At 39.8% G+C, this 246,593-nt stretch overlaps 3 protein-coding genes across 4 annotated transcripts; all 3 read right to left on the minus strand.

Annotated features, from left to right (window-relative positions):
- Positions 1–8,414: 8,414 nt before the first annotated feature.
- On the minus strand, positions 8,415–37,441 carry dicer1 (dicer 1, ribonuclease type III). The gene is made up of 31 exons (XM_033987952.2): positions 37,289–37,441; positions 35,680–35,729; positions 35,295–35,404; positions 35,013–35,208; positions 34,010–34,172; positions 33,803–33,933; positions 33,016–33,150; positions 32,757–32,914; positions 32,145–32,313; positions 31,023–31,495; positions 30,002–30,134; positions 28,825–29,067; positions 27,583–27,737; positions 27,346–27,478; positions 27,197–27,272; positions 26,980–27,119; positions 25,965–26,144; positions 25,417–25,630; positions 24,562–24,715; positions 23,400–23,582; positions 23,211–23,316; positions 22,774–22,949; positions 22,003–22,636; positions 21,771–21,923; positions 20,593–20,741; positions 19,355–19,811; positions 18,361–18,625; positions 16,978–17,246; positions 14,717–14,879; positions 14,528–14,603; positions 8,415–13,357 (listed from the first exon to the last, which is right to left on the minus strand). Exons 4-31 carry the CDS (start codon positions 35,124–35,126, stop codon positions 13,192–13,194), a joined length of 5,568 nt encoding a protein of 1,855 aa, XP_033843843.1. The 5' UTR covers positions 35,127–35,208; positions 35,295–35,404; positions 35,680–35,729; positions 37,289–37,441; the 3' UTR covers positions 8,415–13,191.
- Positions 37,442–38,037: 596 nt separating this feature from the next.
- On the minus strand, positions 38,038–130,089 carry clmna (calmin a). The gene is made up of 13 exons (XM_033988424.2): positions 129,530–130,089; positions 66,658–66,719; positions 59,192–59,287; positions 59,002–59,085; positions 56,720–56,812; positions 54,744–54,937; positions 53,052–53,245; positions 51,756–51,838; positions 49,654–51,651; positions 45,446–45,591; positions 43,302–43,395; positions 43,157–43,212; positions 38,038–41,238 (listed from the first exon to the last, which is right to left on the minus strand). The coding sequence occupies exons 1-13, from the start codon at positions 129,612–129,614 to the stop codon at positions 41,115–41,117; spliced, it is 3,309 nt and encodes a 1,102-aa protein (XP_033844315.1). The 5' UTR covers positions 129,615–130,089; the 3' UTR covers positions 38,038–41,114.
- Positions 130,090–159,109: 29,020 nt separating this feature from the next.
- Positions 159,110–218,861, minus strand: syne3 (spectrin repeat containing, nuclear envelope family member 3). Of its 2 annotated transcripts, none has more exons than XM_055231346.1 (20): positions 218,791–218,861; positions 216,901–217,059; positions 213,832–214,004; positions 211,579–211,888; positions 207,209–207,364; positions 205,700–205,901; positions 202,751–202,896; positions 194,412–194,548; positions 192,970–193,138; positions 188,758–188,940; positions 183,689–183,832; positions 182,627–182,761; positions 180,519–180,680; positions 176,027–176,199; positions 172,424–173,135; positions 170,824–170,916; positions 169,489–169,641; positions 168,577–168,747; positions 167,065–167,100; positions 159,110–159,357 (listed from the first exon to the last, which is right to left on the minus strand). In XM_055231346.1, the coding sequence occupies exons 2-20, from the start codon at positions 217,042–217,044 to the stop codon at positions 159,175–159,177; spliced, it is 3,582 nt and encodes a 1,193-aa protein (XP_055087321.1). In that variant the 5' UTR covers positions 217,045–217,059; positions 218,791–218,861; the 3' UTR covers positions 159,110–159,174. The 2 variants fall into 2 exon arrangements, with proteins under 2 accessions (XP_055087321.1, XP_033844711.1); XM_033988820.2 differs by having other exon boundaries at positions 216,901–217,053; positions 218,791–218,860.
- Between the last annotated feature and the right edge of the window lie 27,732 nt (positions 218,862–246,593).

The raw sequence follows: 246,593 nt of genomic DNA on the forward strand, positions 1-246,593 counted from the left end.
GCATGATCTAGAGGCAGATTAGCTCGTTATGAGTCGATGTTGTTTGCATATTTATGAAACGAGACGAAGAGGATGTCGTTCAACTGGACCTGGAAGCTCTTCACGGGTAGATTAGGAGATAACTTTGTTCGAAGGAAAGTAAATCACAGGGTATGATTGTGTTACGTCAAGATAGTTCAAACATTTTAGACAATTGGTATAATGAAAACGGAACATTATGAAAATGGTGCAAACGGTAGCAAAAATGTTGTTTCCTCCGCAAAAATACACTGGAGTTGTGTTTTGTTTCATTTACACGTGTTTGAGTCACACTTTATTATTCATCTGTCACATCTCCAAAGCTCAAAATGCGACGTTCCACCTTGTGATGTCATCAAGTGGTAGTTTTTTCCAAGTGAACTCCTCCTTTTACCTTTAGTTCCAAAGCAGAAATGATCCAAATGATTCTATAAATGAAGGTGTGTGGAGTTTAAAAACACAGTGGAGCACTTCCTGTATCGCCACATGATGACATCACAAGGTGGAACAGAGTGTTTTCTGCTCGAGAGAAGCCTAAATCTGCAGGTTTGTGTGTTAAATGTGTGTGAATCAGAAAATGGTGTAATATGAGCTCGTTAATATCAACATAATCATAAAAAAAAGCTATAGAAGGGTCAAATGTTTTTTTTTTTTTTTTTTCTCCAGTGTTACTTCTTCGTCATGACTATCCACTTCTGGTTCTAGTTTTAGTATTGATAATATCTGGATATTTTTGTTTTGAAATAATGTGCACAGATCCATAATTGATGAAAAGTCACTGTTTATGTAAAGAACGAAAAGAAAAGAAAATGCACAGACTGTTGTTTTTCAGCAAAAACAATGAAATCTGGCCAAATTGTTGCACATAAAAATGTTCTGTTACACAAATTAAAATCCAAAATTGTTATAAAATCTTGCTTCCATGAAGAATTACAAGACGTAAACTGTTTAGTACACGACTTTTTGACCTCTAGATGAACCAAAACCAACAGAAACTGCAAACAAACTCAAACAATCCACTCTATTAACAACAAAATGTAAAGTTCTTTCAACAAATACAAACAGATAACATTCAAAATCAACGTTCTGTCGGTCAAACTCGTCGCGTGAATCCGTTTTAACTTTGAGATTTGAGCTTTAATGAAACTTCCGCTGCACCACACGCTTCACCCTCGACTTCACGCCGTTACAAATCCGTCCGAGCTCATTTCCTCGACTCGTTCTTGCATAAACGTCAATAGTGTCGTATTTTGATTTGCATAAAAAGCATCATCTCCTCACGTTTACGAGTTAAACCACAGCTTGTCAAATCCACATTTTAGATTTCCATTATCACATCCAGGCTGCAGCACAGAAACAAACAACTGTGACGTATCGCTACACAAAAGATCGTAATAAACAGTCATTTTATAACTACTTAAAATCACTGAAGCGAACCGTATCCTAAATAAAACAAACTGCTTTAAATAAATAGCACATTGTAAACAAGGGCAAGCAGAGAATAGAACAGCATAAACGACATTTGAGGAAAAACGAAAGGAAAAAATATCACGGGAGACTCAAGAATCAACGAGCGAAGGTCAAAACTTTAATCTGAGGTGAGAGAAACGTTATTTTATTCAAACTGATGAGTGACCAATGAGCTCGTTTTATTTATCATTTTACAAACCAAACTGGAGAAGAAAAAAAGCAGAATCTGATTGGACGATGAGGTTTGGTTCTAACTTGAAACACGACGGAGAGCGCGGGATAAACCGGTCATAACAGAGAAATATCACGATAAATGAAAATATCTAAACTACTTTATGCCACTGATGATTTAAATAATGTAAGATAATCCCAGTAAAGCATTTTTAAATACTGTCTGTTGCCGTTATCTTTTAATGAAACAAATAGTTGTCCCTCACTATGTCACAGTTACAGCCTTAAAACATTTATAAGTGTGAGTCTTATCTTATCACAACAAAAACACTCCAAATCGACACTTTCGTAAAGAAAAAGTACTCGTGACAAATACTGAGGCCCAAAATATATTGCTCCAGATTTTCACACAGGCCCAAGGAACGATAAGATGATACAGGGATTGTTACGACAGACCGAGGGGAAAAGAAACTAAACAAAAAAAAAAAACAGGACAGAACCAGCTAAAAACCTCCACAGTGCAACTGAAAATTATTTGAGATGTGATGGTACGTACCCACCGTAATGTGCCCTGGGTTTAGCTCTGGGTTAGTTCCAGTTTAGCCCTAGTTTAGCCCAAGTTTAGTCCAAGTTTAGCCCTCTTTTAGTACTAGTTTAGTCCAAATTTAGCCCAAGTTTAGCCCTAGTTTAACCCAAGTTCAGTCCTAGCTTAGTACAAGTTTAGCCCTAGATTAATCCAAGTTTGGCCCTATTTTAGCCCAAGTTTAGCCCAAGCTTAGCCCTAGTTTAGCTCAAATTTAGTCCAAGTTTAGCCCTAGTTTAGTTAAATCTTAGTCCAAGCTTAGTCCTAGTTTAGCTCTAATTTAGCCCTAGTTTAGTCCAAGTTTGGTCCAAGTTTAGCCCTAGTTTAGTCGCAATTTAGCCCTAGTTTAGTCCAAGCCTAGTCCAAGTTTAGCTCTAATTTAGTCCAAGTTTGGTCGAAGTTTAGCCCTAGTTTAGTCCAAGTTTAGCCCCAGTTTAGGCCTAGTTTAGCCCAAAGTTTAGTTCTAGTTTAGCCCAAGTTTGGCCCTCTTTTAGCCCAAGTTTAGCCCAAGCTTAGTCCTAATTTAGCTCTAATTTAGCCCTAGTTTAGTCCAAGCTTAGTCCAAGTTTAGCTCTAATTTAGTCCAAGTTTAGCCCTAGTTTAGTCCAAGTTTAGCTCTAATTTAGCCCTAGTTTAGTCCAAGCTTAGTCCAAGTTTAGCTCTAATTTAGTCCAAGTTTAGCCCTAGTTTAGTCCAAGTTTAGCTCTAATTTAGCCCTAGTTTAGTCCAAGTTTAGCCCCAGTTTAGGCCTAGTTTAGCCCCAGTTTAGGCCTAGTTTAGCCCGTCCTGTCGCCAAACGCGCTGCTCCAGAGGCTCCCATAGAAACACCTGGATGTGGTTATCCATGAGGAAGCCCAGACCATCAGTATTAGCATCTGTCAATGTCCATCACGGCTCCAAACACTAACCCAGATCTGGACACGGCGTATTTATTTAATATATGCATGAAAAACGATATTAACATGTCGTAATGGTACGCTGCAGTTTACGTATAGGGGGCACGGGGCTGCGGACGCTGAGTGATGCCTATTTTATCACTAGCTGGGGACACGGGCTCACACCGGTCGCACTAACACGGTCGGAGAGAAAGAAAAGCATATTTATCCGTGGGCGCTTTTGTTTTTACAGCGCAGAATAAATGGCTCAAATGACACAGCGCTGGCCTGCACATTATCAACACAGGCAATAAGTCACCATTACGGCTCATTCCCAAACGTAGACCCCCTCCTCCGCCTCGCACACCCCCGCCCCGCGACCTTCCACTGTGCATGACCCCACCAAGCACCAGATTATTTATACGCCGACTACAGCACAATACTTTCATTAAAACGCCATTTAAATCCGGTATATTTAAGACTCGGGGCAGGGCAGGAGGAGCAGACGAACCTTGACCAACAGCACGAGGGGTCAAGAGGTCAAAGGGCAATTTATCAAACGCTAGCTGGAAGAGTTATAGGTTTGGTTGAAGGTTCTTGACTGTATATATATAAATATAAACCTGCGAGCGGGCGCGGTCCAAATAGGAAGTGAGCGTGAGCTTTAGAGGCATGAATGTACTTTTTGATTATTAAAGAAAATTATGAAATAAATGTTTGCGTAATAAAAATATATAGATCTGTGTCCCAAACTGCAGGAAGAGTAACAGGAAATAATTTGAGCACATGTAAAATATATTTGTTAAAAATAAATATAAAAAATACATATAAAAATAAATAAATAATAAAATTAAAACAAAATAAATACATATTATAAAATTTTATAAAAATTAAAATAAACAAATATAATAAAAATAATCAGCTGTATAAATTAACAAAATGGGGGCTCGTCCAGGAAAAAAAGCACCTAGTTTACCTCCATATTTGTTAAGTCATTGTGAGGCACATTTGAATACTGAGCTGTAAAAAAAAGTTAATACTTAAATAAGTGAAGCCAAGTGAAAAAGATACTGCCAAAAAGCCTAAACGTGCTGTATTTAAATCAGATCTTTCCAGACTGTAAATAGGAGAGTTGAACCTCATTTAATCACAGAAAAAGTGTCTAAAATCTGACACAACAACAGTTTAAACTTAATTCTGCTCGTCTTAATTACATCAACTTATCGTTCTATAGAAACTGGAACAACACATTTTTTGGGCAGTATTTTTTATGTGTCTTTTCTTTGCACTAATGGGAATTTTTTGGCTAAATGAAAAGATTTAAGCTGTAAAATTTTGAATAAATCCCTTGTACGACTCATTATAGACACAACCTCAGAACTAAAGTGTTTCATTCTGCTGTGTGTGTTTAAGAATATTGTACATTTAAAATAGTTTGAGGATAATTCTACTTTGGGGTAATTTTGCGAGTGGCATAAATTTGTTTTATCATTTATCGTCCATATTTTCATCAAAATATCACAGTTACATGTTTTTATGACAGTTTTTTATAACCGTACACTTCTATTTTACCTTCTACAAACTCCATTCTGCTTCACATTTGTTTTGTGACGGGGCGCACGGCTGTAAGTCAAGACGTTCCTACAGTTATCGTTGAGTTTTAGACTTTCATAAACTGACCACACTTAACCACGAAGGGTAAAACTACGACCTCCAAATGTCAAAATATAAGACGTGTAAAAAAAAGTGACGTTTATGAAGCTAAACTCGACGAGCGCCCGTTACAAAACAACTCAAATCTGCAGCTTTAGGATCACAGATTAAAATTGACCAGTACCGAGATTAAGGCTAATATCATTAAGAAGTTGCCGATACGATATATTTTAACTCGATTTGATACGATTCAGTGAAAAATAAAGTCTTTCCGGACACTTAATGATCAACCCCATTTTCACAAAAAATAAACATTAATTTTAGGGTTTTTTTTTGCATTTATCTTCCATTTATTGCAGATGAATAAACATAAAGTGCATTTTGTTTTGTGGATTTTACCAACGATAAAAACACATCAGACTGTTCCATGTGTCAGTTTTATTCATCCACAGTTTATACGAGCTCCACATTTACATTTACACAGAGACATGTGCAGTTTAACGACTGAAGGAGCAAAACATATCGACTAAAACAACTGTGACACGAAAAGTCTGTGTTAAACCAAAGATAATATGAAATAAACCTGTTTAAATCAACAAAACGGTGAATCAAATGTCAAATATTCTGCTTAAACGAGTCTCTTTATACAAAAAAAATACTCTTAATATATTGATAGAGCATCCCACGATATCGATACTGTCTCATTAAATAAAAACAGTGGGTGACCGTTCATTTTCTGTGGCTGGTCCCAGACTTTGGATCTCTTTGCCCCTGGAGTTTGGCTCAGTCACTCCTTTGTCTGTTTAACGCTAAAGACTCATTTGTTCACATTCGCCTTCAAGTAATGACTGTTTTTATTGTTCGTTTTTACATTTTAATGCACTTGAAAAGCACTTTGGTTCAGTTTTTGCTGTTGTAAAGTGCTATACAAATGATTAAATAAAACGATACGATATATTGATATTTCTGCGCACTCCTAACCAAGATACTAACAATTTTACTGGTATTTTATTTATTTATACAAGGAAACCCAATAAGAGCTCTTACACACTTTCCATGGGTTCCCTTTTTAAGTTACAACATAAAAACAAAAAAACTAAACCACTAAATACACAACTCCTTATAAAAGATTAAAAACAGGGGCAGGTGTGAGTTTAAAAGTCCATTAAACGATTATAAAATAGTGATTGTGGCTCTAAAATGTCCAGTTTAGTTTGACCTTTAAACGTTTTCCATATTTAAACTCGATACCGATGTAAACAGGAATATAAAAGGTGCTATTAACGTCGTAATAATGGAACTGTGATCGGTAACGACGTGATTAATGTTCAAAACGTTCAGCTAAATCACATTATTTGATTATACTATTACTGCATTACCAACGTATTTTTACCTTCTGCAAAACCCATCGCCCCTGAATCAGCGAACGCCGCCTTAACTTTCACTAGATGACCATAAATTTGCGACTAAACGAGCAGTAAAAATCCAACGCTTAAGTCCTGCGGGTGAACCTGCTGTTTGCTCCCCGGGGCGCGTTAAAACTGCGTCGGGCTGCGTCCAGGAGGCACCTCGAGCTGAGCCAATATAGTGGGTGACGGTGACGAGGGCCAGAGCCGCGGCGACGGAGGAGATGAACCGATCGCTCTAACCCGGGCGAGAAGAGGGAAAGCAGAAGCGGTTTGTCAGGATCAGATGGATTTAGGCTGGAAATAGGGAATAGAATAAAAAGGTCTTATTGAGCAGAACTGCACTTTACAACGTGGCACGTACTTACAGACGAGCGGGACGACATCATAAACTTTTAACTCAATTTTGATATTAAGGAAAAGCCACAATACCAATTTGGATACCGCAATGATAATAAAAACTCTTTTGTACAATAGTGACACGACATTTTCAACCCAAATCAGTTTTTCCTTTAGTCTTTGTGGTTGTGTAGTAGTTCTGATAAACGTCAAGATCATTCTGAAACTGTTCAACAAAGAGTCAAATGTGTCCCTTTTTCCCCCAGTATCAATAAAAGTTTTATAATCAATTATCTGGCGACCACAGGCAGATCTCCACATGGACATTTTAACGCTGTGACACTGTTAATCGTATAAATGGGGCTTTGTTTGGACATGATCGCATCTAAAACAGGTTTCACTTTAAAAAAAAAAAAAAAAAAAAAAGATGGGAGAGAATAGAATAGAATTTCCTTGGTTCATTAAAAAAAACAAATATATTCATGCATTTTGTTTTAATTATTTTCTTTGCTTATTGAAACACCATGACATTTACAATTTATTATGAGTCACATATTAATATAATTTTTAAACACATTTTCTAGCCATAATGTCAACGTTTTTGTGGTTTATTCTTTAAAAACTTACCCAGTTTCCATGTTGTGTTTAGAGACGTCCGACTCCTGCGGGTTTGTAGGTTTGTCTGTCTGAACAAGGTAAAACTTATAACTTTAAAAAAAAAAAAAAAGGAAAAAAAAGCAATAATCATGCAGTGTCTTACATTGGAATATAGAGAAAAAATACCGTGTGTAGACCTTTTAAGAGTAAAATTAAATAACTCATTTTAGCTGTAACATAACACTGTATGTCGTGGTCCCACCGGAGGAGCTGGAGGAAGCGTCTCGGATGAGGGAAGTCCGTGCTTAGAGCTGCACCCGGATACACAGATAATGGATGGATAAGTTTATAATTATCAAATACACATTTCCCCTCTTGCTGTTAAAAATAGGACATATAAAATGGGTTAAATACAAGACAAAACATCTGTAAAATCATTAATATAAAACAGATGAATTACATTTAAAATCAGTCATTTGTAAAACTAAAAAGACGCACACAATTCTATTTAACTTTGAAAATAAATCACTCACCCAACTCATTTTCTCTCAGTTTATGGACAAGCCTCATGTGACGCTCAGAACCTCCAGATTCACTCGTTCGGTTTCTAATCGGACAATCGTCTTGAACCAAAACACCAAATTATATCATATTTTTGTAAGAATAAATCAGCGTTAACCTCCTGGGACCTGGCGTCTGCACATGAGGACGACGCATTTTGGGTTTTCTAGGCCACAAAACTTTCTTTTTTTTCTGTAGAAGGTCCTGGTGTCACATATGAGGACGTTAAACTGAAGAGTAAAACATTTTAAATTCAACAACAGTCAGATTTGTTCACATCAGACACATTGATCCAAGAGCCGCAATTATCATTTCTTGTTTTGTTTTAACTCAGGACAAATGTTACCGTTACCGTACTTAAGTTTTTGCAAATCTTTATTCAAATGTGACTTTCTTGCTCTATCAAAATCATTAAAAAGTCAAAAAAAACATCCTCATGTGTGACATTTCTCATATAATGTAAAAAGATGTATTTATTTTTACTGTTCAGGTCCAATCAGCCCAAATAACAAAGACAAATTAATAAAGCATGTCAGGTAAAAGCTCAGGTCTTAGATTAAAATCGTTATCAGTAAAAGTAATTTCTGCTTTGATTGTGTGATCTGCGCGTCAGGGGTTTTAAAAAAAAAAGTTATACCTTCAAATGTCAGTGTAATAAATAAATAATCCTTCAGTCATCAAGGTTTAATCCACAATAAAACAACTTTAACTTTGAAAATAAATCAGTCGTTCAACTCCACGTAATGACCATACCATTACTTTTATTGTAGATATATAGGGCTACAATTACAAAAGAAAAAAAGGGAAAAATAATAATAAAAGACAGGTATTTGTGATCCATAAGGTGCAGACCGCAAACCACTGCAGCTCGGTTACAGTATGAGTGAGGAGTCTTTTACATTGTCCCTTAAACATTTGCTGCAGATTACGATGGCCCATTTTCCCTCCGCTGACGATAGTTCATTTTGATCCATTCGTTTTGCTGGTGTTTTAGCTGCTCGGTGACTGAAAAACAACAAGCTCCGCCCACTCAGACACCGCTCTAAATCCATGCTGGCTTCACAACGTTTACTCACCCAGATGCCGTCAAACTCAGACTTAAATCATTCGTTATGTTTAACACTTTTAACTAGGAAAAATCCCCACTATTATTTGCTGTTACGACATTCAAACGCACAGGGAATAATAAAAAAAAGATGAAAATTTGGAAAGAATATAAAAAAAAACAGGGCAGTAACTATGATATTTGCAAGTTAAACAAAAACATTCAGGATTTTGCATGACAATCTTTCCAAAAAGACTGTCAGGAAGGGCATCTGACAAAAAAAAAAACAAGTCAAAGAGGTGAAATCCTGCCCTTCAAACGGAAGAGGTCTGGAGAAATATTATATAATTTTATAAAGCATCATTTTGGTGTTTTTTGCATTGAATCTGAACATGGCACCAACTAAAACACGACTTAAAGAGGCACTATGCAGCTTTTCAGGAGGATTTTCCCACCTGCTCGTCTCTACTTCAATGTTTTTCTTACTTAAAAATACCTTGAAAAACATGAATTCTTTCTTTGAACAAGCTCGCCCATCCACAGATCTAACACCATAACTGTGGAACACTCCGGGCAAAGCAAATCCGCATCGAAACAAGCGGAGAAAAGCTGCACGGTGCGAGTTTAAATGTGTATTTGCAGTAAAAATACACGGTGTAATGAGTACGTCCATGCAGCTTTAGCTTGAAATTCATTAAATCTGGTTGGAACAGCAGCTAATGGGGATTCTTCCTAAAGTTTTCAAACGGAGGACTGTGCAAAACGACAGGAACGTGCTCCACAGATGTAACGTTAACGTGTGTAAGGCATTTGCACGTCCCGTTTGCTTGCACAGCCCTTCTCTGTCCACGGAAAAACACATTTGTCTAATAATACCAGCGACCAATACTACAGACATAGGCATCTTAAAACTGTATTTACAAAACTCTTCCTCCGACGATCCTCTCCCTTTCACTCTTGACATGAGGTAACGTATGGCGCCCAAGTGCAATGCTCAATTGTGCTACATGTACAAATAAAAGAAAATGAAAATAAAATTGCCTGAAAGTAGTTAATTGTAATGACACTACTTTTCGCAAACGATTTTAAAAATATACAAGTTTGGGTACAGACGCCACATTAGGCTTACGTGTGTTTTTGTTATAATTAAAATCAGACACAAAATTATTATACGTGTGGCACTGTATGTGTAATTTCACATTCGTTAAACTCAGTAATCCCTCCCTCTACGTCCAAATCCAGATGCACTCGAAACGTTCACCGTTGTTTTGCGATGAGGGGGAAATTATATATCGTGGTGTCATCGTGTTTGTGGACAACAGGGGGCGACACCTAGCTTGAGAACTGTTGACAGACTGCACTTGTGGGCAGTGACGGGAGGGACTGAAGCTCTACGCTGGATTCACATTGTGTTTTTTTTTTCACATATATCGAATTCACAAGGGGGAAAAAGGTGCACCAGATGTACAGGTATGGCACGTGAAATTAAACAGAAGCTTTTGGCAAACAGCGGGAAACCAGGCTCAGCAAAGAGTGACGCACCACTATCTGACAATTTAATATTTCATTTAAGAGTTTACTTAAAAGTTCTGGTTTAAAAAAGTGAACTACAATCACAGCTGAATCTACTGTATGTATCAGAATGAGCTTAACCTGCAGATTAAACACACAGGTTTGTCTCTTTACACAGGCCTCACGTGACTCAGAACGTTCCAGATTCACTCACTGAGCTCAGAGGCTGCACTAGCACTGATTCAGGATTGTCTGCAGGAGCTTCAGATCAGAAAGTGTCATTTTTAGGCTTAAAACAACTGGATTTCAGCAATGAAACTGGAAACCCAAATAAGAGGCTCGTTCTGTTTGATGGGACGATCGTCTTGAACCAAAACATCATATATCATAAACAACTTGACTTTCTGAAAATATGTGCAATGTTTTCATAGTAAGAATAAATCTGCTTTAAAATAGTTTTCAGTAAAAGTCGATCCATGAATCAGGGCGCAGATAGGTCATGTTTTGAAATAAATAAAAGAAATTCTATACAGTTGTCCCTCGCTATATCGCGCTTCTTTTGTTTGTTTTTTGCTTGTTTGCGCTGTTTTGTGGATTTTTTAAGAGCAATTTTGCATGATTTTTTTACGTGCCGCGTCTCCTGTACAGTAGAGAATGATGCGTGAGTCGCTATTAATCAATTAAACAAGAGCGAAAAGTGAGAAAATGTTAATGCCTGTGTGAGAAAAGTGTATAAAGTGTATAAATAAATAAATGTAAAAAATAATGACGACTACTTAACGTAACCCCTGCGACAAACGAGGGACCAGTGTAGCTTCACATGTTTAGAAATTGAAATAAATTTTAGACAGTAATTCATAAACTGCACTAAAAATAACTTGCAAGAACGTCTCTTATTACAATTGATCGCTTATATTTTCAAATGACCTCAAACACACACGTCACATGAACACATTTGAAGCTAAAATGCCAATAACAAAAAGTGTCAGACGCATTTTAAAAGTCTAACAGTTCCACGTCTCCCGTCACAGTTAAACGTCGTAATAGTGCGTTATTAAACACTGAGCAGATAAACACGTGATCCTGTTACTCTCGTTCACTTTTGCTGAAGCCAGTTCCTCGCTGAAAAGGCACACCGTCGGAGTATTTAAAGTCGGTGACGCTACAGCCTAGAGTCCCCAGCCCTGCCACTGCCATCGAGTTTATAATAATAACACTCCGGTCACATGAGGTAGAGGCACCTTTGGGTTGGATTACTTGACCAGGCAGACACATTTTTATATTTTTCGTCAAGTTTTTTTTGAAATACAAAAAACTGTAGCTTAAAATTTCAGAGTGCAATCCGATTACCTATACAAGCATTCATTTGATCAAACTTTTTGCTCACCGTTAACAGGTTTGTTTGTTGTTTTTTTTCCTCGATTTATCCAAATGATATAAAAACAGGGTTACGTGCAGGGTAGACTCCTCCCAAAGTATAACCAACCTCAAGTATGGGAGGGATTAGGGGGAAGGGGAGACACGGACGCAGCGCTCCTTTGCAGCTTTGATGGCTGACAAACAGGACAACCAAAATAGATTCCAAAAAAAGTCAAAAGAGGTATTATAGTTACAGTGCAAAAAGGTTGAGAAATTCAAGCTTAATACAAAAAAAAAAACATAGCACCAAACAAAACAAAATATATAGATAGAAAATGCATGCAATTAACTGAGGTATTTTAGTGAAAAGGGCTTAACTGATGAGAAAAATAAGCAAAAAAAAGAAACAAAATTTGCATGACATAAAAAGGCCGGCGTCCCCGTGTTATCGAAGGATCGTACCGCCGCCTCGTAGAGCGTCACATACGGTAGCTTTGGTAAATGTGAGATGCAAAGTAACTAGTGCGATTGAAATGATTGGCGGCATCTGCAAAAAGTCCAATTGTGTAGAAAAAAGAAGTCTGCAGCATTTTTTTTTGTCGTTTTTTGTCTTTTTTTAAACGTGTCATGTCTTTCTATATATATCAAAACCGGAAAGACAAAAGCACAAAATCATAATATCGTCACCATTCGTTCTAGTATCAAAACACGAGAAACCAAAAATCACCAAGATAATGCCATAGAGATCTCGCTTTCTCACACACAGTCTAGATATATCCATAGATTTCAACATTTATAATTGAAGCCATCCAGTTGTCATGTGTTTTTTTTTACATTATAGCTACAAGAACATGCAAGTGCGCTTTAAAAACTAAATTACAGTAACTGGGAATGTTGAAAATTCCTATTCAGGATTATCATTCATAATTCTTTTTTTTAAATAGATTTATATACTTTGCTACGTATATGATTTTGGTGTCAGTGTGACCACGCAATTGTCAAAAAGAACATCCTAATATGGAATAAGTGCAAAATGATTTCAGGAAATCATTTCAAGAAGAGGAGGTGCCACTAGGGTTTGCGTTGCTCCAGTGGTATCTGTATGCCAGGTTCAAAACGGACTGGCACTAGTGCACAGGCTGAGGAGTTTAGCGTTTTTGTTTTTTTGTCTTTTTCACATTTTTTATGCTTTTTTTCCTACATATTTTGATTTACACTATTTGATTGAACTATTTACACTCTAATACTACACAAAAAGCAATAATAAGCCTCATCTCACGGACAAAACAATGCGGAATAGACATAGCGACCTGACCTTAAATTCATTTTTTTTTAAACACTTTGCTAACGTTAATAAAGCACTCACGTGATTAACGAAGAAAAGGAAAGTAAAAGATTGTGTCTGCGCAAATTAAAAACGTAAATAATCTGATGATAGTGATGAAATCTGCGTGAGAGCCGTCTCTGCGTTACCCCCGTCTCTTCTTCGGACTGGTTGCCTTGGTTGCGCCATCGAAAAGGCTAACAGGGCTAGCTAGCGTGGCGCCGTGTCAGGAAGCGCGCCGTTAGCTTAGGTGCTAATGCAGTGAGCTGTGGTGTAGCTCAGTTGTTTTGGACCTGAGGTTGATTGGCTTTGAGGCTGCGCAGGGCCCGTCGAGCCGCGGCCGACTTGGCGATGCGGTAGCTCCGCCCCACTCCCTTGAACTTGCCCTTCCCCACGACCTCCACCGTCACGCGCACTTTACCGTCGTAGGTCCTCTCTGCAGGGCTGTGGGAGCAGGACGAAAAAAATCAGAAAACAGCACATGCAACGATAAAGAACAGTCTGAATTTTAATCTGATCGACACAATTTCCCTCAACGTTTATGGACCAGATTTTATGGACTAGAAGTCGCACCAGAAAAAAAATGCAGAATAATGGAGGAAAAAAAATATATAAGTTGCATTTTGGGGGAAATTTTACAAAATCTGAGACCAAGAACAGACATTTTATCTTTAAAGTCAAGTTCTAATAATAATAATAAAATGTGGACCAACAGGCTGAATATCAGTACATCACGCTAACGTAACACATTTATATTTATTCAGCTCCATGAAGCACAGACAGAACTGAACACGTGTCTGGTTTGTTAACGTAAGATATTAACAGTTAATCAGATAAATAAAGAAGAAAAAACAACAAGTTTACTCTGGATCTCACTCCAAATCAATAAATCCACTGAATTCTTCATCCTCAGTGTCGATTCTGAACAACAGCAGCATTTTCTTTTAGGGGCATTTTTGTTCAGTGTTTCTCAGATGTTTTTTAAATCACCATAATGTTGATATTTTAAATGTTGAGTGGTTCAGGAGGAGTAGATACTGGTCCAAGTCTAGAGCCCCTCGCACGACTGTCACTGTGACAAGAACCAACATGTGACTTTATAGATTTGAATCATTTCACATAAAAGTCACATCTGAGTATAAGTCGCACCAACGACAAACTGAAAAAAGTGACACTTATCGTCCAGAAAATACAGTATATAAATTAAATAAAGCACTTATCCATCAGTTTTAACCTTCTTTTATGAGAAAATTTTTAAAAAGTAGTCAAGATTTAGTTTTATTTTTTGTTAGCCATTTTGTTCACATTTTTTCTTTCCATTCAGTTTTATTCGTTGCCAAAATACATGTCCATTTATTCATGATATAAATGTTTGTCATAGTTTTTGTCAATGTAATAATTTTACTGACATACTGTAAGCTTTAAATAAAATTTTTTAAAAATAATTATGCAGTTTTTTTAGTTTTTTATTAGCCCTAAAGAGTGATCTTAATCCAAAAAACAATTTGATCTTCGCAGGAGGTTAATGTAAAGATAACGGTGACATAATGGTAGGGTTTAATACTCAATAGTAGACAGTGTTTTCATAGTTTTGTTGGAAAATAAACTTGATACCTGAACTTGGCAGTTTCTGGCTCCATCTCGAGCAGCTCTCTCACGGGAGAGCGTGGCACATTGGCAGAGAATTTTTCTGTAAATTGACAAATGACAAAGTTGTGTATATTTTCCTCCCAAACCATTCTATCAAACATTTTAGCATGTTTTCACTCAGCGGCTGATTCAACTCATAACACTGTGTCTCACCTATAAGTGGCCTCATCATTGGATAATACACCTGCCACACCGTCTCCAGGGACATGCCGCTGTCCATGTAAACAGCTCCAGCCAGAGACTCAAAAATGTCCCCCATCGCTTTGGGCACCTCGATGTCCTCCTCCTTCTCCTCGTCCTCCTCGGAGCGCCGCAGCTGAAAACAAATACGTTGCATACTTGAAAACTTTTGGGATGAAGTCTGCTTTTTGTCGCCATCATTTTTTTCCCTTTGATAAACACATACGTTTTGTTTTTGATATGAGGTTAAGTTTATTCCACAGCACAGCGCCTTGTCAGAACTAGGACGATTAGCTGATTTGACATGTAGACGCTGTACATCTCCTTTTTACTCACACTTATCTCAATCTTTTCAGGCTGTGGCTCCTTTTGCGTGATTTAAAAATAAGTTTATGATATCTGACCTTTAAAAAACCCAAACAGACATTGTCAAAATTTTAAAATGGCATCTTGAAAATCATCTCGAGGTGCCGTAACACACATTTTTATGCTACAAATGTATTACCAATCGAATATTCCTTTACCATTATTTTAATCTACGGTGTGAACAGAAAAAGGCAAGCGCTTTAGCCAATTCTTTATGCCAGATGCCCTTCCTGTTGATACAGAAACACTATGATGAAAGCCAAGCGTGTGTACTGCAGCGTCTGGGTGTATGTTAATGCAGAGCTGTGTTTATCGCTCTGAGTAGGCCCTTATCACGAAGCGTATTTCCTCGTTTTTCTATGCTGCTCTATGGTCGTATACGCTCTGTCCTGAAGGCATAACAGTACTTCTCCAGAACTGAACGAGAGCTGAGCCAAGTTAGACATTTCCAGCCAAATTAAATCCAACTGGACTTTCTCTTCAGTCATGAAATCATGTGAATATGAACCAGATTCATAGAAGCTGACAGCGCCATTACACAGACAGGTCATTTTTGAATGTGGAATATCATTTAATGGCATAAAGAGCAAAGGTTAGGTTACTAGTTCCACCCTCATGGCTTTGTTGTTGAGGATTAATGCTTATTGTGGGACCATTTCACAAAATGCTACTTCAGCTTCAATGCAACTTGACAAAATTCAACCCACATTGATCAAAAACATGAACATTTTGCTAAAAGTGCAAATGTACACCCCCTGCTTCGGTTTCTGGCCGTTTACTTTTTAGTCTCAAATGTTTTAAATATGAGCATGGTCGTACAAAAGGCTCATCGGGACATTTATACACAGAAAAACAGTTAACGTCCCATAACAGTAATAACCTTGACAATCACAATGATGTAGTACAGTTAAAATGCAGTAACTACCACTGGATAAGTACAATTTTAAGATCCCACCGACAGTAAAACTACATGTTTTTAGATTCGTTTAGGTTTTTAAGGCACATCTGCCATGGAATAAAAGATGAGACAGGTGTGTTTAATGTCATACTGTGGAATATTTAAGGGAAAGCAATGACATTCAGTGCAAAAAATAAGTGGCAGACCCTCCAACAGAAGCTGTACCTGAATTTTACTGCTGTCTCTGAAAAACGTGCGGTGTATAAAAAATATATACATGATAAATAAAATAAAGCACTTATCCATCAGTTTTAACCTTATTTTATGAGAATGAAATATAAGATTTAGTAAGTTTTATTTTTTGTAAAGAATTTTGTTCACATTTTTTCTTTCCATTCAGTTTCATTCGTTGCCAAAATACATGTCCATTTATTCATGATCTTAGCGTTTGTCATAGTTTTTGTCAACGTAATAACTTTGCTGACACTGTAAGCTTTAAATTAAATAAAAAATAAATATGCCGTTTTCTTCAGTTTGCCCTCAGCCCTAAAGAGTGATCTTAATCCACATTTAACTGTAAAACTACATGTTTTTAGATTTATTTAGGTTGTTAAGGCGCATCTGCCAGGGAATAAAAGATGAGACAGGTGTTTTTAATGCCATAGTGTGCAACATTTTAGGCAAAGCGATGACATTGAGTGCAAAAAGTAAGTGGCAGACCCTCCAACAGAAGCCACACCTGAATTTTACCGTCTTGAAAATGGGAAAACCAGAGTTGGTCCATGTTAAATGATTTGCAGAGGTTATTTCTCACTTTCTGAACACATTCTAAGCTCCTTTTTCTTGTCTTTGTTTATGTTCATGAAATACTTAAGCCATTTTTAGTTTGCTTATAAAAAAAATAAGACATTAAAAATCCAGATTAATATGAAGGAAAATCTAATAATTCTACCTTTGCGGCTCATCTCACCTCAGAGTCCATCCCCTGCATCTCATTCTTCTCGAGCTGAAACTGCACAAAGTCATCGATGACGTGGAACAGTTCGGGGGAGATGGCCTTGAAGTACTTGTGGTAGTCGTACTTCACGGCCAGAGAGGCAAAGATGGTGTTGTTGACGAGCGCCGATCGCAGGTCTGTGAGCACGCCGGGCGAGTGCTGCCGCGGGTCTTCATAAAGGTGCTTAGTTATGAGGTAGTCTAGGATTGCATCGCCAAGGAACTCCAGCCGCTGGTAACAATCTGAAGAGCGAAGGTAAAACCGTAAGATCACTGGAATTAGGGCTCTCATGACACATTTCTACAGAGAAATATAACGATAAAAAGATCATGTTTAAACAACTAAACCACTGACGCAATAACAAATCAAGACAATCCCAGGAAACCATTTTGAAATCGAGAGCATCATTAAAATGTCAGAGCTGCAACAAATAAAAATGGACCAATAATTTTCCATAGAACTCTCAAATCTTATTGTGTTACAACTAAAATAATAAAAAAATCTCCCCATTATTGCAAAGAAAATTATATGAAATGACAAATTAAGCCAAAAAATACATTATTCCAGCTGTCATAAGTCAATATAGTGATTATCGTGACAGGCCTAATTGGTATTATTGTTTATATTCTGTGTATTTTTGCTATGGACCACAAGTCTGCAATAAAATATATCAATCTGACCATTGTGTAAACATGATAAGTGCCAGAAGTTGTATTTCAGTTGAATCAATTTAACTGCTGCTGTTTCAGATCGGATAAATTATGAGTTGGGTTAAAAAACAAACATTTAATAACCAGATTTTGAGATATGTTGCTTAGGTGAAGTGATAATGGACTTATAAATAAAAAAATAAAAAATAAAAAAAAATAAAAAACACATAAAAAATACACATAAAAAATAAAACGTAAAAAATAAATAAATAAAACATAATAAAATACAAATAAAATAAAAAATATAATAAAATAATAAAATATAATTAAAATTAAAAACATAACATAACTTGTGGGTGTGTTTTTTCTGTTTCTTTCTATGGAAGTCAGCAATCCCGCCCACATGAAACCCCACTTGGGAAAAGGAAATGGGAATTTACTTATGGAATGCATTTTTCCCACAGAATTTAAAATCGCAGAAGAGTCTAACAAGCTAATACATGACCCACGACCCCTCAACAGCAGTTTATCAATTATTATTAGTAATTTAACTGGAAATCCAGCTGTATTTGCACATTCTACTGCAATTATATAAACCCAGTGAATTCTGTACATCAGAATATGTGCTCCAAATGTTTAGATGAGTGGAAGCGTTGGACCCAGCTGTTTCTCTTTTAGCTTGTCCAAATATAACATGGATACTGGCCTGTGATGGTGTTGTAATGGTAGGAGGCGTGGGTGAAGGCCTGCAGAAGATAGGCCTTATTCTGAAACGTGTAGTTGATCTTCTTTTCAAAGTTCTCGAAGCCGGAGATGAGGTGGAGGAGCGTGCGTTGGGCGTGGGGGTGGTCCAGCATGCACCGGGGCGGGATCTTGAGCCAGCCGTAGCCCAGATCCAGAGCTGGGATCTGGGGGGAGGGGTGAACGGAGAGGGGGCGGTTCTCCAAGATGCTCCTCTCCAGTGGTAGCACCTGATGACAAGACAACAGTCAGAGCAGATGTAAAACCTGTTTCTGTTTAAGACGTTTCAGATTTGGACTCTGGTGGTGATTTCCAGTCTGGGGATAACTGTAACTTAAGCTGTTCTGGAAATATTATGCTCTTAACCCTTTGCCCCTGCTTCTGACAATTTCTCTTCACATTTATTCATTCATTTTTTAAATTGCAATAAACTTTGATATGTTAATGTTACACCAAAATCACACCGAACCAGCCCATTTTTCTAACTTATCACTTAACAATACTTACGTAAAATTTATTGTAGCCCAAATGTATTAAATTATAAACTTTGAGAAATATATTTTTTCTTTTTTTCCCCCCAATTTCCATTTTTCTTAAATTCAATACCAGTACATTTCCTGCATTTTAGTTGAACAAATAAATAGATTTCAGTGTGATGATAAATTAGTGTTGCCAAAGTATTTAGCAGTAATTATTTAAATAAATTAAAATAAAAAAATAAAAATGAGAACTACTCAAAATGGTGCCTATAAACAGGATTTATTTTATTTATATACTGTATTATTTATTTATATAATGTATTTCTATGCCATTTCACAGAGTTCTTTTATTATAAAATGAGTCTTTACGCTAAGATTCAGCTACAACGTGAAAGTAATTCTTCACTTAATGTCATATTAGTTCCACTTATCCCACTATATCCACTCACATCTCTGCTTATAGTTACAGAGTCATCTCACCTTGAGGCCCAGCGAGCACAGAAACATCTGCGCAGCTCGCTCTCCGCAGCTGGTCAGGTAGCACCCGAGCAACGCCTCCACACAGTCCGCTATGCTCTTATCCGCGATGCACTGCTCCGTGTGCAGGTCGTACGAGATGGACTGCTTCCCCAGCTCCGCTCCGCAGTTCTCCTCTGAAGGATTCCAAAAGCCCACCACGAAGTCGTCCTCCTCTCCCGCTTTACTGGGGTCCAGGTAGCACATGGCGTCCCAGGAGCTGTAGTCGAATTCCTCGGACGGGCCGCTGTGGGTCGGCTCAGGCTGGTAGTGCGCGGAGCTGTGGGGAGGGGGTTTCTTGGGGGTCTTCCACTCGTACGGGGAGTCGGGGCTGGGGCCTGGAGGCGGGGTGGGGGTGAAGTTGCTCAGGGAGATCTTTTTGCCAAAGGCGCCGGAGCCTAAAAGCATGTTGTCGATAAACCTGGTCAAAATAAAAAAGACAGAATATGACACTTTTATTTTGAGGTGCTGTTGATTTAACTTTTAACTTCAAATTAAATGTTCTATAATTTTATGCACAGACAGCGTGTTGTGTGTAGATGTGTGTATATTCTTTTCCGTGTCCTGTAAACTGTTTAGCGTCAACCTGCCGAGGGACTGAAGATGGAAATTTTCCACGTCGGCTATAATCTTTACATATTTTTAAAAGTTCATTAATATGTTCTGTCCCTTTACAAATAAATACAACAGGAAAAATAAAATAAGAAAAATGATTTAGATGAGAAAAGTATTTGAAAACACTAATCAATATTCAAGTGTATTTTTATAATTACAAAATTGTTAAACTGCTCAGTTCCTTTTAAGCTTGAACAAGAAAAGATAAAACTTAAAATATGAGAAAATGTCAGTGGGAGGTGAATTTATTTATTATTATTTGAGTTCTACATTCATTTTAATTTAAGATGTTTAAAAGTAGAAGTTACAATATTTAGCTTTAACAAATATTTGGACACAGAATTATATCACTGCACTCACCGTAAGACATTATATTTTTTTACATAATTTATTTTAATAAATTATAATAAAAGGGGTTGGTCAAATGAACTAGCATAAGGGAAACAAAAACATCAGACAATAATGTTCTAATCTGTGTGAGGGTTTTGTGGTCACAGGAAAATCACTTTGAATTAATTTGAAAATAACTTCTGCGCTAATGACAGAAATAAATTCCACATTTATATTCATATTGAAACGATTGAAACCTGATGTGCTCCTTGTAGTACTCGAGCTCGTCCTCCATGTTGACTTCGTCTTTTGGCTCGTCCTTCATCAGCAGCTCCTCCTCTTCTTCCTCCTCATCGTCGTCAGAGTCCATCCCGGGCTGACCGTTGGACAGGACCTCCTCTTTGGGCTGAGGAATGACCAAAACAAATAAATACCAGCATAAGGCTCGATAACAGAAATCCCTTATGAGTAATTTGGGTAAAAGTTCTGCGCAAAGAACCATAAGCATAATAATAATTTTCATTGCACTTAAGGTTTTTTCCATACTTATTTTTAATTAAAATTGTGTCATGCATTTTCTCATCCAATATAATTACTTCCATTTTATACTGTACCTAATTTTACAGTCTTAAAAAACTAGGAAAAAAAACAAAACGTGTTGATTTGTGGGTTTGCAGTTATTCCTCATGCACCTTATGGATTCTGAACAGCCAAATTATTCACTGTAATGAGTTTATAAGAGCTTTTCACAACTTTTAGAGAACAGAGTGGAGTTTTACCGCCACATTAACTATTCATAAAAAATAAAAACTTGATAATTACATGCAGAGAGTACACAGCAGACCTAAAGAGTTGCTTATACAATATATGAGTACTGGTAACCTCATACAGCCCTTTAAATATACACATTATCTACTATTTTTTTATTGCTCCTTGTTGTGTTTTTTTGTGTTTGTGGAGCTACTGCGTCCAAGTCCAGTTTCCCTCATGAATCACTAACGTTTGTCCGACTCTTAGCCAGTTTACCTTGAAAGAATTCCACACAATTGGTCGTAATATTAGCTGTCACTCTGTAGTCTTTCCACGAGACAAACAATCATTTTACAGTTGCAGCTCAAATGTCTAAAATCCCAGTAGCTTTTGCTCTCAGAAAGTAGCACAAAGACACTTACAATCTTTGTTTCCACAGCTTGATGTTATGATAAATGCGCCCTCTCCATTTGCCTATTCAGCTAATCATGTAATTGTCTTAAATATGTTTTTCTTGGGTTAAAGGCATATTATATCAATTTTGTGAAATAGAAACATTACATCCATTTTCCTTTCATTTACACCAGAGGAGTCTCGGATCCCTAATCAAAACAAAAGGCAGCTGCAGACGAAGTGACTGCCTGCCCTCTAGTGGTCACTTCAGAGTATGTCAGACTTTGCCCACCTCGTCTGAATTCAGTTTGTCGGTGCTGCTCTTGTCCTGGTTGACCACATATCCAGGGGGCAGCCAGTTCACAGGGGGGTCAAAGATGGACACCACCATCCGGCTGGGCAGGCCCTTCTTCTTCCCCAGGCGGTACAGGTTACAGTTGCTCACCTAAAATACACATTACAGACAACTCAAAGTTATATTAAAATGGCAAAGACTAAAATAGCCCACGGGGCTGTAGTCTGACCTTCTTGCTGCGCATGTAGCTGAGGCGCCCCTCGTGAGCGTCGGGGTAGGTGCAGAACAGGTACGTGGTGATGGCGTGCTTCAGAAAAGAGTCTCCGAGCATCTCCAGCCGCTCCAGGTTGAAGCCGTCGCTGGCGTTGGACAGGGTGAGGGCCTGCAGGATGAGCCCCGGGTTGGGCCCCAGGCTTTTGGGAGAGTCTCCTGCCGGAGCAGGACAAGGTGCTGTGGGTGCCCGGGGGCAGACTGAGGTAGCTTTATCTGGGAGATCTGAGGTCCTCCGGGTACAATCATCTTCAGGACAGGAGCGAGGAGCGGGCTGCACAGGAACTGAGGTAGTGACTTGTATTGATTCAGGGCTGGCCCGCTCAGCGGCGCTGGGCTGGGAGCATTGGCAATTGTCATATGGGTGAAGGTGCTCTTGTGGGTGGCCTTTGTCACACGGGGTGACTGTGGCAGTGCCGTTTGTTAGGTTCCTGGTGCAGGGTTCGTCAGGGTCAGAGTTCATCGGAGGGTCGGAGGTTTCAGTTACTTGGTGATTACAGTGACCGTCGTCCTCTCCCTCACACGACTCAGAACAGGAGATGTAAGTCTTACTGTCGATGGATCTTTTCCAGCCAAAGTCGAGGTTTGGATATCTGCCAGAGACACAGAGGGTTCAGAGTGTAAGAGTTCAGTTTATCCACAAGGAAGACAAAAAGGCCATTGGGTTAGACACACGTTATGTTTAGGATTAAATACAGTAGATGTTTGTGTAGTGGTTCCAGTTAAATACCTGAAGTCTGGGGGCAGAGTCTGGGAGCCCACCCCAGCTTCAGTGGCCGTCTGAGAGCGCAGCTCCTCTGCGATCAGGAGGCAGTGGAGGCGGTACAGGATACTGGGCAGACACACCGCCTTCCTCCACAGGGACGCGGGGATGGGGTGGATGGCACAGAGCTCCGGGACCAAAATCTACAAAAACAGTATTTTTAAGTGAGTGTTTCAGGGGGATCCACTACATTCTTGTCTCCATGGAGATGTTATTGCTTTTCCTGGAATGTTTCCCAGAATGTCATTAAACTTGTAATTGAATAAATGCATGACATGTATTATTACTGCTCAGTGCATGAATCCTAATCAATAATGTCTCACCATAACGAACTGGTGGCAAACCTCCCACTAAAAAAGTTCCATAGTGCAGCTTTAACTTAAAAAACTGCTGTTGTCTATTACCTGTTTGTTCTGCAGACTCTCCCATTTGGCCTTTCTCTTCTCTGCACTGCTCAGAGGCAGAGCTTTACCTTTTTGGTTCAGGTGTCGAGGGGTTAACAAGTTTAGTCTGCAGAAATACGACGACATCAATAACGGCACAAAAGCTGATATTTGGTCATAATCCATCAAATAAAGTGTTGACGTTCTGACCTGGAGGACGTGTGGTCGACGTCCAGCAGTGGTTGGTTGAGGTTGGATAGGTCCAGGTTGTACTTGGTTTTGTAGTACTCTGCAAACGTCTCATACTCGGGGGAGGGGAACTTACTGAGGGGCGTCAGGTCTGTGTACACATCAGCCACGTAGAAGCGGTGCGGCTGGTCGAAGTTACGATACCTGAAAGAAAAGGGAAGAGTTTCAACAGTCTAATACATATTCTCATATTAACATTAGTTTCCACCAACAGTATTCAGGTCATTGACAATCAAAAAAAATTAAAAATAAACACGAATAAAGCCACAATATGTTTTACTATATTAAACAAAAAATGGGAAGGGGAAGCAAATACGGTCTTGTCGAATAAAACCTGGTTGAAACACGGTGCTTTCCAGTCAAAGTTCTCCAGTTCAAATTCATGGAGATGTTTTGGCTGTTTGTGCCTCAGCAGATTCTTTATATTATTTATACTTTATCAAACCTGCACAAAGCTCACATCATTCGGCTCATCCTGTTGTGGTGTTCAGGGAGAAAAGCATTTTCATTCGTTTTGGGCATGTCCCATGATACAGAATTTTTGGAATAATCTTCGATCAGAGTTTACAATAAACTTTAATTTACAAGTGCCTTTAAATTATAGTTTGGACTTTTATATCCTGTGGACACGAGCCCTGAGATGAGACGTGTGTTTGGTATTTTGAGTTTAGCAGCAGTCAATCAGTTAAATTTTACAAGATATGGGAGAAATGGAAATTTTATATTCCGCTTAGACCAGAATACATCTAATCTGAGAACTATTAATTATGGTCGACTGTAACATACACCCACTGTTTGTTTACCGTTTGAATGTTGTTGCGTTTGTGTCTTTGTAAATTAAACTCTTGGGGGAAAAAAAAGCCCAAATATGTTTTCCAACTAAAGTCAACTAATAAATCAAGCCGTTTAGTTTACATCATGTTTTCCACAGTGAATGATTTCAATGTCTCTTACCACAATAATTTGATAGAGTGACCTGCATTTTTTCAGCTTGATGCATTTAAACATGGGAGTCTCTTTATCAGCCGATGATACAATTGTCTCTAATGCATTTTTCTTGTATAAAAAGGAATATTACAAACACTCCACAACAACATATTATAATTTTTTCCCAAAGCGTTACCTTGGAATGATGACGGCGTCCTGGTAGTCCTCCAGTTTGAAGGTGAAGGGGTTCTGCTTGGTGTACTGCGTGGTGGGAATGCCAGTACGCGCCTCAGACTTTTCTATGTCCTCCATGAACTTAAAGTCCATGTCCAGAGTATTGGACTCACCGACTAAAAGAAGCAATAAAAATAGATTTAAAAAGACTCAAACTGAACCACGTTAGGTTTTATGACCCGATAACCCTGAAACATCTTGAACATCTACCTCAGACCTACAAATTAAAAATAGTATTCGAAATAAACCCTAAAAATTTAAGTTTAGCAGTGAGACATTTCCATCAGTATTTTTTTTTATATTCCACTGATAGAAATACTACAAAATATACATTAATTTATCAGTGAAATATTACGTTTTTTTTTATATTTCACTGATAGAAATATGACAAAATATACATTTCTTAAGAAAAATTACAAAAATGGTTTATATTAGTGTTATATATTCAGTCACGTTAGATTTTATTGGGTCATAAAACACTGTCTAAAACACAAACAAATTCAAAATATTACAAATATGTCCAGTTGCTAAGCTTAAATTGTTAGGATTTATTTTGATATTTTTGAATAATAAAAAAATACAGACATTTTGTAAGAAAATGTGAAAAAAAATGTTTATATTTGAGAGTTTATATTCAGTTTAAATATTGGTATTAAAAGTCTGCAGTGCGAATAATCATGATTAATTATATTTCAGTGTGAATGATTTTTTTCATTTGACACCACTGGTTCAAATATAAGTACAAGTCCCACTAATGCACGTAAAGTACAAACTGAAAAGTGTAATAAGCGATCGTTGCAGCTGCTCATTCACTCACCGACATTCAGAGGTAGAACGCAGTAAGCGGAGTCGGCCAGGACAGGTTTGAACTCCAGAGCGGGTTTCTCCAGACGCAGGATGTGGGAGAAGATGTACTGATGGAGCCGCGTGATCAGGTCCAGCTGCCCCGGGGTCAGAGAGAAGCCGGACTTCTGCAGCTCGATGGAGATGGTCACCTCTCCAGAGCGAGTGTACACGGGGAAATGAGGGATCTACAGGACGATGGAGGAGGTTAGAATTTGAAACAGAGACGATACAAAACTGTACTGTACGAGTTTAAATATAAAAACACTATAATTTAAATCTGTTATAACAAAGTATTATTCCTGTACTGTAAAAAGTTAAGTTAGTTTGAGAAGGGAGATAAGGGAGCATTTTTATTAGGAAATACAATCCTATAAAGCAGCACTTTTGTGGGAAAGTTACTTATACAAATGAGGACACTACTGTTACTTTACACTGAAATGTGGATGATATTATATGCCCAGCTCTGTAGTAACGTCACACACAGAATAATACACTATGACTATCTGATGGCCATCTTACTCGAGGTATAGGTTTGGCGGTGAGGATCCCGAAGCATCTGGTGGTGTCCTCTGGGGGGTACAGTTTCCTCCTCCTGAAGTTCAACTCATCGGGTAAAGGCGTCGTGAGGACCATCCCGATCACATACAGGTAATAGGTCTGTCCTGGCATAGCATAACTGTCTCTCAAACACACTGGTATCTACAGGGAAAGGCAGAAAGTTACAGTGGCACATCCATCAGCACAAAGCAAAAAAAAGTCATTGGTCTAAGTAGTGTTTGACTTAAACGGAGGCAGTATCTGTGTAATCTATAACTCCATCCTCATTCCCAAAGCAAAGAAAAGAACAATAGAGCTAGCCAGGATGCTAATAGGTGTGAAATCACTCATTAATGGCCTGAATAACTTCGCTAAGTAGTATTCAGGCACAGTGCACACTTAGCTTAGCACAATAGTGCGCCAAGTCAACAAAGTGTAGAACAGGGGAGTCAAACTCAAAATCACAGAGGGCCAAAATTAAAAAGTCATGGGCCAAACTAAATATTTATTGAAAAATTTCAACAATATCTGCATGTTTTTCAGGAGGGGCGGCTTCAATTTGAGTGAGGCGACAGGTAGAAGTTAATGAGTGTCAACAGAAGTGGTGGGGGCCGGCTACGAATCCCAAATGTGTTGACATTTGCAAAGCATTCTGGGATTCGGAGTATTAGCAGTGCATGCACTACACTGGCACGGCAGCCGGCAGGACGGCTCTAACACACATTTGGTATGATCTCGCAGGCCAAATATATTTATATTGAGGGCCAAAATTGGCCCGCGGGCCTGAGTCTGACATATCTGCTGTAGACAGTAGAGGTTTCAGTTTCAGTGTAGTTCGCTCCTCCCTTGAGACAGATATAAGGCAGTGTCCAGCAGTAATCTGACCAGAACTGAAGGAGACTTGGACGAGCAGCCAAACGACTTGTCCAGTTGATAGATTTTATTCATCTTTTGCTACGTTTTATATGAAGTAGAACCAACAACATAAAAAACGTACGGCTTTAGGGTAACACTGCCTCCTCTTGGTGGAGCCGGGTCGTCCTGGGACACTGGTCTCCTCTTCGTCATGAAGGTCCAGCTCCTCTTCGTACTTCACCGTCTCTTTTCCGACAGGCATCAAGTGATCATCCAGCTCCCCTGAAGGAAGAAACATCTGTGTAAGGTCTTAACAATAATGCTATATGTGTCAATAAGGCATGAGATAAAATGTTTACCGATTTTATGAAGCTTCTCACAACACATCAGTGCAACAGCTTTCTCTGCCAGTCTGGCACAGTTCATCACTGGGCCCTGTAACCAAACACGATGTGATTATTAAACACAATGCACTTAAATTAAGACTATAATAACTGATAGATTTTACCTTCACTGGAGCTCGTAGAGGGGAGTTTATGGGTAAAAACAAAGTCGACTGGAAGCGTCCATCCTTTGTTTCTACAGTTTTACATTTGGGAGCCAGGTGTGTAAATGGGTCACTGGGCAGCCTCGCACAATATCTGAACAAAATGAAATATGTTAGAGAAAACTAAACTTATCAACTTCATTTTTCAGTTATTCATTCCTATATATATATATATGTTCCATTCTATTGTATTTGTACCTGTTGATGTGCCCGATGGCTGTGTTTATAGTGACTCTGGGCCCTCCGTCTTCAGTCCGCAGCACGTACGGAGGGAGGATGTTGTCATCGTCCAAAATCTGTTCCACTTCAAACTCTCCAACCTCCACTGACTTAGAGCATTTGTTTCTTAAGATCTGACAGAAAAAAGGGTAAAAAATGTAGTATGCCGTTAAATTATATGCACAACGAACCCTGTGCTGAGGAGTTTAAAAACAATGGCAGAAAAATAAATGTCCCTTTTATAACATTGACATCTATTATGCTCCGTGTTAACAACTGTATTTATGGACATTTTATACAGACTAAAGACTCTTTACAATTTAAAAATGTAATTACAAAGACGATTGATGAGATATATTAATAAGATTTGTACTCAGTAGTTATAAAAGTTTTTAATCACGTTGCATTTTTGTATTTCAGGCATCCTGTTGATTAAAGAGGCGTTCTTTTACATGAAGAAATGTCTCCTCCTCAAAAGAAGGCAGAGTGTGTGTCATGGTTCTACGGGGCTGTGTTAAAGATGTTGTGTATCGAACAAAGATGAGGGACATTACTGAACTAAAGCAAAAGATCACATAAGATTGTAACCGCTAAACCCTGAAAAACGTCACATTGCACTGTGACACAGACCTAAAAATAATCTTACAAGTTTTATTAAAAGGTACAATGTCTGTGTCAAACCTGTGTGAACTGCACCGTTTGACTCCCTGTTTCAGTTTGTGGCCCTCGGTGAAAAACGTTTGGACACCCCTGGCCCATATAGAGATGTATTAAATGAGGGCAAAACTTTGGAAACGACTGAGTCCAACAGAACAAGAACAAGTCTGATTAAGACGTCAGACCAACTGCCTTTGGAATACATTTTTTAAATTGTTAAAAATACTTAAATTTATCTGAGGCAATACTGGGAAACGTTAGCTTCTAAAATATAAGTTTGGCTTCTCCAATTCAGCTACAGCTTCAGATGTTTTCATGTCTCAGGACATGTTAGATAAAATATTAAAACTGGGTACCACCAAATTTGTGGTATAGTAGAGTAAATGAGGTAATAAACCGTAAAACCAATTCATGTTTTTTGGGAGATTTTTATTTTCCACTTAAAATGACCATATATTAAAATGCATGACCTCTTTTATGTGTGTGTGTGTGTGTGGGGTGTGTGTGTGTTGGGGTGTGTGGGGGTGTGTGTGTGTGTGAAAGCAACACTTAAAAACCATCTACCTTCTCTATGGCCTTGTACGTGGTGAGATCCTCCTCAAAAGCCTTGGTTCTCTCGCTGTCGGCCAACATGATGTAATTGGACACAGGGGCTCGGGCTCGTCCTTTGGACTGGACGTAGGACCTGTACTCCGTGGGCAGGTCGAACCGCACCACCAGGTTACACTTGGGGATGTCCACGCCCTCCTCCACTATGCTGGTGGCGATCAGTAAGTTTGTCTCATGAGCTCTGAACTTTCTGAGAACCTGCAGAAAGATTAAACATTTATGAAGAAATTATTGTGACATCTGCAGGTGGAAAATAGATTTTTATTTTTTTTTAATAAAACATCACTTTTACTATTAATTTAATCAAATAAATTCAATTAAAAATGGCTAAAAACAATGGATTGCCTTAAAAAATAAAGTAAATAAATAAAAATCATAAAACCACAGGTCATAAAGTGCATTTTTTCCAGACTGTAAGTTGCACTTTTTTTTTTTTCATAGTTTGGCCGGGGGAGCGACTTATATTTCACATATAAAATCGTGAGTATATGTTTTTTTTCTTCAATATTGTGCATTTTTTAGCTGGTGCGACTCTGGAAAATACGGTAATTCAACTTAAAATGATTGACAATATTCAATTAAAATACAAATACAAGGATCCACAAAGTATTATTGGACTATGACTATATACATCTATATATCAGATATTTTAACAAACATTCAAGCATTGTGAACTAAAATAGTTGCTATTGCTTCTCTAAGTTACACTTTAGTTGTGAAGAATGTTATGAGTGACCAGTGTTTCCCAAAAAAACAGGAGGAAAAAATTCTCCATCATTTAAAATAAACTGGACAATGTACTTAGACTTTGTTGCTCATTATATTATCATAAATAAAAATGATTACACAAAGATGACGGGTTAAATACAGGCAGGCAGTGACGTTTATACTCCACAGATTGAATGAGATGAAATAATTCAAATAAAAATGATTTGTGCCGTCACAGTTTTAACAAAATCTATGGGAAACACTGGAGCAGCCCTTTATACCAGAGACAAGTAAAAATACATTGATGAGTGTTGTTTTTTTGTGTTTTTTTATGTGTAGAGAGTGTGAGTATCTAGAAACGCATTATACAAATACAACTATTATATTATTAATTGCATTTAAGCAGTTCCCTCTTTATCTTTACCTCTTCTTGCTTCCTGAACTCCACCTCCATCTGTTTGTTGCGTGGCTGGTTCTTCCCGATGCTGTGTCCTGTGATGAAGTTGCTGCTGATGTAGGCGAGCTCTGGGTCCTGTTTCCCTGCCTCTTTGATGAGACTGAAAAGAAAACAAAACTGTTAGACATATTTTGGTTCATTTGTTAAATACTGGTTCAACATAAAAGCCCAAAGATGCATTTAATTTACAGGAAACCAACACTAACCACCTACTCCCGTCACAGTAACATACTCTGAAGCACAAAACTTTGCTAAAAAGATTTACTGAGCTACTTAATGTCACTGACACAATAATAATGCAAGATGACCCCAGTAAAACATTTTTAACACACTGGCATTAAGTGACATGAGCTGCGACAAATAAATGACAGAATGAACCAATAATTAGCCACAGAAGTTACTTTTTCCAACCGTCTACAGCTCAAATCTTACATTTCACCAAAAACACGCAAATTCTTCCCACTTTTACAAAAGAAATTGTACAAGCTGTGAATTTTGAGCCCCAAAATATATTGTTCCAGCTTTTATACACTGAACGATATGTCGATATGTTAAATAGTGACAGGAATATAACCACCTTCAAAAAACAAACACACAAACGCCAAGTCTCTGAGGGAGTCTTTAATTTGGTAAGGAACACATTATTGTCTCCATAAGCAAATATATCCTCTACATTTGACCCATCCTGCGGTGCGATGGGGGCAAAAGCAGTGGGCGACATCAGGGACACTTTTCCACAAATTTATACAAGAAATGTTTTGAGGTTTACGTCGGGGTTTTAAAGTACAGCATTTAAATATACAATGGTCATTTGCAAAGTCACAACTTCAGTAAACTAAATTTGTTATGGGGGTCACTGTTTTAAAAGCATTTGAAATTTTGATTCGTTGCAATAAACAATAAAAACTGTGCCGTTCTATAACAACAGTCCCAATTGTGCATTACATGAAACAAAGAGAAGAAATAAGGATAATAACAGAGTACTCACCGGTTCAGGACCACAGCTGTGTACCTCCTCTCCACAAAGATGATCCCACACAGGATGTTGGTGAACGGCGACGGGAAGTTCGCCTCCGGCCGCTCTTTGGCCTCCACCTCCTCATCCTCGTCTTCGTCCTCCGAGTCGCTCCAGGACACGTAATTATCCTGGTTACGATTATTGTACCACTCCACGCTCTCAAACTGCTGTCTCTCAAAGGGCTTGTACTCGTGCAGAATCTCCAGCAGCCTCAGTACTTTTGGTGTGACAAACTTCAGGTCCAACGAGGCCGGGGAGAAGTGTTCCTCACACAAAGCGTGGATTTTCCGGAGGATGGTGTCCGTGAAGAGGAGGAATTTTCTGGTGAGCTCCTCCTGTTCGTGTTTGATGTACTTTTGGAGTTCACGGACCATAATTCCAGCGGCTTTGTCTGCGCACCAGGGCCCCAGCACCTGCAGCACGGCCTGGCAGTCGCCCAACACCTGCAGAAACTTCAGTTAGTGCTGTGTTTGACTAAATTCACTTTTTAAGTCCAAGACCAAGCCAAAAAAGATGTTCTCTCAATAAAAAAAGATTGCAGCATGAAGCTAGAGCCAAATGCACATTGATTTTTGGGGCAATTCTCTGAGTTTGTATTTCAATCGATGGTGCAAGAGCCACGTCTTAGGTCCCATAATGGTTTTAATCAGTAATAGAGAAATGTGCTTGTTACTTCAGCTCTTAAAAGGAAAAAGGAACAGTGCAAAGCAAGAGGATATTACTTTTTACAATTTTGATAGTTGAGATTTTTCAAAATAGCTATAATACAGAGTGTGTAATCTCTCATCATCCAGGTAAGTTCTGTTCAAAAGAAAATTGGACAAATGTTTTTGGAGTGAATACATTTCGCCACTCGTTCAAGTTACAAATGCTCCTTATTATACTACAAGTGGTGCTAGAGCTAGTGTAGTGCTTTGGAATATTTCACAACAAGTTTTATCCATGAATTACCGAACGCTGAAAAATTATTGACAATTTAAACACAATATTATGTTTTTAATAGGGAAAAAGTACTCCATGAATACTGCAGCACAAGTTACGTCTGCGTTTTAAACTCAAAATAAATAGAAATAAAACCTAAACTGTTCCTGCCTGTTTAGAGATGAAGGTGGGGTCGCGGTCTTCTCTGGACACGGCGATGTTGCAGTCGTTGAGAAAATGCAGCGCTTCGTTGAGCTCCTTCTGCAGACGCGACGACAGGCCGCTCCTGTCCACGTACGGGCCGCAGTCCAGCACCACTTCTCTGGGCTGAGAGGCGTATCTGCAAACACATAGTGAGCACAGATTAATGTCACGATACGAACATTTTGACTCGACATGAGAACAAAGTGAAAGTCTAGATGAAAATTATGAAATCAAAATGAGAATAAAAACACAGAATAATAGTTTCTTAAATAGTATATGTTTGGAATCAATGCCTGCGCTGTACAAATAAACAACTTGCCATTTGAACAATTTGCACAAAGTAATTCCAAGTGTTTACAGAATAAGTTGACTATCTAGAATCAGAAAGTTTTATTGTCACTGTGCAAAAAATTCACAAACTAGAATCTTGGAGGTAACAAAGTAATGAATACTGGTAATAAAAGTTATGATAAAATAAAAATACAAGAAAAGGCCTGCATTCAAAACAAGTTAAATAAAATCAAATTAAACTAGTTGCATCTGGACTATACCAATAATCGTTAATTAAAAGTGCAGTACCGGTCCAAGACGACAAGGTCTGTGGCAGTTTCAGCGTTGCTTTTGAGGATTTGCTCCAAATTCTGTATTTTGTGTTCGAGCTCCAGCGGGTCGCACTTCCCGTTGAGAATCGAGGCTGTGAGACCCAGGACACGAGGGCTTCCACAGCCTTCAAAAAGCTTTAAAAAAAAAAAACCACACAGTTAAGTGATAGACCCTACAAAATCATAAAAGACTAAATAATAATGAATGAATAATGAAATACTAGATGCATCCTTACCTTCATCACCTCACAGTATGGGTGCTCTGTGACGGCCAGGTGGCAGTCATCAAATACGACCAAGTTGATTTTCGATAGCGGTAATATTTTGTTTTTTAGGATGTACAGGAATATGTGACATGTCATCACCAGCACCTGATAAAAACAACAAAAAACCCACAAAATATTAAAAATCAGATAAAAACTAAAGGAGCACTCTTAAAATGGAGTATTAAATTCACAATAAACCACTAAAAATGATATTGTGAGCAGTGTGTGTGAGTATAAACCCAGTATAAGTGACACAAGTGGAGGTTCGCTCAGCTGAGGGAGATACATCATTACAGGAGGGGGCGGGTAATATAGATTTAGCCACGCCTTCTCTACTCAAAAAAGTGAAATTTAAAGGGGAAGTCTACACTTTGAACCTGCTCCAGAGATTACAAACATTCAGCAAAATGAAACCCACGCTATTTCAGGTTCAGACAGGGCAGAAATCTCATAAAATGTCAAAGAGCAGGTAATATGAGGTATGTTTTGATATATTATATGAACAAATTAATAGTGTTCTGGCAATTTGCATCGGCATTTTCAGAAGATTAGAAAAGTGTATGGAAATCTGGATCATTTCTAGACATATTTGCAAACTCTCTGAATCCACGATACAAGTCCTGGTGGGAAATGTGAGGAAACTAACAAACAAAGCAGCTAATACGACTGAATACTGTAGAATTTTCCTAAACCCCGATCAATATCTTGTACAAAACACGTGTGGATCTGTCTCTGATGACGAGCCTGTAGAACTCGCCTGATTCTCTCTGATCTCCTGTCTCCATCGCTCATTGCTCCACTCTGAGGTCTGCTCCACGTCGATGTACTCTCCCACCTGGAGGTCAGAGTGCGTCCGGACCGCCGCTGCCTGGTGAATCACAGATGCGGCTGGAAATGACAGAAATGACAAACAGGAAATGATAACAAAATACTCAAATTGTGAAACTCTGTTCTGTTGCAATACCTGAGTTCACAAGAAAAACGGTCCTCTTTGCATTTTCATCATAGTGTCCACGGATTTGGTGGGAGAGCTCCTTTGTTAAAAGTACTGCAATAAACGTCTTCCCTGAGCCAGAATTCAAGCAGACGATAGTATTATGTTCAAGAGCTGCTTCAAGAAGTTCTACCTGGAAAAAACAAGACAACACATCATCAGTGCACAGTATAACCAGTTTTATTTGGACAATCTAGCTACATATTGGGCTTTTGACAATGTCGGGCTGTTAAAATCAAATATTCTGTTATCATTTTTACGTCATATACAACTATACATAAGAAAACGGGTCATATTTTTCTCAAGTGATAAAACATGGACGGCTTATTTACGCATTTAATTACATAAAAACTCCCTCTGTGCAAAAAAACAAACAAAAAAATCCCACTATATTTAAATCAGAATATTTAATCTTACAGTAAATCAATTCTGGGAAGTGACAATGAAAAAGTAACACATCAAATGACTAATTACGACATAAAACTTGATCTGTATTAGAATTTTACCATCTCATTACATGTTACATTTGATTTAATTTGTTTTTTTTTTGTAATTATTTATTTTCAGATAGTGGTTTATAGTTACAGGGTTCATTATTAGACCAAATACAGTACCGTAGTTAACCACTTTGTCTTTTTCCTTTTCTTTTTTTATAACAGAAGTTACACACAAAACAGAACTTTATACAAGGGAGAAAAAGGAACGAGTGAGCCAGTGCAGCCGAGCTAGACATGTAATAATAAATAAGAAAAGAGAATTAAGTACAGAAGCCAGAACGAAAAAAAGGGAACAGCTCATTTACAGCAAGATAAGTAAGATCTCCATTTGATTTAAGTTTTTTTTCCCCCCAAACTAAAGCCAACAGCAAAATGCAATACTCTTTTTTTACTATGGCAGTGTTAATTTTGTGGCCCGTTACTCCGACAATGACTGAAGTCTGACTTTGTGCCATCGCTTCCGTCATCGATCGTACCTGATATTTCCTTGGTGTGTAGATGTTATCGTGGATAGCCTCCTGCTGCCATGGCAACCCAAAGAACGGCCCCATGGGTGAGGAGGCGGGGGTGACCAGCTGTAGGCCTGCCATGATCAAACTCTGGAGGTGAGGTGCGGCTCCTCCAATCGGCCACTCTATCTCATTTCATCGTGCACCTCTTTGGAGAAGTTCACTGGTGTTGATTATAAAAACGGATTTATTAGGAAAAACTGACAACATGCGCGATATTTAACCTTTATTTTTATGACAAATACTTACAGAATATGACAGAGGCTTCCTGGGAGAGCAGAGAACGCAGAATCTGCACTCCATGATTAATGTCTCTTTACCAAAGTCTGACGCACAACGACATTTGACTGGGGTGAAACCTACGACAAAAAATAAAATGTAAGATCATAACAACCACATAATGCATCGGCCTCACAGACGCTCAAAGTCTCTTTACAATTTCATGCATTATTTATTCACTACACGCTCAATGTTTGTAAGATCATTCTCTGCATCTGCCCTAGAAAACACCACCAAACACCACTATGCAGTCACACACCACAGACAAAATGGGTGGAATGTCTTGCCCAAGGACACATCAACAGTTTACACAATAGTTTCTGTACTTATAAAAACAATTGTGTTATGTGCTCACCTCCGATAACAAATCATATGTGGTGCAAATAGTGAATGGCTTCAGCAGCTCTGCAAAAAAAAAAACAGAACAGAATTATGACTACACTTATATTGATTTTATTTTGTCCCGATACTAAATTTAAACGCCGCCTAATACTCTACTATTCTGAACATAAACCAAATGCTTATACAGACAGTGACAGAGAATGAGCTTTGGACCTTTTGATTAAGAAGATCTAAGCCAGTGTTTCTCAATCGGTGGTGCACAAATCACTGGGGACACACTCGCTCCTTCAGGTGGTACTTGGACTGTTCTTCAGTTTGTGCCTTTATCTAAATTCAAGTTCATTCTATCTACTTTTCTGTCCTCCTTTGTATTCCATCTCATTTAGAACTGCATTGGAAATGATGCAATCCTCTTTCAGACCCAGATTAGACTTGGAATAGTCCTGTTACAGACTTAATTTAGATGCGGTTGTACTTGGAAAGCTAAATCTTTTCTTTGGACAAACGCTTCAGACGATCATTTTGTCCCTGGCGCTTCACACCAGCTAGACAGAATATCTTGGTGTTTTATTGTTCTTTTTCTACATGGCGTGTTATCTGTTCATTTGTTTTTTTGTGGACTTTTATGTGAAGCACTTTGATCAGCTGAAGTTGTTTTAAATGTTCTATATAAATAAACTTGAACTGAACAGACGATTGGAAATGCCTGAGCCTCAATCTTGATTAAAACTGTATTCACTGCACAGCTCTAAACATAACTTGACATTTGAAAACGGCTCATTTGATCCAACATGGCCCCACCTGCATCCACCTGCGTGCCATTGACATTGTTGACACTGAGCTTGAGAAAGTAAATAACTGCTTTTGGGTCAATAAGTGCATTTCACCCAGACACAGCAGATGATAAGTTATCAGTTTGACCTCAGCACCAGCCTGAGCTGCATGGGAACAGTCCACAGCTCCTACAACTGCAGATTCAAGGGTGTGTGGCTGAAAGTACAGTACACTCTTACACCAGGCAGATGGGAATACAACGAATAAACACAAGAAATATAGCCAGGCATAGGACATAATCTAACTACTGCCACAGATCTGCAAAAATATGAGCTCCAGAATCCTTTGGCCTAAGAATAATGTGAGCAGAATGACAACATGCCAGTGGATAAACGTACATTTTGACATTGTTGGGATAAAATTGGCTATAAATAGACAAACACTGATGCAAACTGATCGAATTACAACCTTTTCCCCTCTGTAAGCAGCCCAGACGTGCACAGACCGTCCTGCAAATACCCAGACCTAGCATAAACAGCTAATGATACACCAAAATCAACTCTCCTTCATTAAGTTATCCAATTAAACCACACATCAAGGCTTAAATCGCGTGTTTTTTATCCAAATGGGGCTGTTTCTTACTTTATGATCGATGTATGGCACAAAAAACCGCGGTTTTAGTTGAAATTTCGGGCGCGTAATGGTTAGCCTCCATGCACCACCATGTCACTGAGCCAGCTAGCATCGGAGCTAACGGCAGCTAGCGTCTGAGCTAATAGCACGCTAGGCTACCACATGCTCAACAAATGACGAAAACTCAAACTATACACATCGAAACGCGGTGCTACCTTATGTTTGCTGTTGGTCTGATCTTCGTACGTGGAGGGGGGTGAATACATCGGTGGATTTCCTCGGTGCCATTCACTGAAGCCCGTGTTTGTCGCCGCTTTTCGGTGCGACCACTTCCTTCACCTGGGCCTCCGCTACGCAAAAACGTAACTACGTAAACTGCGTAACCCCGGCACGTTTTCATTGAAAGTAGCAGCGCACGTGTAAAATCATTTTCTTTGTGAATACCAAGTGTGAGAAACGTGCAGCGCTCATCTGTCACTGACCTCGTTGAATAACTAACCAACTATGTCGCGTTTTATACATTTATTGTACTGTAATTGCTTGGAAATCGCTCGATTTTTGATAGATTTTCAAATAATAGTGATCAGTTACAAAGTTCAACAGTCGGATTATTTAAATTTATGATATTTAAGGCTAGATTAAAATGAGACAAATGTTCATCTTTCTGAATAACAGCCTCAATTCATGTATTTATTCACTGACTGTAAAGTAAAGTTTGTCCACTACTCTAATTTAAGTGACACTTCCACAATGTGTCCACTAGATGGCGGCATTACAACACACACTTCATAGTTCTACTTTAATTAGACCCATAAACTGGTGCTTTATCAATATAACAACATTATTAGCATAAGTCATGTGTCAAGGTGTTAATTCTGAGTGTAATAAACGAAGTAAATATTTTATGGATTTTCCTAAAAGAGACTGCAATGGAAATATGTGACAAAAATGACACAAAACAACCCTATTCAATTAAGTCATTTATTGCACTTGACGGTGCTGTTAAACAATCAAAACATTTGCGATTTCAGATACAAAAAACAAAAAGAAAAAAACAATATATATATAGTTTTTCCTAGATCAGTCAGTCCTTGTCGTCTTCTATGGGGGAAATCCGTGGATGGGGTTTTTCAGTGGCCATAATAACTCCAAACACAATCACACATTTAAATATATCTTTGAAAATGCACTGAACTGCTCTCTATCCCCATTTGTTCCTATATAAAACAGTGAAGGCTAACTGTATACCCCTTTTTAATCCAGAATGACAACTGCCCCTTGTGTGCGCACGCAGCCAGTGTCCACAACAGAACAGCCTGGACAGTTTCTGCAGAGCCTTGTTGATTTCACACAGAATTACACTGTTAGCAGTTCATGTCATGGTTTGATTGAATTTAATTGGCTCTTTAGCACTACTTTGCATACGCAGGCACTGAAGTGGGACACAGCTCTAGCAGTTCTCACAAGGATTAAGGGACAAAAACTCATCCAGTGTTGGACATTTAAACTATGGCCACTGTTTTGGAGCGAACGGGAAAGAATGGATTCAGTGTTGTGGCTGGAGAAAGTCTGGATTATGAAGAGTAAACAAAGACCTAACGATGACCCCTGTTTGTGCTTATGGATGGGCATTGATTGCGAAACTGTGCAAACATTTGACGCAGGATTATAAGAAAAACTGTTGGCAAAACTGTAAAATGTACATCTGAAAGCAAAGAAAAGCGAAAATCTGGATTAAATTTCAGTTTTATGGGTCAAAATCTAACCTTTGAGACAGAGACGTCGTCATATCTTACAATATTTTCAATCTCCAGAAGTTTGTGTTTTGTCATTTTGATTTAATGTTTGATTTTAATAGTTTAATTTGTTAATAAGTCTGTTTTTTTTTGGCAATGCGTGCTGCAACGTCGCCCAAAATGCCACATGTTTATATAGTTTGCGTCACGTTTTCTCTCGTCAAAGTTGTCAAGTTACTGAAATAAAAATTTAGAAAAATGCAACGAAGAAATCTGCTATTTGTCGAGCTTCGTGGCGTCTAACGGTTTTGTAAAAATAATAAAAAACGGTTATAGCTTTTCTCAAACCTGCGTAAAACCTTTGCACTTTGTCGTCGTGTCCGTCAGTCCTAGTGTTTTTTTTTAAGACTTTGCCAAAAATAAAACATAGAAATATAATAACGCTGTAATGCATTCTCTTATTACAGGCAGGCGTGGAGCAAGCTTAAGCAACATTTTATAGATTTTTTTCATAAAACCTTTATACAAAAATCCATTCATATACCGTATCAGACAAAATATTACAAATAGACTTTAATATTTTACATAACGGAGAGTTGAACAGCATGTATTTCTATGTTAGTCGCGGCGAGTTCATTCTGCAGTTACAGCGCTTCCGTCTTTGGCAGTTTATTCACCGATACATTTTAAAAGTGCAATTTCTTAACCTTCATTTAAACAGATCTAAAGCAACATTCTCACAATTATATAACTCTAATAACTACTCGCATTTCCACCCGTAGCGCTTTGAAAATACAACATCTCTCTGGGTAAAATGGCTTGTCGAAAGAGGCAACGGTGCATTCATAATCCAGTTTACATCTATATCTACAAGTTAGTGCGGCCTGTACATCTGCGTTTTGTCGATTATTATAATATTTCATCAGCTTTTTACAGCAATAAAACACACGTCATGTATTATATCGATAAATAAGAGCGAAATCTGTGAAATGAAAACGAGGGACACTGCTCGGATTCATCTGTGGGTTAAGAGTGACGAGAAATAAGGACGGTCGCCATAGCAGCAGTGCGAAACAAGTCCTCAAAATGGCGTCTGTAACTGAATAATGTAATACGCACTGTCAAAGGTAAAGTATGTGATGCCCTAAAACTAATATTACAGTTAGAGGAATAAAAAACTGCGATTATACGTGTGTTAAAAATGTTTGAGTTTAGTCAGGAGAACAGTTTTAAGCCAGTGGACTTTTAAAAAATGCAAATATTAGCGTCCGGAATGGCATCTGAGTTAAAATAAGTCCTGAATCTTATGTGTTTACTGTGTCTGGAGATGGCGGACGAGTAAAACGAACCACTTTTACTCTACAATATCGAGTTACTACGACATACTACACACATTTATGCGTCGTTTTCTGAAATTACTGTGTGAAAATGGCAGAGTTTATTCTATTAACTGGCCTTTCTGATGTAAAATCTGCTCAAATTCAGAACAGGAATTAGAAAATGACTCAAATTTGATGAATTAACCCCTTGACGATGCGAGTTGCACAGTGTAGATTTGAATATTCCAGCAGTGACCCTCTTTATCACTTTATCAAATCGACCCGTTTAAGCCACAGTTTACGTTAAAATGAGCCAAATCTAAAACGCTGAAATATAAATGTTAAATAAAAACCTTCACTTGGTGCAGAGGAAGCGACGAGAGCGAGAGTCTGGCAGTTCGGCTGTGAGTAAAATGTAAAATGTGCTGCAGTAATGTCGTGTGTGCTGCAAAAAGAAACATCTACATGAGGTAAAATACTTCAACGAACAATATTCATCTGGATTTGTATCATTTTTGAAGAGTTTAGACTTTTTTTTTAAACAATTGGCAGCTAAATATGTCAATTACAGGATATTTTAATTAATTACAAATGACGTCAAATCAATTTACACTTTGATTTAGACACAACACGTGACATTTCTGCAGGATTATCTTTAAATTTGCCTTTTTAATTCAAAGCGAAACGATCTGCCGCGAAAAAAACACTGAGCTTTAGTTTTATTTCATGCTAAATCGTATTGAACGGTGGTGATAATTGTTTTCACGGTTCGCTCCGACGCTTGAATCGACAGAACTCGACGAGGAAACGCCGCACATTTAACGCTGATCCGTGTTTGTTTTATTTATGAAAGTGAAATCGGTCGTTCACGTCTCGTCTCTCCGGCTTTAACGAGGGTCCTGCATCTATTTCTGCTTTAAAAACTCAGAATCCGAGTAAATGAACCTCATGTAGACGTGTTTATTGCAGTTTTGGCGATGCGTTTCTTATTGTCTGACGTTGAAGAACAGACTGGGCACTGTTTTCAGGTCCAACTGCGGCAAAACCCAGAAGCAATAGAGCAGCAGCCACAGCAGCAGCAGCACGTACGGCTCCCAGCTGTCCCCGAGCCTGAAACACCAGGGGAAAGAGACATTTTTAGTGCAATTGTGCTTTTTTTTAGAGTCTGAACGTGCATCGTGTTCTGCGTCCTGATTGGCTAAGGGACCGTAGACAATTGTCCATCATTTCTCCTCTGCGCCGTGTCTGATTTACATAAACGTTGGATTGCAGTGTGACTCTGAAGTGCTGTAGGTTTGCGATTTGTTTTCTCCCCGACAAAACCCACAATGTCGATGAAACGTTTGTGACATTACAAAAGTGCATCTGCTGAAATAAAAGGGTTAATCGGTGTAAAAAAAACAAAAAAAAAACTGTTGCAGGGAGCGTTTCAAAATGAGCAGATTTTTAATTTGGGCAGAGAGTTAAATATTCATGATGTTTTATTTTGGGGAGACTTGTCCTAATTCACCAGAGCGTCTTGGCAACAGCTTTAGACTCTCAGTTACACCAAAGGACAGGAAAAGGGCGATAAGAAAGAAGAAATGAAGGAATGAATGAAGGATAAATACCAGTATAGACGCAGGTGTGAGGTAATGAGCTGGGACGATACCGGTTAACGTTTATATCACTTTATATCGACGTAGTAACAGATTAAAGGACGATCGATACTGCGTCGATACTGAGTGTTTACTGTAAACTCCTGCTGCAGAATTAAAGCTTCAGCAATAAAATAATAAGTTGTGTGATAATGTGTTCACTTTGTTTTAAGTGAAGTCTCCAAGTCGATGTGAAAAAGTGGCATCAAAACCCGAGTATTGACCTAATTCAGCCCCGCCCACTTTGGCCTCTAAACCAAACATGTCACACTCAGGCGCGCGGGCTAAATTTCGCCCTCGATATAATTATATTAGGCCCGTGAGATCATATCAAATATATAATAGAGCTGTCGGCCACATGCACCTCTAATACTACGAATCCCAGAATGCTTTGCAAATGTGTGGACTTGGGCCCTCGTCACTTCTGTTGATCATTAACATCTGCTCCCGTCGCTTCACATTTAATCCTCCTCTTCTGAAAAACATGCAGATGTTCTTCAAGTTTGTCAATAAATATTTAGTTTGGTCCACGACTTGGTCACAGTTTTTGATTCTGTCCCTGTGAGTTTGACGCCTCTGATCTAAACGCTACAAAACAAGCTTTCTTTCTTTCTTTTCTCTTTTTTTCTTTTTATTTCTTTTTATTTTTCTTTATTTATTTTTTCTTTCTTTCTTTTTGTTTTTCTTTCTTTTCATTTTTCTTTCTTTATTTTCATCTTTCTTTTTGTTCTTTTTTTCTTTTCGTTTTTCTTTTTCATTTTTCTTTTTCTTTTCATTTTCTCTTTCTTTTTTCTTTCTTACTGTTTTTTTCTTTTCATTTTTCTTTTTCCTTTCTTTTCGTTTTTCTTTCTTTTCGTTTTTCTTTTCATTTTCTTTCTTTGTTTTCTTTCTTATTGTTTCTTTCTTTTCATTTTTCTTTCTTTTTTCTTTCTTATCATTTTTCTTTCTTTTCATTTCTTTCTTTCTCTTTTTCTTTCTCTCTGTCTTTTCTTTCTGTTTTTCTTTCTCTCTGTCTTTTCTTTCTGTTTTTCTTTCTTCTTTTATTTCTCAGGGACCGTGTACAAATTCATCTCACAAAAGAAAAGACGACTTGCACCAGATTCATCTTCATCTTCTGCTTCGTCTTTTCTGGCTAAAACTGAATCTCGCTTTTTTTTCAGTGACGCATTTGGGAAAAATCTTCACATCAAAAATCTGACATAAAGTCGCGTCGATGTTTAAAATGTTCTGTGTGAATTTACTTTAAATATTATTATAAACAGTTAAAATACAGTTAGAACAGATTTAGTATCAAACACATGGAGCAGCTCAAGTGCGACAAAAAATCTAAACTGGTGGAATTAAAACGACAGAACGAACTGAAAACGGTGGAAAATAGAAAGAGCGTTTACCCATAATCGGAGACGTGGTCCTCGCTGGCGTCCGATGTCACGCTGCTCTGATTGTCCTGAGAAAAACAAAACAAACACGGCGAGTTTCAGCCACAATATTTACAGTGAATCGTTGAAAAAGACGGAACTGGAGCCTCAAACCGACCGCGTGCTGAGACGAGCGTGGGCCTTTTCTCTGCCGCAGAACTGGAGCGATCTGGTTTCCATCTGGACCCGAGCCGCCGCTATTAATGCAACTTCTAAAAGAGGAAAAAGATAAATAATTTAGGTGTAACTCGGATCAAGGGAAGTACAGGGGAGAGCGGGTTTACAGACTTTTACACAAACTCCTCATCAAAGTTCTCACGATCGGAACAAAACTGCACAGGAAAAATACAAATGGAGGTGAAATCTGCAGGAAATATCACGATAAATGATCTTTATGTAACGGAAAAGAGCTAATTTCACTGTAGATTTACTCTGTAGGTGAAGAGAAATGAAATTTACACCGGTCCCTGGTTTATCTCGGGAGTTATGTTTTAAAAAATAACTCGCAATAAGTGAAATCAGCTTTATTTTTTACAATTATTATATGTTTAAAGTGATCGTCAAAGAAGAGGGAAATAATCTACGAAGGTTTGAACTTTGAGAGAGTTTAAACGAGACAGAAATGTGAGAAAATGTTAACGCCTGTGTGAGAAAAGTGTATAAAGTGTGTGGTGAGGGGTTTGACAGACAAAAAAAGAGAGAATAACGGTACAAAATAAAGCTGACGACTTAAACGAGGAAAAACTGTAGTCAGATTCCTTTGTGTGGACTTTAAAACTGCACAGGAGACATTCAGACTTTTATCTATGATGTAACAAAACTGGAAAATTCAAAATCACATGTTTTTATGGAATTTCGAAAGAGTGGACTTACTTAACGTGTGTGAATAAAGGAAAATACAACTCCAGGGATGATTTTGATGAGGGAGCAGTGTTTTTTATGGTTAAAAGCTAAAAATAAAGGTACATTTTGCTTTAATTGTTTTATTTAATTTGCAAATCCAAACACATTTCAGAAAACTGTGTGTGTCTACAAATTTAGACCAGTATTTTTTATTCAAATGTGATATTTTGTATTGTCTTTAAGAAGAGAAATGTGAGAAAATGTTAACGCCTGTGTGAGAAAAGTGTATAAAGTGTGTGGTGAGGGGTTTTACAGACAAAAACAGAGAGAATAATGTAAAAAATAAAGATGATACTTTGTGTGTCAGTTTTAGGAGCATGATCCAGTGATAAACGAGGGGTCAGTGTAACACAAACACTATTTTGGATCTTTAAGTCGGACGATGTTTGTAAAAGTTCCCGGGGTTTTTAAACTTTCAAAATGTTCACACGTTTGAATAACTTTTGATTTTTTTGTCATTAACCTGCAGCTCTGTCTCCACTGTGTCATCTTTAAATATTTATCCATTTTATTTATTAATTTATTGCTTTATTATTATTAATTTTGGTGTGACTTCTTTCTGTCTAATTCCCCCCCGCGATAAACGAGGGGTCAGTTTATGTAAATAATAACCATCACTTTTAAAATACTGTCGGTGCAGAACAGGGGATTTTAAGTATCAGAAAATCCACTCCAAATCCATAATTATCTCTTTAGATCAGTTATGTAAGGTTAATTTGACTGAACGTAAACTTACAGGTGTTTTTCTCCTCGCAGTTTAAAGCTCGGCCTTTAGTTTTAGTTTAGAAATCCAAATAAAGTGACATTAATCACAGCGTCGCTCTGACTCCTCCCTCGTCTGATAAAACCTTTTTATAGAGAACCAGGCTGTTCATTTAAGGAGATCTTAAGTGTGTGTGAGCGCGAGGTCGGGGCAGCTCCCCGTGGGTACAGTCTGATTCTCACAGCACCAGCGAAGAGGAGGAGGAAGAGGAGGAAGAGGAGGAGGGAGAGCAGAGACTGGTTATATAAATGGAGAAAGTCAGACTCATTTTGGTCTTAAATGTTCGTATTAACCCTCTACATGATCCTGGGGTTAATAATATATATATATTTTTTGTTTATTTTATTTTTTATGTTGTTATTATTATCATCATCATCATCATCATCATCATCATCATCATCATCATCATCATCATTATTATTATTATTATTATTATTATTATTATTATTATTATTATTATTTATTTATTTATTTTGACGTTTTTTTTGTTATTTTGATTTTTTGTTATTTTCTCTTTTTTAGTTATTTTGAGTTTATTTTTTGCTATTTTGAGGGTTTTTTTTGTTTTTTTTGTTATTTTGAGTATAGCCCGGTACCTCGTGGGGTCTGTGGCGTCCTGGGCCGAAGCCGCCGCCGCCGCTCTCAGATCGATGACGTCTTCTTCATTAGACACAGGTTTAGCAGAGACGTCGCCAAACCAGTCCCGAAGGGCAAAGGTCGTGTCCGGAGCTCGGTCCTGGGTCTAAAAGAGGAAATAAAAAGGACGATGGCGTGAGCCGAGGTCACGGACAAGACTTAGAGATTGTTGTTTGTGATAATTAGAGACAGAGACACACAGAGCGACACCAGACCGAGCGCAATTAACACGTTCATTTAGAGATTTTTAACGATGAAATACACACTCCACCCCCTGACATGTTTGTGCTGCTTTTTTAAACAAGTTTGACCTCTGTAGGAATTTACGAAACAACATGGACTAAGGACGGGACGATATACGATAATATCCTTAATCGCCATAAAAAAGGTCCGCAATTAATCGTTCGTGGCATTTTTTTTAATAATCGTGATCATCGCACGTTTATACTCTTCTTAACGGCTCCAGACAGACTCATGTTTCAGTTTCAATACAGTGTTTAGATGTTAGTTCTGGTGTTTGTCCACAAGGGGGCGCTCTGTCGTAGCAGTGACACTTGTTTCTTCTGTGTCTGTGGCTCGTGGGCAGTGGATCCTGATCCCAGTGACTCCACACATTTATATCCTCCACTGAAGAAGGTGAAGTCTGATGTGTGGAATTATTATGGATTTGAAAAACAAGAGCAACAAGATGAGCCACCGATCTGCAGAGTCTGAAGGAGAAAAGATACGGCTCAGAGGGGAAACACGAGCGACAAACACGAGCGACGAACGCGAGCGACGAACGCGAGCGACGAACACGAGCGACGAACACGAGCGACGAACACGAGCGACGAACACGAGCGACGAACACGAGCGACGAACACGAGCGACAGACACGAGCGACAGACACGAGCGACAAACACGAGCGACAAACACGAGCGACAAACACGAGCGACAAACACGAACGACTTACACGGGCGACAAACACGAACGACTTACACCAGCAACAAACACGAGCGACAAACACGAACGACTTACACCAGCGACTCACACCAGCGACTCGCACGCACATTTATGACAGACACATCTACATCGTTTGACAAACTTGAGTCCTGGCGTCCACAGATGAGGACATTAAACTGCCTCGGTTTAATAATCATTGTGATAACATGATTAATTGCGATTATTTTGGTCACAATAATCATGAGTCTAAATTTTAATATCGTCCCATCCCAACATGGACCTATTTTATTTTCATTACGGTCTAATTTTGTAAGTATTTTTATTAACTTTAATGAGTGTCCAGTGTTTGGCTTCAGATGTTTTTACTAAACCTGGAATGTTCCCCTGCATGTTCGACCTGTCACGATAACACATTTTGAAGCACGATATATCGCTACAGAGAAGTATTATGATAAATGATAATATTGAAACTAGTCCCACTGACTTTTTTAAACAAACAGGATCATTAAAAGACCAGAGCTGCAACAAATAAACATCAAAATGAACCAATAATCCGCTTTATTCAACCCTCTATGGCTCAAATATTTACATTTTACAGCTAAAATAACAAAAATCTCCCCGTTTTTGCGAAGAAACTGTACACACGGTAAATCCTGAACCCCAAAATATATCGTTTCAGCTTTTATATGTTGAACGATAAGTCAAAATACACCATTAAACTTAACTCTATGGGTGATACCACGTCGCCAAATTACAGGTAAGATTAGATTTAAATTACAACTTTTAGCTGCTGTTCGTTCAGAAAAAAACAGTCCTAATGCCGTCGTCTTCTGTCTGATTTGATAGTCGCATAAAGAACAGAATTAGGGCCGGAAAACAAAGTCCAGGAGCGTTGAGTGACACCATTGTTCCTGTGAATATCTGCAGGTCTGAGCTGTGAATCTGTGAAATATGAAATGTCCGTCGCGTCTCTGGACATCGGCGCCACAGTCCGTCCTGCTGCGATATTCACACGGAGAGTTTGGATCTGCCACAAGACGAATAAGAACTGTCTGTACGAACCGCTGACTGAGATTACGGCGGATTACGCATTAGACAGGTTCATTTTCCAAGACGTAACGTGACATTTCTGGTCTTTTATTTTCTTTTTATATTTTCCAGATGTGGGAGCGAAGGAGTAACATCTGCGTCTAAACGTGCAGTGATTAACGGATAAAAGAAACACCGATTTGATAAAGGTTTAACAATTTAGTATCAATTAATCAAAGCACATAGACGGCTTCAACAGAGTGCCTTGAATGTTCCACAGTATGGCATTAAAAATATGCATCTTATATTTATTCAGTAACAGGTGTTTTCCGGACTATAAGTATCACTTTTTTCATAGTTTGTCCGACTTATATGTGAAATTATTCAAATATATAATTATCATCTTCCTCTGGAGTTGGTGGATTTGTTCAGACTCGACACCGAGGATGAAGAATTCAGTGGATTTATTGATTTGGAGTGAGATCCAGAGTAAAATTATAACTTATAACTTGCCTTTAAAGATAAAATGTCTGTTCTTGGTCACTACTTCCTGTTAGTGTCACTACTTCCTGTTAGCGTCACTACTTCCTGTTAGCGTTACTACTTCCTGTCCAATTTTATCTCTGTTTTAGCAGAATCTTGCAAAAATTAATAAATACTGTTAATAGATGCTGTTGTTCTCTATTTTATTCTTATTATTTAACTTGTCTTCAAAGATAAAATGTCTGCTCTTGGTCTCGGATTTTGTAAAATAAATTTCCCCAAAAATGTGACTTATATGTTTTTTTTTCTTCATTATGCCTTTTTTTTTTTTGGGCTGGTGCGACTTATACTCCAGAAAATACAGTCCATAGAGGGAAATTGTGTCGATCAGAAGTGACACCGAGGATGAAGAATTCAGTGGATTTATTGATTTGGAGTGAGATCCAGAGTAAACTTGTTGTTTTTTCTTCTTTATTTATCTGATTAACTGTTAATATCTTACGTTAACAAACCAGACACGTGTTCAGTTCTGTCTGTGCTTCATGGAGCTGAATAAATATAAATGTGTTACGTTAGCGTGATGTACTGATATTCAGCCTGTTGGTCCACATTTTATTATTATTATTACAACTTGACTTTAAAGATAAAATGTCTGTTCTTGGTCTCGGATTTTGGAAAATAAATTTCCCCAAAAATGTGACTTATATGTTTTTTATTCATTATTTTGCATTTTTTCGGTGCGACTTATACTCCAGAGCGACGTATAGTCTGTAAAATATGGTAAAAACATCTTGGACAGATACATTTAATGTCGTACTGTGGAACATTCCAGACATAGCAATAAGAAGGTAGAAATGTTTCATAGTGCAGCATTAAAGTATGTTCTGATAACTGTTCTCTATTTTATTATTATTATTAGAACTTGACTTTAAAGATAAAATGTCTGTTCTTGGTCTTGGATTTTGTAAAATAAATTTCCCCAAAATGTGACTTATACATGTTTTTTTCTTCATTATTTTGCATTTTTAGCTGGTGCGACTTATACTCCAGAGCGACGTATAGTCCAGAAAATACAGTATATCGACTTCACTATTCAACATTTTTGTGGGTCCATATTTATAACGGGTAAATCCTTTTCTTAGCACTAGTCAAGTCTCCTGTTCTCTTATCAGATTTGAGCTGTGGAGAGTTGAATAAATCACTTCTACGACTCATTTTAGACACAAACTCACTACAAAGTGTTTTATTCTGCTATTTATTTATTGACGCTCGTGTTTTTTCACTGTATTGCACATTTGGAATAGTTTTTTGAGGATAATTTCTACTTTAGGATCATTGTGTCAGTGGCAAAAATTAGTTTCAATGCAATTTTATCATTAAATGTTTAGATTTTCTTCAGCAAAATATTGAAAACGTGTTATCGTGACAGGTCTGTGTGCAGCTGACCTCCACGGAGACAGATAACGACGTAATGCCATTCACATCGTCACGGAAACACACGATAAGTTACACAAAGCACTTTTAAAACATGGCATTTATTCCTACTGATTCCACCTTTTAAACTGCGATTCTGCGATAATTAAAATGCTTTTTCTCTGACCTCTTCGTCGTTCGGCGTTGCGGTGCCATGTTCTATGTGCGTTTGTCCTCCATGTGTTTTTACGGCTCAAACAAACCGTGTGAGATTAATAAACTCGTCTGAATCTGAAATTACCTGTCTCACTCCGCTCTTCACCTCCTCTCCGCTCCAGTCTTCTTCAGGCCGGGTGAGCGTCGGCTCGTCTGATAGGTCCAGAGAGGCTGGAGCGGGCTGCAGGGGCGACACGCTCAGGACCGAAGGCCAGCTCTGGACGTCCTCCGCCGGTTCTACGTACGGCGGAACGTCTTTATCGGGATAGAACAAGTCCATAGGCTCCAGATCTACCAGCTCCTCTTTATAGTCTTTATATAAATGAGCTTCAGGTGCGTTGGCAGAGTCATTAGCTATCGGAACAGCATTGCCGTTGGACTTAACTGTATCCGTTGACGTTTCTTGTGTGTTGGGCGCTTCGGTTGCAGAAACAGTCGTGCAAAGTCCTTCTCGTTGATCGCTGAACATCACCTGTTCCGTCTCGTCTGACTCCAGCCCCGATTGTAAATTCGAACAAACCAAGTGATTTTTCAAAACATTTTGCGAAACTATTTCTTCTTGTACATCTTCAATAATTTCCACATATTCGTCCCCGTCTTTTGAGGCCTCAACAACCTCAAATTCCTCATCGAAATGTCCGTTTTTATAATCCGACGTCTCCTCTGAAGCGATCAAGTCGATATTCTCTGTGATGAAACAAGACGCAATCACGCCATCGTTTTCGTCTTCGACCTCTTTACTTTCTGAAACTTTTGCTTGACCGAACTCGTCGCTACCGTAATTTTCCTCCAAATCTGACCCTGACAAACACTGGTCATCGGGTTCACTTGAAATCGATATAAGTGGAATCGTCATGTCCGCAGCAGGTCGCGAATTTGGGGTAGATCCGTCGCCGGTGGTTGGTGCGTTATCACCTTCTTTGTGACGTTTTAAATCACTTTCCTCTTGTCCAAAATGATCTTTATTTCGTATTTCCGCACTTTCAACACTTGCGTCATCTCGCTTAACCGCTTCTCCACCCTCCAAATCTAACTTGGGGCTTTCTTTTTGGACTTTTTTTGAGTCGGTAATTTCATTTTCATTTGACTGGTTTCCATCAACATCAAAATCTGTTACTCTGACGTCCGTTTTATCTTGTTCTTTTGCACTTTCTTTAGCCTGTTCCTCTTTATCCGGATGTTTTGTTGAATCGGTAACTTCTTTTTTACTGTCAGGTACATTCGAATCCCTTGAATCCCCTGAACTTGACTTTTCAGCCTCTACGAAAACCCCAACATTTCCATCAATCTGAGCAACTTCTTCCTGACATCGCTGCTGTTCCGGTTCAACTTCCTGGTTCTCATTTCCCGTTTCTTTCCCTTCTTCTTTTCGCTTCACCTCTTCCTGCGCACTCTCCAGCGAACTCAACGAACAAATCCCCTCGTCGATGCACAATTCGGGCTGCTCTTCCGAAAGCCGATCTTCGCTGGGCGCCAATCCTTCATCGCTATTCGTGATCTCCACCGGCGTCGCGCGGTAAATATCCCACGTCGTTCCGCTGTCGTACAACGAACTGTCACTACGACTTTCGGAAAACTTCTCCGGCGTTACGTTATACTCGCTTTCCATCCAGGAGTCTGGCGAACTCACGGTGGAATCGCCTATCACCGATTCGGGCAGGGCGGAATCTGTTGGGGAATTGCTATCGCGTAGTTCGGAACACTGCAATTCCGAGTTGCTTAGTTCTTCAGTCGTGTCTTTTTGGGGTTCTTCCACGACGTCGCTCGAGTTGTCTTCGGTTTTGTCTTCAGTTTTGTCTTCGGTTTTGTCGTCAGTGCGCGAGGAGTCGGATAAGATTCCTTCGGTGGACCACGATCGCGTAGCAGTTTGTCGGAACGGCGGCGACACGATGCCCCTGTCTTCGGAAACAGACGATATCAGAATTTTAGGTGGAGGCGCGGCGCTGTCCCTTTGAAACATGTACGACCTTTCCCGTACTCTCCCTCCTCTGTGGCTGTTCCTGAAATGTTCCGCATCAGTTTCCCGGAAGTTCAGTCTTCCCATTGAGACGCTGCGCTCGATCACTTGGAGAGGCTCCTCGGGCTGGAACGAAAAAGAGAAAAATGCCGTTGAAAACACAAGTGCGTTTTAAAGTGAAGCCAGTAGGTGGATATGAGTCATGCGAGCGTTATTACTCCTCCTCCTACCTCCTCGATGCCGGGGAAGTGCTCCAGGAACTGAGACACGTACATGATAATGGACTGCTCGTCTGGTGCGTTCAAAGTCACATCTGTAAAAGACAAACACCCTTTTATTTAAGGTTTTAATAGTTTTAAATGGAGAATATTAAACAGGGAGTGAGGGGTGGTTCAAAATACAAAATAATCTTTTAAAGGATTGTAAAAAATGACAGTAAAAATACATTATTAATTAATTATATCTGGATGTTGCGTTGTTTCCTTTTATTATGGCGGTGTCCGAATTTAAAGGGCCCATATTAAACTGTTTAAAAGGCCGTTATTCCTCCATTTTCTGATCTGTTTTAATGTTTCTTCGTCACAAACAGACCTCAAATTTTGTGTTTTGTTTCATTCTCACACGTTTAACACAAAAACCCTGCAGATTTAGGCTGAGTTCTTCTCTCAAACTGAAAAAAAAACACTCTGTTCCACCTTGTGATGTCATCATGTGGTAAAACAGGAAGTGCTCCGCTATGTTTTTAAACTCCACCTTCATTTCTAGAATCATTCAGATCATTTCAGCGTCTGGAATTGCCGATTTATACTAAAACTAAAGGTAAAATGTAGCGTGAAAACTACCACTTGATGACATCACAAGGTGGAACGGAGCATTTTGAGAATCGTAGATTTAGACAGACTAATAATAAAGTGTTACTCAAACAACAAAACACAACTCCAGGTCTGTTTTTGATGAGGTAACAGCATCAGAACACGACTTAAAGCTACAGGAGTCCATTTTCTGTAATATCGGATCTTTAATACTGAAAAACATAAAGGTGGTTTACGTAACATTTATGATAAACCTGCTTGTTTCCATGGAGAATTTCTTAATTTACCTGGTGTGTGCCACAGTACGGTTTATCCATCACGCATGTATTCATTTATGGTATTTTTTAGCAATAAAAACGACACATTCTTACACAGATCTGACCTGTAACAGCAAAACAACAGCGTCTCCGTGGAAACAAGCAGGTGGCCGACGCAAATTTAACACAATGACAAACAATTCTGACTAAAAAAACGCACTGTGACGCCTCTTATTCTACTGCAAAGTGGAACCTGACGCTCAGAGACGTTCGTTTGTGTTTTTCCTCCGAGCAAAGAATATTTTAATCCCAGAAACTCAAACGATTACTCCAGAATCGCGCCTCATAAAATCCTAATTATTTCCGCAGGCGAAATCCAATCATGTTTATGCGGAAACGAGACGGCGTAAACCTCAAACCCGCTCAGACGATATCGATGTAGTCGCAGATATCGTACCCTCGGGCTCCAGGAGTCTCGGGATGCCCAGGCTGTAGTGCGCTATCCGGAAAGCGTCCTCGAGGTTCTCCCTGGGCGTCCGGAGCAGGGCCTTCCTCATGTCCACCAGGCTGGAGTCGATGGACTTAATCACAGCCAGGAACGCCAATCCGCTCGTCCAGCTCTTCCCAAAGTCTTGTACAGCCACTCCATACCTGAGATATACAGAAAAATATATGTTAGACGGACAGAAAGAAATATTTACGTGCAGTGTGTGGGGAAAAATGTTAGAAATTAATAGTAGTGTTGAAACAAGAATCAGAACTGAAAAAAAAAATCACATAAATAGAGTTAAAAACGGGATCTTTTGGAAAACTATACGTACGGAGTTTAAGTCGCACCGAAAAAATGCAGAATTATGAATAAAAAAACATATATAAGTCGCATTTTTGGGGAAATTTATTTTGCAAAATCCAAAACCAAGAACAGACATTTTATCTTTAAAGTCAAGTTGTAATAATAATAGTAATAATAATAAAATAGAGAACAGTTTTCAGAGCATAACTTTAATGCTGCACTATGAAATATTTCTACCTTCTTATTGCTATGTCTGGAATGTTCCACAGTACGACATTAAACGTATCTGTCCAGGATGTTTTTACCATATTTTCCGGACTATACGTCGCTCTGGAGTATAAGTCGCACCGAAAAAATGCAGAATAATGAATAAAAAACCATATATAAGTCGCATTTTTGGGGAAATTTATTTTACAAAATCCGAGACCAAGAACAGACATTTTATCTTTAAAGTCAAGTTATAATAATAATAATAAAATGTGGACCAACAGGCTGAATATCAGTACATCACGCTAACGTCACACATTTATATTTATTCAGCTCCATGAAGCACAGACAGAACTGAACACGTGTCTGGTTTGTTAACGTAAGATATTAACAGTTAATCAGATAAATAAAGAAGAAAAAACAACAAGTTTACTCTGGATCTCACTCCAAATCAATAAATCCACTGAATTCTTCATCCTCGGTGTCGATTCTGAACAAATCCACCAACTCCAGAGGAAGATGAAGCGTTCAGTGTTTGTCTTTGTCTTTTAAATGAGTGTAATGTTGATATTTTAAATGTTGAGTGGTTCAGGAGGAGTAGATACTGGTCCAAGTCTAGAGCCCCTCGCACGACTGTCACTGTGACAAGAACCAACATGTGACTTTATAGATTTGAATCATTTCACATAAAAGTCACATCTGAGGAGAAGTCGCACCAACAACAAACTGTGAACAAAGTGACACTTATCGTCCAGAAAACACAGTACTTCATGTGGTAAAATTAAAGAAACTACACTACTACTACTACTAATATCACATTGTTACAGCCTTTCCAACCACGCACTCATAATCATCACGTACATGGATTCGTACTGGATTAAACCTTAATTAAATCTCTAAAATGCTCCACATTCAGGCTTTATAACACTTTTTTTCCCTCCATTTTATAATCTGTTGACACGTAAAAAAAGGTGTAAATCTGCCGTCACAAAAGCTAAACATCTGCTCCCTGATCCTGTTATTACTAAACAGCTAAAGTCACCTCCAAATCCTAATCTTTCCCGTATCTCCGACTTGTTTAACGTCATAATTTGAGCGACTTTGGGTGCACGCCGCTCCGGTCGTTTAAGTATTCCGGTCCACACTCACTTGCGCGTTCGCCTCTGGACCCACTGCAGCAGTTTCTTGATGGCTCTGCTGTGCTCGCGCAGAGGGTTCGCGGGCGTCTGCCTCTCCTCGGACGGCGTGCTGGAGGACGTGTCCGAGTCCGAGCTGTTGGGAAGAGACGACAGACTGGAACACGACGGGAACTGGCTCCGGATGTTTCCAGTCAGCTCCTTAATCTGGGAAAAATCATTTGGTTACAGATGGTTAGCGCTGCACGGTTGAGTTTTTCTCGCGTACGTTTCTCTGCAGCCTAAATCTGACAGTGCACTTTATAATTTTGGCAGATGAAGCGTCCAGAACCGGCTCGTCTCGAAGGAAATGTTCCACAGTACGGCATTAAACTTAAATATGTTCACGGAGACAAGGACAGGCTGGTACTATGCCAAGTTACGGTTCAGATTTGTCAATAAAATCAATAAGAATGCACATTTTTTCAAGTTTAATACATGTTTTTTCAAGTTTAGTGCACATTTTTCAAGTTTAATGAACATTTTTCAAGTGTGTTGATGTCAGCAGCGTCTTGTACGGCGCTCTACGGCTTTGACCCGGCGCCGTGTCCGTTTGCTACTTTATTTTGGACACGGGAGGGGATTTGGGAATTTTAAACTAAATTAAAATGAACTTAAAATAAACTATTTAACTTTTCTTAACCCGTTTGACTCCTGTGTCTTCTTTAACACATGTTTGGTCCACCGGGTCATAACATCCACGGAATGGGATTAAAATTATATCTATTCGGACAAGCAGGTGACTAAATCAGGGCAAATTACAGGTCAGATCTGTGTCGTGGCTGCCCGTCTTAAAGTACGCGTGTGTTTCAGTGCATCGTTGACCAATAAAACACCTGTGATAGAGTTATTGCAAGATGAAAATAGAGGAAAAGCAATAATATCTCCGCGCAGGCATCAAAAATGTTAAATAAAACCTTTAAGATACATAGAAACTTTTTATATTTACTAATTATTTTTAATATTTGTGATTGAAGTGGTAGTTCAGATCATTTTCCGCTCAGTTGTGTTTGGATAAGTTTATTTCCAAATCTTCTCGTCTTTTCCAGGTTCAAAGTTACGATACAAATTCGTTTCGCACCTGTTTTAATCCGTGTAGAAGCAAAAAACACAAAAGCTGATGTGACAAACTCAATAGTCCAGAACTCGACAGCTCTGGGTCTAATTTCTGATGCAAAGTGAATCTATTCTATTATAAATGACTCTGCACACGACTTTGTTTCAAGCCGTGGACCAGACAAAGATTTACATCAATTATCCAATAAACTGAGGTGAAACGTACAGGCTCAGAACGAAGTACTGCAACTAATACTTCACCTCATCTGGCCTGAAAATACTGCAAATATGAAGTACAGTTGTCCCTCGCAAAGATGGGTCAGAAGAGGAGCAACGCCAGGACGAAGAGGAACAGTCAGAGGAAGAGGCGGGGTCAGAGGAAGAAGAGGCGGGGTCAGAGGAAGAAGAGGCGGGGTCAGAGGAAGAAGAGGAAGAGGCGGGGTCAGAGGAAGAAGAGGCGGGGTCAGAGAAGGAGAGGCGGGGTCAGAGGAAGAAGAGGCGGGGTCAGAGGAAGAAGAGGAAGAGGCGGGGTCAGAGGAAGAAGAGGAAGAGGCGGGGTCAGAGGAAGAAGAGGCGGGGTCGGTTTTTTATCTACGAAGGTTTGAACTTTGAGAGAGTTTAAACGAGAGAGAAATGTGAGAAAATGTTAACGCCTGTGTGAGAAAAGTGTATAAAGTGTGTGGTGAGGGGTTTTACAGACAAAAACAGAGAGAATAATGTAAAAAAATAAAGCTGATACTTTCAGACTTGATTAAAACTATTTCAGTTAAAAAATGAGTCAGTATTTGAGCAGTTTTGACTAGATTTAAGATAAGCAGTCTAACTTTACCGGCTCCTCGTGTGAGATTACAGGAGCCAAAGTCGGAGGAAAAGAGTTTGGAAAATGTGACGTACTTGGAAGAAGAGGATGATGTTCCAGATTAGGCCCAGGATGATGGACGAGTTTCCGTCGGCAACGTCGGCAGCGTCGATGCTCACCAGCTTTACCTGAACAAAAACACACATTTATGAAGCAAAACGCAGTGAATTAGAAAAAAAAAGGTCCTCATTTGATCTGTTTGGGTCGTTTTAGTCCAGGGCGAGTGGTATTTTAGTCTTGGTTAATGTGCGATGTTTTGATGAAGAAAATACTGAAAGTCATTTATGCAACTGACACAAAACCCTAAAGCAAAATTACCCCCAAAAACCTACTCTAAATGTACAATATTGTTAAAAAAAAAATGAGCTGCAGTAAATAAACAGCAGAATGAAACACTAAAGCACAATTTGTATCTGTAATGAGTCATGAAAGTGATTTATTCAAACTTTTACGGGTTAAATCTGATCATATTGACAAAAAATAAACAAAAATGTCCCAGTAGTGCAAAGAAAATGTTCACACGATAAATACAGACCATGAAAATGTTCTGCTCCAGCTTCTATATATTGAAAGATAAGTTGATATTTGATTATTGTGACAGTCCTGATGTAGTGTGATGTTAGAATAGCCCCTCTGTGGTGGTGCTGGTGGTGGTGCACATTTTTATAATCCTTTATCTTTAGGCTGATCTGGACAAGTCTCTAGGTACATTATTCTCACCTGCTGCTCTTTATAGATTGTCCCAGTGGTGGTGGTGTTGGTGTTGGTGGTGTTAGTGCTGGTGTTGGTGGTGCTGGTGTTAGTGCTGGTGTTGGTGGTGCTGGTGTTAGTGCTGGTGTTGGTGGGGCTGGTGATGGTGGTGTTGGTGCAGCTTTATGTAATGCCTTAACTTTAGGCTGATCTACAGAAAGTCTCTGGGTACAGCATTATTCTCACCTCCTGTTTTTTATTGATTGTCCCGGTGGTGTTGGTGCTGGTGGTGTTAGTGCTGGTGGTGGTGCACATTTAGCTAATGCTTTAGCTTGAGTCTGACGTACAGAAAAGTCTCTGGGCACATTATTCTCTGCTGCTCTTTATAGTTTGTCCCAGTGGCATTTCAAAAGGAAAAGGACAAATCTATTTTTACCAAAGACGACGACACGAAACAAACCCCCAAATACAACAAACTCACACTGAATACTCTGGAAATACTCGGGAAATACTCGGGAAATACTCTCTGGAAATACTCTCTGGAAATCCTCTGTGCGCTGTGACCTGCTCAGACTCATTACAGATTTCTCCCCTCGTCAAACATACGGTGTCACTTATGAAGAAAAATGGCGACTTGCTGATTGAAATATCAGTCCACACATGAAACAGACACAAAGAGACTCCGGGTTATTCTCAGAACATCTCAGTGTCACGCAGGTTAAACTGGACCCAAACACAACACAAACACCACCGCACTTCTTAGTCTTAGTGAATTCAGAAAGAGTCTACGTGTCGCTCTTGATGAAACAAATGAAATGAGCATCCAGCAAACGCTCAAAGGACAGAGGAGCACAGAGCGACTCCTGTGGAACCTGCTCAGAATCTCATAAGTGAGACTGTAATTAACGGCAGGTGCGGCTCATTAGCAAATTAACGGGAAAACAAGGAGGCGGCAAACGAAGAACCGGAACAGGCTGGAAACGGAGCTGGACTGAGGAAAAAAAACTCTTCTCTTCTTCAATTTCACCTTTAATTTTACCTCTACACATCCTATTTTACGTAACGACAGTAACGTATTTAAACAGCCCCACGCCTCTGCTCTGAGACGCCGTTTGAATTTACACGAATCATTATCGGTTGCGGAGTTACGGAAAAGGAAAAGTCCACAACCGCGAGTCTGACAGTGACGACATCCGACGCTATGAGGTTAAGTCGGGTTCAAAAATGCAACAGAAAAAGTGTCAAAAAGCAAAACTGCGACACTCGGATCATAAACGACAAATACGGCGTGAGATCGGTGGATGTTTTAGGCCTAAATGTGACCGAAAAACGCCCTTAAATCGACACATAATCGTTCTAAAGTCCCGTTAATGCACAAAACTCACGAGTAACTGAGTAGATTTGACTCGTGGAGGTTTATTATCGTCTGTTACCATGGTGATGATTATCTTTACGCTTTATTTATACCTCATTAACCATTGAACAAAAGCTTAAACAAAGAATTTAATTTATGTCCTAATGAAAGGCTGGGCTGGGATTTAATACGTTTCCTTCTTCCCGCTTCTTTTCGAGCTTAAATAAGACAAAATGTGTGAAATAAATAAATTACTCTTGTGTCTTTACTCACATTTCTCTCTTCCAGAAACGACAGGACCTTGGCGATGTTGTTGAGTCGGAAAATGCGATGGGAGGACTTTTTGAATCCGTGCAGCTGCGAGAGACAAATTTACAAGTGAATTTATGAGCTGTGGAGTCTTAGAAATGATGTTGCTAAAAATAATAAAATGTAAAAGTGGTAAAAATGGTAATAATGGTACCAGTTTGCAGCCTGACAGCTCCTCCAGCAGAGCCAGGAGGACATGTCCATCCTGAATGTCCCGGAACAGATCCTGGACTTCGATGGGAGGATTACACTGGACACAAGAAGAATCACAGACGTTTGAGGATTTACACACTTTATGCAGTTTATTTTACATATTGTTTTATTGTTATTAAGTTTATCCTCATCGTTCCATTGTTTGACGGCAGGTTTGTAGTGATATTATTTAAAAAAAAACATTCTTAAACAGTTTCATTGACACTGTACTGGTGTTAAAACTTGAAAAACTGAACTTTTTCATTTTAAACGCAGGTCCACATTTATTCCTCACTTTCTTTCTGCACTCTGATCCTCCTAATTATTCACCATGATGAGTTTAAAAGAGCTTTTCATAATTTCACAGACCAGAGCGGAGTTTTCCCGTCAATAACAACAACAACAACAGCAGCAGCATGCTAACACAGACTTCCTGATTAACAGACAATAAGAAGCTTTATAATTAGACAGTGAACTTATTTAAACCTCCAGAGCCGTTTATACAATAAATCTGCGCTGGGACCAGACACATTTTGCTCAAATACATGTAAAAAATCAAGTACATGGAGTTTAAGTTCACATTTGTCCTGTAGAGCAGTAATTCTAGTATTGAATATTTATACTAGTTTTATTATTGCTTAGTGCACTGCCCGGCCAAAAAATAAGTCTCCACGTGGATTTAACTCGGCAAACAGGTCGTCTCCTCCTGCAGTCGGTCCAGTCGAGGTTCAGCAGAATGAGGTTCAGCTGACACATGAATAAACTGAGTGAACAGGTTATTACAGCAGAGGAGTTTAGAGAATGAAGACGAGAATGACAGGATTCAGAGAGAGACAGAGAGAGAGAGAGAGAGAGAGAGAGAGAGAGACAGAGAGAGGGAGAGAGAGAGAGAGACAGAGAGAGAGGGAGGGACAGAGAGAGAGAGGGAGAGAGGGAGACAGAGAGAGGGGGAGAGAGAGAGAAAGAGAGAGGGAGAGAGAGACAGAGAGAGAGAGAGGGAGAGAGACAGAGAGAGACAGAGAGAGAGGGAGAGGGACAGAGAGAGGGAGAGAGACAGAGAGAGACAGAGGGAGAGACAGAGAGAGACAGAGAGAGAGGGAGAGACAGAGAGAGGGAGAGAGACAGAGAGAGGGAGAGAGACGGAGAGAGAGAGAGGGAGAGAGAGACAGAGAGAGAGGGAGAGGGACAGAGACAGACAGAGAGACAGAGAGAGACAGAGAGAGAGACAGAGAGAGAGGGAGAGAGACAGAGAGAGAGACAGAGAGAGAGGGAGAGACAGAGAGAGAGGGAGAAGAAGGGAGAGAAAGAGAGAGAAAGAGAAGCAGAGAGAGGGAAAGAGAGGGAGGGAGAGAAAGGTAGGGAGAGGGGAGAGAGAAAGAGAAGCAGAGAGAGAGACAGTGAGAGAGCGGGGGGAGGGAGAGAGAGAGAGAGCGAGAGAAACAGGCAGAGAGATGCACAGAGAGAGACACAGAGAGAAAGAGAGAGAAAGCAGAGAGAGGGGGAGAAACAGAGGCAGAGAGAGAGAGGAAGAGGGAGAGAGAGAGAAATAGAAGCAGAGAGGGAGAGAGAGAGAAAGAGAGAGAGAGGGAGAGACAGAGAGAGAGATGCACAGAAAGAGGGAGCGAGGCAGAGAGAAATAGAAGCAGAGAGAGAGAGACAGAGACGTCATTTTCACACATGTCCTCCACAGAGTCCAGACCTTGACCCCAGTGAGAATCTTTGTGCTGAAGCTTTGAGCAGCGTCAGACTCGACCATCATCAATGAAACAGGAGAAACATTAAAGCAACAACTGGATGGAAATAAATCTGTGACGTTGCAGAAGTGAAATCGGAACAACGACACAGAGAATGTGACGTGATCAAAGATAAAGAACAACCAAATATTAGAGCGTGGGACCTGTTTTTTTTTGGCGGGGCAGTGTGTATCTGGGTTTTTATTTTTGACAACCAAATACAAATCCATGCTGCACCAGTTGAACAGTTCAAAGTTCCTGTGGTGGAACATAAAGTAAAAGCTGTAAAATACTGCACTTAAGTAGGTATCTGTAGTTTACATAAGTACAATTTAAAGTGGATACTTTTTTAGTTTAACTTCAGTACATTTGAGAGCAGTACTCCACTGCATTTAGAGTTTAGTATTTTTTATTGCCTTAAACCTGCTGAAAAGGCTGAGGGTTTAGGTTTAACGTCTTTGTAGTTTTTAAAAATATACCACTAGAAAATCAAGTCCATTGTTTCTGTTGAATTCAACCCAAATCTGTCAAAATCACCACATTTGAAGTTTTTCGATCTGAAAATCTGCGTGAAACTTTTTTTTTACTCTTTAAGCACATTTTTAAATTTTAATACTTTTACTTTGATTTTTTCATGTGATTATTTAACTTTTACTTGAGTTTTTTTTGTTTTTTTTACACTGATATCTGTACTTTTACTAACAAAATCGAGTACTCCTCCCACCATGATTTAAATCCAATACTAGTGATACAGACTCATTGCATTTTACAGCCAAAGTTTTATGTTAAATACTGATCTGTTTTAATAAAATCATCTTAAATCAATAAATCATCGTGTTTTCCAACTCCTCGTTCACTCACACTGTGACTTTAAACACGCCTCACACTCCAGATTTGACCTTTATTATGAAACGAGCGTCTAACATAGATCTAAATTCATCCTGTGCAGACGTTTGTGCTGCGTCCGTCACTGAGGATCACATGACCTGTCAGGGCCTTGACCCTATGAGCCGCAGCCGGACTCTAATGACCCTGATGCTCCAGGAAACAGCCCCATTCATCATCTGCAGAGTTTGAGGAGCCACTGGCAGCTCATTTACATCAAATACAAAGAAAAAGAAGAGCTTAAGTCAGCGAGACGCACGAGTTATTCCACGATCAGGGACTTACCGAGGCCTGGTGTAGTTTCGCCGCAGACCTCCAGGTGTGTCACTGCTTTAGACGCTCAGGTTTGTAGAAAACTGTGTGTTCTGTTTGGTTTATAAATGGTTTAGTCCTGGTTTAGTCCTGGTTTAGTCCTGGTTTAGTCCTGCTTTAGTCCTAATTGGTTTAGATCTGATTTAGTGTTCCCGTCGTCCCTCATTTATCGCGGTTCTTTCACCAGAGGAAGCGTCTGTGCTTAAAAAAGTACTATATTTGTGTCTTGAAGCTAATGCTAAAGCTAACGGACATTTAAACGTATTAGTGATGTTAAAATCGCTCCACAATCGGAATGAGTTTGCACAGAAAAACAATGAGCTTTATGGAAATGCATCTAATGACCTAAAGTCCTTTTGTGTTCTACTTTAACATTTAGATTAGCGTAGCATTAGCATTAGCTTTGAGTTGCAAATACTTACTTTTATAAACACACACGTTTCCTCCGGTTAAGTGCTGAAGTCATCAGTAACTCACTGTCCACTGTCTGATAGTTAAATATTGATTTATTTTAGTAAGACTCAGCTAAATTTTCAGAGAATAAACGGAGCAGAAAGAACCGGAGCTTAGACTGTATTTATAAATGACACTAACACTGTTTGTATTAACCCGCTCTACGTGATCCTGGGTTTATTTTTTATGAGTTATTTTGAGTTTATTTTTTATGATTTAGGGTTTTTTGGGGGGGGGGGTTTGTTTGTTTATTTTATTTTTTTGTTTGTTTGTTTTTTTGAGTAATTTTGAGGGTTTTTATTTTATTTTATTTATTTATTTTTATTATTTTGAGGGTTTTTTTTGTTATTTTGATTTGTTTTAGTTTATTTTCTTTTTTTGTTTTTTTTGCGCTGTATTTTTTTGTTATTTTGAGTTAATTTTTTATTATTTAGGGTTTTTTTGTTTTTTGGGTTTTTTTTTAGTAATTTTTAGGGTTTTTATTTTATTTTATTTATTCATTTTTATTATTTTGAGTTTTTTTGTTAGTTTTATTATTTTTTTGTTTATTTTGTTTATTTTTTTGTTTTTTTGCGTTGTATTTTTTTGGTTATTTTGAGTTTTATTTCTGTTTTTTTAGTCTTAAATGTTCGTATTAACCCTCTACATGATCCTGGGGGTTTTATTTCACTATTGTGTCTGTAAATCAAGATATGAACATTAATAACAGACAAATCAGGTCCTTCTTTCCTCGAGGTCGCTCCTGTTAGCGTTAGCCACAGGTTTGATTGACAGCGTTGCTAAGCGGGAGGGGGCGTTACCTTCAACAGTCTCGCTCCTGATTGGCTCAAGTTATTCCAAATACAGAACTCGGCTCAAATTGGGCCCCTATAAGTGAGTTTGTGTTTAAATTGATGGATTGACAGACTTGATTTTGCTCAAATGCATGAGAAAAAGTTTGTATAGGATCTTTAACGTTGCATAAATTATAAAAAAAAGATCCATATACGCACAAAACATCGGCCTTTTCTAATAATCTAATCCCTAAATTAAGGAAACAGAAGAGGCTTTTCCAGAGATAATTTAAAACCATCTCAGTCTGTCAGATAAGAAAGGCGTAAATTTCCCAACACAACAAAACAAACAAAACAAACGTCTGATTGTCAATTATTGGGTCAGAGTTTTGAAATTGGGCCAAAATGTGAGAGTGAAGAGAAGACAAGCTGCTTTTGTGTGAAACTAAACAAAAGCCTTATCTCAATCCTGTCACCACGACGACACACGGCAAATAAACAAACATGATGTCACAGGTGAGAGAGAACCGGCTCAGGCACATCTGAATCAGAAAAAAAAAAAATAAATTAAATAAAACACATCTGAATCATTAAAAAAAAAAATTAAATAAAACACATCTGAGTCATAAAAAAATGAATTAATTAAATAAAACACATCTGAATCATAAAAAAATAAAAACAATAAATTAAATAAAACACATCTGAATCAGAAAAAAATAAAAAATAATTAAATAAAACACATCTGAATCATAAAAAATAAAAATAAATTAAATGAAACACATCTGAATCATAAAAAAATCAATTAAATAAAACACATCTGAGTCATAAAAAATAAAATAAATAAATAAATAAATAAAAATTAATTAAATAAAACACATCTGAGTCATAAAAACTAAAATAAATAAATAAATAAAAATGAATTAAATAAAACACATCCGAATCATAAAAAAACAAAAAAACAAAAAACACATCTGAATCAGAAAAAAAGGAAAAAAGAAATAAAGAAATACATTTAAAAAAGCTCATTTGAATTATAAAATAGAAAAGAAAAAGAAAACTAAAAACAAAAAACACATTGGATACAGATATCACACATATCAATCAATCTAGAATATTAAAAAGCGCCCGCACTTTTATCACTGGTTCATTGTTTAGATTTGAGAAACTGGTCTCGGATCAGCTCTGCCGATATTTTTCAGGCCGATACTGAACGCAGATTTAAATTATTTTCCCCAAATGATGTAATTTAAAAGTACAACACAGGCACATACACTTTTAAAAGAGCTGTGCAGACATGTTTTGCACTTATTTCTTTGCACTAAAGTGTTAAAATACAGATTTGTGTTTACTCTTCAGGCAAATATCAGCCCGATATATTGGCCAAACGATATATCGGTCCATCTCTAATATACACGAGTCCATTTTGTTCCATATTTACTGTTAAAGTGGGTCACTGTGTCTGAAAATACTTTGTTTAGTCAAAGTTAAGACCTGTGTTTCCTCCTTTAACCTGTTGAATTACAGATTATATTTAAACGTGTCGTCCTGTAGATGCAGTTTAATCCTGTAAATAAACTTGAATCTAAAGCAAAAGTAAAGCCACAGTGTCTCTGATTCATGACTTTTTCATTTTGCTGTTAAACTTTAATTAATTTTACATGAACTCGGAGATTTGGGCCAAAGATTTTTAATAATGACTCCATAAAAAATGACTGTAACAAAACAGCAGTGTTCAGCCTGTACGAGGAGGAGAGGAGGAGGAGGAGAACACCAGTGTTCAGCCTGTACGAGGAGGAGGAGGAGGAGAGGAGGAGGAGGAGGAGGAGGAGAACAGCAGTGTTCAGTCTGTACGAGGAGGAGAGGAGGAGGAGGAGAACACCAGTGTTCAGCCTGTACGAGGAGGAGGAGAGGAGGAGGAGAACAGCAGTGTTCAGCCTGTACGAGGAGGAGGAGAGGAGGAGGAGAGCAGCAGTGTTCAGTCTGTACGAGGAGGAGAAGGAGGAGAGGAGGAGGGGAGGAGGAGAGGAGAAGAACAGCAGTGTTCAGTCTGTACGAGGAGGAGGAGGAGGAGAGGAGGAGGAGAGGAGGAGGAGGAGAGGAGGAGGAGGAGGAGAACAGCAGTGTTCAGCCTGTACGAGGAGGAGAGGAGGAGGAGAGGAGGAGGAGAGGAGGAGGAGGGAAGGAGGGGAGGAGAGGAGGAGGATGACAGCAGTCTTCAGTCTGCACGAGGGACGGGAGAGAGTGGAGAAGAGAAGAAGAGGAGGAGAGGAGGAGGAGGGGTGTCCCGTGGGCACATGCAGCTCCTCGACTGTGGGACAGAGGGACATTTCTAACAGTTACACCTCCTCCAGTGTCTCCTCCTGTGTCTCCTCCTGTGTCTCCTCCTCTGTCTCCTCCTCTGTCTCCTCCAGCGTCTCCTCCAGCGTCTCCTCCAGCGTCTCCTCCTGTGTCTCCTCCTGTGTCTCCTCACATTAGCACTTTACATTCTCATCAAAATTTAATGCTGCTCAGAGCGAACGCACAAACCACATCTATTATTCACACTGCACTGCACAACACAACGCACAATATGAACATCACTTTACATTTATTTTTATGTAAATTTGTAAAACATATTGCAACCAGTGAGAAGTGGATTTAAATGAGTAAAAATTGCACAAAAAATAAATAAATAAAATAAATAATAATAATATTATTAATAATAATAATACAATTTTGAAAATTAAAAAAAAATGTATTCAAGTAATAACTCATGTGTTGTTCTTCCTGGTTCAGTCCCGGTTCAGTCCCGGTTCAGTCCCGGTTCAGTCCCGGTTCAGTCCTGGTTTAGTCCTGGTTTAGTCCTGGTTTAGTCCCAGTTCAGTCCTGGTTCAGTCCTGGTTTAGTCCTGGTTTAGTCCTGGTTCAGTCCCGGTTTAGTCCCGGTTCAGTCCCGGTTCAGTCCTGGTTTAGTCCCAGTTCAGTCTAGGTTTAGTCCTGGTTCAGTCCCGGTTCAGTCCTGGTTCAGTCTCAGTTTGTCCGTGCTGTTCCTCGTCCTCTCGCCGCACACATTCTGTTTTACAGTGCGGGGGGCGGAGCCTGTGTGTTTATGTGCGCACGTGCCTCTGCAGTACTCGGCACACATGAGCGACGCTGTGGCCGGTGTTCAGGCGGAGAGCGGAGGAGCGGTGCATGTTTGGGGTGGAGCAGCTATAAAAGGAACAGTGCGGTGCTTTTCAGATTGTAAATGAAGGTGGAGCGAGTCTGCGGCGAGAACGTGAGAATCTGACTCACCTTCTCCAGATGCAGGTTCATCCATCTGGTAAATGTCCTTTTCTGAACGCTTTCTCTCTCCACTGCAACACACAACACACAACACACAACACACAGGATCGTTAGACATTTAGAAAAATATAAACACCATTTACAATTTAAGGCACGTGTCAAACTCAAGGCCCGGGGGCGAAATACGGCCCGCCACGTCATTTTATGTGGCCCGTGAGAAGGTAAATTAAGGCTTGACTGTCATTTTAAAATAAGTCTATACTGATTTAATATTTGCATCGACAATAAACTAATGAGATTTTCCCAACAAGTGACACAGAAATATTTGCAAATAATCATCCCAAATTGTTCAGGAAGAGGAAAGTTTCTCCAGATAAACTCAAACAAGACTCAAGTCACAGAAACACAGAGAAAGTGTCAGCGTCACCTCCAGTGTCTCTAAAACCTTCAACTCAGGAGAGAAATCTAGAGGTAATAATGAACTTTAACAGACACATCAGATCAGTAACATCTGCAGCTTTTTACATCTAAAAACATGTGAAAAATCAAAGTTAAACTGTCAAACCCAGACTCAGACTTATCCTGCGTTTGTGTCCAGTAGATTAGACGAATTTAACGTCCTGATCACTGGACTCTCCAAACGAGCCACAGAACAGAACATCCAGAACATCCAGAACATCCAGAACATCCAGAACACTGCTGCTCGGGTCAGGACTAGAACCAGGAAGTACGAGCACATGTGTCTCCATGGACCAGCACCAAAGAACATCTCCCACATGAGCCACATGAACCAACTCACATGAGGAGGACTAAACCAAGACTAAACCAGGTCTAAACCAGGACTAAACCAGGACTAAACCAGGTCTAAACCAGGACTAAACCGGGACTAAACCGGGACTAAACCAGGACTAAACCGGGACTAAACCAGGACTAAACCAGGACTAAACCGGGACTAAACCAGGTCTAAATCAGGACTAAACCAGGACCTGTTCAGCTGCATACGACAGAAAGGGTTTTATTCTGCACTTTTCTGTTTTGATATTAATTTTATGATGATTATTTGTGATTATTTATGTTTTGATTTGTGTGATTTTGTGTCTTTCTTATTCTGTAAAACACTTTGAATTACTTTGTGTATGAATTCTGCTTTACAGATAAACTTGCCTTAATAACTGCACTCACATTTTAATAAAAACAGTGTTATTATGTCACCGATACCAACAACACCTCAGGTCACAGCTTCAGGGCCATCACATGACCTCACGTGTCATAAAACCAGACAAGTTACACAGACTCTAACAGCACATGCTTCATATAAACACGACGCCACAGAAGTTACACATTTACAACACGTTAAACCGCCTGAATGAGCCGCCGACCGCGTCCTTGCATTACGTAACCACGACGACCAAGCCACGACGACCAAGCCACGACCCCGAGTCCAAGTCGCCTCAATGTCAAAGCCGTAAAGACGACCACACGAAGTTTAATCAGACATAAACACGTCAGACGGTGATGACTGGAGGAGACACGGTTCAAGGAGTTTGTAGATTTCCTTTAATAACCACTAGGGGCAGTATAAGTCGTGCGTATTTTGGATGTGTTGATTTATACGCACCAGAAGAAACTCATCTCTGTTCACAGCTGTGCAGGTTTTGGCAAGAAAAAATACGCAAAAAGGACAAAGACGACAAAGACAATACTTAAGTTTGAAGCCGATGTGAAAGTATTTTTATTTATATTTTCCTACAACGATAATATAGACGTTTGTTATAAGTTAAAATATTAAAATTGAGGCGGGAGGGAGGTGTTCCGGTGGGAGGAGGACACAGGACACACTGGAGGGGCCGTGTCAAGAGCTGGGGGACGTGTCTGGGGTGAGGGAAGTCTAGGAGTCCCTGATTAAACTGGTGCCCCCTGCTGGCCCCGGATAAGAGGAAGAAAATGGATGGATGGAAAATATTAAATTTGAACACAAAGACGTACGATTTTCATTCAAAATCAAAAACAGTAAGCGACTGAGTGAGGTTTGACTCAACAGCCCGGCGGGTCGACCACGGCGGGGCGTCTGCTGAAATCGACGTCTGGCTCACGGGCCCCTCCCCCCAAATCTGCTCATGTGACGCCTCCTCACGTCACAATCCTCAGATGAACAGAAATCGATATTTTCAATCATCATTCATCGCCAGAGAGTGACCCCCAAGGACCAATAAATACACACACACACACACACCCCAACGCACACACACACATGCACACACACACAGACGCACACACATGCACACACACACAGACACACACACACACACACACACAGAAACACTTAACCTCAGGCCTGTAACGTGTCCAATAAAAAATAAAACGGACAAATGCCATTACCACAACTGCAGATTTAGCAGATTTTAGCAAAGACAGAGACTAAACCAGGACTAAACCAGGACTAAACCAGGACTAAACCAGGACTAAACCAGGACTAAACCAGGTCTAAACCAGGTCTAAACCAGGACTAAACCAGGTCTAAACCAGCTCTAAACCAGGACTAAACCAGGTCTAAACCAGGACTAAACCAGGACTAAACCAGGTCTAAACCAGGTTCTGCTTAGCTGCATGTGAATGAAATGGTTTTATTCTGCACTTTTCTGTTTTGATATTAACTTTACGATGATTATTTGTGATGGTTTATGTTTTGATTTGTGTGATTTTAATGTCTTTCTTATTCTGTAAAACACTTTGAATTACTTTGTGTAGATCTGTGTGTGCAGTTTATACGACACCTCAGGCTGATACTGGTACTGCAGGTAAAAATGTATTATTATTATTATTTTATTTACTGTATTTTCTGGACGATAAGTGTGACTTTGTTCATAGTTTGTCGGGGCGACTTATACTCAGGTGCGACTTACATGTGAAATTATTCAAATCTATACAAACTTTAGACTTGTACCAGCATCTACTCCTCCTGAACCACTGAACATTTAAAATATCAGCATTTCGTCCATTTTGACACTTTTTTCACGAGCGGAGTAAGACGTGTAAGAGGTGGGACGATGTCAAAGTTTAGTTTAACTTTTTGTGTAATTTTAACCATTGAGACAAAAACTAAAATTGAAAACAGCACACATTTGGGGTCAAAATTATAAAATAAAAAAATTTTAAAAAATGTATTTATTTATTTTTGCAGTTGTCGTGTGAAGTTTTGTCTGTGTGGGTTTATTTATTTTAGAATATATGATTTTAACACTAAAGAACAAACTGGATACTGAACTGCTCTCTTTAGGCAGTATTGTAATTTTCAACATAAAACAATAGTATTAGTTTAAAGTGATTGCGATTAACGATATTGTCATAATAATTATTAAACCAAGGCAGTATAATGTCCTCATATGTGGACACCAGGACCTTGTGGAGATCAAATCCAAACTAACACAAACTACATTCAATAGTTTATTTCTCACGGTGTGTTAAATAAGATGGAGATTTTAGGCTCAGGTTTGTCAAATGATGCAGATGTTTGTGTCATAAATGTTCGTGTTTGTCGCTCGTGTTTGTCCTCTGAGTCGTATCTTTTCTCCTTCAGACTCTGCAGATCGGTGGCTCATCTTGTTGCTCTTGTTTTTCAAATCCATAATAATTCCACACATCAGACTTCACCTTCTTCAGTGGAGGATATAAATGTGTGGAGTCACTGGGATCAGGATCCACTGCCCACGAGCCACAGACACAGAAGAAACAAGTGTCACTGCTACGACAGAGCGCCCCCTTGTGGACAAACACCAGAACTAACATCTAAACATTGCGTTGAAACTGAAACATGAGTCAGTCTGGAGCCTTTTTATCATGATTAACAATATTATCGTAAATCGTCCCATCGGACACGTTGCTGAACGAGTTATTTGGATTCACAGAGTCGACAGAGGCTCGTTTCAGTGGCACAGGCCCCTGTTCTGTCGGGAACAGTCTATGCAACGAGAGAAAGAGAGAGAATACCCCCAGTGGTTTGTTATTCAAGACATGTAGCTCTAGAGCTTTGTCAGAGCAGACACAGAACAGGAGGAGGAGGAGGAGGAGAAAGAGAGGGAGGAGGAGGAAGAAGAGGAGGAGGAAGGGGCAATGAGGAAACAAAAGAAAGATGACAAGCCTGGAGGGAGACGTGGGCACAAATCGCTGAAATAAAATATGAACACACGGAAAAGTTTTTAAAAATAGCGTCTGATAACAGAAGATGCCAGAGCAGAGGAAACGCTTCGACTCGGCTTCATTTTTCCTGAAAAATGTACGTTGTTTTGATTCGAAACAAACTGGAGAAGCATAAGATTATAAACACTACTATGACACAAGTAAAATGTGGCACCAGTAAGTTAGAATTTTAACATCCACCTGAAAACTGATGCAGGAAAAGTCTGATTAATCATGTTAGAGCTGAGTGTTGAACAGCATTTTGCAGTTATGTCCTTTTACAGAGTCTAGAGGACTGGGAGGGCATCTGTGGTACTGCACTGAACTGGTTCAAGTCCTATCTAGAAAACAGGGAGCACTTTGTTGAAATTGGAAAATGTGTCTCAGATAAAATGTCCCTGAGCTGTGGGGTGCCCCAGGGTTCAATCCTGGGACCACTGCGCCCTCTAAGCTGCGCACGTGCGCACTGGCGCACTGCTGACACGGTCTCCACGCACTGAAAATCTGAGCTACGCACAACAAAATCGAACCGGAGTTGAAAATAAAATAAACACACAACGATTCATTCTGCGCTATTTTTCAGTGTGAGTCAGTGAGTGTGACCGGGGACGAGCTGCTCCAGACAGTTATGTGATTCACAGACGGATCTGCGCAGTTTATCCACGTCATTGACAGACGTCCTCGTGTCCTTATGTCCTCATGTCCTTATGTCCTTATGTCCCACTCCCAGTGTTTCAGCTGATGTGGCCGATGTGGAGTCAAGACTCGTTAATGATTTAAGTGTTTAACCCCTTAACGCTCCGACGGCCCGCCCTCGGGCAAAGATCCGCGCGTAAAATTACGCACGCGTAATTGTGTAATTTTACGCACTGTTTTGCAAGTTTTGCGTTTTAAACATGATGAAACGGACAAAACAAAGGAAGTACGCGACCGAGGACACTGTGGATGTTTGTACAAGTTAAACTAGAGGCATCTGGACCTGGAGCGGTTCGTGGAACCGAGTGAAGATCTAATGATGGACTGAGGAGCAGAGGACCTGATGTGCTGATGGACTGGATGCTGTTCCTGATCGGTGAGTGTGGTTTATTCTGCTATTGACTTAATTGTGGGTCAAATGTGTATTATGTGTAATTATTAGCATTAGCTAATGCCAATCTGCGCCCGACCACCACCAATCATCACACACACCACTTTGGTGAAGTGTCTTGCCTAAGGACACAATGACAGAAGTTGGTCCGAGCAGGACTCGAGCTGCCAACCTCTAACCACTGAGTCACTGTCACAGAATGAGTCTCACTGTACAATCATGTACAGTGTGTTTTTAGTTTCCAGTGTGTGTTTGTTCACTGTTTGCAGTGTGTGGTTTGTAAATATATATTTATTTTGACCCATACAACTTGTTTTGAATATATTTTATATACAAATACACATTATATATTGTGTTTTGATATATAAATGTACAGTAATAGAGCAGCTGCAGACACAGATTCCTCTCAGTGTGTTTTGGTCATTGACTGTCACTAGTTTATTGTTGTAAAAATCAAATGATCGTGTCATAAACTGAGAAAGAGACTGGACTCTGTCCCAGACACAGTAGGACAAACTCACTCAGTCACAGCAAAAGCTTCACACAATGGATTATACTTATATATACTTATATACTTATACTTATACTCATAATACAAGTCAGAGCTTTATCATAAAAATGTTACGTGTGTTTTCAACATTGGAGTTTACAGTTGTCTTGGTTTGGTTGAAGTTCATGTTTTGCCATAGTTAAAATTAAATATTTATACTTCCAATAGCATTAACATACTACACAGGTCAGGATTTGTGTCATTTTCATTGTATAAGTGGCTAAAGCACTTAAGTAAAAGTCTTATAACAGAAATGTAAATGCGGTAATTTGATTTTGTTAATAAACCATTTAACTTTGATGGATGTGATGCAGCATGACCACAGTGCGCACGTCCGACGACCACAGTGCACACTGTTTGCTCAGACTCGTGAAAAATTAGAGGGAACATGTCCTGGGACCCCTGTGGTTCAGTCTCCACATGCTGCAGACTCAGACTTATCCTGCGTTTGTGTCCAGTAGATTAGACGACTGTAACGTCCTGATCACTGGACTCTCCAAACGAGCCACAGAACAGAACATCCAGAACATCCAGAACATCCAGAACATCCAGAACATCCAGAACATCCAGAACATCTAGAACACTGCTGCTCGGGTCAGGACTAGAACCAGGAAGTACTTCACACATGTGTCCTGTGCTGAAGATGTGACTCAGGCCTCGACTTTGACAGTGTTTAAATCCAGACTCTGTTCTGGTTCTGTTTCTCTGTTTTTCTGTTTCTCTGCTGTGACTGAAAGGTTTTTATTCTGCACTTTTCTCTTTTAATGTTAAATTCATGATGATTATTTGTGATTATTTATGTTTTGATTTGTGTGATTTTAATGTCTTTCTTATTCTATAAAGCACTTTGAATTACTTTGTGTATGAATTGTGCTGTACAAATAAACTTGCCTTAAAAGGTGCACTGTGTAACTTTTCTGAGGGTCTTTCACTTGTTAGATGTTATTATTTTGACTGGAATATTCCACAGTATGGCATAAAACTTATCTCCATAAAGACAAGCATGTGACACCAACAGGCCAGGTTACAGGACAGATCTGTGGAGAGGCAAGCCCGCTGTAAGAGTGCATGTTTTTAAGAAAACCTGGTTTCTTCCCCTGGACATGTCTCTGGCTCGTCAGAAATTTTGTTTAAAAAAATTGCCAAAAATTGTTTAAAAGTCTCGGTTTACTTAAAAGAAAATCATAACTAAACAAAACCAGCGCTGAAAGAGGAAAAGGTAAAAAGATTAAAAAGAAAAATAAAGAAGGAAGCAGCAGGAGCGAGCGAGGTTTGTGTCTGCACAGCTCTCATAGTTTAATGCCATACTGTGCAACAATCCAGGTGACGCAATAACATCTCCATGGAGACGAGCAAATACTGTAGCAGACCCTATTCTAGAAAGGTTTACATAAAAGATAAAGACGTCGTCCTAAACTCGCTTCTGTTACTTGAAACGACACTAAAACTATCGTCAAATTAAACAGAAAAACAGGAAAATGAGGAAAAATTATATTATTAAAAAAAACTGTTCCTTTGTGTGTGACATCGTCTGGAGCTGCAGAATTGTCGGTAAAATCTTGTTTTGTTCTGATTCTCAAACAACTTAGGATGTTTCACGTCGTCATGGCAACGCAACATAAAAAGATCCTCCCACAGCTCAGCGTAGAGACGACTTCTCTCCATCCAAAATGCAGTTTCACGGCTCCACTACATCAGAAAACGCTCGGCTCAGGGGGAATGTCCCGCAGTGTGAACACATAATTAACACATTCATCTGAGCAGCGACCGACACAAACCTCCACTCAGGCTCTGAAACCAAACGTACACTCTGCAGCGTCGGATAAACTGTGTCCCAACAGAGGACGTCCACACCCACAACAGTCTCACTTTACTTTGTATTTTAAACTCCGTCATTCTAAAGCCACAGCTGCCCTGGGACGTGACGACAGAAACATGACGTCTGTGTGAAGTGAGAGTGAAGCTTCTTTTCCAACGCAAAATAAAGAAAGAAAGAAAAACTCCTGAGATCAAACTCTTTCAAAATATGGCTCACAAAATGGTAGAGTTAAGTTGTCAGGAAATGCAGTAAATACTTACTTTGCTTGGAATGTTCCACAGTATGGCATTAAACTGACCAGTCTTCATGTAAATATGACAAACGGCATCAGGCCAAGTTTGTTTTGCCGTTCACCTCGTCAGACCTGAGCTCTTTTGTGGCTTTATTCATTTCTCTTTGTTATTTGGGCTGATTGGTCCTGATGAGTAAAAATAAGGAATTATCTTTTTACAATATGAGAAAAATTATGTCACATTTGAGGACAGTTGTTCTACATTTTAATTTAATTTTGATAGAACATTTGAATAATGATTTACAAAAACTTTTAAGAGCCTGAAACAGCAACATTTGTCCTGAGTTAAAACATTTGTGCCTCTTGGATCAGAGTCTCATGTAAAGATCTGCAGACAGGAGCAGAGACTTTAACAAAAAATAAAGAAATAAAACTATGAACATTCTAAACTCTTAAAAATATTCTAAATTAAACCTGTTTGCATTGTTGCTGTTCTGTTCACATATGTAGGATGTTAAACATTATAACTGTATAAATATAAGATATATTATTTTAAAGCCACACTATGGTACATTCAAGGCAAAGCACTTGACATGCTGCAGCTCTGGTCTGTCTCTGTTTCTCAGGTTAGATTTGAATTTTAGTTTTATTTTAACACAATCTGACCAGAAATAACCAAGTTGGTTCAAATCCTCTGACCTGCTGTAGTTGCAGCTCTTAAACACGTCTCTCCACACAAACTGCACTCAGGCTAACGAGCGTTAGCATTAGCCAACGGTTTGTGTTTGATTTTCAATAAAAAGGTGAGAGTGACTCACTGACAAACGGACTGATCACAGGCTCCGGAAAACGAGCTCTTTAAATCCAATTATCATTTTTCTTTCTTTTTTCTAAACACTTCTTTGCCTGTGTTTGCTAATGTGTGCTTTGTGTCACCATGGCAACGGCTGAACATTCTGCCATAGACACTCAGCATGCCGTGTGAAAAGCCCCTCAATGGAGACCAGCAGGAAGCAGACTCAAAAAGTTACACAGTGTCTTTAAATAACAAAAATGCACCAAAATCCCACCGGTGAAAACCTGAGGTAAACACTTTTGTGCGTCTCTTTTGTGCGTCTCTTTTGTGCGTCTCTTTACTCCATTGTCCATATTAGTCCAGAGCAGAAAAGAGAGAAAAGACCAAAGACTTTTCAGTTTTCAGTAACATTACGTCTTTTTTGTTCCCATAGTTGGTAAGTCAAACGCTTTGGCCCTCGGGGAGAGCAGCTTTGGGACTAAAATTAGACTTTGTTCTCTCATTCAAAAGGGAAGGTTTGACATTCCAGAGTTTTTAAGTCGTTCAGACTCAAAGTGCTGTAGTAAAACACATTCCAGCTACAGGAAAAAAGCACCAGGCAACGTCTCACTGATGTAGGTGCAGGTCAAATTTAAGGTCAGCAATAAATCTCCTGCATAATAATAAAGAAGAAGTTTTAAAAGTGCATGTTAATCACCGACACTGGAACATTTAATCCCAGATCACATGACGGGATAAGTCTAAGGACGAGCTGCACCAGAACTGACACTGAAACAGACTTTAGACTCTTTTACTTCACAAAACTGGAATTTACTTAAAGGAAAAGCAAAACTGGACACGTTGGAGACACAATCGCAAAGTAATGATCTGATAACAAACTTGAACACACACCTGCTCCTGTTTTTAATGTTTGTTTTAATGTTTTATATGGACTTTTGTTTAGTTAGTTTGTTTCTGTTTGTGTTGTATTTTAAACAGGGAGTCCATGAAAAAGAGCCCAAGTGCTCTCATTGGGTATAAATAAATAAATAAATAAAAATACTTAAATTAAATAAATAAATAAATAAATAAAAACAATTTAAAAAAATACAAAAAAAAATAAATAAAATAAAAAATTAATAAAATAAATTAAAATAAATAAATAAAATTAAATACGAAAACTGGGGAGGAAAATCAGATTAAAATAAATAAAATAAACTAAGACCTTCAGTTCATGTTTTAGCATAAAAATATGAAACTGATGATATAAACCCTGCCCACGCTTACGTCAAACTTATGGCGGAGTAGGCAGCACTGTCGCCTCACAGCAAGAAAGTTCTGGGTTCGAGTCCTGTGCCTTTCTGTTTGGCAGTTTGCATGTTCTCCCTGTGTCTCGTGGGTTTACTCCAGGCTCTACGTTTTTTCCCCCATCAACACAAAACACGCACAAAATTCTCCAGAGAAGGTCGACCTGACCACGACTCGCTCAAAGACGGCTCCTGACGGGTCAAACGCGACGACGACTTTAAAGACTCAGGAGCGACATAATTATCAGAAACTATGACTGACGTTTTTGTCGAGTTAAATTAAAAATGAACCTTTGCGAGTCTGTGAGGTCAGGCCAAAAACGTGAGGTCACTGTGGAAAAATAACACCTTTCCTGGACAAAACATCAGGACGTCTGGACACTGTGATCCAATCGTAATAAAGTACGTGGACAATGACACAGAGCAGAAACGCTGGACAAAACACCTGGAAACATGACCTCAACACTGACTTCACTCTCAGGACATAATGGAGTCTTTATAAACGTGGATTTTGTATCGATGCGAGTCTGACGTGCACTTTTTCTGATATTTCCACTGAGCTAATAACTCACAAAAAGGCCACTGTGGAAGTAAAACGGAGGGTAAAAGTGAAGTGAAACGACTCATTAGAAACACTGATTTGAGTTGGTTTAGATGTCCTACTGGTTTAGTTTAATTAAGATGTATTTTTGTTCGGAATTCAGCTTCTATCATCTCCAGAGGCAAGCACGAGCCACACCGGGTCAGATCTGCGGAGAGGTGGCGCCACTCACGTCAGTAATGCAACTTATTATATTATCGAAGTATTTTTCATCAATAAAAACACCTGTAAATGAAGTACTGCATTTTCCAGACGATACGTGTCACCTTTTTTATTATTTATTTTTTATTATTATTATTAAAACTTGCCTTTAAAGATAAAATGTCTGTTCTTGGGCTCGGATTTTGTAAAATAAATCTCCCCCATAATCTAATAGTAAGTATTTTATTCAGTCATTACATTCAAAATCAAACATTATTCAACTTGTATGAGGTTGTGCAGAACGTTTCTATCACGATCAAAAAGGTTTAAGCTGAAGTAAAATGTACTTATAAAACCTAACCCTGTTTAATAATAACAACGCACAAGAATTCAAAGAAAAGCAGCATCAGTTCTACAAGAAATGACTCAATATGTAACAAAAGAAAAACTACAAACCACGACAGTCACATGACTCCTGTGTCGTCTAATGTTCAAAAAGTCATGTTTTATACTGTACTTCTTTTTAAATACTTTTACTGTGTAGAAGCTTTTTAATTTATCATCCAGGTCGTTCCACACACTGACCCCTCGAACACAAAGATGTTTTTTACTGGTTCTAGTCTTACTTTTTTTGAATAAACCTGTTCGTCTGATGTTGACTCTCTGTCCAGTGTGACTTATATGTTTGTTTTTTTCTTCATTATTATTCTTTTTTTGCTGATTCGACTTATACTCCGGAAAATACATTCACTGCAACGTTATGGAACTCTCCTGGCAAAGCACGAACATCTCTATGGAGACGAGCAGGTGCATACAACCACCAGAAAAGTGACATGAAGCGTCTTTAAACTGAAAATGTCCCTAATATTCAGTATTCCGTGGTTATTTAGAGGCGCAGCTTTGTTTTCCAATAGTAATGGGCCAATTGAGTTTTGTATTCCTCATCCAGAGCCAGCCTCGTAAAACAAAATGGAGTATAAAGTACAACAATTGGCTGGGCATGTTTTTTCATTGTAAATAGTTAAAATAAGCCTTTTTAAATTGCTCTGAGCCGACGAAGCCAATTATCCCGGATCCACTTGAGTAATGGATATTCTCGTAACGCTTTGGGAGCGTGAGTTTGCAGCGCTGCTCCGTCACACTTTCATTTATCAAACTGTTCGTTTATGAAGCCGTCCTGACAGTAGGTGTTTTACAATCAGGTTCAGCTCGGGAGCCTGTCGCCGGGGGAAACGAGAGGAGAATGTGCCAAATGGTCTTTATAATTTTACTACGAAGAAACCTCTTGAATGAATTCTGCATCTGCAAAGCTGAATCTGAGCCAGATTAAAGCCCCGGACTCAGTTTTTTACACCAAATGTTCTTGTCCTAGTGCAGATATAAGGTCAGAACATGTCCACTGTGCGCTGTCTAATCAGGAAGTGAGTGTTAGCATGCTAGTTGTTGTTTCATGCGTGACAGAAAAACTCCGCTCTGGTCTCTGGGAGTTGTGAAAAGTGCTTTTAATGAGAAGGAACAACTTTGGAACGCTGCAAACTGTTTAAATTAGTTTGTTTTTCTTTTTTTTTTCAGTAAAAATCTGATCAAAACAAGGGGAAAAGTTTGTTGACAATAATAAAGATGAAGAGACAGACTTTAGCGCCTCAAAGTGCTGAGCTTGGCATAAAATACAAGTTGCTAAGCCATAAAGTTATTAGTTTTGGCTCGTCATTGATGATGGACACAAGGACAGATTTTCTCTTAGGGAAAAAGATAAAGAAGCATCAATAACCTGAAAGTTTAGATGGATTATTATAGTTTGATGTCAAGCACAGTGGATATTGCGACTAAAAGCGCTGGAATAACTCACGCTTTGGATAAATATCATCGATTATGCGAATGTCTGGAGCCCGTCACGTAAAAAACCCACAGTTTCTTTCTAACCTGCCTATTCCTTTTCAGACTTTGATTGGCTTTTGAGGAAGACAGAAAAAAAAAATGTCTGAAACAAATAAAGATGATGATGGTGATGGTGGTGATGATGAACCTGACCTTTTTTGGTTAGTTTGGACATTTCTTATTTCACGTAACGCGAAGGGAAACTGTTACGGACTTCTACAAACATGTCGGTGTTTTGACATTAAATGTAATCTTAAACTGCACAAAATACATCATAAATACTCATATTTTAAGGCCGTAGTTCTATCAAACGTGTCATAAATAAGGATGAGTAATGTCCTGGGTCCAGATGGGCTGTTGTTTTGGAGGTTACATGTTCAGAACTGCTCACTCATTCACTCGACCTGCACAGAGCAAGCAGAGAGACCGCAGATTGCCCTGGCGTTAGCACGGATCAGACTCTCTCTTTGCGGTTGATTGACAGGCAGCAGTACGAGTCGAGGGCTCGATTTCACACTGTCATAAAGGCTGATTAAATAAGTTCCTCGAGTTTAGTATTTGCCCATGAACCAAAATAATGTGTTTCAATTTCTGTTTCCACCAGTGTTTTTGCTGCCATTGTGTCCATATGCAAGACACTTAACGCACTTTGTTACCAGTGTTTGAGTATCCTATGTCCATGAGAGGCTGGCTATGTGTTAAGAGACACAAGTGTTCAACGATGGAAAACAAGAGCTAAACGTCCTGTCACTGGAGCAGCAGATGATCCATGACCAGGTCTCCAGCTTGGCCCGGTCAGGACTAGTGCTGTCGTGATAATAAAATGTTAAAATAGGGTTTTATACAAAGGAATAGACTCGAAACGCCACAGCAATTCTGAGAAAAACACAAATTTTCAATGTTAAATGGTAGAACTTTCTTTTATATTCCAATGTGTCCAGTAGGTTCATAATGGTCCTGGTTCAGTCCTGGTTTAGTCCTGGTTTAGTCCTGGTTTAGTCCTGGTTCAGTCCTGGTTCAGTCCCGGTTCAGTCCCGGTTCAGACCCGGTTTAGTCCCAGTTCAGTCCTGGTTCAGTCCCGGTTTAGTCCTGGTTTAGTCCATGTGTGTGTACTTATCATTATAAACAGACTGGGGAAAGGTTCATTTCTGTCCTGTAAAAATGATTTCTTAATATCGATACTCGCTGAAATGAGTATCTAGTTTTAGTATCGATATCTGATTTTCAATTCCCTCGTTAGGACGATCTTAGCTGGAAGATGTGACCTACTTGAGTAAAACATGAGCATTTCCTCATTCTAGGCTTTAAACTCTATGTTGTCACGTTACACAATCGAATCCAGCGTCATTACATCATGTTGTTTCCTCTTTATGCTCCGTCTGTGGAGTCATTTTAAACCCTCACACAAACACAAAACTATTGGTTCATTCATAATTTCTTCACAAATTACGGCATAAACTACAGGTGCATCCAGACTTTCCACATAACTCCACACCACAAACACTCAAACACATACTACGTTATATTTAATTAGACAAACAGAAGCTTAACTCTGAGTTTAAGCTGGATTTTTGTCAATCATTCACTGACTCGGAGCTGCCGGCGCGTCTGCAAACCGCTCATACTTTGGTTAGCTTCATTTGTTTACCATGCAAACACCGCAATCTGCACAGACGCAAAGTACAGCCCTTTTTAAATGATGTGTTTTTACTGCGGCGGTCGCTTCATGACATTTCTGTGCTGAGAGACGCCGAACTCAGAGTCCGCGCTGAAAGCAAATATAATTACGTGCTAATTAAGTCTCGTGGGACTGTAAAAAACACACCTCTCGTAAAGAAGATGAGTAATTCTTTGAGGGATCCTTGGCGACACTGGCTCTTTGTCTTATGAAGGCCCTTAAGTTAATTGCCTTGTCTTGGCTGGGCGCTGGATTAGAGCGGAGGAGACGGCGTAAATCCACCGCGGCGCTAATACCAAACAGATAACGCTTCTCAAATCTCGGTTATAGCCACAGACTGTGAAAAAGAAATGTCACCCACAGCGTTCAGCTCCAAATTAAGCTAATCGAGGCCAGAGCAGGTTTAGCGGCTAATCTGGAGCTAAGAATTCCAACCAAGAGTATCATAGCAACCAAAGAGCCAATCAGGAGCGAGGATGTTGAAGGTTAACGCCCCCTTCTCGTCTGCACCGCTGGTTTAAACAGGGAGCGGGCGCTTAGTAACGCTGTCAATCAAACCTGTTGTTAACGCTAGCGGGAGTGAGGAAAGGGAGAAAGGAAAAGAGGAAAAAAGAAGGAAGAAAGGAAAAGGAAAAAATAAATAAAAGAGAAGGGAGACTCAACCCTGAAACTGAGAGAGTTTAGTGATGAAGTTAGAACTGTTTTTTACATTCATTCGTTCATTTTACTGCTCAATAATTAAACATTAGCTCATTGTAAGGCCTCAGCCCCGCCCCCTCAACCTGCCCCGCCCCCTCAGCCCCGCCCCCTCAGCACCGCCCCGAGCTCTGATCATTGTTTTATTTGTTTCTTGTCCTTTGTTTTGTTCCAGGTTTATCATTTTCTTGTCTGTTTCTATCTCGTCAAGTCCTGTTATATTTTGTACTGTACTGTTGTTGTTGTTTTTTTCATAAATAAAATACTTTAAAAAAATAAAAATTAAAAAAGGCACCTGATTTGTCTGTTATTAATGTTCATATTCAGACTTACAGACACAATAGTGAAATAAAACCACCAGGAACAACACACGAACATGTTAAATAAATGAGTCTGACAGGTACAGACAGAGACACGGTTTTACAATAGAAAGTGAACTGGAGTCGTTGAAGCAGGAAGTGCGCCCATGATCACTTCCTGTTTGGAACACGTAGCTAGCAGGTTAGCTACATCCATTTACTTACACAGTCTATGCTTTTAGCCTTATCTTAAGTAAATCTGTCATGATAACAAACTTTGAAGTACGAAATATTACGGGAAAAAATATAGATGATAAACAGAATCAAAAGACTTTTATTGCCATTATCAGTGAACACAACTCAAACTAGGAACTTTCTTCAATGCAACATAAAACACTGAATAATAACAATATAAAAAAGCTGAAATACGGCTATTATAAATACAAATAAGGGCATACGTGAAGTTAAAAACAAAAAAATATGTAAAATAAAACTATAATACTGAAAACCTTCAAGAAGAATTATCCCCATAAATCTATTTTAAATGTACAATATGAAAACATGAACTGCAATAAATAAACATCAGAATGAAACTCTTCGTAGTAAAAGTTTGCGTCTGTACAGAGTTATTTATTCAACCGTCTGCAGCTCAAATCTTATCGTCCAACAGGATCAGAGGGAAATGTTCTCCACAAGATAAACACTGGCCCTTAAAATGATCGTTCCATCCGTCCTGCGCTGGACAGTGTGTTGATTCAGTAAATAAAGGCGTGACAGGTTTAATCTTTAATGTTTTAAAACTTCACGGAGCAAATTAATACATTTCCTAAAGGTGAATAAGATCTTTGTTGTTTTCTTAAAAGACGAGTCAAAATAAACCTCGATAACAAAATATTCTGTGTAATAAACGTAGAAATTGTCAAAGTTTAAACAGTTTAAGTCGAGCGTGAATTTCATGGTTTAGAAAATACTACATTAAAATTACTTCACAAAGTACAAGGAGTAAAGTACTGTACTAGTAGAATATTTAGGTATCTGTGCTTTACTTAAGTACATTTTACAGTGGATATTTTTACTTTTACTGCAGTACATTTGAGAGCAGTATCTGTACTTTCTACTCCACTACATTTCTGACCAGGACTGGAAAGTAAAAAGTACTTTTCATCTGATTTGAGGAGTTATTTTTTACCATATTCGTGGAAACCTGACTAAAAATTTCCGAGTTCAAGCTTCAACAAAAATAAATACGTAAAACTCAAAAGAAAAAATGATTTGTTTTACTGCGTTTGACCAAAATCTGTGTCATTTTTTTCAATATCACGACATTTACACTTGTGTGAAATACTTTTTACTCTTTAAGTTCATTTTTAAACAGGTACTTTAAAGCTTTTACAAGATTTATTCATGTGATACTTTTACTTTTGCAACTTTTTACCTCGATATCTGTACTTTTACTGCAACAAAAGTAGTAGAGTTGAGTACTTCATCCTCCACCGCTCGAGATAAAACGACCATCTCTGTCATATTTTAACAATTTAAAGTCAAATATTTCATCTTTCTCCAAATGTTGCCGATAAACAAGACGCTGAAACCCAAGAATAGTGGGGTTTTTTTTCCTTGGAAACTGAGATGCTTGTAAATAGGAGCCTCGCACACTTAAAAACTCACACCTCGTTTGAAGTATCGGGCCCAGGGCAGGTACACAAACACAGTACTGCCTTGGAAACCACTCCTCACAGAGTAAACAGAGCAGGAGCTGAGTGAGCGACGCCGCTGATAAAATACTCAGACAATGGACAGAAGCGAGATCGGATCAGGCTGAATTTCATACGGCTCAAACAAAAACCAAACTGAAAAAGCCAGGATGTGAAGTCAGACTCGAGAAGTAATGTGTTTTTGTGAAGTTCTAACTGTGTAACTGACTGTGGAGAAATGATTTGTAGTTAATATTTGTTCACATTAGAAACCAGGACCAACACGGTGATGTTTTTGTCACGTTTCTGGCAAAAAAACGACTGAAAAAAAGTGATTTAAAAGAAAGAAAATGGCCTCGGGGTCCCACTGGAGGAGCTGGAGGAAATGTCTGGGGGTGAGGGAAGTCTGGGACAACCACGACCCGGACGAAGAAAATGGAAGCGGAAGGAAATGGATGGATTATTCAAGGCTCCAGAGCAGATTATTAAACTGAAATGACCTTTACTCTGCTCAGTGTTGATGTAAAGTGACAAAACCAAAGTCGCACAAAGAAAAAAACGACCAGATACTTAAAAAAAACAAAAACGACGACTTAAGATCCTCGTCTGAGCTCGTCGGCAGAGCGACAGGACGGATGACCTCACGTGTGGTCAGCGCGGCTCGTCGTGTCGGTGTAATGATGTAATAATGACACGATGTTGACGCTCGTTCATCATTACGGGGCGTTAGCGTTTAGCACTTCACCGCCGCGAACGGACAGGACGACCCGGAGTGACACAAATGTGAGGGAATAGTGGTCACGGTAAAAATTAATGAGTGTAAAAGTCAGTTAGATGAAAAAAAATATGAATTAATGGATGAAAACTGGTCCAAAAATGTAAATGTTACGACTACTACTACTACTACTACTACTATTACTACGACTACTACTACTACTAGTACTACTACTATTACTACTACTAGAAGAAGAACAACAACAACGAGCATAAGAAGAACAAAAATAATAAGAACAACGATAATAAGAACAAGAGGAACAAGAAGAACAACAACAAAAAGAACAACAAGAACAAGAAAAAGAACAAGAAGAAAAAAAACAAGAAGAACAACAACAAGGAGAACAAAAAAACAACAAGGAGAACAATAACAACAACAAGGAGAACAACAAGGAGAACAAAAACAACAACAAGGAGAACAACAACAACAACAAGAAGTCGAAGAACAACATCAACAACAAGAACAACAAAAGCAACAAGAACAACAACAACCAGAATAATAACAAGAACAGCACTTTTCCAGACACGTTGCGTTATAATTCCGTACATTATTAATTGACTCAGTTGTGATAATCTTCTTATGTAGTCACAGCTGCCCCGGGGCAAACAGACAGAAGGGAGGCGGCTAATCTGCGACATCGGCTCCTACAGCCACAAACACAAACACACACCTGATTTATTTAAGAGGGTGAAGCCTCAGGACACTGTGGCTCCTGTTTGAGCTTCTGTTTGATTCTGTCTGACATAAAACACTTTTGTTTGACATATGACACTTTTGTCTGTTATTTAGGCCAAGTTACATAATCTGTGACACCTGCGGATTTATTTATTCTTTTACGTTTGGCGCATTTAAAATAATAAAGTGACTCAAACACACACGAAACGAGAAGAGAGTAAACGAGAAGAGAAAACAGCTAGGACATAAAAGTTAAAAGTTGATTTTACATATTTATTTACTTACTTTAATATCCAAACCATAACATTTCAGGGTTTATCTATTATTTTATCTCTATTTCAGTTTCAACAGTAAAAATATACAACAACTATTCAAATAAAAACAGTGGCCAAAACCCAGTGGAATAGAAATCATAAAAATTAATCTTCAGTTCAATATAAAAGTACATATAAAATCCAGTCAGTATTTTCCTTTTCGGGAGCTTCCTCTGCGTCCTGTGTAAACGTCATGGGTTTTACTTCAACTTTTCATATTTCTATAATGGTCCAATTAGTCACACAGATGAGTTTTCGCGCCGAGATGGAGGAATAGAAAGAGTTTGAATCACCTCCACACGACCAGCACCGAGAAACATACAGGACTCTGGAAATACTTCACTTTTCTGCTCGTTCTGTCACTGAACTACAGCTGCAAGATTAAAAACACAATTAGCAAATGACAAAGTCTGCAGTATTTGAAGTACTGTCACGATCCGCATTACGTGAATATCTAGCTTGTTCTTGCCTTTTGTATTTTGCTTTTTGTATCCTGCTCATTTGGATTTTTCATGCCGCCCTTCAGATCCTGTTCTCTGGACCGTCCTCGCTCCCTCGCTCCCGGCTCCGCCCCGACCCCGCCTCCCCGCCCTGGTACAGTCTCTCCTCGTCTTGTTCTCCGCACTCTACGCCTCGCACCCTGCTCCTCGTTCTAACTCTGGTCGCCCTGTCCCCTGTTCCCCTTTTACTGTACGTTAACTCACGACTTGTAAATAAATAAACACTATAAACTTTCCCCGAGTTTTGCATCTGTTTGTCCTATTTTCCCGCGTTACGACAAGAACCAGCATTTCCTCCACAAACAAAAAAACAATATTTGACCAGAAGTGACGAGCAGCGAAACGTCTTCACTCCTACAACTTTTTGTCCAGTTCACAGATTTGAAATGTTCTTTTTACTCTGGATCAGACCTGGAAGCCTGAAGGATTAGACGGACAACAAACTCTGTCTTATTCTGCATAAAAAATAAAATAAAATGCTGATAAAATGCTTTAGATCTGCACAAACATCATCTCTTTAGCTGAGCACATGTGTATCAGGTTCACCTAAAGAACACGGCACAAATCTGTTCTCATACAAGTTTGAAAACCGATTTACATTATTTTTTTGTAATTTTTATTAATGTGCATTGTCCCCTTTTTAAATAAATAAATAAATGGAGTCGGAAGAAGAAAACGTATCAAGTGCCACCTCTATGAGACGTACAGCCGACTGTGGCCCTGAGCTGCTCTCCCAACACTGTGAAATGTAACAAAGTAAAAGTAGTAAAGTACTGCACTTAAAATTTTTGATATCCGTCCTTTACTTTTCATTTTTCAGTGTATACTTTTACGTCACTACATTTGAGAGCAGTATCTGTACTTTCTACTTTTACTACGTTTTTGAATGGGACTAAAAAAAAGTATTTTTATTATAGTCTGAGATCTGCTGAAAAGGCTGAGGCTTTATTTTTACCAACTCTATAGTTTGTTTTTATTTGTATTTGAACATTTCCATCGTTTCTGTTGAACAAAACTCAACAAATTTACATCAAAATCACCACATTTGAAGATTTATTAGAAAATCTGAAAATCAGCAGGAAATACTGTTACTTTTTACTCTTTAAGTACATTTCCAAGCAGATACTGTAATACTTCATGTACATTTTTTTCATGTGATACTTTTACTTGAGGTTTTTTTTTTTTTTTGCTCCACTATCTGTACTTTTACTTAAGTAACAACATTAAGCACTTCACCTCTACTCACATGTGATTCTTGTTTGTCAGTTCAGATTTCAGGCCTTTTCTCATTTCTTCTCGTTGTGTTTAAATTGTGAACAAAAATCCTACTATTAAAACATAAATCCAAATTGCGACGCTTGTCAGAAAAAAAAAGCCTTTCCTCTATTTCCCAAATCGTTCAGCTGTGCCCTGAACCCTTCACGACGTTAACGTGAGCCGTGGCAGCAGCGCTCGAGGTTAAATTATGTAGAAAGCAGCTGTTTGATTGAAATATTAATGCGGACGCCATGACAGCGCCTCCCTGTGGACCACAAGGAAACATAACCGACAGTTACATAAGAGGCTCATGAGGGACAAACAACGTAGCGTAACTCTTGGGTTTGTACCATAGGACGTAGCTAACCTGCTAGCCGCCACGTCCCTCTCTCTACGTCACGTGTCAAACTCAAGGCCCGTGGGTCAAACGCGGACCACCACGTCATTTTATGTGGCCCGTGACAAAGGAAATTAAAAGGTATGACTGTGTTAAAATGTCAGTTTATCATTAGATACAGAGTTAAACAGCCATTTTTTCATCTCTGTGCAAATCCATGCGCAATATTTGAAACTTGAATAAGCGATAAACACAGAAACGGTTAATTAACAAGATATTTTTTAAAAAACAACCATTTTGCTGATGTGGCCCTTTGTGAAAATGAGTTTGACACCCCTGCTCTACGTCATCATTTTGGTTTTAAACGTTCATATTAACCCGCTCTACATGATCCTGCTGTTTTGCATTTTGCTTTCGTGTCGACGACAGACAAATCAGCTGCTTTATTTCCCCGAGGTCGTTCTGGCTACGTCAGGTTTGATTGCGCCTGTTCTCCGTCAAACCGGTTGCGCAGGAAGGAGCTTTACCTTCAACAGATTCGCTGCAGATTGGTTCTTTGGTTGCTGTGATACTCGTGGTCGGAACTGCACATATGGAGCTCCAAATTCGCCGCTATAACTGCTAGCAACGACGAGCTTCATTTGAACGCATCACACTCACTTAGTCCACTTCTTTTTACAGTCTATGGTTTGTAGAAATGACTGAAATATGAACTGCTTAACTATATAAACTACATATAACACACTAAAGAGAAAGTGAAGAGATCTGATCAGAAAATGTCACATATAAACTGATACAAAAACTAATATTGAAACTAAATATTCATTCAAAAAAGCATCAACATTGAAGAAAACATAAATAGGACAAAATTGGATAGTTTCATTTAATAGTCGTCTATCGCGGGGGTCACGTTCTAAAAATAATCTGTGGAGTATCAGGTTTATTTTTTACATTATTCTCTCTGTTTTTGTCTGTAAAACCCCTCACCACACACTTTATACACTTTTCTCACACAGGCGTTAACATTTTCTCACATTTCTCTCTCGTTTAAACTCTCTCAAAGTTCAAACCTTCGTAGGCGTCTTTGTCGGTGCAGAACGTTTCATCGACATTGTGGGTTTTGTCGGTGGAGAAAACAAATTGCAAACACACAGCACTTCAGAGTCACACTGAGATCCAACGTTTATGTAAATTTGTCTGAACACATTCTGTACTGGACAGGAGACACGGCACGGAGGAGACTGATGGACAATGGTCTACAGTCCAACAGCCAATCAGGACGCACGACACAATGGTCTACAGTCCAACAGCCAATCAGGACGCACGACACAATGGTCTACAGTCCAACAGCCAATCAGGACGCACGACACAATGGTCTACAGTCCCAAGATATAAAGGTGAAGAAAATATAGACAATAAACGATAATAAACAGAACTATCCCCCAAAAAGTACTTTAAAATTACAGTACAGTTAAACATGTGACATAAAGCAAACGCTGAGCAGTCGGTTTGTGTCCGTTATGAGTCACACAAGTTAATAATTCAATGTTCTGCAGCTCAGGTCTATGTAGTAATTATCGTGACGGGTCTAATTGGTGAGACTAATTTGTACAGCGCCAGAAATAAACAGATACGGTTCGTAGCAACACGGCAGTTTTTAAAGCTCATGTTGCGTCTTGTTTTGGCTCCTGTGACTCTCCGCACTGTAATCACGACATCACCGTTACAGCTCCGGACATGTTATTTTATCAAACGTTATTCTGCTGCTCGGGACAAGTGTTTACATCCTGGTTTATCTGTAGACTGTAATTTTATATGAAATCACTTCCTCAAATATTAACGATGTTTCACCAGTGCTGTTTTAAATGGAAACTCGTCACATTTTTATACAGCGCTTTTCCACCTTAAAGACTCAAAACGCACATGATCATAATCACATTTACGGTTTCAATACAGTGTTTAGATGTTAGTTCTGGTGTTTGTCCACAAGGGGGCGCTCTGTCGTAGCAGTGACACTTGTTTCTTCTGTGTCTGTGGCTCGTGGGCAGTGGATCCTGATCCCAGTGACTCCACACATTTATATCCTCCACTGAAGAAGGTGAAGTCTGATGTGTGGAATTATTATGGATTTGAAAAACAAGAGCAACAAGATGAGCCACCGATCTGCAGAGTCTGAAGGAGAAAAGATACGGCTCAGAGGGGAAACGCCAGCGACAAACATGAGCGACAAACACAAGCGACAAACACGAACGACAAACACGAGCGACTCACAGACGCACATTTACGACACAAACATCTGCATCGTTTGACAAACTTGAGCCAAAAATCTCCATCTTAAGAAACACACCATGAGAAATAAACTATTGAATGTAGTTTGTGTTTGGATTTGTGTGAATGTCGTCACGTGTTTGTATTGACTTTGCTATCGCTAGCTTAGCACGAGCTGAACAGCATTTTGCACAGTTTGCTGCAGCGGCTCATGGTTTTACAACAATCATGAATTAATCTGAATATATAACCTCCAAAGACCTGGTGTCCACAGATGAGGACATTAAACTGCCTCGGTTTAATAATTAGTGTGATATTATCGTTAATCGTGATTGTTTTGGTCATTTAATATCGTCCCATCTTTAGTCGAGAGCGGGATTCAAACTGTTAACCTTCGGATCAGTGGGCAAACACCAACTGTACTACTGTCGTTTTAAGATAAATTCATTGTGTTTGATGAATTATGTCACATTTCTGGTGGAGTTTTTGCCACTTGTCTCCATGGAGATCAACTGCTTTGCCTGGAATGTTCCACAGTACGACATTAAACTTATGTATTTAACAGAAAAGCCCTCACTTTCCAAACGCATTCCTAGCGACTTAATTATCCACTGCGTTGAGATTATAAGTGCGTTTGACAACTTTCAGAGGCAAGAGCGGAGCTTGGTCGTCACGGTAAAACTAACAACAACCAGCATGCTAATCGTACACTTCCTGATTCTCGGAGAGGAAAAAAAAACAAACAAACACGTGGACAGCACAAAGCCCCCACCCCACGCTTAGCAACGCTGTCAATCAAAACTGTTGCTAACACTAACGGGAGCGACTTTGAGGAAAGAAGGACCTGATTTGTCTGTTATTAATGTTCATATCTTGATTTACAGACACAATAGTGAAATAAAAACCCCAGGATCATGTAGAGGGTTAATACGAACATTTAAGACCAGAATGAGTCTGAAGCAGCAGAGACAGAGGGAGGAGACAGATTTTCAAAACTTAAAATAACAAAACAAACAAAAAAAAACACGAAATAGCTTAAAAAAAAAAAAAAAAAAAAAAAAAAGAACCAAAAACTCAAAATAACTAAAAAAATAAATAAATAAAACTTAAAATAACAAAAATAAATAAATGAACTCAAGATAACAAAAAAAAAACAACCCTCGTAATAATAATAATAAAAAAAAAAAAAAAAAAAACCACAAAATAACAAAAAAAAAAAAAATAGATAAACTCAAAATAATGGACCGGTTCTGACAGTTTTAGAACTTCTATGAGATAAAACATGTCTGATTTGTCTGTTATTAATGTTCATATTTTGATTTACAGACACAATAGTGAAATAAAAACCCCAGGATCATGTAGAGGGTTAATACGAACATTTAAGACCAAAATGACGAGTCTGCGAGGGGCGAGAGTTTGGAACTTCCTGTTTGGAGCGCGGCGGCTAGCAGGTTAGCTCTGTCCATTTATATAAACAGTCTATGGTTCTACTAAACTCACTTTATTCCATGAAAACTTGGTAAACCTCCTTTAAAACTGCCACAAGAACAACCAAGCGGCCTGACTATGACGACAAACCCAGTGGTGCAAACACGTTTAATCATCTCGTTCATCTGTTTGACAAGGGCCGGTCCCTGATGTCACGTCTAATTGCGGGAAGTGTAATGGCGTGTTATGTAAGCGGAGCACGGAAGAGCCTGAAAATACAAGTTTAACCGTGATAAATGGCACAGACGCAGGCGCCGGCTGCTGCTGCTCATCTGTAGACGATCCATCATTTACACAGACGACACATTTTTCATCTAGAGTTTTAGTTCAATAATTTGTGATTCCTTTTGAACAGGAATCCACCAAGTTTGACCGTGGTTATGTGAAGGTTTTGGTGCAAGTTAGCGATGATATTGAAACGAAAACATAAAGCAGAAATAAACCATATGTTGCTGAAGTAAACATGGATGAAGACTTAACAGTTTCTCCAGAGTTTACCTGCTCCTCAGCCTTCATCACTCCTCCCTGCGCCTCCTCTTCATCCAACCAGGGTCCAGTCTGCCCTATTTAAACCCCCATCACAGACGCACGGCCACTTCAGTTTGTTCCACCCACAAAGACTGTTTATATAAATGGATGTAGCTAACCTGCAAGCCATTAGAAAACTGTCCCCTCTCTCTGTCTCTGCTGTTTCAGACTCATTTTGGTCTTAAATGTTCATATTAACCCTCTACATGATCCTGGGGTTAATTTTTTTTATTGTTATTTTGAGGTTGTTTTGTTTTTGTTTTTTGTTTTTAGTTGTTATGTGTTTATTTTTTTTAGTTATTTTTTTTAGAGTAAATTTTTTGAGTTGTTTTGAGTTTTTGGGTGTCTTTTTTTTTGTTATTTTTTGTTATTTGAGTTTGTCTGTTTAAGTTATTTTGAGTTTATTTTTATTTTTATTTATTTATTTTAAACTGTGTCCTCTCTCTCTGTACCTGCTGCTTCAGACTCATTTTGGTCTTAAATGTTCGTATTAACCCTCTACATGATCCTGGGGTTCATTTTATTTTTTATTTTTATTTACTCATTTATTTATTTTTTTCTTAGTTTATTTTCTTTTTTTTGTTATGCCGTTCTGCTGTTCTTCTGTTCTCCCTCTGTTCAGTTTGCGTAGCTGGATTGTTATTTGTTCTTTTCATTTCAGTTCTGCTCTGTGTTTGAATAAATCTGTTTTCACTGGAGACCGACATGTTTAGTTTTTCTTTGTGTTACTTTTAGGTCGTTTATTACCTGCGTGACAACACTTTTCTTTCACGTCCATCTGACTCTTTCCAGGTTGAAACAGATGATAAACGACTGTCATTGTGTTATGTGTGTCAGATTTTTAATATTTTTGATGCTTTGTGATCATTACTAACCAGTACTGTTTATTTTATTTTAGTCTAATTTATTTTAGTTTTTATTTGAAAACACAACAAGCAGAGACATTAAGATAAAAAATAAAAAAAAGATTTTCTGCACCAGATTATAGACTCACTCTCATTTACTAGGCCACATTTTGAAGTTATACATTGCTGAAGCAAATATAGACAATAAACAATAAAACTGACACTAATTTATGCCACTAACACAACCCAAGAGCAGATTTAAACCACAAAAACTATTGTAAATCGACAATATTGTTCAAAAATCAATGAATAAACAGCAGAATAAAACACTTTAGTGATTAGTTTGAGTCTGTAATGAGTTATAAAAGTTATTTATTTCAACCTTTTACGGCATAAATCTCATCATATACTCAAAATATAACCAAAAACATCCAAAGAAAAAGTACACATAATAAAAACTGACACTTTAGCAGCTTTCATAAGTCGATATATTGATAAATAACTACTTTTTATGTTATTTTTATGTTATTTTGTCATTAAATAAAAACAAACTGAATGTCAATATTCATTTCTTAAACATAAACAATAGATACTTTTAATTAAACATCACATTTTACCACAAGAAAAGTCAAATTTCTTCCTCTAAAGTTTGATCCCTGCTCCACAATTTGTACAACTAAACATTTTTAGATCAAAACATAAGTCGCAGAAACTCACAGCTTTAATCGGCTTCAAAATTGTCCGGTTTTTCACTTTGTCTTAAAAACACGCCCCACACAAACAAACTACAAGGGCCTCTGAGGGTCAAAACTCAAACTGCATCACTTCATTAAACTGACGACTTTTTAATCAGTTTTCCAGGTTGATTGGACTCTCAAAATCCAGATTATCCAGGTTTTCCCCGCGGCCGACACAAAGCCCGCAGTGTTACATAAGCACATGCAGTTTAATATGTAATCGGTGTGTTTGTGCACGCAGAGGTCAGCGGCCGGAGTCGCTCTGACCCTGAGACCATCGACCACACACTGTCTCTCAGCGCTGACCCGGGTCAAATATCTGCCGTGTTTTATGAGGACGGATCATTCTCTGTAGAGCTTCAGGATAATAAAACTCAGAATTAACACCTCAACATCCACAAAAATCTGCTGGATCATCATCAGGGACCAACAACGTAACATGTTCGGGCGTTGGTTCCATTATAACAAGATCAGGTGGATCCGGATTGAGCCTTTAATTAGATTTAATAAGACTTTTTTATTTACTGTCTGATCTATAAACTTGGCTCAGTCTGTTTTTTTGTGGTTTTGGTCGTAGTTCTCAGTTGGCGTTTCTTGTTTTTCGCCAGATCCCGTTTCTTGAACCCACCTCCGCCTTTGACCCAGCTTCCTACGTCCGGTCCGAGCACCTCAGCCTCCGACCCAGCTCCTCCAACCAGCGTTTACATCCACTTTTTTGTAATAAACTCTGTTAAACCTTTTACTCCGAGTCTGTATCTTTGATCCTCCAGACGTTATGACAGTAGCAAAATATCAGACAGATCTAGTCATAATTTTAACGCACAATTATTGGCATAACATGCGTCAAATACATAGATACATATAAATGAACATTGCTAACCTGCTAGCCGCTACGTTCCAAACAGGAAGTGATCATGACACACTTCAAACTTCATCGACTCTGGCTCCAGTTCACTTTGCAATAAAAAACTGTCTCCTCTCTCTGTCTCTGCTGCTTCAGACTCATTTTGGTCTTAAATGTTCAGATTAACCCTCTACATGATCCTGGGGTTAATTTTTATGACTTATTTTGAGTTTTTTTTTTTTATTATTTAGGGTTTTTTTTGTTTGTTTTTTTGTTTTTGTTTTGTTTTGTTGAGTAATTTTGAGGGTTTTTATTTTATTTCATTTATTTATTTTTATTATTTTGAAGTTTTGGGGTTTTTTTTTGTTATTTTGATTTTTTTTTTTTTTATTTCATTTATTTTTTTGCGTCTGTTTTTGGTCTTAAATGTTCGTATTAACCCTCTATATGATCCTGGGGTTTTTATTTCACTATTGTGCCTGTAAATTAAGATATTAACATTAATAAGACGCCCTAAAGTCGCTCTGCAGTCCTGGAGTTGATGTTGTAAATGTGCAGAGAGAAAGAATCTTAGGCATTAGCCCGGTGAACAGATGGTTACAGGGACAGTGACAATTTAAAATGAAAGTCTGTTACTGCAGACTCTGCCTCACTCTGCTGCGATAAGGAAATAATACGACTTTGCCTTATTGGTTTCCATTAACACTGCTGCACTGAGCCACCGACTGCACGACAGCACGGCCACTTTAGGTGTGTCAGAGGTCAGAGGTCAGAGGTTAGGGGGTCACACAGTGGACAGGGAGGTGCAGGTGGATGTCACGTCTGTTAAACTCTACACAATTAAAATACTTCACCGGAGACATGTTTGTGTCTCAATGCTAACGCTAATGCTAGTTTTGAGGCATAATAAACATTAAAGCCGCAAGCGGCGATGATGGCCCTCGCCCCCCATGCGACCGCCCCCCCATGCAACCGCCCGGGGCTGGCCACTGCCCCCACGCACCATTTTCCCCACCCGGCCACCCCACGGTCGCAATCCGCCCCCCTTCACACAGTTTCTATATAAATATCTGTGACCAACACATTATAATGGAGGTCCACGGCGTTGAACCGGCAACCTCGTGCACAATACAGGTATGGTGTAATGGACTTTTTTGCCCCCTTTGAGGTTCACAATTATCTCCCCAAGTTTCATGCCAATCGGACAAAGTTGTGTTTTTTACCAGTACAGTAGGGGGCGCTATAGAGGTCACTGTCCATCTGCTCATTATGTTTCTCTATTCACAGTTTTATTCTGTATCAGTGATTAGAATTTGAGCTTTTTAGGCTGATCAATGTGTCTGTGAGAGGGAATAAATTATGCAGGAAAGCAGTCATATTTTGACAGTGTGCTGTGCATAAACCAGAAAGAATATCCCCAAAACGTGGTTGATTATTGACAATCGACATATGCACATACTGTATGTGGAGTTTGATGTAATTTGGATGAAAAACCTAGGAGTAGATATAATTCATAGACATGTAAGTCAAAGTGCCAAGTGCCAAGTGCCAATTTCTTTTCAATTCATTGCGCCCCTGGTGGCCAACCGTGGAAAATTACTCATGGCCATAATGTAATTTTTTGTTTCTTCTGATGCCACTGATTTATTCCCCGAATTTCGTAGGAATCCGATAATATCGGCGTTTCACCCCTATGATAGGGGGCGCTATAGTGTTCATTTTGATTACAATTAATAATCCATTTTATTAATACCCTCATATCACACGTGTGATGTGAATTTGAGCTGTGTAGACCAATGCATGTGCGTGTCAGACATTTTTAAATGATTTTTTTTGGAGTCTTTGCGCCCCTGGTGGCCAAGTGTGAAAAATGACCTATGCCCGTAATATTATTTTTTGGTCCACGTCATGCCCCCAATTTATTCCCCGAATTTCGTAGGAATCCGATAATGTTTGCGTTTCACCCCTATGGTAGGGGGCGCTATAGTGTTCATTTTGATTAAAATTAATATTGCATTCCACTCATGCCACAATCTCGCATATGTGATGTGAATGTGAGCTCTGTAGGGCAATGCCTGTGGTCGTGAGAGGACATCGAAAAAACAGGAAACGAAGGCATATTTCGGTGGCGGCGTACGGGCGAACCGTGTGGAATTTGGAGAAAACGTGGATAACTTTTGAAAACCCATGTGTGTGGATGTGGCATGTGAAATCTGAGCTCATTTGGACCAAAAACCTGAGACTAGTAGCGTTTTGAAAACACGCTGCGAATGAAGTGGTGAATTTTTTATCCAAAATGGCCGACTTCCTGTCTGTCATAGGGCAGTACTTCAATTCATTTTTATGCTTGTCCCCCCATTCTCTATCACTGTTCTGCTTTTTGTGTGTGTTTTCCAAAATAAACCAGGCTCCTCTCCCATAGGGGTGAATTTTTAGGTGGCGCCGTCGAGTCAGGGGGCATGGGACATTTTCCCGACACCAATTTTATGAAATTTTTCGCAGAGCCGGTCGATTCTATACCCCCATGTGAGACTTTTCGTGAATGTTCAGGGGGTGAAAAATGCGATTGTTTTGGCGGAAAAACGAAGAACAATGTTAATATGCAGTGTGGCCCTGAGCTGTGTGGCTCTGACTCTATATGAGAGGGGTCTGTGGCTTTGCACCGGCAACCACGTACATAATACAGGTATGGTGTAATGGACTTTTTTGACCCTTTTAATGTCCACAATTATCTCCCCAAGTTTCATGCCAATCGGACAAAGTTGTGTATTTTACCAATACTGTAGGGGGCGCTATAGTGTTCATTTAGATAACAATTAATAGTGCATTCTATTAATACCCTCACATCACACGTGTGATGTGAATTTTAGCTGTGTAGCCCAATGCATGTGCGTGTCAGAAATTTTTTTATGTTTTTTTTTAGTATTTGCGCCCCTGGTGGCCAACCGTGGAAAATGACTCATGGCCATAATGTAATTTTTTGTTTCTTCTGATGCCACTGATTTATTCCCCGAATTTCGTAGGAATCCGATAATATTGGCGTTTCACCCCTATGATAGGGGGCGCTATAGTGTTCATTTTTATTACAATTAATAATCCATTTTATTAATACCCTCACATCACACGTGTGATGTGAATTTGAGCTGTGTAGACCAATGCATGTGCGTGTCAGAAATTTTTTTATGTTTTTTTTTTTTAGTATTTGCGCCCCTGGTGGCCAACCGTGGAAAATTACTCATGGCCATAATGAAATTTTTTGTTTCTTCTGATGCCACTGATTTATTCCCCGAATTTCGTAGGAATCCGATAATATTGGCGTTTCACCCCTATGATAGGGGGCGCTATAGTGTTCATTTTTATTACAATTAATAATCCATTTTATTAATACCCTCATATCACACGTGTGATGTGAATTTGAGCTGTGTAGACCAATGCATGTGCGTGTCAGACATTTTTAAATTATTTTTTTTGGAGTCTTTGCACCCCTGGTGGCCAAGTGTGAAAAATGACCTAAGACCGTAATATTATTTTTTGGTCCACGTCATGCCCCCAATTTATTCCCCGAATTTCATAGGAATCCGATAATGTTTGCGTTTCACCCCTATGGTAGGGGGCGCTATAGTGTTCATTTTGATTTAAATTAATATTGCATTCCACTCATGCCCCTATCTCGCATATGTGATGTGAATGTGAGCTCTGTAGGGCAATGCCTGTGGTAGTGAGAGGACATCGAAAAAACAGGAAACGAAGACGTATTTCGGTGGTGGCGTACGGGCGAACCGTGTGGAGTTTGGAGAAAACGTGGATAAGTTATGAAAACCCATGTGTCTGGATGTGGCATGTGAAATCTGAGCTCATTTGGACCAAAAACCTGAGACTAGTAGGGTTTTGAAAATGCGCAGCGAAAAATTTGGCGAATTTTCGATTCAATATAGCCGACTTCCTGTCCGTCCTAGGGCTGCACTATGATTGGCTTTTTTGCTTGTCTCCAAGAGCTCTATCACTGGTGTGAATTTCGTCAAGCTAGGGCGAAAAATGCGTGTCGGCTCCCAATTCATTTTAAAATTTTGAATTTTGTAGGTGGCGCTGTCGAGCCAGTGTGTGTGGGTCATTTTCGTGATGCATATTTTCTTGAATTTTTTGCGAAGCCGGTCGATTTGATACCCCCATGTGCGACTTTTCGTTGACGTTCAGGGGGTGAAAATTGCGATCCCAGGGGGGGAAAAAAAATAATAATTAAAGCCGCAAGCGGCGATGATGGCCCTCGCCCCCCGCGCGACCGCCCCCCATGCGACCGCCCCCCCATGCGACCGCCCGGGGCCGGCCACTGCCCCCACACACCATTTTCCCCGCCCGGCCACCCCACGGCCGCAATCCACCCCCCTTCACACAGTTTCTATATAAATATGTGTGACCAACACATTACAATGGCTGTGCAAGGCATTGAACCGGCAACCGCGTACATAATACAGGTATGGTGTAATGGACTTTTTTGCCTCTTTTGAGGTCCACAATGATATCACCAACTTTCATGCCAATCGGACAAAGTTGAGTTTTTTACCTGTACAGTAGGGTGGTGCTATGGAGGTCACTGGCCACATGTTTATAATGGTTCTCTATTCACAGTTTTAATCCGCATCAGTGATTAGAATTTGAGCTTTTTAGTCTGATCCACGTGTCTGTGAGAGGGAATCAAATATGCAGGAAAGCAGTCATATTTTGACAGTGTGCTGTGCATAAACCAGAAAGAATATCCCCAAATCATGGATGATTATTGACAATAATCATGTGTACATGCTGTATGTGGAGTTTGAGGAAATTTGGATGAAAAACCTAGGACTAGACAGGTTTCATTTGCACTTAAGGAAAAGTCGTGTAGGAATTTAAATCCAATGACGAAGTCATATTTTGAGGTCATCCTACTCATGAACCATAAAGAATATCCCCAAAACTTGGATGATTATTGACAATCGACATATGTACATGCTGTATGTGGAGTTTGATGTAATTTGGATGAAAAACCTAGGAGTAGATATGATTCATAGACATGCAAGTCAAAGTGCCAAGTGCCAATTTCTTTTCAATTCATTGCGCCCCTGGTGGCCAACAGTGAAAAATAACCCATGGCCATAATGTAATTTTTTGTTTCTTCTGAGACCATGAATTGATTCCCCAAATTTCATAGGAATTGGATAATGTTGGCATTTCACCTCTATGGTAGGGGGCGCTATAGTGTTCATTTTGATTAAAATTATTATTGCATTCCATTCAAGGCCCAATCTCGCATATGTGATGTGAATGTGAGCTCTGTAGGGCAATGCCTGTGGTCGTGAGAGGACATCGAAAAAACAGGAAACGAAGGCATATTTCGGTGGCGGCGTACGGGCGAACCGTGTGGAATTCGGAGAAAACGTGGATAACTTCTGAAAACCCATGTGTCTGGATGTGGCATATGAAATCTGAGCTCATTTGGACTAAAAACCTGAGACTAGTAGCGTTTTGAAAACACGCTGCGAATGAAGCGGCGAATTTTTGATCCAAAATGGCCGATTTCCTGTTCGTCATAGAGCAGTGCTTCAATTCATTTTTATGCTAGTCTCATGGTGCTCTATCACTGTTGCAAATTTTGTGCATGTATTCCAAAATTAAACAGGCTCCTCTCCCATACGGGTGAAATTTTAGGTGGCGCCATCGAGTCAGGGGGCATGGGACATTTTGCCGATACCAATTTTATGAAATTTTTCGCCGAGCCGGTCGATTCTATACCCCCATGTGAGACTTTTCGTGACTGTTCAGGGGGTGAAAAATGCGATTGTTTTGGCGGAAAAATGAAGAACAATGTTAATATGCAGTGTGGTCCTGAGCTGTGTGGCCCTGACTCTATATGAGAGGGGTCTGTGGCTTTGCACCAGCAACCACGTACATAATACAGGTATGGTGTAATGGACTTTTTTGACCCTTTTAATGCCCCCAATTATCTCCCCAAGTTTCATGCCAATCGGACAAAGTTGTGTATTTTACCAATACTGTAGGGGGCGCTATAGTGTTCATTTACATAACAATTAATAGTGCATTCTATTAATACCCTCACATCACACGTGTGATGTGAATTTCAGCTGTGTAGACCAATGCATGTGCGTGTCAGAAATTTGTTTATGATTTTTTTTTTAGTATTTGCGCCCCTGGTGGCTAACCGTGGAAAATTACTCATAGCCATAATGTAATTTTTTGTTTCATCTGATGCCACCGATTTATTACCCGAATTTCGTAGGAATCCGATAATGTTGGAGTTTCACCCCTATGGTAGGGGGCGCTATAGTGTTCATTTTTATTACAATTAATAATCCATTTTATTAATACCCTCATATCACATGTGTGATGTGAATTTGAGCTGTGTAGACCAATGCATGTGCGTGTCAGACATTTTAAAATGTTTTTATTTGGAGTCTTTGCGCCCCTGGTGGCCAAGTGTGAAAAATGACCTATGTCCGTAATATTATTTTTTGGTCCACATCATGCCCCCAATTTATTCCCCGAATTTCGTAGGAATCCGATAATGTTTGCGTTTCACCCCTATGGTAGGGGGCGCTATAGTGTTCATTTTGATTAAAATTAATATTGCATTCCATTCATTCCCCAATCTCGCATATGTGATGTGAATGTGAGCTCTGTAGGGCAACGCCTGTGGTGGTGAGAGGACATCGAAAAAACAGGAAACAAAGGCGTATTTCGGTGGCGGTGTACGGGCGAACCGTGTGGAATTCGGAGAAAACGTGGATAACTTTTGAAAACCCATGTGTCTGGATGTGGCATGTGAAATCTGAGCCCATTTGGACCAAAAACCTGAGACTAGTAGGGTTTTGAAAATACACAACGAAAAATTTGGCGAATTTTCGATTCAATATAGCCCACTTCCTGTCCGTCCTAGGGCCGCACTATGATTGGCTTTTTTGCTTGTCTCCATGAGCTCTATCACTGGTGTGAATTTCTTCGAGCTAGGGCGAAAAATGCGTGTCGGCTCCCAATTCATTTTAAAATTTTGAATTTTCTAGGTGGCGCTGTCGAGCCAGTGTGTGTGGGTCATTTTCGTGATGCATATTTTCTTGAATTTTTTGCCAAGCCGGTCGATTTGATACCCCCATGTGAGACTTTTCGTTGACGTTCAGGGGGTGAAAATTGCGATCCCAGGGGGAGAAAAAAAATAATAATAATAATTAAAGCCGCAAGCGGCGATGATGGCCCTCGCCCCCCGCGCGACCGCCCCCCCATGCGACCGCCCGGGGCCGGCCACCGCCCCCACGCACCATTTTCCCCGCCTGGCCACCCCACGGCCGCAATCCGCCCCCCTTCACACAGTTTCTATATAAATATGTGTGACCCACACATTATAATGGAGGTCCACGGCGTTGAACCGGCAACCTCATGCACAATACAGGCATGGTGTAATGGACTTTTTTGCCTCTTTTGAGGTCCACAATGATCTCACCAACTTTCATGCCAATCGGACAAAGTTGAGTTTTTTACCTGTACAGTAGGGGGCGCTATGGAGGTCACTGGCCACATGTTTATAATGGTTCTCTATTCACAGTTTTAATCCGCATCAGTGATTAGAATTTGAGCTTTTTAGTCTGATCCATGTGTCTGTGAGAGGGAATCAAATATGCAAGAAAGCAGTCATATTTTGACAGTGTGCTGTGCATAAACCATAAAGAATATCCCCAAAATGTGGATGATTATTGACAATAATCATGTGTACATGCTGTATGTGGAGTTTGATGTAATTCGGATGAAAAACCTAGGAGTAGATATGATTCATAGACATGCAAGTCAAAGTGCCAAGTGCCAATTTCTTTTCAATTTATTGCGCCCCTGGTGGCCAACAGTGGAAAATAACCCATGGCCATAATGTAATTTTTTGTTTCTTCTGAGACCCTGAATTGATTCCAAGAATTTCAAAGGAATCCGATAATGTTGGCGATTCACCCCTATGGTAGGGGGCGCTATAGTGTTCATTTTGATTAAAACTAATATTGCATTCCACTCATGCCCCAATCTCGCATATGTGATGTGAATGTGAGCTCTGGAGGGCAATGCCTGTGGCCGTGAGAGGACATCGAAAAAACAGGAAACGAAGGCGTTTTTCGGTGGCGCCGTCCGGGCGAACCGTGTGGAAATTGGAGAAAATGTGGATAAGTTATGAAAACCCATGTGTCTGGATGTGGCATGTGAAATCTGAGCTCCTTTGGACCAAAAACCTGAGACTAGTAGCGTTTTGAAAACACGCTGCGAATGAAGTGGCGAATTTTCGATTCAATATAGCCGACTTCCTGTCCGTCCTAGGGCCGCACTATGATTGCGTGAAAATGCGTGTCGGCTCCCAATTCATTTTTAAATTTTGAATTTTCTAGGTGGCGCTGTCGAGCCGGTGTGCTTCGGACATTGTCGCAATGCCAATTTCATGAAATTTTTCGCCGAACCGGTCGATCCTATACCTATATGTGGGACTTTTCGTCGACGTTCAGGGGGTGAAAAATGCGATTGTTTTAGCTGAAAAACGAAGAACAATGTTAATATGCAGTGTGGGCCTGGGCTGTGTGGCCCTGACTCTATATGAGAGGGGTCTGTGGCTTTGTACCGGCAACCGTGTACATAATACAGGTATGATGTAATTGACTTTTTTGCCCCTTTTAATGCCCACAATTATCTCCCCAAGTTTCATGCCAATCGGACAAAGTTGTGTATTTTACCAATACTGTAGGGGGCGCTATAGTGTTCATTTACATAACAATTAATAGTGCATTCTATTAATACACTAATATCACATGTGTGATGAGAATTTCAGCTGTCTAGAACCATGTATGTGCGTGTAAGAAATTTTTTAATGGTTTTTTTTTAGTATTTGAGCCCCTGGTGGCCAACCGTGGAAAATGACTAATGGCCATAATGTAATTTTTTGTTTCTTGTGATGCCACTGATTTATTCCCCGAATTTCGTAAGAATCCGATAATGTTTCCCTTTCACCCCTATGGTAGGGGGCGCTATAGTGTTCATTTTGATTAAAATTAATATTGCATTCCATTCATGCCCCAATCTTGCATATGTGATGTGAATGTGAGCTCTGTAGGGCAATGCCTGTGGTCGTGAGAGGACATCGAAAAAACAGGAAACAAAGGCGTATTTCGGTGGCGGCGTACGGGCGAACCGTGTGGAATTTGGAGAAAACGTGGATAACTTTTGAAAACCCATGTGTCTGGATGGGGCATGTGAAATCTGAGCTCATTTGGACCAAAAACCTGAGACTAGTAGCGTTTTGAAAACACGCAACGATAAATTTGGCGAATGTTCGATGCAATATAGGCGACTTCCTGTCCGTCCTAGGGCCGCACTATGATTGGCTTTTTTGCTTGTCTCCATGAGCTCTATCACTGGTGTGAATTTCGTCAAGCTAGGGCGAAAAATGCGTGTCGGCTCCCAATTCATTTTAAAATTTTGAATTTTCTAGGTGGCGCTGTCGAGTCAGGGGGCATGGGACATTTTCCCGACACCAATTTTATGAAATTTTTCACCAAGCCGGTCGATTCTATACCCCCATGTGAGACTTTTCGTGAATGTTCAGGGGGTGAAAAAAGCGATTGTTTTGGCGGAAAAACGAAGAACAATGTTAATATGCAGTGTGGCCCTGAGCTGTGTGGCCCTGACTCTATATGAGAGGGGTCTGTGGCTTTGCACCGGCAACCACGTACATAATACAGGTATGGTGTAATTGACTTTTCTGACCCTTTTAATGCCCCCAATTATCTCCCCAAGTTTCATGCCAATCGGACAAAGTTGTGTATTTTACCAATACTGTAGGGGGCGCTATAGTGTTCATTTAGATAACAATTAATAGTGCATTCTATTAAAACCCTGATATCACACGTGTGATGTGAATTTGAGCTGTGTAGACCAATGCATGTGCGTGTCAGAAATTTTTTAATGATTTTTTTTTTTTGTATTTGCGCCCCTGGTGGCCAACCGTGGAAAATTACTCATAGCCATAATGTAATTTTTTGTGTCATCTGATGCCTCCGATTTATTACCCGAATTTCAAAGGAATCCGATAATGTTGGCTTTCACCCCTATGGTAGGGGGCGCTATAGTGTTCATTTTTATTACAATTAATAATCCATTTTATTAATACCCTCATATCACACGGGTGATGTGAATTTGAGCTGTGTAGACCAATGCATGTGCGTGTCAGACATTTTTAAATGATTTTATTTGGAGTCTTTGCGCCCCTGGTGGCCAAGTGTGAAAAATGGCCCATGCCCGTAATATTATTTTTTGGTCCACGTCATGCCCCCAATTTATTCCCCGAATTTCGTAGGAATCCGATAATGTTTGCGTTTCACCCCTATGGTAGGGGGCGCTATAGTGTTCATTTTGATTAAAATTATTATTGCATTCCATTCATTCCCCAATCTCGCATATGTGATGTGAATGTGAGCTCTGTAGGGCAATGCCTGTGGTCGTGAGAGGACATCGAAAAAACAGGAAACGAAGGCATATTTCGGTGGCGGCGTACGGGCGAACCGTGTGGAATTTGGAGAAAACGTGGATAACTTTTGAAAACCCATGTGTCTGGATGTGGCATGTGAAATCTGAGCTCATTTGGACCAAAAACCTGAGACTAGTAGCGTTTTGAAAATACACAACGAAAAATTTGGCGAATTTTCGATTCAATATAGCCGACTTCCTGTCCGTCCTAGGGCCGCACTATGATTGGCTTTTTTGCTTGTCTCCATGAGCTCTATCACTGGTGTGAATTTCGTCAAGCTAGGGTGAAAAATGCATGTCGGCTCCCAATTCATTTTAAAATTTAGAATTTTCTAGGTGGCGCTGTCGAGCCAGTGTGCGTGGGTCATTTTCGTGATGCATATTTTCTTGAATTTTTTGCGAAGCCGGTCGATTTGATACCCCCATGTGAGACTTTTCGTCGACGTTCAGGGGGTGAAAATTGCGATCCCAGGGGGAGAAAAAAAATAATAATAATAATAATTAAAACTGCAAGCAGTGATAAAGGCCCTCGCCACCCCTTGCGACCGCGGGGTACACGCCACCGCGGAGATCCTGCCTTTCGTTCCCGCTTACATCGCTCCTCCCCCCAAAATCAGCAACTGAGTAATACTACTCCATTCATTCCAATGAGAGCATTTATGACATTGTCACGACTGTACGGTTAGAAATAGAGGTATATCTTCTTTGGCTTTTTTGTTCAGTATGATGAGAGGAATATGTGTACCAAATTTCCATGGTCTATGACAAAGTAATAATTTTTCATCCCAGTTATCCAAAACCCATGTATTTCAATGAGAAATGTCAGACGTTGCCATGGCAACACCTTTGAAAATAGAGGTATCGTGTCACTGACTTTTTGGTTCAGTATAGGAATAGGGATGTTCATGCCAAATTTCAAATGTTTGTGACAAAGTAATGTTTTTACATGCCATTTAAAATTTTCAAGGGGGCGCTGTGGAGCAATGTAGTCTTTGATATGTGTAAATTGCATATGTATTCACTCAGATCAAGATTTTGAACAAAATGTATATTAATGCCGGGAAATAGGACACTGCATGTGTGAGTTATGCACACTTTAACACGTCAAAATATTGCTTTTTTCTTTGATTGGTGGCCACACCCACATTTTATGATGTAGAAAAATCCAGGACAGTTCCATATAATCCCACATGGGTCTAGTTCATTTTGACCAATTTGCAAGTTTCTTGAATAAAAATCCAAGGCGCAAAAAATCCAAATGTGAGAGGTAAAATTTTGGAAAAATGGGGTTCCGCCCACAATGGCAGACTTCCTGTAGGGTTTAGGGTGGGGTCATAATATAATTTTTTACTTGTCTTGAAATGTTCTATGTTTGTACCAAATTTCATTTGTCTACGATGAAAAAGGTCTCTCATTGCCATAATGTATTTCAAATTTTGAGGTGGCGCTATTGAGTCATTTTGATACGTTAATTTTTTTCCACATGAAAATACAACTTGTTATGCCAATCTTGAATTTTAGGCCATAGTTTGATGAGTGTAGAGCATCTATTTAGTCCACAACAAAGTCTAGTACTCTGAACCCCATTCATTTCAATGACACATTTATTATGTTACCACGGTGACATAGTTGCAGACAGAGGTATGTTGTCATTGGCTTTTTTGTTCAGTTTGCCAAGCCAAATGTCCATGCCAAATTTCAGATGTTTACGTCAAAGTAATTTTTTTGGTCCAATTCAAAAGTTCAAGGGGGCGCTGTGGAGCAGAAAAAAATCTGACATATGTAAATTGTATATCATTTTGTGTAGAGCAAGATTTTAAACAAAATGTATATTAATGCCGGGAAATAGGACACTGCATGTGTGAGTGATGCACATTTTAACACTTCAAATTATTGATTTTTTTTTTGCAGGCTGGCCACACCCACATTTTATGATGTAGAAAAATCAAAGACAGCTCCCTATAATCCCACATGGGTCTAGTTCATTTTGACCAATTTGCATGTTTCTTGAATGAAAATCCAAGGCGCAAAAAATCCAAATGTGAGAGGTAAAATTTTGAAAAAATGGGGTTCCGCCCACAATGGCCGACTTCCTGTAGGGTTTAGGGTGGGGTCATAATATAATTTTTTACTTGTCTTGACATGTTCTATGTTTGTACCAAATTTCATTTGTCTACGATGAAAAAGGTCTCTCATTGACGTAATGCATTTTGATTTTTGAGGTGGCGCTAATGAGTCATTTTGAAAGAATAATTTTTTTGAACATCAAAATAATAAATTTTTCACCAAACTTGAATTTTGGGTCCAATAAATTTGAGTTTTCGTTAACGTTCAGGGGGTCAAAAATGACTTCAAAGCGGTAAGTATAATAATAATAATAATAATAATAATAATTAAAACTGCAAGCAGTGATAAAGGCCCTCGCCATCCCTTGCGACCGCGGGGTACATGCCACAGTGAAGATCCTGCCTTTTGTTCCCGCTTACATCGCCCCTCCCCCCAAAATCAGCGACTAAGTAATACTACTCCATTCATTCCAATGAGAGCATTTATGATATTGTCACGCCCGCACGGTTGGAAATAGAGGTATGTCTTCATTGGCTTTTTTGTTCAGTATGATGAGCGGAATATGTGTACCAAATTTCAATGGTCTATGACAAAGTAATTATTTTTCATCCCAGTTAACCACAGCCGATGTATTTCAATGAGAAATGTCAGACGTTGCCATGGCAACACCTTTCAAAATAGAGGTATGGTGTTGTTGACTTTTTTGTTCAGTATAGGAATAGGGATGTTCATGCCAAATTTCAAATGTTTGTAACAAAGTATTTTTTTTTACATGCCATTTAAAATTTTCAAGGGGGCGCTGTGGAGCAATGTAATATTTGATATGTGTAAATTGCATATCTATTCACTCAGACCAAGATTTTGAACAAAATGTATATTAATGCCGGGAAATAGGATACTGCATCTGTGAGTTTTGCTCACTTTAACATGTCAAAATATTGCTTTTTTCTTTGATTGGTGGCCACACCCACATTTTATGATGTAGAAAAATCCAAGACAGTTCCCTATAATCCCACATGTGTCTAGTTCATTTTGACCAATTTGCAAGTTTCTTGAATGAAAATCCAAGGCGCACAAAATCCAAATGTGAGAGGTAACATTTTGGAAAAATGGGGTTCCGCCCACAATGGCCGACTTCCTGTAGGGTTTAGGGTGGGGTCATAATATAATTTTTTACTTGTCTTGGCATGTTCTATGGTTGTACCAAATTTAATTTGTCAACGATGAAAAAGGTCTCTCATTGCCGTAATGTATTTCAAATTTTGAGGTGGCGCAATGGAGTCATTTTGATACGTTAATTTTTTTCCACATGAAAATACAACTTGTTTTGCCAATCTTGAATTTTAGGCTATAGTTTGATGAGTGTAGAGCATCTATTTAGTCTACAACAAAGTCCAGTACTCTGAACCCCATTCATTTCAATGACACATTTATTATGTTACCACGGTAACATAGTTGCAAACAGAGGTATGTTCTCATTGTCTTTTTTGCTCAGTTTGCCAAGCCAAATGTCTGTGCCAAATTTCAAATGTTTATGTCAAAGTAATTTTTTTGGTCCAATTCAAAAGTTTAAGGGGGCGCTGTGGAGCAATACATTGTCTGACCTACGCAAATTGTATATGTATGTGTTCAGATCCACATTTAGAAAAAAATGTATATTAATGCCGGGAAATAGGACACTTCATGTGTGAGTTACGCGCAATTTAATAGTTCAAAATATTGCTTTTTTCTTTGCAGGCTGGCCACACCCGCATTTTATAACTTAAAAAAACTAGGAAGAGTAGTCTATAATCCCACATGGGTCTAGTTCATTTTGACCAATTTGCAAGTTTGTTGAATGAAAATCCAAGGCGCAAAAAATCCAAATGTGAGAGGTAAAATTTTGAAAAAATGAGGTTCCGCCCACAATGGCCGACTTCCTGTAGGGTTTAGGGTGGGGTCATAATATAATTTTTTACTTGGCTTGACATGTTCTATGTTTGTACCAAATTTCATTTGTCTACGATGAAAAAGGTCTCTCATTGCCGCAATGTATTTCAAATTTTGAGGTGGCGCTATTGAGTCATTTTGATACATTAATTTTTTTGAACATCAAAATAATTAATTTTTCACCAATCTTGAATTTTGGGTGCAATAAAATTGACTTTTCGTTAACGTTCAGGGGGTCAAAAATGACTTCAAAGCGGTAAGTATAATAATAATAATAATAATAATGGAAACGCATTTTCCACCCATTATTTTTCTCCTAAACCATAACAGCTACAGTCATGTGACTTTCTCACATTGTGCCCCATCACAAATAAGGCCCCTGTGATTTTTTTTCACACGTCCACATCAAAGCGTTTGTCTTCTACGAATTTTTGAAAATGAAATTTGAAGAGGGCGCTAGAGATCCATTTTGTGAGAGAGTGCCTTGATTTGCATATCATTGCGTTCAGCTCACAAATGTGCATAAACGCTGTATTAGCGTTTTCCCAACAAAAAATGTGTGAAAGAGAAATATTTTTTTGAAATATTCCAAAATTTGCGATTTTGTTGAAAATTCACCCTGACCACACCCAAAGTCAAAATCAAAATGTAATTGATAATCTTTAATCCCACATGGGTTTAGTGGGATTTGGCCAAATTCGAAGTGTTTGTGATTAAAACTGTGCGAGAAAATGTCCTGAATGCGAGGGTGTGCACTTTTGTCGTTCCCGGGTTTGATCCAATATGGCCGACGTCCTGTAAATTTTAGGGCGGGGCCATAATATAATTTTTGTCATGTCCCGACATGTTCTATTTTTTGATGTGAGTTTCGGATTTTTACGTTGACTTTTTTTCGAGTCGGGCTCCCATAGGCCCCATGAAAATCAAAGTTTGAGGTGGCGCTACCGAGTCGTCTTTCGTTATTTTTTCTCGGGGTCTTTTGTGACAATTAGAGCTCGTCGAGTTCTAATTTTTGACACCACTCACTGCCATGTCGGGGCGTGTTTACTACTTGATTTTTGCCATTTTCCACGCTCCGGACGCGGTTTTAATGAGTCCCTCGCCGGGACGGAGTCCCAGGCTCGGGCCTAATAATGGAAATTTTTTTTCCACCCATTATTTTTCTCCTAAACCATAACAGCTACAGTCATGTGACTTTCTCACATTATGCCCCATCACAAATAAGGCCCCTGTGATTTTTTTCACACGTCCACATCAAAGCGTTTGTCTTCTACGAATATTTGAAAATGAAATTTGAAGAGGGCGCTAGAGAGCCATTTTGTGAGAAAGTGCCTTGATTTGCATATCATTGCGTTCAGCTCACAAATGTGCATAAACGCTGTATTAGCGTTTTCCCAACAAAAAATGTGTGAAAGAGAAATATTTTTTTGAAATATTCCAAAAATTGAGATTTTGTTGAAAATTCACCCTGACCACACCCAAAGTCATAATCAAAATGTAACTGATAATCTTTAATCACACATGGGTTTAGTGGGATTTGACCAAATTTGAAGTGTGTGTGATGAAAACTGTGCGAGAAAATGTCCTGAATGCGAGGGTGTGCACTTTTGTCGTTCCCGGGTTTGATCCAATATGGCCGACGTCCTGTACATTTTAGGGCGGGGCCATAATATCATTTTTGTCATGTCCCGACATGTACTATTTTTTGATGTGAGTTTCGGATTTTTACGTCGACTTTTTTCCGAGTCGGGCTCCCATAGGCCCCATGAAAATCAAAGTTTGAGGTGGCGCTACCGAGTCGTCTTTCGTTATTTTTTCTCGGGGTCTTTTGTGACAATTAGAGCTCGTCGAGTTCTAATTTTTGACACCACTCACTGCCATGTCGGGGCGTGTTTACTACTTGATTTTTGCCATTTTCTGGGTTTCGGACGCGGTTTTAATGAGTCCCTCGCCGGGACGGAGTCCCAGGCTCGGGCCTAATAAGAAGAAGAAACCCAGGAAGAACAATGCCCCTCGCCATCACTTCGTGAGTGGCGAGGGCCAATAAGAAGAAGAAACCCAGGAAGAACAATGCCCCTCGCCAATAATAATAAGAAGAAGAAACCCAGGAAGAACAATGCCCCTCGCCATCACTTCGTGAGTGGCGAGGGCCAATTAAAACAACACCACAAACTGAAGTATTCTACATTTTAAAATTTTTATTAAAATACTACACAATTATTTTTATATTTTTATTTTAACAGATTGTTTATTTTAATTTTTCTGATTTTTTTTATTATTATTTTTTTAATCCATGACCGCATGACAGCACAGCCACTTAACACTGCAATACCCATAATGCAATGTGGCTATGAAAACAGTGACACTTACAGTCCGGAAAATAATCAAAATTGGTCCAAAAATATCAGTCATCTGTTGCTCTTTATTCTAAACAATCAGTTTTCGGCATCGGCCATGAAAAAAAAAACATCTCTTCTATGAAAACACATCAGTGATTTGAGGACGGGGAACTCGGTAATAAAATATGACAGAAGGATGTGTTTTCTAACCGTCCTGAGGCGCTCGGGTCGGTGTTCAGTATCAGTAACAATAACAGCGAAGGAGTTTCCCATGACACTTAATAACAGAGGAAATTGAAAGTTGCGCAGAAGCTGATACGTGAGGCGTGAAACAGAGAGTGGGTTTGGTTCTACAGGAGCGTGCACGAGAAAAGAGAACGGATACAAGGCGTACGCTGCAGGGCGACATGGGAAAACAAATAATGTGTTCTGTATGTTTATGAATTTAAGCAACGCAGGGGTTTAATCTGTGTCATTACGCAAAAAAAAGGAACATTTTCTTTCACCAAACCTCAATTCTGCTCCACACTATGAGATTTTACTGACAGGTGATTGGCTGTAGACCTGTAAAAACTGTAAAAACTGTAAAAACTGTAAAAATGCTGACAATTAAACGCGACTAAACCTTGACTCCATTAAAATTCTCTTAACAGCCCAAGCTCCAAGTGAACAAATATGAAAACTACTCTTTTTGTCACCCTAAGTACGCTCATCTCTGTATGTAACTCAAACAGGAATAATTATTTACCCAATTTAAAAAACAAAAAAAAACCTCTGCATACAACAACTAATACGTCTCAATGACCAAATGACCAATCAAATCTTTATATGTGACCCTTCAAAATTAAAATATACATGTACAGATTCAAACAAAGGCTCTGGGCGTTAATAAAAACATGTTAAAAATGTGTTTGTGGCTGAATGGGGCCAGTTAAAATGTCAAGAGATTCCAAAATTGATTTAATTCAAGCAGCAAATCAATAAATCAATAAATTGTTCAGGCCCTAATTGACACTTTGCGGCTGCGGTCATCACTCATCAACATTCCCTGGTCGTGTGACGCTAACCGGAGACACTGCTCTGTCTGAAGAGCTGTTAATAGCGCCCTCTACCTCTCTGTTAGAGTCACTACTTCCTGTCCAGTTTTATCTCCGTGAGGTTTTTGTAGAGTCACGATAAATTGAATAAATGTTTAAAGATCAGGCAGTGGACAGAGAGCTGCAGGTGGGTTAGGGGTCAGAGGTCAGAGGTCAGGGGTCAGACAGTCGGACAGGGGGCTGATGATGTTAAACATGACACAAATAAAATGAGAACTTCACCGGAGACACTTCTGCGTTTAGGAAGAGACATGTTTGTGTTTCAATGCTAACGCTAATGCTAATTTTGAGGCATAATAAACATTAAAAAACCCCACAAACTGAAGTATTTACATTTTTAAAAATTTTAATAAAATACTACACAATTCTTTTTATTTTTTTACTTTAACAGGTTGTTTATTTTATTTTTTCTGATTTTTTATTTGTTATTTTTTTTCCATGACTCACTGTATTTATTATGAGTCAAACATTTTAATAAAGTGCCCGTTCGCTCTGACGCACATCCTGCTTCAGCCACACTCACCGTTTTTGTTGAAAATCTAATCGTTTTCCGAAAATCTCATAACGTCTTTGACAGCGTTTGCTAATGTGTGCGCTGCGTCTCCATGGCAACTGCCGAACATTCCACCATAGAGACACATTTAGCTCACCCCCAGCCTGAAGTCACTGCAAAGAATTAACTGTTCCCTTAAAATTCATGATAAAAAAATAAAAAAAACCTTCAAAGGCTCAATAGAAATAACCCTCGTCTTGTCAGCGACTAAAATGACTGATTAATTCATGACTTGGAGCTCGTTCTGATAAAAGGAAACGTCTCTGCTCTCGACGGCGCTTTGTAAACCATTTTCTCTCCGTTTCGTTCTGATTCCTGACGGCGTCTCATAGCCTCAGTGGATTACATAACCAGATCAATAACATTTGTGCCTTTTCACCCAGGTGGTATAAACACGCCGCGCTCTCATGAATCCAGAGGAGCGAGCGCCGGTTCATATCCCGCCGTCGGACCCTCGGGACCGGCTTTGAACGGCTCCTGTGGATTTGGTGAAATGAACAAAAGGCTTTAGAGTCGCTCAGGATCCCACATTCCGGCACAAACAGAGGATTCTCCCGCTCCACGGAACTCCAGGGTCCGATAAAGAGGCAGACGAATAAAACTGACACGTAAAAACAGTCGAAACAGATTAGACACGAGGAAAAAAGTGGGTTTTTCATACAGAGGGATTTCCAGGTATAACGGTTCAGCGCGGGGTCACGACGGGGTCACGACGGGGTCACGACAGAAAATGTGAAACTCGATATAATTTTGAAGAAAATACAGACGATAAACGACAATATTCAAACTAATTTATGCCACTGACACAACTAAATTTTAATATCGTCTCATCCCTAAAATGCACTGAACTCGTCTCCATGGAGATGCTTTGCTGAGAATGTTCCACAGTATGACACATTGTTTTAAAGCAGGTGTGTATACAACAAAAATTTAGACTTGAAATGTTACTGTGAGTAAGCCTGTCCATAGATCTGACCTGTAACTTGGCCTGGATTTAGATAAAGCCAAACTGTGGGATGTTACAGGCAAAGCAATCTTGATTTACAAATAAATTATCAAAAAATCTAATATCGTACCATCCATCGTGCAGTGAAATAATTACATTTATCTCTGTCATTGTAGAATATGAATAATACTTTGAAAAGTTTTAAATCTTAATTACAAGTTTGAAGTTTCAGTCTTTATCTGAGCAGAAATGGAAGTGTTTTCTGCAAATGAGGCTATGACCATAAACTGGAAATATAAATACACATGCTAACCTGCTAGCCGCTACGTTCTAAACAGGAAGTGATCATGGACGCACTTCCTGCTCCAACGACTCTGGCTCCAATTCACTTTCTATTGATAATCTGTCTCCTCTCTCTGTCTCTGCTGCTTCAGACTCATTCTGGTCTTAAATGTTCGTATTAACCCTCTACATGATCCTGGGGTTTTTATTTCACTATTGTGTCTGTAAATCAAGATCTGAACATTAATAACAGACAAATCAGACTCTGAGAACATGACAGCGACACTTCGCTCTCGGGTGAATTAGGCTGAACTTTTAAGAAACTGATAACGACAAACATCAGGAAACTCCTCAGTTTAACGAGTCGACACAGATTTAAAACATTTAAAGACGACGAGAACAGTCTGTTCTTAAAGAGCCGTTTGGACGTCAAGGACGAAGCCACAGGTAAAAGGGACAGTGATTCTGTAGATGTGTGTTTTTCCTCCTCTCCTCCCTCCTCTCTCTTCTCTTCTCTTCTGTAGATGTGTATTTTTCCTCCTCTCCTCCCTCTCCTCCTCTCCTCTCCTCCTCTCTCTTCTCTTCTGTAGATGTGTCTTTTTCCTCCTCTCCTCTCTCTCCTCTCCTCTCTCTCCTCTCCCCCTCTCTCTTCTCTCCTCCTCTTCTGTAGGTGTGTGTTTTTCCTCCTCCCTCCTCTCCTCCCTCTTCTCTTCTGTAGGTGTGTGTTTTTCCTCCTCTCCTCTCCTCCTCTCTCTCCTCTCCTCCTCTCTCTCCTCTCCTCCTCTTCTGTAGATGTGTGTTTTTCCTCCTCTCCTCTCTCTCCTCTCCTCCTCTCCTTTCCTCCTCTTCTGTAGGTGTGTGTTTTTCCTCCTCCTCTCCTCCCTCCTCTCCTCTCCTCCTCCTCTTCTGTAGGTGTGTGTTTTTCCTCCTCCTCTCCTCCCTCCTCTCCTCTCCTCCTCCTCTTCTGTAGGTGTGTGTTTTTCCTCCTCCTCTCCTCCTCTCCTCTCTCTCCTCTCCTCCTCTTCTGTAGATGTGTGTTTTTCCTCCTCCTCTCCTCCTCTCCTCTCTCTCCTCTCCTCCTCTTCTGTAGATGTGTGTTTTTCCTCCTCCTCTCCTCCTCTCCTCTCTCTCCTCTCTCTCCTCTCCTCCTCTTCTGTAGGTGTGTGTTTTTCCTCCTCCTCTCCTCTCCTCTCCTCTCTCCTCTCCTCCTCTTCTGTAGGTGTGTGTTTTTCCTCCTCCTCTCCTCCCTCCTCTCTCTCCTCTCCTCCTCTTCTGTAGGTGTGTGTTTTTCCTCCTCCTCTCCTCTCCTCTCTCCTCTCCTCCTCTTCTGTAGGTGTGTGTTTTCCTGCTCATCGCTGCCCCCGGAGGGCGGGGTCAGTCTTAATAGCTTGTGCGTGGAGGGGGCGGGGCTTTAGCGTCACTGCAGGTTAACCCTTTCACTGCTAAATGAAAACACCTGGAGACAGATACATTTAAAGCCATAGTGTGGAGTATTTCAAGCAAAACCTCCACCAGAAAAGTTCCTCAGTGTACCTTTAACAGGTCTTACAGATGTATAGTATGTCGTGCATCATATGAGAGCAGCAAAAATCTATGTTTTTTTTAAAGTTCCTGTTTGTTCAACTTTCTGTTATTTGTGATATTTTGAGGATTTTTCATCATTCAAGAAACATCATCATTTTTAATCGTCTTTTCTTGGTTTTAAATTGTGAATCGCCATGGTAACAGTCCTAATTTTTCATCATTTCATCAAAGCGCTGTATAAAAATGCACCATTTATAGGTCACTGTTTCTATTTAACACAATAAACGCACTATGAGCTTTATTTTGTCTTTTAAATAACTTGTTGCATCGAGGTTTAACTGGACTAAACGTGAATGTTTCATTTTCTGCAGCTCCGTTCTAATAAAAAACAGATTTTCAGAGCAAAGCTGAGACAAAGGCAGAGCTAATCCAGGCTTACATCGCTCCACACAGGTTTATGTTTCAATGTGACATTTTAAACACAGCGCTGGTGTATTTTTAGGACAGGAAACGGCCTTTATAAACCCGTCTACAGGTTATAGAACATTTACAGTAATAAAGGAAAGGAAGTGAGGGTCAGAACTGAACCATGAAGTTATGTTTCTGCAGAAATCCACCCAAACAATACAGTGTGAACAGAACATTTAATCTGGACCAGGCGTCTGGAGAAATGTTCAAATCTGACAGTTTACACGAGATAAAAGTCAGGATGAAACCCCAGTCGACCTGAGTCACACCTTCTGGGAGAAAATATTTAAAACTATTTCTTTTATAAGTAAAAAGAATTAGCCGTAGCCTTCATTACGTCGCGAGCCAGACGCTGTTTACTGTTCAGCTGGAAGAAAACAGCGCTACCGTGTTTTTAGCGTTGGGTGGAAGACGCCATGTCCAATTTAAAACTTGAACACTGACGATATTCTGTGAATGGATCAATTCAAAACTAACAAAATCAGACCTGGCAGCAGCTTCTCCTTTATTTTAAATCCAAACTAAGCACAGCCCACTTATTTCACCGTCTAATTTTGCCTTATATTTCCCATTATTTATTTAATTAATTAATTTATTATATATTTTATATATTTATTATTACTGTTATTATTTTTTTTATTTAATTTGTATTTATTATTTTTATTTAATTTTTTTATTTTATTTTTAATTTATTATATTCTACTTATTTATGTAATTATGCAGCCAATATATTCAGTCTTTTCTATCTGATCTTATTTCACCTTCTAATTTTGTCTTAAATTTCCCATTATTTATTTATTTAATTAATTTATTATATATTTTTATGTATTTATTATTATTAAATTTTTTATGTGTTATTTTTATTTTATTTATTTTATTTTTTATTTATTTATTATATTCTACTCATTTATGTAATTATGCAACCAATATATTCAGTTTTTTGTACGTGACCTTGATATTGACGTATAATCTTTGGTTTTTCATCAAATCTGACTGTTAAGTCCAGTTCCAACCTAATTATTTATGCATATTTATGTATATTTGTATGTATATATCTTCCTCTTTTTTTTTCTCCATTTGAAAGTGCTGCTGTCCTGTTGTGTTTTTGTGTAATGTTTATATATGTTCAAAAGTCTTTAAAAAAATCAATAAAATGAACTGAATAATAAAAGAGGTGGAAAGATAAAAATCCACATGTGAATATGCAAGAATAAAGTATAAAGTATAAAGTATGTTACCTGAACGTGTAGGATTCATGAAATAGGCATAAAAAAACACACAATTTAAAACTATTTTATCCAGAATTGAGACTTATTTCAAACAGCTCGTCTGCCTCTGTCCTTATAAAACACCATCAGTATCATCTTGAGCTCCTGATTAAACATAAGACAATAATAAAACGTCGTCTCTGCCTCATCAACTTTATGCAACATGAGTCATTTTCCCTTTGGTCTCATTTAACAAACAGCAACCGCAAAGCCACCTGGGAAATCTGAGCATTTCCAGGAACACAGCCCCCGTTTCAGCGCCACCTCCGTCAGTCAAAGCAGGAGTCAAAGTGGATATTCAAATGGCGAACGTGGGCGTGCGGGCTCAAGATAGAGCCTCATACGACGACGACGACGAACACCTGCAGCCGAGGAGGAGGAGGCGAGGGAGCGGCGAGGAACAGGAGACAGAAAACAGACAGTTCAACGCAGACAGAGCCGAGCGCGTCTCAAATGAACCGCTCTGACCTGGACGAGCGCGGGTGGGCGATGTGCGGTCGGATTATTACTTTGCGGTGACGTTTGCGGAGGAAGTTCTACAGGTTTATCTGCAATTTAGCGTCGTCAGTGTTCAGCAAAAACATGACGACACACCGCACGCTTTAGAAAACACTGTCCAAACATGCTAAATGGGTTTAAAAGCACTAAACTGGAGAAACTAAACAGTAGAAAACAGAAGAAAAAGTACAAACACTGTCGAGAGAGCAGCTCAGGACCACAGTCTGCTGTTCAACTCCTTAAATCAAACAGATATAAGGCCGTGTCCAGCTTTAATCTGACCCGAACTGAAGAAAAAACGGCTTGGACGAGCAGACAAACTGATTTAATTTCGTGTTTTGCGGTGGGATTACACAGACAAATGGTTTAAACAACACATTTTTCAGAAGCCCGCGATCAAAACGAGCGCTCACGGTCCTGTTTAGCGGAGAGCTAGCTTTTGACGGTAATGTTATTTGAGAGCGACTTGTTTCACAGCACAAATCAGATCGTCTGTTGCAGTTCCGGCTAAGTCAGCGCTTTCTGGTCAGATTGTGCGAAAACAAACCTCAGATTAAAGTCTAATTTGAGTAACAGGGTGAGTAGCAGACAGAGCAGTGCCTTCGATTAGCATCACACCCCCGGGGAAAGTCAGCCGCACGACAGTTGCTTTAAAAATTCAAGTATATGTTATCTACAACACACTGCAAGTTCCTTTTCACGCACCAGCCTTTGACAGTTTGATTTATTTCATTTTATGACCGTGATTTAAATCTATTTACTGCTAAAAGTGCAGCTTGAGTGGACAGAAGAGCAGAGCCACAGCTACAAGGTTAAACGGAATAAAACCACAAGTGTAATTTCAATTATTCCAATTAGAAACGAGTAACTCTGAAACGACTGAAGCGTCCGTAAAGCCTCGTAATCTCCTGTCTCGGTGAAGTCTTGTTACGTACGAAACGCGCTAATCCGGGCGTTTAGAGCTCGGCAAACACGTCCTGAACTGTGCGTCACGGCTAAAAGAACGATCGATTATTTTCCCAAACGCTGGAAAATCAATGCATTCTTTTAGTGACCTTCTTTACCATTTAAATCCACTCAGGCCACATGTCCGTTTGTGCCGCGCGTCCGTCTGCACGCGCTCAGAAGGGGGAAATCCTACAGTTTTCCGGAAGTTGCCGTGGGCGCCACCGTCGTCGTTCGGGTTGGCGATCTTGACGGCTAAAGTTCTACAGGACTACAAATAGGACTGTCATGATAACACGTTTCAAAGTGCGATATAAAGCAGATATAACCACAAAAACTACTCTAAATTTACAATATAATTAAATAAAAACAAAAAAACAAGAGCTGCACAGGTTTTTGCAGTTCCACATTTTCTCTTTAACTGCTCTGGTCTCGATGCGTCATGTGACTGGAGCTGACGCTGTGGTGACGTCGCACTCGCTCAGTCCTCGTCTTTACGCGTCTCTGTTCTGCGTCTGTCAAACTCAGGCCCAGGGGTCAAATCTGGCCCGCGGTGTAGTTATATTTGGCCCATGAGTTCAGATTAAACGTGCATTAGAGCTGGTCCCCGGTGAACAGCGTGTGCACCACTGATACTACAGATCCCACAATGCTTTGGTTCTTGTTTTTGTTTTGTTTTTCCTTACACATAAATGCACAAATACACATTATCTATATGTGTAGATGCATGTACTCGTATGTATATGTGTGTATGTGTAAATATGTGTGTATTTTCTATGTGTATATGTTTTTTTTTCTCTTTTCTCTTTTGTTTCTATATCTGTATTATTATAATATATGTTTCTATTTATTTTTTATTGTGAAAAACATGAAAATAAACTGATACTACAAATCCCAGAATGCTTTGCTAGTGCGACTTATTAGCAACTGAGCTATTAGTCACCTCAGCCAAATTAATTACTACAGAGAGAAACATATTTTATTTATTTTAAAAAGAAACAAACACAACTGATGTGTCTTTTATTTCTAATTTAATTTCTCATGTTTGTAATATCAGGTTTGGGTTGTTCCAGATTTTGTGTTTAAATTTAAAGTTTGTTTCCGTCTGAAAAGGTTAAACGTCACACATCAGGTGCAGGGAATTTTTTAATTATTGAGTTTGTCCCGTGAATTTGTCTCAGTTTTTAATTTTGGCCCATTGTTAATGTGATTTTGACTCTGAAATTCTCTGGGACATTCACTCGTCTTTGGTCTGTGTTTGATCTAAATACAAAAACACCGGCAAAACAAACTCTATTATGGTTTGGTGACTGTTGGCGTCTTAAGGGGCGGGGCTTAAGTGCCATTTGGCTGCAGTAAATCGACTCTGCTTTACTCACATTCTGTTTTCTGTGCACTGCAGATCGTCTGGTGAACGTGTGAAACATGAGCCTCGTCATCACTTTTTCTGCTGGTTAAAACTAAACTCGAGCCCTGAGCAGAAAATGTGTTTTTATGTCGTCATGAAAAAGCAGAGTCTGATGCAGCTTTTGTGAGACGCTGATGTTTAAACTGTAACAGAGACGATTCTGTGTAACTCAGGACACCAGCATCATTGTGTTTTTGTACTAATCACAGACAAAATGTAGAATCTTCTTTTTACAATCACAGCAAATCAGGATCACGATCAAACGCTGTAAAAAAACGTGGAAAACTGCACTAAAAACATCAGCAAAACAGCAAAACCATGAAAGGTGAACCGCGATATATCGAGAGACGACCGTACCACAGGTTTATCGATTTTACAAGACTCAAAGTTCATCAGTTTCACAAACACAGGTCACAGGTCACAGGTCACAGGTCACAGGTCACAGGTCACAGGTGGCGTGAGGTTCACAGTCAGAATCCAGCAGCTCCGAGGGGCAGGGGGCGTGTCCTTTTAAGGAGCGGCGCCGCAGGTGGAAACTCAGGAGTGACCGGGCTCGTGTGGATCGACAGTCACGCCCTAACATGTCAGCCTCAGGGCAGCTGTGGCTATGGCCTTAATGATGTTCACAGAGGCAGTTTGTCGGGCAGTGGAGCAGAGGGCAGCGCTCACTGCTCCCTCTACAGGACAGTGATGGAACTGCACATGTTTATATAAAGAGACTGAGCCCAGAGCCACAGAGAAAAACACAAAACAGAAAACACATTTTATAAAGGAATAAAACTGAAGATGCGACAGGATTTGTGTAAAAACAAACCCAAACATAGGGATGGTTCATACTACTGTACTGCACAATTATACAAATAAATACAGAAATTACTACAAGGTATTCATGAATATACTGCACAAAAATGTAATATAAAAATGTTGCTGTTTATGTCATTAACTTGACGTCATCATTTAGAAATAGAGTTTTCAAAAGTATTAAAAATCAGACACTAAACTAGATCCTCATTTGAGCAGAAATCAATACTATCACGAAAATATCACATTCACAGAAATGAACCTTTACTGAATCAACAAGTATAAGACACAGAAACCAGGACTAAACCAGGACTGAACCAGGACTGAACCAGGACTAAAGCAGGACTGAACCAGGACTAAACCAGGACTAAAGCAGGACTAAACCAGGACTAAACCAGGACTAAACCAGGACTGAACCAGGACTAAAACAGGACTAAAGCAGGACTAAACCAGGACTAAACCAGGACTGAACCAGGACTAAAGCAGGACTGAACCAGGACTGAACCAGGACTAAAGCAGGACTGAACCAGGACTAAACCAGGACTAAAGCAGGACTAAACCAGGACTAAACCAGGACTAAACCAGGACTGAACCAGGACTAAAACAGGACTAAACCAGGACTAAACCAGGACTAAACCAGGACTAAACCAGGACTGAACCAGGACTAAACCAGGACTGAACCAGGACTAAACATGGACTGAACCAGGACTAAACATGGACTGAACCAGGGCTAAACCAGGACTAAACCAGGACTGAACCAGGACTAAACCAGGACTGAACCAGGACTAAACCAGGACTGAACCAGGACTGAACCAGGACTAAACCAGGACTGAACCAGGACTAAACCAGGACTAAACCAGGACTGAACCAGGGCTGAACCAGGACTAAACCAGGACTGAACCAGGACTAAACATGGACTGAACCAGGACTAAACCAGGGCTAAACCAGGACTAAAGCAGGACTAAAACTGGACTAAAACTGGACTAAACCAGGAATAAACCAGGACTAAACCAGGACTAAACCAGGACCTAACCAAGACTGAACCAGGACTAAAACTGGACTAAACCAGGACTAAACCAGGACTAAACCAGGACTAAACCAGGACTAAACCAGGACTAAACCAGGCCCATGGAGCACTATGAACCTACTGGACTAAACTATTTAATGTTGAAAATCACAGAATATTATCTAAATAAATAGTGTTTTTTTATCATCATCGTGGTATCGGAATTGGTATCAAGCACTGAATCTATTGCGTTTAACATTTTAACATTATGACACAACTTAAAGGTTTGAACGAGGAATCAGATCAAGCAAAGACGACGCATCACACAACATTCCATTGGCTTTTTTCACTGAGTTGGTTGAGGTCAGTTCGTTCGGTGCAGTGTTCAAAGACGATTTACAAAGATACAACAAAATAGATTTTCACTTGGCGTCATCACAGATAGTTATTTGTTTCCTGTGCAGTAATTTGCATAATGTATTTGGCACTGACCGTCCTGGCTCTGTATCTCAGTCCCAAACAATCCGTCCAGCTTTGAACGGGCATAAAAATCCTCACAATCTGCCATTTGATTAAAAAATAAAATGTTCTTATAAGTGTCTGTGAGGAGCCAAAGTACAAGTGGTTTGTCTTATAAGGATACGAGTAAATACGATTAAACTAAAACTAAACCTGGACAAGACCGAAACGAAGACTAAAACAGAACCGAACAAACAAATGAAGTCGACATCGAGAATAAATCTGGTGACGTTAACACAACCATCACTATAGTACAAGTTGTATTGTGTATTTCTGTCCCTGTGTCTCGGTGCTGTTTTTCCCCCTCAGTTCTGTGTCTGAGCCTGGAGCTGGGCGGAGACTCTGGCACCGCCCACTACACACCTGCAGCCAATCAGCAATCAGCTTCACCTGTGGAGCACAAAGCGACTGAGGATTCTACAAACTTCACCAGATCTACTTTTTGTGGTTATGGTCGTAGTACTCAGCTGGGTTTTCATGTTTTTTTGCCAGATCTACCCTGCACCTCCGCCTCCGAACCAGCTCTCCACAAGCGCTACGAACACCTCCACCTCTGACCCCGCGACCTACGACCTGCTCTGTCAACCAACTTTTACATTACCCTGTTTGTAATAAACTGTCAGACTTTTACCCCGACTATTTTCTGTATATTTTCTGTGTATTTTCTGTGTATTTTCTGTGTATTTTCTGTGTATTTTCTGTGTATTTTCTGTATATTTTCTGTACATTTTCTGTGTATTTTCTGTGTATTTTCTCTATATTTTCTGTGTATTTTCTGTGTATTTTCTGTACATTTTCTGTACATTTTCTGTACATTTTCTGTGTATTTTCTGTGTATTTTCTGTACATTTTCTGTGTATTTTCTGTGTATTTTCTGTGTATTTTCTGTGTATTTTCTGTATATTTTCTGTACATTTTCTGTGTATTTTCTGTGTATTTTCTGTGTATTTTCTCTATATTTTCTGTGTATTTTCTGTGTATTTTCTGTGTATTTTCTGTACATTTTCTGTACATTTTCTGTGTATTTTCTGTGTATTTTCTCTATATTTTCTGTGTATTTTCTGTGTATTTTCTGTGTATTTTCTGTACATTTTCTGTGTATTTTCTGTGTATTTTCTGATGTGTGGAGGTTGGACTGTGTCTGTCCTAAAAACTCAATAAAAATGTCTCAATATGAAACTTTTTACTACTACAACTACTACAACAGCTACTACAAGTGCAATTACTACAACTACAACAACAACAACAAATACAACTACTATAATTACTACTACTACTACTACTGCAGTTTGTGCTGCTGAAGCTGCTGTACTTTTCTCGTACTCGTTCCTTTCGCTCGTGTCTTTCGCTGACAGAGGCTATTTTCCTCTGGTCGTTTTCTGAACCGGTGACTGCGCCGTTATGATGCATTTTGCTCGTCTCGTTCCTCCACACGCAGCACAATCCCGTCGGACGCTGTGCCGGCGGCGTGCGGGGCGTGCGGGGCGGGCGATGCTGCGGCGGGCGCCTGCACACACTCTGTTATGTAACGCGCTCGTCCTGGTCGTTGTTTTAAAGCTGCGAAAGAGACGAGGAAAAGAACGAGGGATGACACGGAAAGACATGATTGAAACGAGGGATGAACTGAACGAGAGGCCCAAGGTGCAACGACCGAGCGACCCCACAACCCGGTCATTAGTGACAGAGAGAAAAGAGGACGGGGAGAAGAGATAATGAGGAAGAAAGGAGGGAAGAGAGAGAGGGAGGGAGGGAGGGAAAAGAGGACGGGGAGAAGAGATAATGAGGAAGAAAGGAGGGGAGAGAGAGGGAGGTGTTCAGGTCGGGACAAAGGGAGCTGTAGAATGGGGGCAGGAGTGAGAAAGGAAGGGAGAAAGGGGAAAAGAGAGAGGGATGGGAGGATATGGAAGTATGGAGAGAGAATGTGAGAGGGAAAAGAGAGGCCGGGGGAACGAGAGAAAGGGATAAAGGAGAAAAGATGAGAGAGAAAGGAGAGAGAGGGTTAAAAAGTGAGACAGAGACGAGGAGAAAGAAAGAGACGGGGTGTTAGTGGGTGAAAAAGGATGGAGAGAGAGAAAATCAGATGGGAGGAGAGAGGGAGAGAACGAAGGACAGATGGAGAGAGAAAAGGATAGAGAGATGCAGAGGCGGAGCGGTGCAGGTTTGTTGACAGTTTCACACGTGTTTGGCTCCGGGCGCAGGGTAATGAGGCGAAGGCAAGCTGAGCCTTTGAAAGAGACGGAGAGAAAGAGAAAGAGCGAGAGAACGACTTACGAACGACAGCAAAGACTCAGTGAAGCGCTAGAACTCGACTCAACGGCAACTGGTGCGAGTCGAGGAAGAAAAACAGACGTGTTCCTGCTCCAAACGGATAAAAGTCTCGTCTTTTCCGCTCTGGATAATCGAGAACGTCTAAGTTTGTGTTAAAATATTTTTGTGAAGAAATACACACAAAAAAGAAGCCAAAAACTGAAATACGCAGGTGAAGTGAACACATTTTAACATGAAAAATATGATGAAAAATGCTTCTTTTCTCCATTTTTGTCACATAAAAACAAACTGTCGCCTTTTAAATTAAATCTACTTCTACAAACAGTCAAATACATAAATCTCTTCACTCTTCACTCTTCCGTTTTCACCCCAGCTCCTTCAAACCGCCTCGTATTTGTCGACCCGTGCACTTCCTGGATACAGTTTCCACGGCGACGGTCGTTATGTAAACGTAACTCGACGCCGCACCGCTCGCTTCGCCGCGGTCCACTTTCACGACGCGGCGACGAGGGCGTTTTTAAACAATGTCCCTCTTAGAACGGTTTAATTAAACTGAAATAAAACACCCCGAACCGGCGAGTACACAACGGGAACGCAATACCAGAAGTACTTGAGAAGATGAAGTACGTTTTTACTGCGTGTCGTTACACTTTAGACTCTCTGCTGCCTGTGGAGAAATGTTACTCTAAATCTTCAGAATCTGGCGGCGGTAAACGGGAGACGTACAGCGGGTCAGAGCGGCGCCGGACAAAGTGACCGGTGTGTGATCAGCGGCGAGAGGAAACCCGGAGTTTAACGTGTTTAATGTGATTATTCAGAGCTCACTTTGCTTTTATTCTTATTACAATGTGAAACGTGAGCTTTTAATACGACGAAAGCTTTTAAAATAATGAAAAAATACCAGCGTCGTTATGAATATTATGTGTTTTAATGAGAAAAAGTCTCAAAATGTTTGTCTCACGGGGGTTATGTTCTAAAAAGCTTTATTTTTTACATTATTCTCTCTGTTTTTGTCTGTAAAACCCCTCACCACACACTTTATACACTTTTAAACACACTCTTCCTTCGTCTTCCTTCTTTTCTTTTTCTCTTTTACATTTTCTTTTTCTTTCATTTTCTTTACTTTTTCTTTATTTCTTTTCCCTCACCACACACTTTATACACTTTTCTCACACATTTTTCCCTCTTCTTCTGTTTCCTTCTTCCTTTTTCTTTCTTTCTCTCTTTTTCTTTCTTTCATTTTCTTTTTTTCCTTTTTCTCTTTCTTTCATTTTCTTTCTTTTTCTCTTTCTTTTTTTCCCTTTATTTCTTTTTCTTTCTTTTCCCTCACCACACACTTTATACACTTTTCTCACACATTTTTCCCTCTTCCTCCTTCTTTTTCCTTCTTCCTTTTTCTCTTTCATTTTCTTTTTCCTTTATTTTTTTTTCTTTATTTCTTTTTCTTTCCTTCCCCTCACCACACACTTTATACACTTTTCTCACACAGGCGTTAACATTTTCTCACATTTCTCTCTCGTTTAAACACAAAGTTCAAACCTTCGTAGGCGTCTTTGTCGGTGCAGAACGTTTCATCGACATTGTGGGTTTTGTCGGGGAGAAAACAAATTGCAAACGTACAGCACTTCAGAGTCACACTGAGATCCAACGTTTATGAAAGGTGAACCGAGATATTATAAGTTGAAACCCATGAATATGATAAATAAAATAGATGTAATGTTCTTCCACTGCTCAGATTAACGTTTTGGACCAACGGGAACTTTTTATGCAGAAAAGTTGCACATAAACTAGAGGTTCTCCAGTTTAACCTCTGGGGCCTGGAGTCTGCACAGGAGAACATCACATTTTGGGTTTTCTCGGCGACAATACGACGTTTTTTTCTGATCCTGGCGTCACATAAACTGAAGAGTAAAACATTATATTTAGATTCAACATGGACTTTGTTAAACGCACACGTCTGAACTTCAAATGAGACACAATTCTTCTTTCTCATTTTGTTTTTTACTTTTACAAATGTTAAATCTTAATAGTTTTTGTAAATCATTATTCAAACGTTCTACCAAAAGATTAAAACGTAAAACAAATGTCGTCATGCGTCACATTTTTCTCATAATAAAAGATCGTTCTTAGTTTTTACTCATCATCAGATATAAAAGAAACAAAAAACTAATGAATAAAGTCATGAAAGAGCTCGAGTCTGAGGAGGATAAACCGCCTGTTTTTGTGTCAATGAGCAAAAACCTCCACACTGTCTGCTCCATGTGTCAGGAAGGGCATCTGACATAAAAACCTGTCAAATCACCGCACAGCGACGGACGAGGTGTTTTTATTGTACAGGAGGAGATTTAAAACAGGATGTAAATCACTTTAAATTATTAGTGAAGAAGAAGAAGAAGAAGAGGAAGAAGGAGGAGAAGAAGAAGAAGAAGAAGAAGAGGAAGAACAAGAAGAAGAAGAAGCAGAAGGAGAAGAAGAAGAACAACAACAACAACAAGAAGCAGAAGAAGGAGAAGAAGAAGTAAAAGAAGAAGAAGCAGAAGGAGAAGAAGAAGTAAAAGAAGAAGAAGCAGAAGAAGAAACAAAAGAAGAAGCAGAAGGAGAAGAAGCAGAAGAACAAGAAGAAGCAGAAGAAGCAGAACAAGGAGAAGAAGAAGAAGGAGAAGCAGAAGAAGAAGAAGCAGAAGAACAAGCAGAAGAACAAGAAGAAGCAGAAGAACAAGAAGAAGAAGCAGAAGAACAAGAAGAAGAAGCAGAAGAACAAGAAGAAGCAGAAGAACAAGAAGAAGAAGCAGAAGAACAAGAAGAAGAAGAAGCAGAAGAATAAGGAGAAGCAGAAGAAGCTCGATAAACGTAAGTGTAATCAAACAGGTGTTAGTTTGTGTCGTTAGCGCCTCCTTCAGACAGATTTAAGAAAGTGTCCAACAGGAATCTGACCAGAACTGAAGACGAGCAGATAAAACTTTACGTCCTGTGATAGATTTTCATTTTTCTTTTCCTCCGGCTCAGACATGGACGACTCTGTGATGTTTTTAAACGATTCTGAAGCGTCTGAACGTCTAAACATTCTTCGGTTTGAGAGTAAAACGTGTTTGTCCGTCACATAACGCGTTTCTCGATGAGCGTCTCTGTGTTTGATGTGGCTCGGGTCTGAACACGGCGTTTCTTTCTCTTCGCCGCAGTCATTAAATCAATTCCTTCCACTTTTATGGGCCAATTGTTGTCGGCGTTTGCTGCGTTTTAGACCAACAGCAGAAGGATTTTCTCACACAGTTTAGCGACACGTTAAAATCCACGGGAAAAAAAAAAAGCCTTGATAAACTTGTAAACAAAGCGGCGATTTCATAACTTCTATTTCTGCTCCTCCGCTCGCTCCTACACGTGTGATGTAATCTGCTCGTTTCAAAAACAGCGTGGGACGTGACAACAGTTTTAGAGCCTGAACCTGTCGATACAAAGCGAGACGAGAAAATGTGAATGAAAAGAAGCTGCGAGAACAAATTAAAGCTCCATTGTGTAACTTTTCTTTGGGGCGTTCAGCTTTGGAGCCGCTGAGATGATGTTGTTGTTGTTGTTGTTGTTGTTGTCGTTTTACCTGGAATGTTCCACAGAGCAGCGTTAAATCGTGTCCTCTGGTGTTTTTTTATTGTGTAAGAAAAGTACACAGGGTCACCTCTCCACAGATCTCACCTGTAACTCGGCTCGAGGGAGTCTCCATGGAGATATAAGTTTAATGCCACACGGTGAAACATTCTGGGCAGAAGAAACAACAGCAGAAACAGTAGTTGTAGTACTAGTAGTAGCTGTGGTTGTAGCAGTAGGTGTTGCAGTTGTAGTAGTAGTAATTGTTGTAGTTGTAGTAATAGTTGCAGTTGTAGTAGTTGTTGTAATAATAGTAATAGTTGTAGTAATTGTTGTAGTAGTAGCAGTACTAGAAGTTGCAGTTGTAGTACTATTAGTAGTTGTACCTCCAGGCTACAAAATCTCCATGGAAACAAGACGGAGGCTGCTCCATAAAAGTTCCAATGTGCAACTTTAAACGGCCACAGAAAGTGAAAATAAACCTCTGGATGTTTAGATCTTTGGTCGTTCAGTCGTTCGTTTGTGGATTTGGACAAAGTGAAACTGACTCATTTTACACAGAATCAGAAAAAAGATTCAATTAAACCGACTGGAAATGAACGAAACCGGAACAAAAACCACAGAACGAGAGAAAGACTCAACACAGAAACGATCTGTGCAAAGAGAAAGTGAAGAAACGATAAATGAGTCAAGAAAAGAAGAACATCACAACACAAGAACAGAAGAAGAGAAGAAGAACAGAGGAACAGAAGAAGAGAAGAAGAACAGAGGAACAGAAGAAGAGAAGAAGAACAGAGGAACAGAAGAAGAGACAGACCAGAGCCTCGTGTCAAACTGTGATGTAAAATGTTTGTCTCTGTTGATGTTTCTCTGGATTTTTACAGCCTCTACGTCACATTTATATAAAAAACACAGATTTAAACAGTAAAATAAAATAAAATAAAAGCATCAGCTCAGTCTCAGTCACGTGACCTTTAGTTCAAACTCATCTGTAAAACTCTGAGTCTGTGTCTCACAAAAGGATCCACGCTGTAAAACTATCCCACAGCTCGTGTCTCCCGCGGCTGTTCTTCCCCCTCGCGCTTTGTCCCGTCCACACTGTCCCCATAAAGACACAGGACGGTCCCAGAGACAAAGAGACAAAGAGACACAGACAGAGAGACAGAGACACAGAGACAGAGACACAGATCCAACCTGAGACTCAGCAGCATCTTCAAACTTTAACTCTCCATTTTCAACTTAAACACGAGCCAAACCCAGACCCACGCACAGCCCCACGCGCGCTCTCCACGCTCCCACGCGCGCACAAACCGCACTAAACCCTCCGGACGGTGGCGCTCTTCTTACCTTGGAGGTTCTGCACGCGGATGTCACTGATTTGACCAATTAACTCCTCTCGTTCAAACCAGTCCTCCCACTCGTGTCCAGCCATCTGCAGCCGCGGGACCAGAGCGCGTGTCCCGGGAAAGAGCTCCTCCCCGCGGGGCGCAGGCGTCCGAGCTGCCGCCGGTGGTCCCGGAGGTGGAGGTCCCGGAGGTGGAGGTCCCGGAGGTGGAGGTCCCGGAGGTGGAGGTCCCGGAGGTGGAGGTCCCGGTGGTGGAGGTCCCGGAGGTGGAGGTCCCGGAGGTGGAGGTCCCGGTGGTGGAGGTCCCGGAGGTGGAGGTCCCGGAGGTGGAGGTCCCGGAGGTGGAGGTCCCGGAGGTGGAGGTCCCGGTGGTGTGTGGAGGTGGTGGAGGTCCTGGTGGTGCTGCTGTGGCTCGTGTGTCTCGTGTTATTGTCCACGCAGACGCACAGGGCCACGTCCGCGCGGCGCTAAAACTGAAGAAAAAGGCGCATTGTGCGTCGTCCCGCTGCGGGTTTGATCCCGACGAAACTGCGGAGAAAATGAGGAGCCGGAGATGAACGAGACGAGCTGTGAACGAGTCCTGCACCTGGTTGGTGTTTGAGGCGAGACTCCGCCCCCTGCGCGCGCTCTCTCTCACTCGAATCTCTCTCTCTCGCTCTCTCTCTCTCGCTCTCTCTCTCTCTCCTGTTTCTAGCCCGATGTCTCTCCCTCTCATTCTCTCTCTCTATCCCTCATTCTCCCTCTCTCTCTCCTCTGTTTCTCTCCTTCTTTCTCTCTCCCTCCCTGTCTCTCTCTTTCTCTCTCATGTTTCTCTCTGTCTCTCCTCCATTTCTATCCCCTTTTCTCTCTCTCCCGTTCTTTCTCTCTCCTCTGTTTCTATCGCTCTCTCTCTCATCTCTCTCTCTCCTTCTTTTTCTCTCTCTCTCCCTCTCTCTCTTTCTCTCTTCTCTGTTTCTATCCCTCTCTCATCTCTCTTTCTTTCTTTCTTTCTTTCTCTTTCTTTCACAGAATCTTTCTGTAAATCTTTAGAGCAGCAGAGTTTTACTCGTCTCTGAATCAAAGTGTTTTACATGAAGGACCCACTCCCCTGTCAAGTGTCTTGCCCAAGGACACAACAACAAGGATGTGACATTTCAGCCGATGACGCCCAAGAGCGGGATTTGAACCAGCAGCTCATAACCTGAGCTCACCCACTGTGTAATGTATAAAATGTGAAGTCTGCATCATAAACCTGTGAGTTTAACAGTTTAACTTTTATATAATATTTATTTGTGACATTTGGTTGTTTATTCGTCTTGTGGTGATTTGACACAAACATTTCCGCGTCTTCTTTTTTCTGTGAGACACAAACGTGAGACAAACTCAGGATCATTTAACGACAAAAGAGTCAAAAGAAGAAAAATCAAAGAGGAAAACTGAGAAAACTCAGAGGAAGAAGGAAACACGAGGCCCAAACGTGACACTCGACCCACGACACGGAGCTCGGGGCCATTACCCACAATCCCACAGGTGTTTTGAGCCTGACTCCTCCTCCTGGGTCAGTCTGGCACAGGCAGCAGCTGTGACTAATAATAATGACCTCACTGATAAACAGCACTAAAAACTGTCCAGGGGTCGTGACCTTTGACCCCTGAAGACTCATTTGGACCTGGTTTCCATGGGAAAAAAAACAAAACACTGTGAGCCACAAATACTTTTTGACGTCCAAAATGAAGATAACTCTGTTTTTATCTTTAGTTCTGCTCATGACGTCCATGAAGAGAATCGACTTATGAAATATTATTTATGTGAGCCACGAAAAATAAGAAAGTATTATTTTATTTTAATATTTCATGATCACAATAATCTTCCAATTTAGAACTACAAATAAAGAAATAAAATACACTTCAATTAAATATTATTACTCTTCTCCAAAGTCACGTGTGTTATTTTTATTAGTATATTATTTTAAGAAGTACAAACATTTTCAACTGTAAAACTCATCACTGTTCCACAAAATACTGTGGAACATTCCAGTCAAAAAGTTACACAGTGCAGCTTTAAGGCCCTAGTTTTCGATCACGATAAAAAACAGACGAGGATTAAACCAGAAATCGTACTTCAGGATACTATATTATACTTATATTCTACTTCAGGATACTATATTATACTTATATTATACTTCAGGATACTATATTATACTTATATTCTACTTCAGGATACTATATTATACTTATATTATACTTCAGGATACTATATTATACTTATATTATACTTCATGACTGCAGTAATAAGACAGACGCTCTGAAGTGTGGTGTCGCTCCATCTCCACAGATTACACTCGTTTATTATTGATCCACTGTTTCGTCAGGCGTCCCCTCCACAGCGGGGGCCATTTTGAAGACTTTTTACACCCAAAAGATGTAAGATTTAGCTCTAAATTATTAATTGTTATGGCAACTGTCCTAATTTATCATCATTCTGAAGCCTGAGGATGTCAAAGGTGAGCAGGTTTGAACTTTGAGAGAGTTTAAACGAGAGAGAAATGAGAAAGAGAAGTGTATAAAGTGTGTGGTGAGGGGTTTTACAGACAAAAACATAGAGAATTGTACAAAATAAAGATGAAATAAAATGTCCTGGAATAAATACTGACATGACTTTATCTCTTTAAAACGATGTAACTTTTTCTTTCCAAACATTTTTTTTGTTCAAATTATCGACTGATCCTTTCATTTTGACTGAGACCACGATGTTAAACAGGATTTAGACGCGGGTGCAGTGATGTGATTATCTGTTTCTTTTGGCTGAAACGTTTCTCTCCGACTCCGGTTCTTTCCGTTGAAACGTCTCCCGTCGGTTCCTCGTGTCAAACTCGTCTCGTCTTTCGTCTCAGCGTCGGTGCAGCTTTTGTGTCGGTTGGAAATTTCACTTTTTCACTGAAATGTTTTGACTCGCCTCTTGTGAAACTGACAGTAATGTGGAGCAAAGGATCATGGTCTATGTCAGGGGTGTCCAAACCAAGGCCCGGGGGCTAAATGCGGCCCTCGTTTTTGACCAGGAGTGCACTGACATTATAAAAAAAATCTCTTCCGCTCATTATACATTGTTGAACTTTGCTGATTTGAGACGATCCACCTCTGATGTTCATGTCGAGAGCAGGATCTGAACCACCGACCTTCAGATCAGAGACAAACGCTCTACCAACTGAGCCACTGATGAACGTGAGGTCAGCGTTAAAGCCTGGATCTATGTTTTTTTTAACACAATAATTACCGTACGAGGCTGGTTTGACTTTGAATTCAAATATTACGAGAGAAAGTGGAGGAAAAGGACGTAACGAGCCGCTGTTTCCTCTGACAGGGTTTTAATTAGTTTCTCTAACGCTGCACAAATTGAAAGAGCACATACGCTTTATTACTTTAAGTCATTCAAACGGCAATGGATATTTTAGTCCCACATAATTATATAGGAATAAAATATCAGATAAATCACAATTTAAAAAAGGACATTTGCAATTCTGCTTAAGATCTGACTCATTTAACCGGAAATAAAGACGAGAACTCACCAAGATGTAGTTGTTTTTTTATTGGTAATAATATAAAAACAAGTGCATCCTGAGTTTCTTTTCTACTGTATTTCCATTCTGTTCTGTTTCCAGGTGAACAATGTTTAATCTGCAATGAAATTTTCAAGAGAGTACCTCAGTATTTGCAAATATTTCCGTCTAAATGAAGTTTTCATCTCAAGAAAAAGGTCCAAACTTGGTTCTAGACGCGTCCTGTGTCTGAACCCGCACAGTTCAGCCCAAATCTGTGCATATGTGTCTATAAATACATCCAGATGAAGGAGGGAAAGAGGAAAAACAGAGAGAAAGAAGGAGAGAGTTTCTCAGAGGAGCACAGGCTATTTGTGCGCTGACCCACATTGTCTTATCGGCACAAGTAATGAGCCGCCAGTACTTTGACTAACTTTACTATGAAGTTGCAGTTTTACTTGCAACTTGATCACTCGCAGACTCGCTGGTGTAAGATTCTACTGAAGTCACAGCTGCCCCGGGACAAACTGGGAGAAACGAGGCTGTTGATTTGTGACATTGGTTCCGTCGACCTCCACCAACTCTCACACCGCGAATCTACAGCCTCACAAAGATCCACAGAGAAGAAGAAGTTCCTCTCAGACCCATCGTGTGCAGCACTGACTCCATCACAGACAATGAGGTCAAACGTCTGAAGACCGTCCTGGCTCCTCTGGTGGACGACACGGAGAACCACACGGAGAACCACACGGAGAACCACACGGAGAACCACACGGAGAACCACACGGAGAACCACACGGAGAACCACACGGAGAACACGGCAGAATTTCAGATGTGACTTCTCTTTTCACGTGTATTTCCACATCAGGAGCAGTGGAGGCAGCAAAGAGGAGGCAGAGAACTAAACTGTCACCTGACCAAATCTGCAAAAACGGCTGGAAATTTGTTTAAGTACCACATATTTCCAGTTCAGAGTAAACTTCTACAGACAATTCCTCTAGGTACTCCTCCCACAGATTGGTATCGATATGTGGACGACAACTGGACTAAAATCTAAATGCTGTGGATCCAAACATCAAGTTCACACGAGAAGAAGCCAAAGAACAAACTGTCCTTTTTAAATTGTGCGGTAACAACAGGAGAGGACCAAGAAGTTTACAGGAAAAACACACACACTGACCAATACCTGCTGCTCCAAAATGAAACTTCAGTAGATCTAAACGAGCTAAAAAAAATAGGATGACTGGGAATCTGAACCTAGAAGGAGAGGTGTAACTGTTCCTTACACAGCGGGGGTGTCTGAAAAAACGGGATTCTCAAACCTAAACTGGTTCAGCCAAAGGACAAAACCCTGAGACACAAACAAAGTGATGTGTCTACTCCGTTCAGTGAAGAGTGCAGTGAGAAACTGAACAGCCGCTCCATCACAGAATGAACCAACAGCGTCGAGAGAGCAGCTCAGGACACAGTCTGCTGTTCATCTCCATCTCAAAGACACTCACCACGAAAGAAGAAGAGAGTGAGGGTCAAATCTCAGAGAAAATAAATGGTTTGAGAGGAGAGTTTAAGAAGATATTTTTCTTAAGAAAGACAATCCTTCCTACAACTCTATCCTCAGACCCAAAACAAACAGGAACAAGGAGAACAATAGGTGGCCATTACAGGATGAATGGGGTCGTTAAAGCTGAAACTGGAGTAGTCAGCTCTTCAATTCAGACAGATATAAGGCAGTGTCCAGCAGAAATCTGACCAGAACTGAAGAAGAAGCGTCTTGTAGGAGTGAAGACGGGTTAGTGACAGATTTAGTTTTTAGTTTTAGAGAAGGAGGACATGCTGGAGACGCTCAACAAGATGAAGGACAAACTGGAGCGAGAGACAAACGAACTGAGACAAAACAAAACATCAAGTGGCCGAACTGCACTGCCAAATCACTCTCCTGTTTGTTTTCAACCTTCAAAAATGTCTTTCAAAATGAACTTCTACCTTTTAGGACATTTAACATTAAAGATAGTCCAGTTTCTTGCTTCAAAGTGTGAGCTCCAAAAGACCCGAGATGATCCCAGACAGCAGGAAATCACAGGAAATCTACACCCGATTCAAATTCAACTCAATGTCCAGCTTTGTACTAATGTTCTAATCATTTTCTTCACACTTCTCTGACACGATACTTAGTTTATAGACTTATCGTTCAATATGTGACACATGGAACAAGCATTTTTGTGGTCGGTATTAATCCTGGAGACTTTTTCTTTGCACTCGTAGGAAAAGTTTGGTTATTTTTCTGTACTTTGATAAGATTTGAGCTGTAGATGTTGACGTCTGTGTGTCCCTCAGTCGTCCAGGTCTGATCCAGAGCAAAAGACGGAGTTTAAATCTGTCAAATCGCTGTAGGAGTGAAGACGTTTGGCTGTTCGTCCGAGCCGTGGCTCGGACGAACAGCCAAACGTCTTCACTCCTACAACGATTTGTCCAGTTGACAGATTTAAAACTTCATCTTTTGCAAGAAATAACCACTCTCAATCATATTTAGCTTCCAAAATCAAACACAATCACGCATTTTCAAGCTGGTATAGCACATTACACATCATTTCTAATCCATTTCTCTGCTTATTTACTTCCAAATCCAGATTTACATCGGAAAAACTACTCAACAACTTCAGAAATGACTCGAATACAAAGCTCCTCTACGCTCAACAGTTGCAGATATTTTCCTCTCTTTCGTTTGCAGCAGGAAACAGAAACGGCCGAGGATCCCACACAGAGGCCGGCAGAGGCAGATGTTTCATAATCCACCTCCAAAAATGACTCACCGGGGCATCTGAGCTACTGAACTTACATCTTAATCCGTGTGCGCTAAAATCTCTAAAGTCGAGTCTATTTAAAAGCCACGTGCTGCGTCTCCTGCTGTAATCCAATCACTCTGAATAAACAGGAACAATGTAATGTAATAATTACCACCATAAACGATCGACCCACGCCATCGTTTATCCAATCAGACGTCTATAACCCAATGTTTCTCAAACTGTGGGTCTCGGGAAGGAAATGGTGCAAGATTTAAACAACGAGAGGTCAGTGGTTGCAGCATTAGCCTCCAAACAGGTCAGTAGTTAGATCCCCGTCCAGTCAAACCATGTACATGTTGTTATTATATCCTTGGATCATTTATCACTTTATGCTGGAAATGTGTCATTTAAAGTCTTATATTACACAAAATGGACTCTCGTGAGCTTTAATCTATGTTATAATAGTGTTAGTGCATCAAAAACAGACCTGGAGTTGTGTTTTGTTGTTTGAGTCACACTCCCCAAAGCTCAAAACGCTCTGTTCCACCTTGTGATGTCATCAAGTGGGAGTTTTCAAGTGAACAGCTCCTTTTACTTTCAGTTCCTTCCTTTTTCTGTCTGTGTTTGTCTTCGTCTGTTGTGTATTTTATCTGCATTGTGTCGTGAATAAAAGGTCAGGACACGGTGCTGTTTTAATCTGTGTGAAAAACCACGGCTCAACACGTAGAGCAGCTCTACATGGACAGAAGTCACATTAGCATCTCGAAGCTTCTGTCACCTCATGTGTCCAGTTCTGTGTAATAATCAAACAAAACTCATACAAAACTCACACAAAACTCATACAAAACTCACACAAAACTCATACAAAACTCATACAAAACTCTCTTTGGTTTTATTTTGGTCTTAAATGTTCATATTAACCCTCTATATGATCCTGGGGTTCATTTGTTTTTGTTATTTTTATTATATATTTATTTTTTGTTATTTTGAGGTTTGTTTGTTTTTTAGTTTATTTTCTTTATTCTTTTAATTATTTTGAGTTTTTTTGTTTGTTTTTTTTTAGTTTATTTTCTTTATTCTTTTAATTATTTTGAGGTTTTTTTGTTTTTGTTTAGCTTTTTTTTGTTATTTTTTTATTTTGAGTTTATTTATTTATTTTTATTTTTTTTAATAAACTGTGTCCTCTCTCTGTACCTGCTGCAGTCAGAATCGTCATTTTTGTCTTAAATGTTTGTATTAACCCTCCATATGATCCTGGGGTTAATTTGTTTTTGTTATTTTTATTATATATTTATTTTTTGTTATTTTGAGGGGTGTTTTTTTTTGTTTATTTTTTTTATTCTTTTAATTATTTTGAGGGGGTTTTTGGTTTAACTTTTGTTTTTAGTTATTTTTATTTTTTTTATTTTTTGGTTATTTTGAGTTTATTTTTATTTATTTATTTTTTTAATAAACTGTCCTCTCTCTGTCTCTGCTGCTTCAGTCTCATTTTGGTCTTAAATGTTCGTATTAACCCTCTACATGATCCTGGGGTTTTTATTTCACTTTTGTGTCTGTAAATTGAGATATGAACATTAATAACAGACAAATCAGACGCCTTCTTCGCTCCTGTTAGCGTTAGCAACAGGTTTGATTGACAGCGTTGCTAAGCTCCTGATTGGCTCGTTGGTTGCTATGATGCTCGTGGTCAGACGTCACACTCTCTTTGTCCACTTCTTGAAACAGACCATGGGTTAAACTTGATCATTTCTGTGGTAAAACATGAAACGTTTAATAAATTGTATAACGTGTCCTGTGTTTGTGCGTCTCCATAGTAACGTGTGTCATCGTGTCCTTGTTTATCTTTGGTTTATCCGGTGGGGCATCTGCTCTAATTGCACACGGGGAATGCCGGAATGCCCCAAATCCAGGCGTTTATTCGAGTCTCGCTGCAGGAGCCAAGAGGAAGCACAGCAGAGGGTTTGTTATTGGTTTAGTGACTGATTTAGCCTCATTCATTTGTCACGATTGAGCGGCGTCGCAAACACAGTCCTTGAGATTAAAAGGACGACGGCTGAAGGAGCGTTTGATAAGAGCAGACGAGCGCGATACGAGACTCAAGGAAACGGAAAGAATAAACACAGATCCCTGGATGTGAAAGAGTTTTGGTTTGTTTGAAAAAATGTGTCTTTTGATTTCCACAGTGGCCTTGACTGTCGTATCAAACCACAAAGAAACTACAAGTTTAGAGTTTAGATACATAAATAAGATAAAGATGCACTATGGAACTTTTCTAGTCACCTGTTTTTGCTTTGCCGGGAATTTTTCATAGTTTGGCTTCAATTAATTTATTCAATAACAGGAGTTTTTATCATAGACCAGGGTTAGGGTTTTCACTGAGGGCCACAGCAGCAAAACAGTCGCTCTCAAAGGGACAGATGTAAAATAAAATAAATGTAACTACTTTTTTAACTTGTTCATTAACTGTTTCTGTATTTATTTTTTTACTCAAGTTATAAATATTGCATGTGCATTTCCATAGATGTAAAAATATGGCTGTATAACTGCATATCTACTGATTTCCTTCATTTTAAGACAGTCATACCTTAAATTTATCTTGTTGTGGGCCACATAAAATGACTTGGGGGGCCACATTTGGCCCATGGGCCTCGACTTTGACACATGTGTTATAGACTACAATAAAAACATGTCTTAATGCAAAAGTAAATACATGAAACTTGAAAAACATGGATTCTTACCATAGACTGTAAATATAAATGCACATATCTAACCTGTTAGCCGCCGCGCTCCAAACAGGAAGTGATCATGTGTGCACTTCCTGCTCCATCAACTCTCGTCATTCTGGTCTTAAATGTTCGTATTAACCCTCTACATGATCCTGGGGTTTTTATTTCACTATTGTGTCTGTAAATCAAGATACAAACATTAATAACAGACAAATCAGACGCCTAAACCAGCCGTGCGCACAGGAATGAACGTTACCTTCAACATCCTCGCTCCTGATTGGCTCTTTTGTTGCTTTGACACTCGGTTGCTATGAAACTGCTCCAAATCAGCCGCTATAACCGCTCGAGCCTCGATGAGCTTCATTTAACTGGAGCTGAACGCTGTGGGTGATGTTGGAGTCCTTTAGTCCACTTTTATATTATACCGTCTGATTCTTACTGGGACCGGGGTCACCTCTCCCCAGATCTGACCTGTAACTCGCCTCCATGAAGTTAAAATCATTCAGAACATGAGGCGAGGCATTATAATCTCCATGGAGACGAGCAGGACACAGCAGGCCAACGTTATAAATGACCAGCCTGATGTATTTGGTGAGATTTCCAGAGACAAAACGTCGCTCGAGTCTTTTGTGTAAAAACGATTAAAAGTTCAGAAGTTCTTCACACTTCACCGAGCTCTGGACACACACACACACACACACACACGTGACGTCGTATCAGTGTCAGTTCAGATTATCAGGAACATTGTGTTGTGTTTGAGGACATTTGTGACAAGTCCAGATCCATTACAGGAAATCAGAGATAACAGTTTGTCCAATCACAGCCGCCTCCTCCAGCGCCGCCTGGTCCCTGTTATTTCTATCTCTCTGCTGCGTGGGCGAGAGCAGCGTGACTCATATACCAACGCTTTATTTTTTTATTTTTTTATTTTTCTGCAGCTATCAGTCATTTCTAAAGATGGAAGGATAAACTTTAAGTGCACATGACTTAGTTTGGACGAATCATTTCACCAAAACATTCATTTCTAACGTTTTCCTCGTCACAAACAGACCTGGAGTTGTGTTTTTTTTGTTTCATTTTCTCATGTTTAATACACAAACACACACTAATAATAAAATAAATAAAGAGTTAAACATGTGGGAATGAAACAAAACACAACTCCAGGTCTGTTTTTGAGGAGGAAACAGCTTTAGATCATGACTTAACGCTGCAAGAGTCACTTTTGCGTAATACAGGACCTTTAAGTGTTACCTAGCAACCACAACTCACTACTTCCTATATATTTGTACTTTTCATCACAGTTTTCATTGCACAAACAGTCACTTAACTGAAGTAAAAGTATGATAAATATAAATAAATAAATAAGTACTGTCTCATCAAACCAAGTCAGAATTATAAAAAACATAAAACTCCTTCCACATGAGAAGCAGGTCAGAGATGGAGCTGATGGAGCTGATGGAGCTGATGGAGCCGATGGAGCCGATGGAGCCGATGGGGCCGATGGAGCCGATGGAGCTGATGGAGCTGATGGAGCTGATGGGGCTGATGGGGCTGATGGAGCTGATGGTGATGGAGCTGATGGGGCTGATGGAGCCGATGGGGCTGATGGGGCTGATGGAGCTGATGGGGCTGATGGGGCTGATGGAGCTGATGGGGCTGATGGGGCTGATGGAGCTGATGGTGATGGAGCTGATGGGGCTGATGGAGCTGATGGAGCTGATGGAGCTGATGGAGCTGATGGGGCTGATGGGGCTGATGGAGCTGATGGGGCTGATGGGGCTGATGGAGCTGATGGGGCTGATGGGGCTGATGGGGCTGATGGAGCTGATGGAGCTGATGGAGCCCGTCCGTCTCTGAACGTCCCACTGGTTTTATCTAAATTTAACAGATCTGGGTCTGTGGATTTGGGCTAATGACTCAGTTTGTATCTCGTCCTTGAGACTCGTCCCTGGAGAGGACGAGGAGGACGAGGAGGACGAGCAGCGGCGCATTGACACGGTGAAGGTGTTAAATATGTGAAATATAAACGTAAATGTGGTCAGTTTGTTTTGGGTGTGAGGTCACAAACATGAGCTGGTTTAGTGGGACAGTGGGAGGAGCTTCTTTCTGTGGTAAATGCAGGTTCATGATACAAACTTTCTCTCTTCAATTTACTCATGTTGGTTTTATCACAGAAGAAATTTAAACATCTACATCCCCCAGAGCAGACCTGCTCCTCACAGGTCAGAGCGGCTCTGAGGGGGAGGGTGGTGCACCTGCTCCGCCTCCTCAGGGTCGGGCAACAACTGAGCAACAACTTCACTGATCCGAAGGTTGGAGGTTCAAATCCTGCTCTCGACATAAACATCATTGGTTGAGCATCAGATCCACTGATCCATAGGTTGGTGGTGCGATTCTGACTCACACAGATGAATGCTGTCGTTGTGTCCTTGGGCAAGACACTTAACCCACCTCGCCCTCAGTGTCTGCATACACTGGTGTATGAATGTGTGTGTGAATGTGTGTGTAAATGTGTGTGTGAATGTGTGTGTAAATGTGTGTGTGAATGTGTGTGTGAATGTGTGTGTAAATGTGTGTGTGAATGTGTGTGTGAATGTGTGTGTAAATGTGTGAGTGGTTCCTTGTTGTAAAGCGCTTTGAGTGACTTGAAGGTAGAAAAGCGCTATAGAAAAATGTGACCATTTATTATATACTACTACTACTACTACTACTACTACTACTACTACTACTACTACTACTACTACTACTACTACTACTACTACTACTACTACTACTACTACTACTACTACTACTACTACTACTACTACTACTACTACCAGTTCTACCAGTGGTGGAACGTACCAAAGTAAAAGTAGTAAAGTACTCAAGTAAAGTACAGATACCCAAAATTTTAAATTTTTTACTTGAGTACATTTGAGAGCAGTACCTGTACTTTCTACTCCACTACATTTAGAACTGGACTGAAAAGTAAAAGTATTTTTTATTATCGCCTGAGACCTGCTGAAAACTGAGTTTATTTTTAACACGATCAGAATTTGAGTAAAAAAAAAAAAAAAAACAAGATAGAAAATCATCACAACAAAATCCACCACAAATATTTATCAAAATCAGCACATTTGAACTTTATTATACTCCAAATCTGCACAAAATACTTCCACTTTTTACTCTTTAAGTACTTTTTCAAAGAGGTACTTTAATACTTTTATTTAAGTAGATTATTTCATGTGATACTTTTATTTTTACTTCAGTATTTTTTGCTTTTATTTAAGTAACAAAATTGAGTACTTCTTCCACCACTGACTACTACTACTGTGACGACTACTACTACTCCTACTAGTACTGCTCCTCCTCCTACTACTGCTCCTCCTCCTACTCCTACTAGTACTGCTCCTCCTCCTACTACTGCTCCTACTACTACTACTACTCCTACTAGTACTGCTCCTCCTACTACTACTCCTACTAGTACTGCTCCTCCTACTACTACTCCTACTAGTACTGCTCCTCCTACTACTACTACTCCTACTAGTACTGCTCCTCCTACTACTACTACTCCTACTAGTACTGCTCCTCCTCCTACTACTGCTCCTACTACTACTACTACTCCTACTAGTACTGCTCCTCCTACTACTACTACTCCTACTAGTACTGCTCCTCCTACTACTACTCCTACTAGTACTGCTCCTCCTACTACTACTCCTACTAGTACTGCTCCTCCTACTACTACTACTCCTACTAGTACTGCTCCTCCTACTACTACTCCTACTAGTACTGCTCCTCCTACTACTACTACTCCTACTAGTACTGCTCCTCCTACTACTACTCCTACTAGTACTGCTCCTCCTACTACTACTCCTACTAGTACTGCTCCTCCTACTACTACTACTCCTACTAGTACTGCTCCTACTACTACTACTCCTACTAGTACTGCTCCTCCTACTACTACTAATACCACACTACACTTTTCATAGTAAAAATACTATTTGACAGCAGTACTCCTCCTGCTGCAGAGCTCAGGCCACTGCTACAGAAAAGTGCGTGACTATTTCTAAAAACAAAACTAAATGCCAGTGGTCTCTGTGTTTTGTTGATTATTTAATCTTCAGAATCATCAGATCAGATTTTAAAAACTGATTCAATTTGAGTCGTGAACATTTCAAAGGCAAGTCGGCCATTTTTGTCCATCTGTCGTGTGATTGGACGGAAACACAAACTTCACACCAGCGTTTGTCCCCGAGCTCCACATGCGACACAGAGCCACACTAATGAGCCACACTAATGAGCCACAGTAATGAGCCACAGTAATGAGCCACAGTAATGAGCCACACTAATGAGCCACACTAATGAGCCACACTAATGAGCCACACTGATGTTTGAGCCGCTGTAAATGTAAACAGGGAGATGCAGTTTTGACCATGAACCATCAAACATCAGCTGCTTTTTGTTTTGTTTTGAAGCAAATAAAATATTATTACAAATGATGAAACATTTTGCACAGCCTTTTAACCAACAACATAATCAGAAAACAGGAAAAAACATCCAACTAATATCAATATGGTATTATACTTACAAAAATACACACTACAAAAGAGAAAATACCAACACAAGAGCAGCTCAGGGCCCCAGTCTGATGTTCATCTCCATCTCAAAATCACTCCTCGCTCCTTCACACTTTACTGCGTTTACTGCGTCTCACTGAGTCACTTTTGTCCCTGAGCTGCTCATGCGACGCAGACACTGACATTTCAGCCGGAAATGCACTTTTGACCATAAACTATCAAACATAAGTCGTCTGTTTCTTTTTTTTTTTTTTTAGTTATTATTGCAAGTGATGAAACATTTTGCACAGCCTTTTCTGTTTCATATATTTTTATTGAGGTGCAAACAAATATAGACAAACAAATGTATAAAATGTACACTCACCTTTTCATTTTTATATAAGCAAAAAACTACAACTTAAAAAAAAAAAGATAAATGAGTTAATAAACAAACATAAAGAGCAAAATCTGTTTTGGCTTTGGCTATAATCTGGTGTATTTACATTGAATCACATCTGTTCATCAATATGTAGTGTCCCAGTCAAATAAATAAAATAAATAAATAAATAATCAGACAATAAATAATAAAAAATGATTAATAATAATAATAATAATAATAATAATAATAATAATAATAATAATAATAATGGCTTAGACAGTTTCAAAAAAAGTCAATAAATGGTTGCCACTTTCTATAAAATTAGTTTACAATACACTTCTTGGAACATTTTGCATTGCCTTTTAATCAACTGGAAAAACATTAAAATTAATCAGTAAACAGGAAAAAAAAAAAGTGTAGTCTTTAAAATAAAAATGAATAAATAAATGTCACTGTGGACAGAGGATGATGTTTTTAGACGGTGCAGGATGTTGTTGCTCGAGCTCATCCTCTTCTGTTCAAGTTTGGTTCTTGTTCTAATGATGTAAAGTTTAAATCACATTGTCCACACTCTACACTGCCCCCTTCTGGACTCATTATAAAAAAGCCAGTCTCCAAAAGCTGCAGATGGATTATAATGACGCTTTACTGGTGGACACTTTGCTGCACTAAGAACTTTAATGCACAGTTTTATTTGCAGCGGAAAAAGTCAGAAAACGAAATAATAAAGTCACTCACAAATATAAGATTCAGTCCGAGACGCGAGACTCCGGCGCGATCGTCTTTTTACACTTAAATGTCACCGTTTGTATCGTCACCGTCCTCGTCTGTTTTAAAAATGGACCGTGAGTTTGGAATAAAGATGAACTGAAATGGAAAACTCTGGAGCGGGACCCCCACACCCCCCTGTCCATCGATGGGTCACGCTCTAAAAATAAACCACGTGCTCTTGTTTTTAGCCTCTACTTTTATTTCCGCCTCAGTATTTCTGTGTGACGGCGGCGATAAAACAGTTGGTGGATGTGATTATGCGTCCTGTGGTGAGACTTTGAAAGATCTTTGATAAAAATGTAGTTTAGCGCAGTCTTACCCAAACAGATTGATCGATTTATCCCGCGGCGTCATTTCGTCTCCCTGCGGTGTCTCCATTGAGCGTCTTTTGTCCCCCGTGAGTCCAGACCCCCGCGCAGACGGAGGAAGGACATGTCCACACTTCACTGCACAAAAACAACGCGAACTGTCCCATCAAAAAGCCCAATGTTTCAGAGGATCATTCATATTCATGTAATGTCCACACAGACGAGCAGCATTTGAATTTTTAATATCTCCACGAATGGATCGAGTCTCCTCCTATTGTCCTTTGCTCTAACCTCGTTTCACTGTCAAATCCTGTCCACAAATGCACCTCGTGTTTATAAAAGTCCACAGAGACGTGTGCAGGGCCTGGATCAACATGTTTTTTTAAAGTTTCGATCTTAAAACGTGTCATTAATGTGAGATATCCGGTTAAAACCACAGATAAACCATCACTATCTGTGCCACAAATGTCTCTCTCACAACACGACATGGAAACATTTGGTACTATTATTGCTACTACAACACCTACACACAGCGTGGTCAGAGCTTTTTTCAACAACGTCAAGCCATTTTTAAAACGCAATGATCTTGAGAAAACGATTCATGCTTTTATCAGCTCTAGAATAGATTATTTTAACTCACTTTACGTCGGTGTCTCTCAGTCGTCCCTGAGTCACCCCAGTCCTTTATTCACTCCATTGGCTTCCTGTTTCTTTTAGAGTTGATTTTAAAATTTTACTTTTTGTTTTTAAAGTTCTTAACAGCCTCGTCCCGCCCTGTCTGGCTGAACTGTTGGTCCGAAATCCAAACCGGGCCTTGAGGTCGTCTAATCAACTCCTTTTGGAAGTTCTGAAAACTAAATCCAAACACTGGGGTGATCTTCTCCGTGGCCCAAACTCTGGAACAAACGTCCTCCTGATGTGTCCAACCATCACTGACTTTGGTCTTTTTAAATCCAGCCTTAAAACATATTTATTCAGACTTTAACACTTAGTAATGACACATTATCATTATTTATAATTTGTTGTTTTAATGTATTTTATTCTTCTATTTTACTGTTTTAGTCTGATTTTAACTTGTTTTAATTTGATTTTACTGGAAAGTACTTTGGTCACCTTGAGTGTTGTAAAGTGCTCTATAAATACACGTTGATTGATTGAAGTACTACTACAACCACTGTGACTCGTACAACAACTGCAACTGATAAAAAAATGATAACTACAGCTATTGCTTCTACTACTACACAAAACTTCAGTCCAACTAATATCTATATGGTATTATACTTGCAAAAATACCAGAAGTACTGTACGTTTGTGTACTGTACGTGTGTGTACTGTACGTGTGTGTACTGTATGTTTGTGTACTGTATGTGTGTGTACTGTATGTTTGTGTACTGTATGTTTGTGTACTGTATGTTTGTGTACTGTACGTTTGTGTACTGTATGTGTGTGTACTGTACGTTTGTGTACTGTATGTGTGTGTACTGTATGTTTGTGTACTGTACGTTTGTGTACTGTATGTGTGTGTACTGTACGTTTGTGTACTGTATGTGTGTGTACTGTATGTTTGTGTACTGTATGTGTGTGTACTGTATGTTTGTGTACTGTATGTGTGTGTACTGTACGTTTGTGTACTGTATGTGTGTGTACTGTATGTTTGTGTACTGTATGTGTGTGTACTGTATGTTTGTGTACTGTATGTGTGTGTACTGTATGTTTGTGTACTGTATGTGTGTGTACTGTATGTGTGTGTACTGTATGTGTGTGTACTGTATGTGTGTGTACTGTATGTGTGTGTACTGTATGTTTGTGTACTGTATGTGTGTGTACTGTATGTTTGTGTACTGTATGTGTGTGTACTGTATGTGTGTGTACTGTATGTGTGTGTACTGTATGTTTGTGTACTGTATGTTTGTGTACTGTACGTTTGTGTACTGTACGTTTGTGTACTGTACGTGTGTGTACTGTACGTGTGTGTACTGTACGTGTGTGTACTGTACGTGTGTGTACTGTACGTGTGTGTACTGTACGTGTGTGTACTGTATGTTTGTGTACTGTACGTTTGTGTACTGTATGTGTGTGTACTGTATGTTTGTGTAATGGTGAAAGAAGCGATTCCAAAGCAGGCAGAGAGCTGAAAAAGTAGTGTATCTGATATCAGAGGAGAGCAGGTACAAACAGCAGTGTGTGAGTTACATCACAAAGGAGCCTCCAGTACTTATACCTCCAGAAAAGTACTATCAATTTACACATAAATGGATATACAGTTAGTTGTTTACACGAAGATAGAAGACGTCATTAAAAGACGTCTGTTCAACCTGAAGATGAAGAGCGGAGGCAGGTTCCAGTGTCGACGTCCTCAAATAAGTGTCACATTTTTACTGAGAAACAAGTTCAATGTTCAGGTTTAAGACGCAGTATTTAACACAAGGTTTAAGAGTAAAGTAATGAAACAAAAATACATGCTTTCATCCAGGTGTAAAAGACGTCCACACAGGAGAAACAAAAGAGCCACTACATAAAAGAATGTACCGACAAGAGCCGCTCGGGACCACAATCTGCTGTGCATCTCCATCTCAAAACTGCTGACCGCTCCTTTGAGAATATTAAGGCGCAGATTTTAGCCAAAGAAGATAAATGTCTTGGAGTTAAAGAGTCGATATTGTTGGGAAAAACAATCAATCTAACTAGAATGGAGGCGACATCATCCATCTCCAGTCTAGAAACAAGTCTAAACGAACAGGTGTGTCGTTAGCGCCTCCTTCTGACAGATATAAGGCAGTGTCCAGCAAGAATCTGACCAGGACTGAAGAAGCGGCTCGGACGAGGGGCTAAACGTCTTCATTTTAAAACTTCGTCCAGTGTCAGAATAGATTATTTTCTTTTACTCCCTGCAGCTGCTTCATAACTTTACTTTTTTGAACCAGGTAAATTTGGGTCATAGTTTTCTGGTAATAAGAATCTTACTTGGTTTTTATGTTTTTATTCTGCTCTCTTCTGTTTCAATGTTAATTTTATGATGATTATTTGTGATTATTTATGTGATTTTAATGTCTTTTTCTTTCTGTAAAACACTTTGAATGACTTTGTGTATGAACTTTCCTGTACAAATAAACTTCCCTTGTGTTTTTTTTTTAATACTGCATGAATATATTTAGATTGAAGTTTGTTTTTAATGATTCTTTAAAGCTTTACTTGACTCCACGCGGTGTCTCTATAAAGCGTCACATCCAGAACAGTCCATTGTCCACTGCGAGTTCAGTTCTGCTCCATTATGTCCATTATTGTCCTGTTTCTGTGTCTCTGTGGGATCGATGAGGCTGCACTCGTGTCCAGCCCAGACCCGATCAATAAAACCCCGTCGGATCAAAAGAGCCACGGCCGCTCCCAAAATCCCCCAAACCAAAACGTTATCCTGGAAATGACTCTGTCCCACGAGTGAAATCGCTGAGGCGGACACTTTTACAGCGACAGTGAGAATCGACCAGAGACTGTGGACTGAAAACGAGAGACGCTGAGCAGAACAAAGACGAGAGCGAAAAGTGTCAGGACGTGTCACAGTACGACAACTATTTCAAACTTTATGAAACAACAGCAAACGCAAACTTTATCAGGCCTGGACCTCGTGTCTTATGCTAAATTATATCTTGAAATCTACACTGGTCCCTCGTTTATCGCGGGGGTCACGTTCTAAAAATAACCCGCGAAGTATCAGCTTTATTTTTTACATTATTCTCTCTGTTTTTGTCTGTAAAACCCCTCACCACACACTTTATACACTTTTCTCACACAGGCGTTAACATTTTCCCACATTTCTCTCTCGTTTAAACTCTCTCAAAGTTCAAACCTTCGTAGATTTAAAAAAATAAGTACAGCACAGTATTTTTTTTGGGGAATTTTTGCAATTTTTGTATGGAATTTTGCATGTTTTTTTTTTAAGTGTCTGAGCATGCATTGTGTCGTGCGTCCTGATTGGCTGTTGGACTGTAGACCATTGTGTCGTGCGTCCTGATTGGCTGTTGGACTGTAGACCATTGTGTCGTGCGTCCTGATTGGCTGTTGGACTGTAGACCATTGTGTCGTGCGTCCTGATTGGCTGTTGGACTGTAGACCATTGTGTCGTGCGTCCTGATTGGCTGTTGGACTGTAGACCATTGTCCATCAGTCTCCTCCGTGCCGTGTCTCCTGTCCAGTACAGAATGTGTTCAGACAAATTTACATAAACGTTGGATCTCAGTGTGACTCTGAAGTGCTGTACGTTTGCAATTTGTTTTCTCCCCGACAAAACCCACAATGTCGATGAAACGTTCTGCACCGACAAAGACGCCGACGAAGGTTTGAACTTTGAGAGAGTTTAAACGAGAGAGAAATGTGAGAAAATGTTAACGCCTGTGTGAGAAAAGTGTATAAAGTGTGTGGTGAGGGGTTTTACAGACAAAAACAGAGAGAATAATGTAAAAAATAAAGCTGATACTTCATGGATTATTTTTAGAACGTGACCCCTGAGATAAACCAGGGACCACTGTACTGTAAATAAAAATAATCGCTTTTAGAAATACAGTCGGTGCAGAATGTTTCATCGACATTGTGGGTTTTGTCGAGGAGAAAACAAAGTGCAAACACACAGCACTTCAGAGTCACACTCCAAACTTAACATATTAACTTCAGTATTGTGTCATATTTTAAAAACGAGTCGTCTTACGCTCATTAAAAGTCAACATACGCTGATAGTTAAACATGCACTGTGTAACTTTTCTGGTAGTGAGGTGTTATTGACTTACCTGGAATGTTCCTCAGTGAAAAAAACTGCAAGAACTTGTGTTTTTATCACTCAAATCTTTAGGCCTTTTCCTCGAGAGCTGCACAGAGGAGATGTGTCGTGCAGCTCGACCGCGACATGAGCCTGTCCCTGAATCTCACAGGAAAAAAGGACAATACACGAACAAGTTTAAATGTTTTATTGATTAAAGTGGTTGTGTATCAGTTAATTGCGTTTAATTGAATTGTTTGGACGTTCTACTCACCCGTGTCGCTCGTGTCTCAGTTCGTAGACTAAGACCCGTGCCGTTTCACGCACCGACGAACGTGCCCTGTGTTTCCACGGAGACCGAAGTGTGCATCCGAGCGGACTTCACACACCGCTGTATCCCATCATGCACCGCGCGTCACAAGGTGTATTTTCTTAAAGTTATGTAATACTCGCTACAACTGAGAGTAAATCATCTATGACGTTATATTTGTCTGTTGATATTCAAAAGGGAAACATTAATTCCTCATTTCATTCAATCTAAACAGAAATAAACGGCTGAGATGATAATAAAGAATTAAAAATAAAACTGTAATTATTTCTCCATTTTACACTTTTAGGTCACGAGTCAACAGCCGTAGAGCTCATTAGTCAACACGGTTGCTAGGTGACGTAAAATTTAGGAAATTAAAATGTACCAGCTTTAGTGTCTGCTATAGAGGTCCACAAATATGGAATGAATTAAGCATTGACATTAAACAGTCTCCCTCATTACATATATTTAAAAGAAATCTGAAATGCAAACTACTGGGAAGCTATAGTGCCTGACTGAGTGCGGCTCAAGTTCTGCATTGGATCTTCTCTCTGCTCATAACGGGTGTGTGTATGTAAACGTATGTGGATATGTGTGTGTGTATTATACATATATTATACATATATTTATATATGTGTGCAGCTGCATGTATATATGTATGCTATGCATGTGTCATATATAGATATTATATGTTGTATAGGTCATATATAATGTATAGGTTGTGTTGGTGTGTGCTATATGTATGTATATGTATGTGTGTATATATGTGGATAGATATGTAGATATATGGATATATTGTGTATGTATGTGTGTATGTATGTATGTATATATATGTATATGTATATATATATATATATATATATATATTTATATTTATATATATTTATGTGTGTGTAGGGCAAAGTAAAGAAAAGGAATACTTGCCAAGCCATCATTGGGTGTTGCGCACAGGGTGATGGACCCCATTACATAAGCTTTACAGCTTCTTGGGGGTTCCATGTTTTTCACAGGGTCAATTGGGAATAGGTGAACGATAGACACTTCCATATGTAGCATATAAACGCAGAATTGTAGATAGTATGTTGCTACGTGTGTGTATGTGTGTATGTGCCTTACTAAACTTTGACCATTGTGAAAAATAAATTGAATTGAATTGAATTGAATTGAAAGTGCACAGACAGGGTTGATTGACGTCCGCTCCGGTTCAGGCCCGTCCCATTTCGGCAAAACACAGAGGAGTCCCCTTCAGCCGTGTCCCAATTCGCCAAAGTGCCCTTAAATGTGCCGTTCGAACAGCACATTTAAGGGCATTTTAGGTGTACCGGTGAAATGATTCCCCCTGGGAGCTGGAGGATCTGAGGAAGGTTCCGGGGCAGAGGAGAAGTGTCAGAATATTTGAGCTTGTTGTATCTTGTTTGTTTTTTCACAGTTAAAACAGATAAATTAATGTAGAGCTCGAGTTTTAACAACATATTTGACTGACTAAGATTTACACTGTTATTTTTTTTTTACTATTTTTTTTTATTTCCCTGTTTTTATAAATATTTTTAGTGTCTTAAAACAAAAGCACTTGTGTCTGCACTGGACAAACTGTCTCTGCTCCTCGTTTAAACCGCGATTACAAGATAAATCAGTCAACCGTCAAACTGCGGCGAGGACAAAATATCACCGGAGACGAGCGTTTGTTTGTTTAACCAGAAAAGTTACACAGTGCACCTTTAGAGACACTGTACCAAAACTGTCCCGTGTATTTGAGAAAACCGTGTCTTTCCCGTGCGCAGATATATTCTACAAACATCTAAACATGAAGCGTTTAATGTCCGATAATCAGGGAGTGTGTGTTAGCATGCTAGCTCTGAACGCAGAAGGTGAATGAGGAATAACTTTGGGCGACTGCAAAATATTAAAATTGAGCAGAACGTTAATAATCGAACTGACTCTTTGAACGTTTGTCCTTGAAATCCCCCGCACCGTCTCGTCTTTGGCTGCGTCTGTTTCTTTTAAAAGCTCAGAGTCATAATGTTTTACACGTGTTTCTATGAGTAGCTCCTATTTCCTCCTGTCAGACCAAGATGGAGTCTCCGATGTCATAATAAACTGTAATCAAATCAGCCGACGCTTCTCCCGCTCGTCCCTCTCAATAAGCTCTTTGTGTTTCCTCTTTGGGCCAAATATAAACGGGATGTTTCCTGTTTACATCATTAATTATTTACAATCAACCGCGATCAGACCAATAATCAGGATGTGATTTATCAGGAAGCTGTGGATTTGGAGGTCAAAGTTCATCAACGGGCTAACTCGATTTGGCTAAAGTTGTTGTTTTATGAAAATCAGCTGTTTCCAGTCCCATGTGGTCAGTGTTAGCACAACACGCTAGCCTCAAAGGTTTAGCTTCTGGGAGTTCAGTCTCACTCATGTTCTGTGGATGTGCACAAGTGTCGTTGATGGTGATTCAATATCGTTTTAGCTGTAAAATAAAAATGGTAACGTCTGTGTAATCACCACAGGCCTTTAGCAAAAGTCTGGGGCCTCGTCAGTGTCAGCGCAAATAAATCATAGTGAAATATATTTATTTTCTTAATCGTCTTATTCCAGAAGTTGCCGTGGGCGCTGCCATTCGCCGAGTCACACTTCGTCGGCTGCGTTTGAAGGACACGTACGACGTCACTGACGGCGCAACGAGGCCTGTCCTGATTCGTGCAAATGGTCGACAAATGTGCCCTGCGTTTCCACGGTGATCAAAGCATCCGAGCAGACTTTATGCGCTTCTATGTCCCATCATGCATCACCGTCACTTCTTCTACAGGAGAAACAAGGTACATTTTCTTAAAGTTGTGTAATGCGACCTACAACTGGGAAAAAAATCACCTTTAACGTTACATTTGTCTGTTGATATTCAAAGCCCGCCCCGTCATTTTATGTGGCCCGCAACAGTAAATTAAAAGGTTTGACTGTTTTAAAATGTCACTTTATCATTAGATCCACAATTAAACAGCCATTTTTTTCATGTCTATGCAAATCCATCTGCAATATTTGTAACTTAAATAAGTAATAAATATAGAAACAGTTAATTAAAAAGATAAAAACATAGTGACATTTATCTGACAGTTACATCTGGCCCTTTGAGAGCAGCCGTTTTGTTGATGTGGCCCTTCAGGAAAATGAGTTTGACTCCCCTGCCTCACTTCATTCAATCTAAACAGAAACAAACGGCTCCGACGACGACACCTCGACTCTTCTATGAAATAATAAAGAATTAAAAGTGAAATTGTAATTATTTCAGAGTCCATTTTAGACGTTTGGCTCATTCGTCCGCGGCCTGTGCAGTCTACACGGAGGAGCCAGGCCCTTCCATCGTTACATCGACGTGTGCAGCCGCTGAATTGAAACACGGCTCTTGTCTTTAGGGTTGTTTATTTTTCGTGGGGCTGTGGATGTCGACGTTTCTACAGGGACTGAGCCGATTTAAAGCCTCCAGAGAATCTGTGCAGAGTCGAGTTTGTCACATGAACACGGGACTTTTTACACAAATCAAGACGATAAGTGTCACTTTGTTCACAGTTTGTCGTTGGTGCGACTTATACTCAGATGTGACTTATATGTGAGATGATTCAAATATATAATGTCACATGTTGTTATTGTCACAGTGACGACCACACGAGGGCGCTCTAGACTTGTACCAGCATCTACTACGACAAAAGTGGGCGGGGCAGAATAAGAGTTTTCATTTGTTCAAACATGGTTGATTGTGATGAGGAGACAATATGATTGAGTTTATGAACCCAAACACTAAAACGATTGTGACGCTTACACTTTTTCCATTTTGTGGGAATCTGTGACACGTGGCCACAGCTGCCCTGGGGTGGACTGATGAAAGTAAGGCAGCCAATCTGTGCCGTCGGCCCCTGTAAACACCAGCAATCACACAACATGCTCATACTCGACGAGGCGGGCGACTCGTTTAAGGACACGACAACAGAACTTTGCCTGAGAGACGAGCTCAAACACTGAGCCTCTGTCGTCACAAACTCAACGCTGAGGTTTAATTCTCCTGTTTCTCGTCGAGCTACAATGAGTTTGTGACACTATAGTAAATAAATGTACATATTCTCCACCGATACTGTGATCAAACTGTATAAAACACATTACATAAGCGTCACCTCCGAGCCCTCGCCGTCTTCAGTCGAGCGATTTAATGATGTTGTGGTGTTTTCGCTCGGCGCTTTGGCAGACCGCGGGCTCCAGATTGCGGCACAGCTCGGCGGCCTGGCTGAGAGACGGAGGTGAGAGCTGCGTGGGTGAATCGTGTGGAGAAAAACACTACAGGGAAACGAAGGAGAGGGTCCAGTGCAAGAGGCGGAGGATATGACAGAGAGGAGAGAACGGCGTAGACGAGGAGGAGAAGAGCGCACGGACGGTTTCCTAAGAGACGGTTTGAGCAGAGAATCAAGTCGGACGCTTTGGGAATCGTATTTAATTTCACTTTGATGTAGCTGTCAGGGTTAAAATGTTGGGGCTGAACGAATTGAGGAAGAAAAAAAACAAAAAATTGGAGCCATTTGAATTGTTATTTTTGGTGCGATCGAGTTTAATCTTGCCATGGATTTCAGGATGATGAAAAAAATGTGTTTCCATAGCGATTATCAATTCACAACAATGTTTGAAATGGTCAAAAATGCAGAAAATGTCACTTTAAACAGGAAACTGAAAGCCCTGAAAACAATTACAGAATTTAAATGGTGATCTAATAAGATTAACTTAATGTATATATTTTTTTAACAGCACAAAGACGCCATCATTTCATAAACTCACGTCTGAAATGCCAGTTCCAGTTTGCCCTTTGTCAGTCGATCCAGTTTTTTCTCAAATGGTGCATTCACACTTGTCTTGGTTTGATCCTGGTTTAGTCCTGACATAATCTGGTCTCGTTTTAGTCCAGTTTTAGTCCTGGTTTAGTCCCGTTTTAGTCCCGTTTTAGTCCCGTTTTAGTCCCGTTATAGTCCCGTTATAGTCCCGTTATAGTCCCGTTATAGTCCCGTTTTAGTCCCGTTTTAGTCCCGTTTTAGTCCCGTTTTAGTCCCGTTTTAGTCCCGTTTTAGTCCCGTTTTAGTCCCGTTTTAGTCCAGTTTTAGTCCAGTTTTAGTCCAGTTTTAGTCCCGTTTTAGTCCCGTTTTAGTCCCGTTTTAGTCCCGTTTTAGTCCTGGTTTAGTTCTCTGCATTAGTGTAGACACAGCCTCGTAGTTCCTCGCTGGTTGTTTTATTAGTTTGTCAGAATGGTTTTGAAATATTTTACCTTACAGCTCAACAAATATTAATAAAACAGGTTGTGAAATACCAAATTCGCAAAGGAATCTTGATCATTTCACATCAAAAAACGGGCTTTGTTCGCTCGACTGTGAACTGGAGTCAGGAAAAGTCAACAGAACTCAAACACACACAGGTTTAAGTCTGAGTCTGTGGTTTGCGATTATGAAACGTGATTACACAGAATAATAAGAACAGGGACGTCCTCCAGCTCGGTCTGTCCTGTTTATACTCTGGTCTGGGTTGCCATGTTTGTTGTTTTGCAGCTTTTGTGCCGTGCAGGTGTCGGCTTGTGTTTCACGGCCTTTAGGAAACAAAACATAACATGAAGTTTAGTAATGTGGGCGTGTTCAGGGGAAAATGTGTGTGGAGAATGAGGTGAGCTGAGTTTTACCTGCAAAAGTGAGATCCAGAGTTTACGGCTTTATTTATCTGATTAACTGTTAATATCTTACGTTAACAAACCAGACACGTGTTCAGTTCTGTCTGTGCTGAGCTGAATAAATATAAATGTGTTACGTTAGCGTGATGTACTGATATTCAGCCTGTTGGTCCACATTTTATTATTATTATTAGAACTTGACTCCTGAGACCTGGTGTCCTCATCTGTGGACAACACATTTTGGGTTGTTTAGGCCACAGTGCAAATTTTTAGAAGAACATGTTCAACTTTGAATATTTGTAAAAGTTTAGAATATTTATTTATTGGTATTTTATTTATTTATTTTAATTATTTTTTATTTTAATATTTTTTTAAAATTTGTATTTGTTTTTATAATTTTTTATTTCATTTTTTGTTATATTTTAATTTATTTTTTATTTTATTTACTTATTTATTTTATTTTTTAGTATATTTTGTTTTTAGTATATTTTTTTTTACACACAATTGTTTCTCATTTTGTTTTTTACACAAAATGTCTGTGTTCAAGCACTTCACAGTTTTTGCAGATAAAGTCCTGCTCGGGTCTCAGGAGGTTAAAGAGAAAATGTCTGTTCTTCGTCTCGGATTTTGTAAAATAAATTTCCTCCAAAAATGCGACTTATATATGTTTTTTCTTCATTATTGTGCATTTTTTGTCTGGTGCGACTTTAACTCCAGAAAATACTGTAATAATCCTGCATTGAAACATAAATATTTTACTGGTTATTAATCATTAAATATCATTAAAGATGCACTGTGTAACATCACCTTCTCGTCTCCGTGGACAAGTTAATGCTTTAGAATATTCCACGCCAAATCTCTATATTTATTTATGTTCACACGCACTCACAAGTCAGATCTGTGGGTGAGGCTGCACGTTTTGAAGTTCTATCCGATGAATACACCTGCACTTAACATAAACGCTTAATGCCACACTGCGGAATATTACAGGCAAAGAAATAACTATAATAATTTCCGTGGAGACGAGCAGGAGGAAAGATATTCACCAAAAAAATGACATAATCCAGCTTTAAATTAATTAGACTGGGGAAAAAAAAACATAAACCAGTTTCCGCTTTTCAACATTTTGCAGATTTTCAAGAAAAACTCAGACGTTAAAACCTCGAGATCTTTTATTTCCATGACCAAAGATACAAAAGTGATCCAAGCGTTTATGTAATACAGAAAATAGCATCATTTACACACGATTCTTACAATATCGCTTGATTAATTCTATCGTTGCTGCTCCAAAACGACACACGGGGACGTTACATCTTTGCATAAACGTATCGGGCTGATTATCCGAGCCTTTCGTTGCATAATATGAGTTAGCGGAGCTCGTAGTTGCATAGGCGTTTAAAGGGACACATGCTAAAGGCGCAGAGGACACAGGAAGCAGCAGCGGCGTAAAAACAAGTTAAATATCCACAGTTTGGGGCAGAAGTGGTTCACAAAGCTACACATTTTACACAAATATAAAAGTATGGCACTGGATACACTGGATTAGATAAAGCTTTAAGGCGACACAGTAACCGCGTTATTATTATTATTATTATTATTCTTAAAGGTGCTACATGAGAAATATTTACAGACAGTTTAAACGTCTCAAACAGGATCTGACCAACCAGCGGTTAAAGGGACATTTATATTTAACCAGATTCAATACAGTTTTTATAAGGCATGATTTTACAGAACCGTGTTGCCTTTGTAAATAAACATTAAATATATTAAAAAAGCAAGATATCATAACAGTATTTTAGTTAAACTCATTGACTAAATATGTTTGTGTTTGATATAGTTTAGGATTATTGTAAATGAAGCAACTAGCAAATGAACGACAGAGAAAAGCATTTTTATCCAATCAGAGGGCGCGCTGGATGAGAACTGTGCGGAAACAACTATCCGTGACTAGGGATGGGACGATATACGTTAAGCGTCGGTCTGCAATTAATCGTCTGTGGCATTTTTTAATAATCGTGATCGTCGCATGTGTTTATAAATCACGTTTGCCTCATGTTTCAGTTTCATACAGTGTTTAGATGTTAGTTCTGGTGTTTGTCCACAAGGGGGCGCTCTGTCGTAGCAGTGACACTTGTTTCTGTGGCTCGTGGGCAGTGGATCCTGATCCCAGTGACTCCACACATTTATATCCTCCATATTCTGCCAAACGCTCCATTTAAATTCATGTGTTTTTGTGTCGTCTATGAACTTTTAACTTCCCTTAAACAAGTTCAAAACATTAAATTAGCTAAACAGTTGAAAATAAAGCTGCACCGTTTCAGTTAAACTCGATTTGGTCAGCGTTGCCACGGTAACGCGCCGCTAAAACTCGACGGCAGTGACTCAAACCGGCGGCAAAAAGGTAAATTAAAAAAGCGTGCGTCAGGGAGCGGAGGCGTTTAAGAGAAGAGAGAAACAGAGAAACAGAGAAACAGAGAAACAAACCCCGGAGCGGTGGATTTTAATGGGCCGTAAAAACGTGTCGTGTCCAGGGAGGTTTTCAGAGATTTAAATTTACGGTTCAAAGTTTTGGCGTCGGGGGAAGGAACTCGAGAGGAGCCAAGAAAACGCCACGGACGCACTCCATTGTACAGTAAAGAGTCAGAGCGACGTGAGAGGAGGAGTTTGGATCAAAGCAGCACGAGATTTGAGATTTAAAAGGTCCTAAATGACACAAAATGGACTCGTCTGAGCTTTAAGCCTCGTTATGACGATGTTTACGCCTCAAAAACACGTCAGTTCCACCTTGTGATGTCAAGAAGAGAAACTTTTCAGCAGATGTTTAACTTTACTTAAGTAGAAATAAACAAGAGAACACAACAAACAGCTCATAATCCACAGAAACAGGTGGATTTTCTGTTTTTTTTTAAGTGAAATTAAATGTTTATCGTGACATAAAACAGTTGATTCTAGTTCACGCGTGATTGTCCTAAACGTGGTAAATGTTTTTTTTGGTCGTGTTTGTTGTGCGACAGGTTAAATTAAAGGTGCAGAGACACAGACGCCTGACGGGAGCAAAAAGGATAAAAAACGAGGACAAATTATCACAAAAAAAATCGATAAACTCGTATCTGTGTGTGATGTTTCTGCTGCGTCTGGTCACGTTTCATTAGTTTGATTTGTAAAGTCACGATAAAACGAGACAATTTTCAGTTTTGGTTTGTCTGTGTGGATAAAATATGTAATTTACTATAAAAAGAACGATTAAGAAAGATAAATACACACTTTTTATTTATAATATTCAGGCTATTTTAAAAACTAAACTTGACTTTTCTAATGTGCGTTTTGACGTTAACTTTAGTCTTAGTTGGTGTAAAACATTGCACTTTATTTGGCTTGATATGAAAAAGTAAAAAAAAAAAAAGACATATTAAGGTTTTACATTAAAGATGCACTGCGGAACTTTTCTCAGGCTTGGTTACAGGTCAGATCTGTGGAGCGGTAACACCTCTCTGGTTTTAAAAGTTATTCTGAGCGATAAAAACAACTAAAATAAATGCTACATGAACACATTTATTAGCATTATTATATAACTTATCTCCATGGAACAGGACCCCACCAGAAAAGTTACGCAGTAGAACTTTAAATTAAACTTTTGTACATTCAATTCTTTAAACTTTGGAGCGTCGCTATTTGATATTTAAATGTTATAACAGTTTAATAACAAGATAGGACACAAATAAAGTAAAGAAACGTAAAAAACAGGATTAAAAACCAAACGTACGCTGTCAGAGGTGGGCGGAGCTCTCAGGTGGGCGGAGCTCTCAGGTGGGCGGAGCTCTCAGGTGGGCGGAGCTCTCAGGTGGGCGGAGCTCTCAGGTGGGCGGAGCTCTCAGGTGGGTGGAGCTCTCAGGTGGGCGGGGGTCCCTGGTAGCGCAGCATGATGTTGAAGGAGCGGGCGAAGTTGTTGGAGAGCGAGCAGGAGTTGGATTCTTCGGGGAGCGGCAGTAAAAAGGCGAGGAGGAGGAGCGCCAGGAGGAGGAGCCACAGAGGAAGAGCCAGACAGCAGACGCGATACAGCAGCCCCGCCTTCTGCAACACGCACAAAAAAAAAAAAAAAAAAAAAAGGACGTCATTACGAAGACACGGAAAGACTGATAATACTGCTGTTGTTTTGGAGATTTGCAAATGTGACGTGTAGAGGAATAAATAAATAAATAAATAAATAATGTAACTATGATCCATAAACTAAACAAACTATTTAAATATATATATCACACAAAACTGACTCCTGTAGCTTTAAGTCGTGTTCTAAAGCTGTTTTGTTTCATTCACATGTTTGAGTCACACTTTATTATTAGTCTGTTTCATCTAAAAACTCAAAATGCGACGTTCCACCTTGTGATGTCATCAAGTGGTAGTTTTCATGTTAACTCCTCCTTTTACCTTTAGTTCAGTCGAGATAAATGGCAACTCCAGGACTGAAATGATCCAATGATTCTATAAATGAAGGTGTGTGGAGTTTAAAAACACAGTGGAGCACTTCCTGTATCACCACATGATGACATCACAAGGTGGAACAGAGTGTTTTCAGTTTGAGAGAAGAACTCTTTGCTCTAGGGTTTAATTTTTTTTATATATTTTCTTGAACACAAGACAATTCACTTTAAAACAGTAGAGACACTTTCTGGATCATACCAAAAAGAGGAAGACACATCAAAAAATGGATAATATCAGTTGTTTTTTTTAGAGACTTGCACATTTTGAATATTGAGTTCCATCACCTATAATTAAAAAATGACCTGAAAAAGACAAAAACTTCTCGTGTAATCTCACAAAAAAGGGCATAAAGTGACATGTCCACAGGATTTTTACATTTTGTGTGACACTTGAACCTCACAATCAATATTTACTGCACATTATTGCACTTTTTTTTTAATATATAGTTGAAATATCGTCTGAATAACGAGATTATGCAATAAAGTTTCGTCAATATCACCACATCACAAAGTAAAACGACATAACACTGACCGTAGAAAGAAGATTTGAAAGATCTGAGCGATTTTCACATTATGTATTAAATTAGTTTTGTTTAAAGTTTTGTTGTGACGCTTCATTTTCCGTCTTTTACTGATCAGTTTCAGTCGGAGACATTAAATATTTACGTATCTCACTCCGTTTTTCGACCGTACGAGTCGAGTGTGAGTCGGTTTGGACGAGCCGATGTCGTTAATCCTAATTTAAAGTGAACGTCTCTAAAGCTCATTCCTCCCTGATCTGAGCCGCTCGGCCGAAAAACAAACACAAGACGGATGAGACTTGACTCTGGGCTCTTAATTAGTCCATTACCAATAAAACATTTGTTCTGCTTTGAAAACAGACGAGGACGTTTACTTTCCTCAACCAGAGCCGCTAATCCAGAAAAATAAGAATTACACTTTAAGTTGAGACTCAAGATGCAGATACAGGGATGTGAAAATGAATCACCTTTAAAATGGAAAATTAAATCATGAAATAACGATTCCTCTGTTGAAATAAAAGCACAGTATGTTCCACCGACTGTTTATATAAATGGAAATAGCTAAAGTTAATAAGTTAGCTAATCATTCTGGTCTTAAATGTTTGTATTAACCCTCTACATGATCCTGGGTTTAATTTTTATGACTTATTTTGAGTTTATTTTTTATTATTTAGTTTTGGGTTTTTTTTTGAGTAATTTTGAGGGTTTTTATTTTATTTTATTTATTTATTTTTATTATTTTGAGGTTTGGGTTGTTTTTTTGTTATTTTGATTTTTTTTGTTTATTTTGTTTATTTATTTTTTTTGTTTTTTGTGTTGTATTTTTTTGGTTATTTTGAGTTTTATTTCTATTTTTTGGTCTTAAATGTTCGTATTAACCCTCTACATGATCCTGGGGTTTTTATTTCACTATTGTGTCTGTAAATCAAGATATGAACATTAAAAACAGACAAATCAGGTCCTTCTTTCCCCGACGTCGCTCCTGTTAGCGTTAGCATTAGCGTTAGCAACAGGTTTGATTGACAGCGTTGCTAAGCTCTGATATTCAGTCATAATTTCTAAACAGCTCCATATTTGCCGCTGTAACGGCTCTGGCCACGTGGTTCCACTTCACTTAAGCCTCTGTTTGTTTTCATTTCTTTACGTTAACAAACATTCTATGGAGGTGAAGCTAACAGGACGCACTACTCTGTCTGAAGCGTGGTGTTTCCTATGACATAAACTCAAGTGATGTTAAAAAGTGTAAACAAACGGCACAGTCTTTAAAACGTGAGCTGATAAACTCAGTGAAACATTCATCTGGTCTCCTCTGTCTCTTTTTCTCACGTTCACTTCATTTTCACAAATTTGAGAAGCTCAATTAGTCAAACTCTGAGAGAAAATCTGGACAAGGAAATAAAAATATTAAAATATTAAAATATAAACACGATGTGAGAAAAACGCCCACACGACACGACAACACAACAGAATGTGAGATTTACAGAACAGAGAAGAGGAGAGAAGAGAGGAGGAGAGGAGAGAGAGAGGAGAGAGAAGGAGAGAAGAGGAGAAAGAGGAGAGAGAAGGAGGAGAGAGGAGAGGAGGAGAGAGAGCAGAGAGAAGGAGAGGAGAGAGAGGAGGAGAGAGAGAGAGGAGAGAGAAGAGGAGAGAAGAGAGGAGGAGAGAGGAGGAGAGAGAGGAGGAGAGAGAAGGAGAAAGAGGAGAGAGAAGGAGGAGAGAGGAGAGGAGGAGAGAGGAGGAGAGGAGAGAGAGGAGGAGAGAAGGAGAGAGAAGGAGAGGAGAGAGGAGGGGAGAGGAGGAGAGAGGAGGAGAGGAGGAGAGAGGAGAGAGGAGGAGAAAGAGGAGGAGAGAGGAGAGAGAGGAGGAGAGACGAGAGAGGAGGAGAGAGGAGGAGAGGAGAGGAGGAGAGGAGGAGAGGAGAGAGGAGAGGAGGAGAGGAGAGAGGAGAGGGGAGAGGAGGAGAAAGAGGAGAGAGAAGGAGGAGAGAGGAGAGGAGGAGAGAGAGCAGAGAGAAGGAGAGGAGAGAGAGGAGGAGAGAAGGAGAGAGAAGGAGAGGAGAGAGGAGGAGAGAGGAGGAGAGAGGAGGAGAGGAGGAGAGAGGAGAGAGGAGGAGAAAGAGGAGGAGAGAGGAGGAGAGACGAGAGAGGAGGAGAGAGGAGGAGAGGAGAGGAGGAGAGGAGGAGAGGAGAGAGGAGAGGAGGAGAGGAGAGAGGAGAGGAGAGAGGAGAGGGGAGAGGAGGAGAGAGGAGGAGAAAGAGGAGAGGAGAGGAGAGAGAAGGAGAGAGGAGGAGAGAGGAGAGGAAGAGAGAGAGAAGGAGAGAGGAGAGAGAAGGAGAGAGGAGGAGAGAGAGGAGGAGGAGAGAGGATAGGAGAGAGGAAGAGAGAGGAGGGGAGGGAGAGGAGAGAGTCCAGTTCTCTCCTCTTCACGTCTAAACGTCTGAATCATGTTTTCCTCCCACGTCCGTCGTTTGCGTCAGAGCCAAAATAAAATAAAATAAATGAATAATCAGGTTCAGGTCGGACGAGTTTGTTTGAAAAGAGCAGGAAAAGTTCAAGTAGAAATAATTGACTGTTTTTCACTTTTAAATGACAAAGAAAAACACAAATCCGTCGCCGTGGAGACGTTTAGTCCGACTTTAACCACAGTTTGATCAGATTTCACCAGGAGGACGACTCTTTATTTTGAAAAAGACGAGAAAAAAACAATCTGCCTCCTGAAGGAAAGATATTTGTATTTTTACTTTTATTTCCCAATTTATAGAAAACACAGACCGACGTATAATCCTCCTCAGACGTTAGATTTGACAAAAGATTAAACATTTTTTACACAAGATGTTACAGAAAAGTGTTTTTTTTAATGCAATTAATGGAATAAAAAAGTAAATTTAAACTTGTAAACGTTTAACAGACTCTGAAAAACTAATGATTCATTATATTTGTTTGAAGGAGCAGAAGGAGCAGGAGGAGCAGGAGGAGCAGGAGGAGCAGGAGGAGCAGAAGGAGCAAACACAAACACAGGACAGAGGCAGGTCTGTGTGAAACATGAGGACGACTGGACTCTGAGTGACCTGAGGTGAACGATCAACGAACCAGGAAGTGAAACTACGACACACGACCTTCTGTCCTCAGGTAAACACACACCTGAGACACACAAGAGACACACACCTCCACACACCTCCACACACCTCCACACACCTCCACACACCTCCACACACCTCCACACACCTCCACGACAAAAACCCACAATGTCGATGAAACGTTCTGCACCGACAAAGACGCCTACGAAGGTTTGAACTTTGAGAGAGTTTAAACGAGAGAGAAATGTGAGAAAATGTTAACGCCTGTGTGAGAAAAGTGTATAAAGTGTGTGGTGAGGGGTTTTACAGACAAAAACAGAGAGAATAATGTAAAAAATAAAGATGATACTTCACGGATTTCGGAAAATGGCATTAAAATACATTCTAAAGTGGATTTACATGTTGTTTTTCTGGTGTTACTTTGGTTCACTACATGTAAATATGAGAACATGTTGTATTTTTTGTGTCTAATCTTTGGCGGAAAAATCCTGTTGGGGTTGTGTGTTGTTTTGATCCCGCTTTTGTTTTTTAAAAAGTTGTTTACCTACAGTATTTAAGTGTAAATTAGAGCGAGGTCAGAGGATTTAATGTGTAATATGTAGATAATATATAGACAACTTTAAAATTCAAAATGACAAATATTTATATTAACTAATCACTGAGGCAAGGAGCAATAGATTTTTTTTTTTTTTTTTTTTTTTTTTTACTGGACTCTGAGTGACCTGAGGTGAATGATCAAAGAACCAGGAAGTGAAACTACGACACACGACCTTCTGTCCTCAGGTAAACACACAAGGAGATACTCTACTAGTACATTTATAAATGGCATTAAAATATCTTCTAAAGTAGATTTACACGTTGTTTTTCTGGTGTTACTTTGGTTCACAACATGTAAATACGAGAATATCTGGTATTTTTCAGTTTTTTTAGATTTAAATTAGAGCTCGGTGAAAAAATAATGTGGATAATGACACATTTAAAAGTCAAAATGCCAAATGTTTGTTTTAACTAATCAAAGAAGCGACGGGAAATAGAGTTTGACGTTATGTTTGTTCTGACCTAATGCAGAAAATAAAATAAAATAAAATAAAATATCAGCTACAGTTAAATGAAATGATTCACTTGAGAAATAAAATACACTTTGCCTTAAGATATGATTTAATATGAATAAATGTGACAATATAATACGACTAAAACAGTGTCTCAGTCAAAGAGTTAATGATTTAATGAAGGTTTAAACTGTCAGAAAAAAACGTTTTTTCTTGTATTTTCTCTGCATTTTGGACAGATCAGGGATTCAGCTCAGTCTTATTATTATAAAATGTATAACAGATGTGAAATTATATAAACTAGAGAATTATTCATAACTTATCACAGTGAAAACTATAACAGAAGTTTATAATGAAAGTGAAGCATAAATAAAGTCTGATCTTATTATGAAACATTTATAGTGACGACTGTTCTGTTTATTTATCTATTTTTGTTTATTTAAGTCAAGTTATTTATCATATTGTGCACTGTTTTGTACTTACTCGTGTGTGTGTGTGTGTGTGTGTGTGTGTGAGGATGTATAAATGTATAAAAATGTGTTAATTCTAATGTATTTGTGTGTAACAGTTGTGTTGTGTTCCTGTGCTCACCTGTAGGGGGCAGGAGGGATAGTGGGCGGGGTTTTGATATGTTAAAATGTACAAAAAATAATATTAATTCAAAAAGTAAAATAAAATACAACAAAAAAAGAAAAAAAACTCATCACTACTTCCTGTATTTTCGTACTTTTCTCATTTTTTCCCCCACAAACTGACACTTAACTGAAAAACTGTGATAAATATTGAGAACAGATACAGAAATAATCCGATAAAACACATAAACGTGGTTAAATGGAGTAAGTTTGTCAGTAAAGAGCAGAGTAAATCCACACGCCGCTCTCTGAAGATAAAGTGGGTAAATAGAGCAGGGCCACAGAGGCTGGACACGCTGAAAAGGAGGAATGTGTGGGCCAGTTTTGGTCGAGGGGGTGTGAGGGTCGAGAGGAGACGGGGAGGGGGCGCCATTCTCTGATCTGCCCCTCCTCCTCCTCCCCCGTCGCTCGAGTGAATGAGAGAGAGAGAGAGGAGGGGGGAGACGGGTTTCAGACGAGCAGAGCGGGAGGTCACAGAAAGTGTTAAAGCTCCTGTATCACACAAAATGGACTCGTGTGAGGTTTAAGTCGAGTTCTAACGCCGTTTCCTCCGTAAAAACAGACCTGGAGCTGTTTTGTTTCACTCACACGTGTTTTTACGCTCGGTCTACGTCTACAAACCTCAAAACGCTCTGCTCCACCTTTTAGTTTTCAGGTTAATGACTGAAATGATCCAAATGACTCTAGAAATGAAAATGTGTGGAGTTTAAAAACACAGTGGGGCACTTCCTGATGACATCACAAGGTGGAACAGTGTTTTTTTCAGTTTGAGAGAAGGTTTGTGTTAAACATGTGAAAATGAAACAAAAAACACAACTCCAGGTCTGTGTGTGACGAGGAAACAACATTAGAACAAAAGAGCAGCTTTAATGTGAAATAGACCAGTTTGGCCTGGTTTAGACCTGGTTTAGTCCTGGTTCAGTCCTGGTTTAGTCCTGGTTCAGTCCTGGTTCAGTCCCGGTTTAGTCCCGGTTTAGTCCTGGTTCAGTCCCGATTTAGTCCTGGTTTAGTCCCAGTTTAGACCCGGTTCAGTCCTGGTTTAGTCCTGGTTCAGTCTTGGTTCAGTCCCGATTCAGTCCCAGTTCAGTCCTGGTTTAGTCCTGGTTTAGTCTTGGTTCAGTCCTGGTTCAGTCCTGGTTTAGTCCTGGTTTAGTCCTAGTTCAGTCTTGGTTCAGTCCCGATTCAGTCCCAGTTCAGTCCTGGTTTAGTCCTAGTTCAGTCTTGGTTCAGTCCTGGTTCAGTCTTGGTTCAGTCCTAGTTTAGTCCTGGTTTAGTTCAGGTTCAGTCCTGGTTCAGTCCTGGTTCAGTCCTGGTTCAGTCCTGGTTTAGTCTTGGTTCAGTTCTTATTTAGTTCTTGTTTTGACGTGACATGAGCACAGATAATAAAGAATCACACTCCCATGATTCTGATTTACGTTTTATTAAAATAATGTTTGAATATTTTAGTTTTATTTTGGTCGTCAGGTGGAAATGTTGTTGTTTTATTTGGTTCATGTGGTTTATCAGCAGAAGTGCGGCGCGTCGGTTTAAGTAAAATAAAGTTAAGATAAAGTTATTTAGAGTGAATTAAAGCTCATTCTGCCTCCTACAGTCGGGTCAGACGGCGAGCTCGACGGTGGCGTTCGTGGCGTTGTTGGTGTTCGTGGCGTTGATGTTCGTGGCGTTCGTGGTGACCAAGTTTGCACAAATTACAATTAAAGATTTATCAGGTCATCAGTAAAAGAACGTTTTTATTCCCGCACGAGGAGGCGGCGTGATGAAGGAGCTTTAATGTAAAAATATGATGTATTAAGCTTTTATAGAATCAGTTTTTATTCAGTCCAATTTGATTTATTTTTACTTCTGTGGGTAGAAAAAAATCAGATCCTCTACTACGACTTTGCAGAAAAACCATTACCCTGACATGTGTAATTCAGTGTTAATGCTCAGATTTATAAGTCTCAATACGGGACATTTTGTCGTGTATAAATCCTGTTTCTCGGTGCAAACGTTTTTAAAAAAGCTGAGGTGGATTTACTGACCTTCTGAGGCTTGGACTGAGTCTGTGAGGTGAGATTCTGCAGAGACAAAATGTGAATGAGAAAAACTCTACAAAACACACGATAAATACACAACAGTTTAACAAAAACAAACACAAAACGTAAACAAGTCGAGCAGTAGAACATCATCCTGAGGCACAAGTTTGTCCTGGAGTATTACACTGCCCTCTACTGGTCACATTTCAACAGTGTCTTAATGAATAAAAGTGACCAGAGTTTGACAGATTAATGAGAATATCACTGTTGTTTTTTTTATTCCATGTTGTTTTTCTTTCTTTTTTTATTTATGAATTTTAGTGTTTAACAATGTTTAAGACTTAACACAAACATTTTTCTACTCTCAACAACCCTTCACATCATTTCCACCATAACACAGAGCACATAACACAAATGGAACAAAAGGGAGCGACCACCCAAAGTCAAATTAAAATGAACAACAATCTTCCATTTTGTCATATTCTTAAATAAAATTGGGCATTTCTAGATTTACATATTCCTCCATGTTGTTTTTCAAGTCAAATTGCAGAACTACTGGAAGAAAATTACAATTATTCAGCAAATAACTGAATAATTAAAATCACAATTATTAGAAACTATTATTTACCTTTAATTATTTATTATTTATTGTTCTGTGACTTATCTCTTTAAAGCCACTGTCATTAAAAACGCAAAATATTCCACTATAAATAAAAATGCCACTAACTGCACAGTCTATTTTGAAGTATGTAAAATAAATGTGATGTTATGAGTGTTTGATCTTTAAGTCAAACCGTTTTTATCTTATAAACTTTTTGAACAAGTCGTGCATGCTTTTATTTCTTCGCGCCTGGACGACTGCAATGCACTTTATTCTGGCATTTCGCAAAACTCGCTTTACCGACTGCAGTTAGTCCAAAACTCTGCTGCACGATTTTTAACAGAAACCAAAAAACACGATCATATCTCACCAATTCTTGCGTCTTTGCACTGGCTTCCTGTTAATTTTAGAGTTGATTTTAAGATTTTATTGTTTGTTTTTAAAGCTTTGAACGGTCTGGCCCCAGATTACATCTCAGACCTCATCAAAATGTACACCCCGGTGCGCTCTGAGGTCTGAGGGCCAGCTCCAGCTCGAGGTCCCTAAGACCAGACTTAAAACCAGAGGGGACAGGGCCTTTTCTGTGGTTGGACCTAAACTGTGGAACGCCCTGCCCCCCCACGTTCAAACAGCTCCACTGTAGAGAGTTTAAGTCTCGTCTTAAGACCCACTTTTATTCTCTGGCTTTTAACACCGCGTGAGTTGTGTGGTCCTCTGTGTTTTTTTATTTATTTTTATATGTTTTATTGATTTTATGTACAGTTAGTTATTAGTCAAATTAAATGAGCACCTATTTATTTTTGATTGTTGTTCCTTTTTATTTTATGTCACTTTGTCTCTGTGCAGCACTTTGGAAACAATTTGTTTATGAAATGTGCTTTATAAATAAAGTGGATTGGATTGAAGTTTCCACTCACTGCGTCTCCTGCTTTGGCTGATTGTGGATCCTTAAGTTTGGACTTGTACAGGATCCATCTGTAACGTAAATCCTCCATCTCTGCCAGCGTCTCCGGGTCGTCCTCATCCCCGAAAGAGACGCGCAGCTGCTGGAACAGGTCCTGACCGTAGGGAACGTTCTTTCTCAGGGTCTAAAGGGTTAAATATATCGACAGTTTAATAAATATAAATGAAATATGTTTTAGAAGAGTTTGGCTGTACGTACATTGTTCCGCCACAAGAGGGCAGTGTAACATTATGATTCGTTTTTAGTATCTGCTCATATTACCACTTAATTATTGGGTTTATATATTGCATAAGTTTGTTCTTTTGGCCTGAAATAGGAGCAAAACAAAAAAAGAATGTGATTGTGTCTTTGGAGCTTTAAAAAAAGACACAGAAGAATAAGGGACTTTTCACTCAACTCAATCTGATTCAACATTTGTGGATATTTTGTTAGAGAGAAGAAAGTGTGAGCTCATGAACAGCGTCAGAATTAACTTTATGATGATATTTTGTAAAAGGGACGATGCAAATTAACCTCAACTGCAAATGTGGTGAGATGATTGTAAATATGTGCCCTTAAAGAAGAAAAAAAACAACAAAACTATACATATTAAACACAAATCAACTGTTAGATGTGTTTTTGTTACTCAAACTGGTGATATACAGGCTGTTTATTGTGGTACGCAGTTTAATTTAGACACAAATCTTAATATTTTTGACCTTTGGGTTATTTGTTGTAGTCTATTCATTTTTGGTGACGTTTAGTTTTAGATTTGCCTGAAAAAGCAACATCGTCTCTTAACTTTCTACAATTAAAAACTGTCATTACAACAATTCCCAAGTCCCCAACAGGCCAAAAAAGCAGAAGGTAAAGAAAAAACCCTCACCTGGATCTTGGTCTGGGCGACTTTGAGCTCCTGAGCGCTCATTGGACCAGAATAAGATTTGAGAACCTCTGAGAAAACGGCGTTCTCTTTTTGAAGCCACTGTTCAAACTCGCTCCACCGGAGTCTGTGCCGCTCTCCCCCGCTGCTCCTCTCCTGAAAGAAAACCCACAGGACTCAGTGAAAGAAGACGATGCATCTACAGAGGTTATTTAAAAAAAATAAATAAATAAATACAAATTATAAATAAACAAACAAACTATTAAACTGCTGCACTAAAATGTCTGTCACTTCAAAGCTGGAGAAAACTAAGACATGAAATTTTTGTCAAACTTTTCAGAGAATAACTGAAACAAACTTTATTGTGGCATTTCGTGATATAAAACAATCCATAAAATGAGATATGATTCTTTTTCCATATCGTCCAGCTCTAGTGAACATACGTAGACAAATGAACAGTTTAATTTCACTTAGTTTCTCATGTTTTGTTTGTTTTTTCTCTTCCCTCCATCACAGTAAATCACTAACACGATTCTGGTGATTAATTTATCCCGAATGTGTTAAAACGTGTCTGTAAATGTCACGATTAAAGTCCAAGTACGGCACAAAAAATAGATGTAAACTTAAAAACAAAAGTGCAGATATATAATTTTAAAGTTTTATTTTCATTTATCTGTTGTTCAGCCATTTTTAAATAGTTGGATATGAGCGAAACACAAGATTTTCTCATTTTGTGATTTATCAGTTGATTAAAAATGTGTATAGTTTAAATAAAGATGACATTTTTTTTATACCTTTTGGGGAAATTGATGCATTTTACATATTTTCTGTTAGAAATTAAAAAACAATGTTATTAAAGTAATTTTTTGTTGTAAGTTGATCTATATTTCTCTCTTTTTTTTGTTTTGTTTTATTGTTAAGTAGCATTTAATAAAATATAAATAAATAAAATATAAAAATAAATATAATAAATTGTTCTATTATAGTTCCGATGGAGATACTATAGAGCAGTGCTTCTAAAATAATTGAAAAGTCCGGCTCTATAGAATCGTTTAGGTCAGTACAAACCACCACTTTAACGAGAATAAGAACTTTGGAGGAAAAAGTTCTTCTCCTTTGTGACATTTTTTTGCACTTTTCTCACTGAAAATGACACAGAAAAACTAATGAAGTGCAGCAGTTTCATCTCATTTTTCAGCAAGACCCAAAACAGGTTTATATTATTGTTTATTAGTTGCATAATCGCAATTTGTAGTTTTTTAGCAAAGGTCAGAATTATGCTGATGCACTGTGTGGGTTTTCATTAAAAAGTTGAACAAACAAAAGCAGATTTCTAACCTTTCCGTGGAGAGTTTCAGCGTCGTCCGTTTGTCGAATGTCTCTCGTCGTCACCTCAGCCGCTCCGTCCTGAGACGTCCGGTCAAATGAAGCCTGTGGACCAAGAAAACGCAAAGAATTAATATAAAAAACACACTTTATAACACTCTAAGGGTAAAAACGGCAGAGTCACGACAATATTATCGGCAGGTACAATTTCAGTTATGGTTTTCGATCGATTAAATGCCTCGTCTTGTCTCCGTGTTGTTTTTGTTTCTGTACTTTTTTTTTTTCAAACGAAGTGACGGGAAACAACAAACTAAATATCTGTGAAATCTCTCAGTCGTCCAGGCAAAAAAAAATAAAAAAATGGGACTACAGAGGTCTAGAACTGGACAATTGTGACAGAAAAGTTGTACAGTTGTCCTTTCGCGGTTTAGCAGATTTTTTTTGTGCAATTTTACATGCGCTTTTTTTTTTTTTTTACATCATATGAACGTGCATTGTGTCGTGCGTCCTGATTGGCTGTTGGACTGTAGACCATTGTGTCGTGCGTCCTGATTGGCTGTTGGACTGTAGACCATTGTGTCGTGCGTCCTGATTGGCTGTTGGACTGTAGACCATTGTGTCGTGCGTCCTGATTGGCTGTTGGACTGTAGACCATTGTGTCGTGCGTCCTGATTGGCTGTTGGACTGTAGACCATTGTGTCGTGCGTCCTGATTGGCTGTTGGACTGTAGACCATTGTCCATCAGTCTCCTCCGTGCCGTGTCTCCTGTCCAGTACAGAATGTGTTCAGACAAATTTACATAAACGTTGGATCTCAGTGTGACTCTGAAGTGCTGTACGTTTGCGATTTGTTTTCCCCCCGACAAAACCCACAATGTCGATGAAACGTTCTGCACCGACAAAGACGCCTACGAAGGTTTGAACTTTGAGAGAGTTTAAACGAGAGAGAAATGTGAGAAAATGTTAACGCCTGTGTGAGAAAAGTGTATAAAGTGTGTGGTGAGGGGTTTTACACACAAAAACAGAGAGAATAATGTAAAAAATAAAGCTGATACTTCACGGATTTCGCCTGTTGCGGGTTATTTTTAGAACGTGACCCCCGCGATAAACGAGGGACCAGTGTATTCTGATTATTACTAAAAAAACTACAACTTTCCGTCTCCTCTGATCACACCTGAACGACTGAGGGATTGTTCTCAAGACATATTTATGAAATCTGCTCAAACGTGCCCATTAAACGCACTGTATTTTCCAGAGTATAGGTCGCACCAGCTAAAAAAACGCAAAATAATGACGAAAAAAAGCAAATATTTCACGTATAAGTCGCATCTGAGGCCAAACTATTAAAAAAAGTGCGACTTATACTCCGGAAAATACAGTTGTTGTTGCGGTTTAAGTGTCAGACGAACAAAATAATTAGATATATTTCACTGTGGAGCAGGAAGAAAGAAAGAAGGAAGATGATTTTGTAATTAAAAACTTGTCAATGTTATTTGGAAAGGGACATTAATGACACCACTAAAGTCTCGTCAGGGAATTACTTCACTCCTGAGGTTGTTTACGACATCAAATTTGAAGGATATTGATTTGAAAGTTATGAAACGCATTTTTACCGAGGAGCGTTGAGACTCTGGTGTGACTGTGCTCTGTTTGAACTGGACAAAAGCTCCTCCTCCTCCTCCTCCTCCTGCTGCTCTTCCTCCTCCGTAGCTTGGCCTGTCCGCTGCCTCCACACTGCCCTCTCTGTACCTCTGCCCTCCCTCTTCCTCCTCCTCTTCTTCCTCCTCTCCTCTCATCACCGTCGTGGAATCTATCACCGCTGCTCCCACACTGTCCACCGATAACACCCCAACTCGATTTCTTCTTCTTCCTCCTCCCATTTTCAAATTATCAACCCCCGAGTCTCCGTCTACGATTACGTCCTCGGCGGAGCGTTGATCTTTCCTTTTGCGGAGGACCCACGCGGGGGAGTCCGTTTCATCGTCGCCCCAGGACGTCCCGCTGCCCGTCCTATCGCTATGTGAAAGTCCCCCACCCTTTTTGTTTTGGGAAGATGCGACAAAACGACCCCGAGGTTGCCCTTCCAGCCAGCCGCTTTGGTCGATAATATCGTCGTCTTCAAAGTCCGCCTCCAGACTCCCTTCTGGTCCGGAGAAAGACAGTTTTGGGAACACGTCGCCTGACCTTTTATCGTTTTGTGAGGCCGGGCTAGAGCTGCTCCCCGCCTTGATCTCGGCGTTGTCGCTAACGAAAACGCCCGTGGTGGAAGTGTCTTTTAGCTTCCAAGAGTCGGCGTCGGTTTGATCCATGGACATTTTGAGAAACCTGGAAAAGCACAGAAGAAAACGTGAAAAGACAATTAGACAATTAGTGATGGACATGTTTAGTTTAAATATTTGCTTTGGTGTTTGACGTTTTATTAACAAAATAAAGAAAAAATGATGTGCAGCGTGTTTCAGCGACATTTCTCTTAACACAGCACTGACAAAAAGAGACAAAAATGAAACAAAAATGATCAGATTCAGATTAAAGACGCACTACGCAACTTTTCAGGTTGAGATTCTGCTACGTCCCGTCTCCACAAAGTTAATTAGATTCTCTGTAATGTTCCACAGTCTGGAAACAGTCGATGACCCCAGGAAAAGTCACAGATCACATCTATGGAGCGTAGGGAAGTGCAGAAATATCCAAATATATATAAAAGAGAATATTTTTGTACATTTTACCAAATTATTCAGTCACAGCTCTACATTTGTGCGTCTCATTTAGAGGAAAAAGACTCGTTTAAGCAGAATATTTGACGTTTGATTCACTGTTTTGTTGATTTAAACAGGTTTATTTCATATTATCTTTGGTTTAACACAGACTTTTCGTGTCACAGTTGTTTTAGTCGATATGTTTTGCTCCTTCAGTCGTTAAACTGCACATGTCTCTGTGTAAATGTAAATGTGGAGCTCGTATAAACTGTGGATGAATAAAACTGACACATGGAACAGTCTGATGTGTTTTTATCGTTGGTGAAATCCACAAAACAAAATGCACTTTATGTTTATTCATCTGCAATAAATGGAAGATAAATGCCAAAAAAAAAGAATAAAATTAATGTTTATTTTGTGTGAAAATGGGGTTGATCATTAAGTGTCCGGAAAGACTTTATTTTTCTCTGAATCGTATCGAATCGAGTTAATATATATCGTATCGGCAACTTCTTAATGATCCCAGCCATAAAAAAGAGAGTATATGTTATTTAATTTAAACAAACACGTATAAATTAAAGTCATACTGTGCAGCATTATGGAGACAAACAAGTATCCAACTCCAGAAACACCAAAAAAGTCCCGCACTATCCCTTTAAACTAAGATATCATTAGTCGACATGCACTAAAAACACGTACACAAACAGATGAGCCAATGAGCCGTTTAGAATCAACTCAAAACAAGGAGCTCGTTCTGCTCCTGATAATCACTGATAATTGTTTTTATGATGTTTTTTATTGTGTTAAATTGTTGATTTGATTTCACCGTGTGCAGAGTTTATTTGTATAACTCACTGCGTAAACATTTGTATAAAGTGAAATGGATTGAATAAAAGAAATGGGAAATAACAAATAACTTTAAAATAATCCATGTAACTTTGGATTATGTTTAAAGTTACACAAGAATAAACTTTTACTACACATTTTGCTCCTTTACAAAGTGACAAATCCACTTTCTCCATCTTTTTCTCTGTAAATCTCATGTTTTAACGTTCGCAGACAGTTTTTTTGCCCTTCGTCGGCGCCGTCCCGCTTTTGAAACCGCCGTTTATTTATTATGTCTTAAGACGTCTCATTTATAGCTTTTGTTTCCATCCGCAGAAGCGCCGTTGTCATGGCGATTAAGCCATAAAAGCAAGAACCGAGACGAGGCATTTTGGTCACGCGGGCGCTTTGACGGGAGCAATTCCTCAGATCCAATCGAGACGCCGTCATATTTTAGCTTTAAAGATGAAGTTTCACCTTTCGGCAAAACGTTATAAACTCGTCCACAAACATAATGGGCTGTGTAACAGGCTCCACTATTCGGGAAAGACACAAGTAAAAACGGAGATTTTCTGACACAAACGTCGCCATTAGATTTGCAATTTATGTTTTAAAGTTCACATTTTAAACACGTCCAGAGGAATCGACAAAAAGACGCACTTAAACTGACAAACTGATACAAGAATCATATTGCAGGACACGTTTGTACAGATCTAAACTACAGGGTTTGTGTTTTTTATGCAGAATACGACAGAATATTGTGTTGTTTGTGGAGGAAATGATGGTCCTCTGTGTAAACGCTGTTTTTACCTGCACAGATTGTAGTTTCACTGAGGCCAAACCCAGAAAACTAAACCAGGACTACAGCAGGACGACATGAGTCTGTTTTTATTATTGTGTCTTGCATGCAAAAAAAAAAGCTGATCTCTTTAATGGTATTTTTTTAAAAACTATTTTAAAAAAATACCATTAAATACAACAAACTCATTCACCGCTTCTTCCAGATTCTTCCAGGAGAAATGAAGTCAACTTATAAATATTAGAATGAAACAACCATTTCATCTTGTTGTCGTCATTACACCAGAACATCCACATTTCATCAACTAAAGGATTTATAAACTGATAAGAAAATGGACAATACACCAAAAAATGAGCTTCACTTTCCACTTCTCCAGCTCACACAAACCACAGAGTCTTTCTTCTTCTTCAGGGGCTTCAGAAAACCTCAGATTCTGCGTCGAGAGGAAGGATCCCCATCGCAGCTGCGCCTCAACGATCTTTGATTCTGCTCCGACATAAAACTCAGTCTTTATCTTTTATTTAAATATCTGTTTGCAACTTGGGTTTAGCCACGATCCAATTCAGCCACTGCTCTTCAGAATTAGACAACAGTTTTGCTTTTATTGTATTATTTAAGAGGATTAAACCAGGTCTAATCAGACTAAAACGAGGCCAAACCAGGATCAAACCAAGTCCAGCCTGAGGAGTTAAAAAAAATAGTCCAACTTTCAAAATTCAATCATAAAAATGCATAGAGCTAAACTACAGAGTCAGCAGTTCTTATGCAGAATCAGACAGGAGATTGTGTTTTTTGTGGAGAAATTGTCACTAAATTCACAGTTTTGCTAATTGTGCCGCTTCAAATTTCGATTGCGTTTAATCTCGCTGCTCTAATCGTGTAAACGTGAGAGTTACCTGTCCAAACTGAGACTCATGTTGTACAGAGACGCCCAGGACGCTCTCAGTCTCTCCATGTCCCTCAGGATGTGGACCCTGCCGTCCTCCGAGGTCTTCTCCAACACCGAGTGACCTTTGACCTCTGTCCTCTGCAGCTGGAGCTCCTTCTCCGGAAACTCAGCCAGGACTTTCTGCAGAAAACGAGACAAATAACAGACTGAAAAAGAGCGGGATTCGCGTTTTATAATCTGTGGTTCTCATTTCAGAGCAGAGCGCGACGTTTCATAATGAGGGTTAATCATTCGCCGAGGGGTGAGCGATGACGACAATTAGTATCTCTAGTTTTTATTTATTTAATTTTAATTCCCCCTGACAATAATCGGAGCATGTTTGAGCAATCCATCTAAAAATGTGCTCAAAATAACCTGTAAATGTCAGATTCAAGTATCACACAACAGAGAATGGACAAAATAATTAAACTAAGTGCACAATTATAGTTTTATTCTTCTTATTTTTCTTTTTTTTTATACAAACTAAATACTTAATACTTACTTAAATAGACTAAATAACTAAATATGGTTCTTGATATTCTAATTTTCCACATCTACACATCTTTTTTTGATACACTGTCCATAATAGAAGCTGCATTTTCACATAAAATATAAAAATTCAGAGTGGGACTAAACCAGATCTAGACCAGGACTACACCAGGACTAAAGAGGATCAAACCAGGTCTAATCAGGCTAAACCGGGGCCAAACCAAGACTAAACCGAGTCCAGCCTGAGTATTTAAAAATGGTCCAATTTGCAGCAGTTTGCAAAAAGGTAATGATGATTAGAAATGATTAACACTTATTCAGTTCACTTAAACGTCTCCTCTCGAGACAAACGGCTTCAGTTTTACTCCTCAGAGCCGTTCACTGATAAACTCTGGAGTAAGTGTAAAAAGTGTGAGAAAATGTCTTACATCAGATCAGCTACGCAATAATGACACATGAACAGAGCAGTCGATGGGATGAGACGTCACATATGAACTCAAAGGAGAATAAAGAAAAAACAGATTCACACGACAGAAATGAACCTTTTCTGAATCTGTTTAGATCCTGAGCTGCATCAGAACAAGAGTAAGACACATGGACTAAACCGGGACTAAACCAGGACTAAACCAGGACTAAACCAGGACTAAACCAGGACTAAACCAGGACTAAACCGGGACTAAACCGGGACTAAACCAGGATTAAACCGGGACTAAACCGGGACTAAACCGGGACTAAACCGGGACTAAACCGGGACTAAACCGGGACTGAACCGGGACTAAACCGGGACTAAACCGGGACTAAACCGGGACTAAACCGGGACTAAACCGGGACTAAACCGGGACTAAACCGGGACTGAACCGGGACTAAACCGGAACTAAACCGGAACTAAACCGGGACTAAACCGGGACTGAACCGGGACTGAACCGGGACTAAACCGGGACTAAACCGGGACTAAACCGGGACTAAACCGGGACTAAACCGGGACTAAACCGGGACTGAACCGGGACTGAACCGGGACTGAACCGGGACTAAACCGGGACTGAACCGGGACTAAACCGGAACTAAACCGGAACTAAACCGGGACTAAACCGGGACGAAACCGGGACTAAACCAGGACTAAACCAGGACTAAACCAGGACTAAACCAGGGACTAAACCAGGGACTAAACCGGGACTAAACCGGGACTAAACCAGGACTAAACCGGAACTAAACCGGGACTAAACCGGGACTAAACCAGGACTAAACCAGGACTAAACCAGGACTAAACCAGGACTAAACCAAGACTAAACCAGGGACTAAACCGGGACTAAACCGGGACTAAACCGGGACTAAAGCGGGACTAAAGCGGGACTAAAGCGGGACTAAAGCAGGACTAAACCAGGACTAAACCAGGACTAAACAGGACCATGGACCACTATGAACCCACTGGACACTGTGGGATTACACAGATAAAAAAACACATAATAATATAATATTAAATAACGCAATGTAAATAATACAAAGTCCTACAATTTAATACTGAAAATTCTATCATCATCGTGGTGTTTCTGGATCATAACCGGGCGCTCATGAAAAAAACAATCTGCTACTCTCCCTGAATAAATAAAGATAATTGAAATAAAACCAGTATCGAGTCTATTCTTCGTCAGTATCGAAATCGCGTTTGAGATTTCCGTATCGTAAGAACACTGCTCCACGTTAATGATTATTACTTTCTTCCCCAAACAATACAAGTTTCTGAAAATGATAAAAAATACATCAATACATTTCCAGCCAAGATGAGGCTCAAACGCTCTGACCAGGGGTTCGTACAGCCGCCTCCTCTACAGAACACAAGCTCCAGTGCAGAGAAAAAAAATACTGGACTTGTTTTATCCTCCTTTCATCATTTCTTTTGGTGTAGGAGTCGGTCGTTCCCTCTGCGCCCGTTGCTTAATTTCGGGGAGCGCAGTGTGCTGACCGTGTTTCTCTGTGGGATAGGACTTCTCCCCTGAGCTGCTCGGCTGAACACTGTTTCCATCCATCAAGAACGCTCGGATCTGCGGTTTAGCGAGGCCTGGAGTGTGGGGGAATAAACAATACTGCTGCGACATGTGTAAGAACGTGATTTCTTAAGCTTATCAACATACAACGGAAATACACGTGTGTAATAAAAGTCCAAATACGGCACTTTTCAATAAGGAGAAGCTATAAAATGTGTTTCTAAATCAAATACTGGACCTAGAGTTAGAATCTGCAGAGCGGCCGAGGGGGATATGCCACAAATCAACCACCATTTTGATTTTTGATGACATTTTGTGTCTAGAGCACAAACTCAAGGCCCACGGGCTAAATGTGGCCCTTCACATCATTTAATGTGGCCCTCGACAGGGTAAATTAAAAGTCTGATCGTCTTGAAATGTCATTTTATCAGGAGACACGCAGTTAATCAACCATAATTTTTACACCTTTGCAAATGCATATGTAATATTTGTAACCTGAAGAAGTGATGAACACAGAAACAGTTAAATGGAACTACTTTTTAAAATTGTTAATTATTTTACATCTGGCCCTTTGCCGGCAGCCATTTTGCTGATGTGGCCCTCTGTGAAAATGTGTTTGACGCCCCTGGTCTAGAACATAAATGAGAAACACTTCAGTGCACTTCCTTTACAGTAACTCTGAAAACAATTGTGCTTCAAGTAAATTCAAACGGCATCTCAAAGCAGAGACACGGGGCTTTTTAAATATGTTACTGTCATTACGGTCATGTGCTTATGTCACCCTCGAAGACGACCAATCAGAGCGCAGGAGCCGTGGGGATTTGCCGTCAGTTATCTGATGCGTAGTTGTGTGAAAAAAGGTCAAAGTACAGGTTTATACTCCCTTTAACATGATTTTTATGGCTAAAAAAAGGATAAAATACTGGTCTAGAATGTGGTCAGTCCTTAAAGGGTTAATCCTCGTCCTGCAGCTGACACACCTTTATAGGCCCCACCCCCTGGACTCCCTCAGTGAACATCATGCCTCTGTGTCTCTGTGTAGTTTTTGTAGCTTTGTAAACTGAAACACTCCTCGTCCTTTGACTTAGAACTAAGACTGGTTGGTTTTTATAGCAAAAGACGAAGTTTAAATCTGTCACTGGACAAATCGTTGGCCGCTCGTCCAAGTCTCTTCTTCAGTTCTGGTCAGATTCCTGCTGGACACTTCCTTAGATCTGTCTGAAGGAGGCGCTAACGACACTGAAACTGTAAAGAGCTTTTATCTCCAGTTTTAACGACTCTATTCAACCTGTAATGCCCACTTACTGTTCTCTTTGTTTTCATGATATTGTAATTTATCACTACTTTTAGTCACACATTTAACTACTCTGTTTTAAGCTCAACATTTCTTTTAAATAAATTATAACTTCAGTTTTACCATTTTCCGTCTCTCTTGTAGCATAAAGACTCAAGCTGATCCTTGACCATCAGAAGTGACTAAATCTCAATCTAGATTCAAACTTTTTCATACGTGCAAGTTTCTGGTTATAGATAAACGATTAAAAAACAAAACCACTGATATCTGTGTTATTATACAGTATAAAAATAGTGTAAATGTATAATTATTATTGTTTGGTTTGTTTGTATAATTCCTCAGTCGTCCAGGTCTGATCCACGGTAAAAGCCAAAGTTAAATCTGTCAAATGGACAAAAAGTTGTAGGACTGAAGTGGTTTGTCTGCTCATCCAAGCCGCGGCTTGGATGAGCAGACAAACCACTTCAATCCTATAACTTTTTGTCCAGTTAAACTTCGTCTTTTACTATTATTTGGTTTATTAACATGTATATAACTTGGAACAGAACAGTGCATTGAATTTAACACTGCCTTTAAGCTGTGGACAGTGCATTTTCATTCACAGGTGGTAAACTACTGCGCTGCTGTCAACATCATGACAATAATATTACTCATATTTTGATCTCCTGCTCCCCTCTGTTCTCAAATAGTTTTACCTGCGCCTCCTGCTGGCGGCCCTCCACACTGCACTCTCCAGACGAGCTGTGAAACGACTCGAGCTTCTGCCTCATGATCATGATCCACTTCTCCAGGTTCAGTAAATCGTCATGAAAACTCTCGTGCTCCGAGATGTTCTCCTCGCTGTCGTGAACCTTCATCTACAAAAGAGAAGGTGAAAAAATAAATATACGATCATTACCTCTGTAAAATAAAACTCACGATACGACCATGGGATATTTACTACAGTTTGGTTCAGTACAAAGAGGACAGTACAATGTTTTAGGCAAAATAATTAATGAAGACATAAAATACAATACAATGCAACAAATTAAATAACATAACATTTAATTAAATTGAACTGAACTGAAATTAAATTTTTTTAAAAACTAATTAAAAATAACAAAAAATTGTATAAATAAAACAATATTAATACATTAATTAAATTAAAATGAAATGAAATAAAAAAATAAAAAAAATAAAATATGAAATGAAATAAAATTAATAAATAAAAAAAAAAAAAAAATGAAATGAAAATGAAATAAATAAAAATAAAATAGAATGAAATAAAAAATCCCCTGAAAATGCTAAACTACTTTGAAATGGGTTAACTTAATAATACAGTATTTTGAGAATAGAAAAATATTGGGCTATGAAATAAATCGATTAACCCTTTTTTATTTATACTAATCTAATCTATGAGTCCTATTTCTACAAAACTTTTACAACAATATCACAATAAAGATCATCATAAGTTTTGGATTCTGCTGGATTTAATCGCCCCTAAATCAAACACAGTAGTAAAAAGTGAATCATATCTATATGTCTAGAATCACTGTATTATTAACCTCCTTTAATCCCAGTAGAAAACATCCAAACATGTTTCGTTATAAAATCGCTTCATCAAACTTCCTGAAGACCTTTACAAAATTGCTTAGTACCTGGTGCCATTTGCTCAGCTGAGCCACTTTGCCTTTGAGTATTTCCCTCCATTTCAGCCCAGTATAAAACTCACTGAAATATCACATCCTCCATCACATCCTGCCAAAGTGACCTACAACGTACACTATTTCCAAGTAAAAACCTATTTCAGTGTGTTACCTTAAAGGTCCTGTGTGTTTGAGCAGAATCTGTTCAGTTCCAGCACAGACATATGTCACAAAAGCAGCACATGAGGTGAAATGAGTCCACTGTGTCCTGTGTCTGATTATACAGAGACTGTCAGAGGAGCAGGAAGTGCTCGCATGCTAGTTTTTATATTTACCGTCATGGCAAAACTTGTGAAAAGGGCTTGAAATCTCATTGTGGTGAGTGATTATGAAGCTCAGAATGTATAAAGTGAGTGAGGAAAACATTTAGACGACAAACGGTTTAAAATGAAACTGTTCAACTTTTTATGTTTTTAAGACTGTAAAAAAATCAGGTACTGCGTCTTTAAATGTTAGTGGACAATCAGTGGGACAGGTAAAGGGACAGTTAAAGGGACAGAGGGACAGTCTGAGGGTCAGAGGGACAGTTAGTGGGAGAGTCTGAGGGACAGTCAGTGGGACAGAGGGACAGTTAGTGGGACAGTCAGAGGGTCAGAGGGACGGACAGAGGGACAGATAGAAGGACTGTTAGAGGGACAGTTATAGGGACAGTTAGAGGGACAGTCTGAGGGACAGACAGAGGGACAGTCAGAGGGACAGACAGAGGGACAGACAGAGGGACAGTTAGAGGGACAGTCAGAGGGACAGTCAGTGGGACAGAGGGACAGTCAGTGGGACAGTCAGAGGGACAGTCAGAGGGACAGTCAGAGGGACAGTCAGAGGGACAGACAGAGGGACAGACAGAGGGACAGACAGAGGGACAGTTAGAGGGACAGTCAGTGGGACAGAGGGACAGTCAGTGGGACAGTCAGAGGGACAGTCAGTGGGACAGTCAGAGGGACAGTCAGTGGGACAGTTCGGCCCTTAAACGCCGCTGCTGTTGTGATTTTGTGCTTTACAAAAATAAACTTAACTTAATTTAAAAGTCTCACTGAATAAGACAAAGTGCCACATGTGCCGCGTCTTTCAAACACGTCGCGTCAAAGCAAAAATAATCCTCCTTCCACAAATCTCTTTACCTTGACGACGGCGTAGAGATTTTTCCACTCGCCGTAGAGTCGTTCAAACTGGGTCTTGTTGGAGGGACTGGAGGACACCAGCGTCTCCAAGGCGGCGATATGAGCCTCGCAATCTTCAAGGTCCTTCTGTATCACCTGTGAACAGCGAGGAAAAAAGGGAAAAGCGTGGAATATTTGAACAGAAACCCTTTAAAGATGCCCTGTGTAACATTTTGGTAGAGGGCACATCGCCGGAATTAAAAACCCATCGCTGTAAAGTCTGTGGAAAAGTAGGTCGCTTCTAAAAAGTGGAATATATCTCAAGGACAAACTGGAAACATTATTGATAAACATTTATAATCACACTGCTCCTGATTTTTATATTTTAAATGGAACCACGTCGTTTTTTGTTTGTTTTTAGTTTGTTTTTAGTTTGTTTTTTGTTTGTTTTGTGGTGTATTTTAACAGGACGCTCATGTAAAGGACAGTCTGCTCTCGTTTGGCTCTCCCTGTGCAAATAAAAGATAAATTAAATGAAAATCTGCTCGTCTCTATGGAGGGTTATTTATTATGGAGATTATTTAAATATAAAGTAAAGTCTGTCAGGTTTAACCAAGAATAATGTAATGCCAGAGTCGATGAAGTCGTAAGTGCGCCCACGATCACTTTCTATTAGGAACACCGCGGCTAGCAGGTTAGCTACTGTACGTCCATTTATATAAACAGACTGTGGCAGGCGTCTTCAACCTGTAGCTCGGGATCCACGGGATTTCTGAATTGTACTTGTATTTGATGACTGACCACTGTAAATATATCATTTTGAGCCCTGACTTTCTGCACTAATAAACAGAGAATGGTTTATGTTCTACAGGCGTCTAACTGTGTCCCATCTAAGACTTGCTGTGGCTCTTTTACACTGTCTGGCCAAAAAAAGGTCCCACACTCTAATATTTGGTTGTTCCTTTAGCTTTGATCACTTCGCACATTCGCTGCGGCGTTGTTTCAATTTCGCTTCTGCAACGTCACAAGATTTATTTCCATCCCGTGTTAATTTTCGCACGCTCTGGTTCTCATGTGACTCACTCTGAACTGGTCGGCCTGGCTCTTCTTGGCGAGGATGTCGGGCTGCAGACCGTCAGCGGCCGCCAGTCGGTCCCTGAGCCCCCCCAGTCTGACGCCGATCAGCTCATGGGCATCACCGAAGTCTTTGGTTCTGGAGATTAAACCCTGGGAAGAAACGGAATAAAACATGTGAAATGAGAACATGTGTCTGATGGAAGTATTATGAAAAAAAATGTACTTTTCAATCCTCGTTTTCATCTATTCGTGATGATTGATTAAACCAGTTTTCCTGATCTGATGTGTGGGACAAAGTTTATTATTTTACTCTGACAACACAACAAAAACTGCAAATTGACAGAAGTAATTTTGCCGACCTCAATGTTCATCCTACAGAACGTTTTTGACCCTAGAAACAGTATATTAAAAGTGCACTATGTCACTTTTCTGGTGGGGAAATCCTCAAACTTCTTGGAGATGTTGTTGCCTTAACTTGAATGTTCCACAATAAAGAATTAAACTCATCTGTCTTGCATTTATTTTATTACTTTTGCGTTTGTGGCTCAAAAAAATCCTTGAAAAAACCTGCGTTCCTTTTGTGAATGGGCTCTCCTCTCCGCAGAGCTGACCTGAAACACTTGTTTGTCTTCGTGGAAATGTTTCATGCCGCACTGTGAAACATCCCAAAACTATAACATCTCCATAGAAATAAGCAGGAGGCCAGTTCTCACCGTAAAAGTTACACAGTGCAGCTTTAAGTACCATTTTCAAATTACAGTCGTCTTTCGCTATATCGCGGTTCATCCTTCGTGGTCTCGCTGTTTCGCGGATTTTTCCAGTTCAATTCTACTCTCTTTTTTACAGCGTATGAACGTGCACTGTGCTCTGCGTCCCGACCGGCCAAGGCACTGCAGACCGCCGCAATCGATCTCCTCTGTGTCGCGTCTCAGCACAGAATGTTTAAGAGACAAGTTTAACTCATATATAATAATGCTGCACATTTACAGTGTTGATATTTTGTTCTAAATGCTGTTTTATGTTGATGTTAAAATATCTTAGAACTGTTATTATTTAAGTTTTATGTAAATATGTTACTGTCACTTTAAGAGCGACAGCACGGACGAGGAAAAGAGCACACGCCTGGGAAACGTGCTGAGGCGACGACAAAGACGGAGACAAATGTTTTTCTTACCGTAGTATTGTTTATTTTTGAGACTTGGTTTGATTATTTCTGTAAAAACGGATTTTGCAAAGCTGTGAATTAAAATTTTGTAACTGTCTTTTTACATCGGAGTCGAGTGGAAGTTATTTTCTCTTTAATAAAAATACACGAGAAACATGTGAGTCACTAATTAATCAATTAAACAAGAGAGAAATGTGAGAAAATGTTAACGCCTGTGTGAGAAAAGTGTATAAAGTGTGTGGTGAGGGGTTTACAGACAAAAACATAAAGAATAATTGTAAAAAATAAAGCTGATACTTGTGGGTTATTTTTGGAACGTAACCCTAAATTATAGCGTAAAACTTTTTATTGTGGAATGAAACAAAGATTGCACTAAACCAGGATTAGGATTAGGGACTGAAACCGGTTTAAACTGGAAAATAAACGACAAAATCTGACATAAAAAGAGACGAGTCAGGCCTTAAGCAGGGCACAATTAAATTAAAACTTGCATTGAAATTATATTGCATTAAAAAAAAGGCACATACTGCAAATTTTAACCAGATACAAGTGTAGTTTTCTTCACTTGATGTTCTTTTATTTAATCTCCAAGGTTTTTTACATTTGAAAAGACCTAATTATAACAATATCAGTGTTTTATTTCCCTCCAGTGGCTCTGACGAGGACACGAGGGGGGGCAGGGGGTATTTTTAGCTTCTATCCGCACTTGGCCTCAAAAATTGTCTGTCAGTCATTTACACTCTAAACTGCAGAAGCCTGACATTAAAGAGTATTTAAATCAGCCATTAGAAAGCCCTCTCACGGTCTGGTGACAGGTTCAACTCAGAGCAGCAGAAAAGAAGATGGTGAGACCCAGTGTTGCTAAAATGTGATTTTCTGTCGGTTTCCAGCAGGATTAACGGAGCTGTATTTGTGTCAAGGCAGCGATAAAAACAGACAGAATCAAAAGGAAACTGTTGCACGAGCTCCACAGCTGAATTTATTTGGGTTTTTTTTTGCAATTAATCGTTTTAATGGTTTGGTACATACAGCTAAAAGAAATTATTATTATTTTATGTTGTTATTTTTTGTTATTTTGTCCATAAACTCTGCTTTTGGCCTGATTTTTAAATGTACTGTTTGGACTATAAGTGTCACTTTTTTCATAGTTTGTCCGATGGTGCGACTTATATGTGAAATTATTCAAATATAAAGCTTCATCTTCCTCTGGAGTTGGTGGATTTGTTCAGAATCGACACCGAGGATGAAGAATTCAGTGGATTTATTGATTTGGAGTGAGATCCAGAGTAAACTTGTTGTTTTTTCTGCTTTATTTATCTGATTAACTGTTAATATCTTACGTTAACAAACCAGACACGTGTTCAGTTCTGTCTGTGCTTCATGGAGCTGAATAAATATAAATGTGTTACGTTAGCGTGATGTACTGATATTCAGCCTGTTGGTCCACATTTTATTATTATTATTAGAACTTGATTTAAAGATAAAATGTCTGTTCTTGGTCTTGGATTTTGTAAAATAAATTTCCCCAAAAATGCGACTTGTAGATGTTTTTCTCTTCATTATTCTGTATGTTTTGGCTGGTGCGACTTATACTCCAGAGCGACGTATACTCTGGAAAATACGGTATATTTGTCTAAAAAAAACCAAAAAACTTGAAAAACACACATTCTTATAGTGAGTGGGATTGCCTCTCCGAAGATCTGACCTGGACCTTTGCCTAGTGCTGTCAGCTGTCTCTTTTGTAATATGTAATGCTATATTATGGAACATTCCAGGCAACGCAATGACCAATCACCATGGAGACAAGAGTGTGGCAGATGCTCCAGTAGAAAAGCTACACAGTGCTTCTTTAAACGCTCAGAAGGACAACTCAAAAACTCACTGACGGGTAAAATGAATCAAGTTTTGGGTGTAGACAAAACTGCACGGACCTGGCCTTTTAAAAAGTATTCTGTGTAAAAGTAAAGTAATCTTGGAGGGAGAGACCCGACCAGCCACGAGGGAAATAAAGTCAATGATAAAACGATCAAAGCGACACATTTTTATGAGGATTTGGGACAACGGCTTCACTTAAACTCCCACACACACACGTCTCACTCCTCACACACTCACACGGCGCTTCTGTACGTCTCACCTGAGGACGTGGACAGTGTGAAGGACAAACAGCCGTCGTGGTTATTGTACATCAGTTTCAACATTTAACAGTTACTCTGGTTTTAGTGGATTCTCAAAAAGATCTGTTTTATGACTCCTGTGACTCTCAGCTACAAGATCATAAACATTTTGTGCACCGTATTTGTCATTGTAACGCAGAAAACTGTTTAATGTTTGAGTGATTATAGGTCGGGACGGGCGGCCGATCTCCGTGTACGAGCTCCGACGTGAATAAACACGAATCATTTTGTGTTTTCCCATAAACCGCTGTCTGCAGTTAATAACACAGTCTGTTTTAAGTCTCATAAACCTGAAGTGAGAGTCAAAAGCAGCGCTGCGATTGGCTCTGTGCGTGCGGCGGTTCATCCCAGTTTCACTTCGCCGTCTGAAAAAAGCTGTTCCCGGAGCTTGTGAGAACCGGGGACGAGTTAGACAGATTTAAAAACCGGCTTGGTCCATCTGCTGTGAGAATATCAGGTACCTCAGGCTTTAAGGTGAGCTTTATTATCCCCACAGGGAAATGTGCAGCGCTCGGGAACCATCTCCACATCAAGACCTGGGTCAGGACTCACTTCGCTCGGATATTTTACCCACTGTGCATGTTATGAGCTCATGGGTGAAAGAGGAGAGCATCAGACATGAGGAGAACATGCAAACTCCACACAGAATGACCTGGAACTCGAACCCAGAACAGAACAGCAATGATTTACTGTGAAAACATAACTGTATTATCCATCCTTATCAAACTCACACGGAGTATTCTCTCTGTTTTTGTCTGTAAAACCCCTCACCACACACTTTATACACTTTTAAACACACTCTTCCTTCGTCTTTCTTTTTTCTTTCTTTTTCTCTTTCTTACATTTTCTTTTTCCTCTTTCTTATTCTTTCTTTCTTTTTTCTTTCTTTCTCTTTCTTTTTTCTCACCACACACTTTATACACTTTTCTCACACACTTTTCCCTCTTCTTCCTTCTTTTTCCTTCTTCCTTTTTCTCTTTTCTTTTTCTTTCTCTTTCTTTTTCCTCTTTCTTTCATTTTCTTTTTCTTTCCTTTTTCTTTCTTTTATTCTTTCTTTTTTCTTTCTTTCTTTTTCTCTTTCTTTCATTTTCTTTTTTCTTTCTTTCTTTTTCTTTCTTTTTTCTCTTTCTTTCTTTCTTTTCCCTCACCACACACTTTATACACTTTTCTCACACAGGCGTTAACATTTTCTCACATTTCTCTCTCGTTTAAACTCTCTCAAAGTTCAAACCTTCGTCGGCGTCTTTGTCGGTGCAGAACGTTTCATCGACATTGTGGGTTTTGTCGGGGAGAAAACAAATTGCAAACGTACAGCACTTCAGAGTCACACTGAGATCCAACGTTTATGTAAATTTGTCTGAACACATTCTGTACTGGACAGGAGACACGGCACGGAGGAGACTGATGGACAATGGTCTACAGTCCAACAGCCAATCAGGACGCACGACACAATGGTCTACAGTCCAACAGCCAATCAGGACGCACGACACAATGGTCTACAGTCCAACAGCCAATCAGGACGCACAACACAATGCACGTTCATAAAAAAAGCATGAAAAATTGCACTAAAATCCGTGAAACACCAAGACCACGAAATGTGAACCGCGATATAGCGACAGACAACTTTACTGACGCTTTATGGGACCTGCAACTCCTCCTAGACTCCATGTTTGTGCATCATTTGTGCGTGTATTAAGTATCGTTTGTGTGTTTGTGTGTTTGTGTTGCCGTGTCACCTGCAGCCTGCTCTTCCTCTGCAGCAGCTGTGAGTGGAGCAGTTCTCTGTTCCTTACGGCGGCGCTGAGCTCCGTCTGTAAAGTGTTGGCTTTGTCTCGTCCAAACACAGAGTCCAACAGGTCGCCCTTCGCCTGCAGCTGCCCGAGCTTCTCCTGCAGCTCAGCACTGTCCACAAGGAGGCGCTACAAACACAGAATAGTCACAGGGATTAGAGTTTCTGGTTTCTGGTGTGTTTACAGTCTTTTCTTCTGACATATTTTGAAAGTAATAAACATAATTTACTGTGAAACTGTGTATAAATCTGAACAAAGACCAAACCAGGACCCAGACGAGCTAATTAACAAACTAATTAAAAGGCAGCCGTGACTAGAACGAGACTATTGAATATTTTTTTGACACTTTTTTGGCTTTGTAAGAGCAAAATATTACAGGAAAGCATCATTAGAATACATGTAGTTTATATTTCTGTCACAATAACGAGTGTATCAACTTATTGTTCAGTATATGAAGGGTGGAACAATATTTTTAGGCGTAAGTATTTATCATGTGCACTATTTCTTTGCACTACTGTGGAGTTTTGGTTTATATTTAGCTTTACGACAGGATTTAAGATGTAAAAGTTTGAATAAATCACTTCTATGACCCATTATAGAGACAGTTTAAGTACTAAAGTGCTTCATTCTGCTGTTTATTTACTGCAGCATGATGTTTTTTAACAATATTGTACATTTAGAACAGGTTTTTAGGGGTAGTCCTGCTTTAAAGTTATTGTGTCAGTCTATATTTTCCTCAAATTTGTTATCGTGAGGGGCTTCGCAATAAGTATATACCAATAAATGTCAATAAATACAAAATAACATTATAATTCTCAAGTATTTTAATCATTATTTATCTGGATTTTAATGGCATGTTCTCATTCTGTTCTAGAACGTTGCGAAGAATAAAAATAAATCACAAAACACTGGGGCTTGTTGTTCACAGGTTTAAAAATCAAGTGTCAGTTTTTACTTTTGAGATGTTAATACAGAACAAAACTGTAATTAATCTTAAAATTACATAAATTGAGACAACTCTAAACACAGAATAAAGACGTTGACCATCAAACGCCCGAGTCCAGTTAAAGTCCAGCCTCATATTGACTCTTATGTCGACTCTTTACTCTTCACTGATACTCGGGAAACGCAACTGTTGCATAAGATTTGACTTTGAAAAATGGTTAAACATAAACTTGAAAGTAACATGTTGAATGTTTTTTTAATATTTATATAATTTTCTGCAGGTAGGTTCAGAGTTTGATGTTTGTATGAATCTGATGTAAAAAGATCAATTTGAGATTTGTGAAAAATGGTTAAAAAAAAAAAAAAAAAAAAAAAGCCTAAAGGAATAAAAGAATAAATTTACAACAATTTAAATGGGATTTTCAACAAGCACCGAAGTGTATTATCATGGTAAGGAAGGAAGTGAGGAAGGAAGTGAGGAAGTGAGGAAGGAAGGAAGGAAGTGAGGAAGGAAGTGAGGAAGGAAGTGAGGAAGGAAGTGAGGAAGGAAGTGAAGAAGGAAGGGAAGAAGGAAGGAAGGAAGGAAGGAAGTGAGGAAGGAAGTGAGGAAGTGAGGAAGGAAGGAAGTGAGGAAGGAAGAAAGGAAGTGAGGAAGGAAGGAAGGAAGAAAGTGAGGAAGGAAGGAAGTGAGGAAGGAAGGAAGTGAGGAAGGAAGTTAGGAAGGAAGTGAGGAAGGAAGGAAGTGAGGAAGGAAGGAAGTGAGGAAGGAAGGAAGTGAGGAAGGAAGTGAGGAAGGAAGGAAGGAAGTGTGGAAGGAAGTGAGGAAGGAAGGAAGGAAGTGAGGAAGGAAGAAAGGAAGTGAGGAAGGAAGGAAGTGAGGAAGGAAGAAAGGAAGTGAGGAAGGAAGGAAGGAAGTGAGGAAGGAAGGAAGGAAGAAAGTGAGGAAGGAAGGAAGTGAGGAAGGAAGTGAGGAAGGAAGTTAGGAAGGAAGTGAGGAAGGAAGTGAGGAAGGAAGTTAGGAAGGAAGTGAGGAAGGAAGGAAGTGTGGAAGGAAGTGAGGAAGGAAGGAAGGAAGGAAGGAGGGAAGGAAGGAAGAAAGAAAGAAAGGAAAAAAGTGAGGAAGGAAGGAAGGAAGGAAGTAAGGAAGGAAGGAAGAAAGGAAAGAAGTGAGGAAGGAAGGAAGTAACGAAGGAAGGAAGGAGGGAAAGAAATGCTGAGGTCTCATCTGCCGCTTCTTCCAAGTTTTACAGAGAAATGAAGCCAAATTATAAACATAAGAATGAAACAACCATTTCATCTTATTGTCGTCATTACACCAGAACATCCACATTTCATCAAATAAAGGATTTATAAAGTCATAAAATGGACAAAACTATAAAAAATGAGCTTTACTTTCCACTTCTCCAGCTCACACAAACCACACAGTCTTTCTTCTTCAGACGCTTGAATAAACCTCGGAGGATCCATGTCACAGCTGCACCTCAACGATCTGAGTCCTGCTCTAATATCATCTGACATAAAACTATTAATATTTTAAATTGAATATTCTGTATGTTTGCAGCTCGGGTTTAGGAAAGATCCACCTGAGCCACTGCTCTTCAGAAAGACACACCAGTTTTGCTCTTGTTCTGTTGACGCTGCTCGACAAATTGTTACAGAAAACAAAGTGAAGTTACGCAGCAGAAACAGCCCCGACCTGGATTTACGTCTTAAATATGTATTGACACAGCGGAGGATTTTAACAGTTAAAACTATTCTGGTAAACATGAGCCACAGTGGGTCTAAAATGTGACAGATGGGCGGGGCCAGGATATATATATGTTTATATGACATTAAAGATTTGACCTGTAACATGTGGCAGAGCATGAATGTGTGAGGCTCATTGTACAAACTGTTTTCCAAATGCATTAATTAAATCTGTAAATTGGCTGCCAACCTCTGAGCCGTAGCCGCCCCTCCCTGCGCTGACTGCTTGCTAGCGTTTTACTAAAATTTGGTCACGTTTGGCCGGATTAATAAGACCAAAGGGCCGTGTGTGGCCCCTGGGCCGTAGTTTGCCCATGTCTGGTCCAGCATATTTCACGCTGCAAACACTGTTTTATCTGTTGGGTGAGTTGCAGTAACACACAGAAATACAGTACCTTCCTTTTTAAATAACTCTGCCTCATAAAAACAGTGGATTTAACGTCCAGGAGCCTTTCGACGATGAGATGTTTTAATATGGTTTTACTGGGACTGTACCTTATTATATTAATGTAATAAACTAAAATCTTTCTTGCTCCAGTAAAAATGTATCGTAAAAGCAGCTCTTAAAAAGAGTCAGCTTTGTGCTGTCTGCTTCTGATTACACAGCATTTTAACCCTCACCGAATCAGGAAGAAGGCTGTTAGCATGCTAGTTATTATATTACAGTGAAGGCAAAACTCTGCTTCTGCTCTGGAGTCTGAACGTGGTGAAAACTCTGTCTCTAAACTCACTGTGGGGAATAATTAGAAGTCTGTTTTTTTTGTTTTTCTATTTTTCTTGTTTTTCAGATGGCAAAAATTGGGAACAGCACCTTTAAGAACAGACACAGAACAGACGTGAATAGTTCTAGATTTTAACTGTAGTATTGAGAGAGTATTGAGCGAGTATTGAGCGAGTATTGAGCGAGTATTGAGCGAGTATTGAGCGAGTATTGGGAGAAAATTTAGCGAGTATTGAGAGAGCATTGAGAGAGTATTGAGAGAGCATTGAGAGAGTATTGAGTGAGTATTGAGAGAGTATTGAGAGAGTATTGAGAGTGTATTGAGAGTGTATTGAGAGAGCATTGAGAGAGCATTGAGAGAGTATTGGGAGAGTATTGAGTGAGTATTGGGAGAGTATTGAGAGAGTATTGAGCGAGTATTGAGAGAGCATTGAGAGAGTATTGGGAGAGTATTGAGTGAGTATTGGGAGAGTATTGAGAGAGTATTGAGCGAGTATTGAGAGAGTATTGAGCGAGTATTGAGCGAGTATTGAGCGAGTATTGAGAGAGTATTGAGCGAGTATTGAGCGAGTATTGAGCGAGTATTGAGAGAGTATTGAGAGAGTATTGAGCGAGTATTGAGAGAGTATTGAGAGAGTATTGAGAGAGTATTGAGCGAGTATTGAGAGAGTATTGAGAGAGTATTGACAGAGTATTGACAGAGTATTGAGAGAGTTTTGACAGAGTATTGGGAGCACTGTGCTGACCTCGATCTTCTGGACGAGCATGGCGATGTGGGAGAAGTCTGTGACCTCTGCCTCCAGGGCCTGAGACACCAGGAGGCTCCACTGAGCAAACATCAGCAGAGGGTCCTGCAGAGCGCTCCTCAGACCACACTCCGACTCTGAGCAGAGACGCGTCGCCCGGCACTTCACACTGAGACACACACCGCAAAATATAATAAACATTTAATTAAATAAATAAATGGCCCAGCACTTCACACTGAGACACACACCACAAAATATAATAAAATTAAATAAATAAATGGCTCGGCACTTCACACTGCATCACACACAATAAAATACAATAATATGAAATAAATAAATAAATAAAGAATAAATAAATAAATATATATATAAAGAAATGAATAAATAAAGACAAAAATCAATAAATAAATAAAGATATAAAGAAATAAATAAGGACACAAAAAAATGAATAAATACATACATAAAGAAAGAAAAAATCACAAAGGACAAATGACAAATATATTTTTAAACTGTAAATATAAAATGTAAAAGACCAACAGCTTCTAAATGTCATGGCTGTTAAATCCTGCAAGTACAAAGATTATTTTATGTGACACGACAGGAAAAAACAAGAATAAGGAAATATAATTTAAAAAACTGGAAACTTTTCTAGTGAAGGATCTGCCACCTGCTCGTCTCTATGGAGATATTTTTTTCCTTTGCCTGGAATGCTCCGCAGTACGGCATTACACTCATCATCTCCATGGAGACGAGCAGGTGACGCGACCAGGCCGAGTATTTTTTATAATTTAATTATAATTTATTTGATTCAAGGTGTTTTTTGGGGGTTTTTTTTAACCAATAAAACCCCAGTAAGTGAATAAATGCAAGATAGATTGTGTTTAATGCCATACTGTGAAACATTCCAGGCAAAAAAATAGCATTTACATTACAACAAGCACCAGAAAACTTATGTACGTTATCTATAAGTGTTTGAGCGCAGTAGAGAAGCGTTTATACCAACTTTTTTTGAGTTGTGGCCCACATTTGTTGGTATAAAGTTGCTTCAGTTCAACATCCACTAAAACTTTATGAAAAACACCAATTTCAGCATTTGGTTTTTGTGTTTTTTTGTCGATAACTTTGCTCAGCACACCTGGCAATCCCTCAAGGTGTTCACCGGCAAAGTGGGTGAAAATCAATGCACTGGAGAATCATTTCACAGTTGGAACTAGTTTATGTCATTGCATTACAAACTCTGGGTTAGAGATTGAGGATATGTTTTTTTTCATGGCTGATACCGACTGTTTCGTATCCAAAGGAACTGATATTTCTGGGCCGATTAGTGCAAAGAGAGAACTGTTCTACAACTGCTCTTAACTGTTCAAACAAATCTTCATGTGGGCTCTTTACGCAGCAGCTCGGGCAGAACAAAACCAGAATAAATCGACTCTATAACTCACCTCTGATGCTCTTTGACCACAGCCAGCACGTCGTCTGAGAGGTGTCGCGAGTCCCCAGAGAATCGAAAGAGCTCTTTAAGTTGAGCTTTAAGATGCTCCACCTGAAACTCTTCCCCGGCCAAAGTGTTTTTCACTCCCTGAAACGCACAACGGATCAATGAGTTTTCAACGAGGGACGTAAATGGGGAAAATATTTGGGTGCACACTACCAAGAACATGCATAAAGATGTATTTTGGGCAAACTACTGACGCACACATCCCAAAAAAGACTATTATTTAATCAAGATATTATTGGCGGCATCAAAAAAAAGCCATTACATGCAAACGACATAAGGAAGACGCCCCCTACGCTCAGCAACTGGAAGGACATCGTGGAAGAAATTCGAGTTATGGAGAGACTTACATATATTCTAAGGTTACAAAAAGAAAAATATGAAGAACACTGGAAAAAATGGACATTGTATTTAAATTACAGCTGATTGTTCATTGTTCTATTGTTATGCCTTTTGAAAACAATAAAATATAAGTGCAAATGTGGAAAACGTGACAGGAAACGTCTTGAGGTTTAAGTATAAAATATAAAGTAGATAAAAAAACAATATACGCTATCACGCTGTAATTAAAGTACAAAAAAAATCACCTTATTTTAGTTTTCATGATGCACTTTATAATGGAGATGGGGGTAGTTAACATGTATATGGTTAATATTTAGGAGTTTATTTGGAAGACTTAACCCTCAGACTCTAGAGTGCTCTCTGCTGCCACACCCCATTGAGCTCAATTCAGTGGTCAGTCGGTGTAACTGCATTTCCTCTGATTGGTTTTCTTATTCAAGCCAAAACATTGCACCTAAACAGTGTTGACATTTCCCAAAAAAAATGTAGAAATGTTTTTCAAAGCATAAAAAGAAACACGTGTTTGTATATTTACAATAGAACACGAGTTAATTAATTTTTACAGGCAGTTCACAATGTTGTTTCATGTCCTGAGAAGAATAAAAACACTTGACCAAAGCTTTCATAGTTCATGCATCAGACGGTTAATGTACATTGCAGTTTTCTTATCATAGACAATGTGCTTTTTGCATTCATCGTGTATAAATTTTAAAAAAGCCAAGACTGTCCACCCCGACACACAATATAACTGCTCTTAAACATGACTGCACCATCTCTGAATGCAAATAACACAACAGTAGTTTACTTTACATGTGACTGACTCCAGAACAACACAAAAATAAGCTAAAAGAAGAGGCAGGTCTAAACGCCGCGGCTTCGTTGGGCCCGGTCCACAGCTCTGCTCTGTCAGTGCAGCAGTGAGATTGTAATACTGAAGTCATGCTCTAATGGCTGCTCAGAGCGAGTGAGTCATGAGTGTGACCAATCTGAGAAAATACAACTTCCTCAAAGATTCAAGTCAGAAAGAGAAGAGGGAAATACAGGAAGAGGAAAATACACGTTTGGTATGAAGCTGTGTGGAACTAGGGCTGTGCAAAATACTGAAATACCAATATATCATATAGTTTCATTGAATGACATAGTATCGATATATATAAGAGTATTTTTTGTATATTTAACCAAAGTATTCTGTCATTGCGCTGCATTTGTGCGTCTTGTTTAGAGGAAAGAGACTCGTTTAAGTAGAATATTTGACATTTGATTGTTTTGATGATTAAAACAGGTTTATTTCATATTAACTTTGGTTTAATGGTCAGAATTTGGGTTTTGTGTGTGTTCTGTGCTGTTTTCCCCCCTCTCTTCTGTATTTGAGCCTGGAGCTGGGCGGAGACTCTGACACCTGCGTCTCATCAGACAATCAAGGCTTCACCTGCGAGTGGAAAAGGACTAAGGATCCAACACTCGGGGCCAGATCGTCGTGTCGTCTTCATGTCGTGCTCCGGTTTACTTCCTCGTCCATCATCCGTGATTCCACTCCTTGGATCTACCCTGCACCTCCGTCTCCGACCCAGCTCTCCATGTCCAGTACGAACACCCCAGCCTTTGACCCTGCGACCCACGACCCGCTCCAGGACGACAACTCTCTATAAACTCTGTTCTGTTTCCCCGAGTCCTGTCTCTTTGGTCCCGGTCAGTCTTTATGACATTACCACAGACTTTTAGTGTCACAGTTGTTTTAGTCGATATGTTTTGCTCCTTCAGTCGTTAAACTGCACATGTCTCTGTGTAAATGTAAATGTGGAGCTCGTATAAACTGTGGATGAATAAAACTGACACATGGAACAGTCTGATGTGTTTTTATCGTTGGTGAAATCCTCAAAACAGAATGCACTTCGTGTTTATTCATCTTCAATACATGGAAGTTAAATTTTTTTTTTAAAAGGTCTATTTTTTGTGAAAATGGGGTTGATCATCTAGTGTCCCGAAAGCCTTTATTTTTCATTGAATCGTATTGAATCTCTAAGGTTCATTACAAACTGTAAAGCAACGACACTGTGAGTTGTATTCTCCAGTGGGATGTCCTGCCCTGGCCGTTCGAAGGAGGACTCATCGGTCACTTTCATTTATAAGGCGATGCTTGGACACTGTCGACCTACATCTGTTCCTTACTGTCACAGAGAAGAGCTGATTCTTATTCTCTTCGTTCTTAAGTTCATGTGTTGCTCTCTGTTCCATTTGCTCGCACTGAACTGGGCAAAAAGGCTTTTGTCTGCACCTTATGCACGGAACAAGTTACACAAAGACTGGAACATGACAGAGTTGATTTCCTTGAATGTTTTTAAATCTAAACTGAGAGATCTCGAGGCCCCACAACATGCACTTGTTTTTCATAATCTGTTTGTCTTTTTCTCTTGTCTCTTTTTAATTATGTAACTGTGTTTTTTATTTGCTGCTGCTGCTTGGCCAGGACTCCTTTTTTTTTTTTTTTTTTAATCTCAATGGGACTTTCCTGGTTAAATAAAATGAATCGATTTGAAATATATTGTATTGAATCGACTGCACTATATTGAGGTTTGTATCGTATCGGCAACTTCTTAACGATACCCAGCTGTATCTGTAACCGGTGAAAAACTTATAGATATGAACCCACGTTTTATGCATTTAATTATCATAACTCAATAGTGTCTATAATTTGCCGTGTTAATTCTCGGTCCTCGCTCACCAGTGACACGGGCCATAAATTTGACTCGTGACTTGAGGCTGGATATTCCCAACACAATTAAGACTTTTCACCGGGATAAATCTTTAAATTTAATTGAACACTGTGAACCTAAAAAGACTTTTGAACCTCTGGAGCAGCCTGTGGTACGAGCTCATCATCTGCTCAGTGTATGGACTCATCTGACAGCTGCTCTCACAATAACAGTTTAAACTCGACACGTCTTTCAATTTATTCTCTTAATGGTGAGAGAAAGTGGTTTATAATTCTGAAAGGCCTTCAATATATTTATAAATGGGACCTCCTTCATCGTCAATGGTTTTAATTATGCTCGATTTAAATTTGCAACAGTAATCAGCTTTATTTTTTACATTATTCTCTCTGTTTTTGTCTGTAAAACCCCTCACCACACACTTTATACACTTTTCTCACACAGGCGTTAACATTTTCTCACATTTCTCTCTCGTTTAAACTCTCTCAAAGTTCAAACCTTCGTCGGCGTCTTTGTCGGTGCAGAACGTTTCATCGACATTGTGGGTTTTGTCGGTGGAGAAAACAAATTGCAAACGTACAGCACTTCAGAGTCACACTGAGATCCAACGTTTATGTAAATTTGTCTGAACACATTCTGTACTGGACAGGAGACACGGCACGGAGGAGACTGATGGACAATGGTCTACAGTCCAACAGCCAATCAGGACGCACGACACAATGGTCTACAGTCCAACAGCCAATCAGGACGCACGACACAATGGTCTACAGTCCAACAGCCAATCAGGACGCACGACACAATGGTCTACAGTCCAACAGCCAATCAGGACGCACGACACAATGCACGTTCACACACTTAAAAAAAAAAGCATATGAAATTGCCCTAAAAAAATCCGTGAAACGAGATCATGTAAGGTGAACCATGATACAGTGATGTACAACTGTAGACCGATATTTGCACTTTTCGGCGTATCTGCGATCGGCCTGAAATCTCCAGCAGAGACCGATATTTTGTTTGGCCCAAATATGCACGGAAAATACACACATGAAGCTTATTTTGAACAGTTTAGTCCAAATCGTGCTGCAGAACATGTGTCCACTGGTCTCTTATTCAGTAACAAATGGGAAATGATCCAAATCTGGCCTACATATCGGTATAAAAAATATCGGCAGAGCTTATCGGACGTTGGTTCCTCTGAAATCGAAACCATATCGGCATCGGTTATAAAAAAAAGCGTATCGATCTCTACATGGAATAAGTAAAATCCTCTAGGAAAGGCAGTCCTGACCAAGCCTGGATGAAGAATGGGTCAAATGCAAAGTGTATCTCAACACGTGAACAAAAATAAGGCGAGTTATTGTTCCTTTGTCCTTCTATAAACACACAAAACACACACAACGCACAACACAGCAGCTTTCCCCTAATGTAGTGCCTAAAGTACTTATCATTCCTGGCTTGTAACCTCTGAGTGAAAACAAACAGGCTTCACCATTACGAGCTGACAGCCTATCATTGCAGCGGGTGACGGCGCACACACAAGAGCGCCGCGGTCCGGAGCTTCGTTGGACATTCCCGTCACACGCGCGCATCCCGGGCAGCTCCGCGGGTCCCTCCTTCTTTCCCTCCTTCTTTGACAAAGGCTCAGTCTGAACTCGCGCCGATTCTACGGCCGCAAATCTCTCCTCGCACTTCAAAACGCAAACCCTGCCTAGAAGACCACACTCGGGTAGTAGATTTATTCACCGACCACTGTTTCTTTGCTCGCTGCTCGGTGGCGTGGGAGGCTTGTCACAGTGGCGGTTTTTGTTGGTGTGTGCGGTGAAAATACAGAAAATATGATGATATATATGAGCTGTTTAAAAGTCTTTCTGGGGAATGGTCCTGCAAATTAGCTGAGGCCATAAACACCGTGAATAAGATCAGATCATCGATGTTTGTTGTATAAATAAATGAGATAAATTAGTCTTCAGTATCACAGTTTAAGCTATGGACATGTAAACCCTTCTTTTCTCGTCTTAATTGATCTTTTTCTCATTAAAATCAATTAAAAAGTGTCTTTCTGAACATAAAAAGAGGCACTTTAAAGCTACCATTTGCATTGGCTGACCTGATCCAGCTGCATTCTCACATATCACCACTAGATGCTGTCTATGTCACTGCTGTCAGGTCGTGTGCAGGTTTTTGCCAGATAGAAGAAGATTAGCGAGCACAGGTGAGTCTGAACGAAGGCCAGGTGAGGGGAGGAGGCAGGCGAGATGGATCTAACGTGAGAAAAATCTAAATTTAAATGGATGCAGTTAGAAAAATTGCTAAAGCTGCGATTTTTAAGTATCAGAATTTCCAAAATAACTGGTTTGTTCTGCATAAAAAACTGCTAATGCTGTAGTTTTCATCTGTACAAACACGTCGTAAAATGTGATTCTGATTCAGTTTTTTTGTCACATGTTTAAAATGTAAACGTTGAACAATATCTGATCATTTACAACATAAATCTAACTGCATTTCTTGTCAAAAAAATAAAAAATGTCACCATTAATCGCCATTTTTTTCCCTAAACAAACACTGCATCCAAACTATAACCGTTAACCCTTCACCTGTTCAGTGATACATCAGTTTAACAGTTGTTTTGACAGGAGGACATGTGGGTTTCTATTGAGAATGTGCCGCGCCTCACTTTGGCATTCAGTCACTCCGACAACGTGAGGCCTGACAGCGTGCGGTTTGGGCACGAGCTGTGAAAATGTACCGCGACGGAGGTGAGGAATACACAATAAAGTTGTCATGTTGGGGTTAGCGGTGGGAGGAACTGGTAAACAAGAGTGACAGTCAGGTGTGGCAGATAGTGTAAAAATGAGCCATAAATATTTAAGAAATTCAGCCTAAGAAGAGAAACCGTTTAGGATACGACTGCACTAAAAGCACCAGAATAAGTCTATGTTCACAAAACCAGCACAAAACGTCCTAAAAGTGCCATTAGAAAAGGAAATAAAAAAGGATAAAAACATGTTAGTTTGCCTCATACAAAGAGGGATGACAAAAGAAGGAAGATTATTTGGTGAAAGTTATTTGCTTTTAACAAAGAACAGGGATGTGTCTGAATAACAAGGCTGTCATTATAAACATTAACACGAGCTGCTACAGAAAAATACAAAAAATAAGCAAATCTACAAGGAGCAATAGTGAGAGTTGCAGCTCTTTTTCATTACTTGGCATAATCTAGTTCACGATCTGTAAGTGAGAGATTTAAGTGGCTTGAGTCTGTTTTTTTTTTACAGCTTCTAGTTCAGGTACAAACCCGTCACACGATGCAGTACGTTTAAAAAAAACAATATATAATAGTTTAGAAACAAAATAAGACAACAGCACCTCTGCATTTGAGGCACAATGTTAAATATTTGCAGCTGTGACAGACCTGATTGTTGTGTCTGTCATGGATCAAAGTCAGAGCGAGAGAAAGGAATATGTGGGCGGAGCTAAGTGATCAAACGAAGGGCGAGTTCACACTGGGACTTGTCTGGTCCTGGTTGAGTCCATTCTAACTGTTGTATGTCCTGGTCTAGTCCTGGTCTAGTCCCGGTCTAGTCCCGGTCTAGTCCCGCTCTAGTCCCGCTCTAGTCCCGCTCTAGTCCCGCTCTAGTCCCGCTCTAGTCCCGGTCTAGTCCCGGTCTAGTCCCGGTCTAGTCCCGGTCTAGTCCCGGTCTAGTCCCGGTCTAGTCCACGTTTAGCTCCAGGTTAAGTCGTAGTTTAGACACAGTCTTAATGAGGTTGCAGCAGTGAAAGTGGAACAGGATTTCAGCTTGTGCTTTATTTTGCATTTTTGTGTCTGGAAATGCAAAAATATGAAAGATGGAGACGGGCACCTGAAGTTGAACCTTATTTTTTGGAGCCATGCAGCATTTATCAGTGTAAATGGCCACGGTAAATGGGACAATTTTTATATAGCACTTTTCCACCTTCTAGGCACTTAGAGCACTTCACATCAGGGAACCACTCACACACTCACACACACACACACTCACACACACACCCCTTCACCCCCACATACACACACACACCTCTTCACACACCTCCCCACACACACGCACACACACATTCACACACCAGTACAAGAATTCAGTGGATTTATTGGAGTGAGATCCAGAGTAAACTTGTTGTTTTTTCTTCTTTATTTATCTGATTAACTGTTAATATTTTACGTTAACAAACCAGACACGTGTTCAGTTCTGTTGTGTTTACATATGTGTTACGTAACAGTTGATTATACATGTTACAGTTCACTTGTTTGACCACTAGATGGCGCTGGTGTGTTTGTAATACCTGTAAGAAAATTGACTTGACTCATTTTTTGTTCTGTTTTTTATTACATATTGAATTTCCTCTTATTTATTTCCTTTTCATTTATAAAACCATTAAACTAAACATTTACAATATTGTTCCAAATGAAAAATCATCACCTTAAGTTCGTGAAAACTACTTCCTGTTTTCCAGTTCAGCCTTTTCCACTAATGTGACGTCTGACCTGACAGAGACTATTTAAGAAACAATTGAAGAGTAAAATATAAACTCGCAGGACAAAGTGTTGTGTATATTTTCCGTGTGTCATGTGCAGTTTTTTGTGCGTATATGTGATATGAGCCAGACTTTGTTATATTTGATGTGTTTGTTCTACTGTGTGAACTGTGAGGAAGTAAGACCACAGTGAACATCAGTGAAAATAACTTTGTGTCTCTCGTGTTCGTGGAAAAGCCGCATATGTTACGTTAGCGTAGCGAATCTGATTAACTGTTAATATCATACGTAAACACACCAGACAGTTCATTGTTTATGTGTTACGTTAGCGTTAGCGTTAGCGTTAGCGTGATGTACTGATATTCAGCCTGTCGTTCTCTATTTTATTATTATAACTTGTCTTTAAAGATAAAATGTCTGTTCTTGGTCTTGGATTTTGTAAAATAAATTCCCCCCAAAATGCGACTTATATATGTTTTTTCTTCATTATTATGTATTTCTTCCCTGGTGCGACTTATAATCTGGAAAATACGATAACCTTTCACAGTTTTGATATATTTTTTGTGATAACCTCCTTTATCTGTTCGCTGTGAGCACGGTGCAAACTTGATTAAAAATGGACTAGAATAACCATCATCTTTAGGGAACAAACTGACAGACTGCACACTCCAAACGCCCCGAACTCTGTAATAATTTAAGTTTAAAAGCGCTTTGATGCCCTCACCGTGTAGGTCCTCCACTGGCCGACCATCTGCTCCTCCGTGTGTGGAGCGCCCTCCTCGCCCTCCATCTCCTGCTCCAGACTGAGCAGGAGCTGTCGGAGGCGGCTGATGTCCTCTCCGAGCCTGTGGCAGCGGGACATGTACTGATCTGGAAAACACGGAAACACATTTATCTCCACGCGTGTTAATCCTTGTAAATCTGTATCACAAAGACATTTATTCTGGTTTTCAAATTGATAAAATATCCAAGAGTTGTATTTATGTCGTCGGTCGTTATTCCAGCTCAGTTCAAGGTTTTAACTGCACAAAACTCAGACGCTGATTCTCCATGTTTAGTCCTGGTTTAGTCCTGGTTTAGTCCTGGTTTAGTCCACATTTAGTCCTGGTTTAGTCCACATTTAGTCCACATTTAGTCCTGCTTTAGTCCTGCTTTAGTCCTGCTTTAGTCCTGCTTTAGTCCCGCTTCAGTCCCGCTTCAGCCCCGCTTCAGCCCCGCTTCAGCCCCGGTTTAGCCCCGGTTTAGCCCCGGTTTAGCCCCGGTTTAGTCCCGGTTTAGTCCCGGTTTAGTCCTGACTCTGGCACCAGCAGGAGGCGGTTCCCTGACGTCCTCAGAGTGTGAGACGGCTCATGTGGCACTGACATGTCAGAGAAATCCTTTGGTGCAAGGCCAAAAAAACAAATAACCAATTCTAAGCCGACCATTGCTTTTTTTTTTACAACTGAATTTGACCCAAATCTTCAAACTGTTCAATTCTGTTCCAGCTTCAACCTCATTTAATTACACTTTTATGAGATATAAACTGCCACACATCACATATTTAGATCACCATGTTTCCTTTTATTGCTTATTAACATGTTTTATACACTGCCTGGACAAAAAAAACACTCTAATATTTGGTTGTTCTGCCTTTACCTTTGATTACGTCACATCTTCGCTGTGGCAGTGTTATGATTTGGCATCTGCATTTTTTGGATTTCGCTTCTGCAACGTCACAGATTTATTTCCATCCAGTGTTGCATTAATTTTTCACCAAGATCTTGCACTGACGATGGTCGAGTCTGACGCTGCACAAAGGACGAGTCCCCACTGTCCGTCCAGTTTTAATAATGCGTCGGACAGTTCTTAACCCGGTTTTAGTCGTTTCTTCAATCTCCTTTAGATGTTTTCTCTGCTTGATGCCGATGATTTGACTCTTCTCAAACAGACGAACATCTTTGAGTCTTTCCACATGTTTAAGAAATGAGAAGCAGCTCGTTGCACCAGTTAAAGTTAAATAACTTGGTGCAGCTGAAAGATAATCGCCCATGAACTAATTATCCAACAGGAGGCTCGTACCTATTTGCTTAGCTGTACGTTTCTTTTTGCGTCTCCATTAGTGATGTGTCGACTCTTTTGAACAGTTCCTTAACGTGAACGCTTGGAACCGGATCTCATTTTTCTGATTTTTATGCATTTTTATTCTGATTAACGCTGAATCAAGACAAGAATCAGCACAGAAGCAGAGCAGGCGGCACAATTTGAGAGATTTGTGTACAAAATAAACATACTTGGCCTCATAATATCAGTTAGTGTTTTTTTTTTTTTTACATTATTATTATTACAGTTCAACTTTTTATTGAAATTATGCCTCATTTCCAGAGGTAAACACACTCCCACTCTCAGTTTGAATCATTTTAAACAGATCTGGGTCCTGGTTCTTTTTATCTGTGCATTTGACTGAAATGGTTTTATTCTGCACTTTTCTCCTTTAATGTTAATTTCATGATGATTATTTGTGATTATTTATGTTTTTATTTGCTGTATTGTGGTTTTAATGTCTTTTTTATCCTGTAAAACACTTTTAATTACCTTGTGCTGGACAAATAAACTTGTCTAAAGACATTAAAAGAGCCGCTCCCAGGAATGGCTCTTGTGGACGGCTCTTAGGAATGGCTCTTTGGAAACGGCTCTTTGGAAACGGCTCTTTGGAAACGGTGATTTTGGAAACGGCGCTCTGGAAACGGCTCTCTGGAAACGGCTCTCTGGAAACGGCTCTCTGGAAACGGCTCTCTGGAAACGGCTCTCTGGAAACGGCTCTCTGGAAACGGCTCTCTGGAAACGGTTCTCTGGAAACGGCGCTTTGGAAACGGCTCTCTGCAAACGGCTCTCTGCAAACGGCTCTCTGGAAACGGCTCTCTGGAAACGGCTCTCTGGAAACGGCTCTCTGGAAACGGCTCTCTGGAAACGGCTCTCTGGAAACGGCTCTCTGGAAACGGCTCTCTGGAAACGGCTCTCTGGAAACGGCTCTCTGGAAACGGCTCTCTGGAAACGGCTCTCTGGAAACGGCTCTCTGGAAACGGCTCTCTGGAAACGGCTCTCTGGAAACGGTTCTTTGGAAACGGCGCTTTGGAAACGGCGCTTTGGAAACGGCTCTCTGCAAACGGCTCTCTGCAAACGGCTCTCTGGAAACGGCTCTCTGGAAACGGCTCTCTGGAAACGGCTCTCTGGAAACGGCTCTCTGGAAACGGCTCTCTGGAAACGGCGATTTTGGAAACGGCTCTCTGGAAACGGCTCTCTGGAAACGGCTCTCTGGAAACGGCTCTCTGGAAACGGCTCTCTGGAAACGGCTCTCTGGAAACGGCTCTCTGGAAACGGCTCTTTGAAAACGGCTCTCTGGAAACGGCTCTTTGAAAACGGCTCGTAGCGACGGCTCACAGGAAAGGCTCTCTGCAATGGCTCTTTGGAACGGCTCTTTGAAACGAACCGATCCAAAAGATTCTGATTCCATAAAAGAGTCGAAAGTCCCATCACTAGTCCCACTTCTATCCTACTTTTTAAATCGTTTACTCGATCGTAAATCTTAACACACAAATCACTTTTCTTTTTGTTTTTTTGTTTTACTAAATCGTGCAGTCCTCTCATGACCGACCCAACCACGTCCAAACAAACACAAACAAACCCATGCACTTACGGTGAGAGTCCAGACTGGCCCTCAGCCCGTCCTCGGCCTCACACAGCCCCTGTCTGAGCCTCTGCCAGCCCAGCCTCAGCTCCTCCGCCTCCTCCACCACCTGCTCCGCCCCGGCTGGAGACGTGTTCGCCCGCACGCCCTCCGCCAAAGACTCGATGTGAAGCAGGGTCTTTTCCTCGCTGGCCACGCTGTCGTCCAAGGCCTGGCGACGGACGAGTAGAAAGAGGAAGCACACTGTGAGCACATTTGGAGGGGTTAGCTGACCGCGACGCTAACACGGTTTCGTCGCGTGGGGCAAAAGACCGTGGCGTTTGGACGGGGTTAAGAGGAGGAGGAGATACTGGACACTGTGTTACTTTATGTCAGCAGCTGGGAAGACGGTAGAACAAAAACAATTAGATTATATTTAACTTTTTAATTGACAAGCAAACTGAAAGTCTCATCTCTTTATAGAAACACTTGGTAAAAAGAATCTAATTGTTTTGAAGTGTCAAATTCTTTGCTACTGATGGTGAGAACATTTACGTTAATTAAGCTACATGTCACACAGTATTAGGAAAATGGACATAATAGTTAACCATGCTTTTTCGACAAGATAGTTCAAACTTGTGTTGTCGCGATGCTAAAATTTCAAGCTCGATTTTGATACTAAGGAAAAGGCTCGATACTCAAGACTGTTTCTGATACTCCTGGCTGCCCGATTCTGTTCGCTGATCGTCGCCAACTTACTGACTTTGAACATTGAACCTGTAACGGACAAACTTGATCTTTTGTGTTTAGCATTACATCTAGAATTTTGTACTCGTAGAGCCTCCTTTTGTTGACTTTTCTTTTGTTGTGTTTGTTTATACATCCTTACTTGTCCCAACATTAAAAAAACTACTTATTATAGTGTCTTGCGTTACTTTCCTTTCTTCCTAGGAAATGGTTTGTAACACATCGGGGGCTCGTCCGGGATCCAACAATCATTCCCGGATAATAACTGGCCAATTAACTAGTAGGTAAGTGCAGGGTAAGCTAACTGTAAATGGATTAGAAAAAAAAAAAAGAAAAAAAACAACTGGCATCATTCGATCTGCAGGAATTTCTGGACAAACCCTCATTCGACAAAATCGTTGTTTGCAAAAAGAAGGACTTAAGTTTACCTACTGCTAAAATTTGGTGAGTAAAACTTAAGAATTATAGGAGTTATTGAAGATTTTAAAAGTGTCAGTGACTTTTTATAAATCACATCTGAGAATAAGTCGCACCCCGGGTCAAACTATGAAAAAAGTGCGACGCATTGTCCGGAAAACACGGCACCAACTCGACCAATGACTCTTTTGCTTTTCATTGTTTCGTTCTGGGATGTTATTAAACAGAATTTGTCTTTTGTTGCGGTGAAAAACGCACTTTGACACGTGAACACTGAACTCTGCGCATGTTTGAATATCTGTGGTAAATACAGACGTAACACACGGTCGATACTCTGAGCGTACACGTGTCAAATACTCTCTTTATTCGTCTTACTTTCAGCGCCTGCAGCTTGTTCTCCGCCGGGTCATCCTTCTCCATCAGCTCCGTCAGTTCTCTGGTTTTTGACACCAGCCAGGTCTGGAACTTCTGCACGCAGCCTTGGTACGTCTGGTGCTCCTCTGCGATCTTCTGAAGCAGTGACAGCCGCTCCTGGCACAGCGGGAGACAAACTGCGTGGTCATTTTTAGATTTTTAGTTTGTTTTTTTTCCCTAACAGGAGGAATTAACACACATCACTAACTTCCTATTTGGGGATCTGTGAGCGGCAGGGCTGATTTTGTTTCTGAAAAGAAGCATTTCAGACGAGACAAAGAGACAGGTGGGTGGGGTATTAAAAAAAAAAAAAGAAAATTACCCCTTAAACGTGGGCATTATTCGAGTAGCGACTTCCAATTTGCACCGAACCGCAGATTGTGCTGTCAGTTTGCATTGATAATAAGGTATGGATTGACGTGGGTGGTTATTTTAAATGTGAAAAACAAATGGAAAAGACGTCAAAAAAGAAGACAAAAGTTCTCAACAGGAAGAGCACGTCCACCTCGCAAAACTATTTATACCTCCTCTAAATGTTAATGCGCTGGTATAGATTTAAAGTTCACACGGATAAAAGAAGAACAAGACTTAGTTTTTAATCAGGCTGTGCTAAAATACTGAAATATCGATTTATTGTGATGCTAAATTTGCTGATATAGTCTCATTATCGGGGGCTGTTGTATCGATAATGAGAATTTTTTGGTATATTTTACAATTTTTGTTGCTTGTTTAGAGAAAAGAAACTTGTTTATACAATAGAGTTGAAACCAGAAGCTCACGTACACGATATAATAAGACAAATACGCATTTTTTCCTCACTGTCTGACAAGAAATCACACTAAACTTTCACTGTTTTAGGTCAGTTAGAATCACCAAAATTATTTCTATTTGCAAAATGCCAGAACAATGAGAGAATATATTTTTTAGACAATTTGACAATTTGACTTAATGATAAAGTAATGAAACTTTCTCTTTAAGTCAAATACACTGAGATGACTATGCATTTAAACTATTTTAGAAAACCCAGATGATGATGTCATGTCTTTGGAAGCTTCTGATTGGTTTATTGACAAGATTTGGGTGAAATAGAGACACACCTGAAAAACACTGCTTCTGTAACTCTATTCACTCTTCTGCTGATTCAAACGGGTGTACAGTTGTCCGTCACTATATCACGGTTCACTTCGCTGTTTTCTGGATTTTTTAGTGCAGTTTTACTTGCTTTTTTAAACCGTATGAACGTGCAATGTGAGAAAATGTTAACGCCTGTGTGAGAAAAGTGTATAAAGTGTGTGGTGAGGGGTTTTACAGACAAAAACATAGAGAATAATGTAAAAAATAAAGCTGATATTTCACAGGGTATTTTTAGAACGTGACCCCCGCGATAAACGAGGGACCACTGTGTTATTATTAGTCATATTAAATTAGTGCTGGTGGTGGTTTAACAAAGGAATACTGTTATTTAAATGTATTTGGTTCCTAAAAAACGAGACATACTGCAGGATCATATGCAGTACATTGTGTCTCTGGATCAGGGGCGTCAAACACATTTTCACCGAGGGCCACATCAGCAAAATGGCTGCCGTCAAAGGGCCAGATGTAAAATAAATCTAACTACTTTTTATACTTGTTAATTAACCGTTTCTGTGTTAATTACTTATTCAAGTTACAAATATTGCATATGCATTTGCCTAGATGTGAAAATGTGTCTGTGTAGCTGCGTATCTCCTGATAAAATGACATTTTAAAACCATCAGACCTTTGAATTTACCCCGTCAAGGGCCACATAAAATGAGATGGAGGGCCACATTTCGCCCGCGGGCCTTGAGTTTGACATGTGCTTTGGATGATAATATATATATTTATGATAATAAAGCATCATGAGACGTGTATGTGCAGTACCGCCGTTTACCTCTAGTCGTCTCAGTGGATAACCAAACTTTTGTGGATTCATTATTTTATTAGAATTATAGGGATTTATAATTAAACCACAGCAGAAAGGAGAGGATCTGCTGTAGTTTAGCTGTAGTTTAGCTGTAGTTTGGCTGTAGTTTAGCTGTAGTTTAGCTGCAGTTTAGCTGCAGTTTAGCTGTAGTTTTGGGAGTGACAGTTTTAAGCAGACAGTTTAATCTCCCTTTTCACTTAGGAATCTGCTTTTTACTCACACTCATCTGTATTTGTAGCAGATTTTGCAGGAGATTCTGACATTTTTGAGTCTTTTCCTAGTCCCACACTGTGTCCCGTTTCAGTCAGTTCATCAGTGAAGCGTGTAGCGTGTCTTTAGTTGAACATGTATTTCTTTTGTCGACCACAGCTCTATCATTTATCACATCAAACCATCAGGACTCCTGCGATTCCCACACGTACTTTTACATAGGTCAGTTTATTTTTTATTTTTTAAATCAACTTTACATGATCTTTGTTTATATTTCCTTACATCAGTATTAAGCCCAGACAGAAGTATTGTTTTAACATATAAATTACATTATTTTCTTATTATATTTATTATTTTAATGCATCTATCGGGGGCGGGTGAATCGTATCACATCATTGGACCTTGTGATTCCCAGACGCACTTTTTAAATAAGTCCTTTATTTTTTGTGGCATAATTGTATTTAAAAGTCCACCCGCATCAAAAAGCAAATAAATCTTTACTTTGGTGGAGATGGCCATGATCCCACGAATAAAAATATGGTGTGAATAAACAGAATATGCAAATATAAAGTCTGTGTAATCGTCCTTTAAGCAGCTGAAAGATTTTGAGTGATAGCAGCGATTTACTTGTTCTTGTTGATTGTTTTGGCATTTTAAGTGGCATTTTAGGCAGTAACAAGACGACAGTGATATTTGTGCGAGCATTATCATTTTTACTACAGCAAAATGAACTCGGTCAATATTAATACAGTGTAATTTAAAATGACATTTTGTTGGATCAGGTAGTTATAATTCATAATCATGATCTTTTCCTTTCGCAAATAATCTGCTCTGGAATATTAATACGGCAGAGATTTAACGCTGCTTCATGATCCTGTATGACTCAGGGAGAATAATTTAAGAATTCAGTCGTATGTTTCACCTTGTGTGGCTCTGCGTTTTATTGATTGACTATTTTTCTTTTTCTTTTGTGTGTGTTTCCGTCATGTGTTTTTTTCTACATCGAGACAAACGTGGAGCATTTTGTCGGGTTGATAAAATGTGCTGTGTATAAATAAATTGTGTTGGATTTTTCAGGCTTTTTTGAGACATTTTAGAGCCCGATTTTAAAGCGTTTAAGGCCGATATTACGCGCCCTCTGCTGGCAACAGTGCGGATGACGATTAGCAACGTGACACGAGTGGATAAATTGTAGAGAAGACTATGTATAACTTGATAACTTGAATGGAACGTCTTCTTGTTTTAAATATCTAGAGCGTTCAGCTGTGCAGAACATGATTGAATAAAACTGTACAAATCTTATCGTTTTACCTGCAGAGCTCATTATAACACGAGAAATTCTGTTCCCAGTTATTCCCTGTATGTTATAAAGAGGTCTGCAAGTAAAAGGTTGCAATTTTATAAGAAATGCAAAAATAAGAAATGCAAAAAAGGCTAAAACAATATCTGGAAGGTCAATAAAAAGTGTGGGGTTTTTTTTATGTTCACTGGTTTCTGATTTATCTCACGTTCTAAAAATAATCCATGAAGTATCAGCTTTATTTTTTACATTATTCTCTCTGTTTTTGTCTGTAAAACCCCTCACCACACACTTTATACACTTTTCTCACACAGGCGTTAACATTTTCTCACATTTCTCTCTCGTTTAAACTCTCTCAAAGTTCAAACCTTCGTAGGCGTCTTTGTCGGTGCAGAACGTTTCATCGACATTGTGGGTTTTGTCGGGGAGAAAACAAATTGCAAACGTACAGCACTTCAGAGTCACACTGAGATCCAACGTTTATGTAAATTTGTCTGAACACATTCTGTACTGGACAGGAGACACGGCACGGAGGAGACTGATGGACAATGGTCTACAGTCCAACAGCCAATCAGGACGCACGACACAATGGTCTACAGTCCAACAGCCAATCAGGACGCACGACACAATGGTCTACTGTCCAACAGCCAATCAGGACGCACGACACAATGCACGTTCTCTAAACAAAATCCGCAAAAGGTGAACCGCATTAGAATGAGGAACAACTGTACTCTAAAAAATGCACAAAAGACATTCTTAAAAAATATCAGGAAGGTTAAAAAAAAAAAGTGTTGCCAATTTTTTCTATATTTGTGTTTTACGTGGTTAGCTACTGTAATTCTGACCTTTAAGGACGACAGATTTGCTCAGTCTCACCTCCGCTCTGTCCCGCACGTCGTTGTAGTCGGCCTGCATCTTGTCCTGGGCGTGCGGGTCGACGCTGGGGTCCTGCGTGCGGGTGTGCAGCGCGTTCGCTTCGTCCAGGAGTCGTTCCAGCAGCGCGGCCTGGCTCCGCACGTCGCTCAACAGCACCCTCTGCTGGTCCACCTGCCACAGCTTCTCCTTCAGCCCCAACTGCAGCTCCACCCCCAGAGCGAGAGCGCGCTGCTGTCGGGTCAACCACAACTCGAACTCCTCGTAGGCCTTTAGGTACTCGCTCCAGTGCAGCCACACCCACTCGATGCGACTACAAGGACAAACGTCAAATTAGCATAAACATACGTAAGATTGAATTTTACAAGCGTTTAATTGTGTTATAACTATGTCCTCTCATCGTTAGACTTCTTATAGTTGCATTTCGATTGGTTCATGATTCACGTATGTTTGAGTTATCTCGTATCTTTGAGGCTCGAGTCCTGTTTTCATCCACTTCTCAGCTTCTCTGCGCACTTCTCTGTATTTACCAACAATAAAATACTCTTTGTAAAAGTTAGACTCCTTCAAGTTGAGTTAAAAAAAATCCACAAAGCCATTTTCCTCCAACAATAAAACCACAAAAATGAAAAAATCTGCTACTTTTTTAGCTTAATTATGCGTCTTGAGCGGTGCATATTAACAAAAACACATCATTTACACTATTATGACATTTTAAAAAAAACATATTGCAGGATTATTAGCATATTCAGTGTGTTGGTTGGACAGAAGACTCGGAATGAAGAGGTTCCAGATCTTTTTTAATAGTTCAGAGAATGTGTTTGGCTGAGGAGGCAAAGCTAAATGGTGTTTGCATTGAGCCGCACAGATGCTTTCAAAATAAACTGCCTGGATAGAAATGCACGGATACATTAGAAAATCAGATTCAGAAAGGCAATTATGGCTTGATTAAAAAAGTCCCATCATCACTAAACTGTAATGCAGGTCAAACCCGTCGTTACACTCGCTGCAATTACAATCTCAGTAATAAAAAGGAACAATTACGTTTCACAGCTCGTCGCTCTGAAGCACGTCCAAGAGGGTTTTTTTTTTTTAAAGGTGGACTATCTAAGTTCTAAGGTTGGGGGTCCACCACGGAGATGTTATTTTTTCCATGTTTCATCTATAGTGAAACTCAAACTGACGACATCTTTCATTTTTCCATTACAGGTGTTTTGTTTTATTTTAAATACATCTTGAAAAACATGATTCTAACTGTGCGCAGCTTCCTCTCCGCAGATCTGACATGTAACTCGGCGTGGTGGCGTTATCTGCTCGTCTCCATTGATACAGACAAGTTTAATGCCATACAGTGGAACATTCCAGGCAATGGGATATCATGTCCATGCGGCGGTGAAGGGAATTTTTTTTTTTTTTTTAATTTGTTTTGTTTTTTAATATCTGGCAGTTAACTTGTATTCAAATTTTATATACTGTATTTTCTGGAGTATGAGTCGCACCGGAGGATATGTCATACGCGCCAAAAATGCTTAATAATTATGAAAAAAAACTATATTTCACACATAAACTGCATCTGAGTATAAGTCGCATCTGAGTATAGCTGGTAGTTAACTCGTATTTCAATTTTATACACCACATTTTCTAGAGTATAAGTCGCACCAGCCAAAAAATGCACAATAATGAAGAAAAAAAAGCATATTTCACGCATAAATCGCATCTGAGTATAAGTCGCACCCTGGACAAACTATGAAAAACCGGTAATAGTGAAAAAAACGTATACTTTTCAAACTTTCCAACAAAAACTCAAAGACTCAAGCTGCTTAAAAATACGTTTAAATAAGGTTTATAACTGCAGTTTTATAAATCGCATCTGAGTATAAGTCGCACCCCTGGACAAACTATGAAAACAGCGCGACTTATACTCCAGAAAATACACTACTTTTTATAACTGTTGCCATTATAAAAAACAAAATAAGTAAAGAAACTGAACCCAAATCTAAACATACAGACATAACTTGCTCTGACACGACTTTGACAGACACAAACCCATAGCATGAATATTTGGAAACCTCCCGCTGGCACAAACTCAACTCATTATAATTCACAGTAGACATTTTGTGAGTCTGTGTGGATTTAAGTTGATTTATCCCATAAGCCCAGCCCTGCACAGACACATGTAAAAGTTGGACACACTGTATGTAATTAACTTTGGCCCGGGGCTCTAATTATCCTGGAGTCTGTAGAAATATGCAGCACCTGTGACAGTGGATAATGTACGTAGACGTCTCGTCCCATTGGGCTTTGAGCTCTCGCAGTTTGCCCAGGGTGTGGCTTTTCAGCTCCTCGTCTTCACTCTGCAAAAGGTGCTCAGCTGCCATAATCGCCAGGTCCATTTTCACGCGACCTTCGTGCTCCGAATGGTGGATTTTCTGTATGAAGACATAGTAAACAGCAGTGAGGGTGAAGTTAATTTTGTGGCCTTGGCTCGGACCTGGACTAATCCTTGTGTAGTGCGTCTAGTCCAGAATTCGGTTTTGGGTTTTAGCTCTGGCTTAGGCCCAAATTTAATGTGGTGAATGTAAAAAATGAGCAGCAAACTCTATTTTGAACCTCCAATACAGGTTGAACGTGCATTGTGTTGTGCGTCCTGATTGGCTGTGCACCGACAAAGACGCCTACGAAGGTTTGAACTTTGAGAGAGTTTAAACGAGAGAGAAATGTGAGAAAATGTTAACGCCTGTGTGAGAAAAGTGTATAAAGTGTGTGGTGAGGGGTTTTACAGACAAAAACATAGAGAATATTAAAGCTGACTACTCTTGCGGGTTATTTTTAGAACGTAACCCATGTGATAAACGACGGACTGCTGTAAACGTTGGTAAGGTAAAGTGTTGTCACAATTAGGGCTGCAAATATGTTCTAAAAGTATTGCCTTTCTTATAATTGTATTTTGAGGGATTCATAATTCACATATGTTTGAGTAATCCTGTATTGTCCTGCATTTGAGGCGCGACAACTCTGTATTTCTGTAAAAAAGTAGTTTAAAAGTCAGATTTTTAAGGATGGAACAATAAACAGTAGTATCGTTTATCATGATACACAGACTTATCAATAATAACCTTTTTTTTTGTAACTATTCTTTATCCAAAAGCCTTCAGTTACTGTTAGGCACGGGACACGATTGAAACTCTGACTGACAATTATCATTAACGATTATATCACGGTGATGATTAAAGCTGCTCACAGTTTAAAAATGTTATGGATATGAATAATTATAACTTTAATATTATGAATAACTTCCATGTTTAAACAATTGTTATGATATTGTACTTTGTTATCAGTGAAAGGCCAATTCCAATTCTGGGCCCCCTAAGACCCTGGGGCCCCGGACAACAGACCCCTTTGTCCCCCCCGGTCGACTCCCCTGTGCGTAAGTCGTTTTTTCTGCACATTCTGGTGAAATAATGTCGATTATCACTATTATAATGTCCCACGAATGATATTACTGTTTATTGTCCCATCCCCAGTCACTATATAAACATTATATCTAAATGTACAACAGCAATAATCATTTGACTAGACGTCTAATTGGGATAAAGAAATACTGACTAAAATAATCAGTATTTTCAGCCCTAATCACGATACTAACATTTCTAACTTGATTTAAATTCTAAACTCTGCTGTTTTTGTCATACCCGGCGGCGCACTGTTAGCAGGGCAGGCAATATCGTGTTAACATTTCACCCTCAAGGACCAAAGCGCAAGGTAAAGGTGTTTTTGTGTTTGTGCTCAAAAATTATAATGAGTCAAAAGAATTAGACCAATTTAGGACTAAACAGTAGGTAGATAAAGAAAACCTATAATTGGACTAAACATGTTTGTTGTCTAAACATGGTCTAAACATGGACTCAACGTGGTCTAAACATGGACTCAACGTGGTCTAAACATGGACTCAACGTGGTCTCAACGTGGTCTAAACGTGGTCTCAACGTGGACTCAACGTGGTCTCAACATGGACTCAACGTGGTCTCAACGTGGTCTCAACGTGGTCTCAACGTGGACTCAACGTGGTCTAAACATGGACTCAACGTGGTCTAAACATGGACTCAACGTGGTCTAAACATGGACTCAACGTGGTCTAAACATGGACTCAACGTGGTCTAAACATGGACTCAACGTGGTCTAAACATGGACTCAACGTGGTCTAAACATGGACTCAACGTGGTCTAAACATGGACTCAACGTGGTCTAAACATGGACTCAACGTGGTCTAAACATGGACTCAACGTGGTCTAAACATGGTCTAAACATGGACTCAACATGGACTCAACATGGACTCAACATGGACTCAACATGGTCTAAAGATGGACTAAATATGGACTAAAGGTGGAGTAAAGATGGTCTAAACATGGACTCAACATGAACTAAACGTGGACTCAACATGGACTCAACATGGACTCAACATGGTCTAAACATGGACTCAACATGGACTCAACATGGACTCAACATGGACTCAACATGGACTCAACATGGACTCAACGTGGTCTAAACGTGGTCTAAACATGGACTCAACGTGGACTCAACGTGGTCTCAACGTGGTCTAAACATGGACTCAACGTGGACTCAACATGGACTCAACGTGGTCTAAACGTGGTCTAAACATGGACTCAACGTGGTCTAAACGTGGTCTAAACATGGACTCAACGTGGTCTAAACATGGTCTAAACATGAACTAAACATAGACTAAACATGGACTAAACATGGACTAAACATGGACTAAACATGGACTCAACATGGACTAAACATGAACTAAACACGGACTAAACGTGAACTAAACACAGACTAAACACAGACTAAACATGGACTAAACATGAACTCACTCTGGACTAAACGATAAAATTAACCTCTCTATGATAACATTTAAACATGGACTGAAGCAGGTTTTGGTTCTTCAAACTTCATGTGACCTTCATGTTCCAATTGTTTAACTTTCAGCATAAAAAAACACGACACGACAGAACATGGCAAAAATGTCAATCATTCTGTTCCCGGGCAGGTTCCATTTTGTCAGGTTTTACAAGAGAAAATCAGTTACATGATAATTTGACAGTTTTTTATGGATGCCCTTGTCACTGTCAGACACACAAAGTTTGGACCTGCTCAACACCTGTCACCACAAACCAAATGTTCATGTAATGTAAAAATGCTGTTTTTAGCCGTCACATCTTTACAGTTGTGTTTAACAGCAAATTAATTTAAAGATGGATTGATTTAAGATGTGTCTTATGTGAAGATTTAAGCTTAAACACACACACTTAAGCTTTTTACCTCCGTCTCCCTGAGTCGTTTCTCCAAAGCGTCCCGGGGCCCTTGGGTGTTGTCATTGGCTCTCAGTCGCTCCTGAGTGCTCTGCATCCACGACAGCGCCCCCTCCAGGCTCTCCATGAAGTCCTGCTGCTCCTGCTGTGGCATGGCCCGGCTCTGCACCTCAAAAACAAACGTCATGAAGTAGATCTGATTAAGAGGAGAGCCTGGAGATGTGGCACAGGAAATGAGCAGCTTCAGGAGCAGAGCATGATAAATGAGAGGGAAGTGTGAGAGGGACTTGACAGGATGCCAGCCATTAACAAACAACACACCAGATTCGGTTTGGAGGCATAAAGATCATGTGACCAGTGCATTTCAAATGAAGAATTTGAATGTTTTTGAGACGCAGGGCCTGAGGCGGTGTCATATTGTGAATGTGACCTGATTATTCTTTCACAAATCACAAGTTTTTTCTTCTTTTGTCTCTTTGTTATGTGTGTTTTGAGTATTCTGTTGATGTCTCTCAGAGGTGTCTCAAAAAGTCCAAATAATTAGGCAATCAGAAGTGTCCTGATTACTTAATTAGTTTGTAATCACAAGAATGAAGTCGACAAACACCAGGGAACTTTAGTATGCAGATGCTGTAGGCACACCCACATGCTTGTTGATTTTAATCATCTTTCCCAGGGTTATATTTATTCAAACCATAAATGAAGAGCTATTTTCAAACACTCACACTTTCAAGACCCAAAGAAATGGCTAAATGCCATGCATTTCATAAACAACAATGAACGTGGAGAGGAATGGAGGGGTTATGCCTTCAGGAGCTGGAGGTGGAAAAATAACACACAGAACTGGCAAACCAGCTCAATAAAGTCTGGAGGCGGGAGAGGCTGTGCACAAAGAGGGGCATCCGCACATGGCTCTCCTGCATGACTCACTCCTCCCCACCACAACATTCTTCTGCCCAAAATCTTATGGTTTCCACTGTGTCTGGGACAGGGTGTACGCACAAAAGAGTCAAAACTTTACAACCACTGCTCAACTTCTTAAACAATAAATTCTCTGTTTAAGCAGAGTGACAGAGACCAAACGCGGCTTATTAAACATAATGTGCTCGTAAATAAAATGATTACAGCCTTTTTACAGTATTTTTCTGTCAGCTCTGCCTCTGCACACTGATGTTGTGAGTGAACTCTCACAACTTAAAGACAACTTTCTGTCCAACAGCAAACTTAAACTCTTATGTCATATCACATTCCACAGTTGTGTCAGTAAAACAAATGGCCCATGAGGTGCTTTAGTTGAATGCATGGCTGTGTTTTTGAGTTTTGTGCAGGTGTAGTGACTAAAGACAGAAGACAGACAGCTCTTCTTGGGTCTTGTGCAGTTGTAATGACTTTTACTAAGTGTTGTGCTGTTGTAGTGACTCTTCTTGGGTCTTGTGCAGTTGCAGAGTGTTGTGCAGTTGCAGTGACAGTTCCTTCAGGGGAAAGTCTGTTGGCAGCTCGTAAACTCACTCCGCATTAACGTACCAAACCATTACTCTAATCCTTTGGTACAAACGTGGGTTAAATAAACAAACTAACACACTATTCTCATGTTTACTTCATGCACAAGCAACTTAACTTCACTACAATCACACACAACACTAACATTAAGCTAACTGTGTCTTTTATAACCAGTAAACATGATTCTGGGCTGTTCTTGGCCGTTTAACAAACAAAAACAAACTCCAGAGACAGTCCAGAGCTTCTTATTTTAGCTCTGTGTGTGTAATCTGTGAGGAAGTGCTCAGACAGAAGCGACATTATCCCCATTATCCTCATGTTTACAGGCCCGTGACTTTAGCTAGCTCCGAAATGCTCTCGTATCTTTATTTCCAGGTTGTTAAAGTGTATAAATACTCACTGTCTGTGGTGCATGAGCTGAAAGAGCCGCGGGTGTGAGTCTGTCCTGCGAGAGGCGGCTGCGTGCGTCAAGTTACGTAAACCGGAAGTGCAGCGGACCAACTGTCACGGCGCCTTCACTGTCATCTCGGAAATCTTGATCTCTTTTTTAAAAAGCGCTTACAACTAAATAAAAATTGATGGTAAAAATACAGTCGTACGTTTATAAGTGTAATATCATTTATGTACATATATATTTAGATATGTGGGCTAAAAGGTACGCCGCTATATATTTCGTTTTTGTGTCTTGTCTCATACTCATACTATTGAAGTTTGAAGTTCCCGTGGTACTTTAATCCAGCATATTTGGAAACAAGTAACAGCAGCTGCCCACTGTCCTGCAGACCTCACTCAGGACCTCAGGACTGGTGTAACTGCCCTCTGTCCTGCAGGCCTCACTCAGGACCTCAGGACTGGTGTAACTGCCCACTGTCCTGCGGGCCTCACTCAGGACCTCAGGACTGGTGTAACTGTCCTCTGTCCTGCGGGCCTCACTCAGGACCTCAGGACTGGTGTAACTGCTCTGTGTCCTGCAGACCTCACTCAGGACCTCAGGACTGGTGTAACTGCTCTGTGTCCTGCGGGCCTCACTCGGGACCTCAGGACTGGTGTAACTGCCCACTGTCCTGCGGGCCTCACTCAGGACCTCAGGACTGGTGTAACTGCTTTTTGTCCTTTAGACCTCATTCAGGACCTCACTCAGGACCTCAGGACTGGTGTAACTGCCCTCTGTCCTGCAGGCCTCACTCAGGACCTCAGGACTGGTGTAACTGCTCTCTGTGCTGCGGGCCTCACTCAGGACCTCAGGACAGGTGTAACTGCCCTCTGTCCTGCAGGCCTCACTCAGGACCTCAGAACTGGTGTAACTGCTCTGTGTCCTTTAGACCTCACTCAGGACCTCAGGACTGGTGTAACTGCCCTCTGTCCTGCAGGCCTCACTCAGGACCTCAGGACTGGTGTAACTGCTCTTTGTCCTTTAGACCTCATTCAGGACCTCACTCAGGACCTCAGGACTGGTGTAACTGCCCTCTGTCCTGCAGGCCTCACTCAGGACCTCAGGACTGGTGTAACTGCTCTTTGTCCTGCGGGCCTCACTCAGGACCTCAGGACTGGCGTAAATGCTCTGTGTCCTGCAGGCCTCACTCAGGACCTCAGAACTGGTGTAACTGCTCTGTGTCCTTTAGACCTCATTCAGGACCTCACTCAGGACCTCAGGACTGGTGTAACTCCTCTTTGTCCTGCAGGTTTCTGTCCTACGGGCCTCACTCAGAACTGGTAAAACTACTAGATTATCTGTTCTGACTCATCTTGTGTCTGTACAAACAGGACGAGGGGTAAAAGTCTGTCCAGTGTGAGTTATTCTTAGTAAAAGTTACGTAATAGTCTGTCTGTTTAATATTATGGGTGTGAAGTCGCCAAGTAGGACTAACAAAACAAACTGAAACATTGTGCTACTACTAATATCTGACTAATGTCCTACTATGCCACTACTACTGTTATGATGTTGAATATGTCCTGGGTCATAGTACGACTGGGCAAGGCAAGTTTATTTGTACAGCACAATTCGTACACAAGTAATTCAAAGTGTTTTACAGAATAAGAAAGACACAAAATCACACAAATCAAAACATAAATAATCACCCAATCTGCAGCTCTCTCACCCACTCGTTTGCACCTTTAAACTCTCTCTCTCTCTCTTTCTCTTTAAACACTCGTCTTGCTCAGTTTAAGAACTTTCCCATTACTTTACAAAACTTTCCTGTCACTTCTCAAATACTTTCCTGTCACTTTACTATGTCTAATAAAAGTCCATCAGTCCATGTTTCTTTTGTCATCATAAAATTAACTACTTCTAGGCTCCTACTCCTCTCTTCTTTCTCCTTTATGGGACTGTAATGCTCTAATGTTGAATTGTATATTAACACTAGACCTGATCACTTCTATTTCGTGTCCTAAACGTTGTCCCTGCGCCATGTTGACCCTCTCTCTCTCTCGTGCACCCTGGTGTTTGTATCTCCAGCCGGGATCCTCCAGGCAGTCTTCAGATCGACCGCTCTGCTGGAGACCTGGGACACGCTGGGGACTCAACGCCAAATACCGCGAGCAATCTACAGAGCCAGGACCCAGAGGAAGCTTCCAAAACCCCCCAAAACTCTCTTTAATTACCTGAAGAACTTGTATAATTTGTAGTAAAATAACTGAAACGTAAGTGTGATGTCCAGAGTTCTGTGATGATGCCTGGTGTTAGGAGCGGTCAAGCCTTTAGGGGGCGTTACACTGGCATAACAACAATTCCCAGTGCGCTTAGGTTATGTATTTATTTGAAAGTATTGTACTGATTTAGTACTGCGAGAAAGGCGGCGTTGTTCATTCCACATGCCAATATCAAACTCCATAAAAAGTTTCACCTTCCATTACAAGTTACACATTATAAGTTGTGATTACTTCTGTAAGTTTGCAGCGTAAACAGATAAATAGCTGCTTCTCTGCTCTATTCTCTGTTCTCTCAGTGGAGTTTTTTAATCATGGCGGAGGCGTTACACTTTCATTTCCCAGTGTTGATAATAAGAAGCGGTCCTATAACAGCGGGAACAGTTGTTGACGGCAGCTGACCCCGTGCGACTCTGATTTATGATTCAAACTGCACAAAACTCGTCTCTGATTGGTTCAAAGGTGTCACATGATCACGCCATTCTCTTCAGACAGCTGCGTTTCTGCTTTTACTACTCCTCCTCACTCACACTGACGCTCTTATCGAGTTAATTACGTGAACTCTCACACATTATAAAAGTATTACACAACAAGAAAAGAGCAAACATATCTCAGACTTCTCTTCAGTCTATTTATCTTTAGTAGAAATCACAGAAAGTAAAACTGGCGTGTGTCCAAACTCAAGTTTATATAAGGAAAGGACAGAAGTCTTTTTTACAGAACTGACAATAGTATTTTTTATAGAAATAGTATTGTCATTGTTTGAGATCACTGGAAGTTCAGGAGCCTCGTTATTTTTACACAATGATGTATTTCACCGGGTTTTATTGAAGAACTCTCTTTATAAAACCGGTAAAAGACGGGTTTCTCTTTTATTTCTTTTTTTCATCAAATATTCTACATCAACAGGAGATGTAGTAGTACTTTGATTGGCTTTAAACCTCTACTATCTAATCTCAAATACACAGTAAAAATACTTCAGAGTTTGAAAAGTTAGTTACTACCCAAAGATTCAGTAAATAAGTGAATAAATAAATAAATACAGAGACAAAAGGAACAGATTGAATCCTCCAGCGAAGGTAGTCCAAACCGCTGAAGATGTGGAGCTGGGTTCCAGAGCGTGGCACTGGGGCACAGCGCCACCTGGGTCACCACAGATGCACTGCAGGACGGGTCAAATGCAGACGACACGTTTCAGTACAAGACAAACAAAGGGGCGTCAAACACATTTTCACTGAGGGCCACAACAGCAGAACGATCGCTGTCAAAGGGCCAGATGTAAAACAAATATAACAACTTTTTAAAATTATTCATAAAGTTTCTGTATTTATTACTTATTCAATTTAAAATATTGCTTATGCCTTTCCATAGATGTAAAATATGGCTGTATAATTGTGTATCTCCTGGTAAACTGATATTTTAAGATAATCATACTTGTTAATTTACCTTGTTGTGGGCCACAAAAAATGACATGGTGGGCCACATTTGGCACATGGGCCTTCAGTTTGACACATGTGCAACAGAGCTAGCCAGTACGCTAATAGGTAGCTTCAGTGTCGTTAGCTTCAGTGTCGTTAGCTTCAGTGTCGTTAGCTCTTCTCTTCAGACAGATATGAGGCAGTGTCCAGCTTTAATCTGAGCACAACTGAAGAAGCGGCTTGGACGAGCAGACAAATGTCTTCACTCTGAAACTTTTTGTAGAGTTGACAGGTTTGAATTTGTCTGTTACTGTGGACTGAGGGACAGAGACATGTGTTTGTTGAAGTGTGTTTCATTTCTGTGAAGACAAACAGTTAAAAGCCTCTGTCCTGTCTCAGTTTTATTGCGACTCGTCCTTTGCCTTATGCATCATGTGATCTGGGATTAAATGTTCCAGTATAAATGATAAACAAACAGGTGAGGTGTCCTGGTGGTTTTTGAAGTCGTCCCTTAAAGACACATTTCACACAGTTCTATTAAAATGATCTGTAAAATAATAAACACCAAAGCAAACAAGAGGACTGTATATGTTTGTTTATTACATTTGCACTGGTAAACAAGTGGTCAGGGCCAGTCCAGCCTGTAACAGACTGAGCAGCTGCTTAGGTCAGGGGGCCACCAGGGGGCCCCCAAGAGCCCATACATTTATATTGAAAATAATGATTGGAAAGTTTTTTCTGAAAACTAAACGGTGCTGTGTGTTTATACTAGTCTGTCCCCCTTAAACGATTAGACAGGTTTTATTTCCAGTATCTAAACATTTGCTGCTAGATTTGTTTTAGAGTTGGACAGTGGAGGGGACAGCTCTGTGTGAAGGACCCTCCCTCCAGGTGCACTCTGGGACACTGAGGCACAGGGACATTTGAACAGGGGCTTTACAAACTACAAGACTAAAAGTTACTGAAGTTCAATTTATCTACAGTTCAGCACAAAGCCTGAAGAGTCCAGAGAAAGATCGATTTGGAGAAAGAGGAACTTTTCAGAGACTTGAAATATGTCCCACTTTACACCTGTGGACCTGCAGATAAAACAGAAACTGGACGTGTGGGATTCTGCAGACAGGACACACCTGTCAGGGACAGAGGACACAACTCAGAGGGACAGAGGACACAGGTGAGACTGTTTATTATTACTCTGATTGTGTCTCATCCTTTTGTCTCAGGTGCTGTGAGTTTAGTTAAAGTGTGTCTGTGGCACATTAACACGGTGATTATGTGGATGTTGTTTAATCTAATCAGTTTCGTAGGATGTTTATTGTATCTCCACTTTTTCATCTTAGAATTATGACCTTATCACTGACATCAGTGTATCTGGATTTAATATTGACACGTCCTCTGCAGACTGCGCTGAGCTAACATGCTAACGAGCTAACTGCTAACATGCTAACGGGGCGCTGTTATGACACTGAGTGTTGTGTTACTTTTACCAGGGTCACACTTTCACACAAATGTTCCTGTTGTTTGTCTTTTTAAATTTCTCTCGCTCTGTTCAGTCTAAATGTGTTTGTTATAATAAGTTTCAGATTATTTGCAAAAGCAAATCAGAACCACTTAGCAACGTTAGCAACGTTAGCATGCTACTATTGTAAACACAAGCACTGAGCTGATGTCCTCTGAGTCCTACAGATTTGTATATTTCATGAGACAGTCACATTTGATTAAAGCTGCACTGAACGTGCAGAACAGGGAACGTGAATCTTTCTGCTCAGAGGGGCTGATGAGGAGCTCCAGACAGCTCTTCTCTCTGTGGAGAGAGGAGCTGTCTGGAGAGTCGGCTGGTTCATTGTTCACTTTATCTGTGTGAAAACTGGAGAAACTGTGTCCAAACTATGGCCTGGGAGCCAAATGTGGCCCTCAGACACATTTTTCTTGGCCCTCAGGTTTCCAGTTGAATTGGCCTATTACCTTAAGCAGTACTTTTTACTGCAAGTTTCTGAAAATCTACCTGGATAAAGCCAATATCACATATTTAGATCTGATGGCTCATTCTAACCTAATGCACGTTTTTGAATTATTCACTGCACTGACTGTGAGTCTGTGGGCCTCAGTCGGGCCTCCTCTGGGTTTGCGTGTGGACATGGGACCCTTGATGAAAAAAGTTTGGACACCCCACATTAAATCCTTCTGACTTTATGCTTTAGACTCTTGGTTCTTTAACTCCTCATGTCAGACATCACATTCTCATCTAAAAAACACCAGTCGCCTACGACCACATTTCCACATGGTGTATCGATGCATTGAGTAAAAACAAAATATATATTATACCAAAATTAAATGTAAAATCTTGTTGTTTGTTTCCTCAGTTTCTGCACATTGCTTGTTCTGCACCTGCTTAAACACTCTGTCTTCTCAGCTCGTTTTAGCTGCATATTTCCCCGTGGAGCTGACACAATGGTGTTGATTTTCATCGTCTTCACGTGTGACTCTTTGCACTCACTTCTGTTCAGATACATAATTAATCAGAAACAGGTGAACAGTAAAACAACAGTAAACGTGAGGCAAATGAGGACAGTGAACTCACTCATCAATATTAAAACAGACGCAACATTTGAATAGAAATACTGTATGTGATAAAGAAAATACTGAGTCAGCTTCTGCTACCGGGGAAAATACGACTTTTTAAAATTGCCGTTGTCTTAGAAATTGGCATTATACTAGTGTAGTACTAGTACAAAGTAATTGAAGTTGTTATCGTACATGTTAAAGTAGTACAAAGACAATATTAACAGTTTATTTGCTTGTTTTGTTTCCATTGAGGCGCGTTGTTGTTGTTGTTGTTGTTGTGTCCTTGGGCAAGACACTTAAGCCTCCTCGCCTTCAGTATCTGCGTGCACAGGTGAATCCATGTGTTTCCTTGAGGTAAAGACATTTATTTCCCAGTGAGGTTGAGCTACAGAAACGTTATGATTAATTATATGTCACATCTAATTACAACCTGCCGTTTATAAGAAACGTTGTCACGAGACTAAAATTTCAAACTCGATTTCGATAAATGGTTGATGCTCAATATCTGTTTTGGCTCCACAGTTGTAATTAATAAACACGTCATGGACTTGTACTTCTGATATATTCTGCTCCAAGTTTGTTCTATTCATGGCTTTTTTTCAGTATCGATGTTTATTCAAAGTGTCTAGTTCTGATTTTAGTGTCAGGTTCAGACACTTTTTACGTTACAAAAATATTATAATTTGCATTTGCATCGTAGCTGTATAAGAAAAAAAGATACGAAAAAAAACCAAACATATTAATTCACAAAACTTTATCCAATCTAATGTACCCGGAGACTCAAAAATATTAAATAAAAAATAAAAATAAATAGTAGAACATTTGCATAACACTCTACAAAGGAGTAGTTTCCCCATGAAAACGTCTACTTTAAATATCGAGATTAGCTGAAAATGATGCAGAAACAAACTCATCTTACCCTTTAGAGCCATTTTTGTAGAAGCTCATAGCATCTTAAAAATGCGTGATGTAACTTTTCTGTATTTTTAAAAATGTCTTACTTTTTGTGGTGTATTTTCCCAGTTTCAGCTCATAGAAGGTCCTTTTTTCCTGTATATTTTGTTATTTCTAGTCAGTCATTAGTTAATTTACAGTGTTTACAGATTTTGTGTATATTTTTCATATATCAAATATTTTTTTTCTGGAAGGAATGTGCTTGTACTATGTGTTCCTCCCGAAATAAAATCAAAATGGAAATATTTACACTCAAAAACTGAAGAAAAAAATAATAATAATGACAAGTTTTTTGTAGTTTTGCTCTGCTTGCTGCACACCTACGCCAGGTCTTTAGCTTTTTGTTAGCTTAGCTTCTTTTTGTTTGGCCTGGTGAGTTTGGACGTCCTGGTTTCGTTCTTTATTTTGTCTAACGATAGTTTATGGGTTGTGTTTTGTTTGGAACGGCCCTGTATACGATCTTTATTTTACGTCGACTGCTCACTGTGGTCATTTTCCTTTGTTACTTTGTTTTACTTGTGCTCAGAGTTTCTTTCATTTTTCTTTCCCAACATCTTTAAAATCAAGAAGAACCAGAAAGATAAACATATAATAAAAAGCACTGAAGCCTTATCATAGTTTACTGTGTCCATTAAATATGTTTTGAGCTTTAACTTTTAGCACTGATCGGACGCATCGTTTTGACATAATTAATACCAAGAGACATATTACGTAACCTCAGCACTACATTCAAAAACACATCTTCTTATATCATAGTAATATTCCCTCCTGGTCCTTTGCTGCGTTTCTCCTTCACAGTCAGATGCAGATGTGACACTCGTGGTAAATATGAGTTGTCGTGGGTCTTTGGAGGGCAGCGGTTCATCACAGCAGAATCACACACGTCACAGTGACAAGAAAATTACAGTCACTGACAACACGCACTGTAAAACATAATCATATGGTTTGTGCCCGTCCCACACGGCCTCTGAGGACTGTGCTGTATATTTACCTCCACCTCTACGGCCTTTTAAAAGATTCAAACACGCTCGATTACAAGGTGCAGGCGGAGAAAGTGGTGTAGGATTTACTCGTGCCGTTTACAGTAGAGTTGTATCTGTAACTAAGACTGTTTACAAACATGGGCTTCAGGGGCGGGGCCAGACATTTTAGTTTGGAGGAGCTAAACGGGGGCTAAGGTCGTCAACGTGCGCGCTCACTGTAGACTGTTTATGTAAATGGGCAAAGCTAAACCAGCTAGCCACAGCGTTTCAAACAGGAATGCTTTTAATGTTTGATTTTATGTTGTAAATTTTGTGATATTTTATTATTGTATGTATTGTGAAGAGACTGAGTGTCCTGAAAATCGCTATATAAATAAAAATGTATTATTATTATTTAGTAAGTGATCATGAGCGAGCTTTATGGGCGTTAACTTAACTTGCAATACTCCACGTCGGAATTCCAAATAAAAAACTCTGCTCCAGGTTAGCCGCTATAACTGCTAGCCTCGACGCAGACTTAACGTGTAAATAAAGAGCCGTTTATCGAGTTTAAATGTAGAATCAGAACATTTTTATTCCCATTTTCAGTGAACACAACTCAGAAACTAGGAACTTTCTTTGGTGATAAACTGCAACATAAAACACTGAATAATAATAAATAAGTTAAAAACAATATGCTTAAAAATAAAATAGTCTTAGAGGTAGATATATACAACAACATCAGAACAACAGTGCAAACATGACTTATTAAGGAGACCGGTATTGTAAAGTGACCAGTTTAGTAAAAAACAAAAAACAAAAAAAAAATGTAGTTGGCCCCTGCAGGGATTTATGAAAACTAATATGGAAATCAGTTTTTATTATAGTCTCATTTGAACACTCTGTAGTCGCCATTTGAACATTTTTAGTCGAGATTGGATATGCAAAGAAAGTAGGGAGGCTGGGGCCCCCTCAAGCCCCTCCCCCCCGGCACCGCCCCTCTAGAACCGCCCCTGATCGATTGCATTTTGTCTTTCATTTTGGGCAAGGGCAAGTTGTACAGCACAATTTATACACAAAGTAATTCAAAGTGCTTTACAAAATAAGAAAGACATTAAAATCACACAAATCAAAACATAAATAATCACAAATAATCATCATAAAATTAACATTAAAACAGAAGAAACAGGCGACTGCAGAATAAAAACCTTTCAGTCATATGTTTATTCATCAAATAAACTCTTACATTTAAAACATTTTGGGAATTCATGTATTTTTTTTTTGTAGTATTCCAAAAGAACTCGCAGTGAGGATTTGGAAAATTTGAAATTCTTGTAAAAAATATTGAAATAAAGTGTAAGGAAACAAAAATCTGAGGTGCAACTGTCAGAATATCTACGACTGTCATCATCGAATATGGTTTTACATTTCTAACACTGTCTGGTGCATTAGATTGAGTTTGTACAAAATCTTATTATCCTCTGGAACTGAAATAACTATAAATCTGTATTTTCTTGGATATTGCTTGAATTTTAATGCTTTCTGTAAGACTTTTCTCACAGCAAAAACAAATATTTCCTCAGAGAATATCAGTTTCCTCTAAAGAAATAGTCCAAATGTCGTCTTCTTTTTTTTATTTAGTTGCATTATGTCATTTTACTGGTGTGAGTCTTATGTTTCTGCTTTATCTGGATCGTTCTTACAGCGTTATTTAAATTATTTATCTGTATTAATGTCATGATAATAACATTTAAACTTAATTTTGAGACTAGGGCATAGACTCAGTGCTGTCTGATACCAAAATGACAATAAAAACACTCTTTCTTTAGACAAAATAATGGAATTGTCAACATTAAATGACCGTACTTATGTATAAATGAGTAATTATGAAAGTCGATTCATAAAAGTGACGCCACCAGGTTGAGTTACACGTCAGATCTGTGGAAACTCAACCTGTTCACTGTAAGAATGTACATTTATGTTTCTATCAATAAAAATACAAGATTACATTAAAAAACATACTGTGAAACATTCCAGACAAAGCTTTGACATCTCCGTGGAGACGAGCCGGTGGCGTACGCTCTTCCACAGACGTTACGCAGCTCCCAGTTCTCATTTCTTTCTCCTGGAGTGAGATTTGTTTGAAAAATCTGATTGTATGCAAATGTGAGGCGGTGCATACGGCGCGGTGCAGTGGTACGCAAAATAAAAAGGCTAAAGAAATATGAAGTATCGTCGTCCGTGCAGTAGTTTCACTGAATGAGCGAGTCTTTCTCTGTTCTGCAACAGCCGGGATTTATACAAGACGCCAGAATTATGTAAATTATGATACTTCTGCTGCTGAGATTTACTGCTATAGTCAACGAAATATTCAATGACAAATACTGTAGAGTGTAAACACTGCGACTGCTATTCATAATAAACTCATTCTACTGTCCCAATATTAGTACCTCACCTGTACTGCTATTATTTGAAGTACTAGAACTAATTCAACTCATGGCACAACTCAAACTGACCTACGACTACTACTACCACAAATACTACTACTACTACTATTACTGATATTTCTGTTACAGTCGTCTAACCTGCTGGAGGTAAATGCAGGATAAGTCTATCAAAGTCTGGTTTTGACAGTTTACCTTTGATTTTTTGACATGTTGAACCCAGACTCCCCTCACCCCAGACATGTCCTCCAGCTCCTCCGGTGGGACCCCAAGGTGTTCACAGGCCCAAGAGACGGATAGTCCCTCCAGCGTGTCCTGGGTCTGCCCTGAGGCCTCCTCCCGGTGGGACATGAACACCTCCCTAGGGAGGCGTCCAGGAGGCATCCTGAGCAGATGCCCGAGCCACCTCAGCTGGTTCCTCTCAACGTGTAGGAGCAGCGGCTCTACTCCGAGCTCCTCCAGTGTGACCGAGCTCCTCACCCTATCCCTAAGGGAGCGCCCGGCCACTCTGCGGAGGAAACTCATTTCAGCCGCTTGTATCCCAGAGCTCATGACCACAGGTGAGGACAGACCGTAGATTGAGGTAAATCACGAGCTTTGTTTTGGACTCAGCTCCTTCTTCACCACAACAGACGACACAGAGACAACATCACTGCAGACGCTGATCCAACTGTCAATCTCAGGCTCCATCCTTCCCTCACTCGAGAACAAGACAGATACTTGAACTCCTCCACTTGAGGCAGAGACTCTCCACCACCTGCAGAGGGTGCCACCTTTTTCCATCCAAGAACCATGGCCTCGGATTTGGAGGAGCCGATTCTCATCTCAGACACTCGGCTCAAACCGCCCCAGTGCTGCAGGTCCTGACTCGAAGAAGCATCAGGAAAAAAGTAGGTGGCCACTTTAATCCCAGAAGAAATGGCTCAGAGGATCTACAGTTTCATATCCACAGGGCACACGTCACAAAGAAAACCAAACTCTTATAACGATTTGTCCAGTTGACAGATTTAACTTTCGTCTTTTGCTGTGGATCAGACCTGGACGACTGAGGGATTGGTACTGGTAGTAAAAAGTAGTACTCTATTATATATGCAATACTTGTGCTGTTTACCACTTCTCCAAACTCCATACATGTACTCATTGTGTCTCCAGGTTGCGTGTCGCTGTCGGCTTCTCACCTGGACTTATTTATAGAGCAGTGTCATGTAAATCGCAGGTGACAGAGCTCTTCATTAAACTGAGTGCAGCCTGTCTGTCAAAGGGTCAGCCGTGACAAAGAAAAGGCCAAACACCGACAAAATCCACTGACAGCCCGGGCCAATAACAAACTAATATGACAACAGGCCGGAGACGCGTGCAGGAGCCTGTTTCAGAGAGTTATGAGGCGTGTGGGTGAACGCTGTCCATCTCAGAGTGTGGACGATCTCAGGTGGAGTTAATACTGATAATGAGACTGTTTTAGTGACATAAAGAGCTTTTATACTGAACTGAACGGATTAAATGAGCTGGTATAGAGTTACAATAGACAAAACATTAAAAATACTCAACAATATTATGTGTATTAATTTATTATATGAAGCACCAATGATTCACACATCAGTTGAGAATGAGAGGAGGGTGGGGGTTGAAGTGTCTTGCCCAAGGACACAACAACACAATGAATTAGAGCTGCAGTCGTTCCACTATGAGATCTTACATAAAAAAATAAAATAAAAAAAAGAATTAAAACGCACTGAAAAAGCTTTACAACAAAGATCCCACTCACACGTTCATACACCAGTGCACACAGACACTGGGTGAAGTGTTTTGCCCAAAGACACAACTGCAGTTTTCATCTGTGAACTGGAATCACACCACCAACCTGTGGGACAGAGGATGTGACGAATCAACGGGTGATGTTTATGTCGAGAGCGAGATTTGAACCAGCGACATTTGGATCAGTGATAAACCAACTGAGCCACTGTGTCGTAGTAGTAGTAGTAGTTGTAGTAGTAGTGGTGGTAGTGGTAGTAGTAGCAGCAGTGGTAGCACTAATTGTAGTAATAGCAGCAGTAGTAGTAGCAGTGGTGGTGGTGACAGTAGTAGTTGTAGTAATGGTAGTAGTAGCAGCAGTGGTAGTAGCAGTAGTAGTAATAGTAGTAGTAGTGCACATATAAGAGGAAGAAGTACTGCATGTAACATTAAATAGTACCTTTGGATTAATATTTGAGATAATAATGATAATAAAACAACAAAAAATACAAACTTAAAAGAGTTAGATTTTGAAGTGGAACAGAGAGTACGGAGGCAGAGTACTAGCGCAGAGTACTAGCGCAGAGTACTAGCGCAGAGTACTAGCGCAGAGTACTAGCGCAGAGTACTAGCGCAGAGTACTAGCGCAGAGTACTAGCGCAGAGTACTAGCGCAGAGTACTGATTAAAATCACCACATGGTCTTGTTTGGCTAATCTTCCGTTTCTCTTGCAGATCCACACAGTTCAGTCTGATCTTTTCTCGGCCGATAGTTTGATTCTGTTTTGGTGTTGCTCTTCACACCTTTCTCCTAATTGAGCCTCTCGAGTATCAGTGAACTCCGGCGTGAGCCATCGCCTCGTACTCAAAACATTCACTCAAAACATTCACCGCTGATTACTGCGTCTCTCAGGCAGAATCTTGAATTAGAAACTGAATCAGTATTTCTCAAACTGTGGAACTGGAGCTCCTTCAGGTGGAACTCAGACGCTCTTCAGTTTGTGCGTTTGACTCATTTAGACTTCATTTTATCCACTTTTCTGTCTTCCTTTGGATAATTTCTTGTTTAGAACTGCAGTGGAAATGGAGTAACTCGTGTAAAACTCTGTAGTAATAGTCCTGTTGTACTTGATGTGGATCCGATGGTCTTTTCTTGGAGTGAAATGGTTTTGTTCACATTTATCTTTAAAGTATAACAGATCTTGCTCTTGTAGAGGCAGGAACTGTGGCTGGAACATGGGAAAGAATGAAAAAAGAGCAAATAGTACAAATTTGAATGGGTCTGAGCCAGAGGTGGCAAAGTATTTGAGACACGGGCCACATTGGGTTGTAGAATTTGACAGAGGGGCCGGGCCAGGATATACATTTGTACATAATAATAATAATAATAATAATAATGCATTTTATTTGTAAGTGCCTTTCAAAACACCCAAGGACACTGAACAAGATAAAAATTAGATAAAAACATACATGCAAATCTCCAAAATACTGTATTTTGTCATGTTTTATTGTATTTGTAACATGTGGCAGAGCATGAATATGAAAGGCTCATTGTACAAGTTGTTTTCCAAATGCATTCTTTTAAAAACTCACCTTCAGACAAAGGCTTGCTAACTTTTGCTAATTTAAATGCCAGCAAAAAACTTACCTTGGTATTTTGATCGGACTTTGGTGAAAAAATGTTCTGTTGTCCGCTGTGTATTAAACACTCAGCGCTCACTGTCCACTTTTCTTTTCTTTGATAAGCTCATTTTTGCAGAAGGGCTGATACGAGAATAAGAGTCACACAAGGTCGATGTAGCTGAAGTGCGCCGTAATTTGGTCACGTTCGACGGACCGTAGTTTGCCCAATACGACTTTGTGTAGACTCTGCACACCTGACCGGGCGGTGGTGCGCTGGAGGAGACTCACTTACTTTCTTTCTTCTTTATTTGACAGGGACCATGTACAAATTCATTAATCTTACAAGGAAAAGATGATTTGTACCAGATTTAGCTCCTGCTACTTTCCGTCTGCAGTCCCTGAGCAGTGAACACACATTAAAATGAACAATTACAATATACGACAACCGATTTGCCGTACATATGTCCCCCCCAGTCCAGACTAATATAAAAATCATTCTGTGCAGGTTTATACAGTGAGGACAGAGCAGCACCAACTAACTCCACTGATGTGACACGTTTGATTATTTAAAATGAACTTTTTCAAATTTCTAGTAAAACTATTAAAATCCACTGACAATTTCAGACTGTGTGGAGCTGATTCCACTGCCTCATGGTTTGATAAGAAAAAGCTGATTGAGCAAAGGCCGAGGATCTTTTTGGAACTATGCAATTACGGTTTACGAAATTGCGTAGGCTGAAATGAAACTTTCTTCCGAACAAACTCCTGATCCACTTGGTCTTTGTGAACCCAAACTGCACAGATCCAAACAGATCCTGGGCATTAACACAGTCGTCTTTCAGGAGCCACATTTGAGCTAAAAGATTCAGGTTGTGGTCACCAATTAACTCATTTACGAAAACAGATTTGAAGGAAAGTGACTTAATATTTAGCAGTCCACATTTTGCATGCGTATCCATCTGTTTGCTGATTGTCATTGTCACTGTTTTGTGTTTTCGGATCTCATCCCTGTCAATTCTTCGTTTCTGTTTGATTCTGTTGTTCCAGAGCGGTCAAACTCACACCTCTCCTAATTGAGCCTCTCGAGTATCGGTGGAATCGCTCTGTGTCTGCTCTGCGTCTGCTCACCGCCGCTGTCGATGGGGGATTTCTTCAGTCTGCCGATCGGATCAAAGCCGAGAGGAGAGACTGACACCGCGCGACGCCATGTGGGCCAGAGATGACGCTAACGAGGGTAAGTGCGGGGTAAATATTGCACCATATAACAAACATATATCAGACAGGCAAATTAAGAGACTGTAAGAATGTGAAGGCAGCAAAAGTGACACAACGGTGGCATCAGAAAATACACTGTCTATAAGTGCTGAATTAAACAGGTTTACTTAAATAACTTTTCTCACCTCGCTGCAAGAAACCCCCGTGTTCTGTCAGCTGCAGCTCACTGTGGCTCATTTAAAGTGAAATTCTGACTGACAGGAGCACCCTGAGTGTCGCTAAACACAACTGTGAGCTGTAAAGATTAATCTAAGTGGCCAAGTCACTGGTTAGATCTGTGGAGAGGTGACAAAGTCCGTGCATGTCTTTCAAAGTGTTTTAGTTTTTGAGCAGTAAAAACACAAATGAAGTGACAGGTTAATGACGTGTGCAATTTATTCATAGTTTCAGCGTCTTAAATGAAACACTTTGAGGACTTTTTCACATTCAAAAGGTACAATATTTTGTTTTAACTTGTAATTGCTATTGCCACGGTCTTAATTTTTCATCATTCTGAAATAATCAAGCGGTAACAGCGAGCAGGCGGCAGACGCAGAATCAGAATTCCATTTCAAGGAGATTTTCGTATTGATGCTTTGGCGCTGATTTCGTCAATATTCCCCGGGCGGGTGATGCTATCTAGAGGCACGGCTCTGTTACAAAAAAAAAATGATTTAGCTGAAACTGCGACAGGTGAGCTGATTTAGCACCGTTCCTCTCAAACATTATAGTCATAAGTGAGTGAGTGTACGAGGGTGTGGTGGTCTGCTTTGCTCACTTTGACCTTATGTGTCCTGTATGTTGTGTGTGTTTTCCCGAGCCTCTTCAAGACCAGGACGAAACCGGGGCGAAACTGGGGCTAAACCAGGGCGAAACCGGGACAAAACTGGGGCTAAACCAGGACGAAACCAGGACAAAACTGGGGCTAAACCAGGACGAAACCAGGACAAAACTGGGGCTAAACCAGGGCGAAACTGGGGCTAAACCGGGACGAAACCGGGACAAAACTGGGGCTAAACCAGGACGAAACCAGGACAAAACTGGGGCTAAACCAGGACGAAACCAGGACGAAACCGGGGCTAAACCAGGACAAAACCGGGGCTAATCCAGGGCTAAACCGGGACTAAACCGGGGCGAAACCACGACGAAACCAGGACTAAACCAGGATGAAATCAGGACGAAACTGGGGCTAAACTGGGGCTAAACCGGGGCGAAACCAGGACGAAACCGGGGCGAAACCAGGACGAAACCAGGACTAAACCAGGACTAAACCAGGATGAAACTGGGGCTAAACTGGGGCCAGACCGGGGCCAGACCGGGGCCAGACCGGGGCCAGACCGGGGCCAGACCGGGGCCAGACCGGGGCGAAACCGGGGCGAAACCGGGGCGAAACCGGGGCTTTCTTCCTGAAGATGTGACTCAGGCCTCGACTTTGACAAAGTTTAAATCCAGGCTCTAACGGTTCTGTGTATCTGCTGTGACTGAAGTTTTATTCTGCACTTTTCTGTTTTAAAGCTCATTCTACGATGATTATTTATGTCTTGATTTGTTGTATTCTTTCTTATTCTGTAACTATCAATAATGTTGGAGTAGACAGAAGAACATTCAAACTCTGCAGAGTAAAACTGCCTCAGTCCCAGAATCAAACCCAGACTTTGTTGTTGTACTGCAGTGATACTAACCTCTATGCCCCATTCCCCCAAACACATCTTTACTCTGACATTTATTTGTAATTGTAGAAACTTGAGGTCAGATTGAAGCGCTCCCCCCTGCGCTGACGTGTCCCACAGTGTGCGCCTGTCTCCGCGTTCATCCATATTCATGAGCACCTGTTTACTCACTGGGGCCGACGCTTCTTCTCCAAACGTACGCAGACGTCACATTCACTCACTTTATACTTCCACCATACTCTCTCCATCTCGTCTTCTTTTCTCCTGCCTAGTCACCGTTCAGTTTTTTACATCATGGGAAAATGCCTGGCTTCAGCTCCCATTACGAGCCCTCGTGTGGAGGAGCGATGAGCTGCGCCGCGTGAAATCATTTGAGAAAGACGGTCGAGCTGCGTGTGACACCGTGAGTGTAACTGAAAGAAGCACTATTTTGTAAATGGTGAACAGGGAAAAGCGTGAGAGGAGTGTGGGACACATACAGATGAAGAGGGCAGATAGGACACAGTCTGCAGCAGGAGAAATCATAAAAAACAACATTTATTTACAGTTTGAGACATGTTTTTGTGAAGAATATGCAAAAGAAATGAAGCTTTTATTAACGCGTTTGTAAAAAGCTGCTCGTTTAAACTAAGCACTGAAGCAAACGGATAAGAGGTAATAAATAGGCTTTGAGTAGTTATGTTTACAAAAAAGGAAAGACTAAAATAGATTTGTTAGATACTGTTGAACAAGAGGAGATGGAGAGGCTGTGGTGGCTGATAGTTCTACTGCAGCGGTACTCATTGTTTGTCTTCATGGACATGTTACTGCGTCGCCGGGTATCAAATGTATTTATATTGGATTGATTTCATTTTGGTGCTCTACTGCTCAAAAATATACCTTCAAAAACATGAGAGGGATCGCCTGTCTACAGATCTGGCTTGTAACTCGGCCGAGTGGCGTCATCTGCTTGTTTCCATGGAGATAAAGATGTTTTATGCCAAACTGAGATAAAGCAAAAATATCTGCACAGAGAGAAGGCAAAGCAAGTTCATTTGTATAGCACAATTTGTACACGAAATAAAGACATTAAAATCACACAAATCAAAACATAAATATGATCATTAAAAGAGAAAAGTGCAGAATAAAACACTTTGTCATATTCACAGATAAACAGAACAGAGCCTGGATTTAAAGTGTTTCCCAGTGTAGTCCCGGTCCAGTTCCGGTGTAGTCTTGGTTCTGTCCTGGTTCTGTCCTGGTTTAGTCCTGGTTTAGTCCTGGTTTAGTCCTGGTTTAGTCCTCCTCATGTGGGAGATGTTCTTTGGTGCTGGTCCATGGAGAGACTTGTTCACACTGAGCTGCTTCAAAGTCTCTGAGCCACAGGAGCCACAGGAGCCACAGGAGCCACAGGAGCCACAGGAGCCACAGGACACATGTGTGAAGTACTTCCTGGTTCTAGTCCTGAGCACAGGACACGTGTGTGAAGTACTTCCTGGTTCTAGTTGTACTGCAGCAGGTGACGGACTCTTCAAACATTTCCTAAAGCAGATGTTTTGTTGTCTCCTCGGTGGGTTGTACCTTCAGTGCGTTGCCAGTTGGAGCAGTGTAGACGTGTGTGAGCTCCGTGCCCGCTCCTCACGGCGCTCTCAGCTGATGCCAGTGCGCCGCCGCTTCATGTGGCCTCTTTGATTCTGCTTCACATGGATTATATGTTTTAGAGCAAACTGCTGAGCTCTGTCTGATGAGGAGCCCTTTTTTTATTTGGAATTAAAACAAAAACATATTGTCTTTGTAGCATGTGGCTCATGTGATGCTCAGAAAGTTGTAAAAATGTTTTGCAGAGTTGAAAAATGCACAACCGCATGTCTGGAAAACAACTCAGGAACTCAAACGTCTGCACAACGTGGCCTCCTGCTGAGTGGAGATGGAAATCAGCTCATTTGTCAACTTTTCTCAAAAACCTTATTGACGAAACGTTGCTATATTCATGAGGTTCCTGTCACTCGTGCGTATATGAAGAACAGGTCAGCTGTGTTTGCTGTTAAAGAATCGACGCAGTGACTTTCCTCCCGTCCCAAACCCCAACCTTCCACGATAAAGACGCAGGTTTTTCAGTTTTCACCAAAATCCAACCAGAGACAATCTCAAAAAAATCCTGCAGAGTTTAGAAATCGTCTGAACGGCGGCTCACGCTCAGCTGCTTCCTCCAGTGAAGCTTTTTTGAGCACAGAGTCTATTGAACTTTGGACCTTTTTATAAATGAGGCAAAGGAACAAACCTCCATAGTTTCACCTGTTTGACTTTTACAATTTTACTCACGTATGTTTTACCTAAAGTGACACTGCAGAACTTTTCACCTGCTCGTCTTCATAGAGATGTTATTGCGTTCCACACTACGGCATTAAACTTAAACTCATCTATCTCCATGGAGACAAGTGGAAATGCTTTTTAATTAATTTATCTTTATTTACACAGGGGGACCCAATGAGACACTTGGGCTCGTTTTCATGGGCGCTCTGTTTTAAAATACAATACAAACTGAAAAAAAAACCCAATCAAAAACAAATAAGTCTGTATAAAACGTCAAGAACAAGTGCAGGTGTGTGTATAAAAGTTTAACAGATTATTAAATTGCGACTGTGTCATCAGTGTGTCCAGTTTTGCTTTTCCTTTGAGTGTGTTCCATTTTTCTGAAGCTAAAAGCCTCTTTCTTGTCTCCTGTGAATGTCCTTGCACAATAAAAACATTTACCGTGGTCCCTGGTTCTAAAAATAATCTGTGAAGTATCATCTTTATTTTTAACGATTATTCTCTCTGTTTTTGTCTGTAAAACCCCTCACCACACACTTTATACACTTTTCTCACACAGGCGTTAACATTTTCTCACATTTCTCTCTCGTTTAAACTCTCTCAAAGTTCAAACCTTCGTAGGCGTCTTTGTCGGTGCAGAACGTTTCATCGACATTGTGGGTTTTGTCGGGGAGAAAACAAATTGCAAACGTACAGCACTTCAGACAAATTTACATAAACGTTGGATCTCAGTGTGACTCTGAACACATTCTGTACTGGACAGGAGACACGGCACGGAGGAGACTGATGGACAATGGTCTACAGTCCAACAGCCAATCAGGACGCACGACACAATGGTCTACAGTCCAACAGCCAATCAGGACGCACGACACAATGGTCTACAGTCCAACAGCCAATCAGGACGCACGACACAATGGTCTACAGTCCAACAGCCAATCAGGACGCACGACACAATGGTCTACAGTCCAACAGCCAATCAGGACGCACGACACAATGGTCTAAATTGCACTAAAAACTCTTTCCTTCACTTACACTGTGTAATTGTGACTGATGTAGTGGTTTTATGGGTCTTTAGTTTTACATTCATTTTTGATTCAGCAGAGACTGACACGGCCCATAATGTCTAACTCATTAGATTAATTATTCAGTATATATCTTTAAAATGTCCTCTTATTTCCCGCGGCTGACTTTGGGGTTATGTAAGGCTCCCTTTTTTCCGCAGTTCTGCTTCCGTCTGTCAGTAATTACGGAAATGATTGCTCTATTTGTAAGTGAGATTAAGCTTTTCAGCTCCCAGACGCTCCAGAAATGATTGATCCACTGTATTTATGGAAATGCGTTCCCCGTTGTGTTCAGGCATTTGAGAAAATCAGAAGTAAGAAGAAGTTACACAATTATTCATATAAAGATGTCCATATATATTAATAAAATGAGCAGAAATAGTCATGGATTGCAACATTCTTTGGGCGAGATTTCACAGGATTTCAAATTTTACCTGGAAGACACTGGACCAAAACCCTTTGTGAAATGGTTTGACAGCTAAAATATGTGATTTTTGTTCTCAGTGAGATTTTTTTGACATATTATTCTTGTTCGACTTGTAAACAACGTCGCACCATGTCTGACCAAGGGACACACATCCAACTTTCTGTCTCATTTCAGCCTGTCAAAAAAAACACCGCCTTTCAACACTCCTCAGTTTAAATTTGGATTGTAAAAAGTTTGACACTGAAAGGATTCAACATTAGAACTTTATGACAACTGCTGCTGGTTTAGCTCGTGGACTTAGCTAACGCACTAGCCGCCGTGTTACAAACAGGAAGTGAGCGACTTCACTTTACATTAAATAAAATGTGCAATAAACAATAAACTGTGCCCTCTCTCAGACTCATTTTGGTCTGAAATGTTCGTATTAACCTGCTCTAACATGATATATTAGTATTATTTATTTTTTTGTTATTTTGAGGGGTTTTTTTTAATTTATTTTTTGTTATTTTCTCTTTTTTTCTTTTTTAGTTATTTTGAGTTTATTTTTTGCTATTTTTAGTTTTTGGTTTTTTTTGTTTTTTTTTGTTATTTTGAGTTTATTTATTTTTTTGCTATTTTGAGGTTTTTTTTTGTTTTTTTTTGTTCTTTTGAGTGTGTTTTTTGATAAACAGCGCCCGCTCTCTGTCTCTGCTGCTTCAGACTCATTTTGGTCTTAAATGTTCGTATTAATCCTCTACATGATCCTGGGGTTAATTATTATTATTACTTATTTATTTTTAACTTTTTGTTTATTTTATTTTTTATATTATTTTTTTTTTTTGTGTGTGTGTGTTATTTTGAGGGTTTTTTAAATTTATTTTTTGTTATTTTCTCTTTTTTAGTTCTTTTGAGTTTATTTTTTGCTATTTTGAGGTTTTTGGTTTTTTTTTTAGTTATATTCTTTTTTTGTTCTTTTGAGTTTGTTTTTTGATAATCTGTCCTCTCTCTCTGTCTCTGCTGCTTCAGACTCATTTTGGTCTTAAATGTTCCTATTAACCCTCTACATGATCCTGGGGTTTTTATTTACCAGTGGTGTGGGCGGGAAGAGACGTTACCTTCACCATCCTCGCTCCTGATTGGCTCTTTGGTTGCTATGACACCCGGTTGCTATGAAACTGCTCCAAATCGCCCCTAGACCTGCTCCAGCCTGGACGAGCTTCATTCGGAGCTGAACGCTGAGGTTACGTCACTGTTAATACACTTTTTTTTTATAGAGTCTACGATTTAGCATTATTTACCTGCTCAAAGCTAGCTGTCACAAACTAAAGATGCACTGTGTAACATTTCTGGTGTATGATACGTCACATGCTTGTTGTTATTATAGCATGACACATATCTATTTTGCATATTCTATTTAATTACAGGCATTTCCACAGTGCCAAACATTACAGAAAATAAGTTTAATGCCGTTCTGTATGAAACTTTTCCACCTGTTTCCATGGAGACGCTGTTGTGTAACTATGGAACTATATTACTGTTTATTATGGTCATATTTTTTGCCGGTAGTTCGAGTAAATTTGCTAATTCAACAGAGCTTTCCAGACCAATTACCCTCGGACTATTTACCTGCTTCAACAGCTTCAGAAACGTGAAGCGGGAAATGGATTTTATTATATTTCCTTATTAAAAAGTCAGATTTTATAAGAGGCCGTACCGGAGCTGAAATTGACGTACTGCCCACCTTTTTTCCCCGATGGGATTTCATAAGAGCATCATATTTTTAAACCCAATGGGATTTGCGTTCAATTTCTGTGCAGATCTCCGTCCGTGGAGTTAAACTGTGAACCGAGGGCCGGAAAAGTCCAACCCGAGCGTCTCCTGTCCACGTCTGTAGAAATGGAGCGCTTTCATTTTGAGAGGATATTACGTTTTCAGAGCTTTAATAAACCCAAAGAGGCCTGTATGAAAAGAGGAACGTCTGAAAAAGTGCACGGGAAAAGTTAGGCCAGGAAGTTAGAGCATAAAGGTGCACTGTGTAACTTTTCCAGTGAAAGGTCTGCACCTGCTCGTCTCCATGGAGATCGTCTGTCCTGGAGGTTTTGTTCGGTGACGGGAGGAATACTTTGAACATTTGGTCACAGAATACTCAATGTCCAAATTAAAGTGTATTTCCTGAAGTATTTGAGTACATGGGCCAATCAGAGTACTGTTTCTGAGTACTCTGAATACTTTTACACAGAGTTACATCACATTATAGAGTAAAAACATCACATATAAGTACAGAAATGTGTTTTTAAGCTTATTTTATGTATTTATTTAAGTTTATTCATGTTTGATTTAAGTCATTTAACAGTGTGTACTTTTTGCGTTTACTTCAGTACATTTCAGAGCAGTATTTGTACTTTCTACCTCACTACATTTTCAAACAGGACTGAAGTAAAAGTACTTTTCATCTGATTTGACGAGTTATTTTTATCGTGTTCGTGGAAACATCCTGACTCAAGTTTTCGAGTTCAAGCTTCGACTTTGAGCAAAACAAAAATAAACACACAAAGTTCATACGAAAATGAAAAAAATCTATTCGTTTTGTTTCTCTCGACCAAAATATGAATAATTTTTAATCAAAACCGTGACATTTACACTTAAAGGAATGAACACTTTTACTTTTTACTCTTATAGTACATTTTTAAACGAGTATTTAAATGCTTTTAATTAACTCAATACATTTTTTTTCATGTGATACTTTTACTTTTACTTGAATAACTTTTTACATCTGTATCTGTACTTTTACTTAAGTAATAAAACTGAGTACTGAGATAAAGTCACACTCGTGTACTCACTATAAGAGCACGTGTGTGTTTTCTTTGTTCTAATACTGTGCACTTCACGGCTGGAGTTGCAGATGAAGTACCTCTGTGTATTTATTTAATTTAAAGTAACTGAATACTACCAACTGAAAGAGTAACTGTACTGGAACACAGGTACTCGCATTAGTGTGTATGTGTTTATATATATGTGTGTATTTATGTATTTATGTCTGGACACTGGCCCAGAATTAAAAACATTCCCATCGTCCAAACTCCAGGGGCTCGTCTCCAGTTTGTGATTCGTCTAAATCTGCAGAGTTTTTCCTTAAAGGCAAAGAGTCTAAAAATAAACAGGATTTGAGTGACAATTTTAAGCAGAAACTGTCCCCTTTTTGACAATTCAGAATTTATTAAAGAAGATTTTCAAAAGGTAAAGCTCTAAAAATAAATCATTTACAGGCGAGTAACAAAAAACAACAACGACTCTGGAAAATGATAAATCGCTGGAGCCTCAAAAAAACTTAAGAAAATTCCAAGAAAAGTTATTTTAGACGATGATGAAGTGGAGCAAAGAAAAGAGAAAGTGATTAAAAAATGTGAAGATATTTTCTCACATCTTTACGCCGGGGGACTGACTTCCTCTGATTTTGATTTGATTTTTGGAGATTTCAGTTCAAATAAAAGAGGAGCTTGAGTCAATTATGAGGGAAGGAAGTTTTTAGTCAAATTTGCTCCTAAACTGTAAGATTTACCTCAGAGGAAGTTCTCAGAATGTGTGTTTTTAGTTATTTCCCAGCACTACTTCTTGTACTATCTAATTTAACTACATAATACACAAATAAATCATTGTTACTATGACATGGGTTGATCTCCGTGGAGACAAACGGGTGAAAAGTTACACCTTTAAAAAAATGTTATAATCGTGTTTTGCAAATGTAGTTATTTCCATACATTTATTATTTCAAACAACAGCGACACAAACGCACAGATGATTATTGTTTTGTTTTATTGTTTAATCCTTTTTGCTTTAGGCTCCTGGAGGTTTTTCAAAGATAAAACGCACAAGTCGTAAGAAGAAAGTCTCCTACAGCTGGACACAAAGTCTGTCCTCCGGGTTTAAACGGCACATTCAGATTCAAAAGCTCGTTTAAGCTTTAAGTTCATCTAAAAAAAAACTTCTTACTCACTTCTTGTTAGTTTATTTTGTGGAGTTTAGATATATATGTTTGTATTAGCGACAAGAACATCACGTTTGGTTTCTCTTTGCAAAATGGCTGAAAATTATGATTAGACAAAGTTAAAGCCTGACTGTGTAACTTTTAGCTTTTATTTGTTCATTTTTTTGCACTGAAAAACATAAATAAACACGTGTCCTCACTCTGAGCAGGCTTGCATCTCCACAAACCTGACATAGAACTTGAAACTTGCCCTGCTTCTGCTCGTTTCCATGGTTACGTGGTCCCTTTGGCGCTAATGTTCCACAGTGTGTCATAAAACCCGTTTATCTCCATGGAGACTGTTCCGTATCTATGTTTTCAACCTTTTATTTCCTTGAATTTCTCGTGTCATCCCCGGAAACTGAAGTGGTTTTATTTACGCTGACATATCGATCGGCCGATATTTGGAGTTTTTAGCACATTGACTTTTGACTTCGATCTCCAGCAGAGACCGATATTTTGTTTTGATCGATCTGTCGCACAAAGCTCCATATTAACACTTTAATATGAAAACATCACTGCACAGACGTGACCGCACAGCTCTGTTACAGGTGTGTGCTAAAAAAACAACCTGTACGGGGATTTTTAGTGAATTTAAATTAAATAATTCAGAGGAAAATAATAAAATCGGCCCAACATATCGACACAAAATATCGGCAGAGCTTATCGGCCATCGGTGAGTATTATGATGTAATGTTATTGTTTTTATAATTGTAATGAAATGTTTTTTTTAAAATGTGTGTTCACCCAGGGACCTCACCCGCCCAGGGACCTCACCCGCCCAGGGACCGGACCTCACCCGCTCAAGGACCTCACCTGCTCAAGGACCTCACCTGCTCAAGGACCTCACCTGCTTAAGGACCTCACCTGTCTGGCTAAATCTGGTACAAATATTAGTTTCTTTTGTAAGATTCATGAGTTTTATTCACGGTTCCTGATGAAGAATAAATAAATAAAGTTGATCTAGATTCTCAACAATCGATATCGACATCAGGCGTAAAAATACCCGTATTGGTTGGTCTCTAATTACTTTAAAATAAACGAGGAACATTTTTTCATTTTGCTCGTCTCATGATAATAACCTCAGGTACATAAAAGTGCTGCGTTTACTTTTCCTCCTGGTTTTGTCGTCGCTGCAGCTCCTCCTGACGATGACCTCATGACCTCACGACCTCATGACCTCACGTCTTCACATCTTCACGTCTTCGTTTAGTTTCTATGTTTAGCCTCTTTAGTCTTTAGATAAACACAATTTTAATTTGCTGCATTTCCCTTACACTTCAGAATAAACGACGCTCGTGGGTGTAGGTCCAGGCCTCATTTGCACTTTTTTAATGCTGCGGCTGAGTTTTAATCCAAAAGTGCCGACGTCCGGTGGGAGCAGCGTGAGCCGTGACCAGCACAGCGCAAACCCCTGACCTCCTTTTACTTAAAGGTACATAAAAACATTATTTATGAGGTCATTTGCACTGTACACGCTGAGATGTGGAGCTTCTGTGGACTGGACACAAAGTTAGAAGAGAATACGCAGCGCCGGGATTTGTATGATGCAAGTTGATGGTAACAAGACCAAAGCGAAGCAGTTAGCATCGACTTCAAACACTTTATGATCAATAACGCAGTTTTTATAGGTCTTTTATTTTAGCCTGTTTTCAAAATTGTAGAGTTTTATGTAAAAAAGAAGGAAATTATAGACTTATTTTATGTAGAGTTGTTGTACAGTTGCGTCTTTCTGTGTTGGTTGTGCTGAATTTGAAAAGGCCACGAGGCAGATTTGTGATTCCTAATGATCTAAGACACATAATACACGTTTCTGAAGCGTTCTTAAAGCCACAGTGTGTAACTTTTTAGCTCTTTTATGGCTCGGAATATGACCTCCTCCTGCTCGTGTCCAGGCAGAATGTCAAGAGGTTTGTCTGTGTGGTCCCTCGGTCGTCCAGGTGTGACCCACAGGAAAAGAAAATTCAAATCTGTCGCTGGACGCTCCTCCAAACGGCGTCTTCAGTTCTGGTCACTGCCTTCGATTTCTCTTCTTCTTCATCGTCACAGATTTATTTCCATCCAGTTGTTGCTTTAATGTTTCTCCTGTTTCATTGATGATGGTCGAGTCTGACGCTGCTCAAAGCTTCAGCACAAAGATTCTCACTGGGGTCAAGGTCTGGACTCTGTGGAGGACGAGTGTGAAAATGACGCCTCTGTCTCTCCCTCTCTCTGCTTCTATTTCTCTCTTCCTCACTCCCTCTCCCTCTTTCTCTCTCTTTCTGTGCATCTCTCTCTCTCTGTCTCTCCCTCCCTCTTTCTCTCTCTCTCTGTTTCTCCCCCTCTCTCTGCTTTCTCTCTCTTTTCCTTCCGTCTCTATCTCTGTGCATCTCTTTGCCTGTTTCTCCCTCTCTCTGCTTTCTCTCTCCCCCCCCCTCTCTCACTGTCCCTCTCTGTTTCTTTCTCTCTCCCCTCTCCACCCCTTTCTCTCCCTCCCTCCCTCCCTCCCTCCCTCTTTCCCTCTCTCTGCTTCTTTCTCTCTCTCCTTCTCCCTCCCTTTCTTTCCCTCTCTCTCCCTCCCTCCCTCCCTCTTTCCCTCTCTCTCTGCTTCTCTTTCTCTCTCTCCCTTTCTCTCTCTCTCTGCTTCTCTTTCTCTCTCCCTTTCTCTCTCTTCTTCTCCCTCTCTCTCTCTCTGTCTCTCTCTGAATCCTGTCATTCTCGTCTTCATTCTCTAAACTCCTCTGCTGTAATAACCTGTTCACTCAGTTTATTCATGTGTCAGCTGAACCTCACTCTGCTGAACCTCGACCGGACCGACTGCAGCAAACCCCAGATCATCAGACGACATGACATTCTCGAAACTCCGATCTTTACGCTCCTTAACAAACTAAAGCCTTTTTCCCCGGTTAAACTCACTGATTAGTCGTTTTCTTTAGACTCCACAGCTGTTCAGTTCCTTTCGTTTCCGTCGCTTTGTGGAAACGCTCTTACTTTCACTTTTAAACACAGCCCTGACTTCTTCTTTCTTCTGTTATTTTTCTTCGATTTGATTTCACCAAACGTTTAAGTGTCGCCGATCACGATCATTCAGGATTTTTGTCCTTGAAGACGATGGGTCTCCACTGTCTTTCCAGTTTTTAATGACGCGTCGGACAGTTTTTCACCCAGTTTG

The sequence above is a fragment of the Periophthalmus magnuspinnatus genome, chromosome 22, assembly GCF_009829125.3.
Source record: "Periophthalmus magnuspinnatus isolate fPerMag1 chromosome 22, fPerMag1.2.pri, whole genome shotgun sequence".
NCBI classification, from domain to species: Eukaryota; Metazoa; Chordata; class Actinopteri; order Gobiiformes; family Gobiidae; genus Periophthalmus; species Periophthalmus magnuspinnatus.

Bases quoted from the DNA above. Each gene is read 5' to 3' on its own strand.
- dicer1 (XM_033987952.2), bottom strand. From the start codon at position 35,126: ATGGCAGGCCTACAGCTGGTCACCCCCGCCTCCTCACCCATGGGGCCG. The intron at 23,317-23,399 runs GTCAGAACGTCA...GTATTTCTGCAG, and splicing joins GTCGACCACACGTCCTCCAG to ACTAAACTTGTTAACCCCTC. The intron at 20,742-21,770 runs GTGGGCAAAGTC...GTCATTCCTCAG, and splicing joins ACAAACTGAATTCAGACGAG to CCCAAAGAGGAGGTCCTGTC.
- clmna (XM_033988424.2), bottom strand. From the start codon at position 129,614: ATGGCTGGACACGAGTGGGAGGACTGGTTTGAACGAGAGGAGTTAATT. The intron at 43,213-43,301 runs GTCGGTTTGAGG...TGTTTTTCTCAG, and splicing joins CACGCTCGTCTCAGCACGCG to GACAATCAGAGCAGCGTGAC. The intron at 41,239-43,156 runs GTAAACGCTCTT...CTGGTGTTTCAG, and splicing joins GACCACGTCTCCGATTATGG to GCTCGGGGACAGCTGGGAGC.
- syne3 (XM_055231346.1), bottom strand. From the start codon at position 217,044: ATGCCACAGCAGGAGCAGCAGGACTTCATGGAGAGCCTGGAGGGGGCG. The intron at 193,139-194,411 runs GTGAGTTATAGA...TGTGTGTCTCAG, and splicing joins GTGGTCAAAGAGCATCAGAG to TGTGAAGTGCCGGGCGACGC. The intron at 176,200-180,518 runs GTAAAACTATTT...CGTTTTCTGCAG, and splicing joins GCCGCCAGCAGGAGGCGCAG to AAAGTCCTGGCTGAGTTTCC.